Source organism: Nyctereutes procyonoides, unplaced genomic scaffold, assembly GCF_905146905.1.
Source record: "Nyctereutes procyonoides isolate TBG_1078 unplaced genomic scaffold, NYPRO_anot_genome, whole genome shotgun sequence".
NCBI lineage: Eukaryota > Metazoa > Chordata > Mammalia > Carnivora > Canidae > Nyctereutes > Nyctereutes procyonoides.
The window spans coordinates 19,877,776-20,112,324 of NW_026575125.1; the positions used below are offsets into that span (position 1 = coordinate 19,877,776).

The window sequence follows — 234,549 nt, forward strand, 5'->3', positions numbered from 1 at the left end:
TCAAATAAACCTTAAAATAATGTAAAAAATTAAAAAGCTCTGTCTTCAAAGTCTCAATTTCTTTTCTCCCCCCGCCCATGTTCACTGTCACCTGAGCTCGACCTAGCTTCCTAGTTCACTAAGCAACATGGAAAGGAGTAGAAGAGAAGTTCCACACGTTCCCGGCCCCACAGCCACCCTCCACCTGCATCTACGTCCCCTCCAATCAGACGGATGACTTGTTCATGCTCCTGGCTGGGAACAGTCCCTGCACCTGCACACTAGACTCCATCCCACTCAAGGCCATGGCGCTCTTCTCTCTTCACTGCCTCGGCAGCTTCCTCCTCCTCCCGGGCCTTTCCCATCAGCATATACATGTGCTGTTACTTCTTCTCTATCAACTACTAGCGTGGCAGCCATACGTGGTCTCTGGGATCCAGGCTTCTGTTCTTCCAAGAGCTCACCCAATCAGTTTTGTTCCCATCTCTCTACCAAAACTGCCCCGGTCACAAATGACCCCAGCTGCCAAGTCCAGTGGTCACTTCTCAGTCCTCAGCAGTGGCATTTGACACGTTGAACACTTTCTACTTGAGACACTTTCTTCCTTGGCTCCCACAATACCCCACTCATCTCTTTTGTCTTTTTTAAAAAAATATTTTATTTATTTATTCAGGAGAGACAGAGAGAGAGGCAGAGACACAGGCAGAGGGAGAAGCAGGCCCCACGCAGGGAGCCCGACGCAGGGAGCCCAATGCGGACCGATCCCGGGTCTCCAGGACTACGCCCTGGGCCGAAGGCAGGCGCCAAACCACGGAGCCATCCAGGGATCCCCCTCGTCTTCTCTTTTTCGATGACACTTTCTCATCCCGTTTGTGGGCTTCTCTTCAGCTTCCCAACTTCCGAGTGTCCGAGGGGCCCACAGTTCAATCCCCGGACCTCTCCGGCATCTGTTCTCACTTTCCGAGTGATTTCATGAGCTATCCCAGGGCTCTGAACTTCGTCCATATGCTGCTAACTCTCCAACCGATGCCTCCAACCTGGGCCTCCCTCCCAGACTGCGGCCCTGCACAGCCAACTGCCTCCATCTCCACTGGTAGGCACCCCCATTATTTGACAGAGTCTCTGCTATGCAACACCCCACTCCAAGCCACTCCTGCAAACCTCCCCATGTCGGTGAATGGCAGCTCCAGTGGTTCAAGCCAAAAACCTCCGTGTCTCCCTCGACTCCCTCCCTTCTCTCACAACCTATCCAGTCTGCCATATCCATTCTGGGCTCCATCTTCACACTGCACACAGAATTTGAGGCCTTCTCCTTGGCCTTTCTCCTTCCCCCTGACTGCGACCAGACTGATCCCAGCCCCTGCCACGTCTCCTGGGTTACTGAAGCGGCCGCCCAGCGGCTCTTCGTCCTCAACACAATAGCCCGTGATCTTGTTAAAATCGAAGTCAGGGACGCCTGGGTGGCTCAGCGGTTGAGCATCTGCCTTCGGCTCAGGGCGTGATCCTGGAGTCCCGGGATCGAGTCCCACATCGGGCTCCCTGCATGGAGCCTGCTCCTCCCTCTGCCTGTGTCTCTGCGTCTCTCATGAATAAATATCTAAAAAAAAAAAAATTGAAGGCAGATCCATCATCCTTTGTTGAAACCCTCCCTACCCTTTTACCCAGAAGAACTCCGAGGCCCCACGAGTTCTGCCCCCTGGCCTTCTGGTCCCTTCTCCCTTCCTCTTCCCCCTGTTTGCTCACCTCCAGGCATATTGCCACTCCAAACCTTTGTGCCTCCTGCTGACTCCGTTTTTCTCCTTCCTGGAATTTACTTGTGTGGCTCACCCCCTTTCTGAATTTTTTTTTCTCAAAAGCCCCCTTCTCAGCAGACTGAGCGGAGATCACCCTCCACAATGTGAGTGCTGTTGGTGTGCAAAGTGGCCCCTGCATGAGGGGGCGACGGGAGACAGGAGAAAGAGGTCGGCCGTTCCAGGTCTGGGTGGCAGGTCTAATAAGCAAGGGGAGCCTAGGAGGCTTGGCTGGGGCTCTGCAGGACGAGATCTCCACACCCCCCGCCAGAATCTTAGGAGTTGATGTAGAGGCTTTAATGGGACTCAGCCACGTATCCAGTCCAGACGAGCTCGGAAACACCTTACCCTTTCAAGGCTGTGCCCTTGAAACTGGGACCGGTAAGCAGACCGAACATTCCAAGGACAGGGGAGGGAGCCCGCTTGAGGGTCACCTGGCGGTCATGTCCTCTGGATGACCTCCTCCAACAGGGTGGGCCTCGTTCAATCAATTGAAGGCCTTAAGTGAAAACGACTGGGGTCCTCCCAGGAAAAGGAAAGCTGCCTCCAGACTGCATTTGGCCTCAAAACTGCAACATCAACTCTTCCCTGGGCCTCCAGCCTGCTGGCCTGCCCTGCGGATTTCAGACCTGCCAGCCCTGTAATCACGTGAGCCAGTTCCTTAAACTCTCCTCTTCCTTCTCTCTCCATCCTGTTGGTTCTGTTTCTCTGGAGAACCTTGAGGAATACTGGTTTTGGTTCCCTGGCCAAGTTAACTACAATTTCAATATTTTATCCCCTGACATTTCCTATTCCCCTTTCCCTGCTTTATTTTTTCTCAGGACATGTCACTATCTAAGCATACTACATATTTTACTCATTTATGTGTTGCCTGTAAATTACTAGGATATAAACTCCTTTGTAAGCATATCCGTTTGGGGATTCCAGAGGATCAAAGTCATATATATAAGAAAAATGAGAAAATACATTTTAGCCTCTGTCTTCTATGTAGTGCTCAAGAAATATTAGTTAAACTAATGAATAAGTGAATAAATCAATGTATGAATCATTGATTGAGTGGATGACTGATAGGGAAGTGGCCCCTGAAATGGCACCCATCCAAGCCTGTGAAATTTTCAGCAATTCGGTGGCACAAGAGAATGCCCAGTGCCCTTGCCAGGCTGACACGATTTGCTGCCCCGACATGAAGCATGCCATGACCCATTGTGACTCTAATAGCTCAACTGAGTCACAGCATATTCCCTTTTTAAAGGCCCATTTTGAAGAGGGAGGGGAGTATTCCCAGAAAAACAACTGCTAAACTCTGCTATCCTCTTTTTTTTGGGGGGGGGGCAATTTTAGAATTGGCTTTTATCTACTCTCAGCTCAATGAATGGGACTGAGAGAAGCCCCCTGAGTGTGGCTGGACTGGATCTGCCATCGGGGCAGGGCAGGTGTCATTCCAACTTGTAATCTTAAGAGGCTGCATTTTATCCAGCGCGGATCTGTGCTCCAGTCACAGCACATCTTAACTGACTTAATTCCAGTAACAACCCTAAATGGTAAGAACTGTTAGTGTCTTCCTCCTCCCCAGTTCACAGGCAGGAAGCAAGCAGCTGAGAGCTTGGAGCTCACACAGCACTACTGAGGGTTGGACCAAGGGCCCCAGGACCTCTGCTCTTAACCATGACTCTCTAGGAAGAAGGTGTCCTCAGCCTATTACTGGCTGAGGAAATAGGTTTGTAAGGGTCAGGGTGGGCAGAGGTGCTGAGGATCCTTATGGTTTTGTATAGGACTTGACCAGAAAATCGTCAATTTGCCAACCAGGCAATTAACAAATATTTGCTAAGCATGCGCTATGTGTTTGAGAGAAAAATAAACTTCAGTCAAAGCAGTTCAGTGGCTCCTTCCATGCCCCGGATGCTGCTGCGAGTCACGAGCAGGTGAAACCCGGCCCCTGATCTCAGCGCTTCCACTCCAGTTAGGAACACAGAACGGATGCCAAAACCCACATGATGAACAGAGTGAGGCAGCAGTAATATTGGAGACATCCTGACAAAGCACAGTGTCCACATGTCTGTGACATGGTGAGTTCCGAAGCGTTTGGAGTGGTAGGTGGACGTGGCAGGATTTGGTCAGGGCGTACGGATCTGGGCAGGAGACACTGCAGGGCTGGGCCCCCCTTAGGAGCAGCTGGAGAGCACAGCTGTGCACAGGGAGGTTTACTCAGAGCCAGTGGCGTGGAGAAAAGCAAGAAAAGCAGCTGGGGCCTAACTGAAGTTACTTAGGAACGTGGCCCTGGACTGTGATCATTGCTTCTGATCCAGAGCCAGAAAAATTCTGAAATTTGGGGGAGCTTATAAATTCTCCTTTCTTTGAAAAAAAATTTTTTTTTGATAGGCCCACCAGACTAAGGATCAAAATACCTAACGGTAGCCAGAGCTTCAGTCCTTATTAATTATGGGATATCGGGCAATTCATTTGGCTTCGCCAAGCCTCCGTTTCTTCACCTGACAAATGGGGAGGATAATGTGAACCTGCTCACAGGACATCGTGAGGACCATATGAGCTCATGCTCATGAAGATACATCATAATTCCAAAGTTCTCTATAGCTTCTAGAGCTTATTATTCTCATTGTAACCATCATGAATTTGCCCACAAACTTAAGGATTTGAGCACGTGAGGTCTCTTTTAATTTCCAAATGCAGTTAAGATGGATTCAGGACCCCATGTGCCAGGTGGAGAGGAAATCCAGTGTCAAATATGCTGGCCCTCCCCAGCCCTCCAGGTGGCCTGAGGACATTGCAGGCCTCACAATGTCCCAAGGGAAGATTCTAGTTCACTGGAGCTGCTACCAGGCTACATGCTGCCTCCTGCTGTCAAGAGGAGCACCAGCGCTGTAGGCCTCACCGCTGTGGCATTTCCTGGGCCCAGCTTGGTGTTGTGCTTCCTCAGTGATTTGCTCACCTCGGGCTACTCGGCTCAGGCCACACAGGCTTCCATTGGTCACAGGTCTCTGCGTCCAGGCGTAGGTGTCCACACTCTGACACTCAGGGCTGATACCCTTTATCTAGCTTTGGGGGTGGCCATGGGGCCAAAGGGCTCCTCTGATGTCCCCCAAAGGCAACAGACAGGCCGTAGCTTCTCTCAAGACTCTGAGCTTGTCTTCTGCATTTTCCCCCCACCCTACCAGGCACTTTCTCTCCTTTGACCCTTAAACACACAAGACTGCTCCATTTCCTGGATACCAGCAGTTGGTTTGCTCGGATAAGAGCCTTTCAAAGCACAGTAAGTTTATTTATATCATAGACACCCCCCCTTTTGAGAATCATCTTCCCTAAGGTGGCTGAGATGACTGACGAGCCAGCTGAGTCCCAAACCCAAGTTTCTTCTCTGACAGAACACTGCTCTATGTGTGTCGTGTGTATTTTTCCTTCCACCTCTTCTCTTGCCTCCCTGCTTTGATATTTCCTCTGACATTCTGGGTTCTATGGATTTTTCTGCAGCCTTTGTTACTATAACAAAAGCAGACGCACTAAGAACCTGGTGTGAATTAGCCTCATGTGTTACCCCTTCTCCAGGACAAGTGATGTCTCAGAATTTGGCTCCAAAGGAAAAAGCAATTTTCCACAAGGCTAGAGCTTAGGCTTTAAGCCTTCATATGGTGTCCATTTTAAAAATAGCAGCTTTATTGAGATATAATTCACACAGCATACAATTGACCCATTCACAGTGTACAATTCAATAGTTTGGGGGCACTGGGAGGGCTCAGTTGGTTAAGTGTCCAACTCTTGCTATCAGCTCAGGTCTTGATCTCAGGGTCGTGAGTTCGAGTCCACTTTAAAAAAGTATATAATTCAGTGGTTTTTAATATATCCTGATACATGCAACCGTTACCAGTCAGTTTTAGAACATACGAATCACCTCAAAAAGAAACCATGTATCCCCTGGTTTAGCATCCTTCTCCCTCCCGCCACCCCATCCTTCCCAGTCCTTGGCAACAATTAATCTTTCAGCCTCCATAGAGGTGCCTATTCTGAACGGTTCACATAAATGCAATCAGAGTACGTGGCCCTCGGTGACTGATTTCTTTCACTCATGTAACCTGTTCGAGGTTCATCTGTGTTGTAGCGTGCGTCAGCACTTCGTTCCTTTTTGTGGCCAAATAATATTCCATTGTACGGATAGACCACACTCATCTGTGAGTGGATTTCTGCATTGTTTCCACCTTGTGGCTGTTGTGAATGGTGCTGCTGTGACCATGTGTGTACACGTTTTTTGTGTAGATGACAGTTTTCATCACATGGCATACATTTTAACCCTTTAAACGAAGTGCTTTCTAAAGCAAAGTCTGCCCAACCCTACGTTCACAGACTGAGAAATTCTTTACTGCCTTCCTCATGGCTCCGAGCCCTCACTGCTCCAGAAGTGGATGTTCTTGCTTTTTCTTTGCTGTCAGGCCAGGAGTGAGTATCTCATAATTCTGGATCAATTTCTTTGCCTTTTGCAGTCGTTTTTCAGCTAACTTCCTGTTATTTTCCCTAAAAGTGGATAACAAACTTTGTCAGAAGTATGTATAACTAAAGCACTGATAAATATTTAGCTCAATAAATCTTTGTTAAATGAACAAATAAATGGCATAAAGAAATCAGTGGTCTCTCGGGTCCTTCTTCCACAGACCAAAATGCATGAATATCATGACAATAATTTCAGGGGCTCTGAGGCCCCTCTTGCCTCTGCCAGGGACAGTTGTGTTCCAGGGAGTTGAGGTTGTCAAGAGAGCAGCTTTCCGAAAAGCACAGCAGTGCTGTATCCATTGTTTTGCAAAAGACAGAAGAATTGTAAAAAATTAAAAAGGCAATTTTGGATTGGGAGTTGGAGACTGGGATTCTGTAGACTGGCCAGTGGCTACCAGTATGACTCGGGGAAGTCAAGCACCTCTCTGGGTGTCTGTTTTTTGGTTTTTAGTGACATAAGATTGGATTAATGGTTCTTAACTATTTTTTGCCTTGCAAATTGCTTTGAAATTCAGATGAAAGAAATGAACTCTCTCCTACGCAAAAATCTGTGTATGGTTTTCATGGTCTCTCTGTGACCCATCCCCAACCCTCTCAGTTAAGACCCTAATATCATGCCCTGGAGGATCACTGTGGTCACTTTCCATTTTAAGTGATGGAAATTTCAGAAATTTTAAATGCCTGCTTTAGGAAAAATGTGAAGGGTGTCGAGTCATTCCTAGAGCCTTTAAATCGTATGACTTCAGGAAACTGACTTAGAAACTCTGTTCTAAATAGTGTTTTAAGTTGAAAACATGAAGTCTGTTTCTCTGCTGGGAGCTCAATTACAATTGTTAGTTCTCTGAGGTAATTTTTACATAAGAAGGAATGTGCTGCTTATGTTTACCTGGTAATTCTATAATCAACCAGTTTACCAATTGTGCCCAAACAACCAAATGATTAATTCACTTTGAAGTGGTTCTGTTTCAGAATGGAGGCAGCTGGGGCGCGTGGGTGGCTCAGAGGTTGAGCATCTACATTCGGCTCAGGGCGTGATCCCAGGTTCTGGGATCGAGTCCTGCATTGGGCTCCTCATGGGGAGGAGCCCTCGGCCTATGTCTCTGTTTCTCTCTGTGTGTCTCTCATGAATAAATAAATAAAATCCTTAAAAAAGAAAAAAGAGCAGAGACAGCCAAGTGAGAGACTGTGGAGGTGGCTGAGTGCATCTGAATCCCACACACAGGCTTCTGTGTTGCCATCTCTTCCTTTTCCTGTCCACCTTGCTCTAAACCCAACCTTAACCCCCTAGTGAGCACCTTTCCGGCGCTGGGCTCCAGTAGATTCCACCGTGCTGCCCTCCCTGGGGCCCTAGGTGTGGCCTCACTCACTGGCTTAGCCAACCAGTCCTTTGGGTCAAACCAATGATGTCTGGCCGCTGGCACCCCTCAAGCGGCCTTGACCTCCACTCACAGTGAATGACACCTTCGACTCTGGGGACAGCTCTCCTCCTCGGAAGCTGTCATGCCCCAGGACTTTACCTGGAGAACCTGAGCGACTTAAGGCAGAGTAGAAAGGAGCTAGATAAATCTGGAGCTTTCGCTTCTGAATTCCAACCAGCAAATGGAAGCCCCGGCTCCTCCTCTGGCCCATGGGATGAGGACGAGGGAGCACAGTGGCTGCGGAGAAGTCTGTGGGGGACAGGAGCCCTTCCTCGGTAACAGACACCACTGAGGACGACGCTGGAATGGAACAACGTGGAATTCAATAGCAATGTACATGACATGCAGTGGGAGCCAGATGACTTCACCACAGCTAATGTTATTACAGTGAATATAAAAGGAATTAATGATTCACCATGGAGTTACTTTCCTCCCTGCCCCCAACACCTTTTCTTCAGCTTTAACAAACTGGTCTGGAGCCAAGTGCGACATGAGTTTAGTAATGACTTTAAGCACCATTTACGCTGCTATCATGGCAATTTAAATTGTCACTTTCTATTAAAAGGTCTACCTCAGAATGGTTTTAAGTGAAAGCGTTCCACACTGACAGTGCAATTAAACAAGAAAAAAAAACCCTTTCTTGGGATGTCAGCGCAAACGCATTTTAAATAGTGGTTCAGCAGTGCCTTGCTAATTTAAACTACAGTATTGCTTTCTATTAAAGAATAGAAGCTGATTTAGGCTTTTCTCCCCTCCCTGTACTGTGTGACAGTTTGAATTGGCATCGTGTCCCAGTCAAAGCCCCGATGTGCCGATGGGGTCTCTGAGCCTAAAGCGTGCCCCTCCCGAGGCAGGCATTAAACCGAAAGAATTTACTCATGTGATGGGGAAGCATCACCTCTCCCAGCACCAGCTTTTAAAATTGCCCTTTTCTGATCCAGTGGCCTTTTTCAGCCCGTGGTCCACCTGCTTATCAGGGACACATCTGCTGAGTTCTGGGGCCGGGGAGGGGGCTGCTGCAGGGACTGCTTTATCAAGGTGACAACTTCCTACTTCGAAAACGGATGATCAACTCTAGAGAAAATTTAGTGTGGAAAATAATTCTGAGTACAGGTGGGTGAGTCTCTCTCTCTCAGATTTCTGAGTTTAGATCTCGAGGTGCTTTATGCACTTCCCCAACCTCTTCTGCAATTCAGCCGAGGAAAGACAATTCAGGCACTTTAGTCTTTGAATACATTTTAACACGTAAACGGTAACGGAGCACAAATGTTGAACGTGCCAGTACAAAATAACACGTTTTCCCCACCTCATTTGTCTTCTGGACTCCTGTAGCCCCAATAGTCCATAATTCCCCGGCATTTGGCTTAGATAGATTCCAGCTATCAGAGAGAATAACACAATTACATTCTTAGATGTTGGTGCCTTAAATTAGAAGTCGAAGAATATTTGAACAGCAGGAATGGCTGGCATTTTATTTTAATGGTCTTGAAGCGCTTCCAGCCTCTCCGAGAGTACCTGATGTCATGAGTAATAGTCTGGCTTTGAAGCACATTAGCCTTACCAGAAGTAAACGAGGCATAACATTTAAGTTGCTTCTGTTACATTCTCAATTGATAGAGTTATTGCTCTGAAGGACACCAAGATAGCATCTTGAGAAAAGTGTCCCGATGATGGTTATAGAGATGCAATTTTTTATGTCTACACAATTACATTTCTAACTTTACCACATTCCACACTTGACTGCCATGGAAAAGATGATCGATGTAAAGCCGGTCCTTACGAGAATACTACATAAGCTACCGGGATCGAAACTCATTTTTATTTTTACAAATTAGGCAAACTTTCTCTCAGTTCCATTTTCTTCCTGTTAACGTAACAGACGTTTGTATTTCACCTCGGGGTGACTGGAAACCGAAGAAACGGCCCCGCTGATTTGGGGGCGGAGGGGAGGCAAGAAAGAGCCGCCTCACAAAGCAGTATTACTTGTTGAAAGGTGGAGGTCTGAGGCAGGGAGAGATGAAGAGAGAGTTGGAGAAACTTGCCTTGGAATACTGCACGTAGAGAAAGTGGAGAGGTCTTTGAAGGCCCTCCCCCGGGGGGGGCACCTGGGTGGCTCAGTAGTTCAGCGTCTGCCTTTGGCCCAGGGCGTGATCCCAGAGTCCTGGGGTTGAGTCCCGCATCAGGCTCCCTGCATGGAGCCTACTTCTCCCTCTGCCTGTGTCTCTGCCTCTCTCTCTCTCTGTGCCTCTCATGAGTAAATAAATAAAATCTTTAAAGAAAGAAAAAAAAAGATCCCGGGGTGGGGGGCAGGGTGAGGGATGTCCCCTCGTGGAGGGCTTCTGGAGGCAGCTGGAGTTATAGACTGCCCACACTGTCGTCAAGCAGATTCAGAGATCCCTGGGAGCAGGTTCTGGTGTCCCCCGTCTCTGTATGTCCCGCAGCCCCGGGGCCAGGAATTGGGCAGCACCCAACATCCAAATAGCGGCTCTCAGTTGCCTTCTCTCTCTGCCTCCTATCTGGAGGATGAAATGGACTTGGGATATTTAGGTGCTCTGTGGATCACTCAAAATTTTAGTGTCCTTTTGTGACATTGCAGGCATCGTCCCATGGACATTTTCACAACACGGTCTTGAATGGCTGGCCGAAGGTGACCTGGAAAGAGGACGCTTATGTGTAAATTTAGGTTTGAGGAGAGCAGGGAAAAGAAAACCATGAGGTTGCTCCTGTCAATGGCACAGCCAGCCACAGGCTGGGCTAAGCTACCGGGTGTAGCCTTGCTGCAGATCAAGAAGCACATTCCATCCCTAGTTAGGGACACTCCCAGCTGTGGAGCACAGAGCTGGAATTAGAGGCCAGTGGGTGTCAGTTCTCACCAATCCACTTGGCCAGCTCCATCTCCTCCCACGAGAGTCTTACCTTCTTCTGCCCAACCCAGGATTCCTTTCAGCTTTCCAGCAGCATTCGCAGGGTCACATGGATAGGCTCTTTCAGGACCTGGAAGTGTCATTTATTGAAGTAGAGTCCCAAACTTACTAAAAATGCCAGAATTTCCTTTGCTGGCTTTCTTTGTACCACTGTCACCGTTGTCAATTTCAAAACATTTTTGTCCCTCCTAGAAAGAAACCTCTTTGGCAATCTGTTCCCCCACCCCAACCCTCCCCCAGCCCTGAACAATCCCCTAACTTACTTTCTATTTTTTTTTTTTTACCTAATGGGGACAGTGCATGTAAATGGAATGATATAATATGCAACCTTTTATGTCTGGCCTCTCTCACTTGGCTCTCTTTTTTCAAGATTCATCTACGTTGTGGCATGCATCCGCACTTCATTCCTTTTTATTGCCAGAGAATATTCCATTATATGGATATACCACATTTTGTTTATTCATTCATCACATAAGGAACATTACTTACATTTGGGTTGAATTGTGTCCCCCCTTCCCCCAGTGATGCGTGGAAGTCCTAACCCCCAGAACCTCAGAGTGTGACTTGATGTGGAAGCAGGGTCATGGCAGATATAATGAGTTAGGATGAGGCTGTACTGCGCTAGGATGGGCCTTTCATCCAATATGACTGGTGTCCTTGCAGGAAGAAGAGAAGAGACATGGAGGCATGCATGCCAAGGACAACACTGTGTGAAGGCAGAGGCAGGAGTGCAGTGATGTAGTGGAAAGCCAAGGAACACCAAGCCCCCATCAGAAATTGGAAGAGGCAAGGAAAGATTCTCCCCTAGGGTTTTGCAAGGGAGCCTGGCCCTGGCATCACCTTGATGTCAGACTTTTATTAGCCTCCGGAACCATGAGAGAATAAATCCCTTAATTTTAAGCCACACAGTTTGTGGTACTTTATCATGGGAGCCCTAGGAAACTGATATAATGGGCATTTAGGTTGCTGCCATTTGAGATTTGGTTTTAATATCGTGTACGTAGTAGGTAAGAAAGAATGCTCTTAGCCCATGTCTAAGCTCTTAGAATGTCTAAGCTGATTCACACAACAAGCATGTGAGGCAGGTCTAAGCCTTCCCATTTTTTCCATCAAAAACCTGAGGCTCAGGGGTGCCTGGGTGGCTCAGCTGGTGAAGGATCTATCTTCGGCTCAGGTCATGATCTCAGGGTCCTGGGATTGAGTCCTGCATCGGGCTCCCTGATCAGCAGGGGATCTGCTTCTCCTTCTACCTCTGCCTCTCCCCCCTGCTCATTCTCTCTCTCTTTCAAATAAATAAAATATTTTTTAAAAAACCTGAGGTTCAGAGAAGATGGGAAGTCACCACCCCAGGATTTAAATCCAGGCTTTCTGGGCAGCCTGGGTGGCTCAGCGGTTTAGCGCCGCCTTTGGCCTGGGGTGTGATCCTGGAGACCGGGATCGAGTCCCACAGAGTCCCACGTCGGGCTCCCTGCATGGAGCCTGCTTCTCCCTCGGCCTGTGTCTCTGCCCCCCACCCCATGAATAAATAAATAAAATATTCTAAAATAATTAAAATAAATCCAGGCTTTCTGACTCTAGTTTCAGCACTCAGTAAACCAGAATGCCAAGCAAGTTATTTCCAGCAGGAGATACAGCTATGCCACATAGCTCATCTTTCCCTAAGGAAGATATCATAGCAGTGACAGGAGCTAACATTCCCTGACTATGAAGTGCCAGGCATTGTGTTAAGTACTTTTCTCACAGGAGGCAGACACTGATAGTTGCCTACACAGTATCTTCTTCCTTCTTAAAAGAAACCTAAGCTGTCCAGGGTTGTGACCATGCTGGCTGAAGACTACATTTCCCTGCCTTTATTGCCAGCAGTGGTGATCAAGTACCACAATTCTAGGCAATACAATTTATGTAGGAGTTGCTATGGATCTCCAGTGTGGCAGAGATAGCTCTCCCTGCAGAGGTCCATGCTCCCCTTCCATGGCCTCGAGATGTTGCTGGGAGGAATTGTTCATTGAGGGTCTATATTTTCTGGATCCCTTTACATTTCTGTGCACCCAGGCAACTGAAATCTGGTCAATAAAATGTGAACAAAAGTCTAGTACTTCAATTCTAGACCTGATCCATAAGCCTTTCTACACACTTCCCCACGCTCTGTCTTCCCTCTTCTGCCGGCAGAATTTCATGCCTAGTGTGACCCTGGAAGCCCCATATTCTAAATGGGTTCTTACGTGACTGCACTGAGCCAAGTGGCAACCTATCCTTTTCCCCTAGCCCCTACCCTCCACTATCAACTGACCATGGCAAGGATGAGAAGTAAATGCCCATCATGTTAATCCACTGATAAGTGGGTTTTTTTTTCCCCCGTCATAGCACTTAGCCTGCGCTGACTTAAACATGTGGGAAAGTTTTTGCTCTCTTGATTCAATCACTACTCTTTCCTCCTTTTTGCTGTTAAGATTATGGGTGTGATGGCCAAGGCCACAGTAGCCATCTTGGGATCATGAGAGAAAGATCACAGGAACCAAAGACCTCACCTCCAAAATCTGTGAGCCCTGTACCCAAGGCCGGCAACTATCTACCCTGGGCTTCCTAGTGAGTGAGAAAAAGGAATCAGCTGGTCTGCTGGAGCTACTATTTATTTTTATTTTAATTCCACTACAGTTAATATATTGTGCTCTATTAGTTTCAGGTGTGTGATATAGTGATGTTGAAGCTACAGTTTAGTCAGGGATTCTGTTGTTTGCAGTCCAGTACAATCCCTAACTGATACAATCCATTCATGCAAGTAAGCCTTACCCAGCTCTTCAGAGGCAAGTGCTGTTACTATTCCTATTTTACAATAAGAAGTTAGGGTCACCTGGGTGGCTCAGTCAAATGTCTGCCTTGGGCTCAGGTCATGATCTCAGGGTCCTGGGATCCAGCTCCGTGTTGGGCTCCCTGTCCCGTGGAGAGTCTGCTTCTCCTCTCTCTCTCTCTCTCTGCCACTCCCCCTGCTCATGCTCTCTCTCTCTCTAAGTAAATAAAAAAATCCCTTAAAAAACAAATATTTTCTTGACAATCATACAACTAGATAAGCAGCAAAAACCAGGGTATGAATCCTTATGCCATAGAGCCAGAATATTAACCAATATATCATATAGCCTTTAAGGAAGATTTTCCTAAATATGTCACTTGTTTATCTTATATGACATTGTTCCATAAAAACTCAAAATCCTACACCCAAATTCAACCATTTATTTTTTATTCAAATATATTGATGGGTCTGTTACTATAGATTGACATGTCACTGTTGGAAGACAATGCTTCATGAAAGTGAGCATAAGGACTAAGAAACAGGCTGCTTCATCAATGCAACATTTAATCAGAACTATATTATCTTTTGAACTTGCCATATGAGCAAGAAGATAAGATTGATCATATAACAAAAGAATCTCCTAGTGGCTGAGTCATTAGGTTGGAACAAATGACTCAAAGGCAACAACTGAAAATAATCCATCAAGCTTTCATACTTAATATGCACTTATTCTTTTCTTAATCTAATTCTGCTCTAAGAAATAATTTGTCATGCTTTGATGCCTAAAATACTCTTTTCTTGATCTCAATCTCTTTCTGTGGCATAAAAGTGCTTCTTTTCTTCCCTTCTCTCCCATACTATGCCACGTGAATGTCTAGAAGCTTCCAGGAATTAAAGAGTCAGTCCAAAGCCTGGACTCTCCAGAGGTAAACTAGGTGTAAGGAGCAAGTAGAAAGCCTGGAGGGGAGGAGCATGACCTAGTAGATAACTTGAGGTGGCTCCCTAGCCAAGAAGCCAGTGATTCCCCTCATCACCAGGAGTTGTCCCTTTAAACTCCTTCACCCTTGGGGCATTTCAAGGTGATATCCCTTGGAGGGAGTGTTTGTATTCGTATTTCTTCTATCTCATTGCCTCCAGGAAGCTGTCTGGGGTTGAGGCCTAACCCAAGCTAGGGCAATCAGAATCTCTCTCAGTGAAGTAAGTCAATCGGAGAAGGACAAAACAGTGTATGTTCTCACTCATTTGGGGAATATGAATAATAGTGAAGGGGAATATAAGGGAAGGGAGAAGAAATGTGTGGGAGATATCAGAAAGGGACACAGAACATAAAGACTTCTAACTCTGGGAAATGAACTAGGGGTGGTGGAAGGGGAGGAGGGCGGGGGGTGGGGGTGAATGGGTGACAGGCACGGAGGGGGACACTTGACGGGATGAGCACTGGGTGTTATTCTGTATGTTGGTAAATTGAACACCAATAAAAATTAATTTATTAAAAAAAAAAAAGAATCTCTCTCAGGCAATGGGCAACGTGAAGGTTCAGTTCCGTGAGACCCAACCCCCATGTGGGTTCTAGCACAACACAGATATAAAAGCTCAGAAACCGTGAGTGGCAGGTGTGCAGAAAGCTGATATGCAGAGAGAGAAGAAAGAAATGGTTGTGCTGAGAAAAGCAGGAGGGAGGGAGAGAGAGAGAAGAAAGAGAAATAGCCCCAGCTTTCCAGAGATTTCAGTTTCCTGATTTTAGTCCCTTTCTGTGTCCAGGGCTTAGGTTCCATAAGGCAGACGGAAAGCCCTCTCATGGATTCTTGTTTTGGTTTGTTAGCTTAAGTGGGTTTTTGTATTTGTAACCAGAGTCCTAATTGGTGCACATTATGAGAAGGACTTGAGTGATAATTGTGTCAGCAAAAGCTAATGGTCACAGTGGACACATTAAGTGAAAGCTGACATGCCTTTTCTCCAAAGTTGCAATCAACCCTTAATCCTGCGGAGCTGCATTACCTCTGATACGGATCACCCAGTCCCTTCCTTCTGCTCCTCTTTCCAGTCATTCATTCGATGACTCCACAAATATCTGGAGTGTTCCTACTGCGTGCCAGGTATGCTCTTAGGGGCTGGGAACACAGCTGTGAATCAGAGAAAGTCCTTTCCTCGTGGAGCTTCAATTCTAGTTTGGGGGGAGAGAGAAGACAAACAGGTAGATAATTGTTAAAGAGGAAATACATAGATGCAGCAACAGAGATAAAATCGTCAGGGAGGACCTTTGTGGAAAGGAGTGGGCGACAGGATAAGGGAGGCAGCCGGGCAAGGCACCAGAGAGAGCCCAGAGCAGGGCAGAGCCTGTCATGCTCCGGGAATGGGTAGCAACTAGTGTGACTGGATCCTGGTGAGGAGGAGGAGAGGGACACAACTCCCGGTTGGGACACGGCAGCAGCAGCCAGGTCGCATGGTGATGGTTGAGGAGTTTGGATTTTACTCCACTTGAAATGGGCAGCTACCGAAAGGCTTTCAGCAGAAAAGTGGTTTATAAACCACCATGTGGGAAGATTACTCTGGCTGCTGGGTGTGTGGAATGAATGACTCGAATGGGTGAAAGCGGAGAGGGAGGCTAATGCACTTGGGAGGCACCGCAGCCTGGAGGTGGGACTGCCTTGAGGGCTGGGAGCTGCCTGGGCGCTGGCAGGTAGCTGGTGGGCGGGGTGAAAAGCTGGTGAACTTGAGTTCCCTCCTGGACGCTCAGTTGATTAAAGGTGAGGGTGAGTGCAAGGGATTAGGTGTGAGGGATGATGGGAAGGAAAGAATCAAGGTTGAGTCCAAGTTACTGGTTTAATAAGAGAGTGGATCTGGGGGGTCATTTCCTGAAACGGAGGATACTGGACAAGGACCAGTTTGGAAAACTGGGAGTTGTTGTTGTTTTGCAAGAGCTCACATTTTGGTGACTACTCCCTGCTGAGGTTGAGGAGGGCAAGAGTATCATACTCATTCAAACGGAGGATAATGTATGTGTTCCAGAAGCCAGTCCACCAGGGCAGTCTGAACTGCAAGGGAGGTTTTCAGTCTCTAAAAGACCGTGTGGACTGAAAGTTAGGTTTGCATCTCTGGAGGGGCGGGAGTGGAGGGGAGATAGAGACACACACAGACACTCGAAATCACACAGAAGTGAATGTGAGGCTTGTCAAAGATTATTTGTCATGGGCTAAATTATCTCTGATAGAAAGAGCACAAATTCTATTTAAAAGACAGGCAAGTATCAAAAAAAAAAAGAAATCTTAATCTTACCATTTGGAATGATGTGGATGGAACTAGAAGGTATTATGCTAAGCAAAATAAGTCAATCAGAGAAAGATAATTATCATATGATTTCACTCATATGTGGAATTTAAGAAACAAAATAGAAGATCATAGGGGAAGAGAGGGAAAAATAAAATAAGATGAAATCAGAGAGGGAGAGACAAACCATAAGAGACTTAACTCTACGGAACAAACTGAGGGTTGCTGGAGGGGCGGTGGGTAGGGGGATGGGGTAACAACTGGGTGATGGGCATTAAGAAGGGCACATGATGGAGTGAGCACTGATGAATCACTGAACTCTACCTCTGAAACTAATAATAAAAAAAATAAAAAAACACACGCAGGTATAAAATCAGTTGACTTACTGCGGTGTACACAGTTGCAATGTGTGTACCCCATACACAACATACAGATTTCAAAGGTTGTTTGCAGTTGTGATTTTCAGAAAGCAGTGGCTCTAATCTGGCTGCACATGAGAATTTTCTGGAGAGCAGTTTAAAAAGACCAATGTCGAAGTTTCACTCAAGAGCAGTGATTCAAAACCATTGGGGTAGGGAACAGCTACCAGCACACAGTTTAAAACTCTCCTCGGGTTGTTCCAAGGGATAGCTACGGCGTGAAAACCACTGGTAAAAAGCAATTTAAACATGACTCATGACGTTTGAAAAATGGTCGTTTTGGTAAGCTGTTAGCCTTCAAACAATGATTCTAAACTAAGCAATATCTTGCACCCAGATAAGGCACAATTTGTCTTGATTTTTCTGAGTGCTTTTTCATACCACGTGGTATTGTGTCCCTCATTCCAGTGCAACTTTTCAGAAGGAAATCTCCCTGAAGTAAAACCCACCAGCCAATTTGTGTCCAGACTACCAGTTGATTTATGACTTCATGTATTACTTTTCAGCTGATTGATTCTGCTAGAGATGGAGCCACCACTAACCATGAAAAATTTATAAACTTTCCTCACGACTTTGTCACATGGAAGCTTCTGGTCGCCCTCAGTTTGGAACACTCAGAGGCTTGCAGAGCAAGCTGTTTTCATGGTGAGCGTTTCACACAGCCTGGTTGAGGTCAGAACCACATTCCTGGGAACCTTGCCCCTGCTGAACTATGAAATTTCCTGATTAAGGAAATGAGAGGAAATAAGGCATTAACTAGCACCTACGCACAGCACACAAACTTGAGGAGTTCTTTTTTTCTTTCTTCAGGAGAATTAAAAACAGAAGATGCTGCTGTTACAATTCTCTGAAATAAGATGACAAAACCAAGGATGAACATTTAACAGCTGTTTTGGAACGGATTCTGGGAATAAACAAAAAGCTGCCCATGGTTTCGCCACAGTTAAAAAGCACAGATTTGCTGTGATTCATACGGTCTATAGCTCGTAAGCTGAGCCAAAGAAATGATGCCAAGAAAAGACAGTGACAAAGGGAGAGGCTTAATCATCATGACAGTTGCAATTATAATTAAATGTAAACTTGAGAAGAGGATTGCTTCACTCTGGCAAGAAGGCCAAGGTTTGGGGGAAGTCTACAGCAAGTGGACCAAAGGCTGTTGTTAAATTTCTTTCTCTACTCAAAGAACTTCCAACTTTTACTTATTATTAATATTTATAAAGTACAAGAAAAGAAAATAATATTATTTTAAAGCTGGCATGAGACTTCCTCTTAGAATGTCCCAGGCCCTCCCTCCCCCCCAACTCTCTTTTATTTTCTGCCTGCTTGCCTTCCTTAAATTTTAAAAAATAAGCCAGTTTAGAGTAGAAGCCGAGATATCAGAGGGAGGAATGCGAGCAAAACTGCCTGGATGAGACAGGAAAGGAGTTTGTGTTTTGAACCAGATGGGAAAGGACAGAGCCAAGTAAAACGGGGAGAAAGTGGAATGAGCAAGATGGCCAAAGATTGGGGGTGCACTGTGTAACCCCCAAATCTTTAGCGAAGTTCCAAACATACAGACTGCTTGTGCCGGGGAGGTGGTTGGGGATCTTGCACAGCTTCTGGCAAAGCATCTGACCTTTGGCAAGGAAAGGAGTCAGGAACACACACAGGAACAAGTCAGAACCAAGAAAGAGGGAGTTGAGAATTTGCAGGACTCAGGGGGAGGGCTGTGGACTCTCGTTGTGAAACTTGTGGTTTCAGCCAAGTTTACCTTCATCTCCCAAGGACAGCCAGGCTTCATCTGGGATATATTTGCAAGAATTGGGAGTTTTCCTTTTAAGCTATGTGGCTACGAAGCCGTGAGTGGTTTTCACTGAGATCTCTGCCCTAGATTTTAAAACTCATACCTGGAATGATGATTGAGGTTCTGTGGGGTGCGTGAATCCGTGATGCCCACTTCCCAATTCTGACGGCATTAGGTGTCAGTCCAATAGGTGAGACAATATTCATCATCTGACAGACCACCAGTCCACCTACCTGGGACCTCTAGAAGCATACTGTGTACCTTCTTTGTTTAAGGCATGGTGCTAGACACTTGAGTGTAAACAAATATGCACAAGACATGGATCTCAGGATCTCAAGGAGCTTAGTGTCATAATGACAACTGTAGTGGGTTGAATTGTGCCCCCTACTCCTTTAGGGTGGACCCTAAATCCATGTCTATAAGGGACAGAAAAGAAGACCTAGAGAAAAGATGTGAAGATGGGGGTGAAGAGAGACTGAACTGCAGCTGCAAGCCAAGGAGTGCCAAGTGAGGTCGGTAGCCACCAAGAAGCTGAGACAGTGGCATGGAACGGATTCTCCCTTGGAGACTTTTAGGGGGAACCAGCCCTGCCCACACCATGATTTGGGATTTCTGGAACCCAGAACTACAAGAGAATATGTTACTGTTGTTTGTTTTGTTTTTTAAAAGATTTTATTTATTTGACAGAGAACAGAAGGAGGTGGGGCAGAGGGAGAAGCAGATTCCTCGCTGAGCTGGGAGCCTGACATGGGGCTCAAACCCAGGACCTTGAGATCATGATCTGAGCCAAGGGCAGACACTTAACTGACCGAGCCACCCAGGCACCTCTATTGCTATTGTTTTAAACCACACGGTTTGTGGTTATTTTTTACAGCATCCTCAGGAAACTAATATAGCCCTTCCCTCTACTGAAATAGCTAGGTGCCATTATCAAAAAAAAAAAAAAAAGGAAAACAAGGGTATTGATGAGGATGTGGAGAAGTCTGAACCCTCCGCACTGTGGGTGAGCATGTAAAATGGGGCAGCCACTGTGGAGAACAGTATGGAGGTTCCTCAAAAATTAAAAGTACATCTACCCTATAATCTGGCAATCCTACTTCTGGATATCTCTGAAAGACTTCAAAGCAGGATCTCGCAGCACTGTTTGCACACTCACGTTCATCACAGCATTATTCACGATAGCAAAGCAGTGGAAACAATCCACTGAAATGTCCATGGGTAGATGAATGGATAAAGAAAATATGGGGCAGCCCGGGTGGCTCAGCGGTTTAGCGCTGCCTGCAGCCCGGGGTGTGATCCTGGAGACCCGGGATTGGGTCCTATGTTGGGCTCCCTGTATGGAGCCTGCTTCTTCCTCTGCCTGTCTCTGCCTCTCTCTCTGTGTGTGTGTCTCTCATGAATAAAATATTTTCAAAGATGTGGTTTATACATATAATGGGATATTAAAATTAATTAAAAAGAAGGAAATTCAGGCACATGCTACCACATGGATGAACCTCGAGGATGTTATACTAAGGAAAAGTAACCAGTTTGCACGGGGACACATACTGGATGATTCCACTTATGTGAGGAATCTAAAGTAGTCAAAATAATAGAGACAGAAAGTAGAAAGGTGGTTACCAGGGACTGGAGGAATTGGTGGTTAATGTATATAAGGTTTCAGTACTGCAAGATGAAAAAGTTCTAGAGATCTATTGTGCAATGATGTGAGTATGCTTAACACTACTGAGCTGTACACTTAAAATGGTTATGATGGTAGATTTAATGTTAAGCGTTGTTTACCGCAAAAAATATAGCTGATTACCAGGCATAAAGGGGGAAATGGCCACAGTTAGAGTATAGTAAGGTGCTTTGGAAATTTGGATGAAGAAGAGTTGACCTAAGGGTGGTGGGAGTGCAGGAGAGGAAGCAGCCCAGAAAAGGTTTTATGGCGATGGCAACAATTGTGATGGATCTTCAGGGACGAAAACAGGATTTTGGCATTCAGGGATGGGGGCAGATGTGGAGTAGAAAAAATCACCTACATGCAGATGGCCAAGCTGAGTACCAGAGATGAGTGTGGTGCCCAGGACTGCCGCTAGCCGCTGTGGTGCCTCTGTGCAGAGTAGAAAAAACGCTGCTTTCTCCAGAGTACCTGACATGGCAAGCAGCGCGCAATCAGGTTTCAGCCAGGGATCCCTTTGCAGTTCACCTTCTGCAGAATAGAATTAGTTGTCATAGGTCCACACACCAAGATAAGCAGCTCAGTTTTTTTTAAAATTTTTTAAATTTATTTATGATAGTCACAGAGAGAGAGAGAGGCAGAGACATAGGCAGAGGGAGGAGCAGGCTCCATGCACCGGGAGCCTGACGTGGGATTCGATCCTGGGTCTCCAGGATCACGCCCTGGGCCAAAGGCAGGCGCCAAACCGCTGCGCCACCCAGGGATCCCAGCAGCTCAGTTTGGGGCTTAGTGAATTCTATGTCAGCAGGACATCCAGGTGGAAATAGGAAGCCGAAAGCTGAAAATGTAGGACCAGTGTTTGGAGGGAAGTTTAGGATTATAAGTGTAGACTGGGGAGTCACTTTCATCGTGTTAAAACTTTAAAGAATTGGTCATATGGTACCAGCTAATTCCACATCTATTTTCTGTGGAACGCTGCTGGGGCCACCAAGGAGGCAGACAGCGCCCTCTGGTGGAAATATGGAAACACTCCTTATCAATACTCCCCACCCTCGCTAAATTATTTTGAACAAATACAGTTCAAGATCGTTCTGCTTGAGCAGGTATCCCTTGCTGCCTGGAGTCTCGCATGGGTCTGTTTAGCCCTGGCTGTGCCAGACACTGGGGCTTCCCTCTCCTCCCTGAAACTGTATTCCTGCTAAGTGTGTCTGGGTCCAGCAGGAAATCAGGCACACTGTTCACACTATTTCACACTTAGGTACTGAGGGTGGTTGGACTAAGCAGAAATTACCAGAAGCTGGGCAGCCTGGGTGGCTCAGCGGTTTAGCGTCGCCTTCCGCCCCGGGTGTGATCCTGGAGACCCGGGATTGAGTCCCACATCAGGCTCCCTGCATGGAGTCTGCTTCTCCCTCCGCCTGCCTCTCTCTCTCTCTCTCTCTCTCTCTCTCTCTCTCTCTCTCTGCCTCTCATGAATAAATAAATAAAATCTTTTTAAAAAAAAGGAAAAAAATTACCAGAAGCCTTGATACTTTGCCCCTTAGAGCCTAGAGACCAGCCAAGCCTGGGGAGGCATTGTGCCTGGCCCTGAGGGCAGCAGGTAAGAGCAGAGGTCCTAAAGGTTGTTTGGTGAAGCTGCTGTACAGTTAATAGCCAGCTACATCTCCACAAACAATTCTGTGTCAAGCATTATTTTCTTCCTACTTTACAGTTGAGGAGACTGAAGTTCAGAGAGGTTACATAACTTTTCCAAGGCCACACCACTAGTAAGAAATGGCCCCAAGCAGAACTGTGTTTTTAAGTTTAAGATAGAATTCTCAGCTCTGTAAAATGCAGTGGTTTTTAGTACATTCACAAAGGTGTGCAACCAGCATCACTATCTCATTCCAAAATGTTTTCCTCACCTTAAAAAGGAACTCTCGGGATCCCTGGGTGGCGCAGCGGTTTGGCGCCTGCCTTTGGCGCAGGGCGCGATCCTGGAGACCCAGGATCGAGTCCCACATCGGGCTCCCGGTGCATGGAGCCTGCTTCTCCCTCTGCCTGTGTCTCTGCGCCTCTCTCTCTCTCTCTCTTTCTCTCTCTGACTATCATAAATAAATAAAAATTAAAAAAAAGGAACTCTCTACCCCTAAACAGTCACTCCCCATTCTCCTGTCTGCCCAGCCCTTGCCAACCACCAATCTGCTTTCTAGACACTTCATGCAAATGAAATCATGCAATGCGTAATCTTTTGCGACTGGCTTCTTTCACTTAGTGTAGTGTTTTCAGGGGTCACCCATGTTGTAGCATGTGTCAGTGCTTCATTCCTTTTTATGGCCGAATATCTGTTGTACCGACAGGACACAGTTCTTTTATCCACTCATTGGTTGATGCATGTTTGAATCATTTTCACTTTTTGGCTATTATTATCAACAATGCTGCTATGAACATTAATGTACAAATTTTTGAGTGAGCACATGCTTTCAATTCTCTTGGGATACACCTAGAAGTGGGATTGCTGGGTCCTACAAGAGCTTTATGTTTAACTTTTTGAGGACCTGCCAGATGGTTTTCCAAAGTGGGTGCACCATTTTACATTCTCACCAGTGATAGGTGAGTGTGCCAATTTCTTCACATTCTCCCAAGCACAACTGATTTTCAAACTCCCTCACTTCTTCCTTCCTTAAATATATATTTATTGTTTACTGTGTAGCACGCACCATGCCCAGCTCTGGGAGTTCAAAGTTAAATATGCCTCCTGCATCCATACTCTAGAACTCCTGAGGCCAGGGGAGACACGGCATATTTATTCTTTTTTTTTTGGCATATTTATTCTTGCACAAGGGTCCCTGCTGCATGCACTTTGCATGGTTGTCCCAGCCTCAAGTGTCACTTCTCACAAAATATAAAGATGAACTGTAAAATTCATGCTGACAACTTAAATTTTGTCTTTATTTAGAATGACGTTAAAGAGCAAATGACACCATGACATGTTAGAAAACAAGAAAGAAAAGGAAGGTAGGCAGACATACTGTGGAGGAAAGGAAAAAGCTCTATACTTTAGCAGCTGTAACAGCACTCATTTGCTGCCTTTTGAACAAGGGGTTCCTCATTTTTGTTTTGCCCCGGCCCCCACAAACCCAGGCTCCATACCTGGCCAAGGCATGGAGTACTACAGCAGGAGCACTCTGCAGAATCATATGGCAAAGGGTATGGATCCAGGGAGGGGTGAAGAATTGGGCCCTCTGTGTCATTTGCCACAGCCTACGTCTGATGGCCTGGGAAATTATTTTGTGAGGACAGCAGGGAGTGGAGGCTCTCAAAATGCTCAGATCTGTAAGGTTTCTTCTTGAGCGTGGCAAAGGATGACATCAGGTTCGGCAGGAACTGTTGGCCATATGTAGATTCTATTTTATGTTTATAAATGCAATCTAATTTGGAGCCAATTGTTTATCTCTGAACTTCAAACACAGGAAGGTCTTAGCTGGTCTTGCTCACTGCTGACATCCTTGAGACAGTTGTTTTGTTAAAGGAGACCATAAATTATTCTGGTTGGAGAGTCGCTTGAGCAGTGAGGCAGGCTGGCTTAGAGGCGACAGTAGAGGAAGTCAGAGAGAATGACTTCCTCCCTGTCCCATCACGTTGATAGTCTCTTCTTTATGTAAGACTTCCTTGCTATTGTCTTCTTTTTGTTTCCTAATTCAATTTCAATCATTTTTGTTGTAAATGGACTCAGAAATTTGGTGGGAGATGCAGACAAATGCCCAAGGTCACTAAGCTAGTAACCAGAAGACCCAAGGCTAGAATCCATATCTTCATAGCTTTCCTTTTATTTGGAGAGAATTGCACTGTATTTTTGTGGACTGTTAATCAGCTTTGCAAATATTTTGGGGCAAGGTGGGGTTTTTTTAAAGATTTTATTCATTCATGAGAATGAATGCATTTTAAAGATTTATATTTATTCATGAGAGACACACAGAGAGAGGCAGAGACATAGGCAGAGGGAGAAGCAGGCTCCAGGACCCCGGGATCACAACCTGAGCCAAAGGTAGACGCTCAACCACTGAACCACCCAGGTGTCCCTGGGGCAATGTGTTTTTATTATTTTGGTCTTTTTTCCACTTCACTAAGATATAAACTTTTGTCCAGCCCAAAAAAGTTTAGTTTGCAAAAAAACGTTATCATGGATTGTTTAAGACTTTGAAAAAGTTCTTCCTTAGCAATTCTATTAACCATTAGACAAGAAATTAGAGGAACAACCCCTCTGTCTGCTTAATTCAGCTCTTCACAAGCGTTTCACTTAGGAATATGTGTTTCCATCCCAGAAATGATTAGTAGATGGTTAAATTACAAGAGGAGGGAAAATTAACATTTTGAATGAAAGGGTATATAATGAGAGATTTTGAAGTGGAAGAAAATTGCTCACAAAGAGATAGGATTTTGAATGAGACAAACTGGTCTAGCTCTTTATGTGCATTATTAGTTTCAATCATTACATTTTGAGGTCCTTTTCAGTTCTGGCCAGTCTTAACCGGCTGAATGCTGCAGAGGTTTGCTGGAGTTACACTGCTAAAAATAGAGGTACAGGTATCCCCCGCTTTTCAAAAGTTTGTCTTACAACACTTTGCTTTTGTGAAAAGCCTACATTAATACCTGTTTTCTCTAACCACAAGAAATCTGAAGAGGATTTTTACTTTTATGGAAAAAAGGTGGAATGTGAAACTAGGGTTCAGCATTTGTGTCACAGTGAGCCTGAAAGAGGCAGCTCACACCCTGAGTGGCAAGAGGGGCCCCACCAGGCTCCTTCCCTGGAAACTACACTTGGCATCAAGCTGCCAGAGCTTTGAACTGGGTCTGTTAGTATCTGTGCTTTATCTCGATTTATTTTGTGGATCTATCAGTAAGGTGTGTCCTAAGGTATCAGAAAAGCCTAATAAGTTATTTTTGGGGTCAGAGAATGCTCAAAAAAATTTCCATATAAATTAACGATAATTGCTTCCCCAATTTATGCCATTTTGGCTTACAAAAGGTTTAATAGGAATGCTCTACTTTTGGATAGTGGGGGAAATGTGTACATTGTCCAGATAGTTTCCCAAGAAGGTGTGCAGCCAATTTGATGGTATAGAGGAAGGATAGAACTAGTCTGTCTTCCTTCTCTCTTTTATTCCTTTTCTTATTATTGGGCCCAGAGTGCATCTGGTCTGTAGGGACATGTGCCTTTGCCTACAAGGACAGAAGGTTCTGTGGCCTGGGAGAGCCAGGCAGAACTCTGGCTAACTACTCAAAGAAGCTCTAAGGGGTCATGGGGATCCTCTAGGTAAAGCCAGGCAACCTGGTTAGGTGTATGGTTTTTCAACATATCAATATGAGACAGCCTCTTTGGAACTTGATCCTACTAATGTGGTGACCACAGAAATCATTGAAAATTCTCAGGGGCAAAATACTGGAATTTTTTTTCATTTATCCACTCATCTCTCACATATCAAGCAAATGCCTCACATCTGCTGGGCAGGAGACACCTATGGGAGCTGCCCAGTCATTCTGGCAAATCCACACACCTGGAAGGGTGAGGGGCTCGTGGGTGACCCTCAGCTCTGAGGATGGGCTGGGGGGGTCAAGACTCTTCTCTTCTGGGCCTCTGATGGACCATTTTGAGGTGGATCTTCTACAGGCCCTCAGGTGGGCCCCGATGCAGATGAGCCACCCTTGCAGAAAAGGGATTACTTTCCCCAGTGAACTACCTGTCTGTGTGATGTGACCATGGGATCAGCATTTGGAGAGAATTGAAGCTAAGACTCAGCATTTGCATCTGTTCAGGAAAACTGGATAAGGGCAAGGGCATAACTGAAATGTATGTGCCATCAGAAGACACTGGCAGACATACAGTAGAAGCAGCCTGTTCCAAACACATCCAAGTAGATTTCCCAGGATCTCCTGGTGCATCCATGAATGACCCTTGGTGACTGATGCTGCTGTTCAAGGGCAGAACACCCTGACTCGTGTGGACCTGGACTCTATAGGTTAACATCCTGCAAGGGCACTTGGGTGGCTCAGTGGTCAAGCATCTGCCTTCAGCTCAGGTTGCAGTCCTGGGGTCCTGGGATTGAGTCCCACAGTGGGCTCCCCACAAGGAGCCTCCTTCTCCCTCTGCCTGTGTCTCTGCCTCTCTCTGTGTGTGTCTCTTATGAATAAATAAAACAAAAAACGTCCTGCAGGCTGATTTAGTCTGTCCTTGGCCTAAAAGAGGGACGAGAGAGTAAAAAACAGCCCTGCTGGCAGCTTGGGCATGATGTTCCCAGCTGATGATAAATAGCATTCACAGAAATAATGTCCAGGGAAGGCCACTCTGTGACCACTTTGGGAACTAGACAGAGACAAGGCCTCTCCTCAACCAGGAAAATGATTAACGATCCCCCACCTCTGAGCAATGAGACTCACTGCTGCTCCTTTACCAACGACAGTTGTAGCCTTTTCTCAATTTTCCCACCTCTTAAATAAAAATGAGGTCACCTGATGACTATATGGCTTCTGCCTCTTGACAACAAGTAATTCAGAACATGTCCCCACTTCCTTAAACTCTCCTTAGAATCCCCCAACACTTGCCTAAATCCCACAACAACCCCTCCCCACCCCTTCCTGCCGTGCCCCGTGGTTCCCAGAGTGGGCTCTTCCAAGCTGCAGCCAGAGACCTGCAGCGGCCTGGTCTTGACCGCAGGTGCGTTCCTCCTGGCGTTCCGTCGCTAGGCACCTGTGCCGGCTCCTCCGGTTCGTTGCCGGCTGATTAGCCTTGGAAGCGATGCTAGGGTAAAGAAAGCAAATGTCACCATTTACAAATGTCTGCTGTTTTTTTTTTCTTCTCTCTCCTCTTTATCTGACATAAATCCCGTCCTTGCCTTTGTTACATGGAATTGATCTGTTCCGTGGCTTCTTTTGTATACATGCAAAATACTGTGCTGTAGTGCCCTTCTGTGCTTCTCTGCATCAGTTCCCACTGTCAGTTCAGATGGTTACTGAAAACATGGCAGTAACAGTGGGGTTTCCCTGTAGCTCCACATAGTGGATACCTTCCATTTCATAGCATGCAACTCCTTCCAGCGCCCCTCCACTGTTTCTTCCGACATGGGCTCCAACTTTTGCTTAACTCTCTTCTCCTCTTTGCAGCCCACCAGAAAGCAGGCGGACAAAAAGAATCCCCAAACTCCAAAACAACATCCAAAAAGCCTCCAACTTGATTTGGCAGAGTGGTTTCCCTCCCACTCAAGCCTCTACCTTAATCCTTTGCTTCTTTGCAGACCTAAAGGCTCATTAATGAATGAGAAATGGAAACTAACCTGAATACCCAATAATAGAACAGTTAAGGGGATCCCTGGGTGGCGCAGCGGTTTAGCGCCTGCCTTTGGCCCGGGGCGCGATCCTGGAGGCCCGGGATCGAATCCCACATCGGGCTCCCGGTGCATGGAGCCTGCTTCTCCATCTGTCTATGTCTCTGCCTCTCTCTCTCTCTCTGTGACTATCATAAATTAATTAATTAATTAATTAATTAAAAAAAATAGAACAGTTAAGTATAGTGCATTGGCTGTGTAGACTATCTTCCAGCTGTCAAAAGAGGCAATTAAGGCAACCTAGAAACAAGGAAAATTGTTTATGAAAAAAATATTTATGAAAATTAAGCATAATACAACAAATGGTGAATAGCGTGATTACAACTAGGTAGCAATCATCTGTGTGTAGCTCAGGGCACCTAAAAGGGGTACCATTCAGGATTTTCAGGATTTATACTAAGTGTGACGTAATGGCATGAGCAGGAGGCCTGTCCAGGCTCTATTAAATGAGAGACAGAGGAGTCTGATGGAGAGGATCAAGGCTTGGAACTACAATGAGGTGAGTGAGGCACCTGCACAAAATTTAACAGTGCAAACAAACTTCAATAATCAAGACAAAAGTAATTTAATGTATATTTTCAAAAATCAGAATTAAGGCAAAAATATATAAATCTAAAGTGAGCACAGTATCAAAAATTTACCTGCTCTTGTTTGGCCCAGAGAGTGAGTACCTCAACTGCCTCATCCTAGTCCCAGCCCTGATAAGGACAGTGACTAGCCATGTAGGGCCATTGGTCCTCTCCCACCATTAGGACTGAGCTGCATTGAGAATGAGGGCCACTCCTTACCCCTAAAGGAAGGAGAATCCAAATGCACACTTCGTTAGGGAGCGGTAGGTCAGCGGAAAGATGTTTCCATGTAGTGGAATGTCGACTTGACCTTCTAGGAGCTTGGGCCGGGACAAGAAGATCTAGCACATATAAGTGCCCCACCATGCAAATCTCCATAAAGAACTACTCTGCTCAAATAACCTAGTTGAGTGACTCTTGGAGATTCTTTGAGTATGAAATGGAGGCACGTCTATGAATCAGAAGCAGCAAAGGACATCACTATAGCAGCCTAGGGTCTCTAGGGGGTACCAATCTCCTTGTAGGAGTGGAGGCCGAAGGATTTATATTTGTGTGAAAATATGTGCAGAATACTGGAAACTAAGGAGCTGGAAGTCGGGCATTTGGAGATATTTCTGTATATTGTGCAGGTTGGCGGTGGGGGCTGATCTAGAGAGATACAGTCTGTGATTGTTGTAAACCTCTTGAGCAGCCAGGCTGGGGTGGCCTGTGAAAAATCAGATTCTGTAGGCAGATAGGTAAGGGGTATGAAAACTTGTAAAGTTTTCTTAGTGCTTTAATTTGATCTTTTCAGTTAATAAAAGGGAAAATGAAGAAATATCACATCCACCAAGTTACCTATGTAAAATTTGGCACAGTAACCTGGACTTGAGCAAATTTAAATGACAATATCTCACATGATCATCTGAGCAGGTAATCTGTGAGGTCTTCTCAAGATCAAGGTCATAGCTTTCCTTATGGTGTTCTGACTAGAAAATGCTAGGTCAGCTTCCCCTGAAGATAAAATGCCTGCAGGATGAGGCCTAAAATAAACATTCTGCATTTAAATTTAAAACAAACTCAGAACAATAGCAAACTATGGCCAGTGATTCTAATGTGTAGTCAAGATTGAGAAAAACCTGTGAGGCCAGTGCTGTCCAACAGAACTTTCTGCAAGGATGGAAATGTGATGCCCATGCTGCCCAATAGAGTGGCTCTGGAGCACTGAAATACAGCCAGTGCGACTGAATTTTTAATTTTGTTCAATTTTAAGTAATTATAGTTTAACTGTCAGTAACTGCATGTGGCTCGTGGTTCATGGCTTGTGGCTGCTGTATTAACAGTGCAGCTCTCCTTGCACTCATGTTCAAATTTTGGCTGATGTTGGGGCCACCTGAGGAACTTGGTAAAAACACAACGGTCCAGACTGCATCCTGCTTTAGCAATCCCAAGACTCTATGTTCTTTATTAGCTAACCAGGAGATTTTCTGCAGCAGCACTTGGCAGACTTATTGGTGATCTTGGCAAAATGCAGATTCTGATTCAGTAGGTCTGCGATGGGACCAGAGAGTCTGCATTTCTAACTGGCTGTCATTGGTGCCCATGCTGCTGGTCGGGGGACCACACTTTGGGTAGGATGGCTCTAGATCCTGATCTTATTTGTTTCTTCTTAAGATAAATTCCAGAGTGGATGCTCTTATCCATTTTTGAACATTTTTCTTAAATTGAGACATAATTGCTATATAACATGTTAAGTTTAAGGTGTACAATGTGTTGATTTGATACATTTATGTATTGCAGTGTGATGACCACCATAGCTTTAGCTAATACCTCTGTCATGTCATGTAATAATTATTTCTTTTTTGTAGTGAGAATATTTAAGATTGAATCTCTTAGCGATTTTGAAGTCTGTAATACAGTATTATTGACTACAGTCAATATGCTGTGCTTTCACTTTCCAGAACTTTTTCATCTCCTGGTTGCAAGTTTGTCCGCTTTAATAATATCTCCCCAGCTCCCCCACCAGGGGGAAGAGGTGTCTGGGACACCAGCTCCTCTTTGACTTCCCTCCTCCTGTTAGAATCAGGCCAGCTACATTTCATCCCCCCACCCCAGTTCCCTACACAGTGAAAACACCAGGAACACCTGGAAGATTAGAAAGAGGTAGAAATCCAAGGTCGCAGTGGCATCCACTTCATGTCTGTATTTTGTGCAGTGCATTTTTTTTCATAGTTTACTGGCTATTCCAGAAAAAAAGAAAGCCCTCCTCTCTCTCTCTGTTTCTTTATCTGTGTGTATGTGTGTGTATTGAAAGGGACAGTCACTATGCTTAGTGAGAGTGTTGTTTGAAAAATAATCTAATTGCCACAGATGTCCATGTCTGGAAAATCAAAGCTCTGCACAGTTTATGGCACACAAATGAGATTTGACCTGTATTTGTCATATTAACCAGTTATATTTCCTATAGATTTTACTAAAAAGTCCCTAAAATCATTGCTAGGACTTAACAATAAGTATAGATTCCCAATTAGTTAAAGAAGGGAAGAGGGGATTTTTAGTGGGTCAGAAACATCACATTATCTTTTTTTAAAAAAGATTTATTTATTTATTGGAGACAGAGAGCACCGGCAGGGGCAGCAGCAGAGGGAGAGGGAGAAGCAGACTCCTCACTGAGCAGGGACCCTGATGCAGGGCTCCATCCCAGGACCTTGGGATCATGACTTCAGCCAAAGGCAGATGCTTAACTGACGGGGCTACCCGGGCGCCCCGAAACATGACATTATCTTAACATGGACTGTCTTTTTAAGTCTCAGGAAGTTAAATAGATCTTTTGATGGGAAATCATGGGCACTCTCTTTTTTTTTTTTGGCACTCTCTTTTTATGTGGACATATCGGTATGTTGCACAGTGTCACCCATACACCAGATGGCTGCTCCTTTCTTAATGCCACTCCATTTAGATAAAAGAACCTAATTCTGCGCTGTGTTTCCATCACACTCTGCTACAAACTGCAGCTGCAGTTGTGTGGAAAGGCCGTGGTCTCCCCTAGCCACCCTGTAGGGAAGGGGCTATTGTCACCCAGGTCCTATCTTCTCTGACCCTGGAGCCAGCCATGGGTGGAGTCTGCCCAACCACTGTTGCTAGGGTCACCTTTACCTGTATATTGGCTGAGACTTCCAGAAATTACCATTGCCCACGTTCCTGTTCTTCCTCTACTTCCTTGGCCATTCCTCAGGCTCCCATCTGAACTTTATCTCTTTCCAACCCAGAAACATTGGCACCCTTCCAGACTCAATCCTAGGTTCTCTTCTTTAGATATTTAGCTGCTGTGTTGCTCAAGACATACCAGTTTTTTTTTTAAGATTTTATTCATTTATTCATGGGAGACAGAGAGAGAGAGGTAGAGACACAGGCAGAGGCAGAAGCAGGCTCCATGCAGGGAGCCCGATGTGGGACTCAATCTGGGACTCCAGGATCACGCCTTGAGCTGAAGTCATCCTCACCCTCGCTGGAAGAGACAGGTGGGGATGCATACCAGCTGCAGTGGATTTTCCGACCAGAGGGCAAAGGAAAAGGAACACTCCAGATAAACGGAGCCAGAAGGCATGTGCTAGGGGTCAGTACACTGCCCCATCGGCTGGGTAACTGGGATCCACCACCTGCACGCTGGAGCTTCAGCTTCCCCACCCTTCCCGCGGCACAGAGAATTGCTGCTTGCAATTGCAAAAAATACCAAAGGGCTGCAAGCAGTTTGTGTGCCTATAAGGTACTTTAAATAATCTTGGTGTTGGCTATTCTTATAAAATTGCCTTTTTTCTTGCTACAAGCAACACATGATCCATCACAGAAGAATCTGAATAAAACTGCAAGATAAAAAGTTCACCTACGTATCTGGAAATAATCAGTGTGAATATAAACCTGCATACACCTAGAAAGTTATCTGAAGCTATAGTTATTTATATAAAAAAAAGTGAAGTCATCGCCTATATACCTATTTATAACCTGCTTCTTTCCCCACTTAACAATCTATCATGATTTTTCTGGCTCAATAAACTCATTTTTACAATGCAAAACAACAACAACAACAACAACAACAACAAACCGCTGAGCCACTCAGGCGTCCCAACATACCAGTTTTTGACACTTTTTTTTTTTTTTCTTTTTCTTTTTCTTTTTTTTTTTTTTGACACTTGTTTCTTGAACTGTGCCTTCAACTGTTCCACAATGTCCCTCTTCGGCCCTTGGAGATTCTTTCATCTCTTTCCCCCCATTTCCTTTTTTTTTTAAAAGATTTATTTATTTATTCATGAGAGACATAGAGAGGCAGAGACATAGGCAGAGGGAGAAGCAGGCCCCTCGCAGGGAGCCTGATGTGGGACTCGATCCCAGATCCTGGGATCATGCCCTGAGCCAAAGGCAGACGCTCAACCACTGAGCCACCCGGGCACCTCTACTCCATCCTTTCCTTTTTTTTTTTTTTTTTTTTACTCCATCCTTTCCTGATAGTAATATTGTCATTTCTGGTTTTTATGGCATTGGTTTGCTATCTCGTATTTCTTATAAATGATTTTATGTTTGGGTTTGTTTTCATTTTTTCTTAGACTCATTTTGACATTTCTGATCATTTGCATTTACTAAAATGATTGATATGCTTGATTTTATTGTTCCATGTTGTATTTATGTTGCATCATTTTACTTTTGATGGTTCTTTTCCTTTCCTTTTGCTTTTGCGAAGTTGCTGTCTGTTCTTTTTCATCCTTGTTAATTTAGAAATGTCATTGCACTTTCCCATTCTTTTAATGGCAATTTATTTTCTGGTATTCTTAATTGGATATTTTTTTTACCATTATTTGAAAACCAGACTCCTCAACTCTTTTCTCACCAAGACAGTTTATTTTCCTTGCAACCCTACTCCAAGAAGATGAGATTGTTAGACTATTTTAACTTTCCTCCCCCCACTGGCCTTAGTTGACAAATTTCAAATGTTCTTTCTCCACCCTATCTCTATGTTCACCACATCAATGCCTAAGTGACCCCGAAATAGTTTAGTTCTAGATTATTATTAAAATTACCATTGCAGCAACTTCTTTTAAGAATCCTTACCAAAAAATCCTTATCTAGTACTCATATTACATATTCCAAGATGTTCATTTATGATTGATTTAGATGAAACCACATATTACTTATTCTCAGACATCTAATCATTATCCATTTAAACTTTAATACTTGAGGCCTCTGGTTTTTGTTCATTCGTCATTTGGTTAGAATGATTTAAGTATTTTTCTCAAATAGGTCATGTGGTTGTTAACATTTAATTCTTAAAAAATGAAAAAAGTTTTTCATTTACCTTTTTTTCTTGATGGATGAATGAAATTCTGGCTGTATATAGGGTTCTGGTAGTTCTGCACTCTTGAAAGTCTAGATATTATTTCAACATCTTCTGTCTTCTAGGACTTTGTATGTTGTATTAGAGAAGTCCAACACTCATCTTATTTTCTATTTGTAGAAAACTTACTCTTTCTGAGTGGAAATTTAAGATTTATCTTTTAGGGATGCTTGGGTGGCTCAGTGGTTGAATGTCTGCCTTTGACTCAGGGTGTGATCCTGGGATCCCGGGTTCGAGTACTGCATTGGGTTTCCTGCATGGAGCCTGCCTGTCCCTCTGCCTGTGTCTCTGCCTCTCTCTCTCTCTCTCATGAATAAATAAAATCTTTATTCATTCAAAAATAAATAAATTTTATTCATATTCATTCATGAGAGGGGGGGGGCAGAGACACAGGCAGAGAGAGAAGCAGGCTCCATGCAGGGAGCCCGACGGTGGGACTCGATCCTGGGACTCCAGGATCACGCCTTGGCCAATAAAATCTTTAAAAAAAAAGATTTATCTTTTATTCTTGAGACTTAGAATTTCACCAAGGTATGCCTAAGTATGTATATCAGCTATTGCCAGAATGATGCTATGTAACTACCACAAAAATCTCATTGGCATTAAATTATAATTCTCAGTTACTCACACATCTACAAATCTAGGGTGGGCTTGACTCTGACATTCAGGTTGGGCTCAGGTCGGCTTGATGTATTTCTCATCCTCCTTGAATCAGGAGCGTCCCAAAGCATGCTCTCCTCCTGGCATAAAGCAGAAGGGGAGGATGTGAAAATAAAGGAAGCTTCATTTAAAATGAGGTTCAGAGGCCCTGAAGGGGGAGCTCTGGGTACGCCTGACTGGCTCAGCTGTGGTGTGTAATTCTTGATCGCAGGGGGGGTTGTGAGTTTGAGCCCCAAACTCACATGATTACTTAAAATCATTTTTTAAAATGATCCTTAAAAAAAATAAAGGGAGAGCTCTCATGCATGTACCATCCATTACAGCCTGCATAACCAGCAGCAAGAAGGAAGGTAGGAATTACCTTGACTAGGGAAGACATTTTGCACACAGGGTTTTCATCTTTTGCTTTAACCAAAGAGAAGTAAGTTCCCTTCCTGTCTCAGCAACAGCACTAACCAGGGCTTGTAGCCAGTGAGAAGTCACCACAACCTGAAACTCTTGTTCTCCAGGGAACTTCTGTTTAAAACAGCCCTCCCCAACTTCCTTTTAAAACCTAATAAAAGGGATGCCTGGCTCAGTCTGAAGAGCATGTGACTCCTGATCTTGGGGTTGTGGGTTTGAGCCCCACGTTGGGTGTAGAGATCCCTTAAATAAATAAACTTAAGAAAAATTCCAACCACCATTAAAAAAAAAAAACTAAGAAAAGCTGACCTTCCCTTCATCTCCTTGGGCTTACCTAGGGTTCACCATGGCTTGTATGTTTGGGTTTGTTTTCATTTTTTCTTAGACTCATTTTGGCTTGTATGTTCCAAAGTGCAATTGTTCTGTTATTCCTCAATAAACTAATTTGACTAATAAAATAACTGGCTTTTTCATTTTTGAGGTTGACAATGGTGAACCCACTGTGCAGGTAAAATTCAGGCTTCTGCTTGTATTATGTCCATTGACCCAAGTGAAGCACAACCAACCCTAAGTCAGGAGCTCCGAAGTATAATCTCCTCTGTGTTAGGTGAAAGGGAGGGAACCAGTACTTGTTTGCACAGGTAGTTAATCAACTATAATTTGTAGATTACCTATTATGATTCTCATGGAACCTACTGGAAACTTGGTGTACTTTTTCAGCCTGCAAACTTGGGCCTTTGTTTTGTTCAAGGAAATTTTCATTTATTTGCCTAATTATACTTCTCCTCCAGCAGTTCCCTCTCCTTATTGATGGCCTATTTTTGCTTGTTATGTCTCCTAGATCTGTCCTCCACCAAGACTCTTAGTTTTTCCCTATAAACTCCACATTTTTTGCATTTTGAGATATTATACTTTGAGGTATTTCTTCTTACTAATTCTAGCTGCAAGAGTAGCCATCCTCTTTAATTCATCTGATGTATATATTTTTTTAAAACTATGTTTTTTTTAAATATTTATTTGAGAGATAGCAAGAGAGAGAATGAACAGGAAGGACAGGGAGAAGCAGGCTCCCCGCTGAGCAGGGAGCCCGACATGGGGCTTGATCCCAGCACTCTGGGATCATGCTCTGAGCCGAAGGCAGATACTTAATCAACTGAGCCACTCAGGTGCCCCGTATCTTTTTTTTTTTAAGATTTTGTTTGTTTATTTATTTATTTAGAGTGAGCATGAGTGGAGGCAGAGGGAGAGAGAGAATCTCAAACAGACTCCAGGCTCAGTGCAGAGCCCCACGTGGGGCTCCATCCCAGGACCCTGAGATCATGACCTGAGCCAAAATCAAGAGTTGAATGCTTAACTGATCGAGCTACCCAGGCATCCCCATCTGATGTTTCCTTAAGTTTGAAACCACAGCATCCAATTTCAGAGAGTTTGTATGTGTAGGAAGAGGTGTGCATGTATAGGATGACCAACTTACCCTGGTTTGCCGAGCACTGTCCTGGCTTTAGCACCGAAAGTGTCACATCCCCGGAACGTTCAGTCCCAGGCAAACTGGGACAGTTGATCACCCTAATACTATACTTGAATCTCTTTAAATCCTAGTTTTATTTTTTTAGTCGTTATCTGTCTTCTGTAGCAATTCTGTTTTTGCTGGGTGTCTGTCCTGTTTGATCTTTGGGAACTCTAAAATGTCTGGTTATTTTTCTTTACTGTATCGAGACCATTTGGGTCTCACCTGTCATATACCAGAGCTTGAAACAAATTCAGCTACTAGCTTTATTGGGAGAGAGAAAAACTTACAAGGCCAGGATAGCAAGAGAAGAGAAGGCATGGGTCCCTTTCCTCCCATCATCCAGCAGAGGAGAGTACCAGTGCCACCATACTTTCCTGGATACACAGTGTGGGTTCATGTTCCAGTAGAGGGACCTGCATCATTATTGCTCTTCTTTAGAACAAGCATGAGAAAACAATCTTATCAAGAAGGGACACACAAACTGCTTGGGTGCCATGCAGTCTGGAGCTAGACACTAGATATTTAAAGGAGTTGTCTCGGAATTTCAGCCATCAGCACCTGAGGTCTGCTGGGAGACACTTTTCCTGGGTTTCCCTTGTTTCTGCACATTTTGTGAGCAGAGGCACTGACAGCTTTTATTCTGAGATAACTTTCCAAGGAAATTTGTGTAATGAACAGCCTTAGGAGACAGAGATTGTGTCTCCATATGGAGCCAAAGAAAAATTTGTTGACTGGTATCATAATGTTTCCCTTTAGGGCAAAAATTGGGCAGGTTTGCTTGCAGCTCTCTTTAAGATCCTGGTATTTCCTAAGCTTGGTTCCTCCCCTATGACACACCTCCACTGCATGTGCAGTATCCACTTGGGCCTGTCTCTGTGTTGCCCCAGTGGAACGTGGCGGGGCAAGAGAACCAACGCAAACATGAAGCACATGCTGCCTGTCGTGCTACGGGTAATAAAATCCTTTGCTTTTGACCCAATGTTCTTGTGATTTCTGCCAGCATCTAAGAGATTAAAGCAGACTCACTTGTTGGCTTGCAGGCAGGGGAAGTCTCGTACCCTTCCCAGTTCTCACTAGAGCCTGTTTTGGTGACATGCTGCCCCATCAGAAATCCTTCAGTGGAAGCTTCCTCCACCCTGCTCCCAGCAAACCAGAATGAGGTCACTTTGGGATAATTATGCTCATTTCACTATAGCAGATAACTGGCAACTCCAGGGTGGTAGATCATCTTTGACCTTTATGTGGAGAAAGTCCCACTGTACGAAAAGGTCATCTTCTAAGTATGATTTATAAGTATTTTTAAAAAGATTTCATTCATTTGAGAGAGAGAGCATGAGCAGGGCAGGGAGTGGGGAAGGACAGAGGGAGAGGGAAAAGCAGATGTCCCACTGAGTAGGGAGCCCCATGTGGGGTTCGATCCCAGGACCCTGAGATCAGGATCTGAGCCAAAGGCAGATATTTAACCAACTGAGCCACCCAGGCACCCCTGATTTATGAGTATTTTTCTATGAAAATAGCTTTATAAACAGCCATTATATCTAGCCCTAGTTATTCCCAGTCTGACCCTGTAAATTTATTAAGCAGCTCCAGCTTAATGGTTAAGATTATGGGTTCTGGAGCCAGGCTATCTAGATTCAAATCTTGGCTCCTCCCTTAGCTAGATTAGTTATAGTATCCTCTCAGCTGTCTCACTTGAAAATGGAGTTTACAACACTAACCACCGATAGGGTCATTTTGAGGATTAAATGAATAATGCATGTCTTGTAAGCAGCTCCTTGGTGGGCTGCTGTGATAATCATTAAATAATCTGGCCGCTATGTACAATTTAAGCAAGCTTGATCATCACCTGTTGTCTTGCTCTTACGAGATAGAGTAAAATTAGCCTTGCTCTGCCCACTCCATTCTCCCAGGTAAGAAGGCCAGGCCTGGGGAGAGGGGTCTGCAGTTCTCCAGCCCGCCTGGGACTAGAAGAATGTTCCTACTACCAGGGAGCAGTATTATGAAACTTGCTTGGCCCACATCTAAATTACATTTTCTAACATATTAGTGTCACTTTCAAAGAAAATATATTGATGTCCAACAGTCTGACTGAATCTCTTTCAGTTGGTTCCAACCTATGGCAGAGATGGCACCAACACATAGTTAAATGATAGGCTGTAATCTGTCACTTCATCTGTACGTCTTGGGGTCTCTCCAAACATATGCTGAGCCCACTGTGGATGGGTTTTTGTCTTGTCCTCAGTGAGGCAGCTGAGAGGGCAGTGTGAGAAAGGACATGGTCTCTTACCCCAAAGGCTTGGGTCCAAATCTGGGCTGATACTTGATAGGTAGGTGACCTTTAGCTCCCAATGCCTTGTTTCCTCATCAATAACTGTACCTTCCTTAGACAGTCCTCGCAAGGACTGAGTGGGAAGAAATCCTGAATTTTATAGCCTACGTGTTTCTCAAGATACAATTAAAACAGCTAAGTAGGGCAGGCCCGGTGGCGCAGCGGTTTAGCGCCGCCTGCAGCCTGGGGTGTGATCCTGGAGACCTTGGATGAGTCCCATGTCAGGCTCCCTGCATGGAGCCTGCTTCTCCCTCTGCCTGTGTCTCTGCCTCTCTCTCTCTCTCTCTGTGTCTCTCATGAATAAATAAATAGAATCTTTAAAAAAAATGAAAGCATTAAAAAAAAATAAAACAGCTAAGTACATTTATCCTGTAGATGAAATACTGAAGTTCTGCAGATGAAGGATTATGTTATGGAAAAAGATATATACTTGAAACACTACTGAGATTGTCAAGGACGTCCTCATCCTTAGTAGTGAGAAGAAACTCGGCTTCCACTAATGAATGGGTGGCCGGGATGCTATTTCAGGAGGCAGCACACAACAAAACCAAAGACAGGACTGGTATAGGTTGGAAGGTGGCAGAAGTGGGGACAGGACCCTGGAGACACCCTATCTAGCAAGGAGCCTAACATGTTCAGTTACCTGTAGGAAAACAAAAGTTTCCTAGGAGAAGTGAATGTTCCTAAGATTTTCTCAAAATAGAAATTGAGAATGGGATGAAAGATTTTTATTTTAACTTATCATTTATGAGGTAAGTACACATTATCTGTGCAGATACACATCTCTGGACTTCAGGAGCGGGGGAGGGGCAATACGTTTCTATCTGGAAACTTACCTCTACCAAGTTGTGGTCTGTTTTCTACACGTGATAGGGTGAAAAGGCACTAAAATCTCTAGCCTTCTGTTTCCCAATCTGTTATGTACTCATCTTTGCATATGTACCCTGCATTGTTTTATTGAGGCTTTATTTACTGGGAATGTAGCGTAAATTGCTAAAGGATGAAATGACATGAGTTATAAATAAAACCAGATTCTAAAGAGCCATTTTTCTTTACTTTGGTATCTGTATTCTCATCCCAGCTGAGGCCTAACACATTACAGGTATGTGAGAAGTCCTCCGTACACAGGTGAGTGAATAAATATACTGTGGGATTTTACATCAAGGGTGCTTACCCCTACCTATTCATCCGTGTGGCAGTGGCATCAAATTACCGATACTGATGGGATGATTAAAAGGAAATGACCATATATCACAATGGTAATGTCACACAAAGCTGAACTTATTTCCTGGCCTGGGAAGGGAGTGCCACATGACTCAAGGCCAAATTTGGGATTCCTGGGTGGCACAGCGGTTTAGCACCTGCCTTTGGCCCAGGGCGCGATCATGGAGACCGGGGATCCAATACCACGTCGGGCTCCCGGTGCATGGAGCCTGCTTCTCCCTCTGCCTGTGTCTCTGCGCCTCTCTCTCTCTCTCTCTCTCTCTCTCTCTCTCTCTCTCTCTCTCTCTCTCTCATAAATAAATAAAAATTTAAAAAAATAAAAATAAAAAAAATCAAGGCCAAGTTGACCTATGTCTCCCTGTAGCATAATTGAACCCTGAACAACATAGATTTACGTGTCTCAAGTCCATTATATGCATCGGGCTCCTTGCATGAAGCCTCCTTCTCATATGTCTGCCTCTCTCTGCCACTCTCTGTGTCTTTTATGAATAAATAAATGAAATATTTTTTTAAAAAAATTATTGATTACATGTAGAAATGATAATCTTTTGTATATACTGGGTAAATTATTAAGGATGATTACTTCTGTTTCTATTTATTTAATAAAACCTGACTAGAAAATTTAAATTATATGTGGGGCCCAAATTATATTTTTATTGGACAGCAGTGACCTAGAACCAGACCCCTGTCTGCACTTGCAAGTTCCATTCAAAAGATACAATTCTGTCGAGATACTCCGGCCTGTCGCAGAGGCCCCAATTGCCAGACATGTCCTGCTCTATGGGCCCACCCAGGAGTTTCCTAGATGGTCATCTCCTGGACCATCTTCTTTGCTCCCCATGGGAAAATTCTGGAGCCAACTACATTAAAACAACCACTGCATGTTGGTCAGTCATTAAGTCATGAACACACAGGCTGCATGAATCTAATTTAGACTAAGATGACGAATTTGACCTATGGTTAAGAAGAGTCTCCAGGTTCTCAAGATGCTAAAAACAATTTCACTTTTATTCGCAAAACAAAGCCAGTTAATATCCTCAAAAGATACATTCCATGAAGTACACACCTTGGTAAGGAATACTACAAGGAAATAAACAAAGACCACCAATGGTAATGTCACACAAAGCTGAATTTATTTACTGGCCTGGGAAGGGAGCTCCACGTGACTCAAGGCCAAGTTGACCTATGTCTCCCTGTAGCATAATTGAACCCTGAACAACATAGATTTACGCGTCTCAAGTCCATTATATGCATATTTTTTCGAGAAATACCGTAGACTACGGTACATGTATTCTGTCTTCCTAATAATTTCCATGATATTTTGTTTTCTCTGACATACTTTATTGTAAGAACACAGCCTATACTACAATAATAGACAAAACACATGTCAGTCGAGCGTTTGAGTGATCGGCAAAGCTTCTGGTCAGCAGTAGGCTATGAGGAGTTACTTTTTGGTTAGGCAAGAGATACAGATTTTTTGACCTCGTGGGGACTCGGCGCCCCTAACCCCCACACCGTTCAAGGGTCCACCAGTACCGAGAGGGCAAAAGGAAAGAGCTACATCAAATCAGGTGAGATTCTCAGTGCAGGGGTCCGGTCGATTCCTCTTACCGAGTGGTCATTACACTGGCTCACTCGTGAAAAGTGCAGGCACGTGCACAACGATGTCCGGGACGGGTTACCTGAGGGCCCTAGCAGGCTCAGCGTCACTCACGTGGCAGAGCTGACTCATTTCTTGAAGTTGGTCGAAATCCTCCCTTACCGGGGCTGGGACAGCAGGCCCAGGACAGTCGGGGTTGATCAAGCAGGAAGCACCAGTTCCCTGCCTCTTTGTTCATCTCTTTTGGGCTGCCAGGCAACACTTCCCTTTTCTCCTAGGGCAAAAGGCAGGCAGCATGCATGTGTACATAGAAAAACACATTTTATGGCGACAGGGTGCCCCTTAGAAAACCGTAATGGAATGAAATATGAGAGACTCTCAAAAAAATACATGTACACCAACGCTCCTAGCCAACGGTACTCACAACGGCCAAGAGGTGGAAGCAACCTGCACGTCCACCAATGAACAACGGGTAGACACAATGTGCTATATGCACGCCAGGGAACGTTCTTCGGCCCGACTAGAATGAACAAAGCCCGATACGTGTTACACCACAGGCGAACCTCAAACCCCTTATGCCCAGTGAGACAGGCCAGGCAAGGAAGGTCACGTGCCATCTGACGCCGCCATCATCAAATATCTACAACAGGGAAGTCCACAGACACAGGAAGCAAACTGGTGTTTCCGGGGCTGGGGGAGGGGAGGGTGGGCAGCCAGGGCTTCCTGGCTCCAGGGCTTTCTTTGGGGTGACGAAACTGTTGTGGAACTAGAGCTGGCGGTCCCAGAGCACTGGAAGCATAGTCAATGCCACTCAGCTGTACGCCTGAAACCGGTCACTCGGTGCTTAGGTGAACTACACCTCCAGAAAAAGAAGGGGGAAACAGCGAGAACTTCAGGGATATCTTGAGCCCCACTGAGACAAGAAAGCGGGGACAGACAGACACGGGGGAGCCGGGGCTGCCGAACAACTGATGGCCACCAGGAAGAGACAGGGAGAAAGAAACAAGGGTGGAAGGGAATAAAGGGGAAAGGAGAGAAAATGAGTGGGAAAAATCAGAGAGGGTGACAGAACACAAGAGACACCTAACTCAAAAAAAAAAAAAAAAAAAAAAAAAAAAAGAGGGATCCCTGGGTGGCGCAGCGGTTTGGCGCCTGCCTTTGGCCTAGGGCGTGATCCTGGAGACCCGGGATCGAATCCCACGTCGGGCTCCCGGTGCATGGAGCCTGCTTCTCCCTCTGCCTGTGTCTCTGCCTCTCTCTCTTTCTCTCTCTGTGACTATCGTAAATAAATAAAAAAAAATTAAAAAAAAAAAGAGAGAGAGAGAGAGAGAGAGAGACTCCTAACTCTGGGAAACGAACTAGGGGTGGTGGAAGGGGAGGTGGGCGGGGGGTGGGGGTGACTGGGTGACGGGCACTGAGGGGGGCACTTGATGGGATGAGCACTGGGTGTTATGCTATATGTTGACAAACTGAACTCCAATAAGAAAAATATATTAAAAAAAAAAGAGAAAGAAACGGGTGGATTCCGCTTCGGAACCTGACAGAGAGGTTGCCAACACTTGAAAAGCAAATAAAGCAAGCTCATTTTCGAATGCTTAGCTGTTTAACGCCTGCAAACAACCTGCAGTTCTAAACCAAGTCAGCGACTGTACAGGGGGAAGCGAGACATCCCACAAGTGCCTTTTCTTTTTTCTTTTTATTTTTTTTTTCACAAGTGCCTTTTCAAGGCCAGATTGCACCTGGAGGAGAGAGGCTGAGCTCTGCGGGGCCTGAGGGGGCGCGGGGGGTGGGGGGCACTGAGCGCAGCCCGGGGGCCACCACCAAGCAGGGCGCCCCTGAGCCACGCTGCCCATCGGGAGGTCTCTCTCCCACATCCTCCACACAGGCCTGACAAGCACGTCACCTCTCGCTCGGTAGGCGTCACCTCTTCTTTCAAAGCGCCTTTGTAAAAACTGCAGGGACGACACCGTGCACAGACCTTTCAGAGCACACACCGAGGCCATCCCTCTCAAAGCTGTCTCTGGTATTTAATAGGTCACTTCAGTACAGACTATGTACAGGGAAACCATGTTTAGAAAGCTACGACCTTGGCGTCCCACGCGACAACGTGGGCGAACCTTGAGGACGTCCCTTACTGGCCGCGCGGAGTGAGCCAGTCACCAAAGGACACGGCTGCCCCGCGATGCCGCTTCAACCAAGTACCCGAGGTGGTCCAGCTCCGGGAACCAGAACGTAGCACGGTGGGTGCCTGGGCTGCGGAGAGGGGGAAATGGGGAAATGGGGAGCTGCTGCTCCGTGGGGATAGAGTCTCGCTTTCGCAAGAGGAGAACCATTCCAGAGGTCCTTCACGCAACGACGCGAATCCAGTCAGCATCGCTGAACCGCACACTCAAAAGCTGCTGAGCCCGTACACTTCAGGTCAGGGTTTTTAACACATCTGAAAGTTTTCAGATTAAAAAAAGATACCAGCTTTAACTGACTGCTAGTGTCGTTTTATCATTTTCGAGAAATTATAGGCTTTAGGACTTTATTTTTTTAAGACTTATTTATTTATGATAGAGAGAGAGAGAGAGGCAGAGACACAGGCAGAGGGAGAAGCAGGCTCCATGCACCGGGAGCCCGACGTGGGATTCGATCCCGGGACTCCAGGATCGCGCCCTGGGCCAAAGGCAGGCGCCAAACCGCTGAGCCACCCAGGGATCCTCGGCTTTAGGACTTTAGACTGAACCTAGTGTGGAGCTGAGGACACCGCAGAACATTCTCCTAAAGAGAACTCAGTCTACAACTACAGCAACAAAGCAACACAATCCCAGGTTCTTAAATCGCTGCCTTGTTTCTACATAACCCTCATGAGGTTGTGCTTCCGTAGAGTTTAGACATCTCACCGTAAAATACCGATACCTCATGGAAAACAAACAAAAACACCAAAACCACCCAACGTGAAGTCAAAAATCGGGAGGTCACCTGGGTGGATGCTCTGGTGCTTTTAAAATAAGACAGAAAATAATGCAAGACTCAGAACTGGGGAGGCGAAGGCGGGTCTCTGGTCATTTTACCTTTGGACTGGCTTGCGGCCTGCTGGCCCTGAGGTGGCCCAGGCATCTGGGCTGCTACCATTGTCACAGCTGCAGGGCCCTGCAAGATTCTCAGCTGTTGTACCTGCTTCTGGAGCTGAGGCTGGGGCTGGGCCTGAGGTGGGGGGTGAGACTGGGAGTCACACTGGGGCTGGGGCTGGGGCTGGGGCTGGGGCTGGGGCTGGGGCTGAGGCTGGGGCTGGGACTATGGCTGAGGCTGGAGTTGGGGCCCTGCAAGATTCTCAGCTGTTGTACCTGCTTCTGGGGCTGGGGCTGAGGCCGGGGCTGGGGGTGATACTGGGGCTGGGGCTGGGGCTGAGGCTGGGGCTGGGGCTAGGGCTGACCCTGGGGCTGGGGCTGGGGCAAGGGCTGACACTGAGGCTGGTGCTGAGGCTGGGGCTGGGACTAGGGCTGAGGCTGGAGCTGGGTCCCTGCAAGATTCTCAGCTGTTGTACCTGCTTCTGGGGCTGGGGCTGGGGCAAGGGCTGACACTGAAGCTGGGGCTGGGGCTGGGGCTGGGGCTGGGGCTGGGGCTATGGCTGGGGCTGGGACTAGGGCTGAGGCTGGAGCTGGGGCCCTGCAAGATTCTCAGCTGTTGTACCTGCTTCTGGGGCTGGGGCTGGGGGTGATACTGGGGCTGGGGCTGAGGCTGGGGCTGGGGCTGAGGCTGAGGCTGGGGCTGGGACTAGGGCTGGGGCTGGGGCTGGGACTAGGGCTGAGGCTGGAGCTGGGGCCCTGCAAGATTCTCAGCTGTTGTACCTGCTTCTGGGGATGGGGCTGAGGCTGGGGCTGGGGCTGGGGCTGGGGCTGGGACTAGGGCTGAGGCTGGAGTTGGGGCCCTGCAAGATTCTCAGCTGTTGTACCTGCTTCTGGGGCTGGGGCTGGGGGTGATGCTGGGGCTGGGGCCGGGGCTAGGGCTGACCCTGGGGCTGGGGCTGGGGGGTGAGACTGGGGCTGGGGCTGCTGCAGCTGGGGCTGACCCTGGAGCTGGGGCTGACCCCGGGGCGGGGGCTGGGGCTGGGGCTGCGACGACGCCGCAGGGGACAGCTGCAGTGCCTGCAGAGGACGAGGCTGGCTCTGCCCGGGTGTTCTCTGGCTCTCTGCAGAGCCGAGCTGTGCCAGCGCCGACACCGCTGCCTGGGGCTGCGGCAAACTCCCTTTTGCACCGAACTTCACGAGCACGGCTGGCTGAGCAGAAGAGGCCGCTCTTGGACTCGCCGCGCCTTGTGCACTTGACCCCTGTGGCACTGGCTGCGGAGGGCCGGGAGTGAGGGCTTGCTGGAGTTGGTCCTGGGGAATCAGCTGATAGACCTTCTGCTCTGGCTGCTGCCCGGCGTTCAAAAGGAGCGAATCTTGCGGAAGCTCCAGGAGAGTCACTGGCCTGAGGCCTGAAGCGCTTTTTAAAAAAAACTGAACGCGGACCGGCGGCGCAGAGGACACTGCCTCTGGCGGCCGAGCTCCCGAGGGCACGGGCACGCTGCTGGGCTTACTTGCCGCAGGAGCCGCGGAGCCGGCGGTAGAGCCCTGCCTGGGGCTGCAGGCCCCCGCCACAGCCTGGGCTCCGCCACCAGGGCCCGCCGCTTGGACGACGCTGTGGCCGGCGCACGTGGCCGTGACCGGGGTGGCCGGGCTGCTCTGGGAGGAGCTGGCGGGGGACAGGGTGGTCGTGGGCAGCCTGCTAACTCCAGCGTCCTGTGTCACAGAGGATTTCTGGGACTTGACCGGGACCGGGGTGGCCGTGGTTCTTGATGAGGAGCAGGCGGTGGGCAAAGCGCCTGCAGGAAACATGCTGACTCGAATCAATTCCACAGCGGGCTTCTGGGACTTGGCCGAGACCGGGGTGGCCGGGGTGGCCGGGGTGGCCGGGGACCTCTGTGAGGAGCTGGCGGCGGCCAGGGCGGCTGCAGAGAGCGCGCGAACTCGGATCGCTTCCCCAGGCGGCGGCTGGGACTTGGCCGTGGCCGTGGCCGAGACCGGGGTGGCCGGGACGGCCGGGGTGGCCGGGGGCCTCTGTGAGGAGCTGGCGGCGGCCCGGGCGGCCGCGGGAAGCGCGCGAACTCGGATCGCTTCCCCAGGCGGCGGCTGGGAGTCGGCAGGGACCCTGGGCGCCAGGGTCCTCTGCGAGGAGCTGCCGGTGGACAGGGCGGCTGCGGGAAGCGGGCTAACTGCAGTCAGGCCCACGGAGGGTTTCTGGGGAAGACTGGGTGGCACCGGAGCAGGAGCGGGAGGTGGCGACTGAAGGAAGCTGCTGGCCTCCTCCCCTGGAGGAAAACTGTCACCTGACGAGCTCCCTCCTGAGCTCCAGGGAAGTCTGATGCGCAGAGGTGGGTGTCTGATGCCCTTCCCCAGGACTGGAGACCAAACCGACACCGCCGCCGTCGTCGTCGTCGTCGTCGTCGTCATCGTAGGCTGTTGCGCTTGTTTCCCGGGAGGAGGCCCGCCGGGGCCGGGTGACCACGCGGTGGCCGGGCCCCGGGCCTTCTGCTGGCCCACCGCCTCCGGCCGAATGACTGGCCTCCCGGTGTCAGCCTTAGATTCGGGCGGGACACGGCTTGGACGGTCATCTGTGGCCGAGCGCGGAGGAGACGTCGGTCGCTCACAGCCGGCTCTGTGCCAGGGCCTTCTCTGTCCGCAGAAAGGTGGGTTGCTCGGCGGCTGAGTGGAGGCCAGCTCCGTGGTCTGAGGCTCACGGCCGCCTTCATAGCCAAACACACCACCGTCTCTTACCTCGGGGGCTGGCCAGACCCCTGCAGGGGAGACGTGGCATCTGGCCGGCCTCTTCCCTCTGGCGTATTTCTGCACATCCACTTCAGAAGGGACGGCCAAGTCACAGGGCCTCCGTTTCCACAGATCCACACAGCTCCCTGCTTTAGAAATCTTGAGGTCGTACCGCTGCCCGGCTTGGCTTTGTCTGCTTTTTTTGCAAGAGGCCCATAGTCCCAGCTCGGGAGGAGGTGGGCATTGAGACAGCTCCTGCTGGCGAGTCAGCGAGGGTGCGGAATACCTCTTGAAGCTCCTTTTCATCGGGCGAGTGTTCATCTTCTGCTTGTTATAGAGCAGCCTGTTTGCAGCGCAGGCTACTGATAGAGAAGGATCAAGACACAGGGGTTCGGCGGTAGCCAAGATCAGCTGGCTCTCAAGCAACAGTTTCTCTTCCTCGGTCCACTGCTGGCCATCGCTGGTTATGGACTGCACGTCGCAGGCTAAAGTCTGCATCGTGGGGCGCAGGAGAACGTGCCTGGTCTGGTAGCCGGCAGGCTCGGCGAGGCTGCACTGCCTGTAGTCCCGTACCTGGGCTATGACACACCCACAGTGGAAAATGTTAACCTGAGCTTGTTCCAGGAGATGCACCAGGGCAGGAGGCAACTCTTCAGCATCCAGGTATTCAAGCAGTTCGCCTTCCTCGTAAGGCAGCCGAATGGTCTCCGAGCACGAGCCCTGCTTCCCCTCCAGCATCAGCGAGTATCCCTCCCCTCCTGGGTGTAGGTTGACCACTAAACACGCCAACGACTCTCTCCTAACCAGCTTCTCTAACAAGTTCGCGTTGCTTCTCAGTTCCTCCGTAGCCTCGGGCTCTTTCCCACACTCTTCCACGTAGATGTCATAAAGCTTTTCAAACAGAGTTGCTGCCCCACTCGACGAGCATTTCCTTTTAGGAGGCCTCTGCTGGGCACTCGCGATGACATAGTCCGCACGGTCCAGAGCTCGTTCTACGGCGTCTTGCATCGTGCTGCAAAAGGGGCCCTACAAAGTAGAGAAAACGCAAGCGCCTTGAGGACTCTACTTCCATCTCTCACGTCTCGCAAGCGCCGCAGCTGCACAGCGGGAGCCACCAGCCTGACTTGCAAATGGTCGGCCAGAAGCCCGCCCCACGAAAGCACCACGCAACGTACCTGGGATTTGGGGAAACAGCTACACGTGTTGGAGCCACCAGGGCGCCGCCTCTGGAGTCGCTGGGGGCTGGGCCGGAAGTGGATGGGAGCCCCCCGCCCCCCCCCCTCCCGGGCTCAGTGCCCCTGCCTCCGCCCCCCCTCCCCGCCCCCCGCCCCCGCCGGAGCATCCACTTGTGCGCACGTGCGCTCTCTGCAGGCCACGGGCGGGCGGGCTGCAGGCCTAGGCCTCCAGGCCTAGGCCTCCTCCTATTGTGGCCTACGAGGCCCGCCGCCCGCACCTCCACCTCCGCGGCAGGGCCAGACCCTTGCTTTCCACTTAACGCCCAAGGCACGCAACCGACCCATAGGCAACGATCCGATCCGAGGAATACGCACCCCCCCGCCCCCCCCCACACCCCGTAAGGTCCCGGTCCACGCCAATTTGCGCAGGAAGGCGGCTTCGGGGAAGCCTTGGAAGCTGTTCCTTTCTTTTCTTGGCCAGCGCTTCACCCACAATCGTTCACTGTTTGAGTCTCCTGTCGTGAACGGCAGGGCTGCGCCTGGTGCCCATCACCACTTGAACACACCCCACAGAGTCCACGTGTGTGGCTCCTGCCTACGTGGAGGCTCGCCGTACTTGGTGCAGGCGTCAGAATCCCTCCTTGAATCTTCCAGTGATCTCCTGCCTGGTGGTTGTCATGTGGATGTGTGCATCAACGTGCCTTCCTGATACTTCAGTATTTACCTCCTACTTCCCTGTGTAGCACAGTAAGGGCGTTTTGCAAAGGATGCCGTAGGCAAGTCGCGCCGGCTGGGAATTACAGTTCGGGATTAAACTATCGGTTTGAAATAAATAAATAAACTATCGGTTTGAGAAGGTGACCTGCGCGTGGATGGAGCTGAGAGCTATTGTCCCGGGTGATGGCAGCGCGGTTCAGTGATCACTCTGACTTGTAGACCACAGCCAGGATCCCAAGGCTGGATTTGGAGGAAGGTGATTAGGTCGTAGGTAACTGATGGGCCCTCCTTTTCCACTACCTCCGCTGCCTTGAGATGTGCGGGCCTTTGGGGACAGGTTTCATGTAAAACAGTCTCTTGAGGGGGATCTCTGGGTTGCTCAGCGGTTTGGCGCCTGCCTCTGGCCCAGAGCGCGATCCTGGAGTCCCGGGATCGAGTCCCAGGTCGGGATCCCGGCATGGAGCCTGCTTCTCCCTCTGCCTGTGTCTCTGCCTCTCTCTCTCTCTCTCTCTCTCTCTCTCTCTCTCTCTCTGTCTCTCATGAATAAATAAATAAATAAAAGATCTTTAAAAAAAAAAAGAGTCTCTTGATATTGACCGGAGACATAGCGATAATAAGATATTCAGAGAAAAGTCTCACAAAGGTGAGGAAGCCAAGACCAGCGGGTGGGAGTCCCAAACCCCGCACAACTATGCAACCGGTGTGGATCTTGACCAATGGCAATGATGACAACTGTGCGGATAGTAGATTCGGTCGAGTGAAAGGGGATTGACAACTTTTCGCCAGAGAGCTCCTGAGACATGGCCCTGTTTGGGGGACAGACGGGAATACTTTTGTACCGGCCCACCAACTGTCTTTGGGCAGATGGATACTTGGGGGGCGCCTCAAGGGGGCTTGAAATCAAGTTGAGTTCCCTAACTCTTTCACACATCCTCCCCGTCTCTCTTTTTTCCACCCCCACTTGCCCGAATTGAGGCTAAGTACGAGACTGGATGGCAAAAGCCTATTTTTCTATGCGGTAATCCAGCTCTCCTCCTGGAATATAAGGAAGTCCGCGGCTTTTGCCGGACGGCTGCTCCCGGCCCGGGGAGCGGACTCCCGGCTTCTTACTTAGCACGGCGAAGGAGGAGGGCCCGGACAGGGGTGAGACCACCAAGGGGGCCCGGGGCCCAAGGTTGAGGGGGACCCCGGCTCTCCGGGTGGCGCCGGTGCCATCGGGGTCGGTGCCCTACGTGCCTTGCCCGCCCCGCCCTGGGCCGGCCCTGGGAATAGGCCCCTGGCCGCCTGCCGCCTGCCTTCCCTCCCAGCTCATCTCTCTCCCCTCTTTCCCCCGTGTCTGTGCTCCGGCCGCAGTCACCGCAGTCACCGTGCCCCGGACAGCCTGACCCTTCCAGCCACACACAGACACACACAGACACACACACGCACGCACGCGCGCGCACACACACACACACCCCAGCCAAAGCCTGCTGCTGCTGCTGCTTCTGCTGCTGCAGAGAGGCCCCTCCCTGCTCAGGCCCCTGCCGATCTCCACCTCTTCACCTCAGACGTCCCGCCCTGACCTCTGACCTCGGAGAAGCACGTCAGTCTCCTGCTCGCTGCTGTTCCACCCAAGCACACGTGCCCCACGCCCTGTGAGGGCCAGCCGCCACGCCGGAAAGGAGCCGAGCGTGCGCACCGTTTCTGCTCACGCCTGCCCCTGGGTTCTCTGAGGGCAGAGGCGACGTCCCTTCCATCCTTGTGTGGTCGCTGACTCGGGCGGCCCGCACTCGGCTGGAGGTCGGCACCGCCGAGGGAAGAGGGAAGGGATGATCGACTCCACGCTCTAGTTACCTCAACTCCGGGCTCCTCGGAATCTCGGCAGGTAGATGTATGATCCCCCTTTCAGAGACGAGAAAGGCACCCACAGCCAGGTCTCCTGGCTCTGGTGCTCTGGACCGTGCCAGGATTGCCTGAACCTGGGCACCTGGACACGTGTCGCGTGGGGGCTGCCTGCGCGCTGCAGGCCATCCAGCAGCATAGCATCCCTGGCACCATCCATCCACTGCTTGCCGATAGCCCTCACCCTCGGTTGCCATAACCAAGAATGGCTGGATATTGCCAAACATTCCCGGCCCGGGGGAGGGGGGGGCGGGGGGGGTGTCGGCAGCATCGTCCGCTGCTCGAGAACCACTCGACTGTAGACCTCCCCTGTACACCATGAGCGTGATTCGGATGCAGCCCCTTAGCCCACGTCCCGGAGTATTTGTCACCAGGTACACTGGGGTATCTGCCACCCTGTCACAGGATGGACCAGACCTGCCGTGGCCGCACTGGCTGTGTCTTAGCTTGGCTTTCCCCAGGAGTGTACCCTGAGGAGAGGATCTGAGTGCAAGTGGTTTATCTGGGAGCTCATCCCCAGAAGCAGCGGTATGGGGAAGGGGATGCCTTGGGAAAGAAGACCACAACGGGCACATCCATGGGCAGAAGACCGCTGTGCGCACGCAGCTCGTCCCGGCTGGGGAGCTCCGGGAGGGGGCGGGGCGGGGGCTCGACAGTACCAAACAATTGTCGGGTTCTTCTACCTGTGAGAGGCCAGGGAGCGGGGCTGTTTCTCCCTCCACTCTTGTCCCTCATCGGCTGAGGACAGCCCTGGCACTGTTCCCCGTCACTCCAGGTGGCCACCGGTGCTGACTTGGCCACATAATACCCTCACCCGGAGAGTCCCGGTCGCTTGCACTAGTCCTCGGTCTGTGGAGACAATGTTGAGCACCGTGGGGATTCGGGCAGAACCGGGGCGGCATCGGCTCCACCCACGATTGAAGCTGGGTGGGAGAAGCGGGCCGTTCCTCCTCAGTGCTGTAGAGAAACGTGTGATATCATCTGGCCGTTTGGAGAGATGAAATGCTACTCCATCCGCATGAAATGGGCCATTTCATGGGGGGGGGGGAGTGCGTGTGGGGGGTGGGGGGTGGGCGTGTGAGTGAGTGTGTCAGCTCTTAAAGCCACCATGGCAGGGATCCCTGGCTGGCTGGGCGGTTTGGCGCCTGCCTTCCACCCAGGACGCAATCCTGGCGTCCCGGGATCGAGTCCCACGTCGGGCTCCCGGCATGGAGCTTGCTTCTCCCTCCTCCTGTGTCTCTGCCTCTCTGTCTCTCTCTCTATCTCTCTCTCTCTCTGTATCATAAAAAAATAAATAAATAAATCTTAAAAAAAAAAAAAGGAAAGCCACCATGGCCTCCAACAGAAGTGGTGGCCCACACCTTACCCCCCCCCCAGGCCTCCTGGGGACAGGTGCACTGGAGGAGGCTCCCACCCTGGCCTCGCGTCTACCCCTGCGTGCGTCAGTGGGCCTGGCAGCGCTTAGCGTGGTTCAGCCGTCCCCCTCACTTGCACTCCCTAATTGCCTGGTCTTCCCACAAGATGAGGGGTTTAAAAAAGAATTGCTCTGAGTGCACACCGTCCTTGGAGCCCTCCAAGCACGTTAATGAGCACGCTGGCTGATTATGAGGACTCCGATGGCTGCCCTCCCCTACGGCAGCCTGACCTAGATGCACACGCTGAGAAAACTCACGGCCAGGCTAAGATATGCTAGTGGGAGAAGAGAGTTCAGTTAATTGCAAGATAATTGAGCTAATTTACAATTAGCAAACTGGTTTGTGCCATACCCATTGAGGTCTAGGTCTAGATTTTGCCACCTCTCCCCTGCTGCAGCTAATTAGAGGGACCAGCCACAGAATGTGGACTACAGGGAGCAAGCGAAGGTGAAGATACGTTGCTTGTTGGCCTCATCTCTGGTTAACCCTCCATCACTTGCCCCGAGACTGATGTGTCTCTCCTGTGATCAGGCCCCAAGACACGTTAGAGCGAATCCCTGGCAGATGGATGCTGTAGCTCCGGGAGAGCGCGGGACTGGAGGCCCCTCCCACAGCCCATGACAAAGATGGGAAGGCAGACTTTACCCCCAGAAGCATCCTGCTAGGGAGAGGGCCCGCTGCAGTGGGATTTTCCAGTGGCTGGGTGGGGGGGGGGCGGTGGGAGGGGGAGATTGGGCTCCCAGTGCATGCCTGCTCCGCGTGCAGCATGGGCACGTGGGCGTCTATGGCCAAGGAGCAGGGTGGGAGTCAGTGGGTGGAAAAGCACTAAGGGGAAACGTCAGGGGGTATGGGGGATTCTGGCTAAACAGGTCCAACAGGATTGTCTGCTGAAGACAGGCCAGGGTGATCAGGCTGCGGCTGGGGGATGGTGGAGGATGCGAAATGGGATTGGGTATGGAGGGTGGGGGGGGCTTCTGGTTAAACGGATGGAGCAGGGTTCTGGCCCAAATGGCCTCCTACAAGGAAGTGCCGGATGGGCCTAGGAGAAGGTTGGGGAGCCCGACTGAAGTTTGGCCAAGTAAAGAATCTCTGTCACCATCAACTTTTAATTATGAAAATGTTCCTTATCACAGTTACAAAGGGTAAGACATACTAGAGGAAGAAGAGAATTGAATTAATTGCAGGATAAATACCCTAATTTGCAATAGTAAACCGGCTTGTTCCATGCTCATTGAGGTCAAGTATGAATGTTTTTTTATTAAGTGTAATATACAGAGAGTAAAATTTTCCTTTTTCAGTGTGCAGACCCGTGAGTGTTCAAGAATATTTTCAATTGTGCAATCGCCACTGCAATCAAGGTATAGAACTTTTCCATCATCCAAAAGAAAAAAAATTCCCTCATGCATATTTGACGCAGATTCTCCAAGACCCAGAGGCCATATCACTTTGTCTTAATTAGTGTAGTTTTATAATTTATGAGTTTTGAATCAAGCAGTGATAAAACTCTCACTTTATTCTTTTGAAAATTAATTTTGGCTACTTTCATCCTCCTCTTTCCAGGTACATTTTAGAATCATCTTGTGAATTTCTATAAGTTGGAGGCCTAACCCCTAGTTCCACTAATTATCTCTTCCCTTGATCAAGTCACTTAACTCTTTTGTGTCCCTGTTTCCTCTTTTATAAATTCAAATGATGATGATGATATTTTGAATTTTAAATGGCAATCCATATAACCCTTGTCCATATAACTATTCCTGGCACATAGCACTCAATAAAGGTCAGCCATGTTTTTCCTTTACCACTGTCCTTTTGAGTCCCTTAGCATCCTTTTCGTTTCTTTCTTGGGGACAGTGGGGAAGTAATGAATGGTTTGAAGAGAAATAGTAACTTGTTTAGCACATTAAGTGGAGCCTTGTGAGGGCAATGGGTTAGCATGGGATGAGGTTGGGGACAGGAAACAGGTGATCAAGTGACCACAGTGACCTCGCAGCTAATGAGGTCAGTGTCAGTGAAGCTGGCAAGGAAATACTTGAATTATTTCTCAGTTCAGCGGTACTTGAGAAGTAATTGGTTATAGGAGTTGAAAACAAGGAAAGAGTTGAATTTGGCTCGGAGTTGCTAGCTTGAAGAGATTGAATGGCTTCTTGTGGCTTATATGGTATCATATATAATTCACAATGTTTTTTTGTGTGTCAAAATTGTAGGAAGTTGGGGAATAATGCCATTCTTCAAAATGTAAACTGCCCTAACAGCAGGGATTGCTATTGCTATTTTTGCCCACTATGGCTTACCCAGGGCATAGCACATGCCTTGCATATAACTAAGTACTTGCAGTAGACAGAATAATGGTCCCCCAAAGATGTCCACATCCTAATCTTTAGAGCCAATACATATGTTACCTTCCAGTGCAAAGAAGATTTTGCAGTTGAAATTAAGCTATAGAGCTTGAGATGAGATTATCCTTTAATTTCTATAGAGCTTGAGATGAGATTATCCTTGTTTTCCTGGGTGGGCCTAATATTATGACAAGCATCCTTATAAGAGAAGGAGGGAAGCAGGAAAGTCAGAGAGAGAGGGAGACACCAGAAGTTGCCTCACTGCCGGCCTTGAAGATAGAGGAAAGTGCCATGAGCCAAGGAACATAGGCAACCTCTAGAAGCTGGAAAAGGCAAGGAAATAGATTTTCCCTAGAGTCTCCAAAAAGGAATGTAGCCTTGTTGAGATTTTAATTTTTGCATAGTGAGATCAGTTTCCAACAGTTGACTTCTAGAACATTAAGATTATAAATATATGTTTTTTTAAAAAAATATTTTATTAAAAATTTATTTATTTATTTATTCATGAATGGCAGAGAGAGAGAGGCAGAGTCACAGGCAGAGGGAGAAGCAGGCTCCATGCAGGGAGCCGGACGTGGGACTCAATCCCGGGTCTCTAGGATCACACGGCGGGCTGCAGGTAGCACTAAATTGCTGTGCCACCAGGGCCACCCAATCTGTGCTGTTTTAAACCACTATGTTTGTGGTTATATGTTATAGCAGTGCAAGACAATGTGTATCTGTTTTATATGATAGATAGTGCTGAGAATTTGTGAAGACCTGTATTCCGCAGCTGCAGTTTGCTAAATCTAAGTTTGCAGAACTCCATACCTCTCTAACAAAACTTGGCTGTTTGACAAATACCCACCATTTGCTTCAACGTGGATGGAACTGGAGGGTATTATGCTGAGTGAAGTAAGTCAATCGGAGAAGGACAAACAGTGTATGTTCTCACTTATTTGGGGAATATGAATAATAGTGAAGGGGAATATAAGGGAAGGGAGAAGAAATGTGTGGGAGATATCAGAAAGGGACACAGAACATAAAGACTTCTAACTCTGGGAAATGAACTAGGGGTGGTGGAAGGGGAGGAGGGCGGGGGGTGGGGGTGAATGGGTGACGGGCACGGAGGGGGACACTTGACGGGATGAGCACTGGGTGTTATTCTGTATGTTGGTAAATTGAACACCAATAAAAATTAATTTATAAAAAAAAAAAAAACTTGGCTGTTTGCTAGCTGGAATTGAGAGGGAGGAAAGGTGCGTGCAAAATGTGCATGCTGCCTTTCCCAGAATGTCTGATGCCAGCCTTTTGTAATTCTATAAAATGTTTTGTTTCCAAAATCTCAAAACTCAGAAACAAGTAAGAGATTTAGGGTCTTTGGGGAATACAAAACCAACCGCAGAAGAACAATATGGTGATAGGAACTCAGGCTCTGAAACCAGACAGGTCTGTTCCATATTCCTGGGTTTGCTCCAGTTCTGTGAGTTTTGACGAGTTTTAAAACATTTCTGAGTGTCTATTTCCTCAACTATAAAATAGAGTCTACATTAGACTTTGAGAGATTTTGAGGTGTGCAAACAACTCTATACAGTGAGCACTCAATAAATGTTAGTCATTGGGGCAGCCCGGGTGGCTCAGTGGTTTAGCGCCACCTTGGGCCCAGGACGTGATCCTGGAGACCCGGGATCAAGTCCCACATCCGGCTCCCTGCATGGAGCCTCCTTCTCCCTCTGCCTGTGTCTCTGCCTCTCTCTCAGTCCCTGTGTCTCTCATGAATAAATAAATAAAATCTTTTAAAAAAATGTTAGTCATTGTCATTCTCTGAAGCTAACTGGAACTGAAGAGCTGGTCATCTCAGTTTTCATTAAAAACTTAATTTACACAATCTCCATTTACATCATGGGATTATCTCTGTCTCTGGTTACACCCAGGGCAGGGAGATGGAGTTGTTGATGGTAAACTGTGAATTGAGGGCAGAGAGGAACTGACAGTGTATGTATTGAGACAGTGACCAGACCAAATGGCCTACAGAAATGGAACATTCTCCCCGCCACCCCTACCCCCACCCAGACCTTAGGAGAAAATGGGAAGTTAGTAGCCTCCACCTCCTCTATCCAATCATCAGCGGCCTGTAAGAGGCACACCCTGAAAATATCATGAGCAAAATACGCCTTTTGATTTTGAAAGACAAGTCTTCTCTTTCCTCTGTAGCTAAAATGTGCTGCCTAGAAGCCTTTGGGCTTCCTAAGATTTATATGAAATATGGCAGATATTCAAGCAAGGACTTTAAAAATCACAGCTTCTGCTTTTTTTTTTTCCTATTTCTAATTCTTTCCAAGGTGAAGCGCTTATTCAGGTGTGGCTTATGGTCCATTATAACCTCAATTAGCAGATCCTCAAAACACTAGAAAGAAGAAAATGAATGGACTCAAAAGGTATTCATATCCAGGAAACTTTTCATGAAAACAAAATTTAGGATCAGGATCCAGAAGCAAAGCAAAATCAGTGTCATCGTTCCAAGACTCAGTTATGTCTATTATACCATACCTGCTGAGGTCAAAAAGCAGACTCATGCTACCACTTAGAAAGATTTCTAAGGACAAGGGCTAAAGTCAAAATCTTTTCATTATCCAACATCCAACACCTAAACCAGACCATAGATTGCATAAGTTTACAAGAATTAGCAAATGTAGCTCAGAAAATGAAAAGTGTGCTTGGTGCCTAGAAAAATAAAATTATATTCATATATATTTATGCAGATATATATTTTATAATTTTATATATCAAAATCTAAAATGTTGGATGTAAATGTTATTTAGACACTATATATAAATATATGACATGTAAATATACGTGGTAAATACAAAGATATAATGGAAAATAGCAGGCCTTGATTATATATAATTTTAATATTTATATCAGTTTAACATTTGAAATTACATATATATTCAAACTCACTATTTTACCTTACCTGAAGAAGTTCCTATAGACAAAGTACCTCTTATTTAGTCATCCTACATTTTGAAAAGAATAAAAAAATATTTTTAAAAGAAAAAAATTGTGTCATCAAATCCATTTTAATAAGGCTGACTAATGTTACTAAGTATATAACACTGTCTAATACTAAATTATAGTCAAAATGCATTACTAAGAAAAGATGATAACCCCAACTATAATTTTAGTTTTGTCAGATATAAAGGCTGGATATGACTCCTGGCCTACATTTTTCTGGAAATATCGTTCATTATCTGTTCATCTGTCTCAGAGAGTCAATGCCTTGTGCCATTGCCATTTTGATAACAATCTGCTCCTTACAAGGCTGAGGTATGAAGATGTCATTTCTTATACAAACCTCTCACATCCGGTGTAACCCAAGCGCTAGTTTCTCCCTACTCCCCTCAAAAGAGCACATTTTTCTTTTATTTTTAAAGAAAGGGGGATTTGTCATCTGTCTGCTCCAAAGTCATCCACTTGGCACCTCCTTTTCTGCTTTGTGAACTCCTGCTCTGGGCCACTACCTATGGCCATGTCTTCCTCCATGTGACAATGCTATCATGGAGCAGAGGAGGGTGATACGGGGTGGGCCACTCCCTGTAAAGACCTGCCCTTGATTCCCTGACAACAGCAGGTGAGAACATGTTTTAAGACTTTACTGACCAGCTGGGGATAGCTTAATGGGATCACGAAGTAGAAAATACTATTTAAACTGGATGCTAAATATGACTCCTCTCATAGTCCAGAGGGCATTAAAAACTTCATTGTTGAGGGTAGGGTCCTTTTGAGGGCACATCCCAGTTCTCAGCCCTACTCTCAGGCCCATTTTCCTCTGTCTCTTCCAGAGAGAATGTGAGAGCCCCCTTTTTGAAATACAGTCAGTGTTCAAAGCCACAATAGAAAAACTCCAGCGCCCACCCTCAGGGTTAGTGCTGTGCTAGAGTACATCAACTTCTGTGGTGTACACTCTTTGAGCCCACCCAGGTCCCCTGGGATCCTGTCCACAGTTCCTCCACCCTTCTCCCCTGGCTTTTGTGTGCTTTTGCTTCTAACGACCTGTACCAGAGACTCTTTTTGGAAGACTACTCTTAGGTTATTGGAATAGCTTTGAAGAGCCAGAGCCAGAAAGAACCAGAGATAGACAAGGACAGGAGTGTGAATGCCCAGCTCCCTGGCCTTAAGTTGGAACAAACTCTGAGGCATAACTCACACTCCAGAGTTCTCCCCCAGGTTAGACTGAGCTGGGTCTGCCTGAGGTCACATTCTTGGCTTCCTCTGTTTCCTTGTCCTGCATCTGTCAGTCACCCCCTTAAAGTTCTCCCTGGAAGCACTTACTTCAAAAAACCACTTGTAAATGCATTCTTATTTCAGGGTCTTCTTCTGGGAAACAGACCCAAAGTACCTCTCCACCCATTTTCAGGTACAGTCAAAGGCTCTAAGATTCTTCAGCAATACATTCCCAAAGTCCAGCAGAGCGGCCCAGGGGCTCTGGTGTGATATGTCAAATCCTTTTGAGTGGGCTTTCCATCAGGGTGGGATGAAACTGTGCGTGTTTACTATTCTAGATTCCAGTGGGTAAATTCTGGGCAAAATAAACATCTATCTCAAGGACAAAAAAAGAAAATCTTAGCAATAGTAGATTTAAACTTTCCCAAAACCAATGCAACTTGCAAAGAGGCTCTTTACTCAAAATTAAATTATTGAATTAGGCCGAGCTGATTCTATCCCCCTCCTCTACTTCCTGCCCAGATACCGGTGGTACATAGGAAATGTATGGAGAAAATAAGCCCATTATGTGCCCTGTGGAAGAACAAGCCGTCTACCCTGAGGGCCATTTTTAGTAGTGCAAAGGCTCGATGGGGGCTTTGACATGAACAATTTTCTTTTGTCTGATCAAATGGTTCTCAAAATGTGGTGCCAGGACCAGTGGCATCAGCAGCATTGGGGACCTAGTTAGAAATGCAGATGCTCTGGACCCCACCACAGACCTATGGAATGGGAAGCTCTGGGGTTGGAGGTAGACCCAGTGATTTGTGTTTTAACCAGCTTTCCAGGGGTTCTGATGCATGCTTCAAGTTGAGGACCACTGCTTTAGTCCTCAGACATTTCCTCTCTTTAACTTCTGTAAACATTTTTTTAAATTCTCAGAGAGACAGTATGACTGGCTGTTACCAAGGGGTTTCAATCCTTAACAGGATCATCTATGTCAAAGAGAAAGGGTGAGTAAAACCAGGGGAACTCTGTGAACTAGGAGGCCTCCACAGTATGTGACTATTGAATCTACCATTATTCCCTGGTCTGGGAGTCAGGGACACAGTCATCTGTGATGTACTGGAATACAATGAATGAGGTCAGCCAAATATAGTGGTCTCCTTGTGTGATTTCAAAAAACAGAAGCAGGGATCCCTGGGTGGTGCAGCGGTTTAGCGCCTGCCTTTGGCCCTGGGCGCGATCCTGGAGTCCCGGGATCGAATCCCACGTTGGGCTCCCGGCATGGAGCCTGCTTCTCCCTCTGCCTGTGACACACTCTGTCTCTCTCTCTCTCTCTCTCTCTCTCTCTATCATAAATAAATAAATAAATCTTTAAAAAAAAATGGAAGCAAAGCACATTTATCTGCTTTAAATTGTTTGGTACTGCCTAATGTTGAGATGAGTGCTAGTCCAATGTGTTCTTTTTTTTAAGATTTTATTTATTTATTCATGTGAGACACACACATAGAGAGAGAGAGGCAGAGGCATAGATAGAGGGAGAAGCAGGCTCTATGCAGGGAGCCCGATGTGGGATTCGATCCCTGGGACTCCAGGATCACGCCCTGGGCTGAGGGCAGGCGCTAAACTGCTGAGCCATCAGGCGTCCCAGTCCAATGTGTTCTTAAAACATGACTATACTTATCCCGCTTTTGTACATACTATTATAATTGCATATTTACCTTTTTTGTCCCTATACTGGAAGCATCTCAAAGATGGAGACTGTTTCTTGTTCACTTTTGTATCTCTAATGATTGTTAGGTGACCAATAAATAATTCTTACATGTTGAATGGGAAAAAACTATGAGCCATCAAAATGATGTGATAAATCCCTAACTAGAAGAAAGTCCTGAGATTAGGATTAAGGGTTAGGTTATTCCACTTACATAAGCAACTCAAGGCAGCTCTAATCTAGACCCAAGTAGACCCCAACGTGCTTTGTGACCTGTAGTAGGGGAGAGTGACAACAATGGAAACATTTTGCAAAGGACAGGTCTCTTTTCTTCCCTTCCCTCCCTTCTTTCCTTACTTTCTCTCTCTCTCTCTTTCTTTCTTTTTGGTGTTTGCAGAGCATGAACTCTCCCCCACACCAGTTATATTGAGATATAATTGGCACACAGCAATGTATAAGTTGAAGGTTTACAACATCATGATTTGCTTACATATATTGTGAAATGATGACCTCAATAAGCTTAGTTAACAATCAGCATCTCATATAGGTACAAAAAAAAAAGAAAGGAGAAAAAAATGAGAACTCTTAGAATCTACTCTCTTAATAACTTTCAAATATATCACACAGAAGTGTTAACTATAGTCATCAGTTTGTTCATTACAACCCCAATTCTTATTTATCTTACTGGTTTCGACCATCTTCCTCCAATTCCTGATCCCACTCCCCACTCTCTACCTCTGGTAACTACAAATCTGATTTCTTTTTCTCTGCGAGTGTGTTGTTTTTGTTTTTATTTTTATTCAGATTCTACATATAAGTGAGATCAGACAGTATTTGTCTTTCTCTGTCTGACTTACTACACTTAGCATAATGCCTTCAAGTCTTATCCATGTTGTTGGATTCCTCATTTTTATGGCTGAATAATATTCCATTGTGTTCCAATAATATTTCACCACAATTTGTTTATCCATTCATTCACTGATGGACAAGAAAGGTTTTTAATTAACGTTTTTAATCTTAAATTGATTTTGCCTCACAAAGGAGAAGTGTGTGGTAGCTTTTTCAGGCCTCAGAACAAACATTGAATCATTAGAATCTATTATTTTACTGAAAGGAATTTATACTATTTCCTGGGCTCTCAAGCCCTTTGTGAAGCTTCAGCTGGTGGGAGGACAACAAGTTTTGAGGGAAGGGTATATGAAGACTGAAGAGTGACAATGTAAAGGTGCTGGGAGAGCAGAACAAATACAAGAAAGGTGGGCTTGTGCTGGGGTCAGGGCACCCTAGACCTCTGCCAAGCAGATACTTTGGGGATGGGGAGACAGAGAATGCTATACGTTTTTTTTTTAAGATTTTATTTATTTATTGATGAGAGACACAGAGAGAGACAGAGACACAGGCAGAGACACAGGCAGAGGGAGAAACAGGCTCCACGCAGGGAGCCTGATGTGGGACTCGATCCCGGGTCCCCAGGATCATGCCCTGAGCTGAAGGTGGTGCTAAACCACTGAGCCACCTGGGCTGCCCGCTATATATTTTGTTTAGAAAGGGAGTTTTAAGTTAAGGACCATTTATTTTAAGGGACAGAAATGTAAAACTATCATTTAAATTGCCTTCCAGGAATGGAAGCATGCAGCTAATTTATAAGCAGAAAAAAGTAAAACACATAGAAGGAAACCATAATGTGCCACCCCAAAAAATGCCACCTTGATGTAAGGCTTGTTTTAGGATGAAGGCAGTTAAGAAACTTCAAAAGAAGAAAGAGTTCTCTGTCCTCCCAACATCAACCTAAAATCAGGGCATGAATTTCCCTTTGTGAAAGTGTTTCTCCTCCCCTCTCCCATTCTAGAGGAGAAAAACCACCTTTACCACTAAGACAGAAAGTCAGCCCTAGGATGGATCAGCATAACTAACCTTACTAAATATCCCTTATCTTTCATTTGTTGTCCCCATGTAGTTACCATCCCACAAATTACTGCTCGTAGGAGCCCAAACTTCTTTTGTTTTGTCCCTTTTCCACAAATATATCTCTATCTCTATCTATCCATTTTTTTTATTTATGATAGTCATACAGAGAGAGAGAGAGAGAGAGAGAGAGAGAGGCAGAGACATAGGCAGAGACATAGGCAGAGGGAGAAGCAGGCTCCATGCACCGGGAGCCCAACATGGGATTTGATCCCGGGTCTCTAGGATCGCGCCCAGGGCCAAAGGCAGGCACTAAACCGCTGCGCCACCCAGGGATCCCTATATCTATCTATATTGTGTGTGTGTGTGTGTGTGTGTGTGTGTTTGATAAAATGCTATATAAGTCCCTGGGTCTAACTGCCTCCTTGGGGTTTTCATTTTTTTCTCTGTGAAGCTCCCATGTGCATATGTAATAAGTATTTTATCCTGTTAATTTCTTTTGTCAGTTTAATTAGTAGGCCTCAGACACTGAATCTAAGAGGTTATAGGAAAAGTTTCTCCTATCCTACAATATTGTCTTGGATCCTAGAGAAATGGATTTTCTTCAGACGTGGAAAAGAACACCATCAAGTTGGGGTTTTTTTCTCCACAAGTTCTGAATTTTGTCTTCCATTCCTTTTGTGTGTGTGTGTCCATCTTAGCGCTTTCCTGGATTTTTCCAGTCACTGGCACCTATGTGATTTAGTTCATTCCAGGTTTCCCTGTACATTTCCCTTGGGGAAAATAATGATAAAGGAAATATGAAGACTTTGAGATTTAGGACTAAGTTGACTTTACTGCTGGACAGGAGAGGAGAAATCTACTGAATACAGCAGGATTAGGTCCTGTGAGATAGAGTCCACAAACTGTGAAAGAATAATTCAAAGGCAATTGAGGTTACTCACATTTAAAAACTACACAAGGATTATTTAAAAAAATAAATAAAAACTACACAAGGAAAAAAAATAAAAAAAACACTACACAAGGGAAAGCAGACCACAGGACAGTCTTTCAGAAAAAAAATAAGGATGAGACTTATAAAAGCAAAGCTGGAAAGATTCGTGAAGACTGATTGAACAAGACAAAACTTGTAAATTCAAGATTGGTTCATTGGGATGAAGCTGGTCAAGGGCCACTTACTGAAGCCCAAGTCTGGCTGTGGTTTTTAGGAACCGTGTGTAGTCACCAAGTCTGTAGGGTGACCCCAGATAATGTGCTTGAATGTTAGCTTGCAAAGACTCACAGCTTCATCATCAAGACATTTGCCCAGAAGTTTTCCATTAAGTAGTTGTTCAGTTCATTTTAGTTGGGCCTGACCACATGCCCTGTGACAATTGTCTGTATTCTCCCAGCTTAGGATCCTACAAATCTTTTATATTAAAGGCCACTTTTGTGACTTTGATCAGGAACATTTCTGTAATTGTGAGTTGATGGGGACACAGAATTTTTAATATATATATATATATACAAACTTGAGGCCCAGTGAGGGGCTTAACATCATAATTCAAAGATCAAGAGTCACATGCTCTATTGATGGAGCCAGGCACCTCATGAAACAGAGATTCTTTACGTGGCCAAACTTCAGTCGGGCTCCCCAACCTTCTCCTAGGCCCATCCGGCACTTCCTTGTAGGAGGCCATTTGGGCCAGAACCCTGCTCCATCCGTTTAACCAGAAGCCCCCCCCACCCTCCATACCCAATCCCATTTCGCATCCTCCACCATCCCCCAGCCGCAGCCTGATCACCCTGGCCTGTCTTCAGCAGACAATCCTGTTGGACCTGTTTAGCCAGAATCCCCCATACCCCCTGACGTTTCCCCTTAGTGCTTTTCCACCCACTGACTCCCACCCTGCTCCTTGGCCATAGACGCCCACGTGCCCATGCTGCACGCGGAGCAGGCATGCACTGGGAGCCCAATCTCCCCCTCCCGCCGCCCCCCCCCCACCCCGCCACTGGAAAATCCCACTGCAGCGGGCCCTCTCCCTAGCAGGATGCTTCTGGGGGTAAAGTCTGCCTTCCCATCTTTGTCATGGGCTGTGGGAGGGGCCTCCAGTCCCGCGCTCTCCCGGAGCTACAGCATCCATCTGCCAGGGATTCGCTCTAACGTGTCTTGGGGCCTGATCACAGGAGAGACACATCAGTCTCGGGGCAAGTGATGGAGGGTTAACCAGAGATGAGGCCAACAAGCAACGTATCTTCACCTTCGCTTGCTCCCTGTAGTCCACATTCTGTGGCTGGTCCCTCTAATTAGCTGCAGCAGGGGAGAGGTGGCAAAATCTAGACCTAGACCTCAATGGGTATGGCACAAACCAGTTTGCTAATTGTAAATTAGCTCAATTATCTTGCAATTAACTGAACTCTCTTCTCCCACTAGCATATCTTAGCCTGGCCGTGAGTTTTCTCAGCGTGTGCATCTAGGTCAGGCTGCCGTAGGGGAGGGCAGCCATCGGAGTCCTCATAATCAGCCAGCGTGCTCATTAACGTGCTTGGAGGGCTCCAAGGACGGTGTGCACTCAGAGCAATTCTTTTTTAAACCCCTCATCTTGTGGGAAGACCAGGCAATTAGGGAGTGCAAGTGAGGGGGACGGCTGAACCACGCTAAGCGCTGCCAGGCCCACTGACGCACGCAGGGGTAGACGCGAGGCCAGGGTGGGAGCCTCCTCCAGTGCACCTGTCCCCAGGAGGCCTGGGGGGGGGGTAAGGTGTGGGCCACCACTTCTGTTGGAGGCCATGGTGGCTTTCCTTTTTTTTTTTTTAAGATTTATTTATTTATTTTTTTATGATACAGAGAGAGAGAGAGATAGAGAGAGAGACAGAGAGGCAGAGACACAGGAGGAGGGAGAAGCAAGCTCCATGCCGGGAGCCCGACGTGGGACTCGATCCCGGGACGCCAGGATTGCGTCCTGGGTGGAAGGCAGGCGCCAAACCGCCCAGCCAGCCAGGGATCCCTGCCATGGTGGCTTTAAGAGCTGACACACTCACTCACACGCCCACCCCCCACCCCCCACACGCACTCCCCCCCCCCCATGAAATGGCCCATTTCATGCAGATGGAGTAGCATTTCATCTCTCCAAACGGCCAGATGATATCACACGTTTCTCTACAGCACTGAGGAGGAACGGCCCGCTTCTCCCACCCAGCTTCAATCGTGGGTGGAGCCGATGCCGCCCCGGTTCTGCCCGAATCCCCACGGTGCTCAACATTGTCTCCACAGACCGAGGACTAGTGCAAGCGACCGGGACTCTCCGGGTGAGGGTATTATGTGGCCAAGTCAGCACCGGTGGCCACCTGGAGTGACGGGGAACAGTGCCAGGGCTGTCCTCAGCCGATGAGGGACAAGAGTGGAGGGAGAAACAGCCCCGCTCCCTGGCCTCTCACAGGTAGAAGAACCCGACAATTGTTTGGTACTGTCGCGCCCCCGCCCCGCCCCCTCCCGGAGCTCCCCAGCCGGGACGAGCTGCGTGCCCACAGCGGTCTTCTGCCCATGGATGTGCCCGTTGTGGTCTTCTTTCCCAAGGCATCCCCTTCCCCATACCGCTGCTTCTGGGGATGAGCTCCCAGATAAACCACTTGCACTCAGATCCTCTCCTCAGGGTACACTCCTGGGGAAAGCCAAGCTAAGACACAGCCAGTGCGGCCACGGCAGGTCTGGTCCATCCTGTGACAGGGTGGCAGATACCCCAGTGTACCTGGTGACAAATACTCCGGGACGTGGGCTAAGGGGCTGCATCCGAATCACGCTCATGGTGTACAGGGGAGGTCTACAGTCGAGTGGTTCTCGAGCAGCGGACGATGCTGCCGACACCCCCCCCGCCCCCCCCCCCCCGGGCCGGGAATGTTTGGCAATATCCAGCCATTCTTGGTTATGGCAACCGAGGGTGAGGGCTATCGGCAAGCAGTGGATGGATGGTGCCAGGGATGCTATGCTGCTGGATGGCCTGCAGCGCGCAGGCAGCCCCCACGCGACACGTGTCCAGGTGCCCAGGTTCAGGCAATCCTGGCACGGTCCAGAGCACCAGAGCCAGGAGACCTGGCTGTGGGTGCCTTTCTCGTCTCTGAAAGGGGGATCATACATCTACCTGCCGAGATTCCGAGGAGCCCGGAGTTGAGGTAACTAGAGCGTGGAGTCGATCATCCCTTCCCTCTTCCCTCGGCGGTGCCGACCTCCAGCCGAGTGCGGGCCGCCCGAGTCAGCGACCACACAAGGATGGAAGGGACGTCGCCTCTGCCCTCAGAGAACCCAGGGGCAGGCGTGAGCAGAAACGGTGCGCACGCTCGGCTCCTTTCCGGCGTGGCGGCTGGCCCTCACAGGGCGTGGGGCACGTGTGCTTGGGTGGAACAGCAGCGAGCAGGAGACTGACGTGCTTCTCCGAGGTCAGAGGTCAGGGCGGGACGTCTGAGGTGAAGAGGTGGAGATCGGCAGGGGCCTGAGCAGGGAGGGGCCTCTCTGCAGCAGCAGAAGCAGCAGCAGCAGCAGGCTTTGGCTGGGGTGTGTGTGTGTGTGCGCGCGCGTGCGTGCGTGTGTGTGTCTGTGTGTGTCTGTGTGTGGCTGGAAGGGTCAGGCTGTCCGGGGCACGGTGACTGCGGTGACTGCGGCCGGAGCACAGACACGGGGGAAAGAGGGGAGAGAGATGAGCTGGGAGGGAAGGCAGGCGGCAGGCGGCCAGGGGCCTATTCCCAGGGCCGGCCCAGGGCGGGGCGGGCAAGGCACGTAGGGCACCGACCCCGATGGCACCGGCGCCACCCGGAGAGCCGGGGTCCCCCTCAACCTTGGGCCCCGGGCCCCCTTGGTGGTCTCACCCCTGTCCGGGCCCTCCTCCTTCGCCGTGCTAAGTAAGAAGCCGGGAGTCCGCTCCCCGGGCCGGGAGCAGCCGTCCGGCAAAAGCCGCGGACTTCCTTATATTCCAGGAGGAGAGCTGGATTACCGCATAGAAAAATAGGCTTTTGCCATCCAGTCTCGTACTTAGCCTCAATTCGGGCAAGTGGGGGTGGAAAAAAGAGAGACGGGGAGGATGTGTGAAAGAGTTAGGGAACTCAACTTGATTTCAAGCCCCCTTGAGGCGCCCCCCAAGTATCCATCTGCCCAAAGACAGTTGGTGGGCCGGTACAAAAGTATTCCCGTCTGTCCCCCAAACAGGGCCATGTCTCAGGAGCTCTCTGGCGAAAAGTTGTCAATCCCCTTTCACTCGACCGAATCTACTATCCGCACAGTTGTCATCATTGCCATTGGTCAAGATCCACACCGGTTGCATAGTTGTGCGGGGTTTGGGACTCCCACCCGCTGGTCTTGGCTTCCTCACCTTTGTGAGACTTTTCTCTGAATATCTTATTATCGCTATGTCTCCGGTCAATATCAAGAGACTGTTTTTTTTTTTAAAGATCTTTTATTTATTTATTTATTCATGAGAGACAGAGAGAGAGAGAGAGAGAGAGAGAGAGAGAGAGAGAGAGGCAGAGACACAGGCAGAGGGAGAAGCAGGCTCCATGCCGGGATCCCGACCTGGGACTCGATCCCGGGACTCCAGGATCGCGCTCTGGGCCAGAGGCAGGCGCCAAACCGCTGAGCAACCCAGAGATCCCCCTCAAGAGACTGTTTTACATGAAACCTGTCCCCAAAGGCCCGCACATCTCAAGGCAGCGGAGGTAGTGGAAAAGGAGGGCCCATCAGTTACCTACGACCTAATCACCTTCCTCCAAATCCAGCCTTGGGATCCTGGCTGTGGTCTACAAGTCAGAGTGATCACTGAACCGCGCTGCCATCACCCGGGACAATAGCTCTCAGCTCCATCCACGCGCAGGTCACCTTCTCAAACCGATAGTTTATTTATTTATTTATTTCAAACCGATAGTTTAATCCCGAACTGTAATTCCCAGCCGGCGCGACTTGCCTACGGCATCCTTTGCAAAACGCCCTTACTGTGCTACACAGGGAAGTAGGAGGTAAATACTGAAGTATCAGGAAGGCACGTTGATGCACACATCCACATGACAACCACCAGGCAGGAGATCACTGGAAGATTCAAGGAGGGATTCTGACGCCTGCACCAAGTACGGCGAGCCTCCACGTAGGCAGGAGCCACACACGTGGACTCTGTGGGGTGTGTTCAAGTGGTGATGGGCACCAGGCGCAGCCCTGCCGTTCACGACAGGAGACTCAAACAGTGAACGATTGTGGGTGAAGCGCTGGCCAAGAAAAGAAAGGAACAGCTTCCAAGGCTTCCCCGAAGCCGCCTTCCTGCGCAAATTGGCGTGGACCGGGACCTTACGGGGTGTGGGGGGGGCGGGGGGGTGCGTATTCCTCGGATCGGATCGTTGCCTATGGGTCGGTTGCGTGCCTTGGGCGTTAAGTGGAAAGCAAGGGTCTGGCCCTGCCGCGGAGGTGGAGGTGCGGGCGGCGGGCCTCGTAGGCCACAATAGGAGGAGGCCTAGGCCTGGAGGCCTAGGCCTGCAGCCCGCCCGCCCGTGGCCTGCAGAGAGCGCACGTGCGCACAAGTGGATGCTCCGGCGGGGGCGGGGGGCGGGGAGGGGGGGCGGAGGCAGGGGCACTGAGCCCGGGAGGGGGGAGGGGGCGGGGGGCTCCCATCCACTTCCGGCCCAGCCCCCAGCGACTCCAGAGGCGGCGCCCTGGTGGCTCCAACACGTGTAGCTGTTTCCCCAAATCCCAGGTACGTTGCGTGGTGCTTTCGTGGGGCGGGCTTCTGGCCGACCATTTGCAAGTCAGGCTGGTGGCTCCCGCTGTGCAGCTGCGGCGCTTGCGAGACGTGAGAGATGGAAGTAGAGTCCTCAAGGCGCTTGCGTTTTCTCTACTTTGTAGGGCCCCTTTTGCAGCACGATGCAAGACGCCGTAGAACGAGCTCTGGACCGTGCGGACTATGTCATCGCGAGTGCCCAGCAGAGGCCTCCTAAAAGGAAATGCTCGTCGAGTGGGGCAGCAACTCTGTTTGAAAAGCTTTATGACATCTACGTGGAAGAGTGTGGGAAAGAGCCCGAGGCTACGGAGGAACTGAGAAGCAACGCGAACTTGTTAGAGAAGCTGGTTAGGAGAGAGTCGTTGGCGTGTTTAGTGGTCAACCTACACCCAGGAGGGGAGGGATACTCGCTGATGCTGGAGGGGAAGCAGGGCTCGTGCTCGGAGACCATTCGGCTGCCTTACGAGGAAGGCGAACTGCTTGAATACCTGGATGCTGAAGAGTTGCCTCCTGCCCTGGTGGATCTCCTGGAACAAGCTCAGGTTAACATTTTCCACTGTGGGTGTGTCATAGCCCAGGTACGGGACTACAGGCAGTGCAGCCTCGCCGAGCCTGCCGGCTACCAGACCAGGCACGTTCTCCTGCGCCCCACGATGCAGACTTTAGCCTGCGACGTGCAGTCCATAACCAGCGATGGCCAGCAGTGGACCGAGGAAGAGAAACTGTTGCTTGAGAGCCAGCTGATCTTGGCTACCGCCGAACCCCTGTGTCTTGATCCTTCTCTATCAGTAGCCTGCGCTGCAAACAGGCTGCTCTATAACAAGCAGAAGATGAACACTCGCCCGATGAAAAGGAGCTTCAAGAGGTATTCCGCACCCTCGCTGACTCGCCAGCAGGAGCTGTCTCAATGCCCACCTCCTCCCGAGCTGGGACTATGGGCCTCTTGCAAAAAAAGCAGACAAAGCCAAGCCGGGCAGCGGTACGACCTCAAGATTTCTAAAGCAGGGAGCTGTGTGGATCTGTGGAAACGGAGGCCCTGTGACTTGGCCGTCCCTTCTGAAGTGGATGTGCAGAAATACGCCAGAGGGAAGAGGCCGGCCAGATGCCACGTCTCCCCTGCAGGGGTCTGGCCAGCCCCCGAGGTAAGAGACGGTGGTGTGTTTGGCTATGAAGGCGGCCGTGAGCCTCAGACCACGGAGCTGGCCTCCACGCAGCCGCCGAGCAACCCACCTTTCTGCGGACAGAGAAGGCCCTGGCACAGAGCCGGCTGTGAGCGACCGACGTCTCCTCCGCGCTCGGCCACAGATGACCGTCCAAGCCGTGTCCCGCCCGAGTCCAAGGCTGACGCCGGGAGGCTAGTCATTCGGCCGGAGGCGGTGGGCCAGCAGAAGGCCCGGGGCCCGGCCACCGCGTGGTCACCCGGCCCCGGCGGGCCCCCTCCCGGGAAACAAGCGCAACAGCCTACGACGATGACGACGACGACGACGACGGCGGTGTCGGTTTGGTCTCCAGTCCTGGGGAAGGGCATCAGACACCCACCTCTGCGCATCAGACTTCCCTGGAGCTCAGGAGGGAGCTCGTCAGGTGACAGTTTTCCTCCAGGGGAGGAGGCCAGCAGCTTCCTTCAGTCGCCACCTCCCGCTCCTGCTCCGGCGCCACCCAGTCTTCCCCAGAAACCCTCCGTGGGCCTGACTGCAGTTAGCCCGCTTCCCGCAGCCGCCCTGTCCACCGGCAGCTCCTCGCAGAGGACCCTGGCGCCCAGGGTCCCTGCCGACTCCCAGCCGCCGCCTGGGGAAGCGATCCGAGTTCGCGCGCTTCCCGCGGCCGCCCGGGCCGCCGCCAGCTCCTCACAGAGGCCCCCGGCCACCCCGGCCGTCCCGGCCACCCCGGTCTCGGCCACGGCCACGGCCAAGTCCCAGCCGCCGCCTGGGGAAGCGATCCGAGTTCGCGCGCTCTCTGCAGCCGCCCTGGCCGCCGCCAGCTCCTCACAGAGGTCCCCGGCCACCCCGGCCACCCCGGCCACCCCGGTCTCGGCCAAGTCCCAGAAGCCCGCTGTGGAATTGATTCGAGTCAGCATGTTTCCTGCAGGCGCTTTGCCCACCGCCGGCTCCTCATCAAGAACCACGGCCACCCCGGTCCCGGTCAAGTCCCAGAAATCCTCTGTGACACAGGACGCTGGAGTTAGCAGGCTGCCCACGACCACCCTGTCCCCCGCCAGCTCCTCCCAGAGCAGCCCGGCCACCCCGGTCACGGCCACGTGCGCCGGCCGCAGCGTCGTCCAAGCGGCGGGCCCTGGTGGCGGAGCCCAGGCTGTGGCGGGGGCCTGCAGCCCCAGGCAGGGCTCTACCGCCGGCTCCGCGGCTCCTGCGGCAAGTAAGCCCAGCAGCGTGCCCGAGCCCTCGGGAGCTCGGCCGCCAGAGGCAGTGTCCTCTGCGCCGCCGGTCCGCGTTCAGTTTTTTTTAAAAAGCGCTTCAGGCCTCAGGCCAGTGACTCTCCTGGAGCTTCCGCAAGATTCGCTCCTTTTGAACGCCGGGCAGCAGCCAGAGCAGAAGGTCTATCAGCTGATTCCCCAGGACCAACTCCAGCAAGCCCTCACTCCCGGCCCTCCGCAGCCAGTGCCACAGGGGTCAAGTGCACAAGGCGCGGCGAGTCCAAGAGCGGCCTCTTCTGCTCAGCCAGCCGTGCTCGTGAAGTTCGGTGCAAAAGGGAGTTTGCCGCAGCCCCAGGCAGCGGTGTCGGCGCTGGCACAGCTCGGCTCTGCAGAGAGCCAGAGAACACCCGGGCAGAGCCAGCCTCGTCCTCTGCAGGCACTGCAGCTGTCCCCTGCGGCGTCGTCGCAGCCCCAGCCCCAGCCCCCGCCCCGGGGTCAGCCCCAGCTCCAGGGTCAGCCCCAGCTGCAGCAGCCCCAGCCCCAGTCTCACCCCCCAGCCCCAGCCCCAGGGTCAGCCCTAGCCCCGGCCCCAGCCCCAGCATCACCCCCAGCCCCAGCCCCAGAAGCAGGTACAACAGCTGAGAATCTTGCAGGGCCCCAACTCCAGCCTCAGCCCTAGTCCCAGCCCCAGCCCCAGCCCCAGCCCCAGCCTCAGCCCCATCCCCAGAAGCAGGTACAACAGCTGAGAATCTTGCAGGGCCCCAGCTCCAGCCTCAGCCCTAGTCCCAGCCCCAGCCCCAGCCCTAGTCCCAGCCCCAGCCTCAGCCTCAGCCCCAGCCCCAGCCTCAGCCCCAGCCCCAGTATCACCCCCAGCCCCAGCCCCAGAAGCAGGTACAACAGCTGAGAATCTTGCAGGGCCCCAGCTCCAGCCTCAGCCCTAGTCCCAGCCCCAGCCATAGCCCCAGCCCCAGCCCCAGCCCCAGCCCCAGCTTCAGTGTCAGCCCTTGCCCAGCCCAGCCCCAGCCCCAGAAGCAGGTACAACAGCTGAGAATCTTGCAGGGACCCAGCTCCAGCCTCAGCCCTAGTCCCAGCCCCAGCCTCAGCACCAGCCTCAGTGTCAGCCCTTGCCCCAGCCCCAGCCCCAGGGTCAGCCCTAGCCCCAGCCCCAGCCTCAGCCCCAGCCCCAGCCCCAGTATCACCCCCAGCCCCGGCCTCAGCCCCAGCCCCAGAAGCAGGTACAACAGCTGAGAATCTTGCAGGGCCCCAACTCCAGCCTCAGCCATAGTCCCAGCCCCAGCCTCAGCCCCAGCCCCAGCCCCAGCCCCAGTCTGACTCCCAGTCTCACCCCCCACCTCAGGCCCAGCCCCAGCCTCAGCTCCAGAAGCAGGTACAACAGCTGAGAATCTTGCAGGGCCCTGCAGCTGTGACAATGGTAGCAGCCCAGATGCCTGGGCCACCTCAGGGCCAGCAGGCCGCAAGCCAGTCCAAAGGTAAAATGACCAGAGTCCCGCCTTCGCCTCCCCAGTTCTGAGTCTTGCATTATTTTCTGTCTTATTTTAAAAGCACCAGAGCATCCACCCAGGTGACCTCCCGATTTTTGACTTCACGTTGGGTGGTTTTGGTGTTTTTGTTTGTTTTCCATGAGGTATCGGTATTTTACGGTGAGATGTCTAAACTCTACGGAAGCACAACCTCATGAGCGTTATGTAGAAACAAGGCAGCGATTTAAGAACCTGGGATTGTGTTGCTTTGTTGCTGTAGTTGTAGACTGAGTTCTCTTTAGGAGAATGTTCTGCGGTGTCCTCAGCTCCACACTAGGTTCAGTCTAAAGTCCTAAAGCCGAGGATCCCTGGGTGGCTCAGCGGTTTGGCGCCTGCCTTTGGCCCAGGGCGCGATCCTGGAGTCCCGGGATCGAATCCCACGTCGGGCTCCCGGTGCATGGAGCCTGCTTCTCCCTCTGCCTGTGTCTCTGCCTCTCTCTCTCTCTCTATCATAAATAAATAAGTCTTAAAAAAATAAAGTCCTAAAGCCTATAATTTCTCGAAAATGATAAAACGACACTAGCAGTCAGTTAAAGCTGGTATCTTTTTTTAATCTGAAAACTTTCAGATGTGTTAAAAACCCTGACCTGAAGTGTACGGGCTCAGCAGCTTTTGAGTGTGCGGTTCAGCGATGCTGACTGGATTCGCGTCGTTGCGTGAAGGACCTCTGGAATGGTTCTCCTCTTGCGAAAGCGAGACTCTATCCCCACGGAGCAGCAGCTCCCCATTTCCCCATTTCCCCCTCTCCGCAGCCCAACACTGATGACTGGTTGAAGCGGCATCGCGGGGCAGCCGTGTCCTTTGGTGACTGGCTCACTCCGCGCGGCCAGTAAGGGACGTCCTCAAGGTTCGCCCACGTTGTCGCGTGGGACGCCAAGGTCGTAGCTTTCTAAACATGGTTTCCCTGTACATAGTCTGTACTGAAGTGACCTATTAAATACCAGAGACAGCTTTGAGAGGGATGGCCTCGGTGTGTGCTCTGAAAGGTCTGTGCACGGTGTCGTCCCTGCAGTTTTTACAAAGGCGCTTTGAAAGAAGAGGTGACGCCTACCGAGCGAGAGGTGACGTGCTTGTCAGGCCTGTGTGGAGGATGTGGGAGAGAGACCTCCCGATGGGCAGCGTGGCTCAGGGGCGCCCTGCTTGGTGGTGGCCCCCGGGCTGCGCTCAGTGCCCCCCACCCCCCGCGCCCCCTCAGGCCCCGCAGAGCTCAGCCTCTCTCCTCCAGGTGCAATCTGGCCTTGAAAAGGCACTTGTGAAAAAAAAAATAAAAAGAAAAAAGAAAAGGCACTTGTGGGATGTCTCGCTTCCCCCTGTACAGTCGCTGACTTGGTTTAGAACTGCAGGTTGTTTGCAGGCGTTAAACAGCTAAGCATTCGAAAATGAGCTTGCTTTATTTGCTTTTCAAGTGTTGGCAACCTCTCTGTCAGGTTCCGAAGCGGAATCCACCCGTTTCTTTCTCTTTTTTTTTAAATATATTTTTCTTATTGGAGTTCAGTTTGTCAACATATAGCATAACACCCAGTGCTCATCCCATCAAGTGCCCCCCTCAGTGCCCGTCACCCAGTCACCCCCACCCCCCGCCCACCTCCCCTTCCACCACCCCTAGTTCGTTTCCCAGAGTTAGGAGTCTCTCTCTCTCTCTCTCTCTCTCTCTTTTTTTTTTAATTTTTTTTTATTTATTTACGATAGTCACAGAGAGAGAAAGAGAGAGAGGCAGAGACACAGGCAGAGGGAGAAGCAGGCTCCATGCACCGGGAGCCCGACGTGGGATTCGATCCCGGGTCTCCAGGATCACGCCCTAGGCCAAAGGCAGGCGCCAAACCGCTGCGCCACCCAGGGATCCCTCTTTTTTTTTTTTTTTTTTTTTTTGAGTTAGGTGTCTCTTGTGTTCTGTCACCCTCTCTGATTTTTCCCACTCATTTTCTCTCCTTTCCCCTTTATTCCCTTCCACCCTTGTTTCTTTCTCCCTGTCTCTTCCTGGTGGCCATCAGTTGTTCGGCAGCCCCGGCTCCCCCGTGTCTGTCTGTCCCCGCTTTCTTGTCTCAGTGGGGCTCAAGATATCCCTGAAGTTCTCGCTGTTTCCCCCTTCTTTTTCTGGAGGTGTAGTTCACCTAAGCACCGAGTGACCGGTTTCAGGCGTACAGCTGAGTGGCATTGACTATGCTTCCAGTGCTCTGGGACCGCCAGCTCTAGTTCCACAACAGTTTCGTCACCCCAAAGAAAGCCCTGGAGCCAGGAAGCCCTGGCTGCCCACCCTCCCCTCCCCCAGCCCCGGAAACACCAGTTTGCTTCCTGTGTCTGTGGACTTCCCTGTTGTAGATATTTGCTGATGGCGGCGTCAGATGGCACGTGACCTTCCTTGCCTGGCCTGTCTCACTGGGCATAAGGGGTTTGAGGTTCGCCTGTGGTGTAACACGTATCGGGCTTTGTTCATTCTAGTCGGGCCGAAGAACGTTCCCTGGCGTGCATATAGCACATTGTGTCTACCCGTTGTTCATTGGTGGACGTGCAGGTTGCTTCCACCTCTTGGCCGTTGTGAGTACCGTTGGCTAGGAGCGTTGGTGTACATGTATTTTTTTGAGAGCCTCTCATATTTCATTCCATTACGGTTTTCTAAGGGGCACCCTGTCGCCATAAAATGTGTTTTTCTATGTACACATGCATGCTGCCTGCCTTTTGCCCTAGGAGAAAAGGGAAGTGTTGCCTGGCAGCCCAAAAGAGATGAACAAAGAGGCAGGGAACTGGTGCTTCCTGCTTGATCAACCCCGACTGTCCTGGGCCTGCTGTCCCAGCCCCGGTAAGGGAGGATTTCGACCAACTTCAAGAAATGAGTCAGCTCTGCCACGTGAGTGACGCTGAGCCTGCTAGGGCCCTCAGGTAACCCGTCCCGGACATCGTTGTGCACGTGCCTGCACTTTTCACGAGTGAGCCAGTGTAATGACCACTCGGTAAGAGGAATCGACCGGACCCCTGCACTGAGAATCTCACCTGATTTGATGTAGCTCTTTCCTTTTGCCCTCTCGGTACTGGTGACCCTTGAACGGTGTGGGGGTTAGGGGCGCCGAGTCCCCACGAGGTCAAAAAATCTGTATCTCTTGCCTAACCAAAAAGGTAACTCCTCATAGCCTACTGCTGACCAGAAGCTTTGCCGATCACTCAAACGCTCGACTGACATGTGTTTTGTCTATTATTGTAGTATAGGCTGTGTTCTTACAATAAAGTATGTCAGAGAAAACAAAATATCATGGAAATTATTAGGAAGACAGAATACATGTACCGTAGTCTACGGTATTTCTCGAAAAAATATGCATATAATGGACTTGAGACGCGTAAATCTATGTTGTTCAGGGTTCAATTATGCTACAGGGAGACATAGGTCAACTTGGCCTTGAGTCACGTGGAGCTCCCTTCCCAGGCCAGTAAATAAATTCAGCTTTGTGTGACATTACCATTGGTGGTCTTTGTTTATTTCCTTGTAGTATTCCTTACCAAGGTGTGTACTTCATGGAATGTATCTTTTGAGGATATTAACTGGCTTTGTTTTGCGAATAAAAGTGAAATTGTTTTTAGCATCTTGAGAACCTGGAGACTCTTCTTAACCATAGGTCAAATTCGTCATCTTAGTCTAAATTAGATTCATGCAGCCTGTGTGTTCATGACTTAATGACTGACCAACATGCAGTGGTTGTTTTAATGTAGTTGGCTCCAGAATTTTCCCATGGGGAGCAAAGAAGATGGTCCAGGAGATGACCATCTAGGAAACTCCTGGGTGGGCCCATAGAGCAGGACATGTCTGGCAATTGGGGCCTCTGCGACAGGCCGGAGTATCTCGACAGAATTGTATCTTTTGAATGGAACTTGCAAGTGCAGACAGGGGTCTGGTTCTAGGTCACTGCTGTCCAATAAAAATATAATTTGGGCCCCACATATAATTTAAATTTTCTAGTCAGGTTTTATTAAATAAATAGAAACAGAAGTAATCATCCTTAATAATTTACCCAGTATATACAAAAGATTATCATTTCTACATGTAATCAATAATTTTTTTAAAAAAATATTTCATTTATTTATTCATAAAAGACACAGAGAGTGGCAGAGAGAGGCAGACATATGAGAAGGAGGCTTCATGCAAGGAGCCCGATGCGGGACTCGATTCCGGGACTCCAAGGTCACACCCTGAGTGGAAGGCAGACGCTCAACCACTGAGCCACCAGGTGTCCCATAATAATTTTTTAAATATTTTATTTGTAAGTAATATCTACACCCAATGTGGGGCTTGAACTCACAATCCAGATGTCAAGAGTCCCAAGCTCCCCTGAATGAAACTGCTAGGCGCTCATATATCCTTAATGAGATATTTTACATTCTTTTATTTTTACTAAATCATCTTCAAAATCCGGACAGTTACAGCCTGTTTTAATTCAGATGCTAGATTTTCATCAGAAATACTTGATTTGTACTTAGGTTCTTATAAAATCTACAGTTGAAAATGTAGATTCATCTTCCAAGCATATGTACAAGTTTTCCAATAATTGGATCAAGTATCATTTTTTAAATTTTAGTTAAAATTAAAGAAAAATTAGTTCCTCAGTCTCACTAGCCATGTTTCAAGTGGTCAGTTGCCACATGTGGCTGTTTGAATAGCGCAGTTCTAGAGGGACAGCAACAAAGGAGATCTTAGAAACTCCCTAAGGCCTGAAGTGGGTAACTGTGCTCTTTGAGAAAAGGCAGGAGCCAATCAGCGGAGCGCACAGTTGGAGGGAGCATGATCATGCTGATTCTGTGTGCTAAAGCCAGAGCTCCCAGAAATCCTCAGGGCTTCTGGTCACCTGCAGCAGCAGAGTAGAGAACAAGTGGCCCCCACCATGGGGCAGGGGGAGTAGTAGAGCCTGGAAAACAAGGGCCAGCTCTTTCCCAGGCTCTGCCCTGCCATATTCAAAATGCTAACGAGGAGGGTGGAAACCATCCCAATAGTTAATTTTAACTCACCTATCCCACCTCTGCCCACAAGGAGCTTGAAACCTGCAGGAATTCAACAGAGGGAACACACTACGTGCTCTTTCATTCCACTTCCCTGTTCATTTTCTTGGTCTCTTGCTCCTCAACCTACCTGAAGCCAGAGCAACCACGAGTTGGTACTGGGAGCTGCAGTGATGGGTACGTGGAAGCTCACCATATCATTTTATTTTGGCATATATTTGTAATTGGCTGTCTATATCCATTTGAACAGTGAAGTTCCTGATGTTCCCACGGCCCTGTGACACACCTTGCCTCATGCCAACCTTTGTCTTGTGCCAGAGTCCTGCCTGGCCCTCGGCCTGCCCTTGCTCCTTTCCTGCTTCACTCCCATAGCCGCAGGCAGCAAAGGGTGTGCGAGTTAATTGTTAAATTCAGTTCAACAAGTTCCTCATTAGGGACAAATTACCTGAGTTTGAAATCTGCTAATTTTCCAATCAGAGTGAGTGTTTGCACTTGTGATTTGGAAATAATTACCATATGGTAAAAGCAAAACCTAGGTGGGGATTACAGTAAAGGTGAGGGAGGACAGGAGCTTATTTTGGCATCTTCCCCGGTAACTCGAGTTAGCATATGCAGATTAGTTGAGGTGCCTCTGGGGTTTGGATGGGAAAGCTCACCTGTAGCGCTGTTTTGCAAAGGCTGTTTACTTCATGTGCTAATACTCCTGGAAGGTGACCTTGGCCTTAAAGGGAGATCTGTGTGGCCTTTATAGGCCTGAATTGCTTCTGGAAAGAGGAGAGGCTTGAATTTAGCTGTTTCATCTACAAATACCTCTGTGCTTTTGCTTTAATTTGTCATCAGTCTAAAGCTTCTGCCTGAGTTACAAATGAAAACATTTCCTTGGGGGTGGAAGTGGGGAGTCTCAATGTCTTTTGGGTGATCTTACAATGGATGGATTCAGGAAAAGCTCATGTGAAATCATTTGAAGAAATGTGGGATAAGAATGTGAAGTGTGGAAATCTGAGTAACTTTCAGTCGATTTCTCCCAGTCCCAATTACTACTGTATTACTAGTTCGGCACCCTTGGAAAGCCATGGTAAAGAATAGTCAGGGTTTCGGGTAATTTTCAAGCCACTGCAGAAAAACCCCTGAGACTTTGCTTTTGAAATTTGGAGCCCAGAAGAGCTTGTCTCCCATGAGAAGGCAGTGTCCCCCTTCCTTCCTGGTAACTGGTGTTGTACAGGTTGTCAGGTTTCGCTTTATACCTCAGCTGACAGGAAACTCACAGCCAAATCTGAAACCGAAACCACCATGTTTACATTTATGGTTAGCACTTCAGCATACCTTGCTCTTTTGAAATGTTTGATTTCTCTTTCAGTAGTTCTTTTTTTTTTAAGATTTTATTTATTTATTCATGAGAATACAGAGAGGAGAGAGGCAGAGGCAGAGGGGAGAGGGAGAGGGAGAAGCAGGCTCCATGCAGGGAGCCTGACGTGGGACTTGATCCCGGGTCTCTCGGATCACACCCTGGGCTGCTAAACCGCTGAGCCACCAGGGCTTTTGTCAAAAGAAACCAGCAACAAATGCCTCTGCACAATTGTAAACAAATCTATAAATAGTAGCTTCTATTTGTTTCTATACATTGCCTCTAATATTTTTTTTTAAAGATTTTTTATTTATTCATGAGAGACACACAGAGAGAGGCAGAGACATAGGCAGGAGGAGAAGCAGGCTCCGTGCAGGGAGCCCAGTGTGGTACTGGATCCCCAGACCCCCCCCCCCCCACATCACTCCCTGAAGGCAGACGCTCAACCACTGAGCCACCCAGGTGTCCCACATTGCCTCTAATCTTAATAACCTTGCCCATTAGGTATTATGATCTTCTGAGGACTGAAGAAACTGAGGATCACATAGGACTGGCCTGAGGCAATAAAGGTATTAAGTTGGCATCATTGGTATTTTCTGTGTCCTTTCCACATCCATGCCTGTGTCTGAGTACAGGTAACTGATGTGTTGACCGGTCTCAACTCAGTGGTGGACTGCATACATGAAACTTGTTTTTTCTAATCACTGCTTTCAACCATGTGGCACCGCGCCTCCTTTCCCCTTCTTTCATGACCCCTTGGGCATATGTCGTAATTGTCAGGGTTACCTTGGTTGGTAAAGCTGATCAATCCCAAGTGCAATTTTAATATTATTATCCTCTGGTCTTTGGGGCAGAGAGAGGAGGGAGACAGAGGACTTCTGGGACACAGTCCTCTTCTGGCTCTAAAGCTCTTTGATCAGGGGATCCCTGGATGGCTCAGCGGTTTAGCGTCTGCCTTCAGCCCAGGGCGTGATCCTGGAGTCCCGGGGTCGAGTCCCATCCCACATCAGGCTCCCTGCATGGAGCCTGCTTCTGTCTGTGCCCCTATCTCTCTCTGTATGTTTATCCTAAATAAATAAAATTCAAAAAAATTAAAGCTCTCTGATCTAGAGAGGTGCCCTGCAGGGTGGCGGGGTCTGCGCGCTGGGGGCTGTTCTGTTTCTCCTCTGGGGCCTCCCTCAGCGAAGGGCAGCTATGCCTGCTGACTCTCACGCCCTTCTCCCGGTTCTGTCTCCCATCTCCTGGGCACCTCCTAAGGAAGCCTTGTGCTCCTCCCTGTGCAGCGTTGGGAACTGCCTACGTCCTTTTTTCCAGCTCTGCGGGCTGGGAGCCACGTTCCCATTTTCTTTCCAGACACAGGACGCCTCGGTACTTTTTGAGCTTCTCGCGCTCAGATATCTCTTGACCACAAGGGGGCACCAGACTCCAGGTTCACGGACTGCACACCCCGGAGCTATTTGTTCAGCCCGGGCAAGAATTTCCAAAGCCACGTCTCCCACGGTGGGCCCGCGGGTCTGTGCGGCTCAGCGAGGTTCCAGGCAGGAAACGGGGGGCCAACTTTCCCGTCGCACAGACCTTCCCGCTGTCCTCGAGCAGCTCCCTCAGGGTCCCCCCTTACACGTCTGTGGGTTTGGGGGAGCAGGAGGGCACCGCAGGGTCTCCTCTCCCCGCTCCCATTCTGCCCCAAGAGCAAGCAGCCTCCGGCCCGGGAACGCTCAGTTCCCCTCCCTCCCACTGCCGTCCCGTCGTGGCGACACAGCACGGTGGTGGTAGGCCGAAGGGGACAGTGAGCTGTGCCAGGGCCGGTTGTGCCATTTGTCTCAGTCCTTTTGTCTGAGCGGCTGCGGCTGCCGGATTGCTAACTTGGAGCCCTTCTTCAGGGTGTGGGAGCCTCTGACGCTTCGGTGTCCGGCCGGGGGCTTGGGCAGCGCGGGGCCCGCGGGAAGAGCACCTGCGCGCCGTCGCCCGCACCCACGGCCGGGTCCCCGCCTTCTTTCCTCGTCTCCACCGAACCTCTCTGGCTCTGCCCGCCCAGTTTCCAAAGGGAAAGGGCCGAGGTCTACAGCCGGTGGGACAGTTTTCCCGAAGGACGGTTCGGGGTGAGTTTTCTGCAGAGTTTAAGACTTGATTGGCAAGTCAGCGGCGGAGGCGCGGGCAGCTCGGGAAGCTTTCCCCCCCCACCCCTAGTATCGCTCTGGGGGGCATTCTTTGATGGGGAAAAGTGCTGTTCCCCCAGAGGTGCCTAAAGTGGCATGCAAAAATAGCTCCAACCCCAACCCCCTCCCGCCCCGCCCGCCCCACCCAGCAGGCTTGCTCTCGGGCTGTAAGCAGCTCTTCACCGAAGCCTTGGAGCTTCTGTGCCAGAGGTGGAGGGGGAAGGGGAGATCTTAACTCTTATCTGGGGCTGTGCATCTTTTTCTTACTCTGAGAGACCAGAGTTATTTTGAAATTATTATTATTTTTTGGCGCTGTTTGGAGAGTGTGGCGTTTGAAGGTGAGATTATGGAGGCCTATGGTTATCAGCAATGATGACGTCTAGGGTAAAACCATGGCAGTGGCCGCCTGTAGTAGCTAGTGAACACGATCATTGGAAGAGGGCCACACTATTGGAAGACTCATCTATCTATAAGGACGCTGAAATCATAGAAATTCTTATGGTATAGTGATGAATCAGGCCCTAGAATCTTCAGAGCATGCAGGGAAGTTGACTTCCCACCAGGTGGAGGGAGAATGGTTGGTGTTAGGGGTCAATTAGATCAACATATCAATAGCCGGGAATACTCAACCATCAATGCTGGTTGTAGGAGACTTCTTCAGTGTCATCTTTTAAATGTTGAGAGCATGCTTACATTGAAAGGCCTTTTGCTTGATACTTTGCATGAGGAGTAAGGCACATTCTCCATCTAAGTGGGATTGAAGCTTATCCAGGGAAAGTAGTTTGTAACTACGTGAGGTGATAGATGTGAACTAAACATTGCGGTTATCATTTCACAATATATACATACGTCAAATTATTGTGTTGTACACCTAGAATGAATACAATGTCATATGTCAATCATATCTCAATAAAACTGGAAAAAGTAAAATCTACTCAGAGACAAGGGAAATACACACGAGTATAAATCAAGGCGACTATGGCAACTATCATTTAAGATAAATCTTTCCAAAGGAATTGGGGAAGAACTCACAAAGGAGGTGACCTTTGGGTAGATCCTGGCTTGGATTTTGATAGGTTGAGATGACTATGGGAAGAGGTGTTCTTAGCAGAGGAACACTGGAGGATGATGTATGCAGAGGGGGAGCTGTCTGTATAGTATGTATAGTATGGTGTATGTACAGAGGGGAAGTGAAGGATAAGCCTGGAATGATCAATTGCCTCCATATCCTGGATCTTCTCTTAGTAATTTAAATGAAACAAAGAGTCCACTGTTTGAATAAAGAATCCAAGGGAGGACAGATTTATAACACTTTCATGCCTGAAGGGAGAGAGAAATTCCAAAGCTCTTCCACTTAACAAAGATATCTGACAGATAAATTTGTCACTTTTTGGGAAACAGAATTGATGATTTAAGTATTTTTATTAGCAGAGTGACACATTATTAAATAAGATGACCATAGCTGCAGACCTTTAGGTGTTATAGGTTCTATTTTGTAAGACATAGCAGCAAACACTGATATCCAGGTATCTTAAGGGATACGTTTCCTTACAAATAACACTTTAAAGGACAGTTTTATAGTAACAGAAAACAAAACAGGATCATGGCCTTTCACTCAAACCTCCATACTGGCCAGGAGAATGGGCCAGATATTTGAGTAAATGTTCCCAGTTGTAATTTCGTGACATGATTCTGGCTTTGTGCCACACAGTAAGTGTCTGCTTCTCTGCACCTGTAGGAAAGGAACATTTTCTCTTTATCTTTCTGAGATTTTTCACCAGCAGTTGGGCTGACAGTTTTAAGGTTAAGCATTAAAATTCCAAGAAGCTTAAATCTTAGAACAGGAAAAAGAAAAAGGTTATCGAGTAGGTGAACAAATTAAATATGAAATCGATAACATTAGGGTGAACCATGTGAAATTGTTGATATTTGACCATTTTTGCCCAATTAAAATGGCAGAGTTTCATATGGTTCAATCTAGTACCTACAGTTTCAGTCTTGAATGCCAGATGAAAAATGTGAAGTTAATTCGGTTAATACTGGGGAGCTGCCACTGGAGGAAAGTGCTGTGACTGGAGCTACCGTTTAGCACAGTTGGTCTGGTAGGAATGTGAAGGAGGGATTGGACTGGGAGAGACTGGATTAAATGTTACTTTAATACCCATCATACTTGAAATATACCCCTAGATCTGCATCCATAGTATAAATTGATGGAGAAGCTAAATTAGCTTCTAATTAACCTTCTAAGTTAAAGATTGAGAGTTTAAATGTCTCCGCAGTGATGGGCTACAATGGGTGGCCTGTAAAAATGGGTTTTTATGCTCCAGTAGATTCAAATCTTGGCAAACTGTTCTATCAGCTTGATTAAAAGAAACACTTTTAATGTGTTTAAAATGCCCGGGTGGCTCAGCGGTTGGGCATCTGCCTTCAGCTCAGCGCATGATCCTGGAGTCCTGGGAATGAGTCCCACATCGGGCTCCCTGCATGGAGCCTGCTTCTTCCTCTGCCTGTGTCTCTGCCTCTCTCTCTGTGTCTCTCATGAATAAATAAATAAAATCTTTAAAATAAAAATAAAAGAAACACTCGTCTGCCTACATCAAGCGGGAAAGGAGGCATCTTCAAATCTGTGGCTTTCCATGCTTGCCTTCCTGTCATACAGATCCCACAAAGCCTGCTGAGACACCCTTTCTCGAATCCTTTTGAGAAACAGGTTTATATACACAGATAATACTGTGAATGGCAGTTGCAATTTTTAATACTTTTTTGAGGACAAGGCAGACTGACAAAGGAATAAAATCCCGTGGGAATAAAATCATAGGGCTTTTTGGGCAAGCCTGCAAGTCACAGAATAAGCTCAATAGCCGGGAATACTCTTACTTCGTTATTTCTCAAACTTTGGTGTGCATCCAGGATCACTGGGGGCCTTGTTAAAACACAATTGGCTGAGCCCCACCCTCTGAATTTCTGATTGAGTAGATCTGGGTGGATGAGGCCTGAGAATATGCGTCTCTAACAAGTTCCCAGCTGAGGCTGATGCTTTTTCTGGTCCTGAGACCACACTTTGAGAATATACTGCTGTACTCTCGGAGGAAAGGTCTGAATATGCCTGTGAGAAGGGGGCGCTACTTCTGAAGAAAGAGAAGCATGAAAGGTTAAAAAAGAAAAAAAGAAGGATAGAATACTCAGGTAACTGACGTCATTCAGGTTGGTCTGCATGAGTGAGCCCTGAGAATTAGCATTTCTAAAAAGTTCTCAGATACTGCTGCTCTTCTAGGCCAGGGACCACCTGCACTCTGAAAACCACTGTCTGTGTGCCTATTACATGCAGTCCTCCAGGGTGAGTGCCCTATTTCCAAATTGACATCTGAACTATTTTTGGAGACCCTTCAAAAATTGGGTTTCTCTGGGCAGAATGCCAATTGTTTCCCAGTGTCAAGACCTTTATCTTAGTGAAATGGGTATAAAAACAGTGGAGGACCCTGTGGGAGTGGGGAGGAGGCAGGAGAGCAGTTTCATCACCTAATATTCTCTTGCTAGAGACCCACTGGTTCCCAGGTCGCCAGATCTCCAAAGCTAAGTATATATCCATGTTGAATATCTTAAGCAATAGAGAAAACAGGAAAATATCAAAGGGGATAGTCAAGATACAATGTTATTAAGATTTTTTTTTTTAAATCTGCTGGCTGTTTGCTACACTAAAACCTTCTGAAAGAGCAAAACTATGATCATTACTCTTTGACCTGGACATTCTTGGGAACAGGAGAGCCTGGGTTTTACAAGAGTCAACCTGCCTTCTGGAACACCATTCACTTCATAAAAATACCATGTGTGTTTTCTTTGCTATTCCTGGGGAGGGAGTACCAGTTTCAGAATCTCTTCCTCTAGTTAAAAATGATGTTATCAGATATCTGCTTAATCAGTAACTGTAAAATACTATGTTATTATATCAAGAATGAGCTTGGAGACCTCAAAATGCCAAAGATAGTTATGGCAGAGAGTGAGGGCCAGAATGAATGGAGATATAAAAGCACCTCTATTTGTTCACATTTTGAAATTATAGGGTTTTGGGGAAAATATTATCCAGTCTTCCTGAGAACTGGCAGGATTCTAGTTGCTATACTTTCTTTGATGTGTTTTCGAAGCAAAGCTTAAATATAGTCATAAAGAAAGACTCTGGATCTTATTTTTTTTCAATTCCCATGATGACTTTAATGTGGTAGTCATTCATTGAGGTGATTAAGGGATTGAGTAATTAAAGGGGTAGAGTTTGCCTTAAAATCACTAGCATGACCCACAGATAGCATTTCTCCCTGTTATGTCCCAGTACCTAGGACCATGCTCCAAGTACAGAATTATCCTTGACTAAATTAGGCTCTCTGGACTACTGCTTCCCATTTCCCATCAGAACCTGTCTATGGAAGATGGATTCAGTTGCAGAAAATTAAGTATGAGTGTATGAATGATAGTACAAGTTTGTCTTTTTAGTCATCAGCTATATTGATTTTCTCAGCCATTATCTCTCTGAAAACTGTCTTTAGAAAAAGAACATCAGCCAGGTGCCCTTTCTGGCCAGTATAAGGTCAAATTTGCTTCCTTTGGTCATGGATAGAGAGCCTTTTAATCAAACTTTTCATTGGAGGAGTCAAGGTCAATGTCACTGAGAATCTGTAAAGTAGGTTTGCCAGATTAAGGAAATAAGAATACAGCACCCCCAATTAAATTTGAATTTCAGGTAAACAATAAATTTGTATTTTAGCTATGTCCCATATGCAGCTATTCAAATTTAAATTAATTAAAATTAAATAAAATGTAAAATGCAATTCCCTAGTCGCACTGGCCATGTTGTCAAATGCTACATGTGGCTGGTGGTTACTGTATCGGACAGTGAAGATTAGTGCACATTACAGAACATTTCCATCACCAGAGAAAGTTCTGTGGGACAGTACTGCTCAGAGTGAGCCAGGAAGAGAAGATGTTCTTGGAGCTAGGTCCCTCAGCAGATGGTTTCGATCAGCAGGCTCTTGACATCCCATCTCTTTCTCCTTCACCGACGAAAATGCAGGTGATCTCCAAAGACCACAGAGAAAGGGACAGTCCAACCTTGTGCCCATTTGTGGGGCTGATCACTCAGTATCTGGGCAGAACCAGTTAAGTTCTCTGCCTAGCATTGCTCCTGAGAAAAACAGATCCTTCCTATTTGTGTGGGGCTTTGCAGATAACGGGGCACTTCTAAGTCCACATGGGATTTTATCCTCGCAGTAACTCTGGGTGGTAAACAGGCCCATGAGAGACATGGGAACAGGAACGTGAAACTGGTGCCAGAAGGAGTCGCCTCATGCTGTGGTGCAGGATTTCACATTTGAGCAGGCATCAGAATTCCCCGGAGGGCTTCTCAAGATGCAAATTGGTGGGCCCTGCCCCCAAGTTCCTGGTTCAGTAGGTCTGGGCTAGGGCCCATGAATTTTGATTTCTCAGGAGTCCCTGGGTTCAAAATGCCAGTCCAGGGATCACACTTTGAAAACTACTGCTATTGTGCCATGGTCCTACCCCAGCCTACTGATACAATGAGTTAGGGCTTTTTGTTTTCTCTGACCTGGTGGACTCCTTACCCTATTAGGACCATTTGACCAGCTGTGTCTGTTCACTGATTTGTATCATTATCACTTTTATCCTTTGTGCAGCTTTTATCCATCTGCTGGTTTGATAGTAAATCAGAGTGGAAGCATCAGCGGAGTCGAAGCTGACATTCTCTCCCTGACTCCGCATCGGACTGTGGTGTGCCCGGATTGTGATCTGGCCAAGCTCACTAGGTAGATATTTGAAGTTTTCATTTACCTATACACAAAGTAAGCATCAGAAAGGAAAAACATGCAATAACTTGCCCAGGGTCACAGACCTAGTGAGAGGTGGAACCAGGATATGAATCTGAGATTTCCAACTTCAGTTTTGGTACCAACAGATGCCCAGAGGTTTGTGAGAGTGTTCTGAGGTTTGGGATTTTTTTCAAATGGTAATGGAGTTATAATTTCAACTGTAAAGGCCTTAGATGTGGATTAGGTGTTCTCTGCAGTTTGTGGAGATTAGCTGGACCTATTTGGGCATCAGCCCCTTGGTTGCTTTATCACCCTGCTGACTACTTCGCATTAGGATGGTGGTTTTCACCATTTTATGGCTTCCAACTATTTTTATTTTTTATTTTTTTTAAGATTTTATTTACGAGAGAAAGAGAGAGTAAGCACTAGCAGGGAGGAGGGGCAGAAGGAGAGGGAGAAGCAGATTCCCCACTGGGCAGGGAGCCAGATTCTGGGCTCATCCTAGGACCCTGAGATCAAGACCTGAGGCCCAAGGCAGATGCTCAACCAACTGAGCCATCCAGGTGCCCTGCTTTCAACTGTTTTTATTCCCTTGTTTAACTTGTCCTCACAATGGATTATTGGTTAGAGAGAGGAGGCATCAAGAATATGAGTTAGAATAGAATGAGCTACTGAATAGTACACTTGAAAATGGTTCAGATGGTTAAAAAAAAGAATGATCTATTTATGAGGGACATAAAAATGATAATTCTCTATTTTGACCTCAGATCTATAAGGTATATTCATATTATCATTTCTTAATATATCAGGGTATCTCTAGTTCTTCTAAACAAAAGTGAAAAGGAGAAATTTTTATCCAGTTTGGCTTTTCCTTTATTGGGAATAAAATTATCCAAACCCACAGTGTGTTATTTCTGGAGAAGTACTTGCAAATAGCAGCCAGAAAGTGCTCGTGTCTCCTCTTTTAGAAACAAACCATGAAAATTATAATAATAAAGTAATTGATTTTTTTAAGTGCAAAATTCAAGAATTCCAAATACCAGGTCATGGAAGCTGTTTGGAAGGCGGTAACACATAGTTAAATTTCAGTCTAGATATTAATACACATTTGGGCCCAAACACAATATTGATGTGTCATTTTGAATTCGTAGCTAAGCCATGCTCTTTCTTGCATACTGAATTTAAAATAACTTAAGCAGCATGCACCACTTGTTAAGTGTGGAAGAGTCAAACTTTGTCCTTGTATATTATGAATATTATTAAAGAATATATTAAAATAGAAATTATAATAGTCTTTTTTTAAAGATTTTATTTATTCATGAGAGAGAGAGAGAGAGAGAGAGAGAGAGACAGGCAGAGACACAGGCAGAGGGAAAAGCAGGCTCCAAGCAGGGCGCCCAATGTGGGACTTGATCCCAGGTTTCCAGGATCACGCCCTGGGCTGAAGGCGGTGCTAAACTGCTGAGCCACCGGGGCTGCCCTATAATACAGTATTTAATAGTGTACTAATCTAGGGGGGCCTGAGTGGCTCAGTCAGTTAAGCATCTGCCTTCAGCTTAAGTCATGATCTCTGGGTCCTGGGATTGAGCTCCAGGTCAGGCTCCCTGCTCAGTGGGGAGCCTGCTTCTTCCTCTGCCTCTGCTCCTCCCCCTGTTTGTGCTAGCTCTCTCTCTGTCAAATAATTAAAATCTTGAAAAAATACATTTAAAAAATAGTGTACTGATCTAGGTTTATTTTTTAAAAGTTGCTTCTTCTTATATATCATGGTAAAGTAACAATGATTTAGCATTTTCATTGAGGCTGATGAGATGACAGATTACTATGAATGCACTTTATAAGGATCGAGACCCAGAAGTGTGGGGTGACTTCTATGTAGAGAGTAGGTTGGTGTGTGTCTGACTGTGTTTTCTGTTAGTTGGGGCTTTTGTGCTAACATTTCTAGTACAAGTAATAGAAATCTAAATCAAGCCAGGTTAAGCAAAAAGAGGGGCTTATTGGCCCAGTAAACTGACATGTTCTCAAGGGCTCTAAGACATCCACTGTATCAGAAGGCTCTCTGTCCTCTCAGCTCTGTGTCTCTTTTTGTGTTGGTCTCTTTTTCCCCTAGATATTCTTCTGTGTAATTGGGGGAGTGGGCAAAACTGACATCATCCTGGCAGAGAAAAGACAGCGTCTCTCTTCTGTCCATAGGTGGTGGACAAACAGATGATAGGAAGGAAACAGAGTAACAAGAGAAGGATACAATTCCGGGAAGAATCCCATTTAACTCTACTTGCTTCATGTCCCCACCTCCAGTGACTGGGGAGGTGGGCTGTTAGGACTGGCCAGGCCTTGATGACATGCCACCCTTGTGGGGCGCAGGTGGGCTAGAGCCCATCACACAGTGGGAAAGAGGCAGCTTCCAGCATGAAGAGGCTGTGGAAGGCTGAAGGCAGGCTGAGGTGCTAGACAGAGACTGGCTACAGACAGTGGCTCTGGTATGTGTGGAGTCCGGATGCCTTCAAAGTCTCCAGACACCTTGGATGTCTGGGGGAAAACAGCTTGCACTCCTGAGCTGGACATTCCCCATTTTCCTCTCCAGATCTCCTCGGGAGAATGGCTGCTTTCTGGTTGGGTCGAGTCAGCACAGACACCAGCAAGAGATTGGAGGCAGAAAGTGAGAGGTATTGGGGTATTCCGCCCCCCAACCCTGGCTTGCTTCCTACCCAACTGGCTTGGCTACTAGCCAGCAGCCCTCTCCCTGAGCTACAGCTTCTGCCAGTTTTGGGTGACTTGCTCTGTCCCTTGCCCCTTGGGGCCTAGGAGGAGGCAACTTGCCTCGGGGTGTGTCCCTATGCCTTGTGGATTGCCTAAATTTAACCCTGCCCTCCTGTTGGACTCAGGCTCTTCATTAGACTCCCCTCAGTTCCACTTCTAAGGGCACCATCTCTTTCCTGCAGGACCCTGCCCTTCCTCTGCACCAGCACACTTCTGGTCCTCCCGGATCCTCTCTCGCAAATATTTCTGAAACACTCCTGCTGAAAGGTTACGTATTCATCCAGGTCCACCCTGCTCAGGACTGTCACCTCAGCTGCCCTTTGGCGGCCAAGGTTCATGGTCTTTGGATTTTTGCTCCCTGTGGCCTTGCTCCCAGCAATGGATGCAAGCTCCTGCTTTTTTTCTCCAAAGACAAACTCATAATATTTAACACATTCACTGAAGGTGTAGGGGTAACCCAAAGAAATAAGATAGAAGAGGAAAAGAAAAGAGTGTGAAACTCTCCCTAGAGTGTTGTGTGGTGCTTTTAGGAAGCACTCTCTGGGACCTGGGGCCCTACATGAGTCTCTTTCCCTGGGCCAGTTTGCCACCTGGCCTGTGACTTTGTACCTCCCACCTTCACCCTGGGAGTAGGCCTGATTAGCATAAGCGAGTTCTTTTGAGGCACAGTGGAGATGGTGTATTGGCAGGAACTGACCACTCAAGGTTTAAGGAATTTAACTGATTTTAAGAGAGGGGTGGACCCGTGGCTGCTGCTGTTGAGTTCGCTCCCTAGAGGCAGAGAGAATGTAGATGGTTAAAGACTGTCAGCTGTGTAAGTCAGAGGAAAATGCATTTAAAATACAAAAAAGGAGATCCCTGGGTGGCTTAGCGGTTTAGCGCCTGCCATTGGCTCAGGGCATGATCCTGGAGTTCTGGGATGATCTATGCAGTCCCTGCATGGAGCCTGCTTCTCCCTCTGCCTGTGTCTCTGCCTCTCTCTCTCTCTCTCTGTGTCTCTCATGAATAAATAAATTAATAAAATCTTAAAAAAAATAAAATACAAAAAAAGGGGGTAGAGGGGGCACTTTGGGGGCACAGCCGGTTAAGTGTCTGACTCTTGATTTTAGCTCAGGTCATGATTTCAGGGTTGTGGGATTGAGCACAGAATCTGCTTAAGACTCCTCCTCCGTCTCCACTTCATGCTCTCTCTCAAATAAGTAAATCTTTTAAAAATATAAAATATGAAAAAAATTTTCTGGATCTGTCGCCCTGGAGATGCATGCAGACGGGGCCCAAGACCCGCATTTTGTTTTTAACCAGATATGTCTACAGTGAGAGTGAAAAAGTGTGTTGTGTAATTTTGTGTTAACTCTTCCATTTCCATGTCCTTTGTGGGCCAGGAACTCGGGCAGGTGGGTGCTGGCAAACAAGATGGGATATGCTTGGATGTGTTTGATACAGATAATGTTTCCGCACATGAAGAAGCAAGGCTGCAGCCCACAGAACTCAGGTGTGGCAATATTCCCTGGAAGCCAGAGGGGTCAGGAAAGAGCTTCCCTCACTGCATCCTCCAGCCTGCATCCCAGGCAGCAAATTAGGTCCTGCAAATTAGGGCGGACATGAATGGGATTTGAGTAGCAATGTGTAGGAGTCTATAGAAGCTGGCAAAAGAGAAATAATATTATTTAGTCTTCAAGAGAAAAATCAGCTATGCTAGCCTCTGAAGTAGCACTCACTCTCCAGTAAGGATTTTCTGCAGTGATGGACATGTTCTCTGTCTGTGCTATTCCATTCTGGTAGTCACTAGCCGCAAGTGGCTGTTGAGCACTCGAAATGTGGCTACTGAAAAGTGGGACTGAGGAAATGAATTTTTAATTTAATTAAATTTAAATTTAAATAGCCACATGTGGCTACAAGCTACCAACTTAGACAACACAGCAAAGTATGCAAAATGTATCTTGATTTAGGGCAGAGGACTAGGGGATTGACACAGGCTTGGGTTTTGCTCATAGTCTTGAAGTTAGGCCAGTGTACACACAATGTGGTTGTATAGTATTCAAGTGTTGGACAGCCTACTGGTTGTGGTGTGTGATGGTGATGGACCAGGAGGAGGAAGAGAAAGTCTGGGGCTGTAGCCTGAACAGGTGGTTGAAGAAAGTGGACTGAGGACTAGGCAGGAGGAAATTAGTAAATAGCATGATTCACGATATAAAGGTACATAGAAGGGCTTGCCCCAGTCTAGGGGGAAGCTGCAAGTATATGACAAATTGGTCCCACCCTCAAGGGGCTTACCACCTTCGGGGTTGAGACCAGACCTATCCATATAAAGTGCATGGTGAGCAAGAAATGTCAAAGTTATGCCAAGCAAATAAACACATAAATAAGGACAGCGTGATCAGAAAAGGGAGAGATCCAGGTCAGCCACAGATATTAGAACCAGACTTTCTGGAAGGATTGCTGGTTGTGTGACCTTGGGCAAGTCACCTTCCACCTCTGTGCTCACTTTCCTCATCATGAAGTGGAAATGATAAGGGTGCCAATATCACAGGGTTGCTGTGAGAATTAAATGCTATAACAGTCATGAAGTGCTTAGAACAATGTCTGGGATGCAGTAAGTCCTAATTAAGTCTTAGCTATTACTAGAGGGGACAAGAAATGGCAGAGGAGGGAGAAGGGCATCAACTTTCACGACCTGCAAAGTATGCAGGCATGTTCTTTAAATATCATTGAAACCACTTGTGAACAATTTGATACTGAGCAGAAATGTTATTTATGTTGTAATTAGCTATTTTTAAGTTCACTTGCATAGCAAAAGTCAGGGGGAGAAAAGTAAAATAGATTTCTGATAAATGTCCCCAGAAGTGGACCCTGAGACCATGATTCAGGTATAAGTGGTTTTTTGAGGACGAGCCCCCAGGGGCACCGGGAAGGGCATGGCAGAAGCAGGCCAGGGAAGGACAAGAAGCCAAGCAATGGGTGATCCTTTTTTTTAAAAAAATTTATTTCCAGTATAGTTAACACACAGTGTTATATTTATATTTAATTTGAGGTGCACAATATAGTGATTCACCAGTTCTATACATTACTCAGTGCTCATCATGGTAAGCACCCTTAATTCCCATCACCTATTTCACCCATCCTCTCCACCTCCCCTCTGACAACCATCAGTTTGTTTTGTATAGTTAAGGGTCTATTTTTTTTGTCTCTTTTTTGTTTTGTTTCTTAAATTCCACATATGAGTGAAATCATATGGTATTTGTCTTTCTCTGACTTATTTCACTTAGCATTATATTCTCTAGCTCCATCTGTGTCATTGGGAATGGCAAGATTTCATTCTTTTTTTATGGCTGAGTAATATTCTATTGTATATATACACCACATCTTCTTTGTTCATCTATTGGCTGTCGTAATAATAATGCAACAAACATAGGAGTGCATATCTCTTCGAATTAGTGTTTTCATGTTCTTTGGGTAAGTTCCCAGTAATTACTGGTCATATGGTAATTCCATTTTTATTTTCTGAGGAAGCACCATACTGTTTTCCACAGTGACTGCACCAGTTTGCACTCCCACCAACAGGGCAAGAGAGTTGCTTTTTTCCACATCCTCACCAACACTTGTTGTTTCTTGTATTCTTGATTTTAGCCATTCTGACAGGTGTGAGGTCATATCTCATTGTGGTTTTGATTTGAATTTTCCTGATGATGAATGATATTGAGCATCTTTTCATGTGTTTATTGGCCATTTGTATGTCTTTTTTGGAGAAATGTCTGCTCATGTCTTCTGCCCATTTTTAAATTGGATTGGTTTTTTGTGTTGAGTTATATAAGTTCTTTATATATTTTGGATACTAACCCTTTATTGGATATGTCATTTGCAAATCTCTTCTCCCATTCAGTATGTTGTCATTTAGTTTTGTTAGTTGTTTCCTTTGCTATGCAGAAGCTTCTTATTTTGTCCCAATAGTTTATTTTTGCTTTTATTTTCCTTGCCTCAGGAGACATGACTAGAAAAATGTTGCTGTTACCAATGTAAGAGAAATTAATGTCTGTGCTCCCTTCTAGGATCTTTCTGGTTTCAAGTCTCACATTTAGGTCTTTCATCCATTTTGAGTTTATTTTTGTGTTTGGTGTGAAAAAATGTCCAGTTTCATTCTTTTGAGTGCAGCTGTCTGGTTTTCCCAACACCATTTGTTGAAGAGACCCTTTCCCATTGCATATTCTTGCCTCCTTTGTCAAAGATTAATTGACCATATAATCCTGGGTTCATTTCTGGGCTCTCTATACTGTTCCATTGATCTCTGTGTCTATTTTTGTGTCAGTACCAAACTGTTTTGATTACTATAGCTTTGATTACTATCTTGATATCTGGGATTGTGATACCTCCAGTTTTTTTTATTATATTTCAAGATAAGCAAGGGATGTCATGCCTGGGTGGCTCAGTCAGTTAAGCATCTGCTTTTGGCTCAGGTTATGATTCCGGGGTCCTGGGATTGAGCCCTGCGTCAGGGTCCCTGCTCAGTGGGGAGCTGGCTTTTCCCTCTCTTCCTCACTCATGCTCTCTCGCTCTCTCTCAAATAAATAAATAAAATCTTTTAAAAAAAAGATAAGCAAGTAAGTAAGGAATGATCTTGAGTGAAGTCCCAGCCTCAGGGAAGCTCTTGAGGGTAAATTATACCCCAAGAGTTTATCCCAGATCCAAGCAAGGCAGCTGGGCTTTTAGATGCCCATGCCTGGCAGTCACTGGCAAAGCTCCTCTCTGGGAAACCTAAAATTCCAGGTACATCTGCTCTCTGCACAATGGGTGAAGCAATGTCAGAAGCTGGGGGCAGGGGGGCGGGGTGCAGGAAAGGACACAGAACCATGGGAAGGGCACACCAGAACAGTGAAAGGTCCAGAAAGAACAGAGGAAGCACTTGATGTTATCCACCAAGTGCTATGGGTTTTGAATAAGAATGAGCTGTTAAGTGTTTGGGGTAAATTGATGATGCTGATTGCTATCTGCTCATACATCTGAGTACCAGATCTCAAACTTCACACTAAGAGATCCCTTGAGGAATTGTTTAAAATGTAGATTCCCGGACCTCATCTGCAGACCTTCTGATTCAGTTGATAGTGCTCAGGAAAGTTCATTTTCAACATGCTCCCCAGGCAGATCAGATGTGAGGATCCTTGGGAACAACTGCTTAGGGGCTGGTGGAGGCTGCAAGAAGGCAGTGAGGGTAAGGTGGTCAGGCTGGGTAGTAGGCAGGGTCCCCAGGAGGGCTTTATCAGTGCAATCAGATGTCCACTCATGAACAGGCGTGGAAAAGCATGGAAACCACTTCATGAGACCCCCTTCCTGAGAAGGCTCCAAGTGAGATGGCTAGTCATGGATTGGAGAGGCTGCAGAACAACTGTCCCCACTAGTCATTCTGTGAGCCCTGAGGGAAGGGACAATGTGATTTCCACAACTACAATTAGGAGGTGTTTTAAGTTGAGTCCCCCAAAGGCCCTGAGACTAGGATTCAGGTGCAAGCGGTTTACCTGGGATGTGATGCCAGGAAAGCCTCAGCAGGGAAGTGGGGAAGAGACGAGAAGGGAAGGCAGTCAATACAGGGTAAGTGATCAGTGTCAGTGAGCAGGTTGCCACTGTGGGCCACCAGGTACAGTCCTGCTGGGGCATCTGGGAGACCATCTTGCACTAATCTCTGAATTGTCCCACTTGGCAGTGAGAGGCTTGGTTATTTTGCCATTACATCCCTTTTTCTTTTTTAGATTTTATTTATTCATTCACGAGAGACACACAGAGAGAGGCAGAGACACAGGCAGAGGGAGAAGCAGGCTCCATGCAGGGAGCCTGACATGGGACTCGATCTTGGGTCTCCAGGACCACACCTGGGCTGAAGGCAGCGCTAAACCACTGAGCCACCAGGGCTGCCCTACATCCCTTTTATTAATGGTTGAGGGCTATTCCTTGGAACATCTGGCCTACCCTGGATTTGTAGGGAGCACGTTCAGTAGCTGAAGAAGCCCCAGCAGAGTTTCAAACACTGGCAATAAAACATTATCTACATGGGGAGCCTGGGTGGCTCAGTTGGTTAAGTGTCTGCCTTCAGCTCAGGTCATGATCCTAGGGTCCTGGGATCGAGCCCCCTGTTGGGCTCCTTGCTCAGCAGGGAGTCTGCTTCTCAGTCTGCTTCTTCCCTTGCTCATGCTCATGCCTTCTCTCTCTTTCTCACTCTCTCAAATAAATCTTAAAATAAAAAGCTGTCTACATGTGTAGGACTGGTGAGTGCTGAGTCAGTCGGGCAGGACACCAAATGTGTCTGCAGTGGGACTGGGAATTGTTCATATTACTATAAGGACAATCTTTCACACTCAGTTGCTTGCTGCCTGCAGAGCTTGTGTGAGGTGGGTCGGCTTGTGTGCAGCTAGAGGGCAAGCTTTGTCTGCTGCGGTGCTCAGTTCCTCAGCTGTAGGCCCTGATGCTTTCAATTGGCCTACTCAGCCTGACGGGATTTCCAGAAAAATCTCAGCCAAAGAATTGTAAGAGACCCGGGCCTCCAGTTCGTAAGATTCCAGAAGACTTGTGCTGCTGGTGCTCAGGAATCAGCATTCCAAGGTAAGAAGGAAGCCAGAGCTTCCACCCACTCCCTTGCCTTGTACGTTTTTTTTGTTCACTCCATTGATGGATCTTGGAGCCATGCCTGGTTCTCTGAAGATGCATCCTTGCCCCCATTGTGCCAGGCTGAGCCGAAGAGGAAAGCTGTGAGATGCGGCCAGCATTTGTGGCGTTCCTTCTGGAATTGCCTTTTCTACCCATTTCTTCCTAGTTTCATCTCTGGTCTTGATCATTCACTGCTATCTCTTTGGTTTACCTTTCATTACCTTGCGGTAGTGGTGAAGGTGTGAGAACTGATCCACCAATCCTAGTTGTTGTTAGGGAGGTGACAGAGTGATGGGAAACAGGACAAAAAGGGGGTGCCTGGGTGGCTCAGTCAGTTGAGCCTCTGCCTTCAGCTCAGGTCATGATTTCAGAGTCCCGAGATCAAGCCCCGCATCAGGCTCCCTGCTTGGGGGAGAGAGCCTGCTTCTCACTCTCCCTCTGCCTGCCACTCTGCCTGCTTGTGCTCTCTCTCTCTGTGTGTCAAATAAATAAATAAAATCATAAAAAAAAGAAACAGGAGAAAATGACAGGGACAATTTGACCTAGTCAAGAAAATGATCCCCAGGCATGTCCCCAAGAGTTTAGGAAAGAAGATTTGTAAAAACTTAAAAATATAAGGGCATGAGTTCATGGCCAGAAAGCCCAAAAGGTAGAGATGAGCAAGGGAAAATGGTTGCTAAAACTGTTCATAATACCGAGCCACACAAGGAGCTGGAGAGCAAACAGGCAGATCTAAGGCAGCCATCTAGGCTGCAGAGAGGGCTCTCCAGTAGCTTTGATTTTCAAGGGATATGTCTAAAAGCAGAAACTTGGCATCCTTAAAGGAAAAACACAGAGCATGCCATAAACTTATCAGAAATCAAAAGACTAGACTAAGCTCAGATCTGAGAATGATACTAATGTAGCTGTAAAAAAAAAAAAAAAAGCTTTTATGCTCTATTTGAGCCAGAAATAAAATGAGGAAAGAATAGGTCTGCTTGGGATGAGTGAAATGATTAAAACAAATGTCAGGGAGAAAGGACCACACAACTCCTGGTTTGTTTTCCCCTTTTTTATTATTGTTTACTAAGGGAGTGCTCTTTAAACTGGAAAGGGTAAAAGACCCTTGGTTAAACCAGAGGTAGGGGCAGAAATAGGAAAGAATCACTGCTGTGTGTAGAACAAGATCAAGAGAGGAAATGTGTAGGTGGAAGGGACTGTCATGGCGGGTGGTGTATTCAGTTTTGTAGGTCAAGTTTTCAAAGAAGCACTGCCACAAACAAAGGGAGAAGGTACTTGAGAAGTGGAGGTTCTGAAAACCATGGCACATGAATGAAAGCTATCGGTGTGGGTGGGTTTAGCCAGGAAACAGGGAGGCTTGGGGGAAGCACACCCACCCTAGCACCACATGTGCTACTGGATGCCATTTAGAAGAAGACTAGGCTGTGCTATGGTAGGGTAGGCAGTGGAACTAAGGTCAGGGAACCACAGTCCAATTCCATATTAAAACTTCCAAATATTTAGAAGCAATTACCATTGAACATCTGCCTCAAAGCAACGATGTCTCCACAACAGTGAAGTCCAAAATGAGAGTAACTGAGCTGGTCAAGGCTGTTGTAGACAGAATTTTCTTACAGGGTATGAGGGTTAGCTTACAATCTCAAACATTCTTAGCCTTTTTTAGGCCCTGGACTCCTTTGAGAATCTCGTAAGAAACAGGGATCCTCTTTATATGAAAATGCTCACGTGTGCCAACACACCACTTTTTATATTCAGTTTCAAGGAGTTCACTGCCCCTAAAGCAAGATCATGGTCCCCAGGTTAAGAAGCCCATAGCTCAAGGGATTCTTCTGTTTCTAAAATGCAGTGATTCTAAGTCCTTTCCCTAGAAGTTACATTTTTACATTTTCACAGATCTCTTCCCAGTAGCCTTTTGTGAACATGTGAACATTTTCATGGCTCCATACCAAAAAAAAAAAAAAGGGTGGGGGGAGCAGTGCTGATTTCATGAAACCAGCTGAGTGTTCAGGACAACCCAAGATTTTTTGTTTCCTAATGTATGATTTCCACCTTATGGCAGCACTTCCTCTCAACACCTGTGTGTTCGACACTTAACATATTCGAGCCAATGCCAAGTCCCAAAGGTTCAACTCTCTAAATCTGGAAAGGACTGATTCCAAGTTGTTTGCCTTTTGCTTCCAGCTGTGTCTGCATCAGGTCAAAGCAGTGTTGTAATACATAGAAGCACCACCAGATGGCACCCTTGGGAAAGTCTTGCTTTGCAGTTGGTTTCTTAGCTCTGACGTCTATTCTAAACATAGCCTGGTAAAATGCTTGGGGAAGTGGGGAGAGAATCTGGAAGGGAGGAGGAAAAACACCAATGACAGGACAGCCCTTGCACTTTCCTGGGTTTTGATATACAGAGACAAGCCTTGATTACTTTCATTTCTTCTTTTGGAGGCTGATGCATAGATTTATATAATATATAAGCATTTCTTTCATACACATACATATATTTTCTGCCTCTGCTGATGCTCCATGTGATTTAAAAGCTGCTCATAATTTGGACGAAGAGCCTGTTCTTCTTTTGGATTGTAAACTTGCACATTCATCTTTTTATTGCGTCTGTCCCCTACTTTAGTTCCAGTAAGAATATTGAGTTTGCACAGAAACATCACAAAAGGGCTTTCTGGGAAGGGAAAAGCTCAGTTAGATCAGCTCTCTCTGCTGTGAACACTAGGCCACCTGGAAAGAAGATCAAAGGGAACAGAGAGGGCAGAGGTGGGCTGGGGTGGAGAGCAAGATTTTTTTTCCAATTTTTTTTTATTGGAGTTTAAGAGCAAGATTATCTTTGAAATTGACATATCTGTTCAATCTTCTCCCTTGCTCCTTCCAAATTTTTCTTAAAAAAGAGTTTTTAAAAACCCCACAGTCATGCTACATGAAGCCTCATATTTCCATTTCTTACTTTACTGCCTGACGTGGTGCTTGCTGCCAGTTGGTGAACTTACTTAAGAGAGGGAACAGTGTTGATTAGAGTACAGTTATCTTTTTTTAAAGATTTTATTTATTTATTCATGAAGGACACACACACACAGAGAGGCAGAGACACAGGCAGAGGGAGAAGCAGGCTCTCTGCGGGGAATTTGATGTGGGACTCAATCCCAGGACCCTGGGGTCACGGCCTGAGCCAAAGGCAGACGCTCAACCCCTGAGATACCCAGGCACCCTTAGAGTATAGTTATCTTTGTTGAGAAAGAGACCTCCATTGGTTTGTGCTCTTTAGCAGGCAGTTAGCAGAAATGAGCAGCTCAAAACAGATGCCATGTTTCTTTGGGGCATGGCTTTGGCCAGCCCTCTTTTCATTTTTGTACCTGCAAGTGGAAAATCCCCACTTTAATGAGCCACATACCCTGTGGAAAAAAATGTTTGACATTACTCAGTAGAGGACTTCTTTCCAAGTGTGAGAAGTAATGCAGAACCCCACTAAATTCAAAATGGGAGATTCTTTTCTTCCTATATTTTATTTCAAAGATAGTTCTGTTAGAAACCTGCCTTTTTGAGCAAAGAGGCATGAACAGAATTCCAAAGTGGTAGAGCTGGGAGAAAGCAGGCATATTGCCAGTTAGAGGGCATCTTTCTTGGCCTGGCTTTGCAGGGTGTTATATGGAATGCAGAGATTAAAGAGATACTATTCCTCTCCTCTAGGAGCTTCCAACCTGGTGGGAAAGACAAACATAGAGAAACCCTATGTTATGCCTGGAATTACACTTGAGTGCCAAAAGCAAAATAAAAATAAAGTACAGCTCTGCTTGGCTGGGCAGGGCTGCAGCAATTGAAAATCTACTAAAAAGTAGACTGTTAGTGAAGTCAAATTATCCTTTGTCCTTGAAATATAAGTAACTGGCTGGATGTGGGCTATTTTTCTTCTTTTTTATACTTTTCTGTTTTTTGTAAAATTTCTAAAATAAGCATGCTTAGATTTTTTTGCCCTCCTTATAAAAGAAAGTGAGAGTCTGAAGAGGAGAATGTATACCTTTTTTTTGTAGTACTCATACTATGTTAACAAAAGCAAACACTTATTTGGTGGTTACTATGGTGCCAGGTACTGTTCTAAGTGCTTTTATATACTAACTCATCTAATCCTCTCAGCCACCTTATAGGAGAGGTACTCTTATTAAACCCATTTTATAGATGAAGTAATTGAGGTGCAGAGAAATTAAGTAGCTTGCCTGAGTTACACCAGGATTTAAGTGGCTGAGTAGACTGGCTCCAGAGTTTGCAATGCCAAGTTTAGCTAACATTATAGAGGAAGAGTTTTTCCTCCTAAACTAATTTCCTGGGTAGCCCGGATGGCTCAGCGGTTTAGCGCTGCCTTCAGCCCAGGGCCTGATCCTGGAGACCCTGGATTGAGTCCCATGTCGGGCTCCCTGTGTGGAGCTTGTTTCTCCCTCTGCCTCTCTCTCTCTCTCTCTCTCTCTCTGTGTGTGTGTGTGTGTCTCATGAATAAATAAATAAAATCTTTTTAAAAAATAAACTAATTTCCTGGGTAACTGAAACTTGTCATTCTATCTCAGCATTGGGCTGGAGAATGACCTATTCCTGGAGAAGGATGGCATAGGAAGGGAGATGCTGGGATTGGAAAGTCATATCCAAATGGCTCAGTGACTTGGAGAAACCTCCAAGTGGAGACCAGAGAGTTTCCAGCTGGTTGGCTTTGCCTGGCGAAAAGAGTTCTGGTCTTATCTAGAAAAGCAGCTGACTCTGGGAGGGAATATGAAGGAGGAGTTGCTGCAGGTGAGCAGAAGACCCTAGAGAAAGGTATTGGGGTTGGGGTTGGGATCAGAGTCATGTAATAGGATTTCGGCTTAGAAGGCTGGTGTTCGGATTGGCGTTAGGGGTTCGGGTGATTTGAGTTAAGGTTTTGGGTTAGTGTTAGAGGTTTGGATGAGGGTTAGCTGTTAGGAGTTAGAGTAAGGTTTAGGGTTAGAGGTTAGATATTTGGATTAGGAGTAATAGTAAGTGTTAGGGTCCGGGAAGGCAGTCAACATCCAGTTCTTCTGAGGGCTGTGAAAGCTCTTGCCGCTTGTTGGGTCTGGGAGAAGACACAAGAATCTCAGAGGGTGATTTTCCAGAGCAAAGCAAGACCCCAGACCAAGGAGGACCTCATGATTACAGCCCACCACATCAGGTCTCCTATACAGGCAGAGCTTGGGCATGAGGAGAGGTCCAGGTACAGTAACCAGGATGCACCCACAGTCAGGTGGCCTAGTGCAATGGGCAGGGTTGAGCTGTAGGGTGAGATCCAGGGTAAGTTTCTATAATTTAATTTTTAATAATGACTGTGTTTAACAACTGGCCTGCCAAATTCCTGAAAATTTAACAATTGGCTCTTGCAAGGTGGTGCAAGTCTGCTTTAGCACACCACTGGTCTGACCCCATATCTGATTCTTTTTATACTCACCACAGCTATCTCTACATCATGGAAGCTTCTAGTCACACCTGAACTTCCAGGAGGAAATTGGGTTCTTAGATTTCATCCATTTAGAAGGGAAACAGAAGTATGTCTGTCACAGCACTCTAGTTATGGGCATTATAGAAACAGGTATCCTACAATTTAGTGTAAAAAAAAAAAAAGGAAGAGGGGCTCCTGGGTGGCACAGTCAGTTAGGTGTCTGCTTCTCAATTTTGGCTTGGGTCATGATCTCAGCATCATGTAATTGAGCCTCGTGTGGAGTTCTGTGCTCAGCGGGGAGCCTGCTTCTCTCTCTCTCTTTCCCTCTGCCCCTCTTCCTGCTCATGTGTGAGCGTACGTGTGCTCTCTCTCTCTCTCTCAAATAAATAAGTAAATAAATAAATAAAAAGGAAGCAGAAGGGTAAAGAAGTGGTACATACATAACAATAGAATATCACTCAGCCATAAAAAAGAATGAAATCTTGCCATTTGCAACAATGTGGGTGGAGCTAGAAAGTATAATGCTATGTGAAGTAAGTTAGCCAGAAAAAGACAAATATGTGATTTCACTCATATGTGGAATTTAAGAAACAAAACAGATGAACATAAGGGGGAAGAAGAGAGGCAAACCATAAAAAAGGCTCTTAACGATAGAGAACAAACTGAAGGTTGATGGAAGGAGGTGGGTGGGGGATGGGCTAGGTGGGGGATGGGGATTCGGGAGGGCACTTTGTGATGAGCACCAGGTGTTGTATGTAAGTGATGAATCGCTATACTAATGTTCACTGTATGCTAACTAACTGGAATTTAAATAAAAACTTGAAAAAATTTAAAAAGAACAAGAAGAAACACAGAAATTCCCTTAATATTGAGATGTATGTATCTTTTGGCTCTGAGGATGATACTCCGGGATGAGTACTGCATCTCATCGTGGTGGAGGACGCATGCTGAAACCTCCTTCCACATGCAGTGGCACTCGCACGGTTAGATATGCTGCCTATGCCGTGTGTCCAGGCTAGCCTTGACTGGGCCTGAATTTAAGAAGCAGGTTGAGTCTAGGTGTATCCCAGGTGTTGCTCATCCTCTTTGAACTAGCATGTAGACCTGGGGCATGTTCTGCTCGCAACATTGGCAGAAACACAAGGGGAAAAGCCCAACCATAAAGGTACATTTCAGGCCTTGTTTGTATTACATTTGCAGACATTCCATTGGCCAAAGTAAGACACATGGCCAAGTCCAGGATCAACGGGGTGGGGAAATATACTCTGCTTCTAGTGGAAGGAATTACAAAGCCTTAAGACAAGGAGTACGATATAGGAAAGGGTAAAGGATTGAGGACAATAACTGCCATACCACATGTTTACCAAATGGAACCACCTAGGGATGAGCTTTTGCCCCTGAACTCATTATTCAAATCTGTTAAACTAACAAACCTATATAGACAGAGAAAGAAGATAATTCCCATTCTAATGTACAATACCACAGAAGACAGAGCTCCTCAAATCTGGTATCTTTGAGCAAACCTTTTCTAGCTCCTTAAGGCTGTACCATACATATCTGAGAATGTGTGGGGACTGGCCCTTCCTCACATATCCATCATTGGTCAGCTATTTACTGGTCTGGCCAGTAATTTTCTGGCCAGTAATTTCCCTTATTAGATGCCTGTCATCCATCACTTTCCACCTGTGATGGCCACCCCCACCTTCATCCCAAGGGGTGACAAAGACTCTCTCCTTGATCAAACTTGAGTCAGTTTCCTCCGAGTTCTCTTTTTGACTAGGCCTTGGCCTTAGGCTTAGTCTTGGCCTGGTTAGTCCAGTTTTAGCAAGAATCCTGCTGAGTCAATTTACTGAAAACCCCCATCCTTGGTATCTGATTATTCTTGATTTCTGATCAGATTTCTCCATCTCCACCCTTGACATCTCTCATCACCCTGGCCTGCCTTCAGCAAGAATCCTGTTGAGTTGGTCTAGCAAAGATCCTGCTGGCCTTCATGTTTCTTAGTAATTTTCCATCCACTGACCTCACCCTGCTCCTTGGCTATAAATTTCCACTTGTCCTTACTGTATTCAGAGTTGAGCCCAATCTGTCTTCTCTCCTGCAAAACCCCCGTTGCAATAAGCCCCTTCTTGAACAGCCTTACTTACCATCTTTTTTTTAAAGATTTTATTTATTTATTCATGAGAGACACAGAGAGAGAGAGAGAGAGAGAGAGGCAGAGACAACAGGTAGAGGGAGAAGCAGGCTCTATGCGGGGGAGCCCAATGTAGGACTTGATGCCAGGACTCCAGGATCACGCTCTGGGCCGAAGGCAGGGGCTGAACTGCTGAACCACCCAGGGATCCCCCTTACCATCTTTAACAAGTGTCCAAATAATTTTTTTTAACAGGAGTGAAGGAAGAAAGCAGGAAATTCTAGGTGCTGCAGTGTTATGGTATAGTGGGCACACAAAGGCTTAGAAGACCTGGGTTTGAAATCCATACCTTTGCTAACCAGTCATGTGGATTTGAGGGAACTTCTCTGAATTTCAGTTTTCTCATTAATGAAATGGAGATAATTCTACATATCTTACAGGATGTTGTGTGGTTTAAATATTCAGAGTTGTTAACACCTAAAATGTTGCCTAGCACGTGGAAGGCACTTGATAAATGTTTTTAGTTGGAAAATGACATCACCATCATGTCACATGTCACCATGCCACAATGTATGTTGAGCATATTTTCAAATCCAGATTGTAACTCCAAAACCTGTAGATGTGCATTAGACTGTAAGCCGTTTTCCAGGAAAATGTCCATTGTCTTCCATGAAGGCTTAAGGCATAAACCAGTGTCAAGATGTCCTTGACCTGCCCTATAAAGAGCTCAGAACTGGTTTTTCTGCACCTGGAGACCACCTAAGGGTCATTACACCCCTTCCCTGGTTCTCAGCCTCTAATTTTCCTTCTTGCCCACAGCTGGGTGATATGACTCTACACACAACACACACACACACACACACACACACACACATCCCTTTTCTGCATATGGGTACATTTTCTCCAAAATGGAGCACATGCTCTACGAAGGCACAGGCAAGGAATTCTGGGAGGTGATGACCTTTAAGACTTAGAGTGACTCCTCACTGCCAAATATGGAATGAACTCATCTTCTACTGCCTTGAGGGGTAATTGTGCCTTATTAAAAATACGTTGACAGTTGGTCTGAAGAGAGTTTGAAATAACCCTTGTCTCTCCAACCTTACCTGCAATTCAACTCTGAATAGAAAACAGAAACAGAATTAGTAATCCAAAAAGAAACACAGGGTTGAGAAAGATTGGAATACTAAAGGAAGGTCACTGGGCTCTTCAGAGGTGGTAAACCAGCCAGCTGGGGATAAAACTGGTGAAGAATATTCTGTGAATATTCCCATCTCAGTATTTCCACCTGACCCTACTTCCATCCTACCCCTTCCACAAAAAAGAGAGATCAGTCTTCCTTTTTGCTTCACCAAACTAATAATATACAGAGTTTGAAGGTTGCTGGTAGAGAGATGGGAAAATTAGCATAAGAAAGCCAAGGTACTATCAGCACCAAGCCTTCTTCCTGAAATTCAGAGTTAATACCTATTAAAGTAGATCTAGGCGACACAGGGTACACACTGGTGGTAGAGAATGGCATCAAGGATCCTGCAATGCAGTTAGTATGCAGTGGTGAGCAAGACTAGAGCAGTGGGCTGGCTACAGCTTTGAATCAGAAGTGGTATTCCATACAACATTTTTATACTACCATTGATTGTTTTCCCTGTGCTGTATTTTTCATCCTCATGACATTCATTCCATAACTGGAAGGCTGTATATCTCCCACTCCCCTTGCCCATTTTGCCCATCTCTCCACCACCTTCCCCATTGTATGGTGACAGATGGTAGGTACACTTGTGCTGAACATAGCATAATGTATGGAGTTGCTGAACCACTATGTTGTACACCTGAAACTAATGTAACAATGTATGTCAACTATACTTTAATAAAATTTTTTTTAAAAAAGTGGTATCCCCAGGTCTAGAGCATGGGGAACCAATGAATTTGTGCCAGTGCAGTCCTTCTGAGGACAGGCTTAGCCTGGAAAGTGGCCATGTGGATAGGTCCAAAGAGCCCTGGCCACTGGATTTGTTCTTTTTCATATCATGTGACTTAGTCTATCACCCCTTCTTGGGGAGCTATAGTGGGAGCAAGTGGTCTCATCAACTGCACTGTTCTCCTGGCTTGGTGGTCTCATGGCAAACTGGTGGTGATTGCAGTGTTCTCCAATGTCAAGAGGGTTCTGACTCCCACAAGGAGAGGCAGGAATTTCCAGGCTAAAATCGCAAGGGATTATTTTTTTAAAAAAGATTTTATGGGGGATCCCTGGGTGGCGCAGCGGTTTGGCGCCTGACTTTGGCCCAGGGCGTGATCGTGGAGATCCCGGATCGAGTCCCACGTCGGGCTCCCGGTGCATGGAGCCTGCTTCTCCCTCTGCCTGTGTCTCTGCCTCTCTCTCTCTCTGTGTGACTATCATAAAAAAATTTATGTATTTATTTGAGAGGGAGAGCACAAGGGGAGGGGAGGGGGGAAGAAGAGGGAGAAGCAGACTCCTTGTTGAGCAGGGATCCTGATGCAAGGCTCCATCCCAGGACCCTGAGATCATGACCTGAGCTGAAGGCAGACGCATAACCAACTGAGCCACCCAGGTGCCCCTTATTTTAAACTTTTGAGGAATCTATTTTTTCCACTATTTTTACAATACTATCAATGGTGTACACTACATCAATATCTTTGGGGTAAATACCCAGGGACACTTGCTCCCCAATGTTCATAGCAGCAATGTCCACAATAGCCAAACTGTGGAAGGCGCCACCATGTCCTTTGGCAGATGAATGGATAAAGAAGATGTGGTCTATGTCTACAATGGAATATTCCTCAGCCATTAGAAACGACGAATACCCACCATTTGCTTTGATGTGGTTGGAACTGGAGGGTATTATGCTGAGTGAAATAAGTCAATAGGAGAAGGACAATCATCATATGGCTTCACTCATACATGGAATATAAGAAATAGTGAAAGAGATTATAAGAGAAAGGAGAAGAACTGAGTGGGAAAAATTAGGGAGACAAACCATGAGAGACTCCTAACTCTGGGAAACAAAGGGTTGCAGAAGGGGAGCTGGGTGGGGGGGATGGGGTAACTGGGTGATGGGCACTAAGGAGGGCACTTGATGGGATGAGCACTGGGTGTTATATGTTGGCAAATCTTTTAAAAAAGATTTTATTTATTTATTCATGAGAGACACAGGGAGAGCGAGAGAGGCAGAGACACAGGCAGAGGGAGAAGCAGGCTCCATGCAGGGAGCCCGACGTGAGACTCGATCCTGGGTCTCCAGGATCAGGCCCTGGGCTGAAGGCAGCATTAAACCACTGAGCCACCCGGGCCGCTCAATATATGTTGGCAAATTGAATTTAAATTAAAAAAAGAATTTATGCAAAAAAGAATCTTAATTATATCTATACAGATTTGCCCAAGCAAAATAGAAAAAAGTAACAAAAACACCCTCAAAAACTAGAGGACATCTCACAAATAAATGTAGGAGAATTAAAAACAAAACAGTGTACAAGGGTTTCAGTATTTCCCTACCTCACTTAAATAACACTTGTTATTCTCTCTGTGTTTTTTTTAATAGTGGTCATCCTAGTGGGTGTGAGATATTATCTCATTGTAGTTTCAATTTGTATTTCTCTGATAGCTCATGATGCTGAACATCTTTTAATATGCTTTTTGGCCATTTGTATATCACTTTTGGAAAAATGTCTACTTAAGTTCATTGCCCATTTTTAAATCAGTTTATCTCATTTTTTGTTGTTGAGTTATAGGAGTTTTTAAAAAATATATTCTGGATATTAACCCCTTATCAGATAGATGATTTGTATATATGTTCTCCCTTTCCTTAGGTTGCCTTTTCACTCCATTGATCATACCCTTTGATTCATAAAGGCTTTTAAGTTTGATGTAATCCCATTTGTCTATTTTTACTCTTGTTGCCTGTTTTTCTGTGTGTATATATGTCATGCTCAAGAAATTATTGCTAAATCCAATGTCAGGAAGCTTTTCCCCTATGTTTCCTTCTAAAAGTTTTATAGTTTTGGGTTTTACCTTTAGGTCTTTAATCCATTTTGAGTATTTTTTATAAAGATCTACTTCATTCTTTTGCACATGGATATTCAGTTTTAACACTGTTGAAGAGTCTGTCCTTTCTCCATTGAATGGTCTTGGCACCCTTGTCAAAGATCATTTGACCATATAAGTTAAGAGTTTATTTCTGGGCTCTCTATTCCATTGATATATCTGTCTTTATGCCAGACCTCACTGTTTTGGTTACTGTCATTTTTTAAAAAGATTTTATTTATTTCTTTGAGAGAGAGCGCGCATGAATGGTGGGGGGGGTGGGCAGAGGGAGAGGGAGAAGCCGACTCCCTGCGGAGCAGGAAGCCTGATGTGGGCTTGATCCCAGGACCTTGAGATCATGACCTGAGCCTAAGGCAGATGCTTAACTGACCGAGCCATCTAGGCGCCCCTGATTACTGTAGTTTTGTAATATGTTTTGAAATCAGGAAATATGAGTCCTTCACATTAAAAAAAATTGTCCTTTTTTGAAAATTGTTTTGGCTGTTTAAATTTTCTTGGACTTCCATATGAATTTTAGCATTTTTTCCATTCCTACAAAAAATGCTCTTGAGATTTTGGTAGGAATTGCATTGAATCTGTAAATTACTTCAGGGATTATTGACATCCTAACAATATTGTCTTCCTATCCATGAACATAAGGTGTCTTTACATTTATTTGTGTATCCTTTCACTTCTTTCACCAATGTTTTGTAGTTTTCAGTGTACAGGTCTTTCACGTCTTTGGTTGGGTTTATTCCTAAGTATTTTATGTTTTTTTTGGTGCTGTTGTAAATGGAATTATTTTATTACTCTCCTTTTCAGGCTGTTTGTGTATAGAAATGCAACAGTTTTTTGCTGTTCATTTTGCACCTTGCAAGTTTGGAAACTTTGTATATTAGTTTTAACAGGTTTTTTGCAGGTTGAATCTTTATGGCTTTGAAGTACAGATGTTTACAAAAGATTTACTTATTTGTTTGAGAGACAGAGAGCACAAGTGGGAGATGCAGGAAGAGAGAGAGAGAATCTCAAACAGACCCCACACTGAGTACAGAGCCTGATGTGGGGCTCGATCTTATAACCCTGAGATCACAACCTGAGCTCAAATCAAGAGTCAGATGCTTAACCAACTGTGCTACCTAAAGTACAGGTTTTTTTTTAAAACAGCCTCAGTGTAAGGAAAAAATATTAATGTATGACTGAAGTTGTGAGTCTCTAAATAGTTCTTTTTTTCTTTTTTATTTATGATAGTCATACATACAGAGAGAGAGAGAGAGAGAGAGAGAGAGAGAGAGAGAGGCAGAGACACAGGCAGAGGGAGAAGCAGGCTCCATGCACCGGGAGCCTGATGTGGGATTCGATCCCGGGTCTCCAGGATCGCGCCCTGAGCCAAAGGCAGGCGCCCAACCGCTGCGCCACTCAGGGATCCCTCTAAATAGTTCTTGTGAAAGCAAGTTGAAACTTCACTAGAGAGGGACTTTGTCCAGATTCTAATAAACCTGAAATTCATGGCACCATCTCTAATTGTATAATGGTTACCATTGTCTGTTTTATAATGGAAGGAAGTGGGCAGACTTTTTCACTTACGTCTGTTAAAATATTCATGCATGTGACATTTTTGTTTTCAATGACATTTCTATTCCCTTACCCTTCTAGGGAGATTTCTGATAACCCCAAATAGTTTTCATCATGCCAGTGCAGATTATAAAGCACTGTGTTAGAGCCTCTGGAGATTTCTGATTATAGTGAGTGTACTGTATATGAGGCTGGTGTTTCAGGCTCACAATTACAAAATTCACAATAAGAATTGGTGGTGCTAATGAAGGAAAAGGTGTGACTTTGAGGTTCATCTTCTAGGTCAGTGCCCAGCATCTTCTGATGGTGGTTCTTAGACATGCTATGGAAGAAAGAGCTAAAAATATACTTGAAAAATCTCATTGCAAAGTAGGAATCTCTATTTCAACAGATGCCTTGCCTACAAACATTCTTCAGCTTAGAGATTGTTGGCATTCTCAGAGGTAAATGCACATGTGGAAGAAACAAAAACATTCCTTGAACTTATGACCCCGAGATCGAGACCTGAGCCAAGATCAAGAGTCAGACACTTAACTGAATGAGCCATCTAGATGCCCCTAAAAATTCTTATTTTGCTAAAATTTGAAAGAGTTCCTTTTAACTTTGAAAAATATATTCTGAGACCTTGATTATGAACCTTTGGGGAATTGTGGCAACATCACTGGGTTAATTTTAAACGTATCCTACTCTGACTCCCTTCAGAGTTTTTTAGTTGCCAACACCAGAATCCACTCTCTCTAGCTTAAGGGGTTTATTCAAAATATTAAATAGCTTTCAGAGTCTTGGAGAAGGTTAAGAGAGTCAGGCTTGGAGGCTACACACGTAGAGAGCAGGCAAAACTCATATTTGCTTCATGCACCCATTTGATAGGAACCTCCCTACCAATGTACCTATGACCTTAGATACACCATTCAGCTCTGAGTGCATGGCACTCAGCTCATTTTATCATTATTTTAAAAAATTACTGAATTTGGATTTGAAAACCTCACAACAGTCTTTAGTATGTAAGAGACTGAAATTTCCTTGCTGACTGAGTCTATTTGAGTTAGGCCAACCCCTCATTTCCAAGGGGAGGAATGGAGGCCTAACCAAATGACATGTCTCATACAAGGCCCGGGCTCTTGGGCCAGTATAGAGGGTGAGGGTGGGGAGGGGATGGGTCTCTTCCAGTCTGTCAAGAGTTGAATTTTTTAAAAGGTTTTATTTATTTATTCATGAGAGACAAAGAGAGAGAGGCAGACATAGGCAGAGGGAGAAGCAGGCTCCACACAAGGAGCCCAGTGTGGGACTTGATCCCAGAACCCCGGGATCATGACCTGAGCCAAAGGCAGACGCTTAACCACTGAGCCACCCAGGCATCCCTCAAGAATTGAATTAATGATGTTGTTGGCAGGCAAGATACCATCACTGGATTCCCTTCACTATTTTGTCCTTGGAAAGATGAGGTTTAGATTCTCTCCCCTACCTTAACCTATCCCTAACTAACTCTGGGACCTTGGGTAAACCATGCAATCTCCCTGGCTTCAGTATCCCTATCTCTAAAACCCCTGGAAAACCAAGCTTGAGCCTAACAATAAGTTATTATTAGCTTATTTTAATAATGATATTATTACTATTATTGTTATTGAGTGTTCCACTAAGCACCACATGTATGCCATCTCATTTAACCCTCATAACCACCCTGTGAAGCAGATACTTTAATTCAGTTCATTTTATGGATGAGGAAGCTGGGCCTACAGGGGTTCAGAACCTTGCCCAAGGGGGTAAAAATCAGAGCTCCCATTTGAGTAGAGCACTGGCTAACAGCAGGGCACCTGCTCTTAAACCCTGCCTCTCCATCTTTAGGGAAAATTTCAGCTTTAATACTATTGTTCTCTGATTCAACCTTGATACCTCAGTGGGAATTGAATAGCCTCTTTGTTTCCGTAAGACCTATAATTGCCCACCAAACTACACTCTTTCTGGTGTTGGCCCAGCATGATGTAATGACACTTGGCCCTAACAGGGAAGAGTGTGAGGATTAACGAGGTGATGATTAGTAAGTGCTTTGAGCCTCTTTAATAAAAGCTTGATCTTGTGGGCTTCCATATGGGAAAAGAATTGTTTTTAATAGGAGTGAGAAACTGATGAGCACTCAATAGCAAGAAGCATTTTGTTTTTAGATGGCGGTTTCTTAAACCAAGAGCTATCATTTTGTTTAATGATTTCCAACCTCAATGAGCAGTATAACAAGTGAGCCTAAAATCAGTTAGTCAACCAAAAGGCAAACATTTTTGTAACCAGGAGATAGGGGAGCTTTAAAGCCTATAAACAATATAATCGGAGAGCACCCCTGCCATTTTACCAACTGGCAACATAAAATACGTGGGTTTTAATCATTATACTGAGATAGCTGGAACAGCTAGCTGATAGGAAGCTTAAATCTACTTGATTCTCAGGGGAAAAAATAAGCTTAAAAACCATGTGGTGTATTTATTTTATTTGTGTGTTTTCAAATCTACTGCAAGGGATTAAGAATTCAAACACTATAAACATTGCAGTCAAGTTACACCCTCTCCTCAAAATGATATGCTAAGCCCATTGGAAGATATACACAGGGACCATGGAAGTGACAATAAGTACAGGGGCCTAGCTTCCAGCTCTTGGCACACTCAAGGGAGCCAAGAACATTCACCTTGGACTAGGCCTTTGGTCTACTAACACCAATGCCATTCCTCTCTGGGACATTCATTGCTTTAGACATTTTGATGTTCCCCATGCATACCCCGATCTCCATAGGTCTCTCCTGCTTTCTTTCTCAAGGCACTTGGAACTTATCCTCATAACCTTACCATAATTTCTCATCATTACTTGTTAATGTCTGCCTCCCCCACCATACTGTAAATTTCATGTAGGTTTAGCCAACCTTTAATGCAGAGTCCGGCGCAGAATAAGTGCTCAATAAATATTTGTGGATTTGTGTATTCTGTGGGGAAAGGGGAAGAATGGCAAAGAAGCAAAAAAATTTTAATAGGATTTAAGATCTTCTTTCATCTTTCCAGTGTTTTCATGAAAATGCATGTTACCCAGCTAGATTTCAGTTTTGTTTTGTTTTGTTTTGTTTTTAGATTTCAGTTTTAGAAATTTATGCTGTAGGACTCTGTGTGTTCTTTACAGATGATCTGAGAAAGTTCGGAATACATTTCCAGTTAATCTTTTTTTTTAAGATTTATTTATTTATTTGAGAGAGAGAGAGAGAGAGAGAGAGAGAGAGAGAGAGAGCAGGAGTCGGAAGAGCAGAGACAGAATCTCAAGCAGACTGCTGAGTGCAGAGCCTGATGGAGGGCTTGATCTCACAACCATGAGATCATGACCTGACCTGCAACCAAGAGTTAGACACTTAATGTTCTCATTCATTTGGGGAATATGAATAATAGTGAAAGGGAATATAAGGGAAGGGGGAAGAATTGTGTGGGAAATATCAGAAAGGGAGACAGAACATAAAGACTCCTAACTCTGGGAAACGAACTAGGGGTGGTGGAAGGGGAGGAGGGCGGGGGGTGGGGGTGAATGGGTGATGGGCACTGAGGGGACACTTGACGGGATGAGCACTGGGTGTTATTCTGTATGTTGGTAAATTGAACACCAATAAAAATTAATTTATTAAAAAAAAGAGATACTTAACTGACTGTACCACCCAGGCACCCCATCCAATGACTTTTTTTTTTATCACCAGTGCACTCCCTGGCATGGAAGGAGCCTTTAGCAGAATTGGGATGTCTGTGACATTTGTCTTCAGTCCTCTTTTTTTTATAAGTAGGCTCCATGCTCAGTGTGGAACCCAACATGGGGCTTGAACTTATGACCCCAGAGATCAAAACCCAAGCTGAGATCAAGAGTTGGATGCTCAACCAGCTGAGCCACCCAGGTGCTGCATCTTCAGTTCTCTGATGCCACTTGGTTCATACTCAAGACCATATGCATCTAGTATAGTGGCAAAGCAGTGTGGTGTAGTGTCAGAAAGGTCTCAGTGCAAATCCTAGCCCCATTGTTTATTGGCTGTATGGTTTTAAGCTATCATGGCAGCCACAAAGGTGTTCCACTTGGGCCTCTTGCTTTGGGAGCCTAATTGATTGAGGTTCCAGCTCCTACCCCTTCTAGATCCACTGCTGCATTCGCACCCAGGCTGTGCTTCCCTGCGAATGACTGAGTCAGTGTACTCGTACCGGCCATTCCTGAGACATGTGGGACTCTTCCTTTGGACCACTTTGGCTTGAGGACTCCACATTGGCTTGGCTGAGACTTTCCTAGAGTCATGCCACAGCCCAACACTCTTCCTTTGAACTTCTATTCCCTTTGTCTTTCCTCTAGGAAGGCCAAACTAGCATCGCCATCTGACGGCTTGCCCTGCATTCTCCTGCTCCCTTCTTGTGAGACCTTCCCAAGTGCCCCCCCATCTCTTGCACATCCAATCCCATCTTGGCATCTGCTTCTCAAGACACCCAATGAATGAACACAACTAGTCATTTAGCCTCTCTGTGACTCAGTTTCCTCATCTATTAATTGGAGATTACATAATCTTCCACAAGGGTTGCAGTGAAGATCAGCGTAAGTCTGGCATCCTGTCACACAGAAACTATCATTAATTCCCATCATTTTGCCTTCTATGGTACACCCTCCTCTTTCCCCTTGACACTGTGGCTATTGATGTTTCTTGTAGCTCTTCCCTTCAGGTCCCAAGGTATTAATTAGCTGATGGCCTCCCTTCACCTGTGCTGATATACTAATGATAGCAGTGTTTTAACTGTGGCATAACCTGTAAGTCATTCTAAGAATGGAATAGCATAAAAAAATCATGAAATGGTCACATATCTTTGTCCCCTTTCTGCCTCTTTCTGTTTCTACCCTCTCAGTGGTGGGAGGCATAGCCTTAGGCTATCTCTCCTCTGCCCCTAATAAAGCTTGTTGTCAGGGAGGACATGCCAGCAGAGGCCCCTTGTGTCCACTCTTTATCTGCCTATTCCTCCTGCCCATAGGATGGGCCTGCCCTGGGCAGCTGGGAGTAGGAGCAAAGAGGTTTTCAGTCTCATTGGTTCTAGTTGCCTTTCCATGTTGCTCTGGAACTTCCTTTTTGTGCTCCATTATCTTTTTTTTTAAAGATTTTATTTATTTATTCATAGACATAGAGAGAGAGAGGCAGAGACACAGGCAGAGGGAGAAGCAGGCTCCATGCAGGGAACCCGATGTGGGACTCAATCCCGGGTCTCCAGGATCACACCGCAGGCTGCAGGCGGCGCCAAACCGCTGCGCCACTGGGGCTGCGCTGTGCTCCATTCTCAAAAGACAGTCTCTCCCTTCTAGACAGGGCCTGAAGTCCTACTTGCAGAGCTGCAAAAGTGGTTAACTAAATAGACTAGGGCTTGCTTATCCCTCTAAGCACGCAGAGTTCAAGCGTAGCATGTAGAAGGATCTGTTTGGTAGACAGGATGGCCTTAGTGTAGACAAGTGTGGACAAAGTCCACTCTCTTTTCTGGTGCTTCAAAATGTCTCCTGTGCTTCCCAAACATGGCCCACAGCATGGGCTGACCCACAGCAACTCATAAATGACCTGATCCTCTAGGACAGACCTGGCATTAATTCATCTTAACTTTTGAACAAGGGCTACACTGAGTGTCATAGCTTCATTGCTAGCTGATTTAAACTTTCTGAACCTTCTAGAACCTCCCTGAGAACTGCCATACCCAACCTTTCCTTTCAGTGTCTCCTGTTGCGGTTAGACTTGTCACAGTCTGGTTACAAGTTAGACTTCCAGGTGACATTTTCCAAAAACCACCTTCCTCTGTGTAGCTCAACAGCCCACAAGCTCCTTTACAATGAGCTGAGAGCACCATGCAATGCCCTTGAAGTGCACAGAAGAGACTACCTGCATCGTCTCTCTGCCATGGTAACACACTCTTTCCAAGGCCTTCAGGAGTCACATGCATGGGCTCCTTGCTCTGCCTAGACTTTAACAAGTTAAAAGTTTAAAAACAAAAGAATGAGACAGAGAGTGAATTTTGTTTAGTGTACAAAGTCAAACCATAAATGAGCCTACATAGTAGACATTGTGGATGCCCCACCCTCATCTCTTAGACCTCACCATATCTGTGCACACCAGTGACTTCCTCCCCTAAGCCGCCGTGACTACGAGCCCTAGACTTACCCAAGCACAAGGCAGATGGGGACTTAAATGCAGCAGGAGGGGCTCTCAACCAAGGCTGACAGAAGTTGGTGTAGAACTACTGCATCCTCCTTTCCCCCAGGGTGGGGCAGCAATACAGCAGCTTCTCCACCAATGTCCATTTGCCTCAGTTGCCTATAATGATGGCCTGCTCACTAACACAGCCTGTACTGGTGCTCTTCCCTGTCTCATGTCCCCACCACCCTCCCAGTGCTTCTTGGGTCCATGTGTCTAGCTACTTGTCACTCAAATCCTCATCTCCACTTCTGCTTCTGGGGGACCCGACCTAGAATGGCCCATATCCGAAACAATATTCTCTGCAAAAAGCCTTTCACCTTGCTTACAGCAATGGACTCCAAATTTTTTGCTTGTGTACTTTCATTAGTACACACCCTTATTATGTCTGTACTTGTTTATATATGACAGACTATCATTAACCAGTATATTAAGTCACAGGCTATAACTTGGGTAGGCTTTAGATCCATATTTCTAGTAGGTACCTGGATAATTTTGAGTTCTTTGAACAACTTTTTAAAAAAGATTTTTAAAATTCATTTGAGAGAGAGAGAGAATGAGCTACAGGGAGGGGCAAAGGGAGAGGGAGAAGCAGACTCCTGGCTGAGCAGGGAACTCAACATGGGGCTCGATCCCAGGACCCGGAGCTCATGACCTGAGCTGGACACAGACAACTATCTGAGCCACCCAGGCACCCCTGAACAACCTCTTTTCAGATATAAATAGGTGGTATTTGGTTTGATGTCAAATATGGTTGACAAAGAAGGTTCTAGAAGGGGGAGAAATGCAACAACATTCATTACATTGTCAGAAGGAGAAATCTAACATTTTCTGATTGTTTGATTCTTCTTGCTTTATTAATATTTTTTCCAGCCAGAGTTTCCTTTGTGGGATTCTTCAAAATTATGTATTTATTTTGTGAGGGTTGGTTTCGTTATAACTATAGACTAGAATCTATAAACACATTTTAACCAGGCAGGAAAAAACTTTGAGATGTTACAAAATATTGAAAGCAAATGACGAGACTTATCATCTTATCATCCCCTCAATTGAGGAACTCCCACTCTATCTTCAAAAATAATTGGAGCATTGTTCTTGTCTTGACTATCTGACCCACAGACGGGGAGAGGGTGGCAGCATCAATCCATATATTATCCCCTAGTTGAGTTTCTTTTCTTATTCTTTGAATCAAAAACAAATCCAATAGAAGTTACCTTTTCTTTTTTTTATGGTCAGCATATAGTTTATTTTGATTATGCTTTCTACACTGAAAAGAATGTATATCATCCTGTTGTAGGTATAGTTTCTTTTTTTTATAATAAATTTATTTTTTATTGGTGTTCAATTTACCAACATACAGAATAACACCCAGTGCTCATCCCTTCGGAAGTTACCTTTTCTTCCCTCACCCCAGTGGATCACCTTGACCACCCTCTGTGGTGTGTACCCCTTTACTTTGGAGGCCACTGGTATACTTGCATCCCATTCCCATTTCTTCCCCTATCCTTCAAGAGCCTTCTTGTCCTGCACCCATCTTTCCATACCTGCCCAGCCTCTCCACAGAACACTCTGCTCCAGTCAGCCCAGTCTCTTCCCTCCTCTAACCCTTTGTTTGCTCCCAGTCGTGGTGTGTGCCCTTTCTCCTGCCCCATGCACATCCACGTTATGTTCATCTTTCCCATGGGTTTCTGCCCAGCTATTCCAGCCTGGAATGATCTCACTTTGCTCCTAATCCCTGGAACACGTCTAGACTTTACTGTACATTCTTTTTTTGCAACTTTGCACCTACTTATTTGTCTCTGTAGCTGAACTCTAACAGCTGCCCACAGGCCAGAGCCACCTGAGTCTCTAATAAGCCACAGAGAAGTTGGAGAGCTTATTAGAGGTAACATGGTTTTTATTAGGTGGTGCATCCCCAAAGCAGCCCATAGGCCTGAGGATCCTCCTGGACTCTTGCCACAGACCTTGTTTTTTGGCTCTCCCAGTGTCTGTCTCCTCTGGTGACTGGTGGGGACTATAAACATTAATGGATCTATGGCACAGAGGTATTAAGGAAGCCACGGAGAAATTGCTTTGACTTCTACCTGAGAGGGCAGGATGGTGCCAGGCTTAGGGTGAGTTAACCTGCATTTCTCATGGATTACAGCTTTTGTTCTGCCCTCCCAGCCTGAGCCAAACACATTCATAATGACTTTTCTTTAAAAGAAGCCCATGTTTATTTTTAAAATTTGATCTCCCAAAGCACTGAATTACCCCCCCTTTTTTTACAGCTTTACCAAGATATATTTCACATGCCATGTAATTCATCCATTAACATATACAGTGGTTTTTAGTATATTCACAGCATTGTGCAATCTAACCCTCTGATGATCATTTTTTTAAAAGATTTATTTATTCATGAAAGACACAGAGATAGAGAGAGGGGAGCAGAGACACAGGCAGAGGGAGAAGCAGGCTCCATGCAGGGAGCCTGACGTGGGACTCAATCCTGGGTCTCCAGGATCAGGCCCTGGGCTGAAGGCGGCGCTAAACCGCTGAGCCACCCGGGCTGCCCTCTGATGGTCTTTTTTATGTGTCAACCTGACTTGAGTCAGGTTAGGCTACAGTCCTCAGTGATTCAACTGAACACTAATCTAGATGCTGCTGTGAAGGTATTTTGTAGACGTGGTTAAAGTTTGTAATCACTTGACTTTAAATAAGGGAGATTATTTTAGATAATCTGGGTGACCCTGATTCATTCAGGTGAAAGACCTTAAGAGCAGAGCTGAGGTCGCCCAGAAGAGAAATTCTGCCTGCAGCCGGCAGCTTTGGCTCATGCCTGAGTTCTAGCCTGGTCTTCCTGCCAGCCTGCCCCGTGGGTTTCAGAACTGCCTTGCTGACCCCCACAAGTGCACAGGGTGTTTTCTTGCACTAAATCTCTTAATATATATCTCTTGCTCATTATATGTTTCTGGTGGAACCCTAGGAACCCTATCTGATACAAACCCACTTACATTTATTTATTTTATTTATTTATTTATTTAGATTTTATTTATTTATTCATGACACACAGACACACACACACACACAGAGGCAAAGATACAGGCAGAGGGAGAAGTAGGCTCCATGCGGGGAGCCTGACGTGGGATTCGATCCCGGGCCTCCAGGATCACGCTCTGGGCTGAAGGTGGCGCTAAACCGCTGAGCCACCCGGGCTGCCTCAAACCCATTTTTAGAATATAAAAACAAATTTCCATTTTCAATAGGAGTCTGCTTTTCTTCCCTAGGATACCTTACAATCTTCTGTCCTTTTGTTGTGTGTTCTTATTTATTTATTATTTTAATTATTATTATTTTTTCAAATGGTAAGAACATTTATTGTAAAGAGGGTCTAGGGTTTCCATGGAAAAATCAGAATCTCTGAATACTTACAATTATTTTAGCCTTTTTAAAAATTCCGGTATACTTAACATACAATGTTACATTAGTTTCAAGTATGCAATATAGTGATTCACCAGTTCTATACATTACTCAGTGCTCATCGTGATAAGTGTACTACTAATCCCCTTCCCCTATTTTACCCATCCCCCCACCCACCTCCCCTATTGTAACCATCTGATTGTTCCCTATAGTTAAGAGTCTGCTTTTTGGTTTGTCTCTCTCTTTTTTCCCTCTGTTTGTTTCATTTCTCAGATTCCAAATATGAATGAAATCATATGGCATAGGTCTTTCTCTGATTGGCTTATTTTCCTTAGCTGTTATACTCTCTAGTTCCACCCATACTGCTGCAAATAGCACGATTTCATTCTTTTTTATGGCTGAGTGATAGTCCATTGTATATATACAGCATATCTTCCTTATCCATTCATCTATTAATGGACACTTGGGCTGCTTCCATAATTTGGCTGTTGTAATAATGCTGCAATAAACATAAGGGATGCTCATACCCCTTCGAATTAGTGTTTTTGTAATTTTGTGCAAATGGTTCTTTTTTCTACACATCCTTGCCAACACTTACTGTTTCTTGTGTTGATGATTTTAGCCATTATGACAGATGTGAGGTACTATCTCATTGTGGTTCTGATTTGCATTTCCCTGATGAGTGATGTTGAGTATCTTTTCATGTGTCTGTTGGACATCTGGATGTCTTTTTTGAGAAATGTCTGTTCTGTCTTCTGCCCATTTTTAAATTGGATTATTTGGGGGTTTTTTGGGGTTGAGTTATATAAGTTCATTTATCAGATGTCATTTGCAGATCTCTTCTCCCATTCAGTAGGTTCTTGTTTAGTTTTGTTGGTTGTTTCCTTTGCTTTGCAGAAGCTTTTTATTTGGATGTAGTCCTAATAGTTTATTTTTGCTTTTGTTTCTCTTGCCTCAGGAGACATATCTAGAAAGATATTGCCACAGCCAGTGTCAGAAAAATTACTACCTGTTCTCTCTTCTAGTATTTTTATGGTTTCGGGTCTTTCGTTTAGGTCCTTAATCCATTTTGAATTTATTTTTGTGTATGATGTGAGAAAGTGGTCCAATTTCATCCTTTTGCATGTAACTGTCCAGTTTTCCTAACACCATTTGTTGAAGAGACTATCTTTTCCCCATTGCATATTCTTGCCTCCTTTGTCGAAGATTAATTGACCATATAACTGTGGATTTATTTCTGGACTTTCTATTCTGTTCCTTTGATATGTGTGTCTGTTTTTGTGCCAGTACCATACTGTTTTGATTACTACAGCTTTTTAAAAAAGCTTTTGTTTATTAATTCATGAGAGACACACACAGAGAGAGGCAGAGACATAGGCAGAGGGAGAAGCAGGCTCCCTGTGGGGAGACCATTGCTGGACTCAATCCTAGGACCCCGGGATCATGACCTGAGCCAAAGGCAGACGCTCAACCACTGAGCCACCCAGGTGCCCCTGATTACTACAGCTTTTAAAGAAAAGATTATTTGTTTACTTATTTATTTGGCAGAGAGAGAGAGCACAAGCAGGGAGAGCGGCAGGCACAGGGAGAGGGAGAGGGAAAAGCAGGCCCCTGGCTGATTTAGGACACCACTCCCCACCACCCAGCCAAACAGGGCCCAATCCTAGAACGCTAGGATCATGACCCGAGCCGAAGGTAGATGCTCAACCAACTGAGCCATCCAGGTTCCCCAATTACTACAGCTTTGTAATATAACTTGAAGTCTGGAATTTTGATACCTCCAGTTTTGATTTTCTTTTTCAAGATTGCTTTGGCTATTCAGGGTCTTTTGTTTTTGGATAGTTTGTTTTAATTCTGTGAAAAATGCTCTTGGTATTTTGATAGGGATTACATTAAATGTGTAGATTGCTTTGGGTAGTATAGACATTTTAAAAGTATTTGTTCTTCCAATCCATGATGATGGAATGTCTTTCTATTTCTTTATGTCATCTTCAATGTCTTTCAACAGCGTTTTATAGTTTTCAGAGTACAGATCTTTCACCTCTTTAGTTAAGTTTATGCCTATGTATCTTATTATACTTGGTACAATTGCAAATGAGTTTGTTTTCTTAATTTCTCTTTCTGCTGCTTTATTATTAGTGTATAGAAATGTAACTGATTTGTGTACATTGGTTTTGTATCCTGCAACTTTATTGAATTCATTTATTGGTTCTAGTAGTTTTTTGGTGGAGTCTTTGGGTTTTCTATATGTAGAATCATGTCATCTGAAAATAGTGAAAGTTTTACTTCTTCCTTACCAATCTGGATGCCTTTTATTTCTTTTTGTTGTATGATTGCTGAGGCTTGGACTTCCAGTAATCTTGAATAGAAGTGGAGGGAGTGGACATCCTTGTTTTATTCCTGACCTTAGAGGAAAAGCGCTCAGTTTTTCCACATTGACTATGATGTTAGCTGTGGTATTTTCATATAAGGCCTTTATTACATTAAGGTATGTTCCCTCTAAACTTACTTTGTTGAGGGTTTTTATTATGAATGGATGTTTGTGAAATACTTTTCATGTATCTATTGAAATGATTATATGGTTTTTATCCTTTCTCTTGTTGATGTGATGTATCACATTGATTGTTTGCAAGTATTGAACCATTCTTGCATCCTGGGAATAAACCTGATAGTGGTGATTTTTTAAATGTATTGTTTGATTCAGCTTGCTGATAGTTTATTGAGGATTTTTGTATCTATGTTCATCAGAGATATTGGCCTGCAGTTCTCTTTTTTTGTGTTGTCTTTATCTGGTTTTGGTATCAGGGTAATGCTGGCCTCATAGAATTGGGTGTTTTCCTTCCTCTTCTGTTTTTGAAATAGTTTGAGAATAAGAGATATTAACTCTTCTTTAAATGTTTGCTAGAATTTACCTCTGAAGGCATCTGGTTCTGGACTTCTGTTTGTTGGCAGTTTTTTGATTACTGATTCAATTTCATTGCTAGTAATTGGTGTATTCAAATTTTCTATTATTTTGGGGATCCCTGGGTGGCTCAGCGGTTTAGCGTCTGCCTTCAGCCCAGGGTGTGATCCTGGAGACCCGGGATCGAGTCTCACATCGGGCTTCCTGCATGGAGCTTGCTTCTCCCTCTGCCTATGTCTCTGCCTCTCTCTCTCTCTCTGTCTATCTCTCTGTCTCTTATGAATAAATAAATAAAATCTTTAAAAAAACAAATTTTCTATTTTTTCATGCTTCAGTTTTGGTAAGTTATCTGTTTCTAGGAGTTTATTTCTTCTAGACTGTCCTATTTGTTGGCATGTAGTTTTTCATAATATTTTCTTACAATTCTTTGTATTTCTGTGATACCAGTTGTTATTTCTCCTCTTTCATTTCTGATTTCATTTATTTGAGACCTCTCTCTCTTTTGTTGATGCGTCTGGCTAGAGGTTGATCGATGTTGTTGATCTTTTCAAAGAACCAGCACCTGGTTTCATTGACTGTTCTATTTTTTTTTCAGTTTCTATAGCATTTATTTCTGCTCCAAGCTTTATTATTTCCTTCCCTGTGCTGGTTTTATGTTTTGCTTTCTCTTCTGTTGTTTGTTCTTAAGGGTACTTCTATATTCCTCCTGTTCCCAGGACTAAATCTTGGGTTTAGTGTTGATTTTTTTTTTCATGAGAGACACACAAAGAGAGAGAGAGAGAGAGAGAGAGAGGCAGAGACACAGGCAGAGGGAGAAGCAGGCTCCATGCAGGGAGCCTGACATGAGACTGGATCCTGGGTCTCCAGGATCACGCCCTGGGCTGAAGGCAGACACCCAACCACTGAGCTACCTGGGCGTCCCTGGTGTTGATTGTGTATAGTTGCAGTCAAAGAAATGTTTACCTCCACCAGAACAATTTGTTGGGATTCTATTTGCAATTTTTCCTATTGTCATTTGTACTAGAATATAAATTCCAAAGGGGAAAGGATTGCAGTTTGTTTTGCTTATTGAGGTATCTCAAGAGCCCACAGCTCTGCCTGATACCAGGCAATAGATAATCCATCCATATCTGTTGGATGATCGAATGCCCGCAGTGACATTGTAAGCTCCATGGAAGGAAGAGAGAGTCTCCATTTATATCCTCCATAAGAGCCTAGCAGTGCTACGAAAGTAGGTGCTCATGGTACGTTGCAGAAATGGCCACGAATTCTGCCTTTCTCATAAGAGCTCGTGTCTCCATCTCTTAAATCTAAGTTTGGCTGTGTGAATTGCTTTGGTCAATGGGACATGAGCAAATGTGATATAAGCAGAGATTTGAAAAATGCTTGGGTATCGGAACTTGGAATTAGAACCCTAACATGACCATGAGCTAGCCTGCTAGTGGGTAAAAGGCTACATGGAGGAGAACCAAAGCATCCCAGCTGACAGTCTACCAACTACCAGACCTGTGAGCAAGGCCTTTGTAGATCATCCAACCATCTGCCATCCTATAAGCTGAACAAAGACACATGGGCCAGCCTGGATCTGAAGGACTACTTAACTAACCCATTAAATCATAAGCAAAATGAAATGTTCGTGGTTTTAAGCTGTTGAATCGAGGTCATGTGTTATACAGCAATAGATAATGAATGTAGTGCTCAATAAATGCCCATATTTAATAAAGAAAGAAATGTCATCTCAGTTCTCAACTATTGTGTGCCTGCTTTATGCCAGGTTCTGTTCTTGGCACCAAGAATATGAAGATTATGGGCAGCCCAGGTGGCTCAGCAGTTTAGCGCCACCTTCAGCCCGGGGCCTGATCCTGGAGACCTGGGATCAAGTCCCACGTTGGGCTCCCTGCATGGAGCCTGCTTCTCCCTCTGCCTGTGTCTCTTCTTCTCTCTCTCTGTCTCTCATGAATAAATGAATAATCCTTTTAAAAAAAAGAATATGAAGGTTAAAACATGTGGTTCCTGAAAGCCTCCTTAAATATGACACCAAAAGGGGCGCGTGGGTGGCTCAGTGGTTGAGTCCCTGCCTTTGGCTCAGGTCATGATCCTGGGGTCCTAGGATTGAGTCTCGCATCAGACTCTCTATGAGGAGCCTGCTTCTCTCTCTGCCTATGTCTCTGCCACTCTCTGTTTCTCTCATGAATAAATAAATAAATAATTTTTTTAAATGATACCAAAAGCACAGATTACAAAATTAGAAAAAAGATCTATTGGATTTCATCAAAATTAAAAAGTTTTGTGCTTCAAAGGACACCACTAATAAAGCGAAAAGACAACCCACAGAATTGGAGAAAAAATGTACAAATCAAGTATGTGATAAGGAACTTGTAGAATATATAAAGAACTCATGCAACTCAATAATAAAAAGTTAAATAATCCAATTTAATAAAGGCAAAGGATCTGAATAGACATTTCTCCAAACACGGTATATACATGGAAAGATGCTCAACATCATTAGTTATTAGAGAAATACAAATCCAAACCACAATGAGATATCACTTTGTTCCTACTAAAATGGCTGTAATAAAAAAAGACAATAGTAAGTGTTGGCAAGGATATAGAGCAATTACAACCTTCATATACTGCTAGGGGAAATGTAGAATGGTACAGCTAGCTGCTTTGGAAAACAGTTTGTCTATTTCCCCAAACGTTAAATTCAGAGTCACCATATGACCTAATCTGGAGAGTACTCTGACACCAATCAACCAATTCTTCAGTTCTCTGGACACCAACTAGATGTCCAACAATTCATTTTTGACACTCACTGTGTGGTGTTACTGTCAGATTCCACATATTTAAGGATTTAGTTCTGCAAGACTGCTCCCACTGCAGACGCCAGTTGAAGTCCCATGCCATACTTACTTCTGAGTGACTGCCTATAAATCAGAGGTTCCCATGATCCCCTCCTCAGATTCAGTAGATTGCTAGAATGGTTTACAGAACTGAGAAAAATGCTTTATCTATGTTTACCACTTTCTTACAAAGCATACAACTCAGAACAGCTAGATGGGAGGGATGTAGGGCAAAGTGTGGAGAGAGGAGTGGGGGAGTATCCTTCCAGCAAGTTCACATGTTCACCAACCTAGAAACCCTTCAAATATTGTATTTTGAGTTTTTATAGAGCTCCACGTCTAGCACCACCTCCCCTTCCCATGGGTCAGTGAGTGGGACTGGAATTTCCAACTCTGATCGCTTAACCTTTTTGATGACCAACCCTATCTTATGGCCATCTAGGGGTCCCTTCTTAAGTCACCTCATTAGCATAAGCTTAGGTGTGATTTAAAGGGGCTTATTATGAATAACAACAAAAACACACTTCTATCAGAAAATTCTAAGGGTTTTAGGAGCTCTGTACCAGAAACTGTGCACAAAGACCAGGTATGTTTTTGTATTATACCAAATCTAGCAATTCCACTCTAGATGTATACCCAGGAGAAATGAAAATGTGCATCCACACAAAAACTTCTATGTGAACTTTTAGAGTAGCATTCTTTATAATAGCCCCAAAGTAGAAACAACCCAAATGTCCACCAACTGATAAATGGATAAACAAAACATATCCATACAATGGGATATTATTTGGCAATAAAAAGGAATGATGTTCTGATAAATGTTATAATGTGGATGACCCTTGAAAAAATTTTGGTAAGGAAAAGAAGTCAGACACACAAAAAACACATATCCTATGATTTTATTTACATGAAATGTCCCGAATAGGCAAGTGTGTATAGAGGCAGAAGGTAGATGAGTGGTTGCCAGGGGCTAGGACCATTGGAAGGAATAGGTGACTGCTAATGGGTATAGGGTTTCTCTTTGGGGTAATAAAGTGTTCTAAAATCATATTGTGGTGATAGTTGCACAACTCTGTGAATATACTAAAAACCAGTGATTTGTATACTTTTAAGTAGGTGAGCTGTATAGAATGTGAATTATATCTCAAAAAACCTGTTTTTACAAAGTCCAACAACTTGGCCAAGGGCAAAGAATTACTAGTAAATAGCTGAGTTGAAACTTGAATATGAGTCTGGACTGCATGCTCCCTTTCTGTCTAACTTTTTATCTCACATAAGCCTGGTATATTTATTATCTCAAAAAATCATGTGCATAGAAAAATAGTAATATGTATTACATATATAAGACATTTTATCATCCACCTTTTTAAAAAAAGACTTATTATTTATTTGAGAGAGAGAGAGAGAGAGAGAGAGAGAGAACAAGTTGGGGGAGGGGCAGAGGGAGAGAATCTTCAAGCAGACTCCCTGCTGAGTGCAGACCAGGGCTTGATTCCACAGCCCATGAGATTATGACCTGAGCTGAAACCAAGAGTCAGATACTTAAGCAACTGAGCCACCCAGGCATCCCTGTCATCCACCTTTTTAAAATTAGTTTTTTATTTTAACCTCAGTAGGGTTAACATACAGTGTTGTATTAGTTTCAGGTGTAAAATACAGGGATTCAACACTTCTGTACATTACCCAGTGCTCATTATGATCAGTGTACTTTTTAAAAAAGATTTTATTTATTTACTCATGAGACGCACAGAGAGAGAGAGAGAGAGAGAGAGAGAGATGGAGACACAAGCAGAGGGAGAAGCAGGCTCCCCGCAGGGAACCTGATGTGGGACTCCATCCCGGGACTCAAGGATCACACACTGAGCTGAAGGCAGACGCTCACTCACTGAGCCACTCACCCATGGTGTCCCATGATCAGTGTATGCTTAATCTCTGTCACCTATTTTACACCCACCCCCACGCACACCTCCCTTCTGGAAACATTCAGTTTGTTCTCTGTACTTAAGAGTCTGTTTCTTGTCTCTCTCTCTCTCACTCTCTTTTTCCCCTTTGCTCATTTGTTTTGTTTCTTAAATTCCACATATGAGTGAAATCATATGATATTTGTATTTCTCTGACTTATTTTACTTAGCACAACACTCTCTAGCTCCACTCATGTTGCAAATGGCAAGATATCATTCTTTTTTATGGTAGAGTAGTATTCCACTATATATATATATATATATATATATATATATATATATATATATATTACACCTTCTTTATTCATCTGTAGATGGACACTTGGGCTGCTTCCATGTCTTGGCTATTGTAAATAATGCTGCCATAAACATAGGGGCACGTATCTTTTTTGAATTAGAGGTTTCATATTCTTTGGGTAAATACCCCATAGTGGAATTACTAGATCCTATGGTAATTCTATTTTTAATTTTTTGAACAACCTCCATACTGTTTTCCACAGTGGCTGCACCAGTTTGCATTCCCACAAACAGTGCAAGAGGTTTTCTTTTTTCTCCAACACTTGTTGTTTCTTGTGTTCTTGATTTTAGCCATTCTGACGGGTTGAGGTAAAATCTCACTGTGGTTTTGATTTGCATCTCCCTGATGGTGAATGATGTTGAGCATCTTTTCATGTGTTTGTTGGCCATCCCTTGTCTTCTTTGGAGAAATGTCTGGGCCCATCCACCTCTTTTTTACAATTTAAAATGGATTGTGGGCATTTTTCCATGTCACGATATAGTCTCTGACAACATAACATTTTAATACCTACGTAGTATCCGATTGTGTGGCTGACCCTTAATTTATTCAACTGAGTCTTTGGTATTTGGGTGGTTTCTAATATAGAGCTCTTATCAAACTAACTGATGTAAACAGGCTGGTAGGCTTTTTATTTTTGATAGCATCCATGGCCTTTTTTCAATGATTGGAACAGGGTCTGTCTCTTTTAAACTTTTTACTAAAGCCCAAATGTACATACATAATACATATATATCATAAATGTAAAGGTGGACATATTTCACAAACTAAACATACCCGTGTAACTAGTACCCAGCTTAAGAAATAGGACATGACTAAATAAATAAATAAATAAATAAATAAATAAATAAATAAGAAATAGGACATGACCAGCACTTCAGAAGCTCCTTTCGTGCTGTCTGCCCCCCAGGTCTTTTCCTTTTTCAATAAATATCAGCTGGCAATATGTCAAATTGGCAAATCCAACATGCCCCCGTGGGATAGGGCCAGTAAAGACATCACAGGTTGCTACCGAAAGTACACTCATGGCTCTCCCACTTTCAATGCTCTGGAATCTACCAACCTTAACTCAAACCTTAGTGTCACCTATACCCAGAGTTTCCACCTTTTAGGTAGTTTCCATAGCTGAGTGGGCAGCTGGCAAGTTGACTTGGCATGGGTATGTGGCATGACCAGGCATGTGGTGCCCTCTCCCCTGCCCTACGCACCTGATAAAGCCAAAAGGGAGGGCCTGAACATCTGAGCAATGGCCAGATGTTCTAAACCAGTGGCTTTCCAACTTGGCTGTGTATTAGAATCCCTGTGAGAGCTTTAAAATATAATAATGCCTGGCTCCCACCCCCCCCCCAGAGATTCTAATTTAATTGGCATGGGGTATGGCCTGGACATGGAGATTTAAAAAAAAAATCCAAGTAATTCCTGTGTGCAAGGGCTGAGAACCTATGCTCTAAACTCAGATTCTTTTTTTCCCTTGTCAAATTATTATTTAAATTCTATTTATTTAACATGTAGTGTAGTATTGGTTTCAGGAGTAGAATTTAGTGATTCATCACTTACATACAACACCCAGTGCTCATCAGAAGTGCCCTCTTGAATCCCCATCACCCATTTAGCCCATCCCCCACCCACCTCCCCTCCAGCAACCCTCAGTTTGTTCTCTATCCTTAAGAGTTTCTTATAGCTTTTCTTTCTCTTTTCTTACCCCTTCCTATATGTTAATCTGTTGTTTCTTTTTTAAAGATTCCACTTAGCCATTCATGAGAGAAACAGAGAGAGGCAGAGACACAGGCAGAGGGAGAAGCAGGCTCCCTGCAGGGATCCCGACATGGGACTCGATCATGGGTCTCCAGGATCATGCCCTGGGCCAAAGGCAGACGCTCAACCACTGAGCCACCCAGGCGCCTCCTGTTTTGTTTTTAAATTCCACATATAAGTAAGATCATATGATATTTGTCTTTCTCTAATGGACTTATTTCACTTACCATCACATACTTTAGCTCCATCCACATCATTGCAAATGGCAAGACTTCATTCTTCTTGATGGCTGAGGAATATTCCATTGTACACATATAACCACATCCTCTTTATACATTCATCAGTCAGTGGACATTTGGGCTCTCTCCATAGTTTGACTATTGTTGATAATGCTGCTAAAATATCAGAATGCATTACCCCTTCAAATCTGTATTTTTATATCCTTCGGGTAAATATCTAGTAGCACAATTGATGGATTGTAGAGTAGTTCTACTTTTAATTTTTTGAGGAACCTCCATACTGTTCTACAGAGTGGCTGCACCAGCTTGCATTCTCACTAACAGTGTAAGAGGGTTCCCCTTTCTCTGCATCCTCACAAACATCTGTTGTTTCCTGTGTTGTTAATTTTAGCCATTCTGACAGGTATAATATCTCATTGTGATTTTGATTTGAATTTCCCTGATGCTGAATGATGTTGAGCATCTTTTCATGTGCCTGTTAGCCATCTGGATGTCTTCTTAGGAAAAATGTCTATTCATGTCTTCTGCCCATTTCTTAACTGGATTATTTATTTTTGGGGTGTTGAGTTTGATAAGTTCTTTATATATTTTAGATACTTACCCTTTATCAGATATGTCACTTGCAAATATCTTCTCCCATTCCGTAGACTGCCTTTTAGTTTTGTTGATTATTTCCATCGCTGTGCAGAAGCTTTTTATCCTGATGAAGTCCCGGTAGTGCATCTTTGCTTTTGTTTCTTTTGCCTCTGGAGACGTGTCTAGTAAGAAGTTGTTATGGCTGAGGTCAAAGAGATTGTTGCTGCCTGTGTTCTCCTCTGGTATTTTAATGGATTCCTGTCTCACATTTAGGTCTTTCATCCATTTTTAATTTATTTTTGGGTATGGTGTAAGAAAGTGGTCCAGTTTCATTCTTCTGCATGTGGCTGTCCAGTAGTCCCAAAACGATTTGTTGAAGAGACCATTTTTTTTTAATTGGGTATTCTTTCCTGCTTTGTTGAAGAGGAGTTGACCATACTAAACTCAGATCCTTTTTGGCGTTTGTCGGTGTGCTGTTTAGTGTCAACATCAGCTGAGGATTAAGCACCATGTCTCATTGACAGTAATATTTTTGTAATTCACATTAGCGGTTTTTTTTTTTTTTGCTTTCCTTAGAGGGTTTGTGCAACACTATTTTGACAACATGCCACTCTCTCTATAGATTGAACTGACAATCTCTAAGATGGTTGTGGATATACTGGGTCATTTTGCCTGAATAGGAATTAAGATGTCTTAAAACAATACTGAATTACAAAAGTCACCCCTTATGCATATTTGATGTGCTTTCTTATGTATCCTGCACATGATGTGCTCACTGGAAGAATGTTGTTTTGGATATGTATGTCACACAGGGGAGATTTGCAAAGCTGTGATGCCTTTCCATCTGAGTTATTCCCTGGTGATTTCTTGCAGAGGATACAAGCCTTTGGAAAGGCTATCCTTAGTCAAGGAGAACTTCCCCATAGAGGGGCCTGGACAGCATTGTTGGAAGATGATTAAAGAAAGCTTCTTTATAAGTTACCTTTAGGAGGGAAAACGAAATGTCTGGTTTATGAACCAAAACAAATGGGGTGAGTAGAAATCAGACACTTAAAGTAGAAAAGGAAGAGAAAGGAGTTCAAGCAAGAAGAGAGATGAGTCTGGGGTAAGTTGGCACTTCCAGAGTGTGAAAGGTGTATGACCAATCTCCAGCAGAGGGAATGACTGGCTAGCTTACTGTTGGATTTACGGTAGAACCATTGGCTAGTATAAGCGGAGCCTGCCAGGTACTAATGCACAGGAATTGTGGGCAGGTGTCTTCAGTGTTAGGGTAATAAACAGTAAAAGCAAAAAGATATAGAAACACCTTCTAATTCCTGGGGAAATGTCAGCCTCTCTTCAAATTCACTCTTAAATGTCTACATGAGGATGCTGTTCCCAGGCTGGAGTTCCCAGGAGCCCCATCCTTTCCTGGGCAGTGCTCTGTGGATCCTGGCCAGGAGGCCTGTGCCAGCAGAGCTCAGAGCTGCTGATACACTTGCCCACATGATTTCAAAGCAGTGGTAGATTCTGTCTTGTATTTATACAACCAACAGAAAGAATCTATTTTAGAGAAAACAGGCGAAGAAGAGAGCGGTGGGTAGCAATTTCATAGCCTGCTCTGTAATTTAGTGTGGTGTTCTGTGCTGAAGGAGAAAATAATCCCTGTGTTAACAGACAATGGAGGACGAGAGAAGGAATGATCAAGCAATTTGGACCCCGGTCCTGTGAGTTTTCAATGTGTTGGGAAGGGAGGAAAAACTTTTTTGACTTTTTCTTGTTCTATTTTAACATCATAGAAAGACATTAGTTATTTGTGGAGTTTGATGCACAGATTAAGATATAGATAGATAGATAGATAGATAGATAGATAGATAGATAGATAGCAGGGCAGGCAGTGTATACGTAGATAGGGTAAGAGGAACTTAGAGTACTGGCCAAGGACATGGGCTCTGGAGCCAGACTGCTGCCTGGTATTGAGTCACAGCCACGATTAATATGTGACCTTGGGCAGGTTATGTAACCTCATGTCCTCATCTGTAAAATGGGATAATAAGAGTACATACCTCATACTGGCACAAAGTAAGCCAGTTAAAGTTTGCTTTCATTGTATTATCATTAGCATAACTCACTGGTATATTAAGAGAAAACAGATGGGAATCATCGACCCTAGCCTGAGGAGGTCAGAGAGAATCACCTGCCAGGGCACTGGAGGTGGTGGGCTGCGTTGAGTCTCTGATGATCAATAGGAATTGGCAGGAGAGAGGGGGAGATAATATCCCCATTCCAGGCAGAGTGCGGTCTGCGGCTGAGGAACAAGGCATCTATAAAGAAGGTTTTTGTGTGATTTGTATTATTTGAGTCACTGTTCCTGCCATGTTTGACAAACAAGTAAACACATGTATGGAAGTTACATGTTTTTTTCTAGTCCACAGAATATGACTAGAGTGCAAGGGAGTTCAAGAACCTCTCGTGATGTCTCCATGTCTCCCCGGGGTCTGGAGTCTAGAGTTTGGAAATCATTGCTGGAGTCTCTTGTATCCTGGATCCAGGCCCAGCTTTCTCTCAACAGTGCTGTCCAGATGGAGAGCCACGGAAAGCTTTCAAACAGGGGAACCCTGATGGAAATAATTATTCCACGTCTATTTCAGTGAGCCTCCTTTCAGTGTGCCTTTATGTGTAGCTGACTCTAATAAAGCAAAAAACTACATTTCCCAGACTCTCTAGCAGCTGTGCAATTTCAGTTCCACCAATCAGATGTGGTCATGTGAGACAAATCCAGACTGCCTTTAAGTGGGAAAGAGGCATGGTGGGAAGCTTCTGTGTTGCAGGTGTATCTTTCAAGAGGTCTTGTGTGCCTCTGAAGCCAGTGTTCTAATAGTGGTTTCCTGAATCCTCAGATCATATCTGAGGTTGGCAACCCTGTGGAGCCAGCTGTTGAAAGGGCACCTTGCCGATTTCCTCATACAAGTCCTTCCTGAGGGTGGTGGTTTGCCATCAGGGGAACCCAGTAGGCACATGTCTGGGGTTGGCTCTATCCTGGCCCTAGATACTGCTTTCTTTCTACCTTTAGCTAGTCCAGGGTCAGCCCAGTTCTGTTTCTCCTTTCCCCCACCTGTAACCCTTCATTCAAGTCATGAAGTCATGGTCTCTCCTACAGGTTTGGGAAAGGAATCTCTGCCCTGGGTCAAGGTTATTTTCTTCCCAGAAGGCACCTGGGCTTCCTAGGCATACTTTCCCATACCCCCTTTATACAAATTTGGTCATTTCCCTCCTTCACCTCCCCAGATACCTTGCCACAAAGTAATGCCACTTTGTGGGGGATGAGTGATATAGCCTTGGGGGGTCATGCTGATACAGCAGGCTAAATGATCTAGATAAACTAACCAAAATGACTGGACAGGAGTTTCTAGGTAATTTATAAACAAAACAAGTTGAGGCAGGAGTAAGGAGCTGTCTTCTGAAGTGGAAAGAATGATCCTTTCAGGATCTTGAACCAAACACTTAAAGAGAAGTGATATGAGTAAACTGCAGGAGTGACCTGGCGTGGGGTGACCTACACAAGGTTTCCGGCAGTCCCAGAGACGGTCCCCATGTGCCCAGTGTGGGCTGTGCCCTGCACTCAGACTCAGGTCAAGGGCACTGAGCAGGAACTGCAATACAGCTCATGCCCCACTTGCCACTAGGAGGGCCCCAGCACGGGCCGTGCACTTCATGAGGAAGCAAGGAAGCAGGGCAGGGCGGTGCCTTTTAAAGTGTTGTAGGGGCAGCCCTAGTTCCAGATGGGACAGGGAGGAGAGGCCCAGACACTGTTTATGTCAAAGGCTTCTGACACCCAAAAGGGTGTCTTCTCCGTGCCCCACAGCACCGACACCCCGCGTGTAGAGGGGTGTCTTCCCAGCCCGCTGGCTCTGAGACACTGGCGTGTCCTTTCATGACATGAGCACATGCAATGGGCAAGGTGGCAGTGACTGTTATTGTTTCCTCTGCCAGATGTTTTCATGCTATAAAACCGCACAGTACGAACTCTACAATCATTCTTTGGACTTTAAAATTTGCTGAGGAAAGAGGAGGGTGTGGGGAAGAAGGGGAGGAGGAAGACAGGGAGAGACAAAGTCCTCTTGGATCGCAAACAGCCTGTTTCCCTTCTAGAGTGACTAGCAGCGCCTGGTCTTTTGTTCCTTGCCTGGGGAACATGTTCAGCAAGTATAAAAGTGAATCAGGTTGTTTATAGCAAGGCTTTGAAGATTCTGGGCTTTCTGCTGTAATAGCAGTGCAGGCTGTGCCTTCTGCTGCCTGGAACCACATCCACCAGAAACAGACAACAGGTCTGACCAGAATGGGCTGCCCTCAGCCTGCTCTTACCTGGGCAGAACCTCCGTGGGGAGTGGGGCGGAGCAGGCAGAGAAGAAGGATGTGTCAGCAGCAGCATGAGGCACAGCCCCCGTGCACACTGGGCGAGAAAAATGAAAGGGCACGTGAGAGAATGTGGTAGGTAGAAAGTCCGCTTTAAGGGGTTGCAACCAAAAATGTAAGTCACTAAAACCACTTTTAAAAAAAGCGCCAAAGCAAAGGAAAATGCTGGGCGCAAGTCTCTTTACTCCATCTATCACAGATGCTCTGCCCCCCCACCCCGACTCGTAGTCCCCAGCATTTACCATTTTTGTGCACATGTGTCCAGCTTCCGATAGCCAGCAGTGGCTGCTAAGACCTGAGACTCTCTCCAGATTCAGTGCCCTCGCTTCTCAGGCGGGGTGACTCAGATGTGTGTTGCTGGCCCCCCAGGGTTCCCAGCAGGATTATGCTCCAGCGGCCCACAGTGGCAAATTGCCTACCAATACACCCTTAAGTGGCTTCTTTTCCTTCCCTTCCTCGCCTGACTTCCCCACTGCCATAATGATGTTCCCTGAAATCTCTTACTCGCATTGGAATCCTTATATCAGCGCCCCGTTCTAGGGGAACCCAAGCTAAAACATCCTCCTACCTTTATCCATTTTGTGAAAATCTGCTCTCTTCCCTTGTTAAGTAGGTTTCACTTTGCTCTAAATTTTTCATATTCAAACTCATCACTAGGTTGGAGTGGCTCCTCTATCCAAACAACTTGTTTGATATAGGGGCATCCAAGTTTTATTTTATTTTTTTTAAAAGACTTTCTTTATCCAAGAGAGACACACAGAGAGAGGCAGAGAGAGGCAGAGAGAGGAGCAGGCTCCCTGCTGGGAACCTGATATGGGATTTGATCCCAGGACCCTGGGATCAGGACCTGAGCCGAAGGCAGACGCTTAACCAACTGAGCCACCCAGGTGCCCCTCCTTTTGTGATTCTTAAGGAACTTTGCCAACTCTTTGATAGACTGTAATTTGTTGTATTAGCTATTTGTTCTGGTACCTGAATCATAGACGAACTTTCTCTTGGTAAATGTATTTTCTGACAGATGATGTGAGTAGGGTTATGTTTTAAATATATTAGGGGAGGGAGATCCCTGGGTGGCTCAGGTGGCTCCCTGTGTCTCTGCCTCTCTCTCTCTCTGTGTTTCTCATGAGTCAATGAATAAAATATTATATATATATATATATATATATATATATTAGGGGAGGGATGCCTGGGTGGCTCAGCGGTTGAGTGTCTGCCTTTGGCCCAGGGAGTGATCCTGGAGTTCCCAGAGTTCTGGGATGGAGTCCCGCATTGGGCTCCCTTCGGGGAGCCTGCTTCTCCCTCTGCCTATGTCTCTGCCTCTCTGTGTCTCTCATGAATGAATAAGTAAACTCTTAAATAAGTATATTAGAGGAATTAATTTTTTTAGAGATTTTATGTATTTATTCATGAGAGACACAGAGAGACAGAGGCAGGGGCAGAGGGAGAAGCAGGCTCCCTGCAGGGAGCCCGATTAGGTACTTGATCCCAGGACTCCAGGATCATGACCTGAGCCAAAGGTAGATAGATGCTCAACCACTGAGCCACCCAGGTGCCCCATATTAGGGGAATTTAGAATTCAAATTAATTTTCTTGTGAGTCCTTTTATAAAACAAACCCAAATCTATGAACTTTCATGTATTTTCTTTCCTTGAACTATACCCACCTTGCTTTATTTTTTAAAGATGATGCTCAGCACAATTTAGTTTGTGTTAACAGTGTGTTCCCCCAGCCCTTCCTCCAGCAGTTGTTAATCCTTGTGAGTGTTACTTAATGATGGGTAGGTCCCACACTACGGAGATAATGAGATCATGAGTTTCTGTACCTCTCCTTGGCGCATAGTGAGTGCCTGCTTTGTGTGGGGCACCTTGAAGGAGCCAAAGATGAATAAGACCTAGCATCTATCTGCAAGGAGCTTGGCCTCGGGAAGAGGAACACAGTCCTGTAATCCTTTCTGGGTTTTTTTTAAAGATTCTATTTATTTATTCATGATAGACATAGAGAGAGACAGACAGACAGGGACAGAGAAACAGAGAGGCAGAGACACAGGCAGAGTGAGAAGCAGGCTCCATGCAGGAAGCCCGATGTGGGACTCAATCCTGGGACTCCAGGATCACGCCCTGGGCCAAAGGCAGGCGCTGAACTGCTGAGCCACCCAGGGATCCCCCTTTCTGTTTTTTTTTTAAGATTTTATTCATCTATTTGAGAGAGAGAGAGAGAGCATGAGCAGGGCAGAGGGGCAGAGGGGGAGGGAGAAGCAGACTCCCCATTGAACAGGGAACCTGATGCAGGGCTCAATCTCAGGACCCTGAGATCACGACCTGAGCTGAAGGCAGACCCTTAACCTACTGAGCCACCCCAGCACCCCACAGACCTATAATCCATAAATAATAGCAACCTGGTAAGAAAGTTCTACACAGAGTATTAGGAGACCACAGAGGAGCAAGTCTCTGACTCTCACTAGTAAAGGGTTTTAGAAGTATGTGTAGGATTTTTTCAGACAGTGCAGATAAAGAAAATAAGAAAATTGGGGTGCCTGGGTGGCTCAATCAGTGAAGTGTCTGCCTTGGACTCAGGTCATGATCTCAGGGCCCTGGGATTGAGCCCTGCATCAGGCTCCCTGCTTAGTGGGGAGTCTGTTTCTCCCTCTGCCTCTGTGATCTTTCTTACTCTCACTCTCTCTCAAATAAATTTAAAAAAAATCTTAAAAAAACAGAAAAGAAGAAAATAAATCAGGGGAGTGTGATAGCAATGGGAAGATGGCAGCATTAGTAGAGCAGATGGGAGAGGCCTCTCTGAAGAGGTGACATTTATTTTTTTAAAGGTTTTATTTATTTATTCATGAGAGACACACACACAGAGAGGCAGAGAGAGAAGCAGGCTCCATGCAGAGAGAAAGAGAGAGGTAGAGACACAGGCAGAGGGAGAAGAAGGCTCTATGCAGGGAGCTTGACACGGGACTCAATCCTGGGACTCTGGGATCACACCCTGGGCCGAAGGCAGGTGCTAAACAGCTGAGCCACCCAGGCGTCCCTGAAGAGGTGACATTTAAACTGAGACCTAAATGAGAAGAAAGTTTCAGCCACTCAAGGACCTGGTAGGAGAATGTTTAAGGCAAAGGAACAGCGAGCATTGAGGAGATGGGAGTGATCTCGGCTTGTTCAAGGAACAGCATGGTGGGAGTGACGTGAGTGAAAGGGAGAGGAATAGAGTGCATCTCAGGGAACGGGAGAGGAAAGTGAGGTGGCTCAAATGAAAGCCTAGCATGGCAGCTTTGAGAGCTCTGCTGTTGCGGGAGGACATGCATCAGGAGGAGTTCCAAAGCGTAAGATTGCATGACTTTGTCAACACTCCCTAGGAGCACTGCAAGTAGAGAAGGCAAATGGCTGGATTGATGTGTGGTTGGAGGTTGCAGAACAAATGTAGCAAATAGTGGGGTAAAGGAGTGGAATGTACTGGGAATGGAGACTTTGTAGCAGGCCAGGATGGATAAGAAAAGAATGGAAAATGGTAGATGAGGGTGTGACAAATGGAGAAAACAGAAGACTCTGGGATTGGAGGTCTCAGAGGCTTAGTGGAGCATGTGAGATGGAAACAAGGTAGAGAGAAAGCTAGGAGGACAAAGGGTTTTACTCTGAGGGTGAGGTCTAGGTCCATTGCTGAAGTAAAGTAGAGATGATGGTTGAAGGTAATGATCAGGGAAGTGTGGTGCAAGATGGGGTGTTATTGGATCTCACCAAATCAAAACGTTTGTGCATCAGAGAACACCATCAAGAAAGTGAAAAGAACAGGGCACCTGGCTGGCTCAGTCGGTGGAGTGTATGACTTTTTATCTTGGCGTCATGAGTTTGAGCCCCACGTTGGGTGTAGAGATTACTTAAAAGTAACATCTTTTTTTTTTAAGTGAAAAGACAATTGACAGAAAGGGAGAAAATATTTGCTAATACTTATGTAATAAGGAACTGATATAAAAATGTATAAATAACTCTTACTCCTCAGTAATAAAAAGATAAATAGCCCATTTAAAAATAGGTTAAGAATCTGAATAGATATTTCTCCAAAGACAACATAGGGTCAATAAGCACATGAAAAGATGCTCAACATCATTAGCCATCGAGGAAATGCAAACCAAAACTAACGAGATACTGCTTCACATCTTGTACTACAATGGTTATAATCAAGTAATCAGATAATAAACAAGCGTTGACAAGGATATAGAGAAATGGAAACCCTTATACACTGCTACTGGGACTGTAAGATGGTGCAGCTGCTTTAGAAAACATTTTGGCAGTTTCTTAAAGTGTTAAAATTAGAGTTACCATATGACCCAGCTAATTTCACTCCTAGGTATATAACCAAGAGAAACGAAAGCATATGCCCATACAGAAACTCCTACCCAAAAGTTCATAGGAGCATTCCTCAATAGCGAAAAGTGGCAACAACCCAAATGTCCATCAACTGACAAATGAATAAGCAAAATGTGCTATATCCATACAATACTGCCACTTGGATGACCCTTGAAAATGTTATGCTAGGTGAATGGAGACAGTTGCTACTTTAAATTAGTAATTGCTCAAAGTAGATTAGCGGATGGAAATAAGCATTTTCTTAATGAAACAGAATAGGCTAGATTAGATTGGACTAGATCAGATCTTTATATCCCAACTCAAGTGCCATTTCCTCAGAAGTCTTCCCTAACTAGGTCAAATCCCCCTCTCTTGGAACCTGTCCTTGATAGCAGTAAGCACAGTTGGAAGTTTGCATTTATTTGCATGATGATTGGATGGATGTTGGAATCCCAGGATGTGAATATAAATGTGCCCTGTCTCCAGCACTTAGCACACAGTTGATGGCACCTAGCAGGTTATTTGTAAGTATCTGTTCAAGGAAGGAAGAAGAGAAACTGGTAAGTGGGGGGTCAAGGTTATAGATGCAAAGAACAGAGTAACCTAGAAGGAAAGAAATAAAATGGGGGATGTAGATGAGGTCTCCAAAATAAAGGTCTCTAAGACATTGTTTTTCAAACTGCAGGTCACAACACATTAGTGAATTGCAAAAATGATATACTAAGTTGTGGGCAGAAGTTTTTAATGAAATAGAACAGGGTAGGATAGAAAATATCAGAGGGGCACCTGGGTCACTCCGTCGGTTAAGCATCTGACTCTATTTCTGCTCCTGTCATGATCTCAGGGTCGTGAGAGACCTGCCTCGTGCTGGGCATGGAGCCTGTTTAAGATTCTCTCTCTTCCTCTGCCCCTCCCCCTCCCCACCCCCATGCTCTCTTTCTCTAAAAAAAAAGAAGAAAAAAGAAAGTATTAGAGAATATAGCATATACCAAGAGTAAAATTTTTCATGAAACTTTTGTTTCAACTATATATATATATAATGTATATATATATATACACATATACATGAATGTATACACATATACATGAATGTATATGTATTATGTCATAATTCTACCGTATTTCAATTTTTAAAAATTGAAACACTCCTATATCCTCTGGTTCAAACATTCATAACTGTAATTCTTTTTTGAAGTACTGATCATTCTAGTGGATTCAGAATCAAGGACTGTGAATATAAGACCTTTGGTGGTTTGTACTAGCAATAGCATAGCATTTTTTATTTTTAAAATTTTTATTTATTTATGATAGTCACAGAGAGAGAGAGAGAGAGAGAGAGAGAGAGAGAGAGAGGCAGAGACACAGGCAGAGGGAGAAGCAGGCTCCATGCACTGGGAGCCCGACGTGGGACTCGATCCTGGGTCCCCAGGATCGCACCCCGGGCCAAAGGCAGGCGCTAAACCGCTGCGCCACCCAGGGATCCCAGCATAGCATTTTAAGAAAGTCATTTGTTAAGTAGAAATTAAACAACAAAAAAAGAAATTAAACATTAATTTCTCAAGTATAAATTGAACATTAATGGAATTTCTTAAGTACAAACATTAATTTGAGTTTTTAAGAATAAATTAAACAATGGTTGCAATCTCTATTAAGATGTTTTTCAGTCTCTAAAATGTATCAACAATTATGATTATTTCTAATCATTTATGATTAAGAAACCCAGGAAGCCAGTGTTTAGTTACGTAGCAAAATGCATGTCTTTAATTTAATTTCTCTTACCAGAAGTTATTTCAAAATGGTTTAATTCTAAGATTTATTTGAATGTGTGCAGTGCATCAAATGTGCCTAACAATTCTTTCATTTGAGAACTGTGTGTGGCAGGAAGTCCAGGGCCTTTGGAACCATTCTGGTCTGCAAGGAATCCTAGCTTTGTCACTTACTAGCTGTTTGACATTTGACAAGTTGGTATATTGGGATCTTGGCTTCCTTGTCTATTAAACAGAGAAAATAATTTAGGTGGAAATTGCCTTTTGTAGAGGTCAAAATTGGTCAACTATCAGCAATTTCATATGGCTCAACCTAATGATTATCTTACAGGGTGGTTGTGAGGATCAAACAAGACAATATTTGTTTAATACCTGGCACAATGCCTATTAAATGTTAGTATTCCCTTTGATGCAGGTGAAAAATACTAGTGTCATTGTTTAACTATCTTTTAAACTGGCAGCGTACACACTGGTCCCTTGCACATTATATACTTATTTAATTTGTGTCTTGCCTTGTTGCTGAAAAAAATTTAAGGAGACTGGTACCCAGTTGGTACTAGATAAATATTTGGATACTAGTGAATTAATGTTTTCGTTTAGTTTTGCTTCCTTGGTCATTTTTGAGTCATCACTTGGTACTTTACTAGAATCTGATGAAATGTTAAAGAGCCCAGTTTGGACTGTTCTTTTCCAAGAGTTTGTAACCAAGTCTTGTTTTGTACTCTAAGACGGGTTGTTCTTTCCTAGGCGCCAGACCCATGCAATGGTGTCTGGTGACTGTTTAACAACAGACTCTCTAGAAGCAAGGGTGTGTGGGTGGTGGTGAACCTAATATGTAGTATTGGCCAGTTTCCATGCAAATACTTACATCACTACTGATTTCAGGCTAGTAACTTGACATCACTCAGTGCACAGTTGGGAAGAGGTGAATGCAGCGAGCTCTTCTGAGCTAGAACCAAGATGCTCCAACCCCACCACTGGCCCCAAAACACATGAAACCCAACCTGAGGGCAGTGCTCTGCAGACTGGAACTCATAGTGGGTGTAGGATTTTTGATTTATATTTATGCCGCTAATAAAGAATTTTCACAATTACTGAGTTTCTTTTGAAAAGCACAACTAAACAGGATAACTGCAAAAGTAGAACAAAACAATAATTACAATATTTATCATTACCCTACATGTATATGACACCTTCTCATTAAATTGCTTTTCTTGATGAGACAACCTGCAGGGTTTTGCTCTTCTTTTTTCCTTTAGTCAACCTATTAATGACTAGTCTACTAAGTAAGTATCCTCCCCAAAAATGCTATGTAGTTTTATTCATTGACTCTCTTGGTGATCTAACTGGCTCAGATCTTGGGAAACTCGTTTTTGTTGGGATTGTAAAATTCAACATCAATTTTTTTTAATGTGAGGGGGTATGAATCATAGTTGAGGGAATTGCTGAGGATATGGGTCAATTTTTGAGTGATGTATTTTAAGATTTTAAAAATGCTTCTGCAAATAAAATATTTTACTGTAAATCAGGTATACTAAATAGGAGATGGTAATGTCCCGAGGTAGGAGTGGACTTAAGAAATCAATAGTGGCATTTTGTTGTCACAATGCTTGGGGAGCACTATTGACATTTAAAGGCTGGGGTCAGAGATGCTAGAACTGGAAATCACCCCCTGTTCTGAATGACCTTCAGATATCCTGCTGAAACATCATGTAGGTAAAAATAAGCATTTAATCTTCTAGGAATGCAGGCACAGTATAAATTGAAGGATACTTGCCTTTAGTATTGCTTAGAACTTTTCCAGTGTTGTTCACCATGCTGGGAAGTCATAACACCATGGGCAGTACTGATCTTGTCCTTCAAGTTGCCACTAAAGCATACCCGTGTCAGTCTTGGCCTTGAGCTGTCACTCACACCGATGCTATGATAGTGTAAGCATTTGGCTACTTTATTTTGTCTTCTAGGATTGCCATGCCTGAGAGTTTAATTTTGAGGTGTATGTTATTTTATTATACATTACTTTCTTTCTATTTGTCCTTTCTGCCAGGGTATTATGTTGATTTTTTTTTACAATTATGCATAGGGGTATGTGGTATTCCCTATGGGTTTTATTTCAGGTTAGTGCAGGAGGACTCCTGAATATATGTCATTAAAGGAATCATTGGGTCTGAGACCCAATAACTAATCTAAATAACTAATCCTTAGCATAATATGACAATACCATTTTTGTTTCCAAGGTCCCCAGCATATCTGCCTGCCATCTGACATCAAAGAGTGGTGCATCATATTTCCTTGGCTTCAAGACTATAAGTAGATTGTTGAACTCTGCCCCAGTCACTACCATTTGTGGCCTAAAATAACAATTGTATCCATTTTCTTTCTTCTTCTTTTTTCCCTTCCTGGCATCAGCTGAGCCATTGGTGTTACCGCTGCTGCCCACGGTGTCATCCACAGACTATCATGAGGAAAAACCATCATCTGCTGAATTTTATCCATTTTCTTGATCAGCACTTACAGTGTTGTCATTTGTTCATTAGAACATCTGGTGCTTGGGATCCCTGGGTGGCTCAGCGGTTTAGCGCCTGCCTTCGGCCCAGGGCGTGATCCTGGAGTTCCGGGATCAAGTCCCACATCGGGCTCCCTGCATGGAACCCGCTTCTCCCTCTGCCTGTGTCTCTGCCTCTCTCTCTCTCTCTCTCTCTCTCTCTCTCTCTCTCTCTCTGTGTGTGTCTCTCTCATGAATAAATAAATAAAATCTTTAAAAAAAAAAAGAACATCTGGTGCCATCGTGGAAAAGGACATAGTGAATAAGTCCAGTGGATCACATATTATGGCAGTTGCAAAATGAGGCGAACCTCAATTTCCTTGAGTTTTGAATTTGTCCCTGAGGAATTTGGAGGCCGGCATTAGCAAGCACACCTGCTTTGTCTCCTGCCATACATAGTAGCAATAAACACCCTGGAAAGAAAATAAGCACATAGTGCTGTGCACACAGTAACAAAAATATGTACTTTGAGCTGGATTCAAATATGAACCTACAGGTCATGTTGTCAACACAGTGAAAAAGAAAAAAAAAGCATCATCAGTGAATAAACCTGTAATGAGTATGCAGGGCTAACCTTTGGCAAGATTGCAAAGCAGCTGGTGTTTGTTTCCAGCACTTGTCTCTTCTTCCTCAGGTGCCCTTCCCTTCCCTCAGCATCTCCCCGGCCGGCGTCCACGTGGAATCAGCGTGCAATTTTGAGCTACTTCTGCTATATGCCAGGCAATGCGTTTGCAATGCGTTTGCAATGCGTTAGGCACGACCAAATCCTTGTCTGATTTTGAGAAGTCTCCCTGTCAGAAGGAAAGGGGGTTGGCACACTTTCTTTCTTACTAACTCTAGGATCTTTTTAGAACAGACAGGCTCTTTCTGATGATCAGAAGAGTGGTTTTCCTGGACAGGCTGAAGTGACAGGGGCAGGAGGGCTTCTGGGGGAGCTGGTAATATTGTGTTTGTTTTTTCTTTTTCTTTCTTTCTTTCTTTTTTTTACTGTGATAAAACATTACACATCATAAAATTTACCACCTTAACTGTTTCTTAGCGTGCAGTTCAGTGGTGTTAAGTGTGTTCACCTTGTTGTGAAATAGGTTTCCAGAACTTTTTCATCTTGTAAAACTGAAACTCTGTGCCCATTAAACAATAACTCATTTTTCCTGTTCCCAGTCCCTGGTAGCCACCATTCTGCTTTTTATTTCTATAAATATGGCTACTCTAGATACCTTACATGGGTGGAATCCTACAGTATTTACCCTTTGGTGACTGGTTTATATCATATAGTATGATGTTCATCCATATTGTAGCATGTGACAGGATTTCCCTCTTAAGGTTGTATTTTTTTTTTTAATCTGGGTGCTGCTTATCTGAGTAGTTTTACTTTGGGAAAATTCACCCAGCTGTGCATTTACTAACTGGGCACACTCCTGTATGCATGTTATACTTCCAAAAAGGGCTTTAAAAATTAGATGGAGATAAAAATTTAAAAATCATTGCTACCATTTCTACTAAGCTATGAGTAACTTCTGTTAATGTTTCCCAGGGGTGTTTTAGAAGTACCAGTTAGAGAAGGCAATGCTTAACTCAAAGGGGGTACTTTGGAGATTACGTCAGGAGAGATGGCTTGGGGCACCTGAGGGTCTCAGTAGGTGAAGCCTCTGCCTTTGGCTCAGGTCATGATCCAAGGTTTCTGGGATCGAGTCCCATGTTGGGCTCCCTGCTCAGTGGGGAATATGCTTTTCCCTCTGCACCCCCCTCGTGCTCTCTCTTTCTCTCAATAAATAAATAAAATCTTTTTTATTAAGAAGAGATGAGGGACGCCTGGGTGGCTCGGTGGTTTAGCGCCTGCCTTCAGCCCAGGGCGTGATCCCGGGATCAAGTCCCACATCAGGCTCCCTCCATGGGGCCTGCTTCTCCCTCTGCCTGTGTCTCTGCCTCTCTCTCTCTCTCTCTCTCTCATGAATAAATAAGTAGAATCTTAAAAAAAAAGAAGAGATGGTTTCACACACGCCCTATTGAAATTTCACCTGATGTATGGCTCTGAGCCCCTTTATACAGAAGGCTGCTGCTGCCCATCACAATCCAAAATCACTAAAAATTAATGCCCTGCCACCACCAAACAAGAGCAGAAGGAAAAGGGGAAAAAACTGTCTTTAAGAAGTGCAATGGAAATGGGGAGAAAGCCCAATTTTAGAAAATTTTAGGAGAAAGAACAAAGCCGTGTTGGGAGAATAAAATCAGGGTTGCCAGATTTAGAAAAACAAAAAGCTACACAGACAAATAATCTATACAGGACAGCCAGGGAAACTTGAATTGCAGATCATCAACAAATAGGTTTTTAAAGTAGAACTATGTTCCGGGGCAGCCCGGGTGGCTTAGCGGTTTAGCACCGCCTTTAGCCCGGGGCATGATCCTGGAGACCCGGGATCGAGTCCCACGTCGGGCTCCCTGAGTGGAGCCTGCTTCTCCCTCTGCCCGTGTCTCTGCCTCTCTCTCTGTGTGTGTCTTTCATGAATAAATAAATAGAATCTTTAAAAAAATAAAAATTAAAAAAATAAAATAGAACTATGTTCCAAATAGTGCATAGGACATTCTTGTACTAAAAATATATTTGTTCTTTATCTGAGATTCAACTTCCCTGGGGCACCCTGTATTTTACCTGGCAACCCTAGATGCAAGGGAAGGAAGAGGGAGATAAAATCATAGGGGACACAAAAAATGTCTTTTCACTGCAAGCAACCAGCTCAAAGCCAGATTCTCTGACAAGTACTTACCACCAGAAAATATTCTCTGTCCTAAATGAGGGAAAGAACTTTCCACAAGGCATTGGTTTGATTTTGCAGTGAAGAAAGGATCAGACTTTTCTTGAGTGTCTTGCTAGGGGTCCAGAGTTTAATCCAAATCTTGTCACGTTTGCTATTTCCCAGAGAGCTGAATGACAGAATAGGATAGCCTAGGATGATGGTGTGTGGGGCCACAGATAGGAAGGGCAAGGTACTTCCTCTGAAAGACCCAGTGCCTGGTAGTGACTTATCTTGTCAGTTTTCATCTGAAGAAATTTTGATGGGTATAAATAGGGGTTGCCATTAAATGTACTGCATCAGTACTTGCGGGGGGGAAAACAAATTCCTGAACACTCCGCCCTCCCTATTCATCAAAGCAAAATAGTCCAAGATTCGTTCAAGGTGAATGAGGGCAGTTGTTCTGGAAGAGTTGGCCTTGTCACACAATTTCTGATTTGCTTTGAAGCCCTGCAGTTAAACCCTTCTAATTCTGAGTCAATGGAAGGGATAATCAGGCTTGATCAATGAAAGTTCTTAGGCTCATTGTTTAAAAGAAATAATTTTTAAAATTGTAAGTATTTAATAAGGATTAAATAATCAACAAGATGACTCTAAGCTGAAGTTTTGCAAGGCCCATTTTAATGATTTGTTTTTAAATCAGAAGTATAGTTGCATGTAGTTAAAGGCAAATGTCCTTTAAACAGTTTGTTACTAGACATAGGTAAACTTGATGTTTTGTGATCTTTTTTATACCATTAATTGCTTTGTAAGCTTTTCTTTCATAGTGTTTGAAGTAAACTTTGGCCTGGCTCAGGTCGAATTATCACAAAACTTTAAAACAGTGAAGACTGAATTTATTACTTGGAAGCTGTATCTGTGACTGTTATCAACTGGATATGTAGAATCTTGGTTGATACTTTTTATGGCTTTATGAAACTGTCAATAGCCCTGGCACGTATATATGTCCTTGGACAGTTTCCTTAGGTGTCTACAGCTCAGTGTCCTCATCTACAAAATGAGGGGGTGGACCAGATGATCTCTAGCCTCCAAGCTCTAAAACATCATGACTAGTTGATCACTCAAAGTGTGTCCATTTCAGGGATCAGTGACTTAGAACAACTCACCTAGACTTTCCTTGGTAGTGATGTTTATGATTTTAACAAATAAAGGTAAGAAGAGTATAGAAAAAGTGTTTTCAATTGCTTCTTGTCCCCTTGGAAATCTTTCATGGACAAATAATCAGAAGTTGGGGGAAAAACCAGAATACCCAGAAAGCAATAATGTCTAGAAGAGACCACGGATTGAAGAACTGAGATGTGATTACTGCAAGGGGAGTAGATGCCATGAGAGAAAAACATGCCTGTCTTTGCTTCCTCAAAACACCAGATTGTGCCTGCTGGGAACAAGAGATTCACTCCTCGTTAGGACACTGAGTGCTGCCAGAAGCAACATCTTCTGTTTGATTCCCGTAACAGTCAGGAAAAGCATGTAATGGAAGCTGTAGCACAAGACAAGACTATGCCTGGGGCCGAGTGTTTCCACCCACCCCAACTCTGAGGTGAACAGTCTGTAGGTAGCACCTTGAGGATCAGGCTCTCTCATCTCCAGAGTCTCCATACTCATTAAGTCAAGTATTTAAGATGCAAATTATTTGGATCATGAAACTTCTTGCTTCCACACTCATTGACAAATATTTGTGCACTTTCTGAACATTGTTGTACAAATTATAAATGTATCTAAAAATGTTCAGCCATAGCTTCTTGCTAAGACTCTCCCACGTGGGACAGCTTGTGACCAGCCCCTCAGCCAGCTTCTTGAGAAAGCAGACAGCTTGGAAAGGAAACTTGCAGCTGGGAGGGTAGACTCTGGCATTAAACAAGGCAAGGTCACTTCACCTGCTTTACCAGCTTCATTCCTTCTCTGCACCATGGCTCTGCCTTCCTCACCAGGGGGACAGAAATCTGGAAGGATATTCTAAGTGCCCCTGAGGACTGTGTATATGTGGACACTATGGAGTACATGTGCATACTCGAGGACAGACTAATCAAAGCTAATTTACAAGGGGATCTAGGAGAAAGAGAGTTGTAATGTGGTCAGTATCGTGATATGTATACGGTGTATACGGTGTATGATATTTTGTAGCAAAGTTCAGAATTTGTTCCAGAAAACTTGGCAGAAATTTTACCCTCTAAGGCATAGGAGGTGTGGGAAGCTGAAGAATGCCCTCCTCCAAAGCTGTCCACCTATTTATCCCCAGAATCTGTGAATATGTTACTTTACATGGTTAAAGGGACTTTGCAGATATGAGCTGCAAAGTTAAGGGTCTTGAGACAGGGAGATGATTCTGGATAATCTGGATGGGCCCAATGTCATTACAAAGGTTCTTATAGGAGGGAAGCCTCTAGAAGGCAGAAAATGTACAGACATAGATTCTCCTTTGGAGCTTCCGGAAAGAATGCAGCCCTGCTGACTCCTTGATTTTAGGACTGCTGACCTCCAGAACTGTAAGAGAATACATTTTGTGCTGTTTTAAGCCACTAAGTTTATGGCAATTTGTTATAGCAGCAATAGGAAAGTAACGTAGGAGGATTCAACAGGGTGTTTTCAATTCAGCAAGAATGGTTTGGGGAGAGTGTAGGGGTAATGGCAGGTAGGAACGCTCAGAAAGTCAGTTACTATACAGGGGTTTCTTGGGAGCCTGCTGTCAGCTAGGAACTGAGACCTCAGTTGTTGACAAATAGACATGGGCTCTGCCAATATGGAACTGAGGAAGACTGGCATTAAACCAAAAATTGCTATTAATTAACTTCAAGTATGCAGTGTGCTATGAAGTACTTCACAGTGCTCTGATAATGATTAAAAGGAGATCTACTCCTTCTGGATGGTCAGAGGTTTTCCTGAGGATGTGATGTTTAAGGCAGACTCTAGGATGAGCAGGAATTAGCTGTCTCAGGTCAGTGGGGCGGAAGGGGCCTTCCAGACAGACAGAAAAGCTTTTCCAAGAGCTGTAGGCAGGCAAAGTGCTGTGTTTTAAGAAGTTAAAGTAAGTCCAGTATCATTGGTGCCAACAGAATAAGAGCTAGTGATGTGCAAGAGGAGATGGATGACTAGGGCCTAGGTTAGGCAGGGCCTTCCAGGCTATTGAAGGACAGTGGTATGTCCACATTTATACTTTCAAAGATCACTTAGGCTATAGTAGATAAAAGAATGGATTGGGGGGCAAGAGAAGATACCAATAGACAAGTTATGAGGACACTGCAACAGCCCAGGTGAGAAGTAATGGTAGCCCTGGCCAGGATGGTGGCAGCTGGGATAAAGAGAAACAGAAGGGTTCAAGAGATAAATATACAGGACAGAGAATCAAAGGCTTGATGATTGAGGGAGTGTGAGAGGTGACAGAGAGGGAAATGTTAAGGATGATGGCCAGAGGGACGTCTGGGTGGTTCAGTGGTTGAGCATCTGCCTCCGGCTCAGGGTGTGATCCCAGAGTCCCAGGATCAAGTCCGACATCAGGCTCCTTGCACAAAGCCTGCTTCTCCTCCCTCTGCCTATGTCTCTGCTTCTCTCTCTGTGTCTCTCATGAATTAATAAAATCTTTTTTTTTTAAAAAAGGATGATGCTTAGGGCAGCCCGGGTGGCTCAGCACTTTAGTGCCACCTCCGGCCCAGGGCCTGATCTTGGAGACCTGGATCGAGTCCCACGTCGGGCTCCCTGCATGGAGCCTGCTTCTCCCTCTGCCTGTGTCTCTGTCTCTGTCTGTCTGTCTGCCTGTCTCTCTCTGTCTCATGAATAAATAAATAAAATCTTTAAAAAAATAAAAAATAAAAAGGATGATGCCTAGATTTATAGATTAAGCAACCCTGTCAACAGAACTTCTATTTTCCAAAGAAGGGAACAATGCTGGAAGAGAAGAGTTTTGGTGGGAAGATGGTGAGTATGACTTTGGCCATCTATAACTTGAAGGGGTCACTGAGGCATTCAGGTGGAAATGTCAAGTAGGCATTTGCACACACAGGGGCAGGAAATTTAAATGAGGAGTCAGAATTTCAAAGGTAAGAGAAGCCCTTGTGATAGTGGAGTTTGCCTAGGAAGGGAGAAGCTGGTAAGAGGAGGGCGTAGGAATCTCAAAGGAAGCAGAGGAGCAGAGGTCAGAGGAAAAGACCTGGGAGTGACTAGAAACCCAGGAGAAAAACAAGGAGGGTGTAGAGCTACTGAACTGAAAGGAAAAGAGAGTTTTTCAAAAAAGAGGGAGTGGCTGGGAGGTTGAGAAAAATAAGGACTAGAAAGTATTCCTTGGAAATGAAGATCATTGGTGACCTCAGCATGAATTGGGGGTGATGGAGGAAAGGGGACAGAACCTAGGAACTGTCATCTCTTCTAAGTGCTTCTGGCAGATGCTAGTGAGAACAATGTCTTCAGGAAAAGATAGGAACTAGTGAGACGTCCGGAGGCAAACTGTTGCTGGGGGGTGGCTGGATTATGTGCACCACTGCCACCACCACTGTGCATGTGCACCAGTACCTTGCCTGCCCAGAAAAACACATGTAGGTGGTGGACAGGACTCCAGACTGCTAGGGCCTTAACCACAACTCCTTGTTCACCTGTCCCCTTTGGCCAGAATCACTCCATCACTCCCTCTTTCTCTTAGCTCTCTGGTCTTTGCTTGTAGCCTTTTGTGTCTTCTTTCTTGGTTATTCTGAGACTTGACCCATGAACTCACTGCTCTCATTCTTTCTTCCTTTCGTTCTCCTGGCATTGGAGAGATTTTGTGTCTCCAGGGAGTCTGAATGAATTGACATTTCAGAGCAATTGTTTTTCATCCAGTGTGTATGTAGTGGTTCTTTGTGGAACATGGCCAGTCCTATGAGCAGACAAAGAAAAATAGCATATTAGGTAAGTGACTTCATGGAGAAGTGTGAGGGGAGGATACCAGTCCCCTCCTTTGTGAGAAGGCAGGAAGGCTATTGGAAGAGCCAAAGAGTTGATCTGGGTTGAGGGTTCAAAAAATGGTAAGAGAAAATGTTCCTCTATTTTTTATTGTCTACTGAAATCCAGCTTACATGGAATTCACATGGAATTCCTTGACCGTGACTATGAGGTACATAGAGGAGTCCAACCTCCTCCACTTTTATGAGGCAACAGAGCATAACAATGGGAACAGGTGTTCCTTGGGTTATGCTGCCAAATAAAACTCACTCAAGACCAAAGTGACTTTGCTCTGAAACCAGAGCAACAACAGGCATCCTGAGAAGGAAGACACACACACACACACTCTCTCTCTCTGAAAGAATGAGGCCATTTTGAGGGAAAGGAATAAAAGAAGAAAAGGGTTATATCAGGAGAAACAAAATACAGCTCTGACTCATGCAGTAAGCTTGAATGATGAAAAAAATAATTGGAGAATAATATCAGAGTTCTGAACTTGGCTTTGAACATGAATATAGCTTTTACTTGTACATTTGGGGGCAGTTATTCCCCTCCTTCACTGTTTCCTTCATCCTTCAGGTTAGGAAATTATTCCCTTGAGTGAAACAAAATTATATTCTCTTGTTTTCTGGGAAAGTGCTTGTGCTAACTCTTCCTTCAGGATCCGTTGAATAAGTTAGTAGCTGATGAAAGAAAGCAGCAGGTGACTACATTGGCATTGATAAATAATTGAGTATTGTAGTTAGGGTTCTTCTCAGAGACTCATGATATTTTTTTTCTAGAGATCAGCTGAAGTCCAGCCCTCTCACTTTACATATGAGGAGCGGGGTATGAAAGGATGAAGCAGTTTTCCCAAATCCACAGAGCTACCAAGCGGCAGATCTGGTCCTAAAACTTTGGGATCAGGTGTCTATTGGGCTATGCTGTCCTACTCAAATGTATTAAAACAGCCGCAGCACCCGTAAGTGAAAGCTTCCTCGGTTCAGGAGGGTATCATCTCCAGTTCTCACAACAAATATTTTTTTTTCACAACAAATCTTTAAAGGAGGCTTTATCACTCCTGTTTCCTGGGTCAGAAAACCAAAGCTCGGAGAGGTTAGCTAACTCACCTAAGACCACACTGTCAGTAGAACTGTCTAACCTTGCCGCATGACCAAGTGTGGATTACCAGTACCTAGGGCTGATCCTTCACCTCAGTGGGGACAGGTGATAGCCGGTCTGGTGTCACAAGGAATGCCCAAAGGGCCACACAACCAAAATTATTGACCCAGCTCCTTGGCTATGGTGCTTAAAGGTTGAACTTCGAGTCACTGCTAGGAAGGAACAGAATCTTGAGGGAATGAGATGCTGAAGAGTTATGTTTTCTTGGGAAAGGAAACTATGTGGAGCGGGATGCCTGGGTGGCTCAGCGGTTGAGCACCTGCCTTTGGCTCAGGGAGTGATCCCAGAGTCCTGGGATCGAGTCCCACATCGGGCTCCCTGCGAGGACCCTGCTTCTCCCTTTGCTTATGTCTCTGCCTCTCTCTGTGCCTCTCATGAATAAATAAATAAAATCTTAAAAAAAAAAGAAGCTATGTGGAGCAAAGGGGAACTTTTCAGGCTGAGTAGGATGATACTTGTCAAGTGGAGACAGGGGAGGGGAAGGGTTCTATGGAGAGAGAACAGATATTGCCCAGCTCTGAAAGGTATTTGGAATGAGGCTGGATCTTTGAGTCCCTAATTGGGGTGGAGTATTTATGGAACTTTTTAAAAAAGATTTTATTTATTTATTCATGAGAGACAGAGAGAGGCATAGACATAGGCAGAGGGAGAAGCAGACTCTCTGCAGGAGCCCGATGTGGGACTCGATCCCGGACCCCAGGATCACGCTCTGAGTCAAAGGCAGACGCTCAACCGCTGAGCCACCTAGGCATCCCTATTTATGGAACTTGATAGCATGCATTTATAGAACCTGATGAGTATGCTGTGACTGCACTATTTTCAAAGAGGGTCCATCATTATATAGAACTGAATTAATTGTAATCCTGGGCTCCAGATACAGAGGTTCATGCACGGCTCTCTCTTTACATAAATACATAAATAGGAACACTCATGAATCCAACATCCAAACCAAAACTAGAGCAGTCAATAAAGCTGTTTGACAATACCAGGTTTTGAAGAGGAGGATATAGGTTGACGGAACCTCTTATTCATCCCTAGGAGTATAAATTAGTTGAATCAATTTGCATTGTTTTGTAGTGTTAAAGATTCTCATGGGATCTATAAACCCGTTCCAAAAAAAATTCACAGCAGCACTGCTTATTTGTAAATCATGGAGCTAAGTAGTGAATTTTTCTTCCTGTTACATTTGAAAGTATCAACAAATACAGGAATCTTCCTTTTTTGAGTGGGGAAAGGCTAGCTCTTCTAACGCCACCTGCTCACAACCTCCTTCCACGTTACTGTTAGACAAAAAGAAAGGCAATTCTTTATCACTTGTCACTAGTCATGTGTTTGTCGAATTGGCATCTCGGACTAGGGAGGTGTAGTCATATTTTTAAATGAGGCTTGTCTGTGCAAAGCAATTTGAGTTTTATTTTTTTAATTTTTTGCTGTAACTTATTTTTTAAATTATATATATATGTGTATATATATTGACGTTCAATTTGCCGACATATAGTATAACACCCAGTGCTCATTCTGTCAAGTGCCCTCCTCAGTGCCTGTCACCCAGTCACCCCATCCCCCCACCCGCCTCCACTTCCACTTCCCTTGTTCGTTTCCTAGAGTTAGGAGTCAATTTGAGTTTTAGAGAACTCATCTGCTTGCATTTGTTTGGCATTGCTTCCTCTTCTTGTATAGGTCTTCAAGTCATGGCAGAGACAAAAACTTTGGCAACTGAATAACACCCTGAACAATAATCCACTGTTGGGTTTCCTGGCTCTATCATACATCAGTGGACAGTCATGGGCAAGTTCCTGAACTTCTCCGAGCCTCAGGCTTTCTCATCTTTAAGTGGGTAAGTTCATGTGTGCCTTTGGGGACTGCTGTAAGGATTAAAGGAAGGAACTGCACGTAACTAGCTAGGGAACAGAGAAGCCCAGCAGCAAATTTTAGTTACCATTTCTTTCTTTTTTAAAAAAGATTTTATTTATTTATTCATAAGAAACACACAGAAAGAGGCAGAGACATAGGCAGAGGGAGAAGCAGGCTCTCTGCGGGGAGCCTGATGCAGTACTCTATCCCAGAACCCCTGGGATCACACGACCTGAGCCAAAGGCAGACGCTCAACCACTGAGCCACCAGGTGTTCCTCAAACGTTAGGTACCTTTTCTATAGAAACAGGAGGATAGGGCAGCCTGGGTGGCTCAGTGGTTTAGCGCCGCCTTTGGCCCAGGGTGTGATCCTGGGGACCCGGGATCAAGTCCCACATTGGGCTCCCTGCATGGCGCTTGCTTCTCCTTCAGCCTGTGTCTCTGCCTCTCTCTCTCTCTGTGACTCTCATGAATAAAATAAATAAAATCTTAAAAAAAAGAAACAGGGGGATAAGGGACACCCTGCAATATATCTAGCACAGCACTTATCTCATTGAAATTTAACAGGAGCCCCAAGTGCGAGGCACAGATATAATTTAACGTTTTCTAGAAGCCACACTTAAAAGTGAACAAACAAAAAAACCAAATGAAATTAATTTTAACAATATATATGATTTAGCCAGTTTAACTGATACATCTAACATGCTATTTCAACATGTAATCAATATAAAAATTATTGATGAGATAGTTTGTATTAGTTTCCTTTTTTTTCTTTTTCTGGCATACTGAGTTTTCAAAATCCCCAGTGAATTTTACACTTACAACAGTCTCAGTTTGGATCTGTACATTTCAAGGGCTCAAGAGCTCCATTTGGCTAGTGGTGCTGAATTGGGCACGCAGCTTTAGCCCTTCTAAGGAGATTGACTCTCTTTAGATTTTGAAATCTGGCCTTTTCAGTTCTATTCTAGTACACATTCCAAACGGTGGGAGGTGATTGACCCCATTCCTTTTTCTTTTTAATATTGCTAATTTAGAGTTGCCTCATAGATGGGTCATGGGTCAGATTATCCTAGAGCAGGGGCCTCCAATCTTGTTGGGAGAAATGACTGTTTTTTCTTTTCCTCAAATCTTTTAAACCTCCAGAAAATTAGAATAATTGGAGGGAGGGGAAAGTGAAAAGAGTTGGGGCTGACAATAAAACACCTTCTGGAGAAAAGTCCTTTCTGGAAGCTACCCAAGCCTCCTCGATGGAAGGAAGTCTTGGTGACTTCAGAACTGACTCAAGTTGGCTGCTGGGTTCACAATGGGTGGTTGTGATGGTTGGTGCTGGGGGTAGGCTGCACCCCTGCCAACAGCTTGGATGGATGAGGGCTGTACTTACCTTGCTGATGTGAGAAACGCCAAGTTTTCCAGATAATGGGTGGCACCTTAGATGTCAGAGTCCACTGCAAATAATGGTTCATGCTCAGTTAATTATGGGTACTAAGTAAATATTAATAGAAACTGATAAGATCATGATTTGGATGAAAACAGAAGAGCAGTAGATTCTGACAGGTTGCTGTATAATTAACTTTCATCTTTTGGGGTAAAGGAGAACTGAATAAGGCCATTCAGTTCAGTTACCTATTTTGGCATCATATTTTTGGATCATGTTCCCACCCAGAAACTCCCAGGGATATCCTAAATGTCAACCTAACCATGGTAATCACTCAAAATACTCTGTAGTAGTTCTTGTTGGCATTTTGCTGTGTTTCCTTCTAGACTTTTTCCATGAAGTTTTTGTGATCTCTTCATAGCTGAGCTCAAATTTAATACATTATTTTGTATCTTGCTTTTACCCACTTAAAATATTTGCATTTTCCATGTTCTCATATAGATTTCACACAAACACATTTTTAATGACAGTCTAATGGCCCACTGAGTGCTTGTGCCATGATTTACTTAACCATTTTCCATTACTGTCTTTTCCTTCTGGATATTATAGGATGTAATTTTGTTTCATAACTTGCACACAGGAAACATTACCTTTGTTTTTTTTTAATAAAATTAAACCTGCGTTTGAATTCCTATGTGCATGGTGGGCAACACACCCAACAGCAGCCATCAATGGGGAACTAGTTGCATGTGTATATACAGGGTATCTAGACAACGCTTAGTGTGATGGCTCAGATACTTTTGACCCTAAGCAACACAGATCTACTCAACCTGGCCTAAACCATAAAGGAGATATACTGGCCTGTATAACTGGTGGTTCAGAGGAAGCTTCGGGATTGGTTTGATTTAGTCACCTCAACATCATCAAGGACCCTGTTTCTTCTCATTTCTGCTCTCTACAAAGTCAGCTTCACCCTGGTCACGAGATGGTTGTCAGCTGATGCCACATGCTTGTGTGTATGCACTCAGAGATGGGGAGAAGGTAGAAAGAGAAGAGAGATTCTTCCAGAAACTTCCTCCCAATAGCAAGCATGTTTCTTTCACAGAAGCCTCCAGGAAATACTCCTCCTTTCTATTGGCCTAAATTGGGTCATGTGCCCATCCCTGAATGAAGAGCTTATGGCCAGTGGCCATAATTTTTAGATTAAGCCATGTATTTCATTACTACAAGGGTGCCTGGGTGACTCAGTCAGTTAAGCATCTGCTTTTGGTCTCAGGATCCTGGGATTAAGCCCCGCATCAGGCTCCCTCCTCAGTGGGGAGCCTACTTGTCCCTATCCCTCTACTGTTCCCCCTGCTTATGCTCACTCATGTTCTCTCTCTCTCTGTAAAATAAATAAATAAAATCATAGACAAACAAACAAACCCAAAACATTACTGCAAAGGAGGCTCTTACCCGCACCCACCCCCAGCACAAATTCACTGCACAGGCAGTAAACAAAAGTGTGTGGTAGTTACCCAGAGAAGGGAGAATGAATTTATAGAGATTACCAAAACGTCTCATATCTTCCAAATTCTGTTTTCAGTCCTGCTATACAATAACAGCTAATGAACACCCTTAGGCACAGCAGCCCAAAGCCCAGCTCTAAAGTCTCCATTGTCTTACAGGTCAGAGAAGATCAGCTACCTCTTTCACCTGCCCCTCCAAGAGGTGCAAGAACAAAACACAGATTTAATTTCTCCATAAATTATCCTGCCACACCATTCCTGTGCTTAAAATCTTTTCTGACCTCTTTTTTTGGGGGAAGAGAAAGACTACCAGTAGTATGATGAAAACCCTCCTTTGTTAGAAACAAAAGGACCAGGATAAATGGACTTGAAGAGGATTTGCATCATCTAAAGTAGCTTGTCAAAAAAATCATGAATCTGGGCACTTGGAAAAATAGAGCTACTGCTTCAAATAACACACATATTTGATTAAAGATACAAGTTTAATACAACTTTATTAAGTAAACTTTGCTTCTCTAGTTTACTCATCTTCACACTCTTAACTTCCTACTCTTCAAATCTAAAGGTGGGTTGGTGGATGTTGGACATAATCAAAATTTCCTTCAATAGGTTAATGAGTAAATAAATTGTGCTCCCTCCAGACAATGCAATATTATTCACACCTAAAAAGAAATGAGCTATCAAGCCACAAAAAGACATGGTTGAATTTTAAGTGCATATTACTAAGTAAAAGAAGCCATTCTGAAAAGGCTATATGATTTCAACTGTATGACATTCTGGGAAAGGTAAAATTATAGAGACAGTAAAAAAGATCAACACTTGCCAGAGGTTGGCAGGGAGGGATATGTAGGTGGAGCACACAGAACTTTTAGGGCAGGGATGCCTGGGTGGCTCAGTGGTTGAGCGTCTGCTCAGGGTGTGATCCTGGAGTCCTGGGATTGAGTCCTGCATCAGGCTCCCCGCAAAGAGCCTACTTTTCCCTCTGCCTATGTTTCTGCCTCTCTGTGTGTCTCTCATGAATAAGTAAATAAAATCTTTAAAAAAGAAAAGAACTTTTGGGGCAGTATATTTGGCCAAACGCGTAGAATGTACAGCACCAGGAGTGAAGAGTAAACTGCGGACTTTGGTTCATAATGATGTGTCAATGGGGGCTCACTGATGGTAGCAAATGTGCCAGTCTGGTGCGGGATGGCAATGGTGGGGGAGGCCGTGTGTGTGTGTGTGTGTGTGTGTGTGTGTGTATGTATGTAGGGGGGGTGGGAAAGGCAGAGGGTATGTGGGAACTCCCAGTAGTTTCCACTCAATTCTTCTATGCACCTAAAAATGCTTTAAAAAAATAATAACGTCTGGGGACACCTGGGTGGCTCAGGGGTTGAGCGTCTGCCTTTGACTCAGGGTGTGATCCCGGAGTCCCAGGAGCGAGTCCTGCATTGGGCTTCCTGCAGGGAGCCTGCTTCTCCCTCTGCCTGTGTCTCTGCCTCTCTCTGTGTGTCTCTCGTGAATAAATAAATAAAATCTTTTTAAAAAATAAAGTCTGTTTTGGGGCACCTGGGTGGATTAGTTGGTTAAGCATCCAACTCTTGGTTTCAGTTCAGGTCATGTTCTCAGGGTCATGGGTTTGAGCTCCCCGTCAGGCTTCATACTCAGCGGGATATCTGCTGGAGATTCTTTTCCTTTCCCTCTCCCTCTGCCCCTTCTCCCCACTCACATGAGTTCTCTCTCTCTCTCTCTCATAAATAAATTTTTAAAACTATTTTTTTAAAAATTAAAAATAAATAGAGGTGCCTGGGTGGCTCAGCAGTTGAGTGCCTGCCTTCAGTCCAGGGTGTGATCCCGGAGTCCCAGGATCAAGTCCCACATCAGGCTCCTGCATGGAGCCTGTGTCTCTCTCTGCCTATGTCTCTGCCTCTCTGTGTGTGTGTCTCTCATGAATAAATAAATAAAATCTTAAAAAATTAAAAATAAATAATTAAGTCTATTTTAAAGATACAGGCTGATATCACAGAACATGGAATTGAGAGTCAGGAGACCTGGAGTCAAATTTGGACTGCCACGTACAAGCTGTGTAATCTTAAAATATTTTAACCTTTCTATTTCTTAGTTCACTCACCTGTAAAATGAAGATATGATTCCTCCATCAAACCTACGTAAAGAGACAAACATAGGTCCTTTCACAGAGCACATAGCAGGTGCTTTTAAAATATGTCAATTGAGAGTAAAGAGAAAAGGAGGAAAACAGGAAGACGGGGAGTTCATAGTCAAGTCAAGTGCTGGTGGAGGCTTTTTTTTTTTTTGGTGGAGGCATTTTTTAAAACAAGATCCACCTGCTAGTGATTGATGATGAGATAATCAGTGGTTATTTTTTCCCCTCATCTATTCCACTTCACTTTGGCTTTTGGTTTTATCAAATTATGATTTAATAAAATGTCCATTATTGCTTGAATTATTCAGAATATTACCCTTGCCTTTGTTCCCCGTTGAGAGCCGATGGGAAGGAATGTGATTTGGGTAGTTTTGTTGTTCCTATTGTTGGTTTTAATTTATTTTAAAAAATATTTGTTGTGGACCTAGTGAGTGGTACTGCTGCTAGACATGGTAGCCAAGCAGTGGATAGGCTAGACTTGGGCTCAGCCATCACAGGTCTTGTGTCTAGGGAGGAGGACAGACATTCATGAAATTCTTTTTTTTTAAGATTTTATTTATTTATTCATAGACACAGAGAGAGAGGCAGAGACACAGGGAGAGGGAGAAGCAGGCTCCATGCAGGGAGCCCGATGTGGGACTCGATCCCAGGTCTCCAGGACCACACCCCAGGCTGCAGGCGGCACTAAACCGCTCTGCCACCAGGGCTGCCCCATTCATGAAATTCTAATGGTGTTTTGAGTGTTACAGTGAGAAGTACAGAGAATCAAGAAACTGTACAGCAGGGGGAACAAACTGCCTTCCTGGCCAGGGAAGACCTCCTTTGTCTTCTAAGTGCTGCTGCTGCTGAGTTCTGAGGCATTAGCCGGAAGGAACAGGGAGCTGGGCAGGAGTGCTGTATAGGGTAGGAGGGCAGTTCCAGCACTTGAGCATGAGTCAGAATCACCTGCGAGGCATGCAGATGAGTTAACTATTACTGCATAACATAGATCCAGAAAGTAAGCAGCTGGAAACAACAAACATTTATTACAGCAAACTGTGAGAATTTCTGTGGGTCAGAAGTCCAGGAGCCACTTAGTTGAGTGGTTGTGGCTCAGAGGCCTCTTACCAGGTTACAGTCCAAGTGCGGGGGGCGGGGGGGGGGGGAAGCATCTGCTCTCAGGCTCACTCCTGTGGGCTTCTCCACAGGGCTGCCTCGCAGGAGGGCAGGGGGCTTCTGAGAGAGAGACAGAGAGGAAGGGAGAGAGAGAAACCCCAAGAAGGAAGTCAGTCTTTTTTTTTTAATGTTCACTTTATTTTTTTTTGTAATACATGTTCTTTAAATGTTCAGTAGTTATTCTATGGTTATAAAATATTTTTATTGATATATATTTTCTTTGAATATACTTTATTTTACATTTTGTAACCAAAAGGTACTGCTTTCTCCTACCGAGATATAATTGACATATAATATTGTATATATTTAAGATCTCCAACATATTGATTTGGTATATGTATATATTGCCAGATGATTACTACAATAAATTTAGTTCACACCCGTCAACACCCATAGTTACATTTTTCCCCTTTTCCATAGGGACTTTAAACAACTCTTAACAACTTTTAAAAATCCTAGTTATAAGATAAAATAAGTTCTGGGTATACAACGTACAACATGATGACCGTAGTTAATACCGTTGTATAATTGGTTTTATTTTTTTTCAAACAGTTTTAGATTTACAGCAAAATTGAGAAGACAGTACACAAAGCTCCCATATGCCCTATACTCCATTTCCCTACTATTAATATCTTGCATTATATGGTACATTTCTTACCATTTGTGAACAAACTTTAATTTACTATTATTAAACACATTTGCTCCAAAGTAAATCTTTTATTCAGAATTCTGTAATTTTTATTTAATGTCCTTTTATCTGTTCCAGAATCCTAACCAGGATAGCATGTTATATTTAGTTGTCATGCCTCCTTTGGCTCCTCTTGGTAGTCACAGTTTCTCCAATGTTCCTTGTTTTTAATGACCTTGATAGTTTTGAGGAGTACTGGTCTGGTATTTTTAAGAGTGAAATTATTTTATAACCTAATCTTTGAAGTGAGATCTTATTGCTTCTAGCCATTCTATATTTGTTGGAAGTGAATTCTAAATCAAGCCTACGTTCAAAAGGAGAAGAATCAAACTCCATCTCTTGGGGAGAGAAATATCAAAGAATTCGTGGCCATATTTTTTTTTAAAATGTTTTTATTTATGATAGTAACACACACAGAGAGAGAGAAGCAGAGAGAAGCAGGCTCCATGCACTGGGAGCCCGACGCGGGATTCGATCCCGGGTCTCCAGGATCGCGCCCTGGGCCAAAGGCAGGCGCCAAACCTCTGCGCCACCCAGGGATCCCTCGTGGCCATATTTTTAAAGCCCTCAAAACTTGTTAAGTCACAGATTTCCAGGCCCTACCCCCAGAGTTTATCATTCAGTTGGTCAGGGTGGGGTGGGGTCCAAGAGTTTGTATTTCTTTCTTTTTTTTTTTTAAGATTTTATTTATTCGTGAGACACACACACACACAGAGAGAGAGAGAGAGAGAGGCAGAGACACAGGCAGAGGGAGAAGCAGGCTCCATGCAGAGAGCCCGACATGGGACTTGATCCCAGGTCTCCAGGATCACACCCTGAGCCAAAGGCAGGCGCTAAACCACTGAGCCACTCAGGGATCCCCCAAGAGTTTGTATTTCTAATAAGTTCTCAGGTGATATTCCTACTGGTGGTCCAAGGATCTTGCTTGAAGAGTCACTGGAAGCAGGCTCGGCAAACCTTGGTGTGTACAAAGAACTGAAAAAAGTTCATCAAGATCTACTTATGTCTTTGAAGATCCTTCTCTTATAACTATAATCAGCACTGAAATCAACTCGCTGGATTAGCTTCTGGATTTTGCCAGTTACCATGAGACTATTTGCTTAAACAATATGTATTGTTGTATGAAAGAGGTAGAACAATATTTTATGTTTCTATTAGACATGATTTATTTCATTTGATTGTCACAAATGCCAGGTAGAGAAATCAGGTATCTCCATCCAACATAAGAAGTAACTGGGACAGAGTAAGGCTAAGTGACTTGTTGAAGGCCACACAGCCAGTTGATAGAACTAAGCTTAGGGGACTGGGTCATTTGAGCCCTGGACCAGGGCAATTTTATATTACACCAGACTCTCTCATATTGTGTCCCAACTTCTAGGACCTTGCCACCTTTTGGAGAAGCATCAATAAAACTAGTCATATGACAGTTGAAGTAATCAAATCAACAGAATATGCAGATTTTATTCACTGGAAGAGGGAGGAATGAAACAAGTGATGTGGAAGCTAGAAAGATCAGCAGCAATCTTCTGTTGCTTAGATTGGGAAAATCTTCCTTTTTTTTTTTTTTTTTGGAAAATCTTCCTGTTTACTGACTACAACTACTGCCACCAAGTACACTCTGCTTCCGGATAGCACCTGTAAAAGTCACTGGAAGAATCACAGGCCACAGGTTCTCTGTCTGCCCATGCACACCAACAGGATTGCTTAGCTCTGCTGGCCAAGTACCCAGCTAAAGAGGTTGTCAGTATATCTTTTTTAGGCTTTGGTTAGAATGGAAAGGACATGGTAGTCTACGTGCCATAGCAGCACCAAGATGAGCAAGATGTATTTGAAAATATAGAAGTATGGTCAGACCACTGGATGCCTTTGAGTGTATGTATTACTTTTCTTTAGATTCAGAATAAAGATGTAACTAGTAAACAAAGAATTGGGTGTGTAAGTACCCAATGAAGTCACAAATGTTAAGTAGCTACCCACCGATAATTTTATTTAATGAGAAAACCAGCCTAATTAGATCAAAACAGTGGTCTCCAGTGACATTTTTATCTTTCCTTAGAGAATATTCTACTTTTCCTTTTATTTGATGTTTACACGTTGCCAAAAATAAAGCAAGTTTTGGTGAAAATGGTTAAAGTAAGCAGTACTTCATGCATCCCCATTAGGAAATAATGATTTCCTATACTAAGCCCCGAGTTCAAGGTCAATGGTATGCAGAGAAAAAAATACCCGACACCTGGTGTAAGCATAGACTCATGTCCAAATGTAGTGGTGCTGGTGGTGGTGAAGCCTCAAAGAGTCAGGAAGCTGTCCTATGGTGGTGGTGATGGTGATGGTGATGGTGACGGTGAGTGAGGGGGTATGAAAGCTAATACCAATGACCTTAAATTTGAGCCTTTCCGACGATAGTGGTGGTATGAAACAGTGACCTCACGATTAATCCTGCCCATTGGTGTGAAGGGGGAGCATGGGGGAGGGAGGGCACGAAACCGAGTGTTAGTGATGTTAGAATTGATATTGTCCAACGGTGGTTGTGGTGGCCCAAAACAGCCAGTGACTTAATTAATCTTGTCCAAAGGTGGTGGCCTCAGGTGGGAAGGTAGTGGTGGAGGGTTGGTGAGGAGGAGGAGCGGAAGGCCACGAAACAGTGAGTGACCTAACGATTCTGTCCAAAGGTGTTCAAAGGTGTGAGCAGGTCGGGGTAGGGAGGTAGGGGTGGAGGAGGTGCGGTGGGCTGAAACACAGAGTCGGTGACGTTACAATTAAGCCTGTGCAATGGGTGGGGGGCAGGCGTGAACCAGAAACACACTGCCATGTCATTCTGCCGAAGGGAAGTGGTGTGGTGGTGGGCATGAAACAGCCACTAAAGTGGTAAAAACAACAAGAAAATCAAAATGTACAGATGCAATGAGTCCTCCGGCGCCGCAGCCGGCCCATCCAGGGAGCGCCTCCCGGAAGAGGCGCCTGCAGCTGAGAGGGGCCTTGAACAGGGCGTAGGACTGGACTCCGGCCGTGGGCTCCGGGCCTCGTCGCAGTTCCATGGCACCTTTGCTACCTTTCGGCCGCAAAGGACTTAGCCGGGGGCGGGCCGCGGGGCTGCCGCACTCGCCGGGCGGGGCTCAGCCCCAGGAGCGAAGGAAGGTGGCGCCGGCGTCCGGGCGAACTCGAGCAGAAGAAAGCGGGGGCGGCGGCGGCGAATCAGCGGCCGGCGCGTGCGACCGCGCGCCCCCCGTGCCCCCCGCGCCCTCCGTGCGCCGCGTACGTGCGGCGGCCGACTCCGCCCCCGTGGGCGGGGCCTGGGGAAGCCGCGGGCGGCCGGCCGCGGCCCCGGAGCTGCTGCTGCTGCTGCGGCGGCTGCACCCTCGGCGCCAAGGCCGAGGCGGAGGCCGGGGCGCGCGCCTGGCTGACGTGCCCGACCCGCGCGGCTCGGCTGCGCCGTCTCCAGCGGCTGCCCGGGCGTCTCGGCTGCTCTGTGCACGACCTCGGCGAGGATGCGGCTTTTCCGGTGGCTGCTGAAGCAGCCGGTGCCTAAGCAGATCGAACGCTACTCGCGTTTCTCGCCGTCGCCACTGTCCATCAAGCAGTTCCTGGACTTCGGTGAGTGCAGGACCGGGCCCCCCACGGTCGCCACGGTCCCCACAGCCGCGGGACGCCGGGCTGCTGCCTTTCAGGCCCGCCGCCGCCACCGCGGGTCTCCGCAGCGCTGGGCAAAGTCCGTGGGAACCGCGGGCGGGGCTCTGGGATGCCCGGGGGCTCCCCCGAGGACTCGGATTTCGGGGCGCGGGGGAGGCAGGGCCTGGCACCCGCACACCGGCCAGGGCTTTACCTGGAAACACAGAAACCGCGTCCGAGGACCTTCATCCAGGCAGGACTCCCCGAACCTGCTCTGGTAGCTTCGAATCTACTTGACACAGACCTCACCGTCCTTAAAACTTAGTAGCGGAGTGTGGGTGGCTTTTTAATGGTTTTATTTGTAGATTCTTTTTTTAGTTGTTGTTGTTGGGTAAGAGCTGTTTAGAAACACCTTGAGGTCGAATAAATTATGCAATAACATTTTGTTCCTCTTTTGCCCTAAGGTGCTCCCGTGTGCCTGGAGCGGTGGGACTCCAACTGTTGTCCTTTCCGTGTAATGTTAAAGCAGTTAGAGGCCTGAGCTGCAAACGCCTTAGATGCTGGGGAGGAGAGGGCGCGTGGGCACCTAGCGTCAGAGCAGGGTCTGATACACCCCCGTTCATCGCGCCTCCCCGCTTGTGTCCCACCACCTTCTCCCCTGTCGAGTGGGCTGGTGGGCAGCGTACGCCAAATGAGGCGGGAGCGCAGAAGACCCGGCCCTCACCTTGCCGGAGAGGCCTAGCTGAGAGGAGAATAGATTCCACCACCTTACACTAACCGGATCGTGTTTCCCCAGAGTGGTGCCCTTTCAACCACAGAGCGAATACTTGCAGTTGCTGAAGGCGAGGGAGCTGGTTGTGAACCACCTGACAGTAAAACAAAGGTGCGCACCCAGGTACCAGAATAGAGCTCAGCATCCTCGAAGGGGAATAAAAAGCTCTTAAGGGAACATAATCTGACGTCTCTTCATTTCGTGACTTTTAAATAAATGTAAAGGGATGGTATCGGGTGGGAATAAAAACTAGAAGTGCAGAGGAGATAGAACGTCCAGGGAGGAGCTGATATGCAAGAGGTGTTGTTGCCTGTACTGAAAAAGTTGGGATAGGAAGAGAGGAATAGGTTAAAGTCGAGACCAAATTAAATTTTAAGAACCCACTTTGCCAGAGAATGATGAGGAAAGTCAAAGTTCAATGAGATGTTGATCTTTGCATCTTAAACTTCACTCCTGCAGGCTCTTCGGTAGTTAACCATCTCTGGCCACTTGTGAAAATTTTAGAGGTTTGAAGCAGCTCCTGACTTCAGGGTTTAGAAAGAAAATGTCACGGTTGCTATAAATAGCATGTTTTCCATCTCTAATTTATGGTTTAGAGAAGATTCTGAAGCTATCAGCTTCACTGGGGGTAAACTGAGTTAGGTTAATTCACCATAAAAGAAGCAAAAGGTATCCAGAAATTCCCAATTTCTTCCACCCTCAACATGGATGTGATAGTTCTGATAGCTTGGTGAAATTTCAGTTGATTTCGTTCTACAGCATCTAGTTTCTACCCATGTTAATAGGTGTCTTGGCAGGAATGTTACCTGAGTAGGAAAACCACAGTGGGAGATAGTGTTATCGTGGAAAGCCCATGGGACCAGTGTCTGGAAATAAATGTTCTAATTTTTGCTCTGCCACTAACTCAAGTGTGGCCTTGGCTGAGCGAACCTCACTGGGGTTCATTTTCCTAATCGATAAAAAGTGTGTATTGTATTAGGCAATCTCTAAAACACGACTCCTGAACTGTATGATTATAATTTCAAAGGACAAGGGATGAGCTTTGAAAAGAAAATATGACCAAATCTCCTGATAGGTATTTCCCACAAAAGGCTTCTGACCTATTTTGGGAGAGGTGGAGGGATATGCTAATCTAGGATAATGGAAGAAGCCTAATAATTGAAGTCTTTTCCTTATAAGGAAGCTCACAGGAGAGCTATATATAATTGTGGTGGAATTTGCTAGAAACTATGAGCCCAGTTTGTAATATCCAGAGACAGGTGACGGGCAGCCTGTCTCTGGATGACAACACCTAGAAGAAGAGCTGTCACAAAGGCCATCTCGACTTCTTCCTTTCTTTGAGTCCTTCTAGTTCTTGATAATTCTGTTTTGGCAAGTAATGTAGGAGTTTGAGGATCTAGGATGGATGGGGGGATATTTTTAAGGTGAGGAGGAAGAAGAGTAAAGAGGCTTTATGACCCTTTATGACTGTTGAAAACTGCAGATGAAGGCCACCTCACATGCTTAAAGGGCCAGCTGCGGAGCAGCAAGTGACTGCATGAAGCCAGCTAGGTGGGGACTGTGGCACCCTCCCAGGTATGTGCTGGTTCCAGAAGGGGCAGGTGGTTGGCACCAATTCGGTCTGTTTTAAAAGACCTGAGACTCAAAAAGAGTAGATATGTGGACCATGCTGACCTCCAGGCTGCTACTTTGTGACCTTTATGATTTTCTCCCTCACTGCTTTACAAACAGGACCTAAGTTTTTGACTGAGTAACTGGACAGGGACCAAAGAAAGGATGTACATGGAATTCAGTGCTTCAGTATTTGTTATAAGCACATTAACAAATAAATTGTAGTTCCTGTGGCCACTGAAATAGCTTTATTATACTAATCTGTCCACACTAGTAAAATAAGATTATCTTTTTTAAGAGTGGAGATTAAAAGTGGTTGTTATTTCAGAAGCAGTGATTTTACTTTATTTTTTTAAAGATTTTATTTATTTATTCAAGAGAGAGGCAGAGACACAGGCAGAGGGAGAAGCAGGCTCCATGCAGGGAGCCCGACGTGGGACTCGATCCCGGGACTCCAGGATTGCACCCTGGGCCAAAGGCAGGTGCTAAACCGCTGAGCCACCCAGGAATCCCTTGTTGTTGTTTTTTTTTTTAATGAGGTTTTCTAAAAAAAAAAAAAAAAAAGAGATTTTCTTTTTGGTCTGAGCTGGGAGTTACGTGGTTTCAAATTCAAAAAGTGCCAAAGGATGGAGACATACATACCACCTTCCTACTTTTGTCCACTAGCCCCTGCATTTTTTGTATAAACAGCAGCTTGTTAGAGATCTATCCGCATCTTGCTTTTTTTTTTTAATTTATTTATTTATGATATTCACAGAGAAAGAGAGAGAGAGGCAGAGACACAGGCAGAGGGAGAAGCAGGCTCCATGCACCGAGAGCCCGATATGGGATTCGATCCCGGATCTCCAGGATCGCGCCCTGAGCCAAAGGCAGGCGCCAAACCACTGCGCCACCCAGGGATCCCGCGCATCTTGCTTTTTAAACTCCATACCTTAGAGAGATTTTTAGATCTTCATCTACCGTACTTCCTTAGTTAGTTTATATGAGTGTTCTCTGATTTATTAGCCAACTCCCTCTTTAGGGCTCGTAGGTTGTTTCCAATCTTCCCTCTGGTGACCAGTGCTACTGGGAGTTGTGCTATACACGCACCCTTCTGTGTGCATACGGTGTGTGTACAAGTACAGATATAGGACGTGTTCCTAAACCTGGGATCACTACATCAGAGGGTGTGTGCATTTGAAATTTTCCTAAGCATTGTCCAGTTGCTTTCCCTAGAGATTGTCAATTTATCCTCTCTCTAGAAGTTCCTAAGGAGCGCCTGTTTTCCTCTGCTTTTACTAAATCATCATCAGACTTTTGAGAAGTGAAAAGTGTTATCTAGCTAGCATTTTTTTCTTCTGGAGTAAACAATTTTTCGGTTTGATTTTTTTTTATGGTGGAAAATTTTGAGCATATACAGAAGTAGCCAGAATCGTATGTCAAACTCCCGGGTTCAGTATATTGATAGCCACATGTTGCTTTGTCTATCTTGCATGTATGTGCAGTCTGTTAGATTTTCTTATTGAAACCATGCTTGTTTCAGAAAACTTTTTTTTCCTATATTAAGACCAATTTATCTTTCAGATAATCTGTTCTTTAAAAATTTGGTGGTGGGGCGCCTGGATGTCTCCGTTGGTTGAGCGTTGGACTCTTGGTTTTGACTCAGGTCATGATCTCTGGGTGATGAGACTGAGCTCCGCATTAGGCTCTGGTGTGGAGCACGGGACCTGCTTGAGATTCTCTCTCTCCCTCTGCCCCTCCCCTGTAAAAAGTCTTCAAATAAGTAAATAAAGTCTTTTAAAAAATGATTTGGTAGGATCCTCCTGTGAAACCTTTTAAACTTAGTGTCTTTGGGGACTCTTACTTTTTGACAGCTTTCTGTATTCTCTGGTATTGATCTATATGGATTTTGTGTTCTAGAGTACATTTTGTTATATTTCTTTAGAAAATTATCCTAGTCATTGAGGTTTTAAGTCAATTTATAGCTGAGATAGTAATCTTCTATCAGTCTTAATTTTCTCTGTGGCTGTTCCTCTGTTTTATATTTGTTCTCCCCTCCCCTTTCTTTTTTTTTTTTAAAGATTTTATTTATTTATTCATGAGAGACACACAGAGAGAGGCAGAGACACAAGCAGAGGGAGAAGCAGGCTCCATGCAGGGAGCCTGACATGGGACTCGATCCCGGGTCTCCAGGATCACGCCCTGGGTCGAAGGCAGGTGCCCAACTGCTGAGCCACCCAGGGATCCCCTCCCCTCTCCTTTCTTGATTAAATTATACAGTCATTTATGATTGGATACGTTTATTAGTTTTATGACTTTTGTTTTCTAGTTCATTAGTGTCCACTTTGACTTTGTTAATTCCCTCTGATCTCCTCAATCTCCTCCTGTTTATTTTGTTATTCTTTTTCTTCCGAGTTGGGCACTTGGTTTCTTTTCTATTTTGCTGTTTATTTCAGTACTTGAGGCCACAGTTGACCCCTCTGTTACTCACTGCTTTGGCAGCTGACGTGTCTGTATATGATCCTCTCTCCTCTCAGCTCTTCTGAATCTCCAGATTCTTGTTCTTCTGTGAACTAGGAGTTGTTGAGTTTTTAAGATTTCAGGGCAAGTACATCCTGTATTTTAATTTTATGTTTAGTTTTGTTGCATTGTGATCATGAAATGTCCGGATTATTTCTTTAATTTGTGGATATTTGTAGCCAATATATGGTTATTTCCTGTGAAGGTTCCTTGGGCAGCAGAAAGAAGATTATGTTCTCAGGTTACAGAGTTTAGTATACCAGACGTACCATATTAATTATGTTCTTTAAGTTTCCTACACCTTTACTTTTTCTAATCTACTTGATCCATCATGACCTGGGAGAAGTTCAAGTCTCCTAATGGATTTTTTTCCTCCATATCTCTTACAGTATTTCCTTGATACCTTTTTGCTGCTTAGACATTCTTTTTTTTTAGATTTTATTTATTCATGAGAGACACATAGAGAGAGGCAGAGAGGCAGAGATACAGGCAGAGGGAAAAGCAGGCTCCCTCTGGGGAGCCTGATGTGGGACTCCATGTGGGACTCCCATCACAGGACCCTGGGATCATGACCTGAGCTGAAGGCAGATGCTCAACCACTGAGCCACCCAGGCGCCCCAATGCTTAGACAGTCTTAACTGTCATGTCCTCATTGCAAGATATACCCTTTAGCGATACAAAGTGCTGCCCTCTTGCTAGGGTATTGCCCTTTAGCCTAGATTCAACCTTATTTGATGTTGAGATCTTAATTCCAATTTCCCCTTGTTTACATTTTCTGGTAGAGCATTGCTATTTTATTTTGTGGGGTTTTGTTTTCAGTCTTTTATTCTCAGTCTGAATTACTTAATTGTTGTCTTGAAATGTAGTTCAAAGTTGGGTTTGGCTTTGTGAATCAAACTTTCTTTTTTATGTGGTTAAACTTAACCAATGCATGTATTTGTTGATATGAAAGATCTGTCATCTCTAGTGATAAACATCTACAATTTTCTCTTTCTATTTTTAATACCTTGATTTTTCTACTGTATTATCTATCTTATTTGCTTTATTATAGTTCTTTTTAACAATTAGGTTTGAATTTTCGGTTCCTGTGATTATCGTAGGCCTTCGTCCCATAAGGTCACCACTAGCCACTTGAGCCTGTTTAACCCTTGAAATGTGGCTAGTGTGACTGAGAAGCTGAATTGATACAGATTTAAATTTAAAGCTGAAACTTGATTCAATGACTTGGAAAACTTCTAACTATGTTTAGAGCAATTTGGATATGTAATGCTACCTTAACTGTAAATTTGATGAAATCTCATTATAGGTCAGTTATTTCTGATAGAAATTTAGGTTTTGAATTGAGTTGTGCTGTAAGATGCACAATGGATTTCAAAGACTTAAGAACTGGCAAAATATCTCAATATATTTTTATATTCCTTGTAGACATGATAATGTTTTGGATACATTGGGTTAAATGAAATATAAAAACTTCCACCTGTTTTTGCCTTACTGTGGCTGTTACGCAGTTGTCAGTTAGACATGTATCTCACATTATGTTTCTATTGGACAGAGGCTTCCCATAGTATGTATTAATTCCTTAGTAGGAGTGAGAGAAATAGCTCATTTTCGTGTTTAGAATAAGCATTTATCGATTTTATTTCTCTGTATAACTTTCACAGTTTCCCCCCCTGAACCTGTTATCCTCAGGATTTTTGGACTAGTGTATTGTCTTTTTTTGTTTTGTTTTTTTGTTTGTTTTTTCTGTATTGTCTTTTGAAGTGCAGTTCATGCTAATGGTGGCTCCTTGTTACATTTGCAAAAGTGTGAGTTCTGTCTTTGCATTAAGTAGTTGTTAATAAGTGAAAGCTCCACTTAGTGGTATGAGGAAAGGAGAGTTTGAACTGTTAAGATATACATTAAAGATGGAACCTCCTGAATCTTGAATGAGTTCATAGGAAATGATTCACATCTGCATTCGGACCTCCTGTTTCGTCTCTCATTCTCACTCTGGCCAATTCTGGTTCCCTTACTTACCACTTGGATTCTCTCCCTGCAGCCTGGCTTCCCATTTGTTTTATTTCCTAGTTCCTTTGCACTTGTCTTTTGCACAGCTGCACTGGTTTCAGAGGTGTTTGTTTGCTCCTGTCCTTCTCTCATTTTTACTCCAAACCATCCCTTTACAGAGGGCGGTGCCTGCCCCTTCTTTGGAACCTCTCACAGCTTCCTCAGCTGCTTGCTCTCTGCAGTGTGGGTGCTCCCTGCTCCCTCATGGGTGATTACTGGCTTCATGTAAAGGTTATTAGACATTAAACACCTTCGTTGTTACGTAAGTTTAAACTTCCACCATGTCCCCACATTTAAATATAGCATCTCCCAAATAAAACCACCAGAAGGCAGGTTGTCTGACAACTCTGCCTTCTTTTCACAGAAAAGATTTCTGCCACCATCACGCTGCTTCTGTGAACCTAGGAGCCTTTAGCTATTAGAAGGCAGGTTTCTTTATTTTTACTGTTCTTGAGCTTTAAGGGCCGGCCACCTTCTGTTTTTCTTTAGAAAGTATTTTAAGATTCTGATACCCACTGAAAAGCTGGCTTTGGTTTCAAATGACTGCTCTTCGAAAAGTCTTGGTCTTTAAAGTCATTTTGCTCCTCGAAGCCTGATTACCACTGGAGAGAACAGGGATTTTGTTTCCAGAGGAGATGAAAAAAAATTTTTTTAAATTATCACAATAGGAAAGAGGAAAAACAATTGTGTTTTGTTTCCGAGTGTGTTTATTTTGTACCCATACATATATGTACATGAATCACCTTTTCTCCAAGCAGGAAGGTCTTTCTACTCTGAAGAGTTGCCAAGAATTAGACTAACCTGTTTGGAGACAGAAGCCAACTCTTTGGAATTAAAGAGGAAGAGAACAATTTCAGTTAGGGTCAAGATGTCTAACTTGGCTTCATGCATCTTGATCCGTATTTGGGGCCTTCATGACCCGCTAGAGTTGGGTTTCAACGTAATTTGGTTTATCAGGCTCTGGGCACCTAAGTTGTGGCTCTGGCTTCACTGTCTTTGCAGTTTTGTGTGGGAGTCTGTAGTCTTGAAGGGGAGACATGGCCACACTTGCTGACCTACTGAAGGGTGGTTTCCTCTCACTAAGCTCTAGGTAATTTGTTAGGCTGTTGGCGAGATTCTAGAAACATTGAATTTGTTACTGGATGGAATCAGAAAATATCATTGCTTTTCCTTTTCTTTTATATCATATGGGCATTAAATTATTTGACTTATGTGGTAAGCTGAAGTCAGAGTTGGGCAAATGCTTTTGTTTTAGGAATACCATAGTGGAAGATAGGTTGTCAGACTATATGGCCCGAGGGCCAGCCCCCTGTTTTTTTTTTTTAATTCATAGACTTTATCCTTTTTTTTTTTTTAAAGATTTTACTTACTTATTCATGAGAGACACGCAGAGAGAGAAGCAGGCTCCATGCAGGAAACCCGATGTGGGACTCATCCCGGGACTCTGGGATCATGCCCTGAGCCAAAGACAGGTGCTCAACCACTGAGCCACCCAGGCGTCCTCATAGACTTTATCTTAAATAGTTTTACATTCACCACAAAGTTGAGCAGAAAGTAGGAGCTCCCACATACAGCCCTTCCCCAAATACAGCCTCCCCTGCCATCAACATCCTGCTGTTGCCATCCAGTGTGTGCCATTTGCTAATAATCCATGAACCAACATTGGCCCATCATTATTATCCAAAGTCCATAGTTTATGTTAGGCTTCCCCTCTTTGTGTTGTACACTCTGTGGATTTTGACAGCTCGTTTTGGTCAATTAAGTTTTGTTGAAACATGCCCATTTATTACATATTGTCTGTGGTTTCTGTCCCTTCACAACACCAGAGTTAACTCTTTGGCCCACGGAGCCAAAAATGTTTACAGTCTGGCCCTTTACAGAAAGTTTTCGACCTCTGGTCTAAGTTAATTGTACCCTATTAAAGTAGCTCACAGTGATTGCTCTTAATTTGCGTTTAAATGATGAAGATCGTTTCTCCCATTTGCTAGTGAAAGTAAATCTTGGCTATCTGGAGCATAACTTGGAGTTAGCGGAGACTTTTTCAGGTAATCGGAGACTTTTTCAGGTAATCGGTGGTCTACCTATAAGGTATGTGCCCCTGAGAGGAATTACCATGTGGAAGGCAAAGTTCAAGTGTACTAGTTTCTCCACAGCCCTGCCACACTGAGGTTTTATGATTTTAATTGTATAGTAGGTAGCATAGACGCTAAATGTTTTCCTTTTTTTCCTGTGTGGGTTTATTCTCTGCATTTTGTGTATAAACTGTCCTTGACCATTTACTAACTGGAATCTGGAGTTTTAATCATTTGCAAGAATTCTTTGTATGTATTTGGCATGGTAACCTGTTGTGCGGTGTAAATACTGTTTTCCACTATGTTCCCTTTTTTGGTAATTATCAAAGTATATAATTAAAGACATTTGGAAAGAATATCACCTATAATTCTTCTATCCATTTTTTTGTGATAGCCTTCCAGCTTTTGCCCACATATTTGCTTATGTTAATGCTGACTGCTGGTTTCCTTTTTATTTAGTGCACAGTCTGAATTTTTATATACTCAGTCATTTACAGTGCTTTTATCATGGTCAGATTTATCACCTGTAGCATTTTGCAAATCATTACTAAACCCCTCTGGAATTTATTCCCATTTCTGACGGGGCTTTTGTAGCTGAGTCACTTTTGCTCTGTTCTGTTGTTTAGTTGCATAGCAACAATTATTAAGACCTCAAATCTTTCTTTGTTGTTTCTGTTTTATCACATGCTAAATTCACAGGGTAGTTTATATTTGTGGATTCTATTCAGTAGGACAGCTTTTCTGATTTTAACTAAATATATGTTAACTTTTGCCTTGTAATTTGTGTTGAAATTTGGTAAGGGCAGTTTCTTATTTATTACCATAAATTTTTTTTAGAAATTCTTGCTGTTCTTGCCCACTTACTCTTCCTGGTAAATTAGTTAACTTACAGGAAGATGTGCTAAGGGGACTGTGAGTGGCTTACCGGGCATTAGTTGAAACTAACCTGGAAGCATTCAGGTAGCGCATTTCACTTTTATGGTGGCGGCGGGGCAGTCAGTTTACCTCTATACTTCTGGGGGCAGAGCTGGATTTGATTGAGATCTCTGGTGGTATCCTTCATATCCCTCAAAGAGAACCCTATTCCTGGTCAGTGTCTATCTTTACTGAGATTATTATACTTTCTGCCATAATGAATGGCAGAAAAATTACAACAAACTATTACATTTACAAAGGTCTATATTTATATTCCCTCTAATTGAATAGTTGGGGTTCTAACTGAATTGTAGATTATTTCCTTAAGCATCACACAAGCAGTCGTGATTTTATTTTCATTCTTGGACTTGATATGTGATTCTGCTTGGCCATTTGAGTTGTACCAGTGTTGCTTGCTTTCTTACTAGGGCATGGAGGTCAGTATATAATAGTTTCACTGTTGGGAATAAATTATAAGTATCTCTCTAACATTTTCCTGGAGCAGGAAGTTAAATATTTCCCAGTGTCTTCTTGGCCAGAAAACAGTAGAGCCCTTTGAAATTTGTAACGTACCTTTTTCCAACAAATTGTTGGGTTTTCACAGACCAGAGCATTCTCCTCGTTTCATCTGAGCCTTTCCTTGGATCTGTTCTGGTAGAGTATAATGTTTCCTTAAACTTGGGGGCAGATAGTCCTTGTATAAATTTGGTTGATTCCTCCTACTTTTGATGTTAAGTAGAAAGCAAAATGATAATTGCCATTTTGCTTTTCCCATACTGGTCAGGTAATGTGGTCAAGCGAGCACTTTATTTCTAATCATCCCTTAAACTACTTGCTCATAGTGAGCGTCCCTTTCTCTAGAAACTGCCCTTTGGACAGAAGGAGGCCACTTCTTTGGTTATCATTCTTTCTGGATTCTCTGCCATGTCATCTCAGGCCTACATACTCATATTCCTGCTTCTTTAACCTCAGCTTGGCTTCAGTAGAGCTGTTCAAGAAGAAAATTAAAATGGACTCTCCAGAAACTGAAAAAGATTCAGCTAGCGTTTTCTGAGTACTTGCCAACACTAAGTATAAAATATAGTATCATGGAAGTCTCACAACAATTGTGCCATGTTACAAATTGGGAAACTGAGATTCAGGGCAGGTCAAACAGTAGAGCCAGGGCCCATCTGACCTGCTTATCTCACTGGCCCTCTGTAGCCGAGGATGTAGACCAGGATTGGGCACAGTGTGGGGACCCACTAGAAGGGAAGGGTCCACCAGTGTTGCCACCTGTCAAGAGTCACTGCACCCTCAGGTACAGCCATTTCCTCTATGGATGTGGCCAGCAATACTTATTTTTCCCATGTAGGATCATCTAGAGGGGAAGGAGAATAAGGATGGCTGGTGATGCTGAAAAGTCTCTTAAGACTATGAGGGGGCAGCCCAGGTGGCTCAGTGGTTTAGCACTGCCTTCGGTCCAGGACGTGATCCTGGAGACCTGGGATCGAGTCCCACGTCAGGCTCCCTGCATGGAGCCTGCTTCTCCCTCTGCCTGTATCTGTCTCTGCCCCCCCCTCTTTCTGTGTCTCTCATGAATAAATGAATAAAATCTTAAAAAAAAAGACTATGAGGAATTTCTTGGCCAGTTTTCTGAGAGGCTGAACCAAATCTCAGACATGAAAATAGAGACCAAAAATAGATGGGTAAATAACCACTTGTCTGAGCCTAAGGAAGTTGTGATTTGTTCTCCCTGCTTGGATTTTTTTGTGTGTGTGTGTGAATCAGGTTACTCAGTGGTCTTTAGTCTTGCTGCTCCTGAGACTAATCTGGGGTGTGCCTAAAACTAGTGGCACCTGCCCCTCATTGAGGCCAATTAAGTCAGTCTCTGGAGGGAGGGGCTCCCGGGCTGGCATTCTGGGTGACTCAGGTGACTGTAGTGTGTTCAGAACCACCACGTTGGACGCAGTAGATTTTTTTTTGCCTAAGCCTAAGGGTTGTGAACCCATTCAGGGGATGGAGTGTGGGAGATGCTGAAGGTTGACACTTAAGTAGTTAGGAGTTCATCAGCATTACTTGAACACCTGGATGTAGAATGAAGTGGAAATTAAGCTTCAGGAAATTGTCCAGGTATAGTCCCCCACTGCCTTTGAGAAACTTACAGATCAATGAGAAGCAGAGGAAAATACATAAATTTGTATGTGCTAGCCAAAATTTATGAGGCCTGTGACTTTATGGCATGCTTTCCTGCCGTCCCTACCTCTCCCTTGAAGGTTTCTGTGTAATAGGGGTAGTTTCGGGGAATGTGTGACATGTTTACCTTCTTGTCCTTCATCCAAAGTGTCCTTGGAGGGCAGCCTGTGTGGCTCAGCGGTTTAGCGCTGTCTTCAGCCCTGGGCCTGATCCTGGAGATCCGGGATCGAGTCCTGCGTTGGGCTCCCTGCATGGAGCCTGCTCCTCCCTCTGCCCATGTTTCTGCGTCTCTCTCTCTCTCTCTCTCTCTCTCTGTCTCTCTCTCTCATAAAAAAAAACCAAAGTGTCCTTGGAGGCTTTCTGGGTGGAGAACACAATTAGAAGAACACATATAAAAGTGTGTACTGTTTTTCTTGATTTCTGGTTCTTTTTCTTGGCTGCCTATTCGTAGCAGTGCTCTCTCCAGATTGTCCCAGAATTGACATATTAGGCAAGATTGGTATAAGATAAATAACTGTATAGAGATACAAACCAAAATTTAACCCTCTCAGATTCACCCAATGAGAGCTTAAACTTAGAGATCATCTCTTCAACCTTCCCAATTTTATATGTGGGCAAATAGAAGTCCCAAGTGAGGAAGAGACTGCCCGAGTTATCAGCTAGTTGTTGACGTCTTGGCCACCTCTTCCAAGGTGAACCAGAAATTATTCTTTCTAAGAGGTGAAGGGAACTTATATTTGTGTATCGCTCCCTGCCAGGCATAATAGTAGGCAGATGTAGCTGTAATTCTCCCATCATCCAGGTGGAGTAGATATTTCCATTTCTTGGATGAAGATGCCAAAGCTTAGATGATTTAAATATCCTGCCAAAGCAAAGTTAGGGGCAAAACCACACTTAAAATTCCAGTAGATGGAATCTTTATTTTCTTTTCTTTGTTTCTTTTGAGATGAGAGAGAGGTGTAGGAGCAGAGGGAAAGAATCTTAAGTAGGCTCCACGCCTAGTGTGAGGCTGGAAGTGGGGCTCAGTCTCACAACCCTGAGATCATGAGCTGAGCCAAAATCAAGAGTCAAACTGAGCCACCCAGGTGCCCCCTCAAATAGATGGAGCTTTTAAACCTGTGCTTTTTTCAGTTCAACATAGTAAAATATTTCATTTAACGTAATATGCCACTACCCTGATCTACTTCTTTCCAGCGAACGTAGTCTCTGTTAGTAATGCCAAGGTTTTGTCTAAATTTGTTCCACTAAACAATCAGGAAATTGCACACTCTAATGCTCATCTAGACTTATCATTTCCAAACTATCAGACTGATTCCTGCTTCATTTACTTACACTGAAACAATTCTCACTCTGAGGACCACCACCACCTGTTAGCCTGCTTATTGCCTCTGGGTATATAAGAAGCCATCTATGTGGACTTGTACCCAAGTCTTAATTTCTGGTGTCTACCAGCAGTGCGAGTGTGAGCAGATCACATAATTCAGTGTGTTTAGCTACGTAATAGAAATGATAGCATCTAATCATAGACTTGTAGTACTGGTGAAATTGAGAACATGGGGCACAATGCGTGGCACATGGTTGGTGTTCAGTAGATGTTGGCTCTGCTTTTATTATGGGAAGTTAGTGACACAGCATTTCCTGGATGAAATCAGCTTCCTGCTAAGAATAAAAGCTGCATAGAGAGCTCTCAACCTTGAATGTTAATTATCTTAAAGTTTGTTGGCTGAAGGTCCCAGGTATAAAAACTGATCATTTTCCAAGAAACATGGCACTTTCAGTTCATTTGTGCTTTGAGCCTGACTGGCTTTGGATCCCCTTCGTTCACTATAATGGTTAACTTAACATTTTGCCTCATTTAACCTTGAAGATGAGTACACGGTGACCTTTACTTAAATGTTCCTGCTTCCATGACAGTGGGGCATCCTGGAATTTACCAATCCACCATTAGGACTAGATTCTAAAGCCCCTTCTGGAATAAGGTTGATAATGAGTCTTTGTGGTAGCTTCGGCTACGGTTGTTACTCACATGCTCTAGCATGTCAAAGCTCTGCTTGCGATATCAGTTCCAAACACATCCATGCCTCTTCCCTCCACTCTCTGGCCTGATGCATCATACTGACAGTTACTGCCACTTTATTATCACCTTCCTCCCTACCTTTGGCTCCTCTTTCCCTAACTTGAAGGATTTGCTACCTCTGACCAAATATATAGAATGGAGTGGTCTGTCTACAAGAAGAGTTTATCACTACCAGCAAATATTATCTTGCATCCCTGAATTTTATTTGCTATAGTGAGTGTATGCTAAAACTCACTAGGTATTTTGATTTTGAGTTCTAATCAGGACATGTCTATTAAATACCTGCAGTGTGTTGCATATTGTGCTAGTAGACTCTTCAATGTTGTGAGGAATCCTGGGACCTACAGGGCAAAGAACTCAGTGAATGGGGGGACTGGCAGAGGGGTTGCCCAGGCAGAGGACACAAATGGTGGTCTCACAGTGAAATCTATTGCTTTGGCCTCACCTGGCATACAGAAGGGCAGGTTTCTCACTAATCTGTTTATGGACACATATCTACCTTCAAAGAGCAAATTCTAGAGAGAGGATGAGGGCAGTAGTGGATGTTACTCACTTCCCCTCAGCACACAGGTAGATTCCCCTCAGGGAAGGGTCCACTAACCCTCATCTACCTTAATTAAGAACTCCATCATGATCACCTTGTATTCTTTTTTCCTATAAGAACAACAAAAATCATTACATGAGTCTACCACCTCCATTACATATGGTAGCACATTCTATATGAGATTTTTATATTCTTTTTAGAAAATAGAATGGCTCTAGTTATTGGAAGACCTTTTTTAGAGGACTGCTTTTAAGGGGCTCCTGGGTGGCTCGGTCAGTTGAGTGTCCTACTTGGTTTTGGCTCATGTCGTGATCTCAGGGTTGTAAGATCGAGCCCTGTGTTGGGCTCTGTGCTCAGCTTGGAGTCTGCTCAGGTTTTCCCTCTCTCTCTGCCTCTCTCCCCCCTCACACATGCTCTTTCTTTCTGTAGAAAACAAATAAATCTTAAAAAAGAAGACTACTTTTAAAAATAATCTTTCGAATGACTGGATATTTCCCCCATGTAAATATACAATATTGTAATTTATTTTACTCTTTCCCTTATTGTTGGATATTTAGGTTGTTTACCATGTCCCTACCAAACCTTTTATTTGAAAAAATTTGGAAAAGTTGTAAGAATGATACAGTTCACACCCATGTTTGGCACCTAGATCCACCAGTTACTTCGCCATATTTGCTTTTTACCTTTCCCTTCCCCACCCACCCCTCTTCCTGTCTCCTTTCTTCCCCCTCTCTCTACACATGCTTTTTTGCCTGAACCACTTGAGAGTAAGCTATAAATGTCACGACTTCCGCTAGATACATAAGTATATATATCCTAAGCGTAAGAGTATTCTGCTAATAACCATGATACACTTATCACACTTGGGGAATTTATCATAATAAAACTGAATATTCAAATTTCCCCTCATGACTGGTGGCTCCGGTATTGGACAGCTCAGGTCTGGAACATACTCAACAGGCACTATGGCCAACGAAGCTGCTGAGCTAGATGCAGTAGAGCCCAGGAGGGGCTTCTGCCTTGGTAATGTACCATCGATAGAGGGTGGGAATAACAGGTAGGGCTGGTTGGCTGAAAACCTTCTGAGAATGACCTGGAAGCCTGGAAGCAGTAGGGTCATCACCCTGTACCCTGATCCTCAGAACATTAGTAGGCAGCAGTTATCTGTAGGTAAAGCAAAAGGCTGAAGGAGGCTCTTCTCTAATGGCACTGAGTGAACTACTTAAGGAGAATTAGGGATTCTGGTGTGGTGTTGGGACCCCACCAAAAAGCACCCACCTATGTAACCAGGTATTTGGAGTCCTCACTTCGTTGGTGTTTGAAGGCTGCTTTACCCTGAAGGATTACTGCACAAGTGTAGATCACCAGATGTCTGAGGAAAGCCACAGTGAGAAAGAGAAGCTAAGATAAATACATTGTCCCCAAAAGATGACCACACAGGAAACAAGTTCAGGCAATAAAAGAGTGCTTTAAAATGTAACTCGAGAAATAAATTATCTTCTGCACCTCCTCATGAACATCTTAGGGCAGGTTGTGCTTTGTAAAGATGGCCACAGTGGTGGTTTCCTAACATGTGCCCTTGCCAGCCCTCCCTCAGGAGAAGGGGGAATCTGTTCCCTTCCCCTGGAGTCTGGACAGGCTTTGTGACTTCTGAGCCTGGGTCATAAAAGGCCATGCAGCTTCGCCTTGTTTCCTGAAGCCATGCAAGAATCCAGCTTAACCCCAGGCCGCCACGTGAGGTAGCCTATGAATGAGGCCACCAGGTGTAGTGCTCTGGCAGGCGATCCTAGTTGGCAAGTAATCGACCCAAGGTTCAGACTTAAAAATGAGGAGCCTTCAGAAGCTTCTAGTTCCGCACTGTCTAGCCACTGCCCGCGCCCCACAGCCCTAGCCTTTAAGTTCCCAGCTGAGGTCCCAGACAAGCCATCCCTCCTGTGTCCTGTCTGAATTTCTAACCCATGGCATAATAAAATAGACCTTGGTCTGAAAGAGGTAGTACGATGTCTGGATGTTGTTGGGGTATTGAATTTGATAGGGAATGAGATGTGTGTGAAATCTCCAGTTTTGGGCTCTTTGGCTCTGAAGTTTCTGACTCACCATTAGTAATAATAACCAAACACAGTCTGGCCTAGAGTGGAGGCAGCCTGAATTGGTAGACTCCCAAGTTACCTATTTTGATCTCTCTTTATATTCAGGAATAAGTTTTTCCAGATAAAGGAAAACTGAAAATTCTCAAGCAGTGAAGTAGTATTTCTAGACACAGAGTGAACATTTTAAAAGTATAAGCTTTTCTTTTGAAGGACAATTCAGTAATCATTGTTTAGCCATGGTAAGTCCAAAAATTAATTACTTATGATTAAAAAATTCAGTGTTTCCAAAAGATTGAAATCTTACAAGTGTAACTGGAGAAAACTCAGAGCTGTCCCTAAAATATTATTTTCTCAGTTATACTTTACCCATTTTGGCATGATTAGTGGTAAAAATACATTTGCAGACTCAAACATTTAATTGGCAGTATTTAGGGGGAAAAACAGCATCACTAGAATGAGCTGGTCATTCTGTTGGTTATTGATGCCTTACTCTAGTTTTTCCTTTTCTTACTCTCCTTTTTCACTCCCTGATTCCATTACTGCCTCTTCCAAACCATTCCCCACCAAGTGTTAGAACTGAAACATGTGGACAAAGATAGCTAGCCATCAGGGGACTCTCCATTTGGAGGGGCATGTGCTCAACCTTCTGTTTAAATTGTAAGATACACTATCAGGTCAGTTTATTAACTGAAAAAATATTCTACTTCCTGTAAACTAATCAGAAAGAGGATTTAAGACTTACCAAATACACAGACCATTGTGGAAACCAGGTATAAATAATTAGTCTGAACTCTTGCTCTCAGAAGGCTAGTCAGACATTCCTTTTTTACTGGTAACTGTCACCAAGATGGATCCCTGCACCTGCTTGAAAGTCATTTGTGTTTCTGTGTCTGTTCATTTTTATTCAAGACTTTATTTATCCATTCATGAGAGACACAAAGAGAGAGGCAGAAACATAGGCAGAGGGAGAAGCAGGTACCCTGCAGGGAGTCTGATGTGGGATTCGATCCCAGGACCCTGGGATCATGACCTGGGCCAAAGGCAGACACTCAATCACTGAACCACTCAGGTGCCCCTATGTCTGTTCATTTTATGTCTTGATGAATGGAAAGTTATTTGGAATCTCTTTAGACAAAACAAATCATACCTTTTGGAAATGTAGTAATTGTCTTCAACTTCTCAATGAGAGGGCAAAGTATGAAAAACAGAGAATAGACTAGGGCGCCTGAGTGATGCAGTCTGTTGAGTGTCCAACTTTTAATTTTGGCTCAGGTTATGACCTCAGGGTTGTAGGATCATGCCCCATGTTGGGCTCCACGCTTGACATGGAGTCTGCTTAAGAGTCTCACTGCCTCTTGCTCTGCAACCCACTCCCCACTCTCATGCTTTCTCTCTTTCTTGGATAAAAACATACATCTTTTTTTTTTATAAAAAGAAATAACAGAAGAGAATTGAAGGGTCACCAAATGAGCACAAAAACACTGAAGAAATACACACGAATGGAGTTAAACTAATGACTTCATTTTATTCATCAAGTCCCAGAATGTTCCCTGTCCCTCACCCACTCCTTCATCATCCACTGAACTGATGCTAGGAAAAAATGTCATTGGTAAAATTGAATAAGGTGAAGCATACAGAGAAATGCAGAATAAAAATAGAAAATCAAAATTAAGGAATGCAGAGAAGCCAAGTAAGTGGGGAAAAAATGAAGCTGAATAACTGGAAAGAGTCACTGGAAAATACTCAGTATGCCAGAAGACTTATAAAACCTGAAGCCTCTTAGAGGACATTCAATTAAAACCGAAAGGCTTTTTTTTTTAAAGTTTACTTAAAAAAGAAAAAAAGATTGTTGGAACCCTTTGATTTAAACTGAGTATCCAGCATTAATACATAGGATAAAATACTTTCAACTTACATGAGCAAAACCACAGAAAGGTTATAAAAAAGTTGGACCTTTCATACTTATTTTTAGGTTCACTAATTAACTAAAAAAGGCTTACCTCCTTGTTTAAGCTGATGTATAATTAAGGTATCTGAGTACAAAGAATTCATCTCTAAAGCTAAATACGAATGTAGGAGGCAAAACCTGAGATTTTTCAGATAATTTTTTTAATAAAAACTTCTGAAAGTATTATCTTTCTGGCAAATCATTGAGAAACTACCATAGGTCAGGTACTCTTATTGGTGCCATGGGGGATACAGAGACAAAACAAGGCTCTTTCTCTGCTAGTTCACAAGGAGCTGATAATCCAAGATGACTAGAATAACTGCCTCCTGGTATTTGGTTGTCTTCGACCATACCAAGTTGTTGAATTGTCTAGTTAATGCAGAGTCGACCAATGTACACATCAAGGCCTTTTATTTTAAAATAAAACGAAGTGGATGGTAGGAGCACAACTTACTTTAATCCTTTTTAATCCCTTTTTAATTATGTAGAATCATCAAATGAGCAGAGGCAACCGCACTCAACCAGAATGCAGCCAGAGCTCTCAGGGCTTAGCTAGTATCAGGTTATTTGATCTGGCACCCTGTGGCCTCAGGCTGTTCTGCTTTATCATCATTTGCATCATTAGTGATGGCTATTTAATGAGCCCCCTCTTCTAAATTTTAAGAAAGTTGTTAATGTTAAACGTTAAGCACTTTTTAACCCTTGCTACACCTCTGTGAAGTAGGTACTGTTCCCACAGCTGTCCCCCCCACCCCCGACCCCCGCCCCACCAGGCATAGAAGCACAATGACACTTGCCACCTGCCAGCCAGCTCCCACCTTTCCCGTCGTGCCCTTTCTCTGACCCTGGGTTTCTAATTTGCTGGTCCTAATATGGAAGCTTAAACATGTAAACTTTAGTGTCCAAAAAACTCAGATAATTTTTTAAAATCCTGCATTCATGCTGCTACTCACAGTTCCAGTCCGATCCCCGTGGGGCGCTTCTTCTTCTCCGTCCTCTCACTTCCTTCTCCTGTAGGGAGAAGGGCAGCCTTCCTTCCGTGCTGGAAGAAAAGGTCCTCTCTATTTAACTGGGATGCAAAGTCTTTGTCCTGGTATGTGGAAAGTTAGATGCACATTTTACCTTAGATAATAACAGGTCCTTCATTTTGTGATGCGATTCCCTGTGATTTAGGTATCAGCATCTTTAGTGCACTTAAAATGATTCAGCTCTTAGAATCCTACAGAACGTTTTAGGAATGATACATATGATCTGAAGCAAAGCAGCCAGAGTCCTTTTAAATGTTAATCATCTAAAGCCAAATAAATGTGCATAGAGTAGATGATGGAAGGTCGTTGCTGGGATAATCACACCCCTTCTTTACTGGGGGTGGGGGGGAAGAGTGGGGGACAGATCCTTGATGAATTAAAGATGCACCAGAGGCCTTCAGTGTACTCACCTGGGGTGAAGGAAGTAAGGGAGGGATTAAGACGCCTTTTATTCTAACTTTTTTTTTTTTTAATGGAGAAGAGGGCTCAGGGGTCAGTGGGCAAAAGAAAGGTTCTGCAGATGACTTTCTCAAGTGGGTTCTTTTATTTCTAGTCTTATTCAGTGGGGAGAGGAAAGGAATAAACCAGAGCTTGGCTGCAAGTGTTAGCAAATCAGATTTACTTCTGTGTCTCTGGTTTGCGGCCTGCATCACATTTGGAAGAATGAGAATCTGAGGGAGAAAAGTTTTATCCAAGCCTTGCTTGTTTCTCTCTGGGCCTGGCCCCAAGTTGCCCATGTCCAGACAGCCTTCTGGCAGTACGGAACATCAGAAAGGCCTCTGGAATGTGAGAGAGTTGGGACGGACCCAGAAGTATCACAGAGGACAGAAGAAGGACTAATGTTTATTGATCGCCTACTTCGTGTCAGGCTCTGTACACATTAGCACATTGAGTCTTTACAAAAACTGAACTTCTGTCCCCATTTTACAGGTGAAAGCAGCTGAGACTTAGAGCAATTAAGAAGCTTACTGAAGGTTTTCTGCCCCCAAAATGGAGGAGTTGGGGCTGAAGCACATTTCTGTCCTCAAAGCCCATGTCCTTTCTACCATACCCCCACCCCCCAGCCATCATCAGGTTTACAGAAGGGCTTGGGGGTCATGGAACTACTCTACTCACAACAGCTAGGGAAGGGGCTCGTGTTTCCATGTTCTGTGTACCTTTTCTCTTATTGTGTCCTAGTTATGTAAATTTTATGCACAAGCAGCTCAGGACAACCGACAGAAGATTCTGTGACCTCCATCTTTATGGCCAACACTAGGTCTTACCCTCTTGGACATGTCAGAGTAGATCTCTGTTTCTGAGCGCACCTGTGTGCTGGTTTCTCTGGCACATCCTAAGGCCCCATGTCTCGATCCGAGCAGGTCTGTGGCTGCTTCCTAGAGTAACAAAGCTCTGATCCCTGGAGAAACACATTTGAAGGAAACCTTGGGAAGCAGTTGACACACAGGAGGTGAATATTTGTGGAATGAATGGGTCTGTTGCCTTCTGGAAACCCCTGTGAGTGGGAGTGGATTTGCATGTTCTCTTACTTTTGTACTCGACACTTTTCCCACAGTGTTTATTTGAAAACATATTCAGATTATATCCCAGGTCATTTTTCTGTCACTACTGGTAACACTAGAAATGTATTTGTGTTAAGAAGAAAACCCGCTTTCAAGGTTGCCTCTTGGACTAAATGTTCTTTTTCTATTCTAATTAAATCATTTTCTTAAACTTGTATTTCAGAGAATAAAAATTTAACTAGAGACTGCAGGGTTGTTTAATTATTTTCTCCTCCTAACCAGTAACTGTGTTATCATGAGAGCACTTTATTATTCCATCTGTTAGATTAGAAAATCATGGAACATTTATTGTCTTTTAATAGGGCGAGATAATGCATGTGAGAAAACTTCATACATGTTTCTGCGAAAGGAGCTTCCTGTACGACTGGCTAACACAATGAGAGAAGTTAATCTTCTGCCGGATAACTTGCTTAACCGCCCTTCAGTAGGGTTGGTTCAGAGTTGGTAAGTAAATAATGTGGCTTTAGATGGGTCTTCCCATAATGCTCTGAACACTTGGCATTGAGACCATTCTCCCTAAAAGTACATGTACTGCATGTGTGGGAATGAGTCATTCGGGATAGCTGCATTTTCCAAGCAATTAAAAGTTTGTTCCTCTTTTCTTTTCTTTCTTTTTTTCTGACAACTTAAAATTGTTTTAATTAAAAGACTTTAAAACTGTGCTAGACAGCTTTCTTGACTTTTCAAATTTTATTTTTCGCTTATAAATGTAACTGCTCACTGAAACAAAAATTAGCACAGAAAGATTTAAAGGAATAGCAACACAGTGACCCATGGGAACAGGTCTGGAGTCCTCTGGGTGAGGGGATATTGCCACTTTTCGATCAAGTCACAGCCTTGCTCCTTTTATTTTCCTGTTAGAATTTCTTGTTGGCAGTATTTCTGTTAAAGAAAATTAAGTCATTTAAAGGGGAACCTCGGATTGTAAAAATATCAGTGCCTAATTTGTTTCACTCGCCCTATGAAAAATTTAAAAAAAACCTCAACACAGTATGACAAAGTTCAATCGTGTACAGCTCTGATACTTTGGGCACATGTTATTTAATTGAGGAAGTTGAATTTGTGGCAAAACTCTCCACTAGGTAAGCAGGGGGAGGTTGGTGAGTGGTAGGGTGGAAGAGCCGGTGGCATATTTTCAGAAAGGGATTTGCATATGTCTGAGAAACACTTGCATGTCTCCTGTGTGTTAAAGCAAGGTCCAAGTACCTGTGGAGAAAGCTGGAGGAGTCGGGGAGACCAAAAAGTGCTCTCTAGCCAGTACAGAGGCAGTGCTGTGGGTGCACAGAGGAGCGGGTAGGGGGTCCGTGGTGGCTTTGCACTGTCCCTGGGTGGGCGGTGGAGGGGACAGCGACAGGGACATGGAGAGCACTTCAGGGGAAGGGAACGATGTGGACAGATAGGAGAACCGAGCCGTTAATTAGTTTTCATTTAAAAGGTTAATGGCAGCCAGGCTTCTGCAAGGGAGTGGATGTTGAACAGTTATTCCTCAGTAATACTGATTACAGTCTGTTCTTAGGGCTAAGCACAAATTGTCTGAGAAGCAGTATACTGGGTGGTCTGAGCCATGGGGCACCCAGTCCCTGTCCCAGATGAGCCACGGCTCCTGCGCGTGGTAGGCTCAGGGGCCCTGGGGTGCAGGGGAGGTCAGAGAGCGGCCATGAGGACCTGACGTCCATCGTCTGTCACTTTCTGCCCCAGATGCAGCATGTGTTCCAGCAGGAGCAGCAAGGACCTGTTTGCTTGTGCTTTCTTTCTTGCTTCAAGACCATCATCAGAAATTTCCCAGCAGAAAGCGTGTAGGCACTGTTGGGGTCATTGTGGTGGGAATCTGAGGTCAGCTAGATGACCTCCGAGTCCCCTGGGCCTGGTGGGAGTGACAGTCGAGCATCTGTCACTTACCTAAAGGTTCCTTCAGGGGCTCCAAAGAGAATTTCTGGCAAAGTAGGACTCAGATTAGGGGTCATCTCTTTCTTTGGTCTCATGTGTCTTCTGTAGCCATTCCAAACACCTGCATGTCACTTTAAAAAAAAATAAATTTTGAGCTAATTTCCTAGATAGCAGAAAGGTTTGCAAAGCTAGCAGCAAGAATTCCCAAATCCTTCACCCGGAGTCACTAATTCTTAACATCCAGCAGCATTTGTTCTGCTGTTCTCTTTCATATGCACACTGTGTGTGTGTGTGTGTGTGTGTGTGTACGTACGTGTGTGTACGTGTACTTTTAGGGTATATCGTGTGGTACACACATACCTGATACACATTTTTTTCCTAAACCATTTGGGTTAATGGTAGACATCATGCCCTTCCACCCCTAAAGACTTCAGTATATATCTCCTTAGAACAACTCTTAGAAAACCACAGTATGATTATCAAATTTGGGAGTTTAACATTGGTCCAGTAATATTTTCTAATGTGGGAGACCTTGTTCTCATTTCATTAATTGCCCTAATAGTGCTCATTTATTTATTTATTTATTTTTAAAAAAGATTTATTTATTTTTATTTATTTATGATAGACATAGAGAGAGAGGCAGAGACACAGGAGGAGGGAGAAGCAGGCTCCATGTCGGGAGCCTGACGTGGGACTTGATCCCGGGACTCCAGGATCACACCCTGGGCCAAAGGCAGGCACTAAACCACTGAGCCACCCAGGGATCCCCTCTTTTTAAAAAAAAAAAAACAATCCCCACCCCAATGTGGGAATCCAGTTTAGGATCACACACTGTGCTTAGCTCTCATTTCCTTTTCATCTCAGAAGTGACTCTTACTCATCACAAGCCATGAAGCCCACCTCAGCTGGAGTGTGTTCTCCTGGTTCTCCTGACTTTCAGGCCAGGAAGATCAGCAGCATCTTTGGCTCCTCTCACCCATGACTTTGCTCTTTAGATGAACTACCTCCTTTGGAAGGGATAGGTGACCTCCTTAGAATGCTGCTGGCGTGCGATGGGGTAGAGGGCCTTGTTGCCTATGGCTGACTTTGCCCTCTGACTTGGCCCTCTATGAGTGGTTTGACCTAATGATTTCAACAGTGCCTGATCCATAGCCTGATTTGCCTAGAGGCTTTTAGAAAGTATATACAGGGTTGAACATACTTTAGTATCACGCATCGTTATAAAGTTCAAGTGAGGCTGATTACTAAAACATTATTCCTGTTTATGTATTTATATGCTTCGCAGTCAATTTTTTTGTTACTGGAGTACCCTCATCCTCCCTCCAAAGCTAGGTAGCAGGATTAGTGGTAATTAATTGTTAGAAATAATTATATTAAGGGATCATTCTTTCCGGGCATGTTCAGATCCAGAGCAGAGATGACACACCTCTGAGTAATTGGTATCTCTGAATCCTCTCCAGATCTAGCGGGGTCTGTCTGGATCTAGCTGCTACAGTAACATGCCTCTCTGCATCCCATTTTTCCGTGTTCTCTAGATATTTATTTTGGACACATTATTTCCCATACTGGCCCTGATTGAGATATGCAGCTATTTTTAATTCAGAAGCTGTTTCTGAGGACCTAAGAGGCATTCCTTCTCCTCATTGCAGTGTTGATGGGATTAGTTTAACTCTGAGAAGGAACGTTTATTTCTAGTTTCTAAGTGCTTGGCGTGCACCTGAATATCACACATGTGTTTCTTACAATTTATATGCACTTCTTGGCTAATCAGACTGTAGATTTGGTGTATCAGTTAGAATATGTTTGTGAGTAGCAGAAAATCCAATTAAATAATAAATTGGCTCATGTAGCCGTAGGATGAGCTTTGGTGTGGGTTCAGTTTAGAGATTCACGAGGTTATCATGGCCCTGTGTTCCATGGTGTCGGCTTTATTTTCAGGCTGGATTTCTTCCTGGTCACAGAATAGCTGCAACATTTCCAGGGTTCACTGTAAAAAAAAAAAAAAGCGGAGCAAGTTAATTTCTCTCCCAAAGACGCCCCCCCCACCAAGTCTTCTCTCTTATTTTACTGGGGCAGTGCCCCCATTGCTGAGCCAGTTCCTTTGTTCAGGGGAATGCAGTGCAATGACAGGCTGAGGCCTAGACTGTTGGACTAGCTAGTAGTCGGTGACAAGAAAAATACCATTACCCAGAGAAAAATCAGGCCACTCAGGAGCTTTGCCTGGCATCAGCTTCCCCTGCAGCACTTGGGCTGCAATGGGGGAGGGGATGGGGTAGATACCTGAGTGAGAATTTAGGGTACTCTTAGAAAGGGGGAAAGGAGGAATGGATGTTAACACAGTAACTCATCTTTTTTAGGTATATGCAGAGCTTTCTTGAACTTCTAGAATATGAAAATAAGAGCCCTGAGGATCCACAGGTCTTGGATAAGTAAGTATGGTATCAAATTTACTTGAAAGTAAAAACATCCAGGTTAAAAAATGTTTTGGTAGATGGAACTCATGTCATTATGAACCAAGAAGTATAATTTGGATTAAAGCATTAGCTTTGTTCATGGGTAACAACTCAACATCGCATTTTTAAATAATTTGAGTTAATTTAACATACCACAGAAGGAATAATGACTCTTGAAATGACGTTTCTTGATCTAGTTCTTAATATTTTTGCTCATGGCGAACTGGGGCATGCCACTCACTATAAATATTGCAGTAAATGTTCCACCTAGTGGTAGTTTTAAGAATGCAGTGGCCTCTGTATAGACATGAATTTATCTACAGTCCTTTACCATTTTTTTCAGTTAAAAAAAAATTTCAGTGCAGCATAACAGTTGAGCTCAGAAAACCTGTAATGCTTTCATTTTGGAGCGGCATAAAAGAGTCCACTTTTAATATAATTCTCTTGCTGCTGCTTTGCACAAAGACCGCTAACTTCTCATGCTGATGGAAAATGTTTCTTTTTTCTTCATCTTCATTTAACTGGAAAACACTAACCCGTAGCTCCGAGTGTGCTCTTTTACTCCCAAGAGAAATTCAGTATCCCCTTCTTATTACTTTCCCCCTGTTTCATTTACACACGAGTGAATGCACATGGCAGGTCTGCTGTGCTGTAGAATTTTTTTCTACATAGAAGCCTGGTCCACAAAGTTATGGCACCAAATCCCTTACACATAGGTGTCCCATAAAAAGAACTAAGAAACATTGTGTTATACAAGCAACCTTAGCTGGAGGCATTCAACGCAGCCCTTGTAGTTCACAGATAAGGAAACTGAGGTCAGAAAAGAGAAATGACTTGTCTAAAGTTGTGACATTTAGTTAGTAGCAGAACTGGATCTGTAAATCATTATTCCATGTCCTTAGTGCATTGTTCTTTCCAATGTACCACACTGCCAGAACTGCTGGTGTGAGCCTTGGGTAGCTAGCTCCAATTTAGTTGCAGATTAAAATATAAGGGGGAAGAATCCTGACCTGTTTTATACTTTGCTAGGTGTTTTGTTAATGGATTTGTCATTTGTGGAAGGGGGGCATCACATTAGATCCCCAGATGCAGCGTTCTTCTTGCTATAGGCCATTGGTCTCATTTAATGTATTGAAATTAAAGGAATCTAATCCAGAAGCTTTGTTTTCTCAAATGCTGTTAGCTAGTAACAGTTTGTTTTGCTGACATCCTAAAAATTAGGACTGACTTCTCTAGTTTCAAATTTAGGGTATAGATTTGTGAAAGTAAATAATATTAAATTGCTGCCATATGTTTCCCAGAATCCTATCTCAGTTTCTGGAACAGGTTATTGGTCAGATGTAATTTATGGACATGAGCCCATTTTGGAAACTGCCAAGTACTGGCTCCATTGTGTGTGAAATCATAGTGATAATCGCTTTCCCTCAGTGAGTTTTGATGACTTGCCCAGGTGTACACAGCTAGTTGGGATAGTTGGGGTTTCAGAAGCCCGTTGCCCCTGGTGAAGGAAGGAAGGAAGGAAAGGTGAGCTGGTTGCTTTACTCAGAGTAGTAGGCTTTTCTAGCCCAGGAGGTGTCATGCAGGAGTCCTGGGTAGGGAGATCATTTAAGTGAAGTGAAAGCAACTTAGAGAACAGGCTTGTTTCTCATAATGATAACGTTTAGAAAACCCCAGAAGACCAGGAAAGCATTCTGAGAATTGAGCTCTTGAGGCAAGTCTTCTCCTTTCTGATAAGTTGAGGTGCTTCTCTACTGTAATGCCATCTTTCATTTTGGCGATATTGAATTTATAAATACGTTAGAAGGAACATGATGTAGAGGACAAATTGTCCATTATCAAATTTCTTGTGAATAATTATGACCTTCCAGTTTCAGAGTTGATGGATTCATCTCTGCTGTCTTTGTGTGTGTGTATTTGTTACAGGAGTATTTCATCACTGAGAAATGTAAGACTATTTAGATAAGTGAAAAGAAAGTCACTCCAGATTTCCATTACCAGGGAACAAACACCATTAACATTTTCCTTCCATTCCATACTTTTCCCTAGGCATCCATATTTTCATATGTACACAATATGTTTTACAGAAATAATTGTGGACATTATAGATCTCTATACCATTATTAATGGTTTCAAAATGGTCCATCTACAGGTAAGTCGTGATTTGACCTCCTGTCAGTGAGTTGTAGAATGGTTTGTATTTTTCTTGCTACTCTAAGCAGGGCTCTTAAGAACAGCTCTTAAATACAGCCTTGTCCTGTTATTTTCCTAGGATCAATTCCTGGGAGTGGAATGACTCTCTTTGGTTTTTGATCTATGTTGCTAAATTGCCCCCGAAATGCATCAGTATGCTCCCACACTCTAGAAAACACTGGTTATTCTTTGCCAGTGTGGTAAGTGGAGAATAGTACTGCATTGTTTTGCTTTTCTCTTATTATTTTGAAGGGGCAGTTATTGATACTTGCATTGCCTCTGTGGTGAGTTCCCCAATGATACCAGATCCCTTGCCTGGTTTTCTGTTTAGGTTGCTTATCTTTTCCTTTACCGAGGCTAGGAGCTCCTGCAAATGTACTTTTCCCAGTTTTCACTTTATTTTTTGACTTTATAACGTATATCCCTACAGAATTGCTGAAATTCTGTATAGTCCTATTGTTTGTTCATGGTTTCTACCTGTGGTATTAAGCTTAGAACAGCCTTCTTTACCCCAAGGCATACTATATTATATACTAATTCACCTAATTTATGTTTTTCTATGATTTCATTCTTTTATGTTTAAATCTTTTAGTTAAGTTTTTGGCTTAAGGCTTGAAATTGAGATGTGACTTAAATTGGTAGCCAACTGTCCCAACTAATTTGATGGTTTCCCTACTGATTTGGAATGTCACTTTATCAATATGCTAAATTTTTATGCACACATACTTGCTTGCCCTCAGGCCTTGTTCTAAGCTTTTTATTTGGTTCCATTGACTTGTCTTTCTATTCTCAGTTACCATTCTTAGTTTATTTTCCCTCTGTATCTTTATAGTAATATACCATAATGCTTGACTGGGTTTGTCTTAATTGTCTTTGTTCCACCTACATTTCACACTATATTTTACTGCTATGAGAAATTCATTTCAAAATTTTACTCTTAAAGAGTTTCACATTATTTATTCATGGAAGCTGTTGCTTTGAGACTTTATAATAAATCCATGGAAATTTGGGAGGATTGTCCTGATGTTGTCAGAAGAAATATTAGTGTGTTCTGCAGTTACTCAGCAAACATTTCTAAAACCTGTATTATATGTGATCCCTTTTCCATACAGTCAGTGGATTCCCAAGAAGATATTTGAACATTTTTCTCTTTACTTGAACCTTTTACTTTTTGTGTCTGTGAAAGAAGAATTTTGGTAGAAAGTTTCAAGCAAAAGCCCGTAATGATAATATCTCTACTTATAAAAATACCAGCACATAAATAGTGTGGAGACAGAGCTGGGAAATGTATGCATCAGCACATGAGATATAAAGACTGACCGCTTTTTGTTTCCCTCCCACACAGCTTTCTCCAAGTTCTGATTAAAGTCAGAAATAGACACAATGATGTGGTTCCTACAATGGCACAAGGAGTGATTGAATACAAGGAGAAATTTGGGTTTGATCCGTTCATTAGCAGTAACATCCAGTATTTTCTGGATCGGTTCTATACCAACCGCATCTCTTTCCGCATGCTTATTAACCAGCACAGTAAGTTGTGTTTTTGGTCCACTTTCGAAAGAGCGGCCAAAGTGATTTCTCCCAAACGTTTTCCTGTTGCTTCACTTAGAATTTACTGATCTGAGGCTTGGCCTGTAGAAATTTTGTTTCTAGTTTAGTTTTTCCTAAGTAAATCCTATCTATGAAAAAGCTATTCGTTAGTATTCTTTGTCAATGGAAATCCTTGGAACTTTGATGCTCATATTAGAGGCAGGAGCTCTGCTTGCCTTTTAAGTCTCTGCCGTTATGTTCCTGGTGACAGTGTGTTTTACTCTTTATCCAGGGTTTTACATGTTTTCCTTTTTGGTTTTAAAAACATCAATACAGGGAATATTGAACTGGCGTTTTGACAATCTGAACAATTGGTCTTTAATTTCACAGTGATCACTGAAATCAAATTAAGCAAATTGACAAACCATAATCTCATATGGAGAGTTTTAGTCCACTCACCAGGATGATAACCAGAGCATCTCTACTAATTTGATTCATTTGGATTAGTGAATATTACACAATTATTACATGTGGATTGGTTCCAAATGTGTAACTTTTAAAAATAGAAGTGTACAACAGTTTATAGGAAATTTAAATGAAAAAAGAACCTAATTACTATTAAGTTGAGCTACTTACATAAATACAATTTCTTTTTGACCTAAATGTGTCTGTTTTCATATATATGTACATGTTTTTAGATGATTGATTGAGCTGGTACGTGTCTGTTTTTCTTCCAGTCAGTCATTTGGAACTTTATGTATTGACCTCTAAGGCCCTTATTTGTCATTTTTTATAATTTAAAACCTCCCCTATTTTATTTAAGCATTCTCCTTTTGTGGAATCTAAGCTATCCACAATTTTTGTTTGATTTGGAAATAAGTATACCTATTAACATTTGGATTCAGATTACTTTTTTCTTTGGGGATCCTTTTGGCTTTTATTCGGAAATAATATTTTGTAAATCTTGTGTACTGTGGAAGTATTTGAATGTACTTTTAAAGATACTTGAACAGAAAAAGTACTTGAACAAATATTATTTGTGTATACTACATTGAAAAATACTCCCCGTGATGGAGGCATTTGAAATGTTCACAGTGAAGACACTTCGCAAGCCTGCACTAACAGTACAGACTGCATTTTCTAAATAAGTAGTGAATGTTGGATTCAGTGTCTGGAGTAGTACCGAAAAGGTGAGTAAACTTGGCTAAGGATGAAAATAACTTTTTCATCCAAGTCACACTGGGTCAGGGAGAAAAGGGTTGGACACCCGGCACGTGTCACTGCTTTCAGACCTGCTCACTGCAACCAGCAGATCTTAGAATGTGTCCTTCCTCCCCTGCTGTCCAGTAGAGCTGATCACCCATCATTGTATGTGTTCTATAGCTTTAAGTCACTGTGGATGCTGGAATGAGTCTTATAAATAAGACAATCCTTTGAGAACTTGTAAGGCTACATTGCCTGCTTTGTTTGTAATCTCTCCCTTCCCTTTTGTGTTTGTTTAGCACTTCTGTTTGGTGGTGACACTAACCCTGCTCATCCTAAACACATAGGAAGTATTGATCCTACCTGCAATGTGGCTGATGTAGTGAAAGGTAAGGAGACCATTATGATGTCAGTGATTGTAGTTTGAATAGAACTATGGTTTAATTGAGGCACCTTGGCCATAGGGTTATGGTGCTAAGTTGTTTGCTGATTCATCAGGCCACTCTGAGCCCAAGCTACCTGTGCCAAATATGAGATGTTCTTTCTGGGCAGTTCAGGAAAAGATGCATAACGAGCAGTGTTTGAAGTGGGAGTTTCTACCTCATCGACTAGTTTTGTCTTAAACACTGAATGGTTGTTAGCTTAAAGAAGATTCTAAGTTTTGATTCCTACTGTTATTTGAAACTTCCAGAAAATGTAAAATCTGTGTTATAAAGTTTGACCAAATTCACATGTCTATAAAATTCCAGCATCTCTCTGATGTGCACCCCGGGGTTGGGAATCTGGGTGGCCTGTGAGCTTCACAGATTCACTGACCATTGGGCTGGATAGACACTGTTCTAGTAGCCTTAGGGTAGAACAGAGCCCCATAGCCGTAAGTCCCTAGTACCCAGGCACATGGAATTTGAACAGCAGTTTCCTCATTGTTCATTTCAGGTAAGTGTCACCTCCAGAAAGCCTTCCTGGTTGGAAGTGATCCACCAGGTGCCTGACCTTTTCAGTTTTGTTTTTTTCAGTGACACGGTTACTCTGTGCAACTTCAGATCCCCAAACTACCCCTTCCCCAGATTGGATCTCTTGCTGTGGCTCTCCTCTCTCTCCTCTAAACACATCGCAAAGTTTTCATGATTTCAACTCTCCTGGTTTTCATCAAAGACCTTAGTTCCTTTTCTGAACCATGTAGCTCAGTAGGAAGCAGACGAGGGCCTTGTCTTTTTGGTAAAGCTCTCAAGCCCACCTCAAGCAGAGTGACCTTTGCTGTCTGAACTTAGAGGGCCAAGGAAGATGGCCCAGTAGGTGTAGCCTCCCCAGTGGGAGACCAGACCTATAGCAGCCATAGGTAAGGAAAACCTATGCTGTTTGTTTACTCTGGGCATCGCTAAACTAAGGGAAGAGGACTCAGGCATGGTGGCCTTAGCTCACCCAATGATCGTTGAGCTGTTGTAGCCTCAGTTTAGTTAGGATACATTTACTCAAATTATTTCAATTATAAGGTTCATAGGCCCAGCCTCAGCTCCCTAAGAATCCTGTAGGTTGGTGGCTTACAAGGTAACCTTGTGGTTGATCATGACCTCAGCAGGCCCCAGATTGGAAGGGGAGCAGAATCAGTCTTGTCCTAGCACTTGTTCACCAGACCCTGGCCTAATATCTCTTATGAATCAGAAAGCCCAGTTCAGAAAATTAATAAGGCAGGAAACAACAAATGTTGGAGAGGATGCGGAGAAAAGGGAACCCTCTTACACTGTTGGTGGGAATGTGAACTGGTGCAGCCACTCTGGAAAACTGTGTGGAGGTTCCTCAAAGAATTAAAAATAGACCTGCCCTACGACCCAGCAATTGCACTGTTAGGGATTTACCCCAAAGATTCAGATGCAATGAAACGCCGGGGCACCTGCACCCCGATGTTTCTAGCAGCCATGTCCACAATAGCCAAACTGTGGAAGGAGCCTCGGTGTCCATCGAAAGATGAATGGATAAAGAAGATGTGGTCTCTGTATACAATGGAATATTACTCAGCCATTAGAAACGACAAATACCCACCATTTGCTTCAACGTGGATGGAACTGGAGGGTATTATGCTGAGTGAAGTAAGTCAATCGGAGAAGGACAAACAGTGTATGTTCTCATTCATTTGGGGAATATGAATAATAGTGAAGGGGAATATAAGGGAAGGGAGAAGAAATGTGTGGGAGATATCAGAAAGGGTCACAGAACATAAAGACTTCTAACTCTGGGAAATGAACTAGGGGTGGTGGAAGGGGAGGAGGGCGGGGGGTGGGGGTGAATGGGTGACGGGCACGGAGGGGGACACTTGACGGGATGAGCACTGGGTGTTATTCTGTATGTTGGTAAATTGAACACCAATAAAAATTAATTTATTAAAAAAAAAAAAAGAAAGCCCAGTTCAGGTAGTTGACTGAATTTAGGGGAAAAGGCACAAATTCAGAAAGCAAAAGGGCATTATTATATACTGTATATGCGCTTTTCTTCTGAACTGTAAGCAATTTGAGGTCAGCTTTTGTGTTTTACATTTGTTTTATAAGTTGTACAGAATGTAGTACATACCTTTAAGATGGTCAATAAATGTTCCTTAATTTGATACATGTTAAACCTTTTTTGATAATTTACTTTTTTAAAAACTGCTTTATCGAGATCTAATTCTCATACCCTACATTTCACCCATTTCAAGTGTACACGTGATTCAGTGTTTTTTTTAGCACAGTTGTGCATCCATCATCACCATCAACTTCACATCATCATTACCAGGGAAAGAAACTCTGTGACCACTGGCAATTGGCCCCCTGCCCCAGCCCTAGGCAACCATGGGTCTGCTTTCTCTCTATAGATTTGCTATTCTGGACACTTTACATAAGTGGAATCACATAAAATGTGGCTTTTTGTATCTGAGTTCTTTCACTTAGCAGAATATCTTCAGGGGTCATCTGCGTGGCAACCTGTGTCAGTACTTCATTCCTCCTTACAGCTGAGTAACATTCTTTTGTATGGATATACTGCATTTTGATATTCATCAGCTGATGGACACTTGGGTTAGCTGGGCAACCTTGAACATGTTATGTTAACTTCTTTGGGCCTCAGTTTCTTCATCTATAAAACGGTGCTTTTGCTAAGTCATCTTTATTGTAGGGTTAAATGAGTTAATATAGAGAGAGCTCCTAAAGCAGGGCTCGCACCCAGTTAGGACTGCAGGAAAGGTTATTAGCAGTAGTCCTTGGGTATCGTATAAGTGCCCAAGGATTCTCATTTATGCCACTGATATTTATAATAGATGGTGCCTTTACTTTTATTTCTGGTATAAACTATGAAATCTTTTAAAAAGTCACTTAGGACATTTATAAGACAATTGGATATTTGACATTCAAGAAATATTGTTAATTTTTTAGGTGTGATACTGGTATTATGATCATGTTTTTCAAAGGAATCCTAGCTTCTAGGAAGGCTATTTTTGAAATATTACACATAGTATAGAATGATATGTGGGCTTTGCTTCAAAATTACACACAACAGAAAAGACTGGGCACATGTTGAAAACCGTTGAGGCTGGTAATGGGTATGTGAGGAGTTATACTGTGCTCTATGCCTTTGCCTATGCTTGGAGTTACTCATAACCACGTTGTAAAAACAGACTCATGTTTCTCATCTCATTGTTTCATCACATACAGTCTTTCATTCATTTCAGAGAGATTTAAACCATGGATCAGTACAGTTAGATAAGTAACAGAGTTCTAGGCAACTGGTGGCACTCCTGTTGGGCCGAGAGATGAAGTGGACGCCAAGGTGAGTCAGGAAGTCGGGTCAGAGGAGAGGATGAAGAGGAGCCTGCTGTGCTTGACTCTTTAGGTGCAATCTTGCTGTCTGCACTGCTCTTTTGGCCCTATTCTCTGCTCCCTGGTCCTGGCATGACTTGTACTTCCTTTGGGCTCTCTGACTGTCATCAATTTCTCGAGGGCCAGAATTGCCCTCACCACTGTGCTTCGCTCTTAGGAATGGAAGTTTTGTACTGAAAACTAGCTGAAGATGATGTGCAAAGCAGTTCCATTGATCTGTGAAAGACAGAAAGTGAAAATTTATGCCTCTCGCCTACTTCACAGCCTCCTGATTTCCTGGTGCTTCGGAGTCTCAGTCTGACCACTGACCGGATCATGTGCCCCCCGCCCCCCCAGCCTACTCACAGCTCTGACTGCTCTTTCTCTGGCTGGTTTCCACTTTACCCAGGGGCACCACTACTGTACTGTAAATAAAGCTAAAACAATGTCCTCATGCAGTCATTCCTGCCACTGTTGGCATGTTAGAGCCTGGATTCCTGGTGATGCTAGGGCCTATGAAAATCACCCCCTATGCTCTTCTGCTCAGATTGCACTTCCCCCAATACGCATGCTTGCATACACACTCCTACCCCACGCTCATGTGCAAAAGAGGAAGGGCTCATGTGCTCCGTGCTCCCCAACTGTGTCTTTCAGAACAGGTTGTTCATTTTTCAACAGCCTCTTCCCTTAAGGAAATCAGCAGAAGGTGGTTTCGGTTTCTGAAAGTGCATAAACACATCAGGCTACATTCACACAATCAACTTTTCTGCCATCCTTCATTCCTTTCACAGATCGTGCCTCCTGATACCCACAGCATGCTCAGTATGCTTGTGCACACTTTCTAGAATGTTCTTGTGCTGCTTCTACCTGGTGATGCTTACTAAGGGCCACTTACTTATCCTCAAACCATTGGTATAAGTTTTCCACCTGCTGTGACTACATAATCTGTTTAAATACTATGTAAAGTGAAGAAAGTTGAGTACAAAAAAGAGACTTAACATCCATTAAAATCCAGTTGAATGCTTTGGAAAGACTTGATAAAGAAGAGTCTCTCAAAAGTGTAAGGAAGTGAAAGTAAACAGATAACTCTTAGGTTCCAGGGCAGCCCTGAGTAAAAAATCTCAGAAGGAACGTGAGCTCACAGTGTTTCACAAGTATTTTTTTTTTAGATTTTTAAAAATATTTTATTTATTTATTCATGAGAGACATACAGAGAGAGAGAGGCAGAGACAGAGGCAGAGGGAAAAGGAGGCTCCATGCAGGGAACTTGACGCAGGACTCAATCCTGGGTCTCCAGGATCAGGCCCTGGGCTGAAGGCAGCGCTAAACCACCGAGCCACTCGGGCTGCCCAATTATTTTTAAGTTTATTACTCTTTAAAGGAATAGGGATTGGAATTCACAGATATATGTGGCATTGTTTATCTAGGAAAGATGACCTACAACCCTAAACCGATCCATAGTGAAGGAAGAGGCTATGGCCTTGTCTGAAAATGTTGGCAGAGGCGTCATTGTAGATTCAAGCGTGCATTTAAAGTTAGCATTTACAAAAAAAATAGCATTTACAGTAATAGTCATACTTCGGGGCTGCCTAATTTATCCAGCATTTTTTTTAAATAAAGATTTTAATTTATTTATTCATGAAATAGAGAGAGGCAGAGGGAGAAGCAGGCTCCATGCAGGGAGCCTGACGTGGGACTCGATCCCGGGTCTCCAGGATCAGGCCCTGGACTGAAGGTGGCGCTAAACCACTGAGCCACCCGGGGTGCCCTTTATCCAGCATTTTTGTCAGTCATCCAACTCCTGCTCCCCATTGGATCAGTTGAGAGGACTAATGCCATGTTATCAAAGTACTCAAAAGTGCTCATTGAAGAAAGTTTAGAAAAGGTACAGGAAAAGAAAAGAATAAACACACCTGTTTTCCTGGCTTAGCTGAGAATGTTGTTTTATATATTTGAGTTCCTACCACATTTACAGATGAGTACGCAACAGCAAATAGTCTGAGTACTCTTTGTGTCTACGGAATCCATAGCCTTTGTCTGTTTAACCTCCTGCAGCACTAAGGCCCATCACACTACTCGAATGGGTTTTCCAGCCAGGTGTGGATGGTCTTTATCCCTCAGTGTGGTATTGGCCTTAAATCAGGTCCCTTTCATACCATGGCAGATGGGCTGGGTAGCCTCATGGGAAGCCAGGAGGTCTCTTCTCCCTGTAAACCAAAGCGCATTTCAACAGCTCTCGGTTTTGCTCCTCTGGACAATTCCCTGAGTCTCAGGACACCCAACAGAGGCTCTTTCTGGCTCAAGGTAAGACTGAGAGAACGAACAAGGCAGAGGGCACTAGTGGTCAAAAGGCTTGCAGGTTCTTCTGTGCCTTCCGGCCAAAAGGCACCAGAGTCTCTACCCCCAGATGCCCCAGGAGCAATGATCAGAAGGTCTCAAGGGTTCACACCATACAGTTATCCCCATACTCCCACATGCTGTCACAGAGAGGAAGGAATGCGTGTCAGGATCTTTGGACTCAGTGAAGTCTTACTGCTCCCTTCCTCTTTGTTGAGTAGTTGGTACGTTTTCATGGGGTTTTATCTTCCTCAAGTCCTACTAGATTTCTCAGTTACTTTACTTGGTGTATCTCTATCTCAGATATTTTTTTCCTTTCATTTTGGTTTTGGAAGCTTGATGTGGAAGGAGTAAGGGTCCCGGGTTTCAGTGACAGCTCTCCTGTTGATTTTCTTGGCTGCGAAGGTCCTGCACAAGTTAAGCACAGTCACACATCCAGCCCACATGCCCTGTGTGTACGCACGTGTGTCTACGTACACACACGTGTGTTTCACAGCCTTACGGAGCCTTAATGAACCAGCGACGATGCCATACTTAGATCTCTTCAGACAGGCTACAGAACACTTTGACATAGAAGGGTAGGGACAGTGTTTTTATTTTTGACCAGACAGTTGTATAAATGTGTAAAAGTGGGGTGCATCTTGTATAACACTAATTAAATGCGCAGAACACTGAAGTGTGCCTCCTCACTGCTTACTTAGCACATTAATATCTACCTTTACACATCTGCAAATTATAGACTCATAGTAGTGAATGCTAGAATTAGTGTTGTAAAGCTGTTTCTATTATCCTCTGGGAGGTACCTTCCATTGTGACCCTTTTCTCTCCTTTCTTTGTGAGAAACCAGGAAATAAAATGGAAAATCCCGTGGTAAGATCATTTTAAAGGTACAAACTTAAATACTTGGTACAGAAGTCAGTTCTCACAGTGATGTTAGCTTGCCTATGTTGTTCCTACATGCTGTTATTGCTTAGCATAATAGCATACAAATGGTATCCTGAGAGCATGTCATTATGCTGGTTCAGAAATAATGTCTTGTATTCTCATTTAGGGCTCTTCAGGTTGCAAGGTACAGAGGTCCACTCATGTTAGCACAAGAAACAGATGTATTAAAAGAATCTAGTAGGTCCCATGGTAATCCAAGGACAGTAATCACATCACAGTTGGAGCTATAGACATTGGAGCTGGGATACAGAAAACAAGGTTGTTTTCTATGTATCTTTACAACTGGGGTTGCCAAGTCATGGCCACTCCATCTTTCTCTTGTCTGTAGGCTGCCTGACTTTAGGGCAGCTCGTTCAGGGCAATGGTGGGCACTCCAGGCCCTCTAGATCATGATAACTCTGTGTATCCTTTTTGTCTTCTGCTCTGAGTGTCTCGATCCTAAATTCTCAAAAAATGAATTTAGTTGGCTCAGCCCATCTTTTTTCCCATGACCACAGGTTTCAGGATTCTGATCAACCTAAAGATTGGTTGTACTATATTAGATGTTCTGCCCCCACTTGTCTAGTTGGCTCTGGTTTGGAGAGTAGGAGAAGATCTAGTGCTGAAACAAAACTCTGGTTCCCCCTCAATGGGTTCTGGGTAGAAGGATGATAAACATACCTTACTAGAATTGCTTTGTACCTTAAAAGGATTTCTAAAGCAGCATATCTGTGATGACTTGGTAATGCCTTGTGGTCGTCTGTTACCTCTTCTGGCAGTGGCTTTTTAAACTTGAGCTTGACAGTTTTTTTTATATCCTGTTAGACCCAAGTTAGGGACCTTGGCACCTTCATGTTTGTTTTTTTAGCACTCACTCAAATTTATCCTTATCTAGCCCCTTATAAGATATTTGTAAACAAATGATTGTGTGTATTCACTATAGAGGCTAATATTTGATAACAGAATTTCCTGGTGAATTTTGAATAGGAAAATCTTGTAGTAAAAAAGTCTGATAAAATAACTTCCATAATCTATTAAACATTCATGTGTGCTTTTTAAAGAAAAAAAAACCCAACAACTAATTCCTGGGGAGTGCCTGGGTGGCTCAGTTGATTGAGCATCTGACTCTTGATTTCAGCTCAGGTTGTAATTTCAGGGTCCTAGAACCAAGCCCTGCATTGGGCTCCACGCTTAGCAGGGAGTCTGCTTGTGGTTCTTTTCCTCTTCATCTGCTTCCCCTCCTACCCCTCAGTGTCTCTCTTTCTCTCTCAGATAAAGAAATAATAAATAATCTTTAAAAAAAAAACCCTAATTCCTGGCTAAGTTGAATCTGTTGGGCTACTTGCTGTGTGAACCTTCACCCTGCCCTTTTAAATAAAATATATTCAGGCTTATGTGTTTACAGTTTGAGTAGCCTGGGGAAGTATATATGTGCCACACCCACAGTTTTACTTTATGATCATTATTTTCCTTGAAAACAGATTTTGAAAATAACAAATAACACTTATGTTCAGCGACAATAATAGTCCTTTCCTGATCCTTGCTTTTAAAGATTGGTGGTAAATACTGGCCCAAATATATTGCAGATAAAAATGATTTGATAAATTATCATATTTCAAAATTTTGGTTTCTAATTTAGAAAAGGAAGTGTTATCTGAAATCTTACTATAGTGGAACTTGTATTTTACTCTAAAATAAAGGAAATGAATAAATAAGCCAATAGTTGAATTTTGGTTATGTTGTTTTAAAGCTTTGTCATTTTTATGTTAACTTAAACAGAAATTATTTTGTTTGAGTATACGTGTGCTGTCATCTACCCCAAAACCCCATGATCACTCATGTCCTGGGAGAGACAATGACAGACCTATCCTTGGCTTTCCAGCAAGTGGGCTCCAAATCTAGCTTCTCTTCAGAATTACTTGCTAAATTTTTTTAAAGATTTATTTATTCATTTTAGAGAGTGTGTGCAGGGAAAGGGAGAGAATGAATCCTTTTTTTAAAAAAAAATATTTTATTTATTTATTTCTTTATTTGAGAGAGAGAAAGCACAGAAGAAGAGGGAGAAGCAGGCTCCCCACTGAGCAGGGAGCCCTATTTGAGGCTCCATCCCAGGACCCTGGGATCATGACCTGAGGCAAAGTCAGATGCTGAACCGACTGAGCCACCCAGGCACCCGAGAGAGAGAATCTTAGCAGACTCTGCACTGAGGACAGAACCCAGGGCTCAGTCTCACGACCCTGAGATCACAACTGAATGGAAACCAAGAGTCGGATGCTTAACCAACTTAACCACCCAGGTGCCCCTAAGGTCTTTAAAATATGGATTCCCAGGCCCCAGTACAGATCTACCGCATCATAATCTCCAGGGGCTCATTTTATAATCTATCTACTTTTTAAAAACTTGGTGATGAATTCTACATACTGCCAGGTTTGGAAAACACTCTAGGCCTCAGTTCCCAGTCTGACGAAAAAGATCTGTCATCAGTATAACTGACTACACCTTGAGAACCTTCTCGGGGGCAGAAGGATTATTGCATTTAACAGTGCTCCAATGTTGGCTCTAGCCAGCCAGTGCTCTACTGACTGAGCCAGCTGGGCGCCCCCATAATGCAGTTCTTAATTACAGCATCTATATGCTATAATTAGTAGTATGGTGTAAAAATTCTTATTCACATGTGATTTTAGGAACCATATTGAGTGGGTCTTTGTGTTTTAGGTTGGCTGCTGCTTTCTGGACTCTGTCATCTTGCATATGTTATATTTATGTAATACCTTCACTGTATAATGGTCTTATAATCCCATGCTCCTGGCCAAGCTAATGCCATGAGGAACTCGCCCATTTAGCGGAACTGGGTTCTTTTCCTTTTATAGTGAATGGAAGAATGATGTTTAAACATCTTTAAAGATGTTATATACTCGGGGGAGTTGTTTTGTGGGGGCGTGTCGGCTTTGTGTGTGATTAACAAAGCGCCATTTTTAGATTTCATTATTTGTTGGCTGAAGGAAAGTGGCCTTGGAGGTTTTCGGTCGGCTTTGTGCTATCGTGTCACTAGGTGGAGATGTAGCATTGTTTAGTGGTGTAGCCAAGGCAAAGAGTGGGTCCTGATTTCCTGTCTTTTTATAAAACTATTTTGCAGCTATTTGATGAGGTTTCTTCTACTTTAGGAAAAGACTTGTAAATTTAGTATAATTCTAAATGTTCATTTTCTTTTATTAGAGTTTAAAAATCAATCCTACTTAAATGTCTGTTTTCACACTGATCAACTCTGTTTTGAAAAATATTTTTCCCCTCTTAATAACATTTCCCTTGGGTATCCCTTGTTACTTCATCTTGTCATAGTTCTTCTAATGTCTCTGTGATTCTTTGTATTGGTTTAATTCTAAAAGTCTAATAAAGTAATCAGAACTTTTACTCTGGGGTCAAATATTATGTAAAATTTAAATTAGGTAGCAGTATGAGGTAAATGAACCAAAATTTATAGTCTGAACATACCTGAATCTTTTATTTTAGGTTGACAGTGTCACATTTTAGTGTATTTAAATTCTATAGGGGTTACTTTCCCCCTCTTTCTTCTGTCCTCTTGAATCTTAAACCAGTATCTGCTCTACGTACAATATTGATGGGGGGGGGGATATTAAAAAAAGTACAACCCTGTCTCCAAAGAGCTGGTGTCCAGTTGAAAACATTGCAAATGCACCTGTGAAGCATTTTAAAGTAATCTGAATATCTGATCTTTAGAAACTGTGAAGATGGAACTTAAAAAAAAACACCTCACTTTGGAAAAGATTAGGCTATTCCTCAAATGTTGAGACATTGTGATACCTTATGATCAAGCAATTTTCCTCTCCTAGGTGTATATCCAAGGGAAATGAAAACATGTTCACCAATAAAACTTAGACATCAGTGTTCCTAGCAGCATTATTCGTAATAGCCATAAAGTGGGAACAATCCAAATGTCCCTCAACAGATGAATGGATAAACAAAATGTGTATGTGTGCAGTGTAATACTATTCAGCTGTAAGGAGGAATGAAGTACTGACATGTTGCCATGCGGATGACCCTTGACGACATTCTGCTAAGTCAAAGAAGCCAGACCCAGAAGGCCACGTTTTGTGTGATCCACTTATATAAAGTGTCCAGAATAGCAAATCTAGAGAGAGAAAGCAGACCCATGGTTGCCTAGGGCTGGGGCGGGTACAGGGAACAATTACCAGTGGTCACAGAGTTTCTTTCCCTGGTAATGATGATGTGAAGTTGATAGTGGTGATGGATGCACACTGCATCTGTGCTAAAAACCACTGAATTGTGTGCACACTTGAAATGGGTGACTTGTATGGATACAAGAATTATGTCTCAGGCTGTTTTAAAAATAAGTTATCAGAAAGTTTAACATTTATCCAAGGAAGGAATATGTATTGACCATCTAATAGGTATATACTAGGTTCTATAAAAGTTACAAACCCAGTGTAAGACACAAACCCTGATCGCAGATTGCTTACAGTTCAATAGAAAAGGCACCCATGCAGTCGGTAATAATGCACTTTTGCTTTCTGAATGTTCTGTGTCTTTTGGAATGGAACTGCCTGATTTCTCTTCCAGCTATTTCTTTAATAGTCCTGATCTTCTTACCCTCTGTCTTCTTTTCCTTGTAAAAGCAAACTGTTGCTCCTCAGACTTGGATAAATATCAGCCCCAACCTATTACCTTCAACTAACTTAAAGGATATTTTTAAGCTATGGTAGTGTCCATGAGTGGGTGGCTCATGGAAACCAGTTCATTCAGCAAATACTTACTGCTATTTCATTACAAATAATTGGCAAATCTTAAGATTTTGAGCATTATTATTTTATTTTTTTTAAAGTTTTTATTTATTTATGATAGTCACATAGAATGAGAGAGAGAGAGGCAGAGACACAGGCAGAGGGAGAAGCAGGCTCCATGCACGGGGAGCCCGACGTGGGATTCGATCCCGGGTCTCCAGGATCGCGCCCTGGGCCAAAGGCAGGCGCCAAACTGCTGCGCCACCCAAGGATCCCCGAGCATTATTATTTTAAAAAATATATTCAAAAATTCTTTTTATTTCAGTTGAAGAACCGACATTGATATATTACTATTTTTAAAGATTTATTTATTTATTTTAGAGATGGAGCAGGAATGGGAGGGGCAGAGGGAGAGGGAGAGAGAATCTCACGCTGACTCCCAGCTGAGTGGAGCCTGATGCGAGACTTGATTTCATGACCTTGAGATCATGACCCGAGCCAAAACCAAGAGTTTGCCACTTAACCAACTGCGCCACCCAGGCACCCCAACATTGATATACTATTATTAACTAAAGTCTCTAGATTACATTAAGGCTCGCTCTTTGTGTTGTACAGTTCTCCTGGCTTTAACAAGTACATAATGACATGTATCCACCATTGCAGTATCCTATAGAGTAGTTTCACTGCCCTAAAAATGCCCCATGCTCTATCTATTCATCCCTGCCACTCTTACCTCCCCCTGAAACCCTGGAAACCACTGATCTCTTTACTGCCGCTACGGTTTTGCCTTTTCTAGAATGTCATAAGTTTTTAATGAAATGTTTTTTTAATATTGAAGTATAGTTGATGTACAATGTTACTTTTTTGGCATTATAACATAGTAATTCAACATAGTAATTCTGTACATTACTCAGTATTCACCATAATAAATGTAGTCACCATCTGTCACCATGCAAATCATACCCACAAAGAAATATCACCTCACACCAGTCAGAATCGCTAGTATCAAAATGACAAGAAATAACAAGTGTTGGTGCAGATGTAGAGAAAAGGGAACCCTCATGCACTCTTTAGGGGAGTGTATTTGGTCCAGCCACTTGGAAAACAGTATAGAAGGTCCTCAAAAAACTAAAAATAGGAGTACCATATGATCCAGTAATTCTACCTCTGGGTATTTACCCAAAGGAATCAGGAGAACAAAGACAATGATTGGAAGATACATGCACCCCTACATTTATTGCAGCATCATTTACAATGGCCATGATATGGAAGCAACCCAAGTGTCCATTGATAGATGAATGGATAAAGAAGGAATGGTATGTATATATATTATGGATATTACTCAGCCTTAAAAAAGAACGAAGTCTTGCCATTCAAAGCAACATGGATGGTCCTAGGGGGTATTATGCTAAGTGAAATAAGTCAAACAGAGAAATACAAATACCATCTGATTTCACTTAAGTAGGAAATCTTAAACAGACTCTTAAATACAGGAACAAACTGGTGGTTGTCAGAGGGGCAGGTAGAGGAGGGATGAAGTTGGTGGAGATTAAGAGATACAACCTCCCAATTATAAAATAATTAAGTCACAGAGATGAATAGTACAGCATAGGGAATATAGTCAATAATATTGTTAGCTACAAATATCTTTTAGCTGCAATTTAGCCAGATTGCATTGTGTTCGAAAGTATGGTCTTGGGATCCCTGGGTGGCGCAGCGGTTTGGTGCCTGCCTTTGGCCCAGGGCACGATCCTGGCAGGATCGAATCCCACGTCGGGCTCCTGGTGCATGGAGCCTGCTTCTCCCTCTGCCTGTGTCTCTGCCTCTCTCTCTCTCTCTCTCTCTCTCTCTCTCTCTCTCTCTCTCTGACTATCATAAATAAATAAAAAAAATTTAAAAAAAACAAAATTAAAAAAAAAAAGAAAGTACGGTCTTGGGTTTATAGATTTTCATGGAAAATGCCTTTTAGGAATATTTAAAAGCTAAACAAATGTATGCTTAGTATAGAACTGGCCATAGTGTTATTAGTGTGGTATTTTGATATTGTAGTGGTCATTAAAACTTTAAAGGTGGAGAGATTTTGGTTTAGTCATAATGATTTTATTATAGCCAAAAAAGACTATTTTTAAAAAAGCAATAGTTTATTCTAAGTCCATCAGCTTAGTAACTGTCCTGGTTTTATTTATCTGTCTGCTTATGTCTAAAGCTAAACTTTTTTCTTTCTTTGCAGATGCCTATGAAACTGCCAAGATGCTGTGTGAGCAGTATTACCTGGTCGCTCCAGAGCTGGAAGTTGAAGAATTCAATGGTAAAAGAAAAATACTTTTGATCTTAAATACAAGGAATTTGACTAAAAATCTGATGATACCTGAACTATATTTCAGTGAGATCTTCAAATTATGCTGCTTTTTTTTACCCTTTCATATCTTTTTAAAGACTTTCTATCTCTCTAGTCACTTAGGTATATTTTTGTAAGGAGTTTTTGTACAGGAGTATGTAATCTATTTCAAAAAAATTTCAAAAATCTAGTGCAAACTCAGAATTCTTGGAACAGAAGTCATCATAGTAGAAAGTGCACAAACAGTTCTCAAAATAACAAATGGCAAGTAGTCAATAAACATACAGAAATGTGTTTAATCAGAGAAGTACAAACAAAAGTAAAGAAATACCATTTTTGTCTTTCAAAATGACAGTGCTCTAATGTTGTAATGCTTTGAATTGGTGCCCAGAAAAATACTCTTTCAAGAACATTTACACATTTCTCATATAAATTTAAATTAGTACAGCCTTTCTCAAAAAATGCTAGTGATGTCCTTTCTCTTGGCCCAGTAAATTAAATGCAGTAATGGTCATATTCTTTGGTCCAGTAAATTAAACCTCAGAACATTTATTACAAGAAAATAAAGATGGGGCACCTGGGTGGCCCAGTGGTTGAGCATCTGCCTGTGGCTCAGGGTGTGATCTTGGGGTCCTGGGATTGAGTCCCACATTGGGCTCCCCAGAGGGAGCCTACTTTTCCCTCTGCCTGTGTCTCTGCCTCTCTCTGTGTGTCTCTCATGAATAAATAAAAAAAGGTGTACACAGATGTATGTACAAGAATAACCATCACAGTGGTTTTCTTAAAGAGGAAAATTAGAAACCAACCAAAGTTCTCCACAATAGAAGATTATTTAAATAAATTGTATGTCCATAAGATAGAATACTAAGCAGCCATTCAAAATAATGCTTCAAAAGAATATGGAATGTATGGAGAAAGTTGAGTGTTTTAAACACAGGCTATAAAAGTTTGTAGTGGTACAAGTTCAATGGAAATTATTTTGAAGGATTTATAGCACCAAAATATACACAACAGCATTCTGGATTATAGGGTTATAGCTAATTGTTATATTAGTTATATGATTATTTATTTGCACGTTAACGTTATTGTAAGTTACGAGAGAGACATGTTCGTTGGAAAAATACAAACAGTACAAAACACAGAGTAAGAAGTGAAAGTCCCCTTACTCTCTCAGGGCTGTACAGAGCTTGGTTTTTTTATGTAAATGGAGTTGGAACTATACATATTCTATCACTGGTGCTTTTCACTTCGCCTTGAAGATCTTTGCATGGATTAATATCATTTAGAGATTATCCACAGTTGTAGATTGCCATTATTTAGTCATTTACCATCAAACAGATCCTGGGGATTTCTAATTTTCCCATATTCTCTATAATGAGCACTGAATGGTGTGTCTGTGTCTGGAGGGGGGGAGAATTTGTGAACATGTGTAAGCATTTCTGTAGGTTGGGTCCCTAGAAGTGGAATGACTGAATCTTACCTAGGGAATGGGCATTGACAATTAAAGATAAATCAAATTCCCTCTCAAAAACACACCAAAAATGTATTTTGCTTATAATGAGATCAACACGTGAAAAGATTTGAGGCTCTTGTAGGACAGTTGCCCTGACATTGTACTAGAAAGTATGCAATCAAAGCTGCTTTCAAAGTCTGTTGGGTTCTTGGAGAAGAGCTGTGCCCATATTTTGAATCAATACACTGCCAGAACCGAATGGACTTGGCTTGAGTATTCCTGAGTAGAAGTATTCTCTCTTCTTCTTCATACCGGCTGGGTGAGGCCTGACCTCAGCATGCAGACTTCTCTTTGTCAAAACACGGAACTTCAATTCGTCCGTAGTAGCCAATTGCTCTTTTGCGTGAATGGCCGCCTGAGTCATGCTCAAGGCCAGAGCAGTGAGCCTGCTGTCGCCAATTCCCGGATGCCAGCTGTGTCACACATATCTTCTGAGTGAAGCTATCACGCTGGGCAGCCCACCTCACCAGGAGAAGAGATGAACCAGTATTTCTGGCACCGTCTCGCATGATTTTTGAAGTTCCCATCACTGAGATAAATGAATGCCGGTAGTTATAGGCAGCCTCTAGTTTCCTGTTGGCTTGGGTAGTGTGTTTATGATTTGTCTTTGTGACTTCCTGAATGTCAGAGCTCTCTGTGGGCGCGGTTAAGGGCTGTGCTTCAGCTCCAGCGAGTTCCGTGTGAGAGATGCAGGTCAGAGGTTGGTTGAGAACACCCGTAAGTAGATGTCACTTCAGAGAGAGCGGGTGTTTGCCACAGCATGTCGGTGCTCTCGGGTTTCCTGGACGGAAATCCATCAGATCCAGACGCCCATGGATTCCTTTTCAGAGTCCATGTGAACTAGCCAAGCATCTTTCATGTTGCCTCCGTTACACCACAGGTGCCTTGAACGGTAGTCAGTAGTAGCACTGCCCTCTCTGCTCTGCACTTCGGAGCACTGAGGCTGCCACTGACCCGAAAGAACATGTGTTGCTTCCTGAGAATTGTTCCATTAGTTTGACATACCATCTTTTGTTCTGCATCTCTAGGTTTTTTTTTCTTTCCCATTGTAGACCCTTGAAAAAGTAGTAAATAGAATTATGGAGCACATACTCCATGGAGAACACCAGGAGTATTTACCAGTCGTCACTAGAATTCTGGATACTGGGAGCCAGCTGTAATAAACTTTCTGTATTATCCATTTGATAACACTTAACAGGAACATTAAAAATAACAGATGTTTGTTTATCACATCAGGTTTCAGATTTTCCCACCTTGCCACCTGTGGCAGCCCACGTTGGTTTCTCCAGAGACAAGCATCTATTTCGTCACACTGGTTCTCGTTTTAGCTTTCTGATTCTCTTGAGAAATCACTTGCCAAAACATTAAGCAAAGAAACCTCTTTTCTTATCTGTTTTGGATCTTTGTGGGGAGGCAGCATGGCTCAGAGGAAAGACCTGAGCTCTGTAGCTAGCCAGGTGTGGGGAACATGAAGAACAGCTTCCTTGTCTGTAAGGTCACCTTGTGTGGTGATAAAAGGATACTGTTCCCAGGGCCTCAAATACAGCACCAGACACAAACAGGCTATTTTTAAAGGGGCGGCTACTAGAAAGAAGTCCGGGTTGACTTGGGAAGGATAAGATTTACAGTTACTGCTTGCATTTCTTCACCATTTGTAGATTAGTCATTCCTGTCAAGAGGTTTGTTTAAGCTTTGGGTTTGGTGGGCAACATGAAGACTTCAAGTCATATTCTATATACTTTGTTATAAGAGGGTTGGTTCACAGGGGCATTGGGTGGGGGCGGCTCACTCGGTTAAGTGACTGACCGTGGATTTCGGCTCAGGTCATGATCTCAGGGTTCTGGGATCAAGCCCCGCCTTGGGCTCTTGGCTCAGCAGGAATTCTTCTCCCTCTCCCTCTGCTCCTCCTCCTGCCTGCTCTCTCTCACTCTATCTCTAAAATAAATAAATAAAATCTCTTTTAAAAAAAGAGGGTTCACAGAAAAGGTCTGTATCTCTCCTGGGATCTTTGATTTCTAGTTTCCCCATATTGGATACTTTTGTGGGTATTTCCAGTCAGGGCTTCTCTACAATAGTTGAAAAGCCATTGCTGATAGCTCTGCTAACACTGTAAAGTTAATTTTTTAGTCATGACACCAGCCAGCATTTATTGACTACTTATGTTGTGGCAGGCTCTGTGTAAACCAGTGTACCACAATTATCTCATTTAATCCTTATATTAACCCAGTGAGGTATGTACTGTGCCAATTTCAGATATGGAACACTGAGGCCCAGATGTTTTAAATACCTATCAATGTGTCGATTAAATGCCAGAATCAGAACTTAATCTCAGTATGACTTGGGACCACACAACACAGTGTATGGACTGTTTCTGTCAGCCTTATCCATTGAGTTTGGGACTTGATGAATCATCTCTAAGTGCCCAGCTACCTTTTCTCTTGCATGCATTTCTTTTCTGCTTAACTTCTAGTTTTTCATTATTATAAGGAGAACTATCTGAAAATAAAATTCTTTGTATCCTATGTGGAGTTCTTTTGGTACCTATTAAATGTTGTTCTGGCTAATGGTATTTGGAATAATGATTCTGTAAAATAGAGACTTGATTATTTCTTGAGTCTTGAGCATGAAAAACCTGGGCCATTTTTTCCCATGTACTTTTAAAAATGTACCCTTCAGTGGAAAATTCATATTGCATTTGTGTCTTAGTTTAGAAAGTTAACAAACATCTATTAAGGTTGCACAACATAAAAGCCTTTGGACCCAGGATTACCTTAAGAGTCATGGACAAAAGCACTGGACTTGGTTTTCAAAGGAAGGAGAGACACCTAACCTATAATGTTCCCAAAGAAAAGTACAAGTAATTGAGCAAGCCTACAGATGACTCCTAGAGAATGTTGATTCAACTGAAAAGAAAAAAATTATCAAAGATTTGATTTGGAAAAATATTTGGACTGAAAATGTTGCATTCAAAAGCCTGTTTATTTGGCTAATAGTGCCTTTTGGTACAAGATAGCCTGAGTGTCTAACTTGTTCCCGGGGCTCCGTTTAAATGACAATAGAGAAATGCAAAGAAAAACAGCCGGAAAAACAGCCATGAAACCAGAGGCAGTCCTTGGTGCAGCACTAGTCCTGCCTCCTGCCAGAGGGTAAACAGGTGGAAGTCTGAGCAGAAGAAGCCACAAAGGAGAGGCTACAGCAAAGATGGAGTGACCCTGGGAGCAGAGCCAGTAGGTGCAAAGCACTGGAAAGGAAAGCCAAAAGGTAGGGGCCAGTTGAAAGCTGGTCTAAGGCAGAGCAGAAAGGGGTGAAGGGGAGCGCTGGGCTCCAGCCATGCTCTGCCTACAGTCCAGTCACAAGCATTTTACATGGGGCAAAAATTAAAATCAGAGAACTTTGTTCAAGAATAACTTTGGAAAGGTGGGGCTGTTCACGTACCTGTTGATAGTCCAAGGTAAAGCCCTCTTCATTGACAATTTGGGGAGCCCTCTGGTCAGAAGCCAGCTCACTGTCTGCCTATCCTGAAGGCACTTGAGAAGTCTCGAGCAGGTACGCAGGGCTCCAAGTCAGCCCTCTCCTTTAGTTGAGGGCCCCAGGGGAAATATATTTCCCAAGTGTACCTTTCTGAGGTAGGCTACTTGACTGACTTGATGGTACTGTATATAATATGGATATAAGAAATAGGGAAGAACGTACTAGAACTTCAATCAAAAACAGTTTGAAGATGATGGCTCTGCAGCATGTTTGGAAGGCATTCAATTCTAATTTGGAGAATCTTAAAGAATGAAATGAATGCCGTGCGCTAGAATAGGAAGCTGGAAGATCTTAGTGATGTGGTAAGGAAAGCATGTTTTCTTGTCCAGTTACCCAAGAGGAAGTGTAGTTAGAAGCTTCAGGAAACAAAACTGTAAGAGGGACATGGTCCAAATATTCAGTAGCATGATTTTGAAGAATTGTTGGAAGGTTAAGAGAATCCATTTCATTTTAAGGCTGAGAACATTCTTCCTCATGTGACACGTGAGACATGTCATTGGAATCACAGGAAAGGAAATGTTCTACACCATCGTGGCTGCTCTGCAGTGATCTGTATTTACCTAGTTGTGATGTACCCAGCACTATCAATTTTCAGCTTTTTTTAAAAAAAGATTTTATTTATTGATTTGAGAGAGAGAGAGAGTGCGTACAAGTTGGGGGATGGACAGAGGGACAAGCGGACTTCCGATGAGCATAGAACCTCACTTGGGGACCCTGGGGCCATGACCTGAGCCAAAGGCAGATGCTTAACTGACTGAGCCACCCAGGTGCCCTTCCATTTTCAACTTTTTAAAAAAGAACCTATAGGCAAACTACAAAAGAATTCATTAGGATTACAGACCAGAATGGAAATACTATCAACCAAAAGACTAAAGCAGAAATAGTACCAAGTGGCTGCCTCTGGGTATAGACTGGAGAATGAGATGGGAAATGGTAGGACTTTCACTTTTCTTTTTTTTTTATTTCATTCATTGATTGATTTTACTTAATAATTTCAAAAGTAACTCATGATCAAGGAGTTCAAGATTCAGAGTCAGAAGCTCTTGGTTCAGTTGTCCAGTTTCAGGCCTCTTCTGTTTGTTTCAGTAGGCAAGTCACAGAGCCTCGGCACTGCCCGTGCCCTTGCCCATAATAATGCCACCTTCCCTATGAGCCACACTGTGGTGTCCTGAGGGTTCACTTGGATAATGCATGCAAGCTTTCAATCAACTGCTAAGAACCTAACAAATGTTTGCTGTACTTTATATCCCAGTTACTTATTAGAGGAAGTAGTTAGGTTGAAGTGATAACATGGGCCACTGTGTCTGTGTTCTACTTGAGAACGTTCACATAGTTTCAGTCTTTTAAGTGATTTTGGGTCATGAGGAAGAGGAAGGACCAAATCTTCCACCATCTACCCTGTAGCCCACACTGTACTCAATGCCTGACATGAGATTCAGTGTTTCTCATATTTTCCTCCAAAGATCCCTGATGCAAGGAATGTGGATCTCTGTAGGCGGCAGGGGGAGGCCTATCTGCTAGCTAGTAGTAGAAAAGTTATATGAACCTTAGATTCTGCTCTATAATATGTCTTGCTTGTTGAAATTGAACAGAAATTAATATTGCTCCTTAGTCTAGTGTGCCAAGAAAATACGCTCCCTTTCCTCTATGGCTTCACATTCCCCCTCATCCGGAGGAGGGTGTCCTCAAATTTGAAAAAAACTGAGCAATGTCTAGATGACTTATATAATGCTCAGGATATTATGACATGCGTGATAATATTCCAGTTTTGATCAACTAAGGTTCAGAGAGATTGAGTAACCTGCCCAAGGTCACAGGGCTGGTAAGTGAAGGAGCCGGATTTCTCCCCAGTTCTGTTGGACTTACAAGCATATGCTTTTGTTCAGCCCTGCCTTTAGAGGTGGACACCTAAATTAGCCTTTCACGTAGAGTTCTTTTTTATGTACTTGGAAAATAGAATGCCAGCAACATTCTTGACTTTCCTATAGTTTCGGTCCTTATTCATTGATGGTTTTTGTGTCTGTTTTCAGCCAAAGCTCCAGACAAACCTATTCAGGTAGTTTATGTGCCCTCACATCTGTTTCACATGCTATTTGAGTTGTTCAAGGTAAGTGGAATTTAAAAACATGGAAAGAAGTCTTCATTTTAAATTACTTTGATTCAGGGCATAATGGATTCATTAGATTAGCATAAGAAAAAGGTTTTTGCATAACCATTTTAAAAATTCTATTTCTGATACCCTGTGGGTTTTATAATTTGTACACTATGAGATGAAAAATTGCTGTGTACAGTATGGTTTTCGTGAATATTAGTACATATTGATTTTGAAGCTTAATTGTACTTTAGAGATTTTATGTAAAATCCATACTGTTTTTCCTTCAGTTATGAGATTAGAGATGCTTTTAGTTTCCAAACCTGGCAAAGGCTTTATTGATGGTAGCCAGATCAAAATAAATAAATGTTTTTGCATATTTATGTTTCTGAACATTAACCATGTTAGTGCATTAGCAATTGTTTTAGTACTGAGAGATACCATAACCCTTTTACATATTTGAGTCCATTCAGAAGATCTGATGGACGCAGAGGGGAAAGATAGGCAAAGGCTGGACCAAAAAAAAAAGCCCTCCCCCTGACCAAAAAAAAAAGAACAAAACCTCTTTAGACTCTTTACAGCTTAGCTGTTGCTTTTGTTAATCAGCAGCTCGTGGCATTTATAAGAACAGTATTATAGGCACAAGGTGTTTAAACTAAAATTTCATTTCTTCCGATGTGTAAAACCCTAAATTGAACACCTGAGAAATCAGTTATGCTGATTTGCTTCCCAAAATTATAATGTTACTGATGTAACACTTGAAGGTTGAGATGGGCATTCAATTGTGAACTTTCTCTTCAACAGCTGTGGCTTTTTCAAAATTTCTTTTTAACCGACATTGCTTCTACATGGTTTTTTTTTTCCAGCCAAATGATTAATTTTTGTGGGAAGCATGAATACTCTCAGGTTTTCCGCCTTCTTTAGAGGAAAGGTGCTCTGTAAATGCAGACTGATAAATAGGATTTAAAGTGCATCAATGAGCCTCTGCAGCCTCGTTACATGTGATAAAAACATTCCTCTTGGTTAAGAGTTGAATAACCTAAATACCCTAAAGCAAAAACAAAAAGAAAAAAGAAAGAAAAAAATACTTAGTATGATGGATGATGGGAATAAAACTAGATGAAATCAAAATAAAGCATCGGGCAATTTTTCCTTGATCCAAACACACATTTAGCTAAGTTTTTTAGAGGAAAAAAAAAGTGGTATATAAATCCAACTAATATTTGCTCCACAAAAGCATTGTTGTGTAATAAGTAATCCTGTACTAGTTCCTTTTTTTTAAATTGCGGTTTGTGACTCAGCAGCATGCTAAAGAAAAGGGCCTTATTATTTCAGAACTCAATGAGAGCAACAGTCGAACTATATGAAGATAGAAAAGAGGGCTACCCAGCTGTTAAAACCCTTGTTACTCTGGGTAAAGAAGACTTGTCTATTAAGGTAACTGACTGCTTTATTTGCACATGTGCTTCATTAGTTATTTTAATAATACCCAGACATTGAGGAATCTAAGAGAAGAAAACAGACACTGAGTGTCTTATTTGTATGTACCACGTTAGATCTGTAGCTTCTTATCTCATTTAAACTTATTAGAACCCCGCTTTTCCCGGAGCTGAATAAGACCTGAGCCCAAGCCTGTCAATCCCATTGCATTTCCTGCCTTTGTTTTATTTTAGCTTGTTCACGGTGCAACCATATTTCACTGGGGGTTCCAAGCCCTTGTACATTTTAGAGTTGCCTGGTATATACTTTAATGAACTTCTTGCCTTGTACTAAGAGATTGACTTTAAAAAAAAAAAAACAAAAACCTTTTGTACATTACAGATAAGTGACCTGGGTGGTGGTGTGCCACTTCGAAAAATAGACCGCCTTTTTAACTACATGTATTCAACTGCTCCTAGACCTAGCCTGGAGCCTACAAGAGCTGCCCCTCTGGTAAGCATCTTAAAGTGCCGCTTAAGGAAGGACAAGAGGAGGGAGGGACTCTAACGGAGCAGGCTTTCTCCCTGGCTCCTAACTCCAGCCTCTTTGAATTCGAATGTTTCCTGCATGATTTGGAGGAGGGGTATTTTTTATCACACTGCTACCGTCTTTGTGAATCCTTTAGACTTAGATTTCTTTTCCAGTTGTGTCTAAGAAACACTCAGAGCTGAGTACCTCACTTCTTAATATAGAGAAAAAAGCATTTCCTTTCGGTTAAGACTGCTGCGGGAGCACCATTCCCCGCCTGGTGCTACCCTTGGAGCGGGTGGAAGGTGAATAGCGGCTGAGCAGAGGAGCCGCAGAGCGCGTTCGGCTGCAGCTGCCGCATGGTCCTGGGCGCTTGGGCGCTGCGTGCTTTGGAGACCCAAATCACCCAGGGCCTTTGAACTTCCCCCACCACATCTGTTTATATAATTAGAATGTTAAATTATGAACACATTAAATATTTTTGTAGTAAACAACGTAAGCAGGGAACATATAGGTGGCGTATGCATTTTCAGCGCCCTTTCTGTCTCAGCCCTGTTAGGCAGTGAGAAAAGCCTCAGGTTACCATGGCAGCATTTAGATCCTGCTAGGGCCACACTTTGTTCCCCTGCTGAGTGTTTCTAATTGACAAACAACAATTGAACCCTTTGTCATTAAACACAGCAACATATCTATCAGTCTGCAAAAATGGTTGAGGGTACAAATTAAGCTTCATTTTCAAGTCCTACCTGACCGATAAGCACATAAGATTATATTTTATTTGTATGAATAAAATCCAACACTATGCATCATTTATTCGAGACGGAGTTTGTTAACTCAGCATGTTGAAAACGGAGAGAAAGTCATTTTTATAGGAGTCGAGAAAATTCATGAAAGATCAATTCTGAAAGGCATTGCCTTCACCAGGCTTTGGTACCTACTTAAATAAATGTCAAAAGAAAAAAAAAGAAACACACTACAAGCAAATCTGGAGCCTTCCACAGTTGTTTAAAAGGAACATGGATCCTCTCTATTCCAGGTCTCAAAATAGCATCCTGAGGACAGCTGTTCTGTCATAGTTTTTAAAAATGAAACTGAATTGATGTAAGACCTTAAAATATTAGGTATCCGACCTCCCATTTCATAGATGAGAAAATCAGGCTAGCGCCTTGCCCAAGGTCATCGTGCTCATTATGGCACAGCTGGCACTGGCCACGTCAGCATTCTTTCCCGTGTATAATATGGCCTCTCCTTCTGAAGAAAGGCTTCCTCTGGCATCCGTCCTGGTTATAGACTGTCTTCAGCTTTAAAGTGAGCACATGGATATATACTCCTAGAAAATAGTTTTCTCAGCAGACACCTTCCTATGTTCTAGCTCTCTGCCTTGACACGTGTATTTCTTTTTTCGAAATGTCCTCCTACTCAACTCCTGTTGGAACCTTTGACATCCTTTGACAAACTTGGGTGAACCCCACCAAATCCAAGTTAGAGACCCCTCTTCTGTGTTCTCAGGGCTTACCTGTCTCCTCACACTCACAACTGTTGAGCTTAGGAGTTCTGGGCTGTTCCCTTACAGTAGGCCTGAGGACGGGCTCTAGGCCTTGCGGGAATGTAGGAGGCAGATTTCCTTGGCCTCTCCCTGTAGTATTCTGGTTGCTTTGCTGTGGTGACGCCATGCAGCATTATGGCTATCTTGCCCTCACTACCAGCCATAATCTGCCATAGTGACAGGGCCCTCCATCATACCCAACTCTTTGAGTTAGGACCTGCCTTAAGAAAGGTATCTAGGAAAGATGTTTGAAAATGATAGAAATCCATGTAACCTGGGAAAATTGCTGCTCTGTAGTAGCCCTAATAGCTTCCACTTACTTACTTTTACTAGGTCTTAGACGCTGTGTCAAGACTTGACACTTACATTATTTAATCCTCATAGCGCTCTGAGGGGAGCTTTTTCTTCTATCTTCAGATGACAAAACAGTCTCAGAGAGGTCGAGTAAACTGCTCAGAGTGGATTTCTACTTAGGTCTCTTTGAGCCTAAAGCCCGTGCAAGCACTGCTCTACGAGTGCATCACCCCACTGCTTCCCTCATTCACTTTTTCAGTGGATTTCATCAGAGGAGCCAAAGCTTACACTACTGAATCTGCCCCTCCACTCCAGAGTTATTGAAATTAGTCTCAGTTCTTATTGTTCCTGTCACTATCTGAGACCTTTTCTTTTTTTCAACAACCTATTACATTCAGCGTTCTATAACAAAGATATAGGAAGGTACTGTAAAAAAATTTTTTTGTCTCTAAACATATGTGATCTACCATATATCAAAATATGTTAGCATTCCCAGAACCTTAGGAGGTAGACTCTCAGGAGATTTTCTTCTCAGTACATGTATTAGCCTCAGTACTGGTAGATTTGAACTCTTATGCTACTCAATTTAATTTTCACTTCAGAGGGCAAGAAAATCTGATAATGGAACTTCAGTGATGTGATTTAGTATTGTTACCAGTTCGGATCCCTGGGTGGCGCAGCGGTTTAGCGCCTGTCTTTGGCCCAGGGCGTGATCCTGGAGACCCGGGATCGAATCCCACGTCGGGCTCCCGATGCATGGAGCCTGCTTCTCCCTCTGTCTATGTCTCTGCCTCTCTCTCTCTCATTCTGTGTGACTATCATAAATAAATAAAAATTTAAAAAATTTAATAATAGTATTGTTACCAGTTCAAATTCCACTTGATTTGGGATTTACTTTAAAAATGCTAACAAAATAAATAAATAAATAAAAATGCTAACAGTAAAAAAAAAAAAAAAAGTGCTAACAGTAGGGGCAGCCCGGGTGGCTCAGCGGTTTAGTGCTGCCTTCAGCCCGGTGTGTGATCCTGGAAACCTGGGATCAAGTCCCACGTCAGGCTCCCGGCATGGAGCCTGCTTTTCCCTTCACCTGTGTCTCTGCACCTCTCTCTCTCTCTCTCTCTCAAATAAATAAATAAAATCTTTTAAAAAAATGCTAACAGTTGGGGGCACCTGGGTGGCTCAGTTGGTTAAGAGCCTGCCTTTGGCTCAGATCATGATCCCAGGGTCTAGGGATCAAGCCCCACGTCATCGGGTTCCCTGCTCACAGGAAGCCTGCTTCTCCCTTTCTCTCCCTCTCCCTGTATGTAATTACACTCTCTCTGTCAAATAAATAAGTGAAATCTTTTAAAAAATGCTAACAATTTGTTTTGAAATGCTCAAAAAGCATTAGTCAAAACTTGGGAGTATTTCTAATGTTTTCCAAACATAAGAGAAGTGTTTTTGCAGAGCAAAAATAGATTGTTTGCCATAAATGAGCATATACATCATTGTAAAGGTTGGATCAATAGTTTATTTCCTTTAGACTTGAATTAAGAAGTTATTTTAATTGGGGTGCCTGGGTGGCTCAGTTGGTTGAGCGTCTGGCTCTTGATTTCGGCCCAGGTCATGATCTTAGGGTTCTAGGATTAAGCTCTGCATTGGGCTCCCCATTCAGCGGGGAGTCTCTGCTCAAGGATTCTCCCCTTCTCTCACTCGTGCTCTCCCTCGCTCTCACTCTCTAAAATAAATAAGCTTTTATTTATTTATTTTTTTATTAAATTTATTTTTTATTGGTGTTCAATTTACCAACATACAGAATAACATCCAGTGCTCATCCCGTCAAGTGCCCCCATCAGTGCCCGTCACCCATTCACCCTCCCCCGCCCTCCTCCTAAATAAGTTTTTGAAAGAAAGAATTTCTTTTACTCTTGAGTAGTCCTCATACCAAGCATGTTAGCATTTGTGCCTGTCTCACTGTATTAATTTTCTTTTCTCTATAGGCTGGATTTGGATATGGCTTGCCAATTTCTCGTCTGTATGCTAGATATTTCCAAGGAGATCTAAAACTCTATTCCATGGAAGGAGTCGGTACTGATGCAGTCATTTATTTGAAGGTACTGTACTTATTAGTTATATGAAGGCATCTTTACTTTTTAAAGCTTTAAGTTCTAATAATTAATGGAGAATAGCACTGCATCATCTCTTCAGTTCAGATTTACTTCAGTTTTATGGGAAAACCAGGGTATGTCCTGCCCTTGATTTTATGCTCAGATATAGCAAATTGTGAAACACAGAGATGCAACAACCAAAATACTGATTTTTAAAGCCATGATTCTTTCTTGTGATTTCTTTTAAATTGCATAACCATAACCATTGAAAGGACTAATCTAAAAGGAGACAGCTTTTCATAAACTAAAATGTTTTAGCCTTTTACTTTAAAACTCGCTGGCTTTCCCAGAGTTCCAAGAATGCAATAATCATAATACGGTGATATAAAAAGGCTGATCTAATAATAACAAAGCTTCCATAATGCAGGTTTTCTCATTCCTTGGTGGCATCAGACTTTTTATTTATTTCTAAACTCTGGAGTATTTGGAGTATTTTTTGAGTAGATCATACAGGCACGTAGTACAAAATTGAGAAGCTGCAAAAGGGAAAACTAAGCCTTTCCCACCACTGTCTCTATGTCACCCAGTTCTCTTGCCCAGAGGCTACTGTGGTACCAGTTTCTCATGGAGCCTCCTGGAGTTGGTTGTACGTTGATAAATATACGGGGGAAAATATTTTTTCCGTACACAATGATTTCAGCATTTTGCCTTTTTTTAAAGCTTTCCTGTATATCTTGGAGATATTGCTATAGCCATTCATATAGATCTGGTCATTCTTTTTAACAGCTGCATAGTATGTTACATGTTGTATGGGATGTGGTATCCTATTAGCCAGTTATTTGAAGTGTTTATCTTAGATGCCCATGCATCTAAATGATGTGATATTTGACATCACTTTATAGGCTTATGTTTATAAACTTAGTATGTATGAAGCTTTATTTCTTTATGAGCCCTCCGGCAGAGCAATTGGCCAGTAGTGCTTGGCCTAAGACCATATAGTCAAGATGATGGAGTATCTCAAAGCAGTATTAACTGAATTAAATGCTTTTTCTTCTGGTTACTCTATGTGCTTTAGTACTGGTTTTTAATGAGTGAATGTTTTTGTTTTGTTTTTTTTTTTGAGTGAATGTTTTTATTCCTTTAAAAGAGCTTTAATTTCATCTTGGCCGGTCTAAGTAAACTGTGAAAATATAATTTTAATATAATTCCAAAAATATGTATTAAGATTTCTAACGTTTTAAATAGTCAAATTTGGGTTAGTATTTCATGTGAGAAAAATGACACCATGGATCTTCGGTGTATATTTTTGTTTTTTTCCTAGGCACTTTCAAGTGAATCATTTGAGAGACTTCCAGTTTTCAATAAGTCCGCCTGGCGTCATTACAAGACCACACCGGAAGCTGATGACTGGAGCAATCCCAGCAGAGAACCTAGGGACGCTTCAAAATACAAGGCGAAACAGTAACTTTCCACTTTGCCTTTTGCTGTAAAATGTCTGATTTTTCCCTAGAATGTACCAGCCAGATGATACGTTTAGCCAAGTCTTTGTGGTTTTTTTCCCACTGGAAAAGGAAAGTGATCTCTAAAGAAAGGTGGGAGCTGCTTTTTCGCTCCAGCCAGAAGGGACAGCAAGGACTGGATAGCCAGAGTAGCCCTGCCAGTAGAGGTGCTGATGTTCTAGGAGTCCTTACCCTGTGGAGCTATTAACAGCAGTGAGCAAGGTTTATACTGCCATAGATTTTATTTCAAAAGTAAACTTTGCTATTTGTCGTCACCTATAGAGATTGACAGGAGAATGTTTAGAGAAAGTCTGTGGGGGGTTGAATCCAAAAAAAAAATAAAGGAGTTAGAATTATCAGTCAAGATAAACAAACTGGTTTATCCATACAACGGGAAAGGACACGTACTATGTGATTCCACTTGGTGAGGTGCCTAGCAAAATCAATTTCATAGAGACAGAAGGTGAAATGGTGGTTGCCAAGGGCAGGGGGAATGAGGAGTTAGTGTTTAACGGGTGTAGAGTTTCCGTTGGGATGATGAAAAAGTTCTGGAGATGGATAGTGATGAGTGGTTACTCAGTACTGTGAATATACTTAATGCTGCTGAACCGTACACTGAAAAACAACATTTCTAACCATCTTACTGGATAGCAGATTTGATGTATGGTTTACCATAATAAAAATGAAAAAAGAAGAAACCGAAGCAATCACAAAATAACAGGTTTCACTGCTTTATGGTAATAAGAGCAACAATCTTCGGTTTCCAATTATTTTTTCTTTTCACAACTATTAGGCTCCAACTCTATTAGCAACAGTAACGACTCTGTTTATTTAAAATAACCTTTTATTAACAGAATGGCAGTATATGTGCATTATAAAGAATTAGAAAATGTAAGTGAGCAAAAAAAGGAAACAGAAGCCACTATATTCCCACAACCTAGACATTACTGCTCTTACCACTTAGTGTATGTTCTTCCAGATGCTCTGCTATTTTTATACACATGTACTTTCCCCCGGATAAGATCTACTTATTTACACTGTTTTACAACCTGGTTTTAGTTCATTTAATCTTTTCTACCTTTCCATGTCAGTAAATTTCCATCTTGAAAATTTCCCTGAATTGCCCTAACCTGGATCCATTAGTTCCTGACTTGTATGACAAATTTGAGTAGATTCCAAATTGCTTTTAATCTAGAACAGTTTTGTTGTTGTTGCTGAGAGACCATTCCAGTTGTCCCGCAAAAGTATCCCACCTTGATTGGTTTGGTTTCTTCTCTGACACGTCAGTTAGCTTTTCCACCACTCTCCGTATTTCCTATAAACTGCAAGTTCATCTGAAGATTCCATAGAGCATTTTTTGCTAGAGTACCTCATGAGCACTATTTCAGAATCACACTGTGAGACTCATGATATCTGACTGATCCACCTTTAGTGAGGTTAAGATTGGCGATGTTTAAAACGTTGACTGGTCCCTCCATGGTATAGTTGTTTTTCCCTTCTCACCTAGAAAGTAATCTGGGGTGCCTGGGTGGCTCAGTCGGTTAAGCATTGGACTCTTGATTTCAGCTCAGGTCATGATCTCAGGGTCTTAGCGGCCCAGTTGTTCTGAAAGCAACGAAGGCTGTAAATGATCTCAGGGTCCTGGGATTGAGCCCCACGGTGGGCCCTGTGCGCAGCAGGGAGTCTGCTCGAGGATTCTCCCTCTCTCCCTGCCCCTCCCCAACTCATGTGTGCACTCTCTCTCTTCCTCATCAATGCAGGCCATTTAGGTTCCTTTTTTTTTTTAAGATGTTATTTATTTTAGAGAGAGTGTAAGTGGGGAAAGGGGAGAGAGAGAGAGAGAATCCCAAGCAAACTCTGCACTGAGCGAGGAGCCAGACGTGCGGCTTCATCCCAGGACCCTGAGATCATAATCTGAGCCGAAATCAAGAGTCAGATGCTTAACCTACTGAGCCCCCCAGGCACTCCTATTTAGGTGACTTTTGAAGTACAGTTCATCCTGACAAGGCAGGATAAGAATTTAAATCTTCTCTTTAATGACCAATTTTCAAGGTAAGAGGTTGAGTTAAAATCTACCTTAAATGGTAACAGATGAGTTTCTGGCTTTCTCTTTTTTGAGCATTATTATGGATAGTTTTGACTTTCCTCCAATAGGTTTCAATTAGAACGTACCCACACACGAATATAAAGTCTTCATTCAGTATATGGCTTGACACATTTTTGCATCTATATTTCCAGCACCTGAAAAGGCCTCTTCCTAATCAGACTCTTCTCCCTTTACCATGCCCCAAGGAGCCATTATTCTGACTCTGTCACCCATCCTTAAAACTAACTCTAGCACTTCTTAAACTTCAAAGGAACATGTAGTATGTACTCTTTTCGTGTCTGGATTTCTGTGAGGTTCATCCATGTTACTGCATGTAGCAGCCAGCATTTTGATGATTAAATTGGCACACCATTGGCCATTGGTAACTATTTCAAGTCAGGTCCTCTGTGTTCCTTTGCTAAAACCCCATGGATCTTTGAAAGCTTTTTCTGGCCCAAGATGATATCATGGTCCAGAGCACAATATAAGAAACATCTTATATCTTCCCTGCCTCCATCCTAGAATCAACTATTTTCCTCAAGAAGTCCTACTTGCCTCTGACAGGTTCTAGAGACCCTAATCTGGAAATTGAGAGTGTACGTTGTACCTTTTCTAGTCCCCTTTTCTGGACAGAACTATACAATATATATTTTTAAGTCGTAAGTTAATATTGATATTTTCAGTTTGATTTTAACATTGCAGTGTTTCACCCAAATACATTTTAATTGTGTATATTTCTTCTGATCTTGAAAACCTTGATTCTTAACGTAATGCAACAGAAAAGTATTTGTACGCAAATACAGTGGATATAGCTTTGTCATTTTGACCATTATAGTAGCATTGGTCTTTTCTGATAAATAATATAAAACTTATCTATATTGATTTCTTTTCTCTACGGAAACGTCATGATGGACCTCTCTATAGTATTGCTGAACTAGTCATTCATCTCAAAGATGAAATTTAGAGGAGTTTGGTTTGTGCACGTGAGTGCAAGCGTACACATGGGTGTGTATACATACATATGCATACCATCCCTGGCCAAGATTAAGCTAAATCATCTTGAAACATTTGGATCAATTTCCTTTGATTTCATTTTCAGTCTGTATGTCAGTCAGGTAACATGTTGGGCATCAATGTGACCAATTCAAGCTATTGCTCAGATTGAGGAAGTTATTTGGGTAGTACAGAAGCAGTCTTTAGAAATAATATGGTCTGTTTGGACTGTAAAAGATCGCTTTAATTGAATCTTATTTTAAATGTGATTTTAAGACTCTAGCAGGTTGTATACCTAATTAATTATGAGTCTTGATTTCTAATATATTATTAGACAAACAAGTTTTAGCAGAAAGCAGTATTTAAAATTGGAAAATGGTTAGCCTGATGATTAAAATTGTTAAATATACAAATAGGATAATTGGTGGCGATCTTGGGAAAGTATAGCTATGGTAAGTTCACTAGGTGAATGAGAAATTCTACAAAAATTTATTTTCTAATCAGATTTTTCTTTTTTTGGCTTTTTAAAGTTTTTTTAAAAAGATTTTATTTTTTCATGAGAGACACACACACACACACACACACAGAGGCAGAGACACAGGCAGAGGGAGAAGCAGGCTCCAGGCAGGGAGCCCGATGCAGGACTTGATCCTGGGACTTCAGGACCATGCCCTGGGCCGAAGGGGCAGGTGCCAAACTGCTGAGCCACCCAGGGATCCCTTTTAAAGTTTTTATTTTAATTCCGTTTAAAACATGCTGTATGATATTAATTTCAAGTGTATGGTATAGTGATTCAACACTTTCACACATCACGTGGTGCTCATCACAATCTAATCAGATTTTTAAGAACAGCTTTATTGGGATATAATTCACATACCCTATAAAATTCACCCTCTTAAAGTGTACAGTTTTAGTGTATTCAGAGTGTGTGACCCTCACCACTGTCTAATTTTAGAATGTTTGTACCATCTCAAAAAGAAACCCTGTATCCATTAGCTTTCATTCCTCATTTCTAATCAGCTTTTTACCTGAGAATAATGAACTGTTTTGAAGTATGTATAAGGGGACGCCTGAGTGGCCCAGTTGGTTAAGTGGCTGCCTTCGGCTCAGGTCGTGATCCCCAAGTCCCTGGGATTGAGCCCCACTTCAGGCTCCCTGCTCAGTGGGGAGCCTGCTTCTCCCTCTCCCTCTGCCCTTCCCCCCCCACACTCATGTGCACGCTCTCTCTCTCTCAAATCTTTTTTAAAAGTATGTATAAGTAATTAAATGGTAATTCTTTTTCTGTAGTAACCATAGAGAATACTTCTGAGACAAGGCAAACCTTTTTGAATTATCACTGTAACTAAATGCTCTGAGTAAATCTTGGTTAAATAGAGAAGATTGTACTCAAACTCACTATGGATATTCCTGTTATTTTCTTTGTAGGGACAAGATCAAGACCAATAGAACTTTCTAGAGAAATGAACACTTCTGTCCTCTCTGTGAAGAAAGATTGTCTTCTGCAAGTCAACCAGAGAGAACTCCTTTCCTCCACCAACTTTGAGCAAGGCACTATAGTTACTCCAGTGCTTGAATGTGTACTTTCTCTATATGAGCTGGATCTTTTCCACGGAAACTTTCCTGTAGCTGCTCCAGATCTTCACTAAAGTAGTAACTTGAGTCATGTTTCATATACGTTGCTGTGGTTTGGTTGGCGCCTGTCGTAAGAGAGCACGGAGCCCCATTAGCACTCTGGTGTCCTACTAGCTCTCTCCTTATTGTCCTAGAGTTGAGTGTCTATATTCTCCCCGGGATCCTAAGCTCCTTCCGCATTCCAGATACAGCCAGTGTCCACTGCTGCTCTTTGTGACCAAACACCATGTGTTTCCAAACCACCGACTAAGGCCTGGGTAGTCTGGATGTTGAAGACACTGGCAGAGCGTGTCTCAATAATTCAGTCCTGTGGCCCTTCCTCTCTCATGCGTCCTCCCTCCCTCTGTGATTTCAACCTCTGCCTTCTTCCATCTGGTCTAAGTCAAGTGCGGCCACTCTCACATTAGCTCTTACTCTTTGATGCATCGATTTTATTTTGAAATTCACTTGTGTACTTCCATTCTGTCAATTAAAGCGTTCCAAAAGTTGTCTTGGAATGTCTCACTTACCTGCTTGGTTTCAAAGATCTTAAGTGAAAAACTTCTGGTCGTGATCAAGTTTGTGAGAAGCGGGAAGTGGAGTTTTTATGCTATGTAAAAATTTTGCCAGTCGACTTACGAGATTCTATCCCTTTGTAGTTTTCTGAGGAATTGCAAGTCCCTGGGTGATGCACTTTGCTGGTTGTCAGATCTGCTGCTGAAGGGAAGAAGTCTTTCTGGTTTATTTTGAAAAATGCCCTAGGTCTTCATAATTGTCATTTTCGTGAATTTTGGCCAGTTTTAGAATTGTCTATTTGATTCTTAGATTCCTTTACTTTGCTGCTGAAAACTGGCCTGGGTGGAGGACTCGGGGTGAGGAAAGAGAAAAGCGGGGTTGTGCTTACCCTCAGCAGTGGAAACCTTCCAAGAATCCAGATTAAAGGCAGTTTCTGTTGCTCCACAGAATGTGTTTCTCTTCACTGTAATTTTTCATATCATCTACTTTGGCTTCTGCCTTCTTTTGATGCCCATATGAATGCTTCCATCCAATTTTTAAGTATTGAGTTCACTGGTGGGAAATTTGTGGCTTGTAGAGTGTCCCCCCGCCCCCACCGCTTCAGGGCCATGGTGGCAGCAGTGCGGTTGCCCTTGTCGTGGACTCCGTGGGGATCTCCAGGAAGAGTTGTTCTCTGACCAGCTTGCGGGGGCAGGTGGCGGGGGGGCAGCTGTTTCTCCTCGTTCTGCTGAGCCTGATTTTGTTTCATTTCGTTATGTTACCTGAGCTCGTGGTAGTTCCCCTGATCTTTAGAAAGGTCTCATCTCTTCCATCCTTAGAAGGAGCTTATCAGAGAATTTGTATAATCCATCAGAGAAGAGAAAGATTGATGGACTTCTGAGAGAGGGGTGATGGGATGGTCCACATGGAAGCCTGCGGGCATGAGGCCTGAGGCCCATTCTCAAGAATGGGGCTGTTGCATATGATTGCTTCCTCATGTAAAACTAATGACCCTTTCCATTTGAAGTCCCTGGCTTTCTTACCTACGTTAGAGAGTGTATCATTATCTTACTAGGCCTCCATTTCTAACCATATACCTTTATACTTTCTTTTTTTTTTAAGAATTTATATATTCATGAGAGACACAGAGAGGCAGAGACAGGCCAAGGGAGAAGCAGGCTCCCTGTGGGGGGAGCCCAATGTGGGACTTGATCCCAGGACCCTGGGATCACATCCTGAGCCAAAGGCAGACGCTCAACCCTGAGCCACCCAAGTGCCCCGCCTTTATACTGAAAGTATAAAATACCGTGGGAGGAAGGAAGCCACAGGTTCAGGACCGGTCCCCTCCTGCCTCATTCTGGCAATGTGTTACTATGTGGTTGAGATTATTAGGTCCTCACCACAAGCGCCATGTAAGTGTTGAAGAAGGAAAATAGGGTGTAGAAAAATCCTATCACATTCTTCCCTTTACAGGTCTTCTTTAAAAGTAAAGATTTCTTTCAGTGTCTTAATGACTTCTTTGGTAGTCCTTTTACTAATGGACTTTCTGGATCACTCCTATCCATCTGACCCCAGTAGTCTTGGCTCTCCCTTTTGCTTTCTGCATCAAGAGTTGAACTTTGCTCCCACAGCAACCATAAGAAGAGCTACGGGAACATCTTACATGCTCACAGCTTAGTGGCTCAGGCATTCCTTTGTGCTTCTTGTACATGGTTCTCTGAACCCAGGTGCATCTTTCTGGCTGTTTGTTGGGTTTGTCGAAGCAAATGGTCAAATTGCTACCTAGAGGTTGTAAAATAAATAGACATTGACCCTTTTCTAGCTGACTTCAATTAGTTCTCCCATTTCTTCTGTGTTTCCCTCTCATTAACTCAATTTTTAGTATTGGGGGACATCTACTCTTTGGCATGGTTCTTGGGACATAGTAAAGGCTTAATAAATATTAGTTGAACCAATAAATGAAAATTGACATTTACTTTGGGTGGTGGGCAACAACTTTCTACGTTCTTAAGCTATTTTTGTTTCCAAATGTGAAACATTTCAGGTCAGGAACTGTGGAAATATTGAATCTCCTTTTTATAGTGCTGAGAAATGACTAAAGCATAGAGAAATGAAAGGAAAGAAGTAGGGATGGATCCACAGGAGAGCCGTCTGTTTGTTTGTTTTTTGTCTCTGGGTGTCTGATTTTGGCTCTTCAATATAGTGGGTTCTTTCCATCCAGTCAAGTGAGACAATTTTATAGCCTTGCTTATAGACGCCAAAGAACCTTCACATTAAGCATCCCATTTTGATCCTTCGAGTGCCGTGAGGTGGACCATGCAGGTGTTACTCTGTTCCTCCTAAGTGTTCTCAAGCAGTTCATTGGTCTGCCGAAGTGAAGGGAGGAACCAGAGAGAGTAGTTTCTAGGCCCGTGCTCTCAGCGATGCACCAGGTAACCAGCATTATCTCTTTTGAGGAATTTCTTGAATGCCTTAACCCTCAAAGGTAAGATACAAACCAAAATGTGTCTATAGTGCAAGAGAATTGCATTCAGGAGAGGTTTTCTTTTGTGTGTTTTCATTTTGGGGTAGTTAGTTGGAGGAGATAATCGAATGGATTTGGCAGCTCTTACCTAGAAAGACAGGCAACTTAGAGGGTATAGCTGTAGGTAATTACTGGAGTTATTTAGACTTAATTCTATGTTTCATTTAACTCCGTGTTCACTGCCAGCCCTTTCATACAAAGACTCCACGTTCGATACTTGCTTCTATCCTTTGGTGGCCTGGAGTACAGCTCCAGTTGGATTTCCTTGCATATTTACAAATACACTTCTGTTGCCATTCCTTACAAACAGTAACTTGGCTGCCTGTCAGATTCTCAGATCACATCCTTCCATCCTTGATGCTTTGGATGCATCACTTTATTGTCTTCCAGTGTCTGGCGGTGCTGAGAGGCCGGAGTCCAGACAGGTTGTTCTGCACCTTTTGTAGACGACCTACTTGTTCGTACGGGGTACTCGGGGTTTCTTGTTTATCCTTGAAATTCATGACTTCATTCGAGTCTGTGTCAGAATCGACAGTTGTCTCTTGGCCTTTTCTGTGTAATCCGTCTTTCGCATGATCTTTCCTTTTAGTGCTTTCGTCCCTTGTCTTTCCTGATGCTGTGAATTTTCACCCCCTCAGGTCCGATCCTCCTGTTTCACTAACTCAGCCTTCTGCAGTGTGGATGGTAGGCCTAGATGCTCGCACTGTGAGTTTCACTTCAGTTACAGTTTTATTTTTGATCTGCTTCTTTTCTTAGCTCTGCCAGCATTTTTCTTTCATTATGTTGTCCTCTTTGACTCCTTGTTTCATTTCTTGGAAGGCTGATCTGTGTTGTCTACAGTTTTTGTGGTTTCTGAAATCATTCTGTTTCCAGAGTGTAATTAGCTATCCTACGCTTCTTTTGTTCCTTTCCTCTGGGTTGTTCTGCCCTTTGATTGTTGCCCAAGGATCATGATGGGTTTTCCTGCATCTTATTTGTCTTTGTGTGGGACCAGCGCTAGCTGCCCAGGAAGATTGGAGAAATCCTCCTTTGACTCCTTTTTTCTCAAGCGAGAAGTGTTTAAACGGCCACCTTAGCACTTGAACTAGAAGGCTAGACATTTGATGGCTTGTAATGGTGGCGGCTGTTTTTGTTTTGCAGTCCGCTGGCTGGATGTAGGGGAAGAAGGAGTGAAGCACAGCCCCCCTGGGACATTGGGTCTCTGGGTGCCTTCCAGTGGGTGCTACTGAATCCTCTGCCCCGGGCAGAAGGGGTCTTACTGGGGGAAAGGGATTCGCCTTGAGTTTCCCTGTTTCCACTAGGTGTCGCCCTAGCAGGAGTGTGGATGTTTGTACTTCCGCTGGCTGCTGGAGCTCTGCAGGCGGCTTGTGTGGCTGGCCCCTGAGTTCCTCTTTGCTCCGCACACAGATGCAGCACCTCAGCTCTCACCCCCTCCCCCCGGCAGGCTCGGTTGTGGAAATGTGCCCGCACCGCGTGCGCTGGGCTTCTCCTGCCTGCCAGCGGCCCTTGCTTCTCCGGGCTAGGAGATGGTTGGTAGAGTCCTCTGGAAACCTTTCCTGAACTGCCTGGCAACTGTGGTCTGTTTGGCAAATGCGAGAATCCTCCTCTGATTAGTCTCCAGCGTTGTCGAATCTGTCCGACACTCCCCCTGGAGCCCTTGGCATGGGGTGGTGGCTTTTATTAGTCTCCTAATAGACCGCTTCTTTTTCAGTTTTTGGATGTGTGTGTTGAAGGGCAGGAGCACTTAGATAAACATACATTTGTTCTTCCATCTTTCCCAGTGGTCCAGGTGCATAAACATTGACTTTGAAGATAATGTCCTTCATGGTCCTAATCTGTATGAAAGTAAACAGAAGGAACCAATATCGCTAGCGGGAGAGGACCATTAATAACTTAATCAATACAGGATTTTTGTTTGTTGTTCTCTGTGGAAAGATAACTTTTAACTCGGGTTCCCGTTCCATTGATTAGAGCTATCAGTACCTTCTGGTTTGAAAAGAGGGGACATCATAATGAACTTAAGCACTTATCAGCCACCGACAATTATTAATTAGTTAATTCAACATGATAGAGTATTTCAGACGAGCACAGAATCGGAGTTCTCGGCAGAGGTAGCTAACAGGTTGCTGGTCCAGCGGTCTTGCTGAGGGTACCGGGAGCTCGATGTGACACAGATTTTCTTACCTGCCTTTTCGTTTCAGCCCATTTTAAAATTTGGTTCACTGAGAAATGGAGAGGAGCGAAGGCCTCATCAGGATTAGTTCCACGAGTATACTGTGACACGGTGTGTAGGCCTGGGGCCAGCTTGAGAGGCACCTGAGTTCATGTTTCCAGGGGGCAATTACAGGTGGACGGGGGGGGGCCGCGGGGGGTTATTGCGGCCGTTCGGAGGGTTGACGTCTCCTTTCCTCGGTGGCCAGCATGTTCCACGGGGCCCACTCTCCCCACCTCCGGAGCCCAGCGTAATGATCCAGGAGCGTCAGTGTCAGCCTTGCTCTCGGTACTGACCTCCACCACCCAGTGCCTCCCCCGAAAGCCGGGGTGCTTGCCCTGGGTCTGTCCTGGTGTCACGTGGATAGCCGAACCCGCGCCCACGTGTCAGGACGGAATGAAACGCAAGTGGTAGGCAGAGGGTCGCGGAAGGCAGGGCTGCGTCCATTCCTCCTTGTGAACACTGAGCGTGTGCGGTGTGCCAGCCGCCGTGGCTGGGCGCTGGGTGCTGGGCACGCGGTGGGGACCAGGCGAACAGAAGGCCCTGCCTCTTGGCCGCTCTTGTAGACAAAACAGACAAGACCTAGAACGAGGGACATTTCTAGCAAGTGGGGAGAGAAATAAAGTGGAGCAGATCAATACAGTAGAGAAAAATACAGAAGGGGGGACATGGGGCATATTGGGGGGGCCCCAAGCCTTGTAAATGTTTTGATCACAGACAGATGTGTTCCTTAGATGATGAAGTGTT

The 234,549-nt window shown here is 44.3% G+C and overlaps 3 protein-coding genes and 1 non-coding gene across 7 annotated transcripts; 3 read left to right on the forward strand and 1 right to left on the reverse strand.

The window, feature by feature from the left end:
• The first annotated feature begins 69,533 nt into the window (after nt 1-69,533).
• Nucleotides 69,534-73,962, forward strand: LOC129517836 (transcription factor SPT20 homolog). Its single transcript, XM_055337983.1, has 3 exons — nt 69,534-72,273; nt 73,119-73,251; nt 73,896-73,962. The coding sequence occupies exons 1-3, from the start codon at nt 69,534-69,536 to the stop codon at nt 73,960-73,962; spliced, it is 2,940 nt and encodes a 979-aa protein (XP_055193958.1).
• Nucleotides 73,963-74,263: 301 nt separating this feature from the next.
• On the forward strand, nt 74,264-96,866 carry LOC129517837 (uncharacterized). Its single transcript, XM_055337984.1, has 5 exons — nt 74,264-74,363; nt 81,040-81,251; nt 81,401-81,726; nt 87,465-87,593; nt 96,716-96,866. The coding sequence occupies exons 1-5, from the start codon at nt 74,264-74,266 to the stop codon at nt 96,864-96,866; spliced, it is 918 nt and encodes a 305-aa protein (XP_055193959.1).
• Nucleotides 96,867-96,885: 19 nt separating this feature from the next.
• PDK3 (pyruvate dehydrogenase kinase 3) lies at nt 96,886-229,080 on the forward strand. Of its 4 annotated transcripts, XM_055337712.1 has the most exons (13): nt 96,886-96,938; nt 153,937-154,093; nt 186,229-186,370; nt 190,171-190,242; nt 193,802-193,986; nt 195,489-195,578; nt 209,265-209,342; nt 216,447-216,523; nt 217,844-217,945; nt 218,330-218,440; nt 222,275-222,388; nt 223,704-223,843; nt 228,386-229,080. In XM_055337712.1, exons 3-13 carry the CDS (start codon nt 186,261-186,263, stop codon nt 228,414-228,416), a joined length of 1,110 nt encoding a protein of 369 aa, XP_055193687.1. In that variant the 5' UTR covers nt 96,886-96,938; nt 153,937-154,093; nt 186,229-186,260; the 3' UTR covers nt 228,417-229,080. The 4 variants fall into 4 exon arrangements, with proteins under 4 accessions (XP_055193687.1, XP_055193685.1, XP_055193686.1 ...); XM_055337710.1 differs by lacking the exons at nt 96,886-96,938; nt 153,937-154,093 and adding an exon at nt 164,283-164,572; XM_055337711.1 differs by lacking the exons at nt 96,886-96,938; nt 153,937-154,093 and adding an exon at nt 164,283-164,572 and having other exon boundaries at nt 223,704-223,835.
• LOC129518985 (small nucleolar RNA SNORD35) lies at nt 143,247-143,333 on the reverse strand. Its single transcript, XR_008666307.1, has one exon. It is a non-coding gene; the product is annotated as a small nucleolar RNA SNORD35 (small nucleolar RNA).
• Nucleotides 229,081-234,549: the final 5,469 nt, after the last annotated feature.

Excerpts from the sequence above, each read along its gene's own strand:
- LOC129517836 (XM_055337983.1), top strand. The coding sequence starts at position 69,534 with ATGCAAGACGCCGTAGAACGAGCTCTGGACCGTGCGGACTATGTCATC. Across the intron at positions 72,274-73,118 it reads GGGTCAGCCCCAGCTCCAGG|GCCCAGCCCCAGCCTCAGCT; the intron begins GTCAGCCCCAGC and ends CCCCCACCTCAG. Across the intron at positions 73,252-73,895 it reads GGCCGCAAGCCAGTCCAAAG|TGTACGGGCTCAGCAGCTTT; the intron begins GTAAAATGACCA and ends CCTGACCTGAAG.
- LOC129517837 (XM_055337984.1), top strand. The coding sequence starts at position 74,264 with ATGGCCTCGGTGTGTGCTCTGAAAGGTCTGTGCACGGTGTCGTCCCTG. Across the intron at positions 81,727-87,464 it reads TTCCCGAAGGACGGTTCGGG|CTTTTATCCATCTGCTGGTT; the intron begins GTGAGTTTTCTG and ends TCCTTTGTGCAG. Across the intron at positions 87,594-96,715 it reads GATCTGGCCAAGCTCACTAG|AGCTTGTGTGAGGTGGGTCG; the intron begins GTAGATATTTGA and ends TGCTGCCTGCAG.
- PDK3 (XM_055337710.1), top strand. The coding sequence starts at position 164,467 with ATGCGGCTTTTCCGGTGGCTGCTGAAGCAGCCGGTGCCTAAGCAGATC. Across the intron at positions 209,343-216,446 it reads GGAAGTTGAAGAATTCAATG|CCAAAGCTCCAGACAAACCT; the intron begins GTAAAAGAAAAA and ends GTCTGTTTTCAG. Across the intron at positions 223,844-228,385 it reads TCAAAATACAAGGCGAAACA|GGACAAGATCAAGACCAATA; the intron begins GTAACTTTCCAC and ends TTTTCTTTGTAG.